The following is a 239267-nucleotide window of genomic DNA, read 5'->3' on the forward strand; positions in this document are numbered from 1 at the left end:
ATGCTCCAACAAGTGTGAACTACTGGCTGGTGTCCTACCGTTGCCTTTATAGCAGCCGAACACGCTCTCCGGCCTGCTGCTTCTCCAAGATCCTTGAGGAACGGATCCGCTCTTTACATGACCGGGAAACTACGGCGCTACTCTGGGACTAAATTAGACATTGGACACTGTACAGTGATTCATGTATGAGAAAAGAAGACGCTGAGGAGAGAGAGAAAAAAAAAGGAAAAGATAAATCATACTACGACTAAAAACGTTTGCAGCCAATATGAGTGAAAAGATGAAAATTACTGCTGTGGGTGCAATACAGTGGGTGTGTTATCATTAGGGGCCACACAGGCTACATTAGCAAGGAGTGAATTTGCTTTCAAATTTTCACCCTGTTACCACACCTTGGTGGAAAGAGTTTGTGCCCTTTCTCCACAAAGCCGTATTTCCACCCTTTAACTATCAGTTACATCTGCTTTAAAGAAGGAAGCAATTTTGAAGCAATTTGCACTTGGTTTGAGTTGTTACTGAGCTTCTGATAACATCCATTGTAAGCTGTCTTTTTAATTATCTGAGGAAGTGGGTGACAATCGGGGGAGAGTAAGATGACTGACTAAAAACTCTGGACTTGAGTCGACTGTTACGTGGAATTTGGTCATATTGTACAAATAGAAAGACACATATACAAAATATATAGCTCACCAGCAGATTAGATACGAGTCCTGACGTACACAAAACGGCCTAAACGCTGGATTCAAATATTTTGCTGGCTCGGATTGTTGAAGCAAACAGCTGGACATTGGAGACAAAGCAACATCACACAGGCCAGCTTTTTCCAGATCTGACAGCTAGATCATTTGAAGCTGACGAGATAACACTTAAATGCAAAGGTGACATGACAGTGTCTTCAGAGCCAGATGGATCAATACTCAGCTTGGCTCGTCAGGATCTGAGCAGTGGTTCTGCAGCCACGGTGGGTTTTTATTTTTTATTTTTTTGTTTTTTAACGCTGCCGTTTTGAAAATAGGCTATCACCGCCTGGCACAATGTCTGGTACGTTATCAATGAGCAGATTTCCTTTCTTATGCTGCAACTGAAATATTGATACATTCAATTTAACAAAACAGCCCAGGAGTCCAGAGGAGATTCAGTACCTTTTACTTATTTTTGCTAACTGAACTAAACGATTATTACTGGCTAAAGCCACAGTCCGAGCTCTGGGACTGATCTGCAAAGGTGTGATGAGAGCAGCAACTGGTACAGCCATACAAAGACGGACATCCAGGTGACTGAAAAGCTCTGCGCAAGAAGGTTTAGTCAAATTCTAAACTAAGTGGTGGCCATAAATATGGGACTAAAATGATCAATGATCCGTCAACTCGTAGTCGCAGTCAAAAGGCGCTCGAAGAAGCCCACTTCTCCAAAACGTCCCCCAGTGAGACGGCCAAGAAGTCCCGTAGATCAGTTAGAAAAACTCGGCAAGTTGCCTTGGTGACCGTCCAGGCTGCACCGACTGGCACTATCTCTATTTTTTCCCCCCTCTCCCATCCACATCTATACACTTAAATAAAAAATCAAATTCTATCTTTCAAATATTCAACAGTCCCTCTTCCCTGGGAGAGGTAAGGAGCATTGTTGAATAATGCAGCCAGACAGGGATCTCCCAGAGCTCGGCTCTACAGGCATCACTGAGTAGGTCTGATCCCACTTGAGCAGCATCTATCATGGTGACATCACCATTCACACAAGGAGATATGATAAGACGGTAGTACACTACTCTACTACTTGAGCCAACTCTAAAGCAGGCAGTGGTGTTACTCATTTAAACCAATCTACTGGCCATCTGTTGATGCTAAAATCATGGTCTGACTGCCATTTCTAAATCAAACACCATCAGCATGCCTTTATTGCTTTCTGCTGAACGCTAACATGTTTTCCAGAGAGAAAAAAAAATTGGTAGCTTGTGAGACACTCGCATATTCTCTTTTACCTTGTGTGATTCTGGTGGGTGTGTAAACGTAAAAACCACAGGGACAAGCAGCTAAGGACGAAGAAAACAACATCTCCATGCAGCAGCAGCAGGTCTCTACCTTGCAGATTAGGGCACTGGGAGCACTTTGCAGGGTGTTGTCACAGGTATGACGAGGGAGAATTGCGCTCGCTATCCCCAGGTTACACAAGGTGTGAACAAAATATGCAGCCAATTTGTTTTGTGCAGAATTAGAAGGGGGGAAAAAAACATTAGAGGAATATGCTTTGGCTCATGGGTCTGCCGTTTGCTTTGGGCTCGCTGTTTACTACGTGCACCTCAGGGTTTTATTTTCTGTTTCATCTGCGCTTTAACAATCTCTGACTTGATCATAACAAATGTTCTCGGAGGTATATCTGAACACGTATGCTCTGGTTCAAATGGTGATTTTAGCTGGACCGCGAGTGACATCAAATCAACAACTAAACACCAGACACAGCATCAAAAAGGAAACCCGTCCAAACCAAGAAACTCAATCAAATCACAAGGACAAAGAGAGAGTGTGAGCATTGGCACAGGAATGACTGATCTTGGGGGAATTGGCAAGACCAACAGCAAGCAAGTGTATTACATATGGCGTGCCATTTTCACAGCTTCCACAAAGAGAACACAAAAAGTGTTATATCTCACTATCTAAGACTAATAAACAACAACCCAGATATGCTGAATCTGTTTAGTACAGTAACAAAGACTTGAGGTAAGCAGAGCTCGTGGAAGACTTTCTCAGCTCTTATCTGAGCTTCGAGCCCAGCGAGATGACGAGCCGGGCAGCCTGAGCTGAGCAAAGGCAGCAAACGAAGCCGTCCTCCCACTAATTCTATGAGGTGTCAGTCAGGAAACTGGCCTGCCAGGATGACTTTCAGATCTAATCAAGCCAGATGGTTTCTTAACACTGAATAAATGAATTGATTTGTACGTAGCATCTCTAACAAGGTTCATATTATTCTACACATGACACAAAGGTGGTCAGCGCGAGGAGGAGAACTGCCGTCCGCTGACTTCGAGGAGGGGCGCTGCGCGTCTCGGTCCTGCAGACATGAATGTGACTAACATCTTTGCAGTGTTTGTATGTGTTAAGTTGACGAAGTGTTAGGACAAGGCCTCTGTTGTCATAACTGTACACAGCTCACACCTCAAGTGTTATCTATTGCCTCCTAACCCACTATCATTAGATGGATCACTTCACTTTCCCTGTGGTGTGAACTGCTATCAATTATGCAGCCATCTTTCAATTATTGTATAATGTTAAAGTACCTGCTAATGAATTGTGAAACTACAGTGTTATCATGTGATTGTACTGGGCAGTAACCAGCTACTGTACACTTAGGCGCCTTTTTCAATTAGATCCTCGTGACGCTTTGTGCAGTCATTAAGCACATTTGGTGCAAGAATGTCCACCTTGCACTTAGCCAAAGGTGTTTCTGCAGTTGTTGTTATTAGCCAGCAGCTTCTCAGGCCTCATGCAAAGCCACTGCTGCATGTAAGAGGACTCCGAGGACAACACAGTAGTGCCCACTGCGATTTACACGGGGGATTTTGATATTCACACCTGCACAAGGTGTTGTTTGGGAGTCTGATAAGCATGTGTGAAACCAGAGGGTTGACTAGAATGGGGACCTTCTTTGAAGGGGATAGATCTTTTTAGATATATCCATCGAGGACACTGTTGTATTTTCATGTGTAACAATAAGAGGAGACAAAGCTAATCAAGCACGGTGTATCTTAGCTACCAGCCATGTGTCTAATTGAAGCTGCGCACGGCCATATGGGCATGTGCGAAAAATAGAATGTCCAACAACTACATAAGGATTCGAGCAGCACGTGGAAAAATAAAATATTTCCGACATCATTGCCAGTCTGGTTGTCAGCGGCTACACTGCTCATGAAGCGAGGGCTTATCTCTAACAATTCATCTAAATTTCTAGTATGAAAAAATATTTGCAGAGCAGCGTACGAGGCAAAATCATTTTCAGTGTATGAAGAAAGCCCAGACCTCATCATTACAAGATCAGAGGCTGAAAAACAAAGTGCATGAGAGCTGCTCCTCCTCTCTCTCCATCGGTGATGTTCAGAGGCAGCCTGTTATTGGAGGTGTTAATTGGCAAATTCAGTACAAGTCAAGAGCATGTTCCCTGTCGTCCTCGCCCAGAAAGGCTAGGTCATTAAACCGAGAATGGATTCTTTCATGCTGCTTTAACCCTTGAATTGCAAGTTACCATTCTGCAAACATCCCCCTGCTCCAACCCACCCCCATGTGTCAAGAAGAAAAACAACATGGGAGGATGACATCTCGAGAGCCAGACTTTCAGTCGTACAATTATTTCAAATTGGCAGTCAAATGTCTTCAAAAAGTTCAGAAGTTTACAAATGTCTAGCACTCCAACCCTCCACAAGTAAACATAAAAGTAGGCTCTGCTAGCGGTGGCTGAACAATGTGATTTTCAGAACAATGGCATCGTCAGACTCCACCGATCGGCGCTTTTGTGTTCTGTGTATTGAACGAGCCCCTCGTCCGCCTGAAATGTGAGCCTCCTTTGGGGTTCTGGGTGCGATCTCACCACTGCCTCTGTCATCACTTGCTGTGACTGCCAAATCTCTGCTCCAGAAATCAGGGCTCTCAGACCAGCACTGAAGCAAACACAATGGAGAGGGGCTGTTCTGAGACTTTGCGCAAGGCAGCGATGGCTTCAACACATTTAATCGAACACAAAGTCGGCTCCACCACTTCTGCACAGAGAGCACGAGCAGCCCAACGCATGGCAAGACAACTGTGAGGTGATACTCGCAGCTCGCAACGCCATGAGAGTTGGCAGTCTCTCATGCCAACGGTGACCAGTGCACAGACAGTTGAATATGCTTCTCTCCTAAGTTGTTAATTATCGAAATGACATTGATGTGAAGAGGGCATTCTAGCCAGGTGACCTTAATCCACTTGCTATCTCTCTGTTTTGTTTCGATTTGATTAAACCCTTTAACAATCTCTTTTTTTTCCCCCCCAGCTTGTGTTACATCTTCTTGGCAATGGCACGATCTGATAAACATTGTTTAAATACTTAGAAGAGTAATTGTTGAAAATAATGACTTAGTGGAATGGCGCCTCATCTGTCTATTGCCTGCTAGCTGTAATCCATTTAGAGGCTAATAAAGAAAAAGGTATGCTTGTTTAATAGATCTATTTAAAATATCATTCTTGTTTAAATATTATATTTTAAGCCCTTATTTCTTGATATCACTTAATGTCATAAATCACACATAGTCAGATGTGTGATGTCTGTATACAAGAGCCATATTATATTGTATAGCATAAACGTACACATAATTAAAGGACAAAAATACATGATTTTTGACCACATTAAATTGAATTACAATTACACTTACAATTGAAGAGTTTGAGATAAAAAGGGGAAAAAAGCATTTTCAGTGTATATATATGTGTGCAAATATATGTTTTATATCTGCGTCTAAAACCATTATGGACATAAACAAACGTTCATCAGAAAACAACAGTAGTTAGACAGGAAGTCAAAAAGCCTGACAAACAGTTTGGTGTAACCGGCCCCAGTGTTTTGTTTTGATTTGGCATTTTTGGAGCTACCACTTTGATGCACAACTGGATTATGGATTGCACATTTGATGTAATAGTGCTCTCTGTTCATCAACACTGGACATTACAACTTTGCCATTAAATACTAATGTTACAAACTGTGGTTAAAAGGCGTTATTCATCACAAAATGAGTGACGATTTTAAACAGAAATGCAGAGCTGCATCCTCCATCTTTAAACTCCATTGCTGTGTAGTGACCCTGCTTGTAGCCATACATGAGTATTTAATTCACTCTGAATACAGCTGAAGGTGAGCACAGTAACAAAGCAGGTATCGTCCTTCGAGATGTGCTGCATATACATGAACTATTTTGTATTTTAAATAAATTAAACAAACATTTAAACCTATTTTTCTCTTTATATAGCCTGTTCATTCCTTTATCATGATTTTTTTCAATTATTCATTCATTCCTTTAATTATGCTGTATTATACTAGTATTTCTATTGATTTAAACTTTTTTCAGTTTCTCAAATGTGGTGATTTGCTGCTTTTTTTGTTTATATCATAGCAAACTAGGCTATGTCTTTAATTTTTGGTCAGACACAAAGAAATGTGAATTTAAATGTCATCTTAGACTGTGTGAACATGTATATACTGTATTACACCATTATTCCACTCAATCCACTTAAAAACACTCCATCAGCTCATGCCTCATCAGCTCCTCTCTGCATAGGATAACCTATAAGCTCAAATAAACCTGGTAGATTGCCAACAGCTATACTGTCCGTCAGCTTCCACTCTCTCTCCTCTACTTGAGAACAACTGAGGTCCCCTGAAGCCGGTGACTTCCCTGTCTCCCCGAACTCAGCACCGACTGGTGGTGCAGAAGCACTGCTGATTAGCATGCAGTAATGATGGTGAGCTGGGCTCCATTGTTCTAACACCTCCCCTCTCCTCCGCACCAATCTGTCACCATTCAGTGGGCTAGAGCTGCCTCAAATGCCTCTCTCCACAAATGAGATGGATAATTAGTTGCCCCTCACGAATGCTGCACTCTTCTCACCCCTGATTGCTTTCACCTTCTTGCTCCTGGCAATTTTGACACCTTGTAATCAGCCTGCTACTTCTCCATCTCAATCCATATCCTTTCTTTTTTTTTTTTTTTTTTGTAGCTCTTAAATCTATTTCAAATCTGCCTCTGGTAGCAAATGTCCCAAGGAGATAGACAGCCCATATCTCATGTTCTACTGGAAATGGTGGCAACAACAATGCCTTAGAGCTCAACTGGAGTTTTCTCACAGTTCACATTACTGTATGTGCAAGCGAGTAAATATACAGTGTACAGAAATACACACGCACAGACACACACAAAATAAAAAAAAACCCCTAGCTGTCAGTATGAGTTTCCTCTTCCAAATAACAATGAATGACAACATAATTATGAGCAAGCAGCTGTTCATGATCCCAGAGAGAAAAGCATGCAGGCTGCACAATGTTCGACTCTTCACAGATTAACCAGAGAGGATCATTAGGGATATGTATTTGCCAAAAAAAAATCAGAATAAATTCTCCCCTCAGCATCCACAATGTGATGCAAATTGTAAAATTATGTGGTTCATGTCAATCCAAAATAAACACACATTACATTAGATCAATATGTAATAATCACCTTTGTAAATACACCAAATGACAAGTACGATCCATCTTTTCCTCCATGTTGATGATGTGCTGTGTTTCAGTTGTGCTCTTCTATCTTAGTGTAATGACTCACTAGTTGGGAGTACTTGATAGCATTACTACATCACATTTTTTACACCCTTCTGAGCTATTTATGAAACACAGTGAAATGCTCAGCGGCAACAATCAGTTAAGGTTTATAACATAACAATAACAAATCAATCAGTCGATCAAGCAGTATTTGATTATGAGAAGTGAGCCATAGTGCCCGACACTTTTAAAGAGGGGGGAAAAACCTTGTTTGCAGTCTTCACACCAGCTCATCTACCCAGCAAAAGTGTTACCAGCCCATAGCTGAGGAGCTGTAAGGTTCTCTCTGCACAACCAAGTGTTTCAACACACAGTGTCCCCGTTTCCTCAAACATCATCACACTGAACGCGGAAAATCATTGCAATTGTTAGCAAAGGTGTGAATAAATACTGCAGAAGTCAAAAGCTGAGGCTGCTGTTTAGAAAAGACAAATGATACGTGCTGCACATACTGTAAAAGATGTTCTTTCACACAGTCAGTGACTCAAACATCATCTGTTCTATTTCCAAATCACGACTACCTGCACTTCACTGTTCGGTCTTGTTAACATTTTAATTATTAATATGTAGCCTAGAATGTCTCATTTTATCACTTTGTATAGCATTATTAGAGTAAAAACGTCATGTTCGTTTCAAATAAATGTTAATACAATATGTACAGCATAATATTGCTTAAGGTAAAATCATCGCTGTTCAGATAATAAGGTAATTGGCCATCCAGCTGAACAAATAGCCTGCGCCTAACGTGATGTGTTGCCATCTGTGTAGATCATTTTAATGAACAAATGGCACGCTAACTTTTAAAGTGATTTCAAAGTTGGAAACAACAAAGATTATTTCAGCAGAAATGATCACAAGCTTAATTTACACAACATGTCTTCATCAACAAATGTCTAATTGGAAATTGCCGTATGTTATTAATGTAAATCATGTTTTCAAATAAAAATGTATAAACATGTTACAGAAAGTTAATAAATACACATCTTGTCCTCCTTATGTCTTTCTGTATGGCTACACTAACGAGTATCCCAGTCTGCTTTAAATTTGAAATGATTCAAATGATTTAAAAAAAGTGTCGCAAGAGTAAATGTCCGCTTTATTTGCTCAGATATACCATATCCTGCATCATCGTCACTTAGAGTAAAATCTCAGCGAGATATTAGAAAAATATAATGGACAAGAAAGTGTACCATTCAATTCTTCAATATTAAATAAGTGGATTCAAGTCTTATTGCAGTGTCATTTCAAATCCGACACACCGCATATACTTCATGGCAGGCAGGACTGGACCATGAATACAGTAAGTCTTGGTGTAGCTGTGGCCTTGGCCCATCAGTCTCTGCTTCCACTGTCAATTGTCGGCTTCATTCTTTGGAGAGAAATGCAAGTAGAGGTGGCTGTTCATTCGGTCCTGAGGAACCACAGCGTTGCAGAAAGCACATTTATCAGGACTGCTGCTCTGAGGCGTCTCCAGTTCTGTCCCCACGTCAACCACATCAGACAGCTCGGGACTCCAGACAGGCTGCACAGCAGGATGAACCAAAGACAACAATATATTATTCATGCTCTAAACAATCCTTACACTCACTCTATCAAAGCATGTCGGACCACTTGTCCTATAGGCTGAAGTATCTAGTATCTGTTGCTTTAAGGAATAAAGTCCTCTGTCAATGCGACCGTCTGCACAAATACTCAGGAACAGTACAGGCAGAGAGCTATGCCCAAGTGTTTAATTATGTTACTATTTATGTGTTCATGCAAACTATCAAAACAGCCTTGCTTATTATAAATGTCCGTGTTGATGTCATCCAGGGAAAGAATCGCATTGTGAAAAACTGGACCAACTTTTAGACTCGCTCTCTGCACGTCATTCACAATTTTTTATTAGGCATTTATACACATCAGCAAATAAAATCCCACTTCGCCACCGTACTCGTTTCATCAGATTCAGACACTGTAATGTGCTTCCATCTGGCTCACACTTTCCAGCAAAAGATGCCAAATATAACCAGAGCATCCATGCTTAAGTAAAAAAAGAATCTGCACACATTACACAGTAATACGTTTCAAGTTAAGCCAAGGGGATTTTTTTATTTTATTTTATTTTTTTTTTTTTTGGACTTCACACCGTTTCACTCCTCCATTAGCAAAGACCAATCAGTGACTGATAATTTGCTACTAGTTTTCTCAGACCTTCTCCTGTGATTCTCACCTGCTGGGGTCCCCGCACGCTCTCCTGGGAGAGCGAAGATGATGTTGAGTGGGAGGGGGACGTAGGGTAGACAAAAGGCATGGGCAATTCCACAGGCTCCTCCTCCATCAGTTGGGAGGGGACAGTGCTGAGGGGCCGCTTCGTGGGCACGGTCAGACCAATGTGTCTCTCTGGAGCACTGTTCAGGAAGTCATATTCACTGTCTGCAGAGGGCGGGAATTTGACGCTGAGTTTGGTGAGAGAGTCTACTAGGTCCCCGTCCTCGGGGCTGGCGCCGCGGGACGCCAGAGATGTGACATCCACCGCTGACCTTAGCGCTGAGGAGAAGGGTCTCTCTGCCTCTGCTGTACGGTCTGTGCACTGGATGGGCATGGAGAACCGCTGATCTGTCACACGGCAAAAGAACATGAGATTTTACACAGTTTTTTCTCTCTCCATCGCTTGAGCTTTGAATTGAGAAGTTTCACACGTTAAAATATATTCTGGGTCTTTTCGATATGTACATAACAGAAAAATATTTTTATCACACTTCTTACTAATTACTAGATTAATAATTATGTAATGTTATCAATTACACAGCTTGCATCCAGAGCCAACATCATGCATTTGTCAGTGGAAGTATTAAATATGTTTAGCCACGCTATCTTCACAGAGGTGGCCAGCCATGGTTCGAAAGGGCAATCAGGCATTCAAGTACATCCCTACTTAAGGTGTTGCCATCTCATTATCTAAAAGAACAAAGCAAAAGCTAGTAAATTCATCACTTGTTATGACACATACAAAGCTTTTTCAATTCAACACATTTTATCCTAAGTAATTGAATTAAGAAGCAAGTGGATTTAGGTTCAGGCAGGTAGGATTTGGTAAATATGAATATTACCGTTTGATGTATCATTTCCTCTGTGGAATCTTTTCAGGTGATCTTTTTGTCTTCTGGTTAGAGAACGAATCTGCCGGAATTTCCCTTGAATTGCTTCAAATGCCTCCAGCATGTCCTGACTGACAGAACGACAAACAAAGAGTGAGAAAAAAAATCCACTCTTTTAACTGTTATGTCCAAGATTTTTTTTTTTTAAGTCTTTGTGCAAGGAGAGACACATACTAGTCAACACTGCTGTTCACTGGAATATTGGGAGCAACAGCAACGGTGCCCAGATTCTCCTGAAAAGAAGACATATTACATTTATCGTGATCATTAGCAACAATTTTGCCAGAGCATGCATGTTAATACAGATGCAGTTTTATTTACACGCCACAAATTTATATCTACTAGTGAAAAATGTTTCCTGGCCCGCTGAATAAATGGTTGAATAAATGAACAGTGAAGCTCAAGCTGCTGAACTGTGCAGCGATATTATCCTCTAGCACCATCTGGTGAAGTGAAAGTGGATGCACCTTTTGTGGAGTAAAACAGAGGGTGGATACTATCACAGCAGCACTGTAATCATAGGTTTGCTCAATTGCTTGAATCTTTGGAAAACAAATGAATGGAGTCACGTTAAAACAACGAAAACACATGGACATCACCTTCTGATCAAGGACGGAATTTCGCTTAACTATCATGTAATTATTGTATGTGTAAACAAGGGTAAGGAAGAAAATGCTATTTATGCAGGCTGACTTGTGCTGTGCAGCCAGAGAGGGACTGAGATGAAAGAAAAAGTTTAACAAAGGATGAAGCTGAGGCCTCAAAAATACAATGCTCAAATTAAATCAGATATGGATCGACCAGATTTGGAGCCTCATAGCTACAGCGCCATTCATTTTCTATTTGGTGTTCTTTAACATCCCCGTTGGCACAAGTGCGCCGACATCAAGCAGAAGTACTATCAACATGTTTGTGTGTGAGAGGAAGTTGTATGCACGCTCATGAAGAAGAAAATCGGGAGCCATCATATTGCAGTTTTCACATAGTTTGGACATAGAAAGAGCAAACTGTAAGGCAGCCTACATACCGGATACTGTGTTATCCTATAAGCGCCAGCCCCATCAAGGAGATGGTTGCAGGGCTCACATTTCATCTCTCCTTAGAAGCCAAAACAGTGAAAATTGAGTTTGTGAGGAGGCAATGCAACATGAAGCAGATTCAGTTTCATTTATGACAATCCATTACAATTTGCTATCAATTTCAATGCCCAGAATGCCATGCAATGCAACAGTAAATTATCATCTGGCACGTTTCACTAACCTGATGGTTGCCTTGTTGCTGATAACTTAGCTTCAAGTTTTGAAATCAACTGCTGCTGGTCCTCTATCTGCTTCTGAAGCTTTTGAGTGTATCGCTCATAATATTCAGTCTGTAAAAATGAGGTTTCTGTTATTCTTTTTCGCACCGTTACCTGCAGTCTGGCCTGTGGCATGTAAACGTCTGTGTGTGTCACACTTCCATGTTCATACACAACAAATTTCTTGCTATTTGACTGTTAACATAAATAAAAAGAGTACACACACACACACACACACACACACACACATATTTTCAATAAAAACCTGCAAGCTACTTATTATTTGTGCTATATTAGTAATACTTGTCTCATTTCACAGAAAGTTCTTGTCCTCATGTCATTACCATTTGCTGCAGCTCCTTTTTAGCATTGTCCTTTTCAATGGAGACCTGGCGGTAAGCTTCAAAAGCTTTGTTGAGCTGGTCTCCGATGTTCCTTTCCATGCCGTGTGCTCCACAATCATCACTGACACAGCAGACATGAGCCCTGGGAGTGAAAATGTTTTAATTCCAGAGGAAACAGGCTCCCAAAGACAATACTTCTTTCTTTAGGATTGGTGTATAGTGGAGGTAGTGTCTCATTTTTTGCCTGTTTTATAATGTTTCTCCACACAACTTGTCTTCACACACATTAAAAATAATAAAAATAAGTTAATAATTTAAAAAGAGGTGTCATATTATTTGTGTAAGGCACTGATGCAATGACAAAACTGAGTACACACTGCACTTATTACCAAAGACTAATGGCAGTTCCGGTGGAACACAAGCTTACGAGCAAGAACACTTTTCAACAAGCGATGCCTTGTTCTAGTTTTGTAAGAAATGACGTGCTGAAGATGCTGACGAGCACCTGAGACACGGAAAAGTAGTGACAACTAAATAAAGCAACCCAACGCATTTGCAATGTCTTGCACAACTCTTGTGAGACCAAAACAACCCTCACACATCTGAGTATTTTCTCGACCAGTGTCAGCACCGACTTTCAAACAACTTTGCTGCAATTCTGGGACAACTGGAGCACTAAACTTAGTGTTGCAACAGCTGGCACGGACTCGTTGAGCTGATGGACGAGATGCTGCCAGTCAATTATGGCTCAATCTTTCAAAATAAATGTCACAGTGACGCTACTAGCTACCTGCCAGCGGTGCTACACAGACGCGGCTCCTGGGTGAAGCAGCGGCAAAGCTAGCAGGCTGAGTTAGAAAAGCACAAGAACAGCAGACACACGGCAGTAAAGGCACTTTTAAGTGTAGTCCAAGTTAGTCCACACAGTTCCGTATTCTTTAAACTGCAACTGGCCGGTTCGCCATAGCTCATTCAACCGGTGGCGGAGAAAGCGACCGAGCAACAACTCCCCGGATCAGTTTCCCCCGCCGCCAGCGAGCCGCTGTCCTCTTACCTTCATTCGAGTAACTGTTAAAAAGTCGAGTTTGTTGTTTTGACACGGCCGCAGCGTCGTCGCCTAATCTTCAGATGCAAAGTTACGAAGCGCCGGAGAGGATATGGCAGCATATGTTTTACATAGCCTGGCTGAGATGGGAACTTCCCTCGGGGAATCCCCCTGCTCTGTGGACTTCCGCCTTGAGTCGGTCGCGGCCAATCAGCGCGCAGCTCGCGCAGCGCTGGGTGAGCTGGTTGTGGGTTCTTCCAGCCTACGCGTCTTCAAACCGACTGCTGTGCATGTGAAAACTGTCCACGAACTGCTCATTCTGCTCTCCAGCATTTTGTCAGACGTTTCTGAGCGTTCAGTCAGTTCTTCTGACTTGAGAAGTGTTAAGCACGTAAACAAGCGTGGCTGGATTAACCTGTTGTTGTTGCCCATGGGCAAAAACTACTGATGGGCCCTTTTAGTGGTAATTAAACAGCACTTTCTTTAGGATTCTGCACCACCTGAGCACTGGCCCCCTCTACACGACAAGGCCATAAAATAAAATAAAATTAAAGCTTCAACTGTGTACTTTCATGTGCAGGCCTTTGAGGCCTTTTGGGGCTGTTGGTGTTGAGTGCATGGGATTTCTTTACTCCTTTTTACTGGAGTGCACAGTCCTCTAGTGCGTATGGGGGACAGGCAGAATAGACTCGGATCTTCACTTTCCCTCCAGTGTCTATTTATTCAACATTTAACTATGAATCAATACAGATGAACATGATATCAACAACAGGTGCATACAAAGGCGCATTGGGAAGTCATATCCTGTACCGTAAAACAATACAGTGCAATAGATTTATAGCAATACATCAATTTACCGTAATACACAGAGTAAGGGCGCCATCAAAATTATAACACTTGACAGTTGGTATCTGTTGGGGCTTGGTACCCAATCTCTGACTGTGGGGGTAATGGTGATGACATCACGCTCCAAGTCAGTGAACATGTCCTTAGCTTAGCTTTTATGAAATATAAATAATTGACTCCTACTTCTGTGTTCTGTGCGTGCACATGTGACATAGCTGACCACCTGACCACAGTGATGTCGGTGTGTTTGAGGAAACACATCACTGCAACGCTGCAGCAAGGTGACCACTATCGCCACTGGAGGTCACCAATTATTAGGTCTGGAGGTCATTTCAGTGTGACAGAGAGGACATGCCTCAGAATCTCGAACAGGTGGGCTGCTGAAGCATGAGCTAGATGCAGAACCAGACCTCAGCACAGGGAACCCCATGTAATAACTCCTCCAGCAAATTTGTGTAAAACACATAAGACAAATATTTAATCAAAAAGAAGAATATATTACAGATTACATCTACATTTCATCAACAAACATTACCAGTATCTAGAGGTGTGTTGTGCTGTGTCATGGTGCCCCCTGGCAATATTCATCATTCGTAATTTGTGGCCACAATTTATACCACACTGGATCCGGTTCTTACATTGTGGCCAAGAATCAGTAATGAGTGATGTTAAGGCCTCGTCATGTTCCCTCCAACACATTTCGACAAATCTGTTCAGAGCCAAACGTATGAAATCCCTTATGAAAAAGAAACGCTGAGTGATGATGGTACAATATTTAGTTGTTCAGACATGAGTGGACAATTTTTGTATCATTTTTTATGTGGTATTTATATACATTCTCGACAATAGGTTTGCAAATTGACATTAAATCTCCTATTTTACCATTTTATGTTTGGTCATAAAACATAAACATTCCTACATGAATGTTGTTATAGGTTATAGGTTTATATGTCTGATGTGTCTCACCTCTGACCTTGACTAGAAGCCCCCATTTCCCAGACTGCACTGTATGAGCTCTCTCCCCACCGATGGGCAACCCAACAAATACCAGCAGCACAAAAAGAATCACCAGTAGATGGCAGCTGAGAGCGACTTATCAAGCTGCAGCGTCCCCTGAACTTCCTTACTGTGACTTTAAGTTATTGAAGTTATTCTCAGAGCATAAAGAGCCTCATGTAGGACCCACTGAAGCTATGAAACACAGTGAAACAGGCCATTCAGGTTGTATATGCGAGCCTGGCAGCAGTGTAAAAATCAAAAAGCACATCCCCCTTATGCTGATATGCACAATTTTCAAGTAACATTTTCCAAATGTAGATATGATGCCAGCTTGTATTTAATGGCCATTAAAAAAAAAAAAAAAAAAAAAAAAAAAAGCTTCCTATAAATTACCACAACATGCAGGCACTGATACCTTCCATAACTTAAACACCCTTTAATATCTGGGGACGTGCCAATGCCCTTTTCTCAATAACAACAAAATCATAAGTTGATCTAATGAAGAAAAGTGCCTTTTAAAATATCCTCCAACAATTTTGTCACTTCACAAGTTAGTGTTTTAATAATGTGATCATTCACTACGGATGATTACAATCTTTCATTAGTGAGATTTCCAAACATGCCTCAACTTGCTTCAGATTTTCCTTGTGACACTTTTGAAATATGGTGATCCATAGGCTCACAGTACCTTCTTGCACCCTTCTCACGGATGCGTGACAACATCTCCTGGGATACTTTGCCCACGCTGTCTGTTACCTCACCATGGCCAGGAGGCACAGACGCTGGAATTTCTCTCTCATTCAACGGGAAGTGTGTGTCTCATGTTTGTGCTGGGAAAGACACAATTCTCAACAGTTTATATGCTGAAATAAATATTAATATAATATTAATAACTTTGATGTGCGTAAAAACAACAAAGATATCTACCTTTTAATTTTGTTTTTAAATCACAGGTATGTGTTAGGTTAAATGAGCCAACAGCGTTTACTCAGTCTCGATCTGTAAATGATTTAATCCAGAACTGTCTAGAAATGACAGCGCAGGGTGGACGAGCATTTCCTGTCTCCAGTATGACCCGGTGCAGAGCTTCGTGTGGCCGGTGCAGCACAGCAGGGCTGCAGTGGCCTGGCTCCTCCAGAGGTCGTTTTCTGGAGTCCTGCCACAGAAGGTTGTCATCTCTGACCCTCGCATTCCAACCTCAACCTCTGCTCCCGCTTAGAATGACTTACACTCCCAGAGTGAGACAGGCAACCTCAATTCATATTAAAAAAAAAAACCCTCAAGGAATTCCTTTCAGGGAGATAGCAGCAGGCCATCTTAAGGGTTTCACATATTTTTCATGGTTGCTTTGAACTCTGGATTTATGGCAGTCTCACATGTCTCTTGTCTTGTGGTTCTGGTAAAGAAAAATGTCATTTAGGCTGTGGTATACTGATATGCATTGATTTGATAATTGAACGCTGGGTGCGGCATACGAGTCATTTCAATGACGACACAATCATCCACCTCAAGCACCATTTTTCTCTTTCTGTTCTGTTCTCAATCCTTCCTTTGTTCCTCTCTCCTGAGGAGGAAATTCTATTACCCAGCCGGCTGCTCGGGATATTAATATGTTACAGAGAAACATCAGAAAATCAGTTTCAAGGGGGGAAAAAAATCAGAAATACCTCTGTAATGCACTCTATCAGCGTTACTTGCCATGCTCTGGTGAGAGTAAATAACTCTTAAGACGAGAAAAGTGCAAACATGATGAGACAGATTTATGACTCTGTTCCCTTTCATGTGGTGATCTTCTCTATTTGATCTCTCTCTCTCTGTCTCTTTCTCTTTTTCTGTCTTCCAAATACGGACTGCACCTTCCTTCACTCTCCCCTATGTGACTCATAAATCATAATTGCCTCCACAGAGCTCCACCATGCATTAGCGTCAGCCACGATGCTCTCATAGGCTGAAAGGCAGATACGTGCATTTATGCCACATCTCACAGAGAAGTGTTTCCGTCATTGATATATGCATTTCCCTGCATTGTGAGATTACAGTGCATTAGGTCTTCAGTAACCCATACATCCTGAAGTGTTGAGAACCAGAAGACGAAGAGGAACACACTCTTTCATTTCAGTATAAAGCATTGTTTCATTCAGACTTGTAATTACTCAAAACAGATGTTCAACGTACACAATAAAGTGAGCAGACAGATGATTTTCTGTTAGGAAATGAGTCTCCCAAACCAATTCTTACCCAATACCCTGATGCTTATGAGAGGACATCAGTGGTGCAGAGAGGCCTCATAAATTTCAGCAGAAGTGATCTCTGGGGAGATGCGGTGTCCTTTTCCAGCATCATCCAGTTTACTGCAGAGAAGACCTATGAAAGGGTCAGATGTGGGTTTTTTGCCCTTTGTCCATTATAGAGCACTGGTGTATGTGGTATATTGAATGATCTGTGCCCCCACTATCCACTATTAGTAGGACGAGTGGATTGTTTGTATGTACAATGTATCAACTGATGTGATCATCTATTCCCCAGGCAGCCAGCTCCATTGTCCTTTGCGATGCATCCGTGGGGAAAAAGGATACTAAGCTTGCTGTTGTAAGGGGGCCCTGTTCTGAATACACGTCGCACTGGAGCCTGGTTGGAGCTCAGCAGTAAATCTTGAGCCAATGAAGAGTCCATCCATGTTTCCTCTGTGACTAGCAAAATAAACAATCTGCTGTAGGTCTGCAGAAACGCGAGATCAGACAGAGGGCAGAGCTGAGGACTCTGGCATGCCGGGGGAGGAGGGGGAGAGGAGGAATGCAGGGGGAAACACATAGATCAGATTTCAGGAGCCCAGAGAGAGGTGGCACAGAATGCAGAGAAACCTTGATGACAAGAGACCACGAAGCTATTAATGAAAAGGGTAAAAAAAATCACACATTTCCTTCATAACAATGCTTGCGTTGGTATTGTGTTTACTTTTCATCTGAATTGGTGAAACAATTGACCTCACTATGAAGGGGTGCAATTTGTTTTCGTGTTTTTTTTTTCCTGGAACATGTGAAAGCAAGTGTGTTTGTGTGCGTGCATGTGTGTTTGTGTGCGTGCGTGTGTGTGTGTGTGTGTGTGACATCAGAGCAGACCCTTGAGCCACTTTGATTTCCATCAAACGCTAAAGCTGCACACAATATTGTTTTGGTTGAGACTCTGGCCTCAGGGGCTTCCTGCTATTTGCAGAGTGGGGTGGGGATGAGTATGTTGCAAAATTGTGAGTAGTAGTTCTGAGAATTCCACACAATTACTCATTCATACTACATCTTCAAGGGGATTTTTATGATCGTTAGCTCTCCTTGACTCTTAGTGACTCTTAGTGGGGTTTTTTCTTTAATATGCCAAATTCCCAGGCGGATCAAAAACATGCAGCGGATCTATGGAGCATTACTAAGTGTGAAATCACAATCATGTTCACTTGCACCTCCACAGTGACCTGAATAATGTGTTGCTCTTAACAGTTTTAGGCTATACAGAAATACTGCATGCTTATAGATTTCCTGATTGACAGTGAGGGGAAGTTCTCTCCCTGTTCCTGTTACATAAGTGCTAAACCACAAACCTCTCATTGAGCAAGATGTAGTTAACATTATAAAGAAGGTAAGGAACATCAGCTGAACTAATTCTAACATAGATGAATATCTCTTTAAAAGTGTTTATCCACCATATGTCCTGTTACTTCGAGTTTTTACTGAATCACATACACATGCTTTTAAAAGTATTATTGAAAACATAAAACTTACACTTTTGGTCAAAGGTAGTTCTATTGTAGCTCATTTGACTGCAAATGCATATGCAAATACTCGTTTTATTTGACCGATGTCCACAGTCCAATACGCCTAAAGTGAGCCAACAATATATTACTGTGTGTCCTCAAACACGTGAATTGATTTTTAATTTGTCAGTATAAGATAAGGCAGTTTGGACGTCCAAAATCAATAATCATGTGGAAAGGGAGGGGCAGCAGTGTATGTTTCTCACAGAGGGTGAGGTTAAGCGGAATGCTTTTAGTTCTCTCTTTGTGGGAAATATTGCCATCAACAAATATTCCCTCACTATAACCGATACCTGCATACCAAGTCACAGTGTGTTGGATTGCACACGCTGTACATTCTCATGGGATTGGGTGGACTTGATGAGACATGTTGGATTACCGCAACTGGCTGACTCTATATAGATCTCGTCTCTAAAAGCTGTGCAAACACAGCACGCAAAAAGCTGGATTCATGCTGTTGCAGCTGTGATATAGATACTGTATTTGCTTCTCAGAACATGTCCTGACTAAACACTGAGCACAGGTTGGCATCTGCTGATTTTGCAAATGCTTTCAGTTATTTTCAGAACTGAGGATATCATAGTAAACGACTGTAAGACAATAGTCTTATTGATTAGGGTGAAACAGTACAAAAAGTCAGTGGGGATGAAACAGAACTGAAGATGTGAGACGGTATGTGAGTTCAAGACAAAAGTCCCTAACTGACCCGCAGGCGTCTCAGCTCACATAAAGAGCCCTCTAGTGCTCTTCATTTCTCAAGCTCATGAAAATTTGATCAGCAGGAGACTTGCGGCTCCGGACTATTTGTACCAGCAACAGGAAACACAGAGCACTGAGAACACACTATCAGTTATCCTACACTGAAAGAAGTGGAAATCCTACTTCTTGGTGCATTAGGGTATCCTTAAACACACTTCCTGAGGGGTTCTTCGTGAATGGACCATAGAACGGGGTCCTTCATTCATGCCTTCTCTCATAATTATAGGGGATGGTGGGATTCATCTGATTCAACACTTCACCAGTTGACCAAACAAAGAATTAGTGTCTAAAAAGTGAAAGTGCAGGATAAGAAACCAGACTGGGTTTTGGGGGGATTTCTGATGCTTTAATATAAAAGTTGCCTCAAAGGCACAGAATGCTGCTCATAGTGACTGATGTGCAACATAATACTATGCCCAAGTCGCCTACTGTGATCCCCATGAATTTTATCCCACAGTGGGCTTTCTAAACATGTAATTATCTTAATAATGAGTTTGACCTTAAAATTTCCAGGCATAACAGTTTTAAATGCTGTTTCTGGAGGATGAACTGTGCTGATGTCATTCAGCTATTCCAGAGATAAGAACTCCAAGCAAAGAAGTGGTCATTTGGTGATATTTTGGTGATGGTTAATGGCAGGCTGCCTCACCAAAGTAAACTTTAAATCATTGTTAAGGTGAATGCATTAACTGTCACTGTGAGAATGTGGACAATGGCATTATGCTGAGGCTGAACAGCACCATACAATGTTTACAATAAAGTTTGGAGAGTTGCCGGGCAGCAGAATGTACACAATGAAACAGCCCAGTGGCGCTGCTCTTTATGTCAGTGTCAGGCTGAAAGAACTGCCTTTGTACACATATGACTCTCATTCTCGGGACATTTGACATGAGCAAAATGAGGGCCAAGCTGCACAATAACACCTTTCCTGCTGCTGTCAAGTATTTCCTCTCATATATTAGAAGGTAATCAGAAAAGCTTCAAATATGTCTATAAAAATGTCAGTGAGAAGAATAAAAACCACCTTACCATGCACAAACCCCTGTATGTGAGGACAATTTTAAAAGCTAGCAAGGAAAAAGGAAACTCCATTATGTGCTATCATGTAGGCCTACAATATGTCAACATTTGTATTTGCAGCTCCATCTTTATGATGTTTTTTCACTTATAAAGTGGTTATAAGGACAAGCGATGTCACAATCGATCAATAAAACTGAATTGTCATTCATTGTCAAAGCTTTAGCATGTTGTTTCAGAAAGAAATAACTTATTCACAAGATGTAATAATGAACATTTTACATCAGACGGTTGCAGTGATTTTCAATTTCCTGTTTCCTGATGTTTAAATTGCTTTGCCGCAAGGTTTGTGCATTAACTTGACACCATGAAAGCTCCAAAATAGATTTTTGTGCCCATCATCATCCAACAGCTGAAATAAATGGTGCATAATCACATACTTAACGGTATTTACATATATAACTTGTAAGCCATCTATCTAATGTTTCATAATCCTCATAACTGGCAGGATTTACTCACCTAAACAAAATAATAAATATTAGACTTATACTAGACTGCAATGGACTCGCAAGCACTTGCCAGTGTGATGATATCAAAGTTAATCCTTTGCAGTAAATCAAACACAGAGTATGTACCACGTGGTGAGGGATTTCAAAAGACCCTGCTATGAAAGACCAAACTTTTCAAACATCTACCTATAATGTATTTCTTTATTAAAAAAAGATCATCCTCAATTGTTCATTATTACGTGGAACCAGTAAAGTGACTCATTCATTTTTGGTTAACTGAGCAGGGCTGTCATGAACACCACCCCCACATTGAGCACCTCAATTAAAGACCAAAGTTGTGAATGTGGCCTTTTTTTTCTGTCTGACACACACACTCACAGGCACCCCCGGCTCTCTTTTGTGGCTAACCTACTGTCGAGAGTCAGGGGAAATGAATCTGCTGCTGCCAAGGAGGGGTTACACGCCCCAAACCAACCCTTCCATCCAGGCAGGAAGGCACAGAGCTGTTACTAAAAGCTTCCTGGAGCTGCTAAAACCCTGCGCTGCGCTGATTGTGGTCGGTGGCACTTCTCGGGAATCTAACAGAGAGAGGAAACACTCCTCTCACTGCCTTCCACAGAATGAGCTGTGAGACTGTAATTGCTGTTATGATCTGCGAGGACAAAACAGAGAGCAATTCTTTCTTCATACACCTCAGAGTTATTTTCTGGTAGAGACTGTTTACATTAGTTCAGGGAAGAGTGAGAACAGGTAGCGCAATGTCCTAAAATAACCCCACTCTCTTATTTCCCTTGGAAATACCCAGTGTGTGTGTGTGTGTTAGTGCTAGCCTGTGTATCTGTGGGTTTGTGTGTTAGTGATCTTGTAATCTTTTCATCTATGCATGTTTGTGCCTGTTTGAGTGATTATGCATGTGCAATTAAACCTGCATCTATAATGAAAGGAGATCTCCTTCAGACAGACTCGAAGCTCTCTGCATATCTGGTCCTCTATTGGCAAAGACTGTGTTTTCATATCAAAACAACCTGCATGAGGTGACTTCATGGTATATTATATATACTTACTGTAGGCATTACATTTAAATGATAACTCTTCCAGGTCTGGTTTTTGATATGGAAAGCAGTGTTTAATTATAGATAAACACTCAAAATGATTCTGCCTGTAATAATAACATCAATTTCCAATATTATTGAGTACATGTGTAGGTTTAAGTGTTATTATAATGCTACACAAACGCTGGGATCAGAGATAACCTTTCCTTTCACTATTTCATAAAAGGTGGTGGTTCTAGCCCCCCAACCCCCCAGTATCCTGAGCAGAGTGCTGAATCAGACCTCTCTCCCTTTCCTCTTATGGATCCTCTAATGCTGACCCATTGACTCCTGTTGGCCTGGTGAACTTTCCTACATGCTCTACTGGTGACCTTTGCTTTCATTTAGGAGCAGCATAACACGTATCACACCTATGTGTATACATTACGCCAGTGCCCTCGACAAATGGGCACTGACACACTTGGACCGTATCTGTCTTATTTATTGCAGCTGACAGCGGTGACACACAACAACTGCGGAGAAAATTCAGGAAGACCAGACTGTTTAAAGAGACTAAAGGCAGAACAAGGCAGTGGTTATAGCATGATGCTCGTACCTTACTGAAGGTCGCCATTAAGTCACATTTTCTGCCACCACTGTTGGTTTTCCAATCAGCAGGTGACAGTGGTGGGTAGATTGCCTTTGATTTATAGCCCACCCTGCCCCTCTTACAAGGTCCAATAAAGACCCCCCCCCACACACACACACACACACACACACACACTCTTACATACACCACCACACCCACCTCACTCCTACTACACACAATCCACAACAGAAGCTACCTCTTTCAAAAACATTTCACTCTAAGGCAAAACGTAATCCTTAAAGGATCAGTTCATTTAAATAACTGAAGGCATAATTTCCCATTGTCCTCCTGTGGTTTCATGCAGATGGTTTCAGTATTATTTTCAGAGGTTCTGCAGTATCCACTACTGATGTCTCTGTCTCAGTTCTAGAATTGCCTAGAACTGTTGTTGGTAAATGCTAGAAAAAAAACTATATATATATATATATATATATATATATATATATATATATATATATAGGCCTGTAATAAACCACTAACTGTTTTATTGGGGTGGCAGCAGTTGCATGGTAGGCTGCCTTAAATAAAAACAAAAAAACATAATATCAGGAGTGTCTGCATGAGTGTATACTATTCATTTAATAGAGAAACGTGTTGTTTTGGAATTTGGGTGGACTGATCCTTCAATTGTGAACCAAATATTAAGAGGAATGACAGCACGATGTTTTATCGCTGTTTTGTGTGACCTCAGCCCTCAGCTATAGTCAGTTTTTTATTATTTTTTATGTTGAATCTCCTTTTAAATGAACAGGAAATGGATGCGTTTGAACAACAGCGCTTCTAGAATAATCACACCGATTGATCACGGTCATTTATTTTGGGGCTGACATTGAGATTGAGATTGAGATTGCTTGATTTTACTTACTTGTTATTTCTTCTGATTATATTCTCCGTGTCTTGTGCCAGTTACACGCAATAACACACCGAAACTTGTCAGAATATTGCATCCAGGACCAGCCGCACGGTGGAATGTTTGGTATGCATCATTTAATATATGAACAACAACCAAGGTGGAAGCAGTATTTTTATATTCTGTGCCCAGATAACAAGGACAGCATATATAATCGTAAATACTGTAACGTATTTGTTCATATGAGAAACATGTGTTTTTAAATCTTTATTAGAGGTAAAACATGCAGATTATCGTGTATTTTGACAACATTGCTCAGATACACCCCCACACCAAAGCGTAAAATGGTTTCTCCCACCGTAGCAGCGTCTGTCCTGCGCAGCGCTGACTGCAAATCAATGAAGCCAGTCAAACAAACGGGGCTGGGCAATCGAAGTTGGGACAATTTACGGAGGTTTCTGTTGCCGGATAGTCGACGTCAATAAGGATATGTACACAGCTAATATGTATAGAATCCTATTTTTGTGTCCTTTAGCGGAGTAAGGAGGATATCCATGTCTAATAATTTCCTACTTAAACGAGGAGTTTGATGTATTTCGCGAGAAAATCGTAGCTTAACTGAAAAAAACTACCCTCCCTATTCGAAGTGAGGATGATTTTTGCTAATACTGGAAACCCACTAAGGACTCCGTACCGCAAACAGGTAACTATGCTAATATTTCTCAGCGACCAGCCTTGAGACATATTGTTCACAAAGCTGACTTCGTGGAAGTCGCAAACAAGGGTCATTATGACAGCAGCGCAGTTTAAATAAAGTTACGCACAGCCTAACAGAGAAAACTTACTTTGGTTGACTTGTACCATTTGAAATGGCAGTGTTGTGTTCCTGGAGGATTCACACAGGCCACTCGCTGTATGCATAATGAGAATACCTGCTGCTGGGCTGTGGTCCAGGTCCGATACCGCTGGAGAGATACAGGCCAATGACTTTACTTGATGTAATGGCTACACTGGCCACATAGCAAAACAGTAGGTCCTTCTCCTAGTAGCATCTTTTTTTTATTAGATTTTTTGGATTCTAAAGCGGTAGTGCGCATGAGCTGGTAGCTGAACACTTTAAAGAAAGTTTGCAATTCTCCCTGTACTATACTTGCTTTTTTTGGACCAGTAAACAGTTTGGTTTCCTTCTATTTTAGCAAACCTCACTCTCAGTGATGTAAGCTATAAATATTTGGAGTATACTCTCCCCAAAATGTAGTTCATACAGCCTATTAACTTGCCATTTCAGGTTTCTCTGTATTGTACAGGCTTACACAGTACGGATGACTAATTGTCCACTGATGCATTCACTTTGTCCCAGTTACATATAGATTTTTTTTTTTTAAAAAACTCCCTTTAGCCAAAGATTTAAATAAGCATATTTACTCTGTCGTGCTCATGCTGTTATCCTGTGGCTAGAGCTCCATGGGCGAGGCCTGTTACTGGAAGCCCTGTGTATTTCCAGCTCGGATATGACAGGCTCTGCCGGTCTGGAGCTGGCTGATAAGATGCCGTCCTCTCCCCATCACAGTCTCTCACGGTCCTGCATCTGAGTAGATGCGTGAAAACAAAAATCCCTTTCAGTGCCTCATAAAAGGGAAGTTGCACTCACCTGAAGCCCAGACTCTGAAAAGGCAGTTTGGGGCTTTGTGGCAGGCATTCGCTTCATAGACTGGCTTGTCTTGTCCTTTGTTACATATGTTATAAACTATTACTGGAATGTATATAATGCATGTGTCATTTGTTAAGCAACAATCATTGTTTGGTGTGTTATTTCACCTATTCATAGCTCACAGGTGCATTTCATACTGTAATGAAAGTGACTGCGAAAACTTAAAGTTAAATACACATCCAACATGAATCCTTTTTAGATCTAAAAGCTTTTATCTCTACCCCCATTGTTTTCCCAGTGGTTGGTTGTGTTTGTTTTTCTCATCTCCAGACCTACAGTTTAGGTTATTACTGTTTTTGTTCTAGTCGCTAACATTATGACGATATTGATATAAGATGTACATCTACCTGAAGTTCGTGCCTGAAACCACCCAAGCGAAGTAAACAGAGATTAGTCTGAGCTTTACGTTTTTTTCAGGGTGTTTTTCAATATTAAGCATTTACTGTTTTTTCTGAATAATTCTTTTGAAATGCTGATAAATAAGATGTAACTTCCACCTTGTGAAGTTAAGGAGGTGCAGTACCTCAAGACTTCACTAGTATGATGACACTGTATCTGCCACTATTTGGCACACCGTGGAAGTTTTTCACATTTGGTGTCAAATTGAGTTTTATTCAACATTATTTAAGAAGTAAGTTGTACTGAATAGAACATTTGGTAGTTAATGTTAAGCAAGCAGTAACCTCCAGGGCTAAAAAATGGAGCCACATAGAATTGCAGTTCCTCAAATGGCCACTTGAGGCTGGCTCCAAAAGCGAGTCAATCCCCATAGACCCCCATATTAAGATGTCCAATTAAAACGGAAATAAACATGTTTACAGCCGGGTACAAAAAACAATTTTGGTCTCTAGAGCTAAGTTCCCTGGTCATGACAACTGTATGGGGGTGAATCTTTCTAGAACTCACTTGTTTAAATTAAATTAAGGCTTTAAAGTTATGCATGATTATGGACATGGCTGCTTTGAGTGACAGTTAGCTGCTAGGTTTCAGCAACAAGGCTTCATTCAGCCCACCTTAGCTTCACCCACGCTCTACCTCTTTGCCCTTTTCTGAATTAGCCAGGAGTTTGGCAGAGTCAAACACTGCCAAGATGCAGATGGCCAGAGCCACTATCGTTGAGCTTCATAATGGCTCCTTAGAAACCTATGGGTGAAGTCATAGAGTCTCATCTCTGTTTTTATACGGTCTATGGTGTTTTTTAGGTTTTTGGCCTGGCTGTAGTCTAATTTGTGATCTATGTTTCCTGATAATGACTAATACATTCTGAAAAATTAAGGCCAGTCATGAGAGCAAATGTGACATATTCCACTTCGGTTATAGGTCAGTCTGTTGATGCATGTATCCCTTGCAAAGGATTTCTTGATTAACATTATTGCTGTTGTCTTTGTGGCCACTGCTAAACAGTGAGACCATAATCTTCGGTTTCATTAAATCCCCACACGTAATCCCTCACCTTTACTTTGTGGAACAATTTTGTTCACACCCTACACAGAAAGCATATTCACAATTTTAACTTTGTGACACAGACCTTGCTAAATAAAACAGTTAACTGGTTGATGGAGAAGCAAATGAGGACCAATGCCAGCAATAAATTGGAATACAGTAGGTCACTCTTGTGTGAGGCGTTTGACCAGTCGGTCACAAGAGAAGATCCTCTAGGCAGAAGTCCAGACTTGGTTGTTCAATCCTGTCTCCACTTCATGCTTCGGATTCCATCAGCTTCCTCTTAGCTTGTGATTCCTCAGTTAGGGGGTAGGGGGGATAATCAGTGTCAGATAGTAAAGAAGAAGACAAATCCCTGAAGGGGACAGCTCTCTCAGACTAGGACATCTGTATCTTGCAAACATAAAGCACAAAGTTGCTCAATAACTGAAGGATTTTTGCTTTTTTCTCCCTTGCCCTTGAAAGGACAGGCCCTCTGCCACTGTAGGCCATACTTAGACTTAGAAAAGAAACCAAAACTGAATAGCCTTTGAAAATTGCAGTGCCATTGTGTTTTTCATATCTCAGGGCAAAAAAAAAATCTTGGCAATTGTTTTCTCTTGACTAATAGGGAAAAGACACATGTTCACTCAAACCGTTCTGAATATATAAATAAAGCTACTCATTAATGAGAGTGCTATGGTTAAGAAGTCTGGCGCTACACCAGACATGATTGTTGATGTTGATCTGCGAATAGCTTATTCGACACCTAGAGGATGTGTGGCATCAGTGTGACACTGATGTCAGAGCTACAAGCCCCTGTGGACCCTGATTGTGCTGACTGCGAAGGTGTGGTGGATATAGTTCTGCAGATAGAGATCACCGCTATGTGAAACATTAATCCTAACTCTAGACTTAAATCCACATGACAGTAATGATGGAGGGTCCAGACAGTATCTTTTTCCCCCTTGATTGTGTGCCTGTATGTGCAGACTTTTGTTGGACTGAATTTTCATGCAGACATGTCATGCAAATTTGTCAGTCATCATATTGCAATACAGCTGACTAAAACATTAATATTAGTATTGATATTTTGTGAGGAAATCAAAGACATTCTGAAGCAAAACTATTCATTTATTCAGTCATGTTTATCTCTTTTGAATCTCCCTAATTTTTTTCTGGAAAGTGCAGACATTTTGCAGCAAGTTGTTGTTTTGTCCTGACTTGGACAAGGATTAGGCTTACTAAAATTGTTAAATCAACAGTGGACAGAATGCTAATGCACATGCAGAGCTCTCCCCTCAGCTCTACCTTTACTTCTTTCAGGATCTTTTAATTGATTTGGTTTTGGTTTTACAACTTGCAGCTGTACTGGTTTGGTTTACTCTCACTGCTCTCATCAGCATCACTTCCTGATGCAGCAGCCAGTTGTTTTCAGCTCGGCAGACAGACACAGTTAGCACCTAGCTAGTATACAAAGTTGAGCTTTTTGCAGCCAAAGCACTGAAAATATTCTTTTGGAGTTGATAGAGAGCAAAACAGAGCTAAAAGAGAGTGGATACATGGTAGTGTTTACAGCCATGAGCCATGGTTATACCTTGATGTGGCCAAATTTGGCACAGTATTGTTAAATAAATTTGATTTAATTACAACCCGGTATGGCTGAGCTTGAATTCAACCTAGTTTTTCTGTGTTCTGCCCATTCCAGCCACTTGTTGCCCCATCGTCACACCCCATGGCTCCACCCAGCCCGAGCACTAACAGCAGCACCAACAACAGCAGCAGCAGTAGCACTGCAGGCTGGGACCAGCTCAGCAAAACTAACCTCTACATCCGAGGCCTGTCCCCTTCAACCACAGACCATGACCTGGTCAAGCTCTGCCAGCCGTGAGTACCACACTTCCTCTCATCATGATCATCTGTAATTGATCAGCCATTGATTTTTGGCTCGTTTTTTGAGTGTAGTTTGAATTTGGAGTGGCAGGCACTTTTTGACATAATATTTTTAATTTCTTGCTATTGAAAGGTCAGAAAGTGGATGGAAGTTTGTCTCCGTTGTGATTTATTGTTATAGTACATTTTCTTCCTTTCCAATAAACTGTCTTTGAATGACAAATTGAGCCCTACAGGTCTGTTTAAACATCTTCCAAGAGAGGATTTAAGATTTAATCAGCTTTTTATAATGAACAGAATAGTTTTGAACCATGCAGAGAGAGTGGTGAGACTCAGACGGCATGGATTCATACTGTATGTATATTTTTGGGATTATAACAAATGGGGTATTTAAGGCTTTATTTGAATATAACATGAAAAATGCTCTTGAACACCAGACAAGGACAGAAGGCAGATGAAGACAGGTGCAGAAATGTCATATATCATGTGTGTGGATAGAGGAGAGATACTGTGTCAGCACTGGGCACATCCACAGCTTTCTTTGTGTGCTTTATATTTGCCAAGCAGAGAGACCACCCTGGTGCCTCGTAGATTTAATTAGATTTTTTGAGGCCCCAAACACAAAGCTACCAATGCTATTTAGAAATATATCATATATTGAAATTAGCCTCAGCCGTGACATGCAGCTTTTGTATTGAAGATTTAGATTGATATAAAACTTTGAGGGTGTTTTTACTTTTAAATCAGGATTGATCCATACAGGGGGGACATTTTTGTGAGTTATCGAGATCACGAGGACACCATTGCAAACTAAATGCAAAAGTTTTCTGTTGTCTTAATGTACAGAAGTAATTAATGCTACAGTGTGACCTGAAGTGCAGTTTGTTGCTGTATTTGTAAATCTATGGTCAAACTTTGTTTTTACCTGTGCATTCAAAATGTCTCTCAGAATCACACTGAATAACCCTAAAGCTAAGGGTGTACATGGACACATTGTGCAGAGCAACTATGTGTGCAGGTTCAAGTAAATGTACAACATTTTGATGATAGTGTAAGAGCAAAAAACACGCTGTAGCTGCACATGATTTGAGATTAGAGTTCAGATGAAGGAAAGGTCATAAGGTCATGCTCTTTCACCCAGTTTAGCATTTAGCCTAATCCCTTGCTAAAATATCCTCCTGGCTGACTGCACGGCACACTGCGGCTTGTATCACTGTCACTGTAGATTATATAGATCAATTTTAACAGGATACCTATGGACTGAGTGTGTCCACTGTAGTGGAAAATAGGCATTGAAAGAAATTAATTTGTAAAGGAGCCTACTTACAATACATTGCTCTAAATTTGTGAGATTTTCTTCTGCATGTCATTTAGTATGGAAACTATAGATTTGTTTATACATCTCTGTTATCTTCATGTGACAGTTAACTAAATGTCTATAAAAACAATATATTTTTTAATAATCAACACCAAAAATATGTACAGTAAAAACAGGTAAAATGAGCTTTTTAGACTTTTTACTGTTTCACCTCAATACTGTCAGTTTTTTAACAGCCCCCGCATCAAAGTGCTTTTTAAGAAATGACACTGTAGTAATGTGGGACTCTCAGATGTTACCATCAGCACTTTCCTTTCTGCTTGCATACCGAGACTGTTCTGTTGAAACCATGGCAACAACATGAACCAGACCTGACTTTTGAATGTCACAATCTCTGTGTTTGGTGAGGCACTGGTTTGCACATACGCACAAGCATCTGTGAATGAGGAAGAGTTGTCATCTGTGACAGCATTGTGCCATTAAAAAGGTATACAGTTTACCAGTGTTCGGAAATATAAAATTAAATCGGTAATTATATGTTAACACTCGCTCCCCATATAAAAAAAGTATTTAATAATCCCAACAATCCAAGTGCCTGCCTTCTCCTAAAAGGGACTTTATACAGTGACTGAAGTTCAGTGTGGCTAAAGAGAAGGGGACTATTTAGCTATGTACTCACGAGGTAGGGGTTTTCAGCACCCCATGGAAACCACTTCCTGTTTCTCATATTTTTAGGGTGATGTCATAGATTGTTGCTCAACCCTCCCGCTCTGTGTGTTTTATAACTGGCTCCGTCTGGTACATAATCCAGCTAACAATGCCTCGCCTTTCTGTTCCTCTCCCAGGTATGGCAAAATTGTATCAACAAAGGCCATCCTGGACAAGACTACAAACAAATGTAAAGGTGTGTGAAGTTGTTTTTCTCTTTCCAACACCACCCTCTTTTATCTCATGAACTGCCCTGCTGGATTATCAACAGCTCACTGTAAGAGAGAATATCACTATCATTTTCTCCACAGGTGGTAGACTTCCAGTGTGTGAATTTCAACAAAACAGTCAGTCATTCAGCAGCTATGCAGTTCTCTCAGATGAAATGGGCAAGTCAGGAAACAGGCAGCCAGGCTGCTTAAAGCTGGATCCCAGCTCATGTTATTTTAAGCTTCAGCTCTTGTCTGTCGGTGTGTCACTGCTGTGGGTGGTTCCTGGGAAGAAGTGGTTGACTCCTCCTCTTCCTGCTGAGTGACAGTATTGGTTTTGGTCCAGTTCTAGTGGACTGCCTGTCCAACTAAAGAGGGACTTAGCGATTCTCTCCAGTGCTGATGGGATTAAGAGAATGCTTTGTCACTCTCCTCTGGATTATACAGATGCCAGTTAATCGAAGGCTCCCTGTGAAAGGGGACACCGTTAAAGACCTTGTAAAGGTCTGGCTGAATTTTAAATAGAAGCCAGAGGTGGCTTTAGCAATAACCTTGAGAAACTTTCACAAAATACTTAAAAGCCATTGTTTTTCGTACTCGTTTCAGAACGATGGGGAACATATCTATAATAATAAGGTTTCACAATAAACTTTTAGTACCAATGTGACCCATTTCTCAGCTGAAAGAGCCCTGACATATTCACCATAATTTGGCTTGAATAGGTTAAATATAGCAGCTGCAGTAGAAGATAGGACCATAGGTTCACCCTGTTTGTACCCCCGAGGACAAAGAGCTGACCTGAACGTCGTACTGGTATCTGCATCCTCAGCGTTTTTCTACCTCTGCTTACGCACACGCGCGCACACACACACACACACACACACAAACACACTTAAATACAGAAAGATAGACCTATAAAATGCAGAAGTGTATACATGCATAGTGTAAAATCACATAGTAGCACACTGTATGTAAAGCTTTGTTATAGTGATATGGTAGAACTACTAATGAGCACACAAAGCAAAGGTCAGTCCACATAACATGGAGGCTCAGCCGCTATGTGTGCTGGCTACATAGTATTGTTCTAACTGCGCTGCTCGTCTCCTCAGGATATGGCTTTGTGGACTTTGACAGTCCCGCTGCAGCTCAGAAGGCTGTGGCTGCCCTGAAGACCACTGGTGTCCAAGCTCAGATGGCAAAGGTGAGGATTCATTACAGTGTAATCCTGATACCACACCCACACCAGTCACCCAGTAACACTGTTTCTCCTCCATCTGGCTGGCCAGGCAACTTAAACCTAATCTTTGGGGTATTAAAAAGCAGGTCTGGAATCCTTGACTGTAGGGTGCATGCTCCCTAACCCTTGTTCTGTAGAGTGCTCAGTAACTCTGAGATCAGAATGAATCATGAAGGAAGCTTGTGTTGAAAGCAGTGTGTATTTATTTATGCATGTATGAGACTTTTAATTTTAGGCATTTGCACAATTTAGCACCAGATTTACTAATACTTGCATCCATTTTCAGGAGTAAATGTGACACATTTGCACCAGGTTGTTGCACTCTGCAAGTTGCAATTGTGCATGTGTTTGCAAAGTGCAGCTCGGTCTTAAATTGAGGTCTGCACAAATAATAAGTGAAGATATGTTAACACAGGCTGATTATGTATTCTCCTGGATTCACTACAGTCACACAATTTGCAAAAATGATTAATTAACACATTATCAGGTTATTGTGTAACAGCAAACAAAAGGTGAATAGGCTGTTGTGGTTTGAGTTCATTAATCATGAATTTGATCTCAAGGTTTAATGAACTGTGAAGTCACAGTGTTGGTTACTTCTTTCTATTTACAAGGCAGTCACAGTGAGCATTACACTGCATTTAGCTGTGGTATTCTAGTGAGACATTTGCTGTATCAACAGCATCTCCACCCTCCATCTGCTGCGCTCTGAGCCGGTGCTCCGTCTTTTTCTCTATTTCTTATTTGTCTTATTCTCTTGCCTCATCTCTTTCCTTTTTATTTTCCATAGAGTCTGTTTGACTCGATTTAAAAATGAAAAGTATCATTTATACAGTGTTTATACAGGTCATATTTGTGCTGCACCATTTTCTCAGCAAATCTGTACCTCAGTGATTAGATGTGTTCATATATATGGTTTATAATGTATATGTGTGTGTTGCATACATATACATCACCGATGGTTCCCAAAGGCATTCTGTCAGCCGACAGCTCCCAGCCAGGCGTCAGGAGGGTTTCAGATGTGACTGGCACCAATAGTTAGACCAGAGGGTGTAGCGACTGGTGTTGCTGACAGCTGGTTGACGTATTTTACAGAAGGCAAGACACTATAGGGTATAGGGTAAAAGTTTTAACAAATAGATATACCCATGAAACTTTCCCAGGTAATTACTTACTTTAAGACACTTATTTTTTGTATTAAAAGTTTTCTAAAATGTAATGTTTAAATTTACAAATAAGGCAGTATCTGATTAAATATGCACTAATGTGCATACAATTCCACAACAGAAATCTGAACATTGGATAAAGCCAGGTCCAAAATTCTTGTCTCATTTAGTTCACATATTAGAGTCAAAGGTTTTTACAGAGGGAATTTTGGATATTTCTTTATCACTGCAGAAACTGTCAACATACAAAATCCATTTTACCAAGTTTTTAAGAATAAAAGTGCCATATCAATCAGGCTATGAGTGATACTGTAAAATAAACACCTAAATGTGTATTTTGGATATTTTTTTCCACAAGTCTGAAATAGAAGCAAATAGCCCAGAATCTCAAAGTCGACAAGTGCATGAAAAAACAGCATTTTAGCCTGTAGTGCCTTGCCTTAACCTCTCAAAAATGAACACGCAGCAAATGAGGCTTCATACTGCAAATATGCACATACAAACACATTACAAAACATTGCAGACAAATTCCTCCTCTTCATTGGACAAGCGGAAGTTATTATATTAGATTGTCAAGTTAAAGAAAATATTCCACTTTAAAGGTGTTATATGGATAGACAGGCTTTTTAAGGTTTCGATACGCTACAGATCTATCTCTATTTCATTACAATATAATATAGGCGATTTTCAGTTGAAGGGCTTTAAATTAGGACTGTATTACCTAAGGCATCTACTCTCACTAACATTAGAAAAGGAAGTAAATAATTGTGTGTTGTTATGGTAACAGGAGCCGGTTTGGGGAAATTAGTTCCCATAGAGCACTGAGCAAGAACCCTTGGCCTCATTTCCCTGTCTGGGGATCTGTGGAGCTTCTTGACATGCCTCCATGCACCCATTTTACTTTTTTAATTAAAATAGAGCAGCTTCGAGGGGCATGCCAAAGTTTAATCTTTGTATTGTGGAAGGTAAATGCCATTATAAAGTGTGAGCCTTTCACTTCAGCTTTATTCTCACTATTGCTGAAGCTTGTTTGGGCTTAATGGACTCTCTGACAAAGGTCCCTTTTCCTGTTTTTTTTTTCTTTTTTTTATCTGCCCAGACACCCTTCAATGGGACTTCTCTCATTATTATTTCAGTGGATTGTGGTGGGAAGTAGCCAGATAAGAGTTTCCCTTCTTTTTACTTCACGTTAATTCAATGAGTGTCTTGTGATACTTGATTATGTGCCTTTCTTTCTCTGTATACATACAAGGGATTCACCTAACACACGTATAAGATAATTTAATATAGGCAAAATTGTCATCATTGTTTAGTTGTGTAGATGAAATATACGGAGGAACAGCGTTGTTTTTATATTGTTTCTCGTGACCAGAAAGTTGCAGTACAAGCCCTGGATCAGCGGGCTAAATGTGGGTGAGGGAAATGAAAGAGCAGCACATGCCTGTCCCTTATTACCACCGCTGTAGTCACTTAACAACCCAACTGCTCCAATGGAGCTGCACAGATAAGACTGAGGCTGTACTGGGCAACCAGGTGTGAAAGTTGTTGTTCCTAAAAAATGCATAAATACTAACCTAACATACCCTGGTTAAGTAAAAGTTAAGAGTATACACATATTGTGTGTGTGTGTGTATGTATGTGTGTGTGTATACGTATACATATACGTGCATACACACACACACACACACACACACACACACATATATATATATCTTAGTTGCATTTTCCATTCACATACCTACATCAGAATTTCAGTCTTTTAGTCAAATGGCCAAGTGACAGCATATTTGCAGTAGATCACATAACTTTTACAGCATTTTATACTCCCTGTCTCTGTAGCAAGGCAAAGAGTAACACCCCTCCATCAGCCGCACCTCCCTTCTTCAGCATGTGTTAGTCACAGTTAATGACTGACTGATGGGTGGTGACCCATTCAAAACACAAACACTAGTCTCAACTCACTGCCATATTTCTGTCCCTGCATTTCTCTGAGCTTTTCCACATTTCTCCGGGTAATGAGTCGCAATCACCTCATCTTCAAACCCTTTTATATATATATATATTGTATATATATATGAAATGTGTGTGTGTAATAATAAGTGATTAAGATGTGACAATAAAGACCATGGTTCTGATGAAGTGGTGTATAACGTATAATAAGAAATCAGCATCCTGTTATTACTGGGAATGATTTTGGTGGCATACACAGTATAATGGCTCGCTCGCCTCTGCCACCAAAGACTGTGTTCACCTTCCCTGGGTTTTGTTGCAGCGCAGGCTGTGGCTCATTTATTGTCCTCTAATTCTGAAATGTTGATTTTTCTGTCAGTGCATTACTTTTAGTAATCCAGCCTGTCCCTGTAGCTGACTCTGAACAGCACAGCGCTGATGAATATTAATGGTGAGAGGCCGCTCCTCTGGGACTCGTAGCCGTGTCTTATGTTTCTGCTGATGCTATTAAAATACGGCAAGAAATCAGCTGATGTGAGCCTTAAGCCAGCGTGGGCTGCATGCAAATCTCTATTCATCACTGCTCATAGTGACCCTTTACTACCTAAAACCCCCAACAGAGACAGACAGGAAGAAGCAGAGATAAGCAGACACATGATAACCCCATAACTGAGGTTCATAGTAGAAGTCTATTAAATGTTTAGCCATTTCCAGGGATAAATCATATGGAACTATAAGGAAACCTCTGTTTCCTTCCCCCTTTCCTCCTTATAGTTTACATGCTAGTAAAGGAATGTTTTTGTGTTTTCCTGTAGTGTAATTACGTTACCTCTGGCTTCCTCTTTCCCTTTTTTTCACCATACAGCAACAAGAACAGGACCCGACAAACTTGTACATCTCCAACCTGCCTTTGTCCATGGATGAGCAGGAACTGGAGAACATGTTAAAACACTTCGGCCAGGTCATATCCACGCGCATCTTGAGGGACTCCAGTGGAGGCAGCAGAGGAGTGGGCTTTGCAAGGTGAGATCCTTGTGTAATTTATTGCCAGTGGTCCTGGAACAATGATAAGAAAACAGTTTTTCACTGGTGCTACAATAAGCATTTTAACATTAATAAATCTAAAATATACCGAATATGTATAAATATAAAATATGAGTAAACTAAATAAATGGTATCCAGCTGAGATGATGTTTCATAGTCAAAAGAAACCCATGAACAGCAGACAATAGGAAGAGGACCAGTAGCATGGAAGTGATGTCAGGACACGGGGGAAAGGAGACAAGTGGCAATATCCCATTTACAACAATATGTAACAAACTGTAGGGAATGTGGTGTTTATGTTGAGATACAGTAGCATAAACAGTACTAAACAATTGAGATCCAGGCTATTAATGATACCAGCTAGCAATGATAAAGTGATGTTTCAAAATATTACATATAACAACTTTGAAATTGTCGAAAATGGGTTTTGCTGATTCCTCACCATAAAGGACCTCGTGCAGCTCAAAGCAGAAAGTGGTAAAACCTAAAAACACATAGCTATGTTGTTGATTACAAGGCAGAGGGAGAAACAGTTCATGTGTGGACAAATAGAAACACCTTTAAAAAATACTTTCATAATGACTGGGCCACTTAATTATAGTGGCAATGCTGGCTTCCGCCTGTCGTACTTGCACAACCTGACGTCTACTGAAATACCTGCCAGGCAAGGTCAGGGTCATGTTTGACAAAACAAAAATACTATAATGCATCATAGGAATGATTGTGTGTGTGTGTGCGTATGCATGAATAGGTCTGAGTGGTGCAAACACAACATGTGTACACATGGTGCCTGCAGTCTTTTACATTGAACTACCCCTTCCACCCACCCAGAAAGGAAGCAGGTCTTGGAAAGTACCTTCTCACCCTTTTTACTGCAGTTACCACAGTAAAAAGTAGTTATGCTCTGTGTGTCTTTTATAAATTCAGGATGGAGTCAACTGAAAAATGTGATGCAGTCATCTCTCACTTCAATGGAAAGTTTATTAAGACACCTGCAGGTGTTCCAGGTAAGATATACATATAATTATCTTACATTTGTAGGCACATGCTGCCAAAACTCAATGTAAAATGATCTAATTTAACCACCATGCCTTTAATAGAATATGTGAAAGATAATTACAGGGTTTGCCTTGTATTGACTAGAATGCATGCAATGTCCATCAGGAGTCAGCGAGTCTGCTGGTAAAGAGCTCATACACGCTCAGGCCTAAGTGGCAGAGCGCAGACAAAGAAAACGAGAGAGAGAGAGCTGCTCTGTGTGGCTTCCACTCCCTCTTTAAGCTTTTTAATTGGATTATTAGACTGAAATAGTCTCCTCTGGCCTTGCCTCCTTTAGGGAAGGGAGGGGATTACAGCCCCACAGCTGCTAAATTAGATGTCTGTGTTCCCAGGCTGGCCAGTAAATGCACTCCCAAGCTTCAGGGAGTGAATGACTGTATAGCAAGCAATGACAGACAACACTGTGTGCGTGTGTGACAGTGTTTGTTTAAGACAAACCTTTTCTTTTATTCTCTCGCCACTTCTCTCTCTTTAGCACCACCTGAACCCTTGCTGTGCAAGTTTGCCGATGGCGGACAAAAAAAGAGACAAAGTCAGAATAAATTTGCCCAGAATGGTCGGGGTTGGGGAAGGGACGGTGACTCCAGACTGGTAAGTGGTGCCCAGGATGGATGGAAACCAATTATCCATGACCAGTTAGGAATAATAAACCACACATTTCAGCTGCACTTAAAGTGTTACAAATAGACAGCCGTAAGCAGAGGCTCTTTAGAGTAACTTCTTTGTTGTCTTGTCTTGCTGAAGAGTCATTTAACAGAATACATTACATGATATCTATCACTCTTTTTATTGAGCTGTAATGCTGCTTATGGTCTCTGCTGTTTATCATAAAGTCTTGTGTCAAGAGCGCCTTCCTTCAGCTTTGTAAACAATAGAGTTTCTGTATGATGATGTTGTCTTGGTGTGACGTGCTTCGGCTGAGTTGCCAAACCTGTGCCTTGTTTTGCTCCCAGGCTGGAATGACACTCACATATGACCCCAGTGCAGCTGCTATGCAAAACGGGTAAGATACAACACCAGATTAGACTGCAGTGCTGCTCAGTATATATTTATCTGTAGTTAACTTACTTTATTTTATTAAAATATACTTTATTCTGCGTCCACAGATTTTTCCCACCAGCATACAGTATCTCAAACAGGATGATTGCCCAAACGTCCATGTCTCCATACATGTCTCCAGTTTCAACATACCAGGTTTTAATCTTTCTCTTCAGTGATGAGCATGTAGCGTTGATATTGTGATTAAACAAAGAAACGTTTCATTCAGCAGTTTTACACAAAGTAGCTGAGCATTTCTGTTTTTACATCAGCATTTATAATCAGGAACTTGTCCTTTGGGGTTTTGGAGGTTAAATGTGTGACAAGGGGCAACAGTGGCCATTCATGCTTGTTGCTGTGCAAACCACAGTAGCATGTGATCTCTGGAAATAGCAGCTGTTCAGTGTCACTGTGTTTACAGAGTGTGTTTGTGCGATGTTTTAGGTGCAGAACCCGTCCTGGGTGCCTCATCAGCCCTACATCATGCAGCACCCAGTAAGAACAAACTCTTTCCATCACCACAACTCCCTCTGGCTCCCTTTTCTCTTTTTTCCCCCTCTGTGGATATAACAGAATTGAAACATTTTTCTGTAAACAGACACACACAATATGGGAGAGTAGTAGTTACACATAAGGTGCCACTGATCCTTGAGGATTTACAGTCCTAAAGTGTTTGTATAGGAATGTAGAAACGACTGCTTTGGAGAGGCTATGTAAGGCTGTGTTTTTGATGACAGATGCCGAATATTTTACAACAGATGGGTTTGAATTGAGAGCGAAGAGTCCTTTCTTGCTTTGAAAACGAGCCAGCAAAGATGAGAAAACACTGCTAGATGCGTCAGGCCAGCCAAGATGCTTATAGACAACTTGCTCAACAAGTGACTATTCACCTTCTGCTGTGGGCATTAGATGTGAAGTCTAAGGTTACTCAGTTTCTCTGAAATCCAATCCTACAAAACTCATGATACAGTTACCTCCCAGATATTCTGCATTCTGCCTTTTGTGACAGTCTCCATTCAATATGTTTTTTGAGGAATATTTTCCTTTAGTGTGTAAATGCAAAAGCTGCATACATTCCTCTCCTCTGCTCTCGCTTTCCTTCCAGGGTACAGTGATATCGCCCTCTATGGACCCATCTATGTCACTACAGCCTACTTCTATGATGGCCCCGCTGACACAGCAGATGAGTCACCTCTCTCTGGGCAGTGCAGGAACGGTGAGAGAACTCTGCATGCAATCAGAAATGAGTTCTCACATCCTTATTTGAGACTTAGGTGTTAAAAGGCGCTTCATTAATCTGTAAGGTGTATAGATATTGAGCATGCTCTATATATGACTATTTCTCTCTCCTTTTTTGTGCAGTTCATGGCTGCCAACACAGCTATGCAAGGAGCATATATCCCACAGTATGCACACATGCAGACATCAGCCGTTCCTGTAGAGGTATGTGCATTAACATCAGTGCAGCGTCATGTGTGTGGAACATCTTCATTTCCGAGAGCAGGTCATTACTAGCAAGATGGCAGTGGCGAAGACTTATTTTACACTCTCTTCCAGGAAAATGGTGCCCAGTCACAGGTGGACTCATCCGGCAATCATTCCCCATATTCCTACCAACAAAGCAAGTAGTGCGGAGGTAACATTCAACAGCTGAAACAATCCTGTCTGTGAAAGCAATGGATGCTAAGGATATTTTCACTGTTTTGCACAGGTTCTGCAAATGTTAAAGTGAGACTATTTTTGGTATCATTTTCAGAGAGAATATCTGAGTTCAACAAGTGATTCAAAAATATATTTAAAAGAAAGTTTTGAAAAAGTTTTATTTTCATACTAGAAAACGTTTATTTTTTACCAAGGATTGCCGCAGGATACAAGAAAGAATCATGTGACTGGTTGTTCAAAGTGCATGATAATAAATATGTCTTTTGTTAATATTTCCAGATTTCTTTTTTTTTTTTTTTTGTTGGAAGGTTTTTTTCAGCCAGATATTTTGCAAATGATGTTTTTGTGCTTGCTGTGTGAGTGTTGCCATGGTGAAGTGTTCAGTGTTGTTTTCTTGTAAAGTGATTTCTCTTAGTACTTTAGATTGATCTTGCTGTCTGATTAAAATTTGCCTTCACAGTTTTGATACAGTAGTTGTACATACCACCACAGAGAGCGGCAATAAGCGGACAGTGCTGGGCGCTATTGCCTCGGAAATGAGCAATGTAGTTTCATGAAATCTATGTGTTATTGCTTTTCCCTTCCCAAAACTGATAGAAAAGTAGAAGTAGAAGAATATTTATTTAGTAAGAAGACCATACATGTTTCTGGATGTTGGAATGTGTTAGAAATTCTGCTGAAAGATCACCTTTTGAATCTTGCCTTTTTGATTACTTGGTATTGTAGAATAGCTGAAATTGAACTTGGCGGGGTGGGGGAACGAGAAGTCGATCGTGTTTTTTTGTCTTGATGGGTGATGTTAATTGTTATTTTGATGGGGTGTGTCTTTTTCACTTTTATTTGAAAAAAAAAACTAACAGGAAAACATAGACTTATGATTGTGCAAAAAAAAACTCATCAAAGCCTTGTAATAGAACTTAGTTCAGTGAGTTGGGGGGTAAAACAAGATGATTACGTGTATTTTATTGCACCTCGCTCTTTGATAGGAAACAAACAAACCTGGCACTTTCAGTTGTAGTTTACTTCACCAAAGATTGTGAGCTAGTACACAGAGGAAATAGCATCATTCGTCTCTTGAACCTGGACAGAAGTGACTCTGCAAACTAGATTGCAGTTTGGACAGTGTGCCTTCTTTGTATACGTACATTCAGCTGTCATTAGTAGATGTAAGTACAGAATGGACACACACGCACACACACACACGCAAGGATGAAGGAAGGCCTGGATCCAACAAGTGCCACAGATGAATTTCATACTTAAAGAAAAATGCAACATTTTAGTTAAGATTCAGTCAAAAAGCAAAAAAGTAAACAATGAAAGGACAGCGCTTGGCTCTGACGATAAAGCACGAAAGAAAATAACCTAAGTATTTTTTTGATCATAGTGGATTAAAGCAGGCTTTTTGATCATGTGTCCTCTAATAAGCCTGTGATTCGACCTGGTGGTCAGTCAGACCAGTTATCTACCTCAGAGTTTTTTTTCTCCTCTGTACTAGGTCGGGTTAGCAGGTCCAGCCCGCCCTTCCAGACCAAATGCCACGCTCAGGAGCTGGCCGCATACAGCTGTTTCCTTATAGGTTGTTTTAAATACCTTTTCATTTTCCTCAAACCTTTTTTTTTTCTTCTTTTTTTAATGATGCATTATTGTAATCATGAGGGTGGTGGAGCGACAACCTGTTTCTACTCATGTTCACACAGTCGGTGTCATAGTTTGAAAAGAGCTGCTGCTTTTATGGCAATAGATTCCAGAGGCTGATCTAAGAAGTCAAAGACCAACAATGACAACAAAGCGTTGTGTTCACTGGATCTGCGCTCCTTGGAACAAACATGTCTGTTGCTTTGTCTTGGGTCTGGACAAACTCGCAGCAGCATTTCCTCTGTAGTTAGCTCGGGTGTGCAACAAACGTAAAGGGCCGCCATGATTATACTTGAGATTTCCATGTAATGCTAGAGACTGAGAAGTAATACTGTCTTGTGGAGGTTTATGCTGCTAGTGGTGTCTGAACCAAGTGCCATAGTATCTGGGTCAAGAGTTGCAGAGGTGCATCATATAAAAATTGTTCATATAAGTAACCACCATGTTGAACAGTCATTAAGTTATATGAAAAAGTTCTAATTTATGAAGAGTTTTGTACAGACAGCTTGAGGAAATAAGAGATTTTCATAGAGCTAAATGAAAGTGTGTTGTTTTTATTTTTTTTACACGTGCCACACAATTGCCAGTGGTAGCTTGTATGTACAGTTTAAGGAATCTTTCCTCTGTATTTTTGTTTTGTAGTGTTTGTTAAAGCCAAAGACTTTTTTTTCAGTAGATTGTTGCCTAAGGTTTATTCTTTTCATTTCTTTGACATTTTTGAATAAAAATTTTCAACTTTTAATCTGTTGTAAGTCTGCTTTTTATTGGCGAGGAGAGCTAAGTGTTCTTCCTCCTGCTTACCTTGCGTTGGTTAATGATGAAATTATGTAAAAACATCTTTTGTGTAGTCTGCCAGTTTTTAGATCGTTGAACAGAAAAATGCAATATGATGGCTGTTACTGGAGCTTGGCTGCAGCATCCAAGGTCAGAAATCAATTTATGTTTAACAAAGAATCTGGCTGAATCAGAAAATGGAAAACATGCATGAGTTCATTGATAATTTTTCTTGAGACAACTTGAAAATAATGTTTTGTCCTAATGTCTTGCCCTTGCCCTACATTAATTGCATTTTACTGCTGTAGATGTGTAAGGTGCTAATTTTAACCTCTATATGCTGTTGACTCATTTTATCTACAGCAATGCATCAGTTTATTACAAATAATCAAAATCATCAAATCTGGACATGCATGATTTTCACTGAAGGGTATAAAAAATTGTAACTATAGCTGTCCGACAAATGTCGTGGAGTAAAAAGTACAATATTTGCCTCCAGGTCCTGTCATCAATTCAAAGAACTGAACTTCAGCTCAGCCTCGCCTCTCAAAGTTACTCCTCAGCCGTCTTACTCTGAGCAAGATCTTAATATAGTTGCACTGTAGCTCTGTTGAGCTGCTCCACCAGTTTTTATGAGCTGCTTTGCTTTCAGCCCACAGGGTGAGGACCTGGTAAGGACCATGTTAACACTGTCACATGGTAGCACTGACAACAAGCATGGCCTGGGCGGGGTGAGTTATGGGTATCAGGAGGTATGGCGTAGGGTGGGTGCATGGGGGCGTCTGTGAGCAGGCCTCACCATGGCAGATGGGTCCCCGCAGTATCCTGCAGGGTGTTGTGCCACCCTACGGGAAGCCACCAGCTCCAGACGAGGAGCAAAACTCGCGCTCCAGCTGTCTCTGCTTGTGCCACCTGCGCCTGCAGGCAGCGGAGTTGAAACCCCCCCCCCACCAAACAACAACCACCCTGCCCCTGAGGCTCTCTGCTGTCCCCTCCCTCACCTGCTCAGGTTGGAAACAGCCTACATACCTACAGCAGGAACTGCTTGTTTTCTGTACACCGACATCCTGAAAGGTAATAACAAACCACACTGACTGTGAATATTCAGGCAGCCCTGTTGGCTCATTACAGCAGTATTTATTAGAGCACACTGACACTTACAGACTTACTGATAGACACAGGGGGTGGACACACGCTGCACTACCCCAGCAATAAATACAACCAGTGCAGATCTTACACTCTTCAGTTTTTCTTGTGACCATTGTAGAGAGCTGTTGATTCACTCTGTTTACTTTTTGCTGCCATAATTTGTCCAGAATAATAGACACACTAAGAACATAATGCAATATGACGTCATTTTATAGTCATACAGTATGTTTAGTGCTACAAAAGCTATTTTCATCACCAGTTAATGTACTGATTGTTTTTCCAATTAATCAACTAATGGTTTATTTTATAAACTGACAAAAATTGGTCACAGTTTCTTTGAGTTTGACTTGACCTCCAACATCTTGTTTTTTTTTTTTTTTTTTTTTTTAACCAACAGTACAAAACCTGAAGATATTCAGTTTACTACAAAGCAGAGAGAGGCAGCAAATCCTTACACTTGAGGAGCTGGAACCAGGGAATGTTTTTGATTGCCAATGAATCAGTTGACTGGTGATTAATCATCTCAGCATTTCAGGACTAAATATGTTTCTTTCCATATCAATTAAGTCTTCAGGCTGTTGTGCCAAACCCTGGTGTTTTGGATTTAATGTGTGATAAATGTGACAGGAGCCTTTAAACTGAATGCTGTTTTACGTGTTTCGGAAGGAGTGGTGGAGAAAGCATTCAGATCCTTCACTTAGGTAAAACTGCTAATACCACACTGTGAAAATAAGACAAGACAAGATAAGATAAGATCAACTTTATTAATCCTGGGAAAATTTGGTTAACATACTCTGTTACAGGTAAAATTCCTGCACTGACAAAAACTACTGAAGTAAACGTATGTAGGTATCATCAGACCTCAAAAATAATAGCAAATAAATAATAATAAAAACAATGAAATATATCACTCTAAAAGCTGCCAATTTATACCAATCTTTCCAATTTTTAAACACATATCACAGTGATGGCTATATGAGAAGGCTCTTTCAGGATAAATCTACTATTGTAAATAACAGTGAAAAGGTAGAAGATGGAATCTAGTGAAAAATATCTGCATAATGCAAGTTCGTGTGATGAACACTGCGCGCACAGCACCACCTAGAGGTTCCTGTATGCAACATAACCTGATCCTGGAGGATAACTGCACACAAACACAACGGCTGAATTATCAAAGAAGCTTTACCTCAACATTGGCCTAAATTTGCATTAAGTGTCCACATGCTTTTTGTAATAAACTCGCAGAAGTTGTTGTTGGCTGTTATCTCCAGCAATGCAACAAGTATCAACTTTTTGTAAATAATATAATAATGATGGTGAAATTAATGCTTCTTACTGTATTCCCTGTGTTGAGACTTTTGCTTGCGCGTGCTTTGTAAATGTGTGCGCAAGTGCGTGTGCCTGTGTGCACGCGCGCGTTTGTGTGTGTGTGTGTGTGTGTGTGTGCGCGCGTGTGGGTGGGATCTCGCTCACGTTGCCTCGCGGACACTTGAGTCGTGCAACAGTCAGAAAAGTAGTGTTGGAGCTGCGTGATTTCTTGCGTCCTCGCCGTCATGGAGTCCGCGAAGAGAAAGCGCTGCCCCCGCTCGGTGTTGTGCTGTGTGTTTGTGCTGTGTACGCAGCTGCAGGTGACTTTGACGGGAGGTAAGCCTTTAAAAACTGAACCTTGGCTCTGGACGAGCTGCCTTCTCGCCTCTGTCAGTCGCAGGCGTAGCTGTGGTTGTTTTTAGCATCGCGTAGGCCCGCGCTACACCAAGTGCCCTTAACTCTGAGCGTTTTGCTCTTGTATTTGTTCAGCGCAAGGTTTCTCTCGATAAGCCGTGTCAGTAGATTCGGACTGCAACTAAACATGCATCACTGTTACCAAACCAACTTTCCTGAATGTCGACACTGATGTTTGGTGTATGGAAACAGAACTTCTGAACAATCACAAACTGTTCCTACGCGTCAGTTCAAAGCAGTGTGTTTGCCTGTATTGCGAAACGCAAATATAACATTAAAATCCGTGTTTTCCCTCTGGGGCCTGGTGCACTGAAGGACAGCATTCTTTAGATTTTGCCTTTAAGGTGTCTAATCGTGGCTGATGTGCAGCGATCACGTACAAAATCCCCTTATGTGGACTAGATTTGTGACATGTGGAGCAAATATTGTCATTAAATATTAGCTAGTCCATTTCTACATAAAACACTGTTTAGACATCTCATAAACTAAGAGAAATATGAGTTTTAAAAGCAACCTTAGGCAACAGAGCTCCATAGGGAAAGAATCAGATTGTAAATAACAGGTGCAGAACTCAACAAACTGTCCAGGGAACAGTCCGGAAAGTCCTGTCACCATTTTCCAAACACAGGCACAAACTGCTCTGATAAAGGGGAACAAGTCACAAGTTGAAACTAACTGACGTAGTTTCAGCTCCACAGTCTGTTGGGGGCGTGTGGGATTGTATTCACTGGCATTCAAGCATTATATACTTAAACTGGTGATTTGATTATGTTAGTGTGGTGTTCATTATCCTTCCTGGAGCTTCTGAATCATTCTGCACAGATGCACACAGCTAAAAGAAACGTCCATCGGTCAGGTGTCAAACCTTGTCTCCCATGATTTTCCTCAGACTGCCCAGCAGACGGACGCACCTGGGTGCCGTTTCAGGACAAATGCTACCACTTTGTCCACGGAGAGGAAGACAAAATCAAATCCTACACTTTTCAGAGAGCAAAAACCCTCTGCCAAGGATTTGGTACCAGAGATATTTTATTTTCAAATATTTTCTCAAAGACAAAATGACAGTAGCGTTGTGTTCTCAGTGTGTGTGTGTGTCTGTGTGATCCTATTGTACATTGCTCTGCTTTTTCTAGAGCTTTTGACCGTCCAGAGTGCGGAGGAGAATGACTTTGTCATTAAATATAGCCCAGCGGTGTGGAAAGGCATTGTCAACGTGTGGTTGGGAATGTATTATGACACGAACAGTAAGTACCATGTGAGCGGAGGACTGTGAATACAAGCTGGATAAGTTCCATAAGATAAACTCTGATTCTCTATCGTAATCAGATAGGGAAACAATCTTTTTTTACACCTGTGTGGAGGAAGGTGGAAAAATGGCACTGGCTCTTTGATGCTGTTGCTTGTAATAATTAGAAAGCGTTCTGTTTCAAAGTCCATTGATCATTTTCTGTAAGTGATCATTTGTCTCTGCATTGGGGTTTGACATACTGTTAATTCTACTAAAAAGTCTCAACATAAGGTCAAATTATCAACATGTGTCTGAGCACTTTTAGGACTTGTGGAACAAATTCTTGAAATCCTGTTTTTCTGAAGCAGTCATTGAAGGCATCATCTGGGATGAAGCCACCAGAATCTCAAAATTTCAATCTCAGTTAGTGTGAATATTATTAATATATTGAATATCTGTCAACATTATTTGTAAGCAGAGCAGAATGGAGACTACCGGTTGACATTACCTGTTCTAGCGTTTGGCACGCCTGTTGGACTACTGATTGGTGCGTCTTTTCAGATGACGAGATGAGGTGGCTTGGCGAAGACCCGGTGCGATTCACTAACTGGGAGGACAGCTCTTCTCCGTCCGACCTCGTGCCTTTGGATACATGTGTGGCTCTGCACAGCAACACAGGGAAGTGGGAAAATGTCAGTTGCCTGGATGACGTAGAGAATGGCGTGATCTGCGAGACGGATCAGAGTAAGATTTAAGTCTTCTTTTTTTATGCAACACATATGTCAAAATGTCTTCCAGAGTTTTTGAAAGGATTTTAGTTTAATGTGAGTTGGGATTGTTTTCAACTGACCTTACTATGCTTTTTTTTTTTTTCCCCCAGAAGCTGAGGAAGCCAAGCGGAGTAAGTCGACCTTTGAGCCTCTTTTCACAATTTCTTTACTTCTTCCTCTGTGATTTCGTGTTTATGGTAGTGACCTTCCTTGCATTGTTACTTGTCCTCCTCAGAGCCCAGCGCGCTGCTGTCCGCCCTGGTCATTCTCAGCGTGGTGGCTATCGTGGGAGTCTCTGCCGTTGTTTGGTTCCTGCACCAGAAGCACAGTCCTGGCTCCAGCATCTTCACTGCGTTCGAGTACCACCCTCCGTTCCGAGTCCTGGAAACGGACCGGTCCTGCCTGGTGGAGGCTGAGGAGACTGACAGTGTGCCATAGGAGAACTTTCTCTCTCTTCCACAGTAGAAAGCATCTGGCCCTCCTCACTGGGTGGTGTGGGTTCATGCAAAGATAAGTCCACTCTAAAAACAAACAACAAAAACCACTAACTGAAGTAGTTTTGGGTTAACACGCTTCAATGCCATGATTCAGAATAATGTAGTGTGATTGTGTGACGACTGACACCAGGCTTACTCTGGTACTAACTTCTCACTGTGGCACATAAACTAAAACTAAAACTAAATCTCACTACTTCTGCTTTTTTGTCATTTGCGCTAACATAGAATCACGTCTACGTTTCTGAGATTGGTGCATTTTCATCCGCAATCTGTGATTTGATGTAACATCAGCTTATTATCAGGCACTATACTTTTCTTTTGTGATCATTATTTCTGTCCTGCATATTAAACGTAACTTACTCTTGCGTATTGAAAGAAAATTGAATGAATATACTTTTCCAGAGCAGACAGACATTTTCCCGTAGAGCGCTACTCCTGAGATTTAGTATTGCATTCCCATAAACTAACAAGAGGGAGATTGAACGAAGAATGGTCAGTTGGTGCAGCGGAGACTCGGGCATCCTAAAGTTCAGTCTCCAAAAGTGCTGGATTCTGCATTTCACATGATGCAACCAATCTCATGTTTCCATTAGAAGCTGCCTGCCTGGTTAATGCTGCACACCCCCAGTTTGTAACACAGGCTCTCTGTTACAAATGTGTAAATATCCCTGACGAACATCATCAAGGGTTATTTTCTCAGACTTTAAAAACCCTCAGTAGAAATGATTAAACAGCCACGACGAGTAAACTGACCTTTTTAGCATGTGTAAAATCAGTGGAGTGTCCCTTTTTAAGCAGTATTCGGAGACACGGGAATTCTCATATCACAAGCTATCAAGGGCACATGTAAATAGATAGAGTATGAGCAATTACCCTGTTACTCCACTCGTTAAATGAAGTAAATTTGCACAGTCCGTTAAAGAGATTCTTTTCCAGGTAATATATGTTGAAATGGAAAGCCGTCCTAAGCGATCTCCCTGCATTCTGTGAGTTTTTCTTGTGACCAGGTGTTAGACTGGCCCAAATGTGGCCTATAAAGCCAACATTTGATTAAAAAAAAAAAAAAAAAACAGATGAAACTGTCTTCATTCATTCCAGGATATTTTCAAGGTGGCTGTAGTGAAAATTTCCTACACTCACAGTTCATCTGCCCTTATTGTATTTTTTACCTGGTCAAAAGATACTGTATGTATTTTTATGCAGTCTCGGCAGAGTGGTCAAGGTTTTATCTATGGAAATAAGAAATTGCGACATTAACGACAATCAAGATTTGTAATGTTTGCATTGCAGAATGATAACAATAAACCTTTTTACATTGTGTAAAATAAACCCTCTTAAAACTGTCATACACTTTGAACAGCATGAATGCTTTTGTGCAATATTTAAGATTGATTTGGCAAGATTTGAGCCCTCGTGCGTTTTTCATAATAAATAAAATATGTTTGACTATAAGACAGGCTTTCACTTTTATTGAACTGATCTGAGCAGAAAGTTGCATTAGGCAGGAACAAGAAGTATTTCTTGTAGGATGCTGCCAGTGATATGTTTCCTTCCAGCTTTGGGCTGTCCAGCTGAGAAAAATGACTTCTCTCTATTCTGTGTGATCTACATAGAGCATTCCTGTTTGATATATATGTCAATGCATAATTGAGGAGAAAAGGATAAATTAGGACACTGAAATTGGGGATAGAGTCTAATTAGCTCAGAGAGGATATCTAAATCACTGTCATCTGAAGAGTGTCGGTCCCTCCAAATGTCCAGTGGCACTGTTGACATCCCAGCGTGGGCCAAGATGAAACAGAACTGAGAGACATCAGCAGGAAATCTCTCCTTTTTTTTTTTTTTGTTCCCATTCATGCACGCCTATTTTTAGACCTCCAAGAAGTCTGTCATCTAACAAATTCTCTTTAAATTTTGGCTGCATATGCCTCTTTCTGTTGAGTGCTTTCCCTTGATGTTTTTAACATCAGGTTCTGAATTATCAAAGGCGTTCGTGCGTCCGACATTTATTGATGTAGCAGACTAATGAAGAACCACGACAGCAGCCTTCTCCCTCAAAGCGTCCCAGGTCATTTCAAGATTTGGCCACAAGGTGGGACAGTGAATCACATTTCTGTCAGGTCCATTCACCGACAGTGCAGGGTCGGGGTTTTCTTCCACTAATGAATGTGTAAGATAATAAATTTGATGCTGTTTGGACAACCATCTGTAAGATGACTGACTTTTTTAAAATGGCAAACCAATTAGATTTTCTGGATGAAATGAAGTCTAGAGGTAATGTACCTTTAAACACGAACACAAAGTAATATGATGCAAAAAAAAAAAAAAGCTTATCTTGTCTCCAAGCTGAGGTGAAAGTCCTCTTGATGATTAAGAAGGTCATGTGGTGTCGCTGCAGTGGCAAATAATCAACATGTTAAGCAAGATGAAGGCCCAAGCATCAAAATGGGACGGGAAAAGACCATGACTGCTGTGTGGGAGGTGTGAGACTGGAGCTACATGGGCCATGTGTGGGGTTATGTGTGGCTGGACATGTTAAAACTGTTGCTTTTATTTAGTAAAAAAAATAATGAGAAAGTGTTGCTTAAACAGAGCTTGAACGCTCATTTCCTGATTCAAATATGAACAAAAGCCAAACCACCAAAAATAAAAACACAACAATCAGTCAGGAAGTGACTGACAGGTCTTAATATAATAATGACTGGACAACCACAATATCTGTAAAGGTTTTTAAATTCTGTCACACATTGTGTTCTGTGTATCAACGTGACTGCATGTACTGGACGCTGGAGGAGAAGAAACACACAAAATTTACATAGTGGGGCTTTTAAAGAGATTTGATTGGTTAGATTTCAGCACGTATTTATTCTCAAAACTCAAATTTAAAAGGCCAAAGGGTGATTTGCGCTCATGAATATGCAACAAAGTATAATACACTCGAGGTATAAAAGCTGATTGCTGTGATTGTGAGCGTCTGCCTGAATGATACATTTGGAAAGCGTGAAGAGTGATTGTAAAACACTCCTTTCTTCAGTGTTCACGTTCCAGTCCGGTTCCAGCTCTCCGAACTGCTGCCCTCATCTCAGATTTCTTCCTCCCTTTTTTTCCCCTGGAGTTAATTAAGAATGAATAACGATGTGAAAACAAAATGGCAGTTCAGTCTGATTATCGCGTCTGCTGAATCTACACGCATTTGTGGTTTGTTGTAATGTCGCAGAAAAGTGTTCAGCAGCTACAACAGAGAAAAACATGCACTGACATGCGACAGAAAGGTTTTCTTCAATTTGTTTTCCTGCACAGGCATAATTATGATAATTATAGCTGTCATAATTAATTAGAGCACTAATATACTAAAAAGCCTCATTTGATTTTTTGGGGAAATTATTGAATTTAATCAATGATGGACCTTTTGAAGTTTTTTTTTGCAAACACATTGCAACTTAAGTGATTTATTCTGTTAATGTCCCTAAAATGGCCTTTTCTGTTAAACTGAGGATGTCTGTCTTTTATTAGCACAGAGGGGCTGTTGTCTCGTCACAATGGCTGTAATGGCCTAATTTCGCTCAAATAATTGCAAATGAACCTCATCCACACATCTGCCACACCACTGCTTGGAGCAGGGAGAGCTCTACACTGACCCAGAATGACTAATCAGATGGACACTGGTATGCATGAATAAGATATGGCATACAGTGGCGTGACAGATGGAATGAAAATGTGAGCCACGCCGGATCACAAGACATAAGTTCATCAAGCCTGAGAGTGAGCAAAAAAAAACAACAACAAAAATACAACTAAACTGTGACGTGTAAATACGTAGAAAAACAGCCAGACTCTGGCCTGTGTGTAAGAACAGGTCAGCTCTGTTCCTGCCTTTCTGGTTGCACCGCAATCCCCTCTTCTTCTTTTTTTTCCTCCTGCTAGATATCTGTCATTTCTGTCCACCTCTATTCATGTTCCTGTCTTTTCCGGGGAAGGTGTCTGCACATGGGAGTGTAGAGCATCTGTTTCTCATGTCCTGGAAGTCTCGTGTTTCACCATCCTGGAACATGCTCCAATTAACAGAGGAAAACAAAGGCCACTATTTAGATGACTGCTCTCTGACCGGCCATTCGGGATAAACAGCAGTATACTCTATCTCATGTCAAGGCATTTCATACTACGCTCTTTACAACCATGCTTAAACTTGACTTTGTTTTCTTTGTCGTAATTTTAATATACAGAATGAAATATATTTTAAAAATATTTGCATTAGGTTATTTATTCCCATCCCCAGTGATAGAAGAAGTGTTCAAATACCTTACTTAAGTAAAAGTGCCAATACAGCAATGTAAAAATACTCCATCACAAGCAAAAATCCTGCATGAAAAATTCCATTTCAGGAAAAATACATAGGTATTAGCAGCAATGTATGTAATGTATGTATTTAAAGTATTAAAGTAAAAGTGCTGGTTTGGTCCCTTTGACTGTTATATCATTACATATGACATCATTAAATTATTAATACTGAAGCATCAGTGTGTAAGCAGCACGATACTGTTGTAGCTGCTGCAGTTGGAGCCAGTTGGAGCTACATTATATACATTTTTATATACAGGGCCACCAGATACACCTGAGGGGTCAGGAGATGATGAATGGGACAAACGTCTTATACACAAATCTGCTCCAAATTTTTGAACTTTTTCCTCTAATCTGTGATTTTTGGTGAGATATTGGGACATTTATGAGACCATGTAAGACATTTAGAGGGAAAAATCATTATTTGGCGGAGCTGTTAACAGCTCTGCCAATAGCTTAAAGTACAAGTACAGTAGTATGTATGTACAGTACTGAGTAAATGTACTGAGTTACTGTCCACCATTGGCCTTCCCTTTCAATGCAAGGCAAAAAAAAGCTACTGTAACTGCTGCGTAAGAAGACACAGTGCGACTCTGAGTACAGGCTTACATTTTCCTATCTGACCGCTCACATGGTGCGGCAGATTTTCAGGACTGACAGCACACACGCACACAGATGCAAAGTGTGATGAACGTACGCAGTTTTTAGCTCAGACGCTGTGCCATTTTCTAAATCAAATGCACGTGCAGTGCTGGGAGGCTTTGGTGCTGAAGGGATCAGAGCATTGTGTGCCGACATGATTAAAATCTCTATTACTTAAATTATGTCAGGAAAGAAAAAAACTAAATCAATGACAGTGAGTCCAACTCCTGTGCCTTAGGGGTATATTGAGCTCGCTGTGGACTGATAGAAAAATAATAATTAAAAACAAAAGCACCATCTTAATTTGTTTTCCATCAGTCTCTGGAGAGATCATCTTTGCTGTGTCTTTGGTATCTCATTATACTTTCTAATCAAGACTCTTTAAAAATCCCTTTAAAGGGGACAGACTGTTTGCCCTTCCCCCAGCACGCTGCTGCACTGCAGCCATCGACTGCGACTTATTATGTTACAAATGACCAAGGTATAGGCTGACATTTTGATTGTGCAATGTGAAAAACCACGTCCGGAAAAAAGGCTTTTGAAAGAGACGCTGCCTCGATCTCTACCAGTGTTCAATCTATCTAATGAAGATTGTCCAATACAATTAAAAACCCAGGTATCCTGTGGCTCGGCTGACAAATTTATCAGATTTTTTTCCCCCCTTTTCTCTCACCATGTGTGTTCATCCAGCCAGGTGTGTGTTACGCTCAGTCCAGTCATGTGACTGCAGCATCTAAAATGACAGCAGAGTTAAGAGACGGGGGGAGAAAAATCAATGAGCACAAGGGATGGTGAACAAGCAAATAAACCTGTTTTAAATTACAAATGCTGATCAAGGATTTATATTTTCTCTCTCTATGTGCCTTTGTGTCTTAATTACTGTCTCCAATTAGCTCAACTTCATGTACAGTGTGCTGTACACACAAAAAAGGGGCCGTGAGTTGAAATCCACGCCATCCCCTGATCACTAACACATCATCTTCTATCAAAAGACAACACGGTGCAGTTGTGGTATTTAAACACAACATCAGTTCACACCATTGATACATTCCCACATATAGCTTTAATGTCACTGTGCTGCCAGTGTTTGTTGTTTGAGTTTCACGATGAAATGCAGCCTGTTTTCTGTTGCAGACTGCATGCCCGCTTAATGAGCACAGGGGGGGAAAAAAGGCAGGTAGTCATTGTGCATTGCCCATTCAAATTCAACCGTCACCAAAGCGTTGATGGTCAGTTAATAATTTCTCTATCGCATTTTAGCCTCATCTGGTTCTTGTGTGAGCTGAGCAGTCCACACATTCAGACTGCTCCCTTTAACACAGATGCATGAACACCTCAGGGGCAGGTGCAACAGATCCACACATTTGTGTTTAAACTATGCAGAATTAAATTAATTTGCTCCCTCTATATTCACCAGCATTGTTGTCCTAATTTGAACTCTTATCTATAGGTTTCCCTGTTTTAATTCGGTTTACTAACTGCTGTCACTTTTCATTCTTACCGCTATTGAATGTTGCCTTTTCTAACGTTCGATCTTTAATTGTGTTTGTTGCCGGATGAGTCTGTTTTGCTGGGTCTCCTTTTTCCACATTTTGCTTGCAGGACAATAAGACTGATCTGTTGTACCAGCCAAAGCAAAGCGGCATCAAATCATCAAACTTACTTTTAGATATTGAACTATGCTGTCTGTCACTGTCTGCCAAAGCTATTTTTCCTGCCACATTTGAGCTATCAATTACAAAACAAAGTATGTGGCTGTGTGCAGTATAATCTGCCACCAAAATTCAAAAAGCCTTCCAACCTTATTGTGTCCTTACTTTGAATTTATAAAAACAGCATCAATCAATTCCAAAGATTATAAATCAACCCTCTAATAGTGTATAAGATCTGGAGAAGGTGAATATAGGATGCAGGACTGTGTTTTCACTGTCACACCAAGGATGTGGTGGAAACTCAAACCTCTTGAAACTTATGCACCTGTTTGTTGATGTAGTGATAAATAACAGATCTATATTTAATTTATGATATCACTTTTTAAATCTGGTGCTTATTCTGCATTTAGAGGCCATCGGCTGCACCTTCGTTTGCAGATATGATGGTTGATGAGGCTGACAGTCGGTTTGTTTTTTTTTTTTTCTGGAGGGGGGGCAAAAGTTTGCATGGCAGAAGCCTTGAGCTGACGTCACTTCTCTTGAGTTGCTTGGAGTGGAAACGGAGGCGAGAGTCTCTTCAATCTGCGATTAGAGACCAACACATCCAGTCACACTCCCAACCCGGACTCAATTACTGACCACTTCTCCACTCGTCTCTTTAAACATCCCGCAAACAGCACAAAAAAAAGCTGGGAAGTAAATGAATTAATTAAATTCGCTTTATTTTAAAGGAATACGCCGATTTTCGACGATAAGGTGAGTGTATTTGTGTTTTGCCGTCGGGAGTTTGCAACCTTAGCTCGCCGGCTATCACTCAGTAACGTACGTTCAGTAAGCAAACGCGCTGTTAAACGAATTTCTGTCGCTCGGGCTAACGGCTAAGCTAACGTTCTTTTGCTAAACCGGTAGCATCCTTTTTTCCCTACACTTGCCTCACTGAAGCGTTATCCACTCCATGAGTTCAACACGGCGATTTAAGGAGGAAAAAAAAAGTTAATGTCAAAGTAGATACGGCGTTTTCGGATGTCGTCGAACTAAACTTTGCTCAGAATGTGACTGTTGTCGTGTTAAAACTGTAACTTGGTCGCAAGAAGAGTATTCTGACACAAGAGTTGAGCAACTACCGTTAACATGTCACCGGTACTTGGCTCAGGCAGGCAGGCAGGCAGCGCTGCTCAGTCTTGTCATTACCTCGCAGCGTGGATCTTGTCTTTGTTGCCAGCTGGTCCACTCTGCGGATTCACCGTTTGTCCAGAAACGTTAATGGACGGATGACGAACACATGCACACAAGTTCTTCGCTTTGTAGGGATATTAGTTGTTTTTAGCTCCCAGCACGCGTCTTGTACGAGTGTATCATGTGAAACGAAGTGTCCGCCTGGCTGTGTAATGCTTGTTGTGGTTTTAAGCTTCGTGTGATAACATGTCATGACATTAGCAAACAACTGGATATAATACATTTGGGCGCAGTGTTTTATCTTCTTCGTCTTCCCGAACATTACATGATGTTATCAGTGTTAAGGCGGGGGGACTGCCCGCTGCTCTCCCCCCTCTGTCTTCTCTTTTTGTGGCTTCCTCTTAAAGGAGAGCGCAGCTAATGCTGCAGCTGCGGTCTGGGCTGAAATTTACCCTTTGAGATTATGACAATACCCTCCATTTTTCTGCTTTCATATTAACAACAAGGCATTCGCCATCTTGGGGTGTTTAAATTAGCACAGTCCGTTTTAAACGGCGTGTGCTTGCAATAAAGTTAGGAAACTTTAGACGAGAAAAGATCTGAATGACACAACCTTGATTCCTGTTAAGCAGTATTTTAATCACACCAGTGTAATAGGTTGTGGCGTTTTATGGAGTTTATGCTGGACAGTTATCAAAACGGATTGGATACGTTATGAAACTGCAATCCAAGCACTTTTATCTTCCTGTGATGACATGTCACGCACTTGGCTTAAAGCCCTTGAAATTTTAACACCCGTCATAATCTGTGTGCCACAAGCACAGACTAGGCCTTACTTCCTATGCAGAAATCAGAGCATTTCAACATTGCCCTGATTTCTTCCATGTGCGCTTTGGTTTGGAGTCTACTTGACTTACTCTAAATGTTATGAATGACACATGCACCATCTCTCTCTGTCAATTCTGAACACTGAACACTGACTGCCACAAAAGCTCAATCTAGAAGTTTGCTGACCTGATGCGGCTGAAATGAGTTAAGACCAATCTTGCAGCAAGTAAGACATCTTGACTTGTCATATAGAAGGAAAAGCACAGGTGTTTCTAATAACATTTACAGCGGGTTTGTCGTCATCCAAGGTTGCGGTTGAATAGCCAAAAAATTGCGTCCTATGTTTTTTTTTTTTTTTTATGAATGATTTACTTAGACCTCGGTGGGAAACGTCATGAGTTGTGAAGGGGAATCCATGAGGAAAAAGACAACCATGGTACTAAGAGAGTCCGACTGGCATGTGCACTAGGCTATGTAATTATGCAACAATGAATGTTAGACATGGGTCTGCCGTGGTTGCTTTACATGTTGCTGCTGGTCCAGTGTGTCCTATGCTAAAGGAGATAAGAAAGGAAGCATCAAAGCACCTTTCCTTAACATCTTAGAGAATTTGACCAGCTCTTATCATGGCTGCCACTTAGTTAGTTCCAGGTCATTTTAGGAATTAGTGAGTTAGGAATTATCCTAAGTGAGGTTCAGCATCTGGAGGCCATGTCTCAGTAAGCCGTAACAGCATCACAGTGAGCCAGCACGCGCAATACCGGGACCCTGAAAATGAAGCAGCTAAATGGAATTCAGCCCTCATTAATTTATTCTATTTATTATCAAATTGTGTCATGACAGCATCAACCGCCCTTTTTATACAGGAGTGTTTTGCTCATACAGTGTACAGAGTTCAGTTTGATGGTGTAAATTTAGCCTGCATCATTTAGTTTGTTTTGGCAGGCATGTTTTGTCTGCCGCACCATAGAGCTGATTTGTCCTTATAAATATATAACCGATAGTAACTAACTAGTGTGCGCCCTTTGCACACACAGTCTTAAGTGAAATGGCAGTAAACATGATTCCTGGTAAAGTCCATCATTTAAATGGCTTCAGTAGCCAAGGCAGCAAAATAAATCAGATCACAGCCTTGATGTGTTATGCATGCATCCAGTAACTGCCAATGAATCAAAACACAGGTAGAAGGTCACTAAATTTGCCTCATATTTATTCAGCGCACATGTCCTTGAAAACCTCTACAGAGAGAACAATGTTGAAGTGATGTGCGCAAGGATTCTAATATGTTAATACTTTAACATTGAGAAATCAAAAGAAGCAAGTCAGCAACTTGGCATTTGAATGCTAAAAATATTGCAGGGTATTGTTCTTCCAGGCTCCAAAGGCAAATGTAGCTCACAGTTGCAAAATTACTTACTTTTAAATGTTAGCAGTCCCAGCAGACAAATTAAAACATATTTTTAACTCACTTCAGAGATTTGTTCCCGTGATTACAAACTATTTAACTTTAAAGATCCAAGTTTCAATTAAAGTGTACTAGAAACATATATACCTTAAATTCCATTAGCAGCACACCACATAGTATATTAGCATTATTAGATTTTTTGTGCACCAGCTCAAGACACGCAGTGGTGTAGATTCAGGTGTCTAATATGTCACTCTTCCTAGCTTTAAGCAGTTGTCTTAAATGTAACCAGATTTGCTCAATTGGTCACAGTGCTCACCATTTCAAGTGGGGATCATATTAAACATTTCCGTGGCCCCTCTCAGTTGCCCGTGGCCTTGCAGAACATGAGAAGGTCCCCTTTTTATGTTCTGTTGGCTCTTTTGAAAGTGCCCTTTTTTCCCCCTTGCCTTTTGAAAGAAAAAGCAGAACTGCTAATAATTGTGTTTTCACCCATTTTCACCCTGTCTCTTCTACTCTTACCCTTTCCACAAGTTTGCACTCATTAATCAAAGGTGCTGGTCTCCTGCTGAGGGCTGAGCAGGTTCATCAATTTGGCAGCCAGCTTGCTGTAAGGAACAGTGCGGAGGCTCTTAACACGCAAGCATAAATAAATCTATGGTCTTTATGCAAGCCCTGAAGGTTAATACTGTATAATTCAATGTACCCTCTTTGTCTGTTGTGATTGATGTTTTTAAACATGTAAGGCTTGACGGGAGTCCCTTTTTGTAGGTCAGTGTTGACACTTTATGATTGGGTGAGCTTGGGGGGTGAAAGGCACGAGGGAGGTGGATTATTAGGAATATGTCAGGGAGATTACTCTTTTTCACTCATCTTTCTGGTCTATTTTCTCTCCGCCTGGAGATGCTTGTCGCAGTGCTTTATTTGAACCAATGATGCCTCTGAGATTGAAGTCTCCCCGCTGTGTTAATGGGGAAGATGTTTAAAATGCTAGTGGTCTGCTCTGTTTGTTTGGCTGTTTAGTATTTATTTGCCTCCTTTGCTGCAGGAAATGCAGGCCAGCTGAGAATGAATGAATTGACTCCATCCTCTTCATAATTCCAAGTCAGGTAGTCACACAGGACTAACACAAACCTTTTGTCCAGTTTCTGTTCTAGACCATTCCTCTCTCACACGAAGACTGTGCCTGAGCAGCCCCCTTTTTTATTGATCGTCATCATTTAAAATCTGGTCACTGCTGCCACAACACTTCCCACTTTAGCTGTGCTATACATGCTGCTGCAGTCGCATTTTTGAATATTGCATTTTTATGTAGCAATGTCTGGCCTGATAAGAGATTGGAGAAAAGAAATTCATCCCTAAAAATGTTTGGATCAGCAAAGGCCAAAATCTAAGGCTCAGTGAAACTGAATTAAGTTCTTTTCTCACCATGATCAGACACTGCACAGGCAGTGGACCTGCATGAGAGTACTGCAACTCTGTCTCATACTCATGACTTTCTTCAACATATCTGAAACGTTGTTAATATTGGACCTATTCTGACAAAAAAGTTGCTGCCCATGTTTTCATTTAGCCTCTGTCAAGCACTTGTGCCTGTTAACTATGGCTAAATGATATGCAAAAGAAATCACATTGCGATCATTTTGACACATATTTCTATTACCATTTCTAATTTTTGCATCGCGGTTTAAAAAAATCTATAAGTGATAATGTTTTGTAGTCTGGGGGATCTCTGTAGCACCACAAAGCTTTATTTATAATGGTATGTTGTGACACATTTAACCTTTTACCTTTAAAAAATTGCAGTTTTTATGATGTTTCGATGAATTTGTTCAATCCTAATGGCAACAAAGGTGTAGTACAGCAAAGCAAATAAAACAATGGTGAACGCTTAGGGAAACTTGGCCATAATAAACAGTGAAAATGTCAACACTGACTAATAGTAGTAGTCGGGACAAACCTACAGTAGGACACTGCTGTGGAAGGCATGTGCTTCGGCACCCATCTGCCAACACACCTTTCCTTTTCGTAGCACTACCTGCCATTGAATTTAATGTCACTTATCTAAAAAGCTTCATATTAACAGAATTTGTAGCTGACAGTGTTGGTTTGTCAGAGCTGAGAGGGTGAGGTTAACGACTGAAGAGATGATATTAAGATGCCACAGGCCCGGTTGTAACAAACATGATGTTCACCCTGACCTCACTAGTGAGCTGAAAGCCTCAAGTCATTTAACACAAGGACTGTCAAGGAGACTATGAGGAAGGATCCTGTTTTTGGTACCCAGGTTACCTGTTATTTTTCACACATGACTTAGTAAACAGTTTTCTAAGTAGGAAGGCCAATGCCATTATCTGTACTTAAAGTGATGGCATGGAGCTAGATGAGTGTCCCGAAGAGGCTCAGCCTTGTAGTAGAACAAAAACAACCAGTTATTTGAACCTAGAGAATGAACTTTTTACTCGCAATATTGAATCAAACATGCAAGTGTAGAAGACAGTAGCCTCTTTACCACTGGTATTCACACTACAAAATGACACAGATGGAACTGTAAGGAGACCTGCTTGTAGATGACGCACAACAAGTGTTGTTGCTATTGATGTGAGAGCCTGGAGGCCATAAGTGTGAGTTATGAGAGATCCACTGTTTGCTGGTCATATTTAGTGCTGATTTAGACAGTATGGAGAGGCAGGGTAACAGCAATTCTATGTCCAATGAAAGAGCCTTTTTGCCTTTGAACTGTCTTCCCGCCGTGTCAAGATATTTTAAAAGAGTCAATATTGATATAGTGGGTCATTGCGACATGAAGTGAGCTGTATATGAAAACCACTGCACATGTCGTTTTGATCATGAGCCAGCTCAGTTTTGAAGATGTGTGACTGGGTCAGTAAAGTAAAATTGTGATGTCCAAATTAGATACTGTGTTCTCTAAAGTCATAACCAAATACCTGTGCCTGTTAGGCTTGGTTAACAGTCCTTAATACACATAGATGCTATAAACAATCAGATCAGATATGTCAGATTTATTGTATTAAAGGAACAGTGTGTAAGATTTAGAGGGATTTATGCTATGTCAGAAATGGAATATAATGTACATACTTTTCATATGTGTATAATCACGTGAAAATAAGAATGGCTTGTCACCTTAGAATGAGCTTTCTCAGAGTCCCCCATATTGTACTGCCATGTTTGTACAGTAGCCCAGAACAAACAAACAAACACTGACTCAAGAGAGCGCCCTGTCATATAGGTTCCCCTGAATGCTTGGGAATGGAGGGTGAGGCAAGGGGTATTCTTTTGGTTGTGGTCTGTTAACCAATAATGTTATTTGTCATTAGTATAGGACTTGAATTTTCTTGAATTTTCTCTATTTTCTGTTATATGGTTGGATTTTATTTCCTATAAACATGCACCTTTCCAAAAAAAAAAAAAAAAAAAAGCTCAACGGATGGCTCAGCCTGTAAATAAGTATCTTTTCTATTTGTTTTCTAGCATTAGGTTTGTTCTTTGATTTACGTAAGCTAATCGCAGACATAAAAAGCCCAATTTCAACAGTAGATTGTGGAGAAAAGAAAAAATAAAGTTTTGTTTTCTTTTATTGATTTGTGAATAAAACCTTTAATTCAGATGGAATCTCACTCCTCAGATACTCTTATTTAGGTTGCAGAGAATGTGAAGGGAAAAACTGGATGGTTTTACAGTAAGATCAATAGCACCTTCTCTATCGTATCGTGTTCATGGTCATGATCATTCATGTTCATATGAAGTGCTAATATAGAAGTTAAGAACCAGTCAGCTCATTATTTTCATTGGTTTGGCTTGATTTAGTTCAGAGTTGCTATACAGGACCATGGCTTCAACACTCCTCTGATTGTAGAGACACCTTAGACTCAGTGATTTTAGGTGATTTATGAAGACTTGAGAGAATTTGAGTGATTCAGGATTAATTCAAAGATTGGACCTTGTTTAAGCTCCATTTCTTTAACATGCCAATCAAAATGAACCCAGATGTAATACATAAATAGTATACTGTACATGTGGTGGTTGGTCAGAAATGCTCATAGTGCCTAATGTGTGTGTGTGTGTGTTATGGTATAAAATGACTTGACTGTGGGAGCGGCTTTATCAGAGGATGCACATTAAGGATAAACATTGCTTTATTATGCAATTTTTAAAGCAGAAATTTCAGTGCGACAAAACTTGAATGTTTTCTATTTGGGTGTTTTTCAGAACAAACTGATTCAGTTTCTACTCAACATAAAACATTTATTTCATAGTTTCCTACAGTCATTGGATTTCTATAAAATCAAAATGTTCCCATATAGCCACTCTTGTCATAGAGTAGACCATAATCCAATTTCTTGCAAGTGTTTTTGTCATGTCCCATTGCCCTGTGTCGTATCTTGGTGCAGGACTTTGATTTTCTGCTGATGTTTAGAACGGGTAACTCATCTGCCCCTGGGTCCATATTACCATTTTTATTTCATTTTCACAGAGCTTTCAGATGGGAACGATGCTGAATGAGTAAATCGATAAAATCCAGCAATATATCTGACTGTTGTTGTCTCGTCTTTCAGGTGCACGGCAGTGATGTCACAGATCTGAGGACAGTGTCATGCAGTAAGTGTTTGGTTACATCAGCCACCCATTGTCCATCTCTGCCATTATGCTCTTTGAAGTGTCTCTTTTGATTTCATATAGGAAAAACCAGTTTGCTTTGTTAAATTGGAAAAAGTAACTGATGAATGGAAATGCAGCACTAAGCGGAGCACCTCATTTTGAAGTATTATTTAGGTATAGGATTAAAATTTTCCAATTAGGTCGAGATTTAACAAAGTCCTCCTTTATGAAATTAGTTTGTGCTGCATTACACTTTGCTCTCATTTTGTGTGTTAATCTAATTAATTCCTGTCTTTCTTAGAATTAGAGTGTCAAGGCTTCAGAACATATTTAAATCTCTTTGGGGAGAAAGGAAAACTTTTTTGACTATGGGGTATGTTAAGATAAATTACTGTGAGCCAAACAAGGGTAATTGGTAGGGTTGGAGCCATTGTTTGGCTTTGTTTTAAATTTTAATTTAGGCTACTCCGTATATACAGATGTTTCCTAGCTGCTATTAAAGACTGAATTGTTGCCCCAAGACAGAGTCGGTCGGTGTATCAAATTCATTTCCCTTCAGCCTGCGCCCTACTCTATCAGAAAGTGTGACATGTGGTTTTTCTCTGACTGCAATGCACGCTACCAAATTACCAACGAATTCATATGCAGTCTCGCAAGTGCAGTCAAGTTTTCTTTGTTGTACGTGCTCCACTGTGGAGTAGGTGTGATCAGAGGTATTTCTAATGAAACACTTTTTCCAAGCAGTCAATATATGAGCACACTTACACTTGGTTGTCACACGAGATCAACACACTTTCAAGGCAGACGATTTTAATTAAATTAAATTGATTTTGAAAAAGAAATAGAGATTATTATGTCCTTCTTAATTGTAATATTGAATTGTGGGTTAATCAGATGTAGTTCAGTTATCAGTGCTGTTGCTTCTTTGTTGTGTCTGCTCTGACTCACAACATTAAGTAAAATCGTGAAGGTGAGTGGAACTGCTCACTTAAATTTCATGGCGTAATTTCAGCATTCGTTGCTTCATAAAGGTTATGACATGGACATGGCCACCTCCCGATCTAGAGAAAAAGTCTCCCACTGTTTATGTGACTGACCCTGGAAAGAGACAGGTCATCTGTAGCGCTGTAGACGAGCCCAGTCGACATGGCGATGGCAAAATGAGCCTCGCCACAGGACTCCCATCGTCTCTAAACCTGAGCACTCTCGCTTTCATCTGTGTGTGTAGTTGAAGCCCTTGAGGATTTATTACAGCAGTTATGAGTAACCTTCAGTTTTACCTACAGGGCCCAACAGTAAGTTTCCGAAACAGCTGCCAGCTTTTGCTTTTGGTTGCCAGAAGCTGACACAATGGTTGTTGTAAGGTAATTTCACAGTCCTGATACAGGCCTGAGTCATTAAACACATCTTTCATGAATGAATATGCTGAAAACGGCCCTTTGTTTATGAGGATATAGTGAGCTGTGGTGTTAAAAAGCTGAGAGACTGTGAAGTCTGTGTGCATCTGTGTAGTGATCTCTGACTCCTTGTTCAAGCTGCACGTTCCTGCTTATCAGCCCTGCTTTACCTGCTGTAATTGATCAACTTTGATCAGTTTACGTCTTTACGGGTAAAATGTCGAAGTGTGTTTCCCCCACAAACTGGACAAATGTGTTACTGTTGAGCTGTGACCAGTCAGCGCATCTGCTTGCCAGCCCTGCTTTACCTGCTGTAGTTGATCAACACCTTTTGCAGTGCAGAGCTCTTTCCCCTCTGCTAAAGGAGAAAGAGTAACGGAAGACTAGAAGAAAAGGAAACTAAGAGAGCATTGGTGGAAAGAGTAATATAGAAAAGGATTAAGAGGCAATATGTGAGTTTGAGAGGCGATATGATGACAAACAACTGATTTGTCTTGTTAGTCTAACCGTTCCCAGCAGTGTTTTAGCAGCGATACAGTCAAAAAGAGGCAGAAAACACATATACAAAGAGACCTAGACTAATAAAGCAAAAGGAAATTTAAATCAGCATCACCATGTGCCTGCAGCTGCATTATAGTAAAGGCCAGGCAGTGCTGCCATTCATCTCCGTACCTCTTCAACACTATGGAGATGCACAGCACACAAAGCGACAAGGCAGACATGCTTGTTTTCTCAGGAATTGTTAAGGGAGGCAAAGTGAAGCAGGACCATGTTCCTTTACGCTATTTAATGTCAGATAAATTCTTAAATCCAATAAACATGTAGGCGTACTACAATGCCATTTTAAATGAATTGTCAATGTTATTCAGTTATATAATAAAATTCTCATTCAGTGTCATTTCAAAAGGAGTGGCATAAATACTCGTATCATAAGTTTCCAGTCTTAAATGAGAGGGAGTGAAGCTTTGTGGACCTGTGAGTGATATGTTTTATGTGCATCATTTTGTGTGTTCTGTCTTGTATTGGAGTGGTTGAGTTATGGCAGTTTTCCCCCCCTCTTTTAAATATTGATGTGCTTCAGTTAATAGTGTAGCCTTACAGAGTAGACTGTAGTAATATGATGTGATCGTATATATATCACATCCTACTCTTCTTTCTGCTGGTTTTCCTGCCCGGAGGGGGACTAGCATACATACAGGAAGGAACAGCGAATTGATGAAAGAACTCAATTTTAAAGCAAAGACTCATGTGAATGATGTAATGATGAGATGCATTAGTTGTATGAATTCTGCATTGACTATCTCAGGTGCAGTGTTTAGCTTCTAAGAATAGCAGCAATGTGCATAATGCGTTTCTGTATGGTACTAATCCAGAGCTACTGGTTATGTGATGTTGTCTTATGAGATTAATGGTCTTTGCATTAAACGTTAAGATAGCCTCATCTCAATCAATCAAACCACATGACAAGTCCTCAGTTTATGACTGAGGCAGCACACTGTCGTTGGTTCTACACCTGCTTGTATAAAATAGCACAAAGATACAATGAGAACTTAAAACTCTGCAAATTTCCCCTAACACAAATAAAAAAAGAGTGCAAAAACCAGATCTATTGCAGACATCTCTGCTTCTCGAGAGGGGAAGGTGTGTGGATCCAGAGATGTTGATTCCATGTTAACCTTATCTAGTCATTAGGCTATCTCAGAACGTTCTGTCAGTCCTTTTGAAATACAGCACGCAGCGGGTCAGCTGTAGAAATATCATGTTTTTTAAGTTAGTATTCATCCTGTGATTTAAAGAATGGCACCAATCTGAATTTAGGGTGCACTGATCAGCTTTTTCAGCTTTTCTTCAGTCCAATTATGATACCTGACTCTGGATATCTGCCGATACGAGTATCCGTCTGATACCATTGTTTAATTAATAAACTGTATGCCTTAATGTGTTTAAGAGACTTAACTACATGGATATAAATTTACTGACTTGTTAAAATAATATGCACTGTGCACCATAATGCACCAGCAACTTGGTAGAAAATCTGCAAAACTAACAGGTATAACAATTCAAGTATAAACCTTTAAAATGCAGCAACAAATTGGTCAGGAATTAAAATTCCAGTAAAACAGCTGATATATTTCCATCCCCCTTTCTTCAAGCAAATTGCTGGCACACCCGGACTGCATTTATATAGCTCTTTTCTAGTGTTCTGGCCGCTTGAAGCACTTTACAACACGTGACATATTCACCCATTGACACACACTTTACACTACCATCGGGAGCAATTTGGGGTTCAGTATCTTGCCCACAGACACTTCAGCATGCTGTCTGAAGGAACTGGGGATCGTACAACCGACCCTCCGACAAGGACGACCTGCTCTACCTCCTGAGCCACAGCCGCCCCAAATGTCTAATTAAATCATTTATGTAGTCTCTCCACTTGGAGAAGCACTGATCTGCTGTTCTGTATTGTACTTCCTGGTATGTATAGCAGACCAACCCATTAGTGGACGCATGTTTGCGTGACTTAAACTGTGTGCCGACTGCTGCTCAAGCATACTCACTGTTTTCCTTATATACTGGTTTGGTTTTCTTTGTTGATCTTTAGCCTGCTAGGTTGAAGGAAGTAATATAATATTTAACATTGGAACACAGAGGTATGGATTTATGTGGATCAACTTGTGTGTGCTCAACAGGGATAAGACCACTGGGAGGAAGGCAGTATAGCAGAGAGTGGTATGAGTTACAGGCAGCTGCAGTCACAGAGGCTAGTTTGTTGTCAATAAAGTGGAATTAATTATATCTGCTTCTCTCCTGGGGTGAGAGGTCAGGCGGGCCTGGGTTTTGGTACAACACTTACATGGTCTACTGGGGAGCTTGTTGGCAGACTGTAGGCCTGCAAAAGCGTCTCTGATATGTGCAGATGGCATTGAGGAAAACTGAATTTTCTTGGGTGGTCAAGGCCAGCTGCCTGCTGTTCCTTCTTTACTGTTGGCATTAAGCGTTCATTGGACAACAGGGACTTTTCATCATTTCACAGCAACATTGTGCATCACAAAATAAAGATCCTGCAGTGTATTTTGGAAAAAAGCTTCCAAAGGATCTTTTTTGCAGACATGATTTTGCCACTGATATCATGGATTTATTCTTTTTTTTAGAGTAAACCACAATTTCTGAAAGCTTGTAGCTGTTTAATCTCAAAACACTCAGGTATTATCAATGCTAATAAAATGCCTGTCATTCTTGAGCAGCATAAATGCCACTTAGCTGGATGAGAGTTTTGTTGGCAGTCTACAGGATCTTCGCAGAGAGGATCTGTGGTGTCAGCGCTCAGACGGGCGTAGAGGTGACACCAAGGTGAACGCTGTGTTGTAGAATGGTTGGAAATCATTGATATTCTGACTCGGAGGCTGCAAATGGCTTGGTGGCAGATGGAGTCTTTGTCAGGGAAGAAAAATGGCAGCTCGGGAGCATCAACGCCATTTTCCATATCAGCTTTGCTGGCGGGCGGTGACCTTCTGCCGCTCACAGGGATCCCCCCAGCACATGATCAATTATCTCACTTCCATTGTTTACTAAGCTAGTGGAAAAGGATTTAAATGTCAATTTTTTAGAAAAAGATTGCATGTGTAATCATGAAAGTGATATTTGTTGTTAGTGCATAATGAGGAAGCAAATAGTAGTTTGTGAACAAGGAAACCAGTTCATGGCAGCTGTTTAGCTTCATTTATTTAATGTTTGCTACAGAATAATTGTAATTGATTTGAGTTCTAAACAACATTGTTAATGGAAGATTTTCCTCAGGAGTATCGATATATCACATGGCTTCAGTTTTGCAAGTGGTTTTCATTAACATGGCTCCACTCAAAATAAATAATTTACTAAGGTGAAAATGTTTATGCAAATAATATTAATTTGGTAATGGCTCTTCTCATTACACAGATAACACAGGCACACAGAATGAAACTGTGATATGCAGTAATTATTCTTGGCTGTAAACAAATCTAAGTCAGAATAAAATATTGGATGAACCTGTGGAAAATGCAGCAAGAGAATAAACGATGCAAAAAGCAAATGACATTGAGACCCCAGTTTAATATGTATGCATTTCAGCGTGATGGTTGATTTCTTTAGCAGATCTCCTTGTTATGCATTGACTGTTCTCCTGCAGTGAAATGAATATTGTATTCACGTAGCCTAATATCCAGGAGGAAATGTTTGGATTTGAGTGGCATCCTTCAGAAAATGTGAAGTGTTGTCTCCTTCCCCCATATTCTGTTTATTCATTATATTATATTGAATTGCTGAATTAATTTCTACGACATGTCGATCTTGATTTATTCCAAATATTGTTTTTTTTTTTTCAGAGTAGTGTTATTTATATTATCTCTTACAATTAAATCTGCCCATTTTGCATTAATGTTTAATTACCATATATAAATATCCATGTGAATATTCTGGGCTACTGGTAGTAATCTGTCATTAGGTCAGTGGTATTTCTTTCAGAGCGGGAGGAAAAAAAAATGTTGGGCAGCAACCTGTATAAATATATGTATGGCAAATATGCTATAGCTTTTTTTTCTGCTTCCTCTGGGCATTACATCTGTGTTAATCTCTCCATTCAAATACTTACCACCATGTTAATTTCAGTCACATTTTGGTATATGCAATGCCAAAATCTGATATTGAATGTAATGTTCTTGCCAGAAGTCTGCGAGCGTTGTAATGTGGAGCTACCCATACGTGCTAGTTGTTTTTCTATCTCTAAGGAGGATGATATTAAGCTGCCACGGCATGCACCTTTCCTCCCCTCTTTCAGGCCTGGCTGCGCACAGCTTTCAGAGGGCAGTGCTTGTCGAGTTTCACTAACAGGAACTGTGTGAAGATTTTTCCATTAGCAAGGCTCTGTGTGTGTGCGCAAGGTGTTCTGTTTCATACTATCCTCACACAGCTGCCCTGCAATGACAATATTAGCAAGGACAGTTGCTGCTCCTCGTTGGGCTTACCTACTTAAGTGTATGTATATCAATATTTGGCGTATGTCAGCCTGATCTCATACTGTCCTGAAGACAGTGTTTTATAGACAATTTGAAAGCAGAAAATGCCACAGGCAGATATAACAAATAAACACTGCCTTTTGATTTGCCCTCAGGTCATAATGACATGGTGAAACGTTTCAGCAAGATACAGCATGGCACCAAAATGATGATCATCTCTTGATTTTGGATTGAGGTTTAAGTAACACATATCCATGGAGCTGTTGTGTCTGCAGCCTGTTGTAACTGCAGCAACAACAATAATGTTTTTGACAATTTGCATCCCATTCTGTGCTACTTTTTGTGACACAGATGGTCACGGCATCCTGTTGTTAGGCTTAGAAGGTAGGTGGGTATATCTGGAGCTGCACATGTATGGTTTTACTGTTATCTGTCAGGAATTTTGGCGTCTCCATGTTGTTCTTTCATCAGGTCTTTGAGTGTGTGGCGTACCACAGGGGTGAATTCTCTTTTTTCCCTGTCTTTTTTTTACATTTTTTGTTTTTATGAACAGCTCTCTTATCTTTGATATGCCACCAACACACTTCTTGATCTCTCTTTCAATCCCGATGACTCTGTTGGGCTTCGACCAGATAGCCCCAGGAACTAAAAGTCCCTTTTTGTACATTCATGTGTGTGCTTTTCTGAAGAAGAATAAAGATAAAGTAAATTAGACTGATAACAGATTAAAAGAAACAGCAGCTTCATCTGAGACATGTTTTTTGCATGCAAGGTAATGCACAGTTGTGTGACAGTGATGTATGCGTAGATGTTGGGAAGGCATGCAGAGCTACAGAGTGAGACTGAAAAACACTCTCCAAAGTAGCCATAAATCTGCTTCATGTTTTTTTTCTGCTATTGTTTTGCTTTCGCACACAGCCACATTATAACTATAAGAATCTATTTATCATTTATCTCACTCTTTGTTTTTAGGTCTTCGACTACAGAACTGTCAAATCAATCCTAATAGTGACACTAATGATGTCTGCAGTATTGTTATACACTAGTGTGTGTATGTGTGCGTGTGTGTGCGTGTGTGTGCGTGTGTGTGTGTGTATGTTTGGCAGTTTTGGTAAATCCAGGTCCAACCATTTGTTAGTACTAGGACTGCTCTGTCTCTGCAGTTGCTACATTTGAAGATGGCACTGCTACCTCCAGCTACCTTGTTTGGATTGAACTATGTGAATGTGCCATTGCCCCCACATCAACTTCAGTACCTCTTTGTGGTTTTGCTTTGGGCAATGTTAGGCTTTTGCATGTTGTCGCCACTGATTTAAAGCCAGCTCCCTCACCAGTTCAGATCCATACCTTGTGTGCATGCACAGTATCACCAAATGTGGGTAGTCTGGATTTGAATGTCAAGAACCTGAAGCAGCAATAGTCCTGAACCAAAATCCTGTATTCCCTGGTATATTCCGAATTCTGTTTTTAGAAATGACTGGTAGCCTGAGGTACAATAATATTTCACATGTATTAAAATGTCCCCTCACTATCACGGTTGTTTGTAGTGGTCAGTGGTGTTCGGTACCATGTAGTCATTGTTAGCACCTCTTGATGTGCACAGTATCTGAAGTAGTGCAGGCAATGGAAATATTCATTTAGCAGCAGAGAAGAAGCTCTTTTTGTGAAGATGGCTCAGAGGCAGACAGGAAATTAGTTATTTTCCCCGCACATTCATCAAAATAAAAATAGTCTGATGAGTATCCCAAGTGACTCTCCCACATCCATTGAAGCCACAGCTGCATGCACCGTGCGCTTCGTATTAACTCTCCAATGAATTTCAGGTGTTTTTGAGCACTATTAAAAGAAGACTTTTTTCCTTTCTTTCTCATCTCAAAGCACATTGTCCTGCCTTTTTATCCCATAAGAATTAGCATATTTAAAATAATGAAATGCCCTATTTAATTTTATAACCTTTACCTATTAATTCCCTAAAATTACAATGTGAAACAGTTACATACTGGTGCCTAGAACAAAGAACTCTGGATGGTAAAACTGTTAAATTTGCCTTTGACACTTCAGTCTCTGATAACCTTTGATTTAATGACTAACACAAGCAGAATGTCAACAGGGACTGTGTGCCAAATTGTTCAGTCTGTGGCTCTTGTGCAGCCTTTCCGCGGATAACACTGTTTTGCTTTGAAGGTGACATACAGAATTTCCAGAGCATTATGGATTGAAACGCGTGTGTGAAAGTGGGTCTTAATGTACTTCACACTCGTATTTATTCCAAAATATGCAACAATGCAAGAAAATCAAAGTCAGATTTTCTTATTCATGTAATTAGTTAAACCATTACCATAATAAACTATAGTACATGATACATGATGCATTGTTTTTCTTTGATTCTTCTCCTTTTCTGTTTGTGGTTAAAGGTTGCTATAACAGGAAGTGTAGCAGTTGATTTTATCATGGGGAAGCCATCAGGTTTTCACTGTGGCACTGCCTTTTGGTTTCATTTTACTGTGTATTTGGGGAAAAATGAAACTGACAATCACTCATGAAAAAGCTAAATTAAACTTTCAGCATTTCTTCATGTCACTGAGTCAAAGCCACAGTTGCTAGGCTGCTTTTGCTCGCGGTTCAACGATTAACCGATTGAGAAAATTGCTGTCAGATTTCACTTAAAAAAAAAAAAAAAACGTCTTAACAATGGTTTCCTTGAAGTTCAAATATAATTCAACTGAAAAACAACAACAACAACCAAAAAACCAATATGTACAGTGGCATCATTGGCTTCACTGTGTCCTGTTTTGCGGCTCAGTCTGCATGATACATCTGAGTGAACATGCTTGACGACCACAGACACACATTCAGCCACATTACACACACGCAGTCATCTGTGTATATGTGCGCTGCAAACAGTCATATGCTTCGGCTCGTTGCTTTTCTTTTTGGAACTGCCGCAGTTTGTAGGTTAAAATTTGATGAACTGCCCAGCCTTCTTTGAAAATACTAAAATTCTGTTATGGTCGACAGTATGAATTGTGCAGACATGTTGCTTTCTGATCTGCAGCATCCAGTGTTTTTTGCATTTTTAAGTCAGGTTGTTCCAATCAGACCTGTGTTATTCAAGCCAGTAATTATAAATCCTGTACTACAGTATGTTGTTTTGCCTCTGGCGCTGGTGATAGAGACACAAGAGTGTCTTCTCTGCTGATTATACATGCAAATTTCTAACATTCAGGAAATTTGTTAGATTAAATATTTCACTGGCTTATGTGCTCAAAAATGATTACTGTGTTTAAAGATACACCCCCTCATTTTGTTACTGTACCAAATTGAGCCCTTAACTCCTAAACTGTTCTCCCTACTCACTTTTGATGTTTAGAAACTCAGTTATGAACTGTGAAATCAGGAATGTATCTTTGAGCTCTCTTGAAAGCTACAGTTTGCATATCAATAAATCACCATTGAAAGTTGTTTTTAAAATCCACACACTGTTGGTTCCAAAGTGAATTCTTTGTGCTGTTTCAAATATTCACTTTTTGCCACCTAATGCTCTGAATTTAATATCAAAATGTAACAATGCAGTACTGAAAAGGCAGTGCACCTGTAGTATGCACAACTTTGTTTCAGTGTGGACCTTGAGGAGGTAATTGTTCTTTTTGTCATTGAATGGCTTCCAAATGGCTGCCTGGAAAACCTGTCTGCCAGTAACAGCTTGTCTACAGGTGTAACTTATAAAGTACACCAATTTGAATTGAATTTGTTCAGTTTCCCTTTTTTTCTATAGGCTTCATGTATTGCCTTTATTATATGTTTTCATTGCCTTGTACACTGCTAATGATACTACAAGGGTTGGATTGACATACACTGTAAAAGTGAATATCAGCCTGGTGGGTGGTGAGCTGCACAAAATGAGCAGGGGAGCGTTGTGTGTTGAGACGACTTTCTTTGTTACTAATGCATGGGGCCTAAACTAGCCAACAGTGTGAGGTGCTTGTCTCACATACCGTAGGAGAAGCTGAGCAGCCGACAGCTCAGCAATAGCAAAACTTTGGCGACTGAGAACAGCAGGAGAGTGTTTCAGCAGAGTCTGAAGAATGTGTCAAAGCTGGAAGGTCTCATGCTTCCATCAGTGTATCATGTTAATCCCTGTTGTCTTAATCACGCGTGCTCCTTCCTGTCTGGAGTGTTGAAGGCCCTTCTTGTTTCTTTGTACTCCAAGAATTTGTTATGGGAGTAGTGAGTCCCATGGCCCTCCACATCAAAGTGACTGGTGTAGAGATGTGTCAGTCCTCAAGCGTCTCCATTATAAGGCTGATAGCAAGTCCAGCTATTGAAAATTGTGTTCTCCTTTTTGGCAGACAGACATGATCTAGCTGTAAGGGTGCAGTGGCAATTTTTGAGGTTAAAATTCCTGATTGTTTCACTTTTTCTACATCATTGACCTTCATTTAGGACATTTGGTGTGTGCACAGGTGTTTGTTTGAATGTAACCAGCATCGTCTGCTTCAATAAAGCAGTGGACATATGGACACTGTGTGACTAATGCTTTGAAAGGGACACTCGGGATCTGTTTTTATTGCTTCATTTGGCACACTGCAGTCCCACTTCCCATTACGGTTGCCATGTGATTTATGTTGTACTCTTTGGAGAGTGAGAGAGAGGCACTGGGAATGGAAAAAAAAAAGCTATGATGGCGATGTTTACCTTGATCCTAGCTGCCTTTTATTTCATCTTGGACATTGATGGTGGGGAGAAATGGTTAAAAGCCCTGTTAGGACTCATGTTTTCCTGTGCACAAGTGCTGTTTCTTTGATCATCTAAAGCATGAGGATGTTAATGATATTTCGGTGTTGAGCCGTAAAGATTCACCATACCTTTTACTTTTTATCCTCACCTCACCTAATATGATACGTAGCCAAAGTCACACCATCAGACTGCACCACAGAACCTTCCAGGTACAGACAGCTGACAGATACTTGATAGATAACACTACAGGCAATTTTTTTTACAATGACGTAGTGCTGTAGCATAATCTACCAAATGCCCTCCACAGCTATTTGTCTAACAAGCAAACACTGTAAGCATAATCTTAATGCCCCAAGGATGCCTTTGTCTTCTTTTGCAGTTGAATCTAGAATAGTAGACGGTGTCCATTACTCTGTTAGTTAGCAGTGCAGAATGACAGATGACCTTTGCATCAGCATCTTACACTCGTGTTCAAATTATAGCTATGCTTTTTGTCAGATGATTTCACCTGATTTATATTCAAGCTGCTTTTTCCTGTTTACATGCAAATGCACACCTTTCACAATCCGATAATATTAAACGGAGGTATTCAGCTGCTGAATTTGTATAACACTTTGAGTCACAGTGCGACTGCGTTACCACCTTGCTTTCTGTGAATAATTGAAGTTGCGATGTAAAGTGTTGCAAGCGATGATTTATTAAAATTGGCATTTTATCATACACATGACTACCTTGTTTGTGCCAGAAAGTATTTTCACAAATAAAAGTGTTGAGTCTGAACTAAGTAAATACACATTACCATGTTTTTTTTTTCTTATCAGTGGCATGTAAATATTTTTGGAAAGGCAAAGGTTTTGAGCCAGCTCCCACTGACAGTGATTAACCTGTGAGTAAGTGGCAAAGGAAACAGTTGCCTATATATATTTTGCCTGCTCTTGTTGTATCTCACAGTCAGGTCCTGTATATACATACTGTTCCAGCAAAAGGCAGAAACCTTTTGTTGTTTTGCCTCTCAAATACATCCCTGTTTTTCTAATTAGAAATACCCCTCATTTTTTAGCAATAGAACCTTGAGGATATCGTCTTTTCTGGGGCCAAGACTTTCACACAGTCACAAATTTAACGTCCCCATTTTATGCCAGTTTATTTCCTCACTTTCCCTTATCTGAAACAAATACTCATTATAATGATGCCTTCAGCAAATGATGGGGAACAAATGATGCAGGAGTAAACAAGGAGGGTGTCGTGGGAAGTTAATGATAATAATATAGTGTACATGTGATTATCTTTCACAAGTGTTGGCTTGCCTTTCCACCTCCTCCCTGTAGAAAACCCTGCAAATACTAGGAATTGGCTGCATATTAGGCCATGAACAAGTATACTGTAGGTCTAATTTTTACATTTAAGGGTTAATTTGTATTAAGTGTGGCATGCTGATTGAAAGTATACTGCTTTAGCAATGCATTAACAATAAAAATGTCATTGAGGGGATGCCATACGTCCTGTACCACCTGCATTTTCTAAGCCAACAACAGATTAATAGCAGCTGATTGGGAGATGCATGAAATTACTTTTCTTCCTTTTCTCTCTCTCTCTGCCCCCCTCTCTTCCTTCCTCTCTGTATGTGTCTAATTAAAAACTGCAGGCTGAGCTACACAATTTATGGCTAATGCTCGCTGCTGATGGGGCTGCAGTAGGCAGGAGCTCTGAGAACGTGTTCATGATGGATGTCAGTCTGTGAAGAACATGTGGGACTCCTGTTTCCAGGCGCCACGTCCCACCCCCAGATCACTCCTCATGAAAATGATCCACATGCAAACTGCAAACTGTGCTAACACTGCTGTGAAGGACAAATGCATTTCTTGGAACATTTGTCATACTGAGGCCTTGCATCATTCATCAGAGTCCATTTGCCTCCTTTACTACCAGCCTCTCCACTCTATTCATGGTAGCATTCAATACTTGTTTGAAGCAGTCGATACAAACAGAAATTCATTTTTTTGGAGTGACGGTCTTCTTTAAAGATAGATGTGCCCTCAAGAAAGATGATAATAGAATGCCTAATCTTGATGTTTTTTCTGGTAATTCTCAAAAGCAAAAATGGATTATTATCCCAGCAGTGTGTGAGCACAGGTGGATCTCTTTGCTGGGCTCACGGCATGTGTGCGTTCTTGCATAGGAGGTCAAAGATGTGATTACATTGATGCATAAGAGACCATGGCTGAGACAGGACATTTAGGGAATAGATGGTGTTTGAAGGTGTTTAGTAACACTAGGGCAGGCTTTGCTATGGATCACATTTAGTAGCAGTGGGAGTCCCACTGTATCAGTGTCACAAAGCATCCAAGAGGCTCTCCAGTGTAACCAACACTGCTCTGCCATCTGCCAGCCAAAAGTAATAGTCGGGCTTGTCGACCATTCACTCCATAGACTCCTTATTTACAACCTACATCCAGTAGTTTCATCCAGACTTTTCATCCTTGTCCTGAGTCGTGAACACAATCTCTGGAAAGCACATGGTTTCTTTTGTCTCCCAGCGTGGTCATAAAAAAGGGGCCCTCACTGCAACGAGCAAACATAAGATGAATGGTAAACCAGCCCTTAATGCAGAGTATTGATTGCATAGCAATACTGTGTTTAGTCACAGCACAGCTACTCACTCATGACAGCATGCTTAGTGTACTTAAACATCATCAATTTAAGAGAGAGTGTGTCTCTACTGTAGAAACCCCAGAACAAGTTAGAAGAAGATTCAGTTTTAGGTAGAGTCTGAGTGTACAGCATGTTTCCTTGCTAAATGGATTAAATGCAAAATTGGTGTTGGTTCATTTTCTGTTAATAATCGTTTCAGGACTAGTTTAGGTTGACAGGTTGAAAACCTACTTTGAACTGTCACCACATTAAATAACCACCTCCATTGACCCAAGTGCACAAAGTGTGTTTCCATGTGAAAATGCATCCATTGGAACAAAGAATGTTTTGTAGAAGGTACATAAATCCCCCCAAATGCATCATCATCAAACACAGGAGGCATTAGTTGGCCTTGAAAATCCCTCCATGAGTAATGCTGTGAGTTACTGTAGTTCGACCCCTGGTGCAGGTCAGTGTGAAGTTTCCCTCTGTAGCTGGTGGGATGGGTCAGACAGAACACTTCATCACTTTCCAGGCAGAGTAGGAGTCAGGGCCAGGAACAACAACTTATCAGAAGACATGGGTAGAATGAAGAACTGATTGAAACTCATAGGAGCATGGTATTTCAACTGAACTGTGGGTGTACCACTGAACTTGTCATGCACCTTGCCGCCGCGACCCCACGCACTCCATTTTCTGTCATTCGCTGACGGTAAAAAGCCTGCACCACAGCGAGCTCTCATCCTGCACATCTTGAGCATGTACACACAAATGGGTTGGTGGGGGGTGGGGGGGCCTTCACAAATAATTGACTTCATTTCAGCTGGTCTGCTGGGTGACCTCAAAGAGACAACTGAAAGTGGAGGAGCTAATGGCCTTTGTTTAATTTGCGTTACCACTGGCAGCTACTGGCAAGGGTTCAGTCTCTCTCTCTCTGCTTTTTACATCACTTTATTTCCTCCTGAAAATCACTGAGGCCAAACAGTGAGTGGCGTTGCTGTTGCTCAGTCATAGCAGGAGTTAATTGTGTTTAGTGGGATGATGAATAGACTGGGAGACTGCTGCTGGTGTCAAAGCAGCCATGTCTAGAATCAATCAAGGAGATGTTAATGTCTGAGGAGGTGTTTTGAACATAGTGACGCAATGCTAATTAGCAGGTCACCAGGAATTAAAGGCATATTTGTTCCGTTTTTTCTCTCCACTTCACTTTTGTCACAGATTGGTACAGAGTTACCTCTCTCTATCTGAGAACAGTGTCAGGACACTGATATGCTACCTCTTTCTGTCTCTTGCATTAGCTGAAAAGACACCGTGTTTGCAGTCCGAATACTGCTGATCCATGCTGATGACTCTGTTACTGGATCATCATTGTTAGCATCAGCCATCTGTTTTTGTGCAAGAAGATAACATGGACAAGGAGGAACACACAATGAAAAACAAATGTGCTCATGTGCACCCAAAACACAACACTGTGTGAAATACGTACAGCTCCATCACACACAAAGACACAGCTGGAAAGAGTAAATACAGTTTCCATTATGATACTCTCCACTCTTCATAATTTGCAATAGTTTATTCACCACAGTGAGGTCGAAACAGTTCTTTTGCTCTTTACTATTTACTTCAATATTCAGTTTAAAAGAATAGTGTGTATGGAATAGTTTGGGAAATACGCTGGTTCTCTTTTTTCCTGAGAGTTAGATGACGAGATACCATTCTCATTTCTTTACGCTAAGTATGAAGCTACAACCAACAGCCAGCTGGCTTGGCCTAGCATAAAGACTGAAAACGGGGCAGCAGGTAGTCTGGAGCGATCCACAGCTAACAAACTCAGCCTACCAGCACGTCTAACGCTCATAAATTAACAGATTCTTGTTCATTTAATTCGTACAAATACCAAAGTACAAAAAGTACATGTTGTTCTCAGCTGAGGACTTTACCCTCTGGCAGAGCCAGGCTAACTGCTATCCCCTATCTCTAGTATTTATTATATTAATAAGTATGTTTGCAATGATAAATGTATTAATTGGTTTGCTGACCAAACAGTTATTTGAGACAATAATCTGCACATTAATCAATAATAATACTGGTTAATTGCAGCCCTAATAGGCTAAGATAACTGGCCGCTGGCTGAATCTACATACCAGCGTATGGACATGAGTGTGAATATAAGTCAGCTAGAGAATAAGCACATTTCTCAAAATGTTATTATAGCTAATAAACCAGTGAACACCTTACTTAAAGATTTCAGAATATGAGCTATTTGACATTGACATAATCCATTAATGTACATTTGTCATTCATTGTCACTGTCAACATAAATACCTGCACATGTGAATTTTATTGTATATATTGTTTATTTTATATTTTTGCACTACTTGATTTATTAAGTTAAAGTTAAGTCTTTTGTTTTATGTTTTTTGACCTCGTTGCGCTGTGTCTTTTTTTTTTTCTGTGCAAGTGAGTCAAATTCCTTGTATGTGCAGGCGTAGTTGGCTAATAAAGCCAATTCTGATCAACAAAAGAGCGGTGTCCTTTTTTTTTTTTTTTTTTTTTAAAGATCCAAAGAAATAACAAATAACTGTAAAATTATGAAAGAGGCAAAAAGAAAACTAATTGCACACTTCATTTTAATGTGTGGTTTTGTGAGCTTAGCTTTCAAGCCAGCTGTATGATTTCTGTAAAGCTGCATTTGTATCGAAGGCAACACGTTGCTTTAGTTTGTTAGCTTTGCCTCTTCACAGCAGGAAGTTCTGTGTTTGATCCTGGTCTTAGTCTGTTTGTAGTTTGATTGGTGTCCCTTCATTTGCATGTGTCTCCCGTTGGCATGTCAGATCCCCCTTTACATTACAAAGCGCACAGGGATTGTCGAGTGGTTTGCAGTCTTTTAAAACAGTCTGTTGGTGTGAGTGTGCCCTCACACCTGTGATGGACTGGCAGTCTGAGGAAGCATTTTCCCAACCTTCCGCCCAATGCATTCACTTTGAGTGGGAATATGTAAATGCACAAAGTACATTTTCCCAGCCACTAATTAAACATCATTTGATCCCTGTTATTTTATTGTACTAGCTATTTTGCATAGTCAAAGTCTCTAGAGAATTTACAGGATTTCTATCACTCTGTACATGAAAAACAGAAATGTGCCTTGGCAGAAACGCGGATATGCTCAGTTTGAGGAGGACTGAGGGCTTATGAGAAATGTTGTTGAATGGAAAACTTTGATGAACTGTGTCATCTTAACACAGAGTGTTTGTATTATTACTTAAATTGTTTATTTGAAGAGACATAGCAGCCCACATTTAAATGATTGACATTGTTTGATGCTTTGTCTCAATAGAATCTTGTTCTTGTCATTGGTTTCCTGGTGACAAGCTGCATTATGCTTTAAGAGTCATATGTGAACATGACTTTGGTTCAATCAAAGTCATTTGTTCTGTATATCATCTCTGGAATATTAGCATATACTGTATGTGCTTTCATGAGACCTGCATCCAGATGATTGGTATGTCTGCACTTTGTCTTTCACCTCACATGCTTACATTAGCTAAAGATGGTGTACATGCATCCATCAAATTAATTTAAAAAATTGATGTAGGTTATAAAACACCCAGAGTACTGTACTGGCTGCCTCTTGTGGTTTTATGTTTATCACCTATAAATTCAAGCTTATTTGCTTGTTAAACCCATTTTAATTTAAAATAATGAATTCAGGATGGGCTTCGTAAATGCTGCAGAACAGCGTTTCCCTCCAGAGCAGTTTTTTTTTTCTCATATATTTTCATTTGTTTGCAATGGTAGATTTGACAGGTGAAGTCAACTGTAATTCAGTTTTTAACATTTTTGAACGAAAGGCTACCTCAGAAATAATTTCACATGTCTCATATTGATAGAAAATGCCAGTTTAATTATGCAGTAGAATAAAATGACCCAGTAAGAGATTATATCTGCAGCATATCACCTTAAAATGAGAAGGGAATTAACACTATAATTTAGAGTGTGCAGAACTTATTAGTAACACATTTTACCTTTTAATCCTTGACAAAATCTTTGCCACCCTGTTGAATATTTAATGTCATTTGTACAGATTCATAATTAATATACAGGTAAGGTTTTTGATTTTCATTAGCATACTGGACATCTTAGAATGACAGATGAACTGTGATGTGGCAAGCTCAAAATTATACCAAATGTTTTTCTTTCTTTTTTTTCCCCTTTAATATTGCGGTATAAATATGAAAGCACCTTTGTTCTTTGTTCTGCACAAACTCCTACCCGCACGACCGCAGCTAAGAGTGGCCTTTCCAGTGAAGCATGGCTGCAGCTTTCATGTCATTTACGTCTCATCAGTGCTGTTCCTGGTGAGGGATGATACTTGATATTCAGAGGGTAGCTTTGTGTCCTCAAATTAATCAGCTGCTCCTGTTTTCTTGTGCAGGGGAGAATCACCGGGGACATCTAAGACTTGTTGGTGTAATGCGCAATAGTATAACAACGGCAGGCTGAAAGACAGAATGTGGAAGCTTGCATTCAAGTTAAAGAGGATTTCAGATGTGGGCTTTTGTGATCAGTGGGATGTAAAGTGGCATAAATAATGGAAAATCCAGGAAATGTGGTGCTGATGAAAAGAGTACAGTATTACTGTATGATCTCTGTGGTATAATTTGGATGATGGGCAGCACCACAGTGATCTGAGAGTCATCAGAGATAATGGTAGAGACTATGATTACAGCTTCTGTTTATCCATCTGTATGGACCTGATGAGAAGATTGTGGAAGAATAAATTAAAATGTGTTGGTGGCACGTCCGATTAAAGGTGCAATCTGTAAGATATGGCCTGAATTTTAGTTTAAACATTCAAAAAATGTATTAACATTATCAGCAGAATGAAAAAGGAACAGTTCTGATGTTATGTCAAAGGCGTCTATGTTTTGTGTTGCATGCTAACCAGCTAGACCCAGCCCATCTTGTCATGCTGCCTGTCGTTACAGACGGACCTCTGTGGGTGCTTGAGGCTGTGTTTGGTGGGAGGCTGTTGAGCACTGTTCTGTTGTCCACTGTTGGTCTAAACACCAACAATCCCCGGTGCTCAGAACTCTAGGTCGGTGCAGACTCGCTAACTGAGCGGTTAGTGATGGTGATATGCTGACCCCCCATTTGTTTAGAGCAGGCATGGGCAAACTACGGCCCGAGGGCCATATGCGGCCCGTTACAAAATTTAATCCGGCCCGCCGAACTTGAACAAATTATATCAATAAACCTTGTTAATGTTTTATTTTCCCTGCAATTCTGGCTTTTTCCCAATAGATGGCGCACTCTAGATACATTGAGCTTTGTTGAGGTGAAGCGTATTACTCCACGTTTGCGCTTTACTCTTCGACCCTCAGCCCTTCTGTAAAGATGAGCGGAGCTAAGAATGTCCAGTTTTTAATAAGGAGTGGACAACTAAATATTTTTGACTGAACACCGATCAGGCGGTGTTTAAAGACTATGATACAGCAAGAAAACTGACTCCAGACTTTGATGCGCTGGATAAAAAGGGAGACCAACAACACTGTTCCCACTGAAATTAAAAGTACGTTTCTCCGTTGTGTTATGTAAAAAATGCATTTGAAACTAATTTGTTTTGTCTGTTAAGGGATGCACATATGTGGTGCTCAGGTGCACGTACGTTCTCAAAACCAAGTGCGCAAATGCAGCGCGATCAAATATAACGCGCTCCACATACTGGCGCGTTGTCACTGTTCCGTCCTCGCGCTGCTCGTTGTTGAGTTTTGGCATTAGGGATGATTGAATAGAAGGAGAGGACAAGTAGACCTGCATCTCCTACCGTTTTTTAAATGAAGACAGTCAGGAGGAGACTGATGATGATAATATCCTTAAGGATAACACAACTTTCAGTGCTTTAAAATAATAAAAAGAGTAATTTCAATAAATAGCTCAGTTCTGTGGGACTTCAAAGACAGATATTTAGTTGTCATGCTTTTGTTCATTTTCAATTGAAATTATATGTGTTCTACATATCTCATGATATTTTATTTTCTCTTATGAGGTGGATTACCAAAACACTCCATCCATCTGCTCCTGGTCCGGCCCCCCAGTCAAATTTTAGAACCCTTTGTGGCCCACAAGTGAAAAAGTTTGCCCACCCCTGGTTTAGAGTGACCCTTGACAGGTGGCCATATCTTACACATTGTACATTAAAGGAAAAATTGGCAGCAGTTTTACATCACATCACATAACATTGCACAAACGTGTTGCCTTCCACAAAGGTCATCTCAGAGATTCCAGTGTTATTGTGACAGTTATTTAGATGTGTGTTAGAGAGAAACTTATTCTCAGTCGGGGGGGGCATGAGTGGCTGTTTTTTTTTTTTTTTCTCTTGCATCTTGAAGCACTGACTGGATTTTGTTTGACAGATATGGAGTTTGGAGAGCAACTGGCCTCCCCATCATCAGCCCTGTCCTCCCTCCACATGGCCTCCTCTTCAGCCAGCTCCTCCCCTGCTCCAACCCAGACACCCTCCACCAAGTGCAGCAGCCCAGCCCCCAGCCCTGCAGGCAGCTCACCTCTCACCACCTGTGGTACATACGCACACACACACACACACACACATTCTCACAAACTGCCAAACGTGCATAAAGTCAAGGCACAAGTTCAAATATGACTCAGAGTTAATTGATTTGATGTCTCATTCAGTTTCAAGTGAATATATTTTATCATTCTGCCCACATTTTGACATTTTGGATGAGGTCATGACATTTTTTTTTAGGCAGGTTAAGGTTCACATGTGCATTGCAGGATTAACATTCATCAACAAAACAGCCTTAAATTCACAAGCTGTTAATAAGTGTAAATGAATGTTCCATTCTCAGGGGCTGTACAGTCTTCACTTTATAGCTTCCACAGAGAAGGAAATTAAGAAAAGGCAAATGTATTTGGAGTAAATTTTGTTGAAAACACTGAATTAAAATTGTGCAACAATAAATGGCTTAAGACACCTTCTCCCAGTCTTGTTTCAGACAATTCTGATAGGAATGGAAAGCTGCTGAATTAATGAATGCCAACAATTAAAAAGCTTTGTACGCCCTTGTGGATGTCTTTTGACAACCTTTAGCTCCAGTTTATCCTGTGTGATTTGACATGTCTGTCAGCCTCACAGTGTGCATGCAGCCGCCGACATCCTCTTGTTTTCTCTGAATACTAATTGTGGTCAAAGCCATTATGCATTGAGCAGCGGTGATGCATAAGCTGTCAGATTACCCCTGACCACAAAATAATGTGCAAATTTACATACCGTGGTTTGTGATTATTTTTTTTTCTTCCCTTCACGATAAGATGCCCCAAAAAGTAGTGTTTTTCTTTGTCATGCTATCACAATGAAGAACACATTAGAGACATTCTCATAAATTATTCATTTTCAGACCCCCACACCAAACGTGCACAGAAATTTCCCAGATAATTTATTTTGCACTGAGCACTAAATGCTGAAAGCACATTGGCACCTCTGTAGTAACATCGCTGTTATGACTATCAAGAAAATTGAGTTCTTTTAAGAGATTTCTTATCCCCTGTGGAAAGTAGAGGAAAGATATCACACAACCAGTGACGGCAACTCCTTCGGCTCTTTGACCCATTGAATCATACTCAAGCTTTCATTTTTTTGAAAGCTTTGTAATTGCTTTAACTAGGTGTTTATCGTCTAATGAGGGGTTTATAGAAGAAGAAATATCATGCAGCAAATCCTAGTGAATTTAACAGTGAGAACAAGTGTCTGATTCCTTATTGGCATCTGAGAAATGGTATGACCTGGTTATTTTAAAGTTGGTGACTGATTTTACTGTCCCAGTACTGCTGTACTGGGACATTATATAAATCATGTTAGTAAATTTGCATTATTAGTAGGGGTGTCACAAGGTCACGATTTTGTTTGATTTTTAATTAACTTTTTTCTTTCAGCAGTAATGGCTGTGTTATACTATCGAGACTTGATTTTTAAGGTCAACAGATCATTGGTTTTATGCCCCGACACTTATGTTTTCAGATCACACAAGTGTGATATAACTGTTTTGTTTTTTGTGTTTTTTGGGAATGTAAAACACTATTATTATTATTTTTAAATATAATAACAATAATATAAAAACTAATAAACACAAAATGAAGAAACATTAGATAGCACAAGGGTACTTTACAACAACAGCACATGTTTCCTCACCTGCAAAAAGGCTTTTTGTAGCATGTGTGTAGCAGCACAACACACACACACACACAGAGCAGCATCTATGTGCAGCATAGCCGACAAACTGTAGTTTGTCTGTCAACAACATGCTCAGGCAAAATGTTGCCATACCAGTGAATTCAGGGAAGCAGGATTTTCCAGTCCTTTTTCTCCATCATCTCAGACTCCAGCAGTGACCATGGTGTCAAGTTGAAAACTGCAGCTGCAGGCAACCGGTTAGCTACGCTGTGTCGGTTTTTGAAGTGTTGCTTTGGTTTTGTCCTTTAGACACACGCCCAGTGTGCACAAGTAGGTGAGGGTTGAAAGAGTTGGGAGAATCGCTGATCCTGGTTTGATTAGGATGATCGAAATCGAAAGCTCATCTTGATCGATTTTCAGTCTAGAATCCAGCGACACAAAATGTATTAAACAATGTTTGAATTGAATTTTTAGATCTATTCCACACATCAAATAAAACCAGACATGGTCACAAAACACTCGGCAGCATACAGTATTTTATTTTAGCACACCTTGTCGCTTAAGAATCTCCAATAGTTTTTTTCCTCACCCATGCACTTATCGAAGGTATATCCATTCTTCTCCAAGATAATGCTATTAGGCCAACAGGAGTCCACAGTCAAAGTTGACTGCTTTGAGCTAACAATAAAGTCTTCTGGATATTTACACCCCTAATTAAAATTTCCTCGAAATATTTGTTTATTCACAAAAACACCTTTTCAGGCAACATTTTCACTGACGTTAATAAGAATTGCAGTTAAGGGATCTGGTTTGATATGTAAACAGACAAATAAACGTAAAGCTTATTGGCCAAAAGGTGGTAGCCAAGGTTATCGTACCAGATGAACAGCTCATAATGTCCTGTCACTATAGTAGGCTGACATAGGTGTTTAGCCTGGTTAGCTTTGCATTTACACAGAAAAAAATCAACTGGACTTTGTTTTTATCATTCCTGGACAGCTCTGGGTTCTTAATGAAAAGGAATCACCAGATCTGTTTAATAGGGCTGGATTAGATTGCTTGATAGAGATAGTCCTGATAATAAACACTGGATATTAAGCTCTTAGCTGTTGTCAAAGGAAAAGGTCAACTTGGCATCAGCAGCACAGTCCTGTATTTTTAGACTGCTTTCAATAGGTGTCCTTTTCTCTCTGCCATCTTCCTTTCATTTATTCAGTTTTGCTCTCATTTATTTTCATTATTCTATTCACCAACAGTGGTAATCCAGTAATAATTTGGTTTCGTCTCATTTTCTAAATATGACTGTGTGCCAGACCTGGAATCATTTCTGATTATCACTGTGACTGGATTCTCAGACTCACCAGACCGCTGTGTCTCGTGTTTGCTGAAGCAATTTTGAACAGATCAAGCAGAATCCACAGCTTTATGTTCTGTTTTACTCTACTGTTTGTTTGTTTTTTAAGCATGTAATATTATGGTAGCAGTTGATGAGTTTAGAAATTTATTATCAACCCATGATATGTTAAATCTGTTGTTGTGCACTGTACATCTGTTGTACTTGTAAATAGAATATTTAGATTGTCTTTCTAGATTAATTAACTGATAGATACATTCGTAAATAAATCAATATATTAATTTTAAGCATTCTTCAGACTGTGTTCTTTGTTCTCCAGGCCACTTGCTCCAGATAACGGGGGATGAACGTCTGAATATGTCTGGCAGCTCCAATGGTTTCCCTTTAATCAGCCGTCCAGCTTTTGGGCTCTACTCATCAAGTTCAGGCCGCTCTGAGTTTGGAGGCCTAGGAAGTCTGGGTTTGTCTGCTTTGGCTGCTCACTCCCAGTTTGGTACATTTCCTGGTAGGTCCAATGTTGTATTTATTTTTTTTGTATTAACAGAGGAGAGAAGGAAAGTTTGCTTTATGGTAAAGTTATTATTTGAAGTTGGATTCTAATATCAGTGAAATGCTGCATACCTTTTCAACAATAAGGACAATAGAATACTTTATGTCTTCATGTATTTGCCTTGCTCATGAAATTCAACCTACATGCAACAGTAAGCATTAACTTATGTTATCATCCTATGTCCTAATGAAACAGAAATGTCACTCGATGTGTGCTTTGATGTTTTAGTTTGGTCAATGTCCCATCCGCTAACGTGGATGGGTTTTATGACCTATACTGCAGCCGACCACCAGGGGGTGATCAAGATGTTATGTTGTCCATTTTTATATACAGCTGTTGCGCTCAATCCAAATAGATGAAATCACAGTCAGTGGAATATACTTGTTATCAATGCAAAACCTTATTTTAAAGTGAATAAGTGCTGTTAAAAGGTTGAATAAATCATGCTCTTCTGACATGTTGGCAGAGTGGATTATCTGCATATCGAGATAAAGTGGCTATTTGTGCCTAACTGACCAGCATTTCTCTCCAGACTGGTGGCGGCCATCTGAAGCACATACCAGAGGAGCAGCAGCCTTCTTCCCTCCTCTTATGGGTCTACATCCTGCATTTGCATCAACCTTCAAGAGCCACGATCCTTCTCCCTTGCAGTCACGTACCTCAGGTAAAAAAAAGAAAGAGCGAGCTCAAGCCTGAGGTCATACATGTTGTAGTAGTTTAGAGACTCCACACAGAATGACTCCATAAACATATTTTTGCATAATATTACAATATTTTGTCCTCTTAAGGTGTTTGACTCATTTTGCTTGCTCTCATGAGTATTCATCTAAAGAAATGCACAATGCCAGTTTCTGTAGGCGTAACTGGAACAGTGAATGGGAGGAGTGCTTCTTCTCCTTCTGGGAACTCTGCTGTGAACACCACTTCATTTCCAACAAAGGGAAACACAGAGAGAACCAAAGCCATCGGTAGTCCGAGTCAAAAGCGCAGCCAGGACCTGCGCCAAGTGCACCAGAAGACCATTCAGAAAAGAAATGACAAGGTTAATACTGCATTTGATTAAGTATTTGAGTACACTGCATGACAGCTCACTCCACTGTGCTCTTGTCTCCTGGCACCTTTTATCCTGTTTTTCACTTAAAGATTGTGGACTTTTATTTTTATTTAGAAACCCAACAGAAGACCAGTAGAGACCTCCAGCATGAGTGGCAGCCAATCGGGATCCATGTCGGATAGTTCCAGTGATGGCGAGGACAGCAGCAGTGATCCTGATGACGCGGAGGAGGACGAAGAGGAGGAGGAGGACAATGATGAAGATGATGATGATCAAAGCAATGACAGCGGGGACTCTGACTTGGAAAAAGACAGTCCAGTGAAAGGGAAAGTCAAGGTGAGTGTCTCTAATTTCCCTCTGGTGATTGTGTTTAAATGTTCAGCAGCACACTCAGTGGACAAGAAAAGAGATTTTCCTCTTTTTAGTTTTGTTTTAGAATAATGAACGAAAGCACATTGCTAGGATGGTGTGAAACCAGTAAGTTAAGTTATTTTGTAAGGTTTTCTGTCCAAAAAGTGAAAGTGTCCCCGTGTAAGACTGGTCTCTGTTTAGTAAATGTTAGTTGGATTGTCAAGAGCAGCCATGGTGGTGGGTGGCGAACTGGATGTGTGTGCTAGCTGACAGAGCTGCCACTGTGAGACTCTCTCAGTAGGAGCTGACATGACATGCTGTGTTCTCCCCGTTTCCTCATCCTCCTACTCAGCGGCTGACACAGAACTCTTCTGAGAGTAAGAAGAAGAGACCTTCCTCGGCAACTCGAGACAGTCACCGTGACATTGTTCCTTTGGCTTCCTCGTACCGCCTCCAGTCCTCTTCTCATCCGGCTGGCCTGTCGCAGTCCACAGTGCCGTTCCTCCAGAGCTCCAGGACTGCAGAGGAGGAAAGCCAGCAGCACATCAGTGTCATCCAGGCCACAGGGTTGGCAGCCAGCAACAGCCCCCTAGCACAGTCCCACAGAGAGGCCTCCCCTCTGCCGTCCAGGTCCTCACCCAACCCCATCGCCTTCTCCAACTCACCGAAGCACCTCTCACATTCGTCCTCACCAAAGCATAGATCTGTCTCCTCCTCTCCCAAACCTCTCGCTCTCTCTTGTCCTTCCAAGCCCCTGCCTTTGTGTTCCTCACCCAAGCCTCTCTCCCTGTCTTCTTCCCCCAAAACACCAACGCAGTTAGCTTCACAAAAATCCCGACATAAACCCAAATTCTTGATGGCCTCTCCGAAGCACACACCACTTGTTGATGGCATGAAAGAGAGCGGTGGAAGCCCTCCGGATAGAGGATCGTTACACTTGATCAGTTTTAGATTGAAACAGGTGAGTAATATGTGTTGTTCACATTGCTGCGTTGAAGCTGAGTTCTGCCTCTGGTACAAAAAAAAAAACAACGATGATTGTAATGAAACATAAACATATTTCTCATCGTCTTTTCTAAGAGAAGGAGTTGTTTTTATTCACTGTCCATCATTGTTTCTGTCATGAAATAAATAACAATCCGTGTGTTCCCAGTGGGCAATAAAAAAATGAATGCTTAAACACTATTATCAGGGCTTTTATTATACTACGTGTGAGTCTGACCGCTACATGACTACAAGTGACAATGCATTTAGCTCTATTGGGACTACTTCACAAAATTGACAAGCAATTAGCTCTGTTATGCTTTGGGATGTTTGTTATCAAGAGAGAGAAATCGGCCTCTTTTATTGTCAGTTTTGAAAAGGGGGGAAAATGTAGCAGTCTATAACAAGAGGGTTTTAATTCATATGATGGTGGTACATTAAATACGGGCTTTTGATTGCCAGAGCATGACAATAGCAACAAATACAAGATGACAGCTAAAGTCTCATGATGGCACAAAGCCAAACAATTTAAAAAATATTTCCCACAGCGGCCTTTTTTTCTGTACTGTTGTTGACAGGCTTGAGCCTACTCTTCATTGTCCCTGTCTCTTATTACACCTTAAATTCCTTCATTCACAGCCCACAGCAATGTAATGTGAGTGACAGTTTGTGTAATTACTTTCCCTTTCTTTTTCATCTTTATATATGAAGCCCCTTCATTCCATGGACTCAGTGAAGCAAGCGTTCTCTCTGCAACCTAAGAGCCAGAACTGGTATAAAACTCACAAAAATTCAGCATCATTGTTGCTGACACTGCATAAACGTTTGTCAGTTATGTTGATCAGTCATTTACTGTTTGTCCCACACAGCAATGACACCAATCTGTTCTTGAACCACCACCACCACCACCACTCTAATGGAGTGATCCACGGTGCAGTCCAGGATGCACCCTTGGCCCTCATCACCAAACCCCGCAGCCAGAGCAGCACCCCCAGTAGCAAGCCCCTCCAGGCAGCCGCCGGCCCTCACTATCCCATGCCCATCAACCTGAGCACTGGCACCAAGGAGATGTCGGGCAGCTCTGCTTCCCCACCTAAACCCTCTGCCTCAGCGGGTGTCGTTCACACACCAAGGAAGACGAAGAGTCTCAAGTGTGTGCGTGCAGGAAAAAGCCTCTCTAAAACCAACTCATCCAGTCCACCTGTAGACTTGATGAGAAGCAGTGAGTCCGACATCCATAGCAGCAAGGACTCGGACGACTCTTTAGGAGATGACTACGATGATGAAGATGATATTGAGGATGAAGATTCTGGCAGTAGCCTGTCAGGTTAGATTAAACAGGCCTTTCTTTAATTTGAGCATTGATAACATGTTATGAGGCTTCTAGAAATTAGCAGTGCTCTGTACTGTATGGTTTGGTTGTGAGAAAAATGCTCATTACGATATCATTTTGGTCTCTCTCTGCTTCCCTCTTTCACGCTGCAATCCCCTGCAGAGTCGGAGAGCAATCAGGAGAGCGACTCTGATGGCTCTGAGGATGATATGAAGGAGTGTGGTGAGACACAAGCGAAGAGCGGCGCAGAGAGGACTCCTCCGAAACTCGCTAAAGCCTCCTTGTCCACTCAAAAGTCCTCTACGAACGTCTCAGCCAACTGTTCCCTGCTTAATCTGCAGATCATCAAGCCTCCTAGCTTACCTAGCAGCCTACTCACCGCCACCACAGTGACCAGCTCCCCTTCCTTCACGTTTACAACACTGCCAGGTAACAAATTCACATCTGCTGAAAGACTGATTGCTTCCACAGCTTTTTCAGGCTTTCTGGAAAGTGTTACTCACTCAGATAACAAAGCAGTTTCATGACCACAGTCGGCATAGTATGTATTTATTTTCCCCCCTGCTCTGTTTTGTTGGTGATCCAGCCTTGTTTGTCCTCCCTCCTTTGTGCTTATTCAGACCATCCAAACTATCTGGGGGAAACGGATGCTTTTTTTTCCCAGTGTGAAAACATGGACTTACATTTCTCAATAGTTCCAGGTTAAAATGACCTCTCTGGAAGAAATTTGTTTGCGTCATTGTTTTGATGGTTCATCACAGCATGTGCTTTAATAACCCAGGCAGACGTTTTATGTATCTTATACTGAATGAGTCACGGAGCGTATTATGTTACTAACAGAGCTGGATCCTGACGTAATGGGAAAGTATAAGTAAGTAAGTTATTGTTCCCTTTAGTCCTTCTATGGAGTAATAGAAGTATCACGCCACAACTGTATGCCGTTGTGTCAATCACTCTTGGCAATTATAAAGAAACTTTTCTAAACCTTTACACTTATAAAATGAGAATTCAGAAACTGTATTTACTACAACCGCTGAACTGTCATGGCGGCGGTGAGGCTTGCTGCTCTACATGCTTCGTTCCTCTTATGTGTCAGAAGGTCTGAATATTGTTGATGCTGTATGTTGATGGCCATGTTTATAGGGTGTTGCTTACTCTGAACTGAGTTAACCTACCTAATGTTGTGCCAAAAAACAAATTCCACTGACCCTGGGCATGTGGTCATTTAAGTGAAGTCATGTCAAGTAAAGTTTACGATGTAACACATAAAACAACTATCCACAGTAAATTGATGTCTAACACGGTCTTGTTTTGTCGAGGGTTTGATGTTTACAATAATAAGCCCCCCTCCTTGTTTTGTGTAGTGGATATATCTGTAAACATGGCAGGTCTGTGGATTTGCTCAGGTCCCCCTGGAGGTGTGAAAAACGCTGAGTCATTTCTCTTGTTTTCTAGAAACAGGGAAGAAGAGGAGGAGAGTAACGGATGAGAGAGTTCTGCGGTTGCCTCTTGAGTTTGGGTGAGACATTGTGCATGCACTTCATATTACAAGAAATGTTTTGATTGTTGTTCCATTTGTCCTTCCTGTAATACTTCCTGCATTGTTTGCATTTATGCAATGGGTGTTGTATTAAAATGTCAGCTCACTGGAGGCTGCCAAGTGACCTTTCCTAAAAGGTCATCTGTGGTCTTCTCTACTTTGTGGAGCAGCCTAAGACACAAGATCACCCACGGCAAATATGATAATATTTGGGTTTGCCACATACAACAGACCATGAATAGTTTCTTTCAGCTTTCAGCATTGACACATTCACCACATTACGAAAAACAAATAAACAGTCAGCAAGTGCTGTCATTACACCATGGACGGGATATTTATCCGTTGTCTGCTGGGGCAGATCCACATGTAAAAGTGTGAAACTGTGAATATGAAATCAGGCAAGAGTGCATCAATCATGCTCAGACAATTTTGCTTAGAATTTTTATACTGTAAATGTTTGAATTGATTTTAGGACAGTGATGTCTCCAAGAGCTAAGAAGGAGTAGACCACAAAAACCATCTTTGGCCTCCTTTCAGGGCCCTTGAAAACCTTGAGCAGTATTTCACAGTGGACAGGAAATGAATTGAGGCCCAGCAGTTCAACATCAAGGGGTTAATTTCATCCAGCCTGCAACACAGACATGCAACATTCGCAACTCCCTGCCCATAAATCCACAAATACAGCCTCAGATCCTTTCATCTTCTGGGGATGTTTTTCATCGGTAGGTTCACAGGAAACAGGAGCCCACAAGCCTGTATGTCAGCCCGCTGCTCTGTCTGGGAAAGCAGCCTACAAGTCCTGTCTGTAAGCTGTGGCTGCTCTCCAGCGGAGCTCATGGGAACTGAGGGGTTGCCCCACTTGGCACATGGCCATTTAGGAGTGTAATTGCTGAAAGGGTCAGAGGACGACAAGGCCACAGATTACACAATACACAGCTGTACAGACATCATTTACACAGTTTGCCTCCTTGTTTGCTTGCTGTGATGAATGAAAGATGATGTTAATAGACTGCAGGAGAGAACTTTTATGAGAAAAACGTTCAACTTAGAAAATATATATGAATGTTGACTGTACACAGCTGCACAGTGGTTATGATATTGTTTTTCTGTTAACTTTGCGGCTCCTCGTATGTGCTAATTTCTTTGTTCCTCAGGTGGCAGAGAGAGACCCGAATCAGGACTGTGGCTGGTCGTCTACAAGGAGAGGTCGCTTACTTTGCTCCATGCGGGAAGAAGCTGCGTCAGTATCCTGATGTAATGAAGGTAAATCTACAATATGTAGCTATAAGCAATTGCACATGCTCACTGCATCAACATAGCAGTATTTAATTGTCCTCAGGTGGGAAGGGATGACATGAAGTGCTCGACCAGTAAACACGGCTGAAGGATCTTTAATTAATACTTATTATTCTTCTGCCTGCAGTACTTACTCCGCAATGGAATAACTGAAATCTCACGGGACAACTTCAGCTTCAGTACAAAAATTAAAGTTGGTGACTTCTATGAAGCCAGAGAAGGACCAGAGGTAATTGTTTCTACTAGTTTTTGTTTTTTGTGTTTCTGATGGGCAGGAACCTCCATCATGACCTCTCAACATGGTCAATAATTATCTAGAATTCATATTTAGTTTCTTCACTGAAGGACATTGATTACACAAAAATGTCATTTAATCATAGATGGAAAAGTAAAATGATGTTTGTTTGTAATATATATTTCAATTTATCATTGTAGTCAGGTGATCTACACCCACCTTATAGCTGATTGATGAAATTGCACTGAGAAATTTCAATGCCCACATCAGTATACTTCACACTGTAGTAGAGACCAAAGCATATTAATGAGCTTTTCTGACAAAACTTCTTAATATGAAATGAAAAATTGGTTTGAATAGTAAGCATGAAAATGCTGCTGTAAACACAAGAAAAGTACAAATAAAGTATTCCGAGGTATGTTATGTATTACTGCCTCATATATATAGCTATAAGTAGTTAATTCATAAATTAAAGCAGATTAGATAATCAGACTAACCATTTTTTGGTTTTCATCTGGCTCTCCTCTTCTCCTATCAATCCAGGGTTTACAGTGGTTCTTGCTGGCAGAGGGGGAGATAGCTCCCAGTATCATAGCAATGGATGGGAGGCGCAGCCGCTGCACAAAGTCCGACCACCAGCCGATTGGCGATGGTGCAGGGGCCAGACAGTGGAAGTCTCATCCTCTTAATATTGGTGAAAATAACTTCCAAGATGTCAGTGACGCCAAGCTGCTGCGCAAACTGGAGGCTCAAGGTCAGTTTGCATCTTAGAAAACTGTCAGCGGCACCTGTTAAAGAGAAAATCAACCATTAAGTCGTACTTATTTTCATGTTGTGGCTTGGTGCATTTATCTTTGTTGTAAGGTTAATTGGCCAACTGGAGCTAATGTCATATCACTTCTTGCTATTTTCAGTTCAACTTCAAATAGGTATGATAGCAGAACCATTTTCAACTCTCTAAAGATATTATCAGTGACTGTTTATGTCTCATTTCCTCAAAATCAACCTGTAAGAAGTTCTTTACAGAAACACATGGTAAACACAGCAGTATTTATTTCTCAATAGGCCATTATTGCACATAAAAACCTGCTTGTTGCAAAAGCTCTTTCTCTAGAGGTTGTTGAAAGACATTTAGGAGAGTGTAAGAGTATCTGTGGTTTTTAACTCAATAGGATTTGTGATTTCAGTAACGTATTTCATCATGTCTCAGAAATAGCTCGACAGGCAGCTCAGATCAAAATGATGAGAAAACTTGAGAAGCAGGCCATGGCGCAAGCAGCCAAGGAGGCGAGGAAGCAACAAGGTAAACCGCTGCTATCTGGTCGCACTCTCTTCTAACACAACATCGTAATGTGTGTAAGCCTTGTTTTGTTTGTGTTATATTATAATTATTATATTATTGCTTCCAGCAATAATGGCTGCAGAGGAGAAGCGGAAAAAGAGGGAGCAGATGAAGATTCTTAAACAGCAGGTAAGGATTTTACGTTTTGTGCATTGTTTAAATTTTCCGAGCAAAGCTTCACACCTGTCGGCAGCTGCTCCGTTTATGTTCAGAGTTTGTGTGCTATAAGGTGAAATTGTTTAAAGCACAGTTGAATTGCTTTTGAAGTTCTTCAAGGAAGTTGCTATCCTTCAGAATGGTGCACCTTCCTCATCTGCATAGACCCGCTGTGCTTCACCCCCTCCCCCACCACTCTATAACATGCATGACTTAACAGTTAATTCATTTGATCTTGCCCTCATCCTTTTACCAGGAGAAGATCAAGCGCATTCAGCAAATTCGTATGGAGAAAGAACTCCGTGCACAGCAAATTCTCGAGGTTCGTCCTGAAAGTTATTGCAGAAACATTCTAAAACACTTCCTTTCTGCTGTTGATAGGATTTTTAAAAAACCCAACCAAAGGCTATTCCTAAATTACGTGGTCCCACTTTTCGTCACATCTAGTGAGTACATGTGACTAATGCTTAATTGGTTTTTTGCAAAAGTGCCATTGAATATGAAAATCTCCTCAGACCGTGATGGGGCTTAATACAAAATACAGTATTTCATTAAGTAAGAGGTGGCCCAGAGTTTACCATGGCTAGGTGAAATACCTACTTTGCATTCCCCCACTAATAGAAGCTGTGAAGTATTTTAGCTTTTATAAATCAAATTTCAGTTGACACGCTTGGCATGCAGCTCTTAACAGGATTTTGTTGGGGCTATAATTACTGATAGAAATTTTGCTTAATTTATTCTCACTGCCTGCTGGTGTTTCAAATAACTACAGCCAATTTGTCTTTCAGTGTTAATGGGAGGAAATAATCATCTCATTGCTCAAGATTCCAGTATGTTAGATTTGACGTTAGCGGTGAGCCACTGGCTCTGTTTAGCTTTCTGTGGAATGTTTTCTATTGACAGCATTAACTGTCGAACAGCAATCTAGCAAACACATGTCAAACCTAAACATAATATCAAGTACAACACTTAATTAATGATTCTACAAAGCCAGTTTGTATTTTATATTTTATACATTTAAGATATTTTTTCCTGGGCCTTTATTTTTTTCACTCGATGACTTTTAATTAAGAAAATTATCTTGGCCAGTTTTCGTTCATCAGAATTTGCTGCCTAATTCAAAAGTTTATTCACTCAAGTCTTTCCTGTGGTCTACGTGCTGTATGTGTTTTAAATGAGTCTATTAATTGCCTCTGTTGCATGACCATCACTCATGTTTTCCACATGCAGGCGAAAAGAAAGAAGAAAGAAGAAGCAGCCAATGCCAAAATATTGGAGACTGAGAAGAGAAACAAGGTGAGTTTGATGACATTTAAGAACAAAACTGTGATTGTAAACTGTTGCTTCTGGTCTCAGCCTGCTCAAAGTCAGCCTGCTCACTGCCAAAAATGCCCCTCATGCCCCTGACTCTCAATCTTTTGCCCCTGCTTGTCTGTGGCAAAGAGAGGTCAGATCAGTTCCTTGCATATTCTCCATGCATGTATGAAAAGTTCTGACATTAGCTCAACCAGTGAAGTCTGGAGGTCCTGCATTTTTATGTTGTTTAATATTAATTTAATATGAGAAGGACAGATATTTGTGTTTATTTGTGTGGTGTATTTGCTTTGGTTTCTAATAGATATAATCTTTTTTTTTTTTCTTAAAGGAGAAGGAGATGCGAAGACTGCAAGCTGTCATACTGAAGCACCAGGTCAGTATTCTGTCCAGGACCACATTATAACGAAGCAATTCGTACTCCGCTTAAGCTGAATGTCATGGAAATGGTCTCTGACTAATGATCATGATCATTATTTTGTACAGTATGTCCTGTCAAATTATGCTTTGGGATTCGTGGTTGTATTTTTTATCTCAGCTCACTGTTGGTTGGATTTTTCTTGCACTGATTTTTCTGTGTGATTTTCTATTTCTTAATACTTTGCCAACTCTTTCTACCAGGAGTTGGAGAGGCATAGACTAGATATGGTATGGGTATGTTTGTTTCTGTACATTTAACAACATATTGTGAACGTGTTGTGATAAATGGTTGCCATCATAGCAATGCGTAAAGTGTAGCGTTGGCTGCAGTCATACTACGTCCTTCCGCATGGCTTTTCCAGAACAGTGCACTGCATACATCTGCACCATTTGTCTCTCAGAGAAAACACATCCATTATCTGCCCGATACGATCAAAACCGCCTTAGCTCCACAGAAAATACTATAACAGGATGCAAAGCACTCTCATAGCCTGAAAGAACATTGTTTTTGTTTTGGATTGATTAAATTTAGGCCCTCAAAATCCTTTTACTCTGCAGCATGTGAGCCAACTTTCTAATCCATTCTATCACCTGAGAAAAGTCAATATATGCTTTGTGTTCTTGCCAGTGATTTGCAGCACTGAGTCATAGACATAAAATTCTTGTTTTTTGAGATCTCATTTGAGATTTAAATGTTTTATCATGGTTGTTCATTTTCGTCATTATTTTCACTAAATATATATTAAGGGTATGGGAGGCAATAATACCATAGAATGTCCTGATAGTTTCATATAACATCGTTCATTAGTTGTTTAGAAATTCAGTTCTTTGCTCGTCCTTGTAACACTTAATATTTTCCGCTTATAGCTAAAACTCTTGGCCAGCACTTTTCTGCTTGCCAACATGCTCAGATTAATAATTGCTGTTTCTAACTTTGAGCTTATGCTTTGTGTATGCATCACCACCTGCAACTTAGCTTTTTGTCTTTCACTGTGCTCAGTTTTGTTTAACTGTTACATGTTTTTGCACTTGAACTACGGTGCATTGTGCTACATTTTGATTGTGTGATGATTGTGACGATCTGTGTTTCTTCTTTAATCGTGCATGCACGTTATGTGGAGTTCATCCTGTGCATTGCAAATGTGAGCCCCTTTGTCTTCAAACTGTCAGTGGAATAGAAAATATGTGTCTGTGCTCTGCCAGGAGAGGGAAAGACGCAGGCAGCACATGATGCTCATGAAGGCCGTGGAGGCCCGTAAGAAGGCAGAGGTGGGTAACTTGTGATCTGCTCACATCTTGTTTCTCCTGTGCTCTGCTACAATGTTTTTATTGTACACATTTTACAATAAAAGTGGTTAATTCAATTATATATGTTATATATTCAATTATACTTAATCGTTTTATTGTCTGTAGGAGAAAGAGCGTCTGAAGAAAGAGAAGAAGGATGAGAAACGGTTAAACAAGGAGAGGAAACTGGAGCTGAGAAGACTGGAACTGGAAAAGGCAAAGGAGCTGAAGAAGCCAAATGAAGACATGTGTTTAGCAGATCATAAGGTACTCACACACTGTGGAGCTGATGATAATGAGAGTCCATGATTGTCACCATGGATAGTCTCCATCTGTGGAGTAGATGTGTGTGAAAAGATTGGATTTTCCACCAGCACAGGGGTTTTTCTGATATGGAAATCAATCAGTGTAATCACTGTAGGAGCTATAGGCATGAAGATTAGAAATGCTTTTGACAAATTTATGGTTTCATTGTTTCACTATCAGATCTACCAAAATAGATGCGCAATATCACTGAAAGCATCTGGAATTGATTAAAATGAAAGCAGGTGTAGGTCAAAATACTGCCACCAAGTGGCTATCGTTGCCATAACACCATGCAGAGTGTAACTGATATACTATATTCAGGGCTTTATTCGTAAAATTTCTTAAACATGACTTGACAAACTAGTCTGAAACAAATAACATTGGCACTGTAAGAAACACTGGAAAATATATGTTAAGTCATTTCAAACTTCTTCTTTCACACAAAATATTTCAAACTCTAATAATAACAATGTTCTCTGAGCTGTCTTACTAACAATATTACATCTACTGCTTTGGCAAGGCAGGTTTATTTGTATAGAGCCTTAAAACAACAAGGTAATTCAGAGTGCTTCACATGAAACAGAACAGCATTATGAATAGATAATAATTATAATTATAATCTTTATTTGTGTGGCACCATTCCAACCAGGGTTGCAGTTCAAAGTGCTTCATAACAAAGAAGTCACAAGCACCAAGTGCTTGACATGGGAAAAAAAAAACAGAACAAACATAAAACAGGGATCGAAGATTAATGAAAAATAAGACGGAGAATAAAACCCACTTGATAATCATAATAAAAATAAGCTAAAACTAAGGATGAAAATAGAAGCATGAGGTTCTCCAAACTCTCTTATTTCTTTACTGCGGCTCAGCAATTTGAGACTTAATAGGCAAGAACTGAGAAAGTGTTTGGCCTTGTAAAAGGTAAAAAAAACACAAGACAATACATAGGACACACAAAAAATGTAAAACGAGTAAAACTGAAATAGAAGATAAAAATAAACTAAACTAAAGACAAATCAAACAAATATTACAACAGAGTGCAGGATATGAACAAATAGTCCCAAGTTTAACTCATGTAGAGCTAATATCAAGTAAGCAGACTGATCCCAGACCATCTGAGAGGTCTGGAGAGTTCATCACTGAACGGCAGACCAGAAATGTCTTTTGTTCCTAGACTGTTCAGTGCTTTATAAACCAGTAGGAGTGTTTTAAAATCAATTACTTGACAAATAGGAAGGCAGTGTAAAGATCTGAGAACTGGACTGATGTGATCCACTCTCCTGGTCTTAGTGATGACATTGTTCTGGATCAGCTGCTCCTGTCTGGTCAACTTCTTAGAGAGACCCATAAAGACAGCCTTAGAGTAGTCGAGTCTACTTTATATCCAGTAAACGTGAGTTTTTAGAAATCCTGCTGAGACATATGTACTTTAGTTCTTGATATATTTTTACCATGATAGGAGCCTGATTTTGTAATTGTCTTAATGTCGATTCTTTATGTCTAATAGTTGAGAGATGGTTAATATAATGTAAGAATGTGTTTCTGTATAGCCACTTCCAGAATTGTCCCGAATCCCTGGTCTGGTCTTACCAGGAAGTACCTTCTCTGACTGCCTGATGGTGCTGGAGTTTCTACACAGCTTTGGGAAGGTCCTGAGGTTAGACATAAATCCACACATGCTCAACCTAAATGACCTTCAAGAGGGCTTGCTCAACATTGGGGACGGTATGGGCAAGGTTCAGGACCTGCTGGTGAGCATGCTCTCTGCAGCCGTGTGTGATCCTGGAATACCTGCAGGTCACAAGGTGAGAGTCTGTCAGAACTTCAGCCTTTGTACAGTTGTTGAATTGTAAATGGTTCCTGTACTGTCACTTACTTGTGTATGCACTCACATTCATACAAAAACAAACACACACCTACTACTACTTTGCCATAAAATCTATGGATTCAGACAAAACTAATGTATAAAAGTCATGTATCACCTCTTCATGTATTAATTTGCACTGCTTCTGTAACTAAGGCAGCACAAGTTTCTGTTATTTAAGGTATTTATGAAGCAACTGACAGCCATGACATTATCAATTTCGACTGTCATCTGACAACGATTTAGCCTTTTGGGGCAACAGCCGATGTTTTGGGGCTTCCGGTGCAGCCAGCAGATGAGACTTCCTCCTCCGTGTACCGCTCATTGCTACAGTTAGCAACTTCACTTTCATACTCGACAATTCTACATTTTGGCTTATCTCTATAAACATACATTGCATTTGAATGCAGATACATTTATAAAAAGCTATTAAGAAGCTGAATCATTGTCAGACAATAGCTGATGGGCTGTGAGATTACAGTTCCACTAATGTGTTCCGCTTCTTTTGCTCTCCACACGGATTGTTTACCTGCATGCAACCAAAGCCCTCTCAGACGTGAACTACAGACTGATACCAGGACGCTTCTAATACCAAAATTTTGCCCCTTGCTTACAGATTCTGTGTTCATGTGCAGGCATCTGTTTATAGAGATTATGACAATATGGGAAATTTTGGCAGTGGCTGCCTTTGTATGAGTTCGCAGCAACCCTTACAGTTTTTTTTCACTAGTTTCGTCTAAGCTAACCAATTTACTCCAGTACTCTATGAGGGTATCAGTGTTCAGAGCTCTCGCACAAATACATTTTAAACCATAATTCCGTCAAGGCCATTTGTCCTTCCTGTGCTGAGTGCATGTGATTTGACATTACTACATCTCTTCGTATTACGTGGCTGTCTCAGGCTATGTACACATTGAGTGAGATTGTGCATACAAGGACGAGAGGGAGCAAGACGAAAACATCAAGCATGTTTCATAATAATCCGCACATCCTTAATGTGTCCCAGACACATCCCAGGGGTCACTTAAGTGCTGCATTGCTTGTTTTACCTAACAAAGAGGTAATTGCCCAAAAGGACAGTGTTACAGTGGTTTACCAGACTCCATTGTTCTCATACGAGCTAAACACTTCACCTGCGGTCCGCTCTCATGGGCTATAGTATATAAAAAGGTGTTTTTAGCGTATTTTGTAAAACAATTCAACTTTTTCACACTCTGACTAAACAATATTTTTGAATTGCTCTATTTCTATCAGACTAAGACCGCCTTGGGGGACCACCTGACTAATGTGGGGATCAACCGAGACAATGTGTCAGAGATCCTGCAGATCTACATGAAGGGTCACTGTGAGCAGACAGAGCTGGCTTCTCTGGCCCTCAGCCTCAGGACCAAGTCTTTTCAGGCCCACAGCCCATCACAGAAAGCCTCCATGCTGGCATTCCTGGTTAATGAGCTCTGCTGCAGTAAGGCTGTGATCAGGTGAGGGTCCTGGACTATTCACAGTAAACCAAACTGCCACTGAAATAGGCCCTGGTCATTTTCTGGCTTTGATACATTTGTGTTAAAGAAGTCATTGGTGCCTTTTGAAAATGATTCAGTACGCTGTATAAACGAGTGTTCCTTATCTTCCTGAAGCAATTAATCTGTGTGTCTCAGAGTGAGAAGTATTGGCTTGTTTTATTTATGGGGGCTTCAATTTAAATGGAATAACAGAAGTATGAAAAGGAATATGACAAACTGAAGCCTGATGGACAGTTTCACAAGGTTGCATCAAACTAGTTTTGTGTCATCAGTTTTGCATTAGTGCTGTACATGCTGCAGAGTGCTGCAAACACATCACACTCTTGTTTTATTCTACAAAAATGTCACAGAAACAGGTTTCAATATTGTCTGATACTTTGCAGTGAGATCGACAAAAACATAGATCACATGACCAACCTGAGGAAGGATAAGTGGGCTGTCGAGGGAAAGCTTCGCAAGTGAGTACATGTATCATCTAAGCTGTTATTGGAAGATTCTGGACATACATTTGAACATGTTGTGTTAGTGAACCACATGACGATGCTGAAGAATCTGGATCTTGTCTGAGTTGCACATGAACATATACTCTACGTGCTGACTGTCTGTTTTTGTCTTCAAAGACTCAGGAGCATCCACGCCAAGAAGACGGGGAAAAGAGACAACAGTGTCGGGGGAGAGGACAGCCACAGCTTTGCCATCCCCACGGCCAGAAACAAATGCAAGAGGAAAGAAGGGGACAGTGAGGAAGAAGAGGACGAGGATGACGACAGCGAAGACCAAGGAGACGACGACGATGAGGAGGAAGAAGAATCCGGAGGAAAGAAGGGGAAGAAAGCAGAGATATGTGAAGAGGAGGTCAGTGACAGCATGGTGCTTTTACTGGAGGCAGCAGCTAAGTCGGTGTTTGTTATAGTAAATGTCATCCGGTCTGCTGGCCTCACACTAATGAGATCTTTTCATCTAGGATGACAGTGTACACTCGACCAGCATGGAGGAGCTGGAGAAACAGATCGAGAAAACATACAAGGTAAATTAAACCCTATGACATCCTTTTTTTTTTTCCTTCACGATCAGCTCATGAATTAATATAATAGCCATACTTTCTGTCTCTTTAGCAACAGAGTCAGATCAGACAGAAGTTATTCGACGCATCTCAGTCACTGCGCTCCATGACGATAGGACAGGACCGCTACAAGAGACGTTACTGGGTCTTTCCGCAGTGTGGCGGCATCTTTGTGGAGGGCATGGAGAGCGGTGAAGGTGCAAACCAAAACTGATAGCTCACATTGTATTCACCTTTTTTTGTTGCCAGGATAGAAAGTTCAATGTTTTTTGTGCCTTGACATGACCTTTCCACGCTCACTCAGGTTACGAAGAGGCAGAGAAAGAGAAGACAAAACAGAGGACTGCTCAGGTGATCAGAGTGAAAGAAGAGTCGGAAGAGACAGAGAAGTCGGTGGTCTGCAGCCCAGCACAGAGCACAGACGGTGACACAACCACAGCAGAGAGCCAGCAGGACAAAGACAGCCTCAACCTCTTCCTCCAAAAACCCGGCTCCTTCTCTAAGCTCAGCAAACTCCTTGAAGTGGCCAAAATGGCTCAAGAATCAGGCATCAATTCTCACAACAGCCATTCTGCTAAAGTCCCTACCGCTGCATCTTATCTCTCATATCCCACCTCTCAGACAGCCACTCCTCAGCAGGGGCTGATAGATAAAAAGGATACTTCAGTGCCATCTCTGCTCAAAAGCAGCCCCTGGATAACCTGCAGCCCCCAGTCAAGCCTTCATGACGACCAGCTCGCCAAGGCTCTGATGGAAAAGGGCAGCCAGTGGTTTAGCCTCTTTCCGCGCTCTCCTTGCGACGAGTCCTCAGTCACCTCTGGCTCTAGCCCTCCGGCCCCCTCCTCCTCTCCTCCGCAGACCATCAGCGCCAAATCCCCCTCCTCCCTCTCCCCTAATCCCCCGGCTACAGCCAGCTCCAGCAATCCTGCCAAGATCAATAGCATGCAGTCTTCTATCTTTCAGGTTAGTGGATAATATTGCTATCTCCATCTCCATCACAATTGTTTGCGATCACGCAGTGCTGCTGTTGGAACTCAGACACATGTTTCAAGTGTTATCCACATTACATGATGTTACAAACCATGAGCAACTCTCAGAATCGTTGCAGGGGAGCTGCAGTGGCAAAGCTGGACACTAACTGCTACCACTGTGTTAGCTTATACATTATGCATGTGGTAGTTAAATAAAATGGTTTTTAAAGTGTGTGTGTTTTCCCCCTCAGCAAGTGAAGTCTGGCATTCACCAGAGCACACTGACACCGTGTGACATGTCCAGCGCAGCCACAAGTCCCAGCCCGCCCTTCTCTGGCACTTCTCTACCCTCCATGCTGGATCTGGCCTCACAGTGTGCAGAGGGTAATGGGAACAAGGTCTTCTTTTTGGCAAATAACAACTCTGTCAACAAGAGCGAGACCCCAGAGCCCCTGAGTGACAAGCCTGCTTGTCCCTCATTCCCTGCTGCAGAGGTGGCCAAGACCCAGGACTGCCCTGGTCCTCAGCCTGTCCCCGAGGGTAAGAATGGCTCACTGCCAGAAGGCACATTAGAAGTATGCTGCACTATAGACATTCACTGCCCAGACAGCAGTGGAACAACATGCTATGATGGCTGTGAGTCAGTTCTCCAACTGCCCTACGTTGCTAAAAAATAACCAGTTAAAACAATAGCTTTTCAATTTGTGCACGTGTGTGTGGGCAGAGATGCTGCGTGGCTGGTGGAGGGTGTCAAACATGGAGGAGCTGCACCGTCTGGTCAAAGCCCTCCACAGCCGAGGCATCAGAGAGAAGGTCTTGCAGAAACAGATCCAAAAACATATGGAGTACCTGACACAGCTCTGTGCAAGCAGCAAAGATGGTTGGTCCACATTTCCTCTTCTCTCTTTAAGTCAACAGACATGCAGTGATGTGAAAGTATTGTTTTTTTGACCTTTTGTCATGTGCCACTTGGGTGCACGTAGATTAAATATAATGACATTAGACAGAAGCGTGCAGTCACTCTTGTGTGTATCTGTGGTGGCAGCAATTGATGTGGCAGAGCTGGAGAAGCATGAGGTGAGTGGGGACACAGTGGAGAGTTGGTGTGTTGAGGAGCAGGCCATGGAGGTGGACATCAGCCAGCTGCAGCAGGTCGAGGATCTGGAGAGGAAAGTCATCTCAGCCAGCCTGCAGGTCAAGGTACAGACAAACAGGCATCCTACTCTACCCTTTAGTTTGCCAGTACAGGCTTGGATGGGCTCCTGTGTCCTCACTTTGTCTTTTGTCACGAAATGCTGCTGCGATGACCATATTTCCCAACATCTCCGTCAGGGCTGGATGCATCCTGAGCCGCAGTCAGAGAGGGACGATCTGGTCTATCACGAGCACAAGCTCTTCTCGTCTTCTGCTCCAGAGAAGACTGGACAGAGTGAAACCAGCCAGGAGGAACTTCCTGGCACCATGGTGCGGCGGCCCAACAATCCCCTCGATATAGCTGTCATCAGGCTGGCAGAGCTGGAGAGGAACATCGAGCGAAGGTGCTAAAGAGACCCTTCAGTACAACCCTTCAGATCAGACTGGATAATGTCACTGTGGTGACGAAGGTTTATCCTGCAGTCAGTCTACTGATTCTTAAACAAGCATCTCTTCCCCCTACACTTAGTTTTTGATAACTCGGTAGTGAATGGCTGTTATCAGTCAGTGTGATTATGTTACAGACTGTATATGTGATTGGTGTACCATTAGTCTGTATAGCTGTCTTACTGTCTGTGACCCCAAAGCAGTGAGGAGGAGGCGGCTCCGGGGATGAGGCTGTGGCATAAAGCCCTCAGTGAGGTCCGCAGCTCAGCTCAGCTGTCACTCTGCATCCAGCAGCTGCAGAAATCCATTGCGTGGGAAAGATCCATCATGAAAGTGGTTAGTGACCCTTAATTTCTCTCTCTCACACACAGATTTGTTTATATAGTTTTATCAGACATCTATTTTAACATCAATTTACAGCTCGCATGAAAGATGCCCCTCTATGAAGATCAATGTTTTATGCTGCATGGCTTCACGGTCCATTTCATTAAAAAGAATACAAAAAAAAATACATAAACCTCTTGAAAAGAATCAAGGTTAACACAATATATCTGCACAGCCTGTGTTCCTTAGAGGGGTCTCTCATTAGGCGAAATGTGAACAGAAAGAAAAAGTGTGCCCCTCAATTTACAATACATCATTACTAGACAAAAGCCATATCAGATAATTGCACAATTAGTAACAAATCAACATCAATCAGCATGCATGGCTGCATAGAATCATACAAACCATTAGTTTTTCACAGTGATGCGTCTCAGGTTGAATTCACAGCTACGTATATTTGGTGTTTCCAGCACTGCCAGCTATGTCAAAAGGGGGATAATGAAGAACTGCTCTTACTCTGTGATGGCTGTGACAAAGGCTGCCACACCTACTGCCATAAACCCAAGATCACTACAGTACCTGACGGCGACTGGTTTTGTCCCACTTGTGTAGCAAAGGTACATGTCCTGAATGTGTATTCACATATCTGAGACTCTTTTCTTTTGTCACTTAGATCTATTACAGTAGATGTAAGGGTCCGCAGACCATGTAACTGTCCATTGAGAGGATAGCCGTATCCCATGTACACATCCCGTTAACTGATTTGAATATGATCTGTTCTGTGTGTGTCTCTGCACTAGTCTTCTGTGTGTTCTGTCAATCAGGAAAGTGGTCAGTCCCCCCGGAGCAGGAGGCAACAGAGCCGAACAGCTGGAGGAGGGAAGAAAGGCAGCGAGGTAAAACGAAATGGTAAGCCATCTGCGGGAGGAGAGCTCATCAAAGAGGAGGCTGCCAGCAGCAACAGCCTGCCAAAAAAAGGTACCAAGGAGTTCAAGAAGAGGAAAGGAGATGACAGCCCGCCTGGCTCCCAGGCCGGCCGTGACAGCCCTGTCCCCTGTGTGAAAAGAGCCAAAACGGCCAAAGACAACAACTCAGATGGGCTGGCGATGTGCCGGTAGGCATGAACACATACTCACTGCATGCAAAGGACCTCCTGACAGCATTAACAGATCTACTTTCCCTCTTGCCATTGTGAAAAATCAGTTCATTTTTTAGATGAGCTCTTGTGATACGTATACAACATGTTCATCCATATTCATTGACTTTTACCGCATCATTTCATATCTGCTGCTACTTGTACTCGTTCTCTCCAGAGTGCTGCTGGCTGAGCTGGAGGCCCATCAGCACGCTTGGCCCTTCCTCACACCGGTCGACCACAAAGCCGTCCCCGGGTACAGGAAGGTCATCAAGAAGCCCATGGACTTCTCCACCATCCGAGAAAAGCTCATCAACAACCAGTATGTTTGTGTCACTGTCACAGTGTTGCCTTTTAAGACGACAGACGTATGTGTTCCTCCTGGATTTTTATGTGCATGTCCCAATTTTCCATTTTTGATTCGCACGCTGCGTCTAATTAAAATGAAAACCTTTTCTAATTACAGGTACTCAAATTTGGAAGCTTTCATCGTCGACGTGAACCTGGTGTTTGAGAACTGCGAACGATTTAATGAAGACGATTCGGAAATCGGACGAGCCGGCCACAGCATGAGGAGCTTTTTTGACAAACGATGGACGGAGCTGCTGAAATGAAAAAACAAAAATGAAAACCAGTCTGGACTTTCTGTGCTACTCTCTACATATCAGACTTCATCTTTAGTGTTGGGGGCCTTCTTGTCACCTGTGACACTAAACACACAGTAAGAAAAACACTGACGTGCAATGTGAAGGGACACGTTCTCCTGCTGAGAAAAGACACTTCATGGATTAAAATCTTAAAGTGCAATACTGTTTCCTTTATCAAAACGCACCGACTCTCGGACTCAATGTTGTATTTGGGAAACAAAGATTTCCACTGTAGATAGCTCATTGGCTTTTTTTAAAATCATCAGTACGTTCGCTTCGTGTTTATGTGTGTATTTATTTTCTCACGTATTTATGTTACAGTCCGTCTTTTGTAAGAAAAAGCAGGAAATGGCACACAGCTTTAAAAAAAAACATGAAATATTGTTTTATGGATTATTGAACAAGCCAATAAAAAAGGAATTGTTTACAGCTCTCTGACTGTACTGTAGGGTGCCAGCAGTTCATCTGTGTTAACTGTGTGAAGGACAAGGAGGCATCACTGTCACTATTTACAGGTTATTTCTAACATGTATAGCGTGTACAGTACAGAGTACAGTCTTAAAAATACTGTTAATGCTTAAGGACGATTGTAGCACTTCATATGTCTCATACTGTACTGCACATGTGCTGAATATCAACTCAAAACACTGGTCTCCTCAGTATTGTAGTGCCTGACCTCTGACCTCTTAACAGCGTATGGAGGAGCGAGTTATTTTTATTTATTTATTCTTTTTTTTTTTGTATTTTCAGTGTGTGTGCCGTGTGTGTGTCCTGCACAGTATACTGTAGGAAACCCTTACACAAAATGTAAAACTCTTTAGAGCCTTTCCTCTGAAAAGAATTGATGTGGTGCATCTAGTGTGTTTCATCTCCAAGCATTTCCTTCAGCCAGAGCCTCGTCAGACATCCCGAGGACGGACGTGAAGACCTGCACCGGGCTTCGATCCAGCCGGGAGCGGGACAGTGTCAGGGTCCACCGGAGGCGTCTCAAGACAGCTGAAGCCAGAAGTAACTGTATTTTATTATGAATGTTGTGACATGAGTAGCGACTTTTGTGGGAATATTATTTTTAAATAGTGGGTGTGTGGCACAGATAAAATAAACCTGTTTTTCAAAATAACACCGCTAGGCCTTCACTATCTCCCTTATTCAGGCTTTTTATTATCGTTATTATTCAGAACATTTTTATATCAATATCAATATCTCAATTTGTAAATCATGGATTTCATTTAAAACATTTTAATTTGGTTGATTTTGCTTTAACAACTTAAGTAAAATTGTAGGACACTGGCTTTGAGATTGTTTTACTTGATTTGATGCAGTACCTGTAGTGGAATCAGTACTGTATTTAAGTACAACTTTGGCATACTTGTACTGTAGTGATTCCATATTTTGCTACTTAATACTTCAGTCCACTGCATTCATTTTACAGCTGCTATAGTTACTTTATATATGAAAGGTGATAACAAATAAAATATGACGAGTAAATAAGTTAAAATTAGCTCCACAAGCAGTTAAGACAAAATGCTTTCATTCATTTTTGATAATATGAATAGTTTATAATGCTTTATGAGTACTTTAACCTACTGAACCTTCACACGATTCCTACTTGTGGAATATTTTTGTTTTATTTTAGAGGCAATTGCAGTAAAACAATGAAGTAACTGAGTAAATGGTGGATCAGTTTGTTGAGCAGAGAGAAATCAGCTACACGATCTGATAGGGAATGGAAAACTGGGAAAACTGGACTATGAAGCTTGTGTAACTGGTAATAAAACGGCGTCACATGACTGATAACAGCTGTGCAAGATAGAGCAGACTTCACAGCCGAGCTGGAGGAGGAGGGAGTGGAGACAGGTCACCTGAGGAGCGACACTTTGCGCTCAGAGGTTTGTGTTTTTTAGCGATTTTGACGAACCCGTCGTGCGCTCCGCAGCTCTGCGCCGGCTGTGCGTCATTCCTCTCCAGCCCCCTCGCCCCTCTCACAGGCGGATATTTGAGCATTTTGCGCCACCTTGTGAGAGAACCGCTCCCTCAGAAACATCCCTGTCACAAGATGGTGTCAGTCATTGTCACTCTCAGGCACCACGCAGACGAGGTGAGCTGCTGCGCCTTCTCTCCCTCCCTCCTGGCCACCTCCTCCGGTGATAAGACCCTTCGTGTCTACAGCACGGCCGACTTCTCGGAGCTTCCTTTCTCCCCTCTGTCGGGTCACGGCTACGGGGTTCACTGCTGCTGCTTCAGCTCCTGTGGCGGCTACCTGCTCAGCTGCTCCACGGACGGATCCGTCATCGCCTGGAGGTCGGAGACAGGTGAGGTGGCCGCGACGCTGCAGCACCCGGGCCGCAGTCCGCTCCGAGTGTGCGCACTGGCGCCAGACTCCTGCCTCCTGCTGGCAGGGGCCTGTGATGGCACCGTGGCCCTCTGGGACTTCCCCTCCAAGACATTACGCAGGTACACTTTGACCCACTGTCAATCACATCAACAGTTAAAGCTGCAGTATGTGGAGTGAGAGGACCGGTGTCCTGCCTTATAGTGACATGACTGTCCACACTGTAACTTTACTGTGTTAGTCTGTCTATTGCATGTCTGTCCATCCTGGAGAAACGTCCCTCCTGTCACTCTTCCTGAAGTTTCTTCCATTTCTTGGACAGATTGTGAAGCCCCTTCATGCAAATTTGTGATTTGTGATACCAGGTTATTCAACTCAGACCCCAAAGAAGCTGCGACACTGTGAAAACTAAGATTAAAAACAGAAAGCAATTGTTTGCAAACAAACTGTTTTCTGAAATCAAAAGTCAAAGTCAGCTTTATTGTCAATTCTGCAGTATGTACAGGACAAACAGAGAATCGAAATTGCGTTACTCTTCAACCCTTTTGTGACAGGACATATATTAGAAAAGAGATAAATAAAAAAACTGTACAATCTAAATAAAAACTGTACAAACTAAGTAAGTAAAAACTGTGCAATCTAAATAAGAACTGTACAAATTAAGTAAAAAAACTGTACAATCTAGATAAAAACTGTACAAACTAAGTAAAAATTGTACAAACTAAACAATGAAACATTGAGAATGTAATAGTGCAAATGTAAACGGTAGTGCAAAAAGAATTAGCTTAATAACTGGTGGTGAATAAAGTGACAGTGTGTTGTTTTCCTGAGGGGAGGGGTTCACATCAGTGAGAGTTTGTAGAGTCCAGGGTGTATACGTGTGTGTGTGTGTGTGTGTGTGTGTGTGTGTGTGTGTGTGTGTGTGTGTGTGTGTGTGTGTGTGAGAGTGTGTGTGTGGTGGGGGCATATCAGAGTCCTGTGTGTGTGTGTGTGTGTGTGTGTGTGTGTGTGTGTGTGTGTGGTGGTGGTGGTGGTGGTGGTGGTGGTGGTAGGGGGGGTATTCCAGTGTCCAGCCAGGGAGTGAGTGTGTGTGTGTGTGTGTGTGTTGGGGGGGAAGTTATAGTCCAGGTTGAGTGTTTGTGTGGAGGAGGGGGAGGGCAGGGAGAGAGTTCAGCATCCTGACAGCCTGGTGGACGAAGCTGTCCCGCAGTCTGCTGGTCTTGGCCCGCAGACTCTGCAGTCTCCTCCCTGATGGCAGCAGGCTGAAGAGGCTATGTGACGGGTGGGTGGGGTCTCTCGCAATGCAGAGGGCTTTGCGAGTGAGGCGGGAGGTGTATGTTCCTGAGTCCATGTAGTAACATCCTTCATACAATCACGTGTTCACAAAGTGGTGAACCTCGCTTGTGAACAATTTTTCCAGGATGCTCCTTTCATACCCAATCATGATGCCCTCACCTGTTACCAATCAACCTGTTTACCTGTGAAATGATCCAAACAGGTGTTTTTGGAGCGTTCCACAACTTTCCCAGTCTTTTGTTGCTCCTGTCCCGACTTGTTTGAAACATGTTGCTGCATCAAATTCAGAATAAGCAGATATTTACAAAAATCAATGAAGCTGATGAGGTCAAACATTAAATATGTTGTCTTTGTACTGTATTCAATGGAGTATGTGTCATAAGGGATTAGCAAGTTATCACATTCTGTTTTATTTGTTTTAAACAGCGTCTCAGCTTTTTGATGCTTAAATCAATTGACTTGATTTGACATTTTAAAGCTCCTTTCTTAAGTATTTATCTAATAAATATTCATGTCTACTGTGAGCAACTGTCAAAACAAGTCTTTATCATTTAAAATCTGTGTGCGGGTTATTTTTCTGATTCATCTCTTTGTGCAGAAAATGTCCAAAAAAACATTTGGCCACACATTTCTTTGTATATCCAACCAGCAGTCCAAACCCAAAGAATATCACTGAACCACAACACATTGAGAATAAAAGCATCAAATCCTGACATGTGAGAAGCAGTGAATGTTTGCTGCTTTTCCTTTTTTTTTGAGCTGCAATAAATAAATATTGCAGGTGCTACATAAATAAATATTATTATTTAATGAGAGCTTTGTTCACAGTAAGATGCTGTTTGGGGGGAAATCAAGCTTTCAGGGCCTTGAAACAGCTGGAACTCAATCCGGCCTCTTCAGACATGGTTTGGATTTGTCCTGCGTTGATCTTGAATGAACTGAACCAGTTTTCTCCAGAAAGATTAGAGTTGCTGTACTTCAGGACTGCATCACAGCAGGTTTAATAAGAGACATGTGGGACTAACGAAGAGCAAGGAGCGCAATGAGCTCGACAAGCTCTTACTGACAGCAGCAGCCGACTCACTAATTTGGATGAAATATGTTCATGAGAAATTGTGTGAGGATCATTTTTGAGTAATTTGATCATCATTTTTCACAAGAAATCACATGAATTTTTTTGTGATCTGTTGCAGCTGTACAGGCACCCTCAGCCCTGCTGTGTCTCTCTAATTAAGACTCTCACAGGTGGTTTAAATTATATGTGTAAGTACAGGACTCCATGGCCTCATCCATATTTGTTTTAAAGAGCTAGTTTTAAAGCCAGCATTAATTATTCCAGGCCAAGTCCTGCTCCTTGTCTACCGGTAAACTTTGCTGTTCATGACGAGTGCAGCCGAAGCTGTAAATCTAATGAAATCATCGTCTAATTACAGATGCAGCGCAGTGAGCGAGGCCAGTGTCGTGGCCTGCTGCTTCGCTCCGTGTGGCCAGATGTTTGCGAGCGGCTGCACCCGCGGAGACCTCAAACTGTGGGACACGGAAATCAACCTCCTGCATGCTGAGAGGGACGCCCACGACCTGGGAGTCACCTGCTGCAGCTTCGCACCCCAGTTCAAAGTTGGTCAGTTACTCACTAAGTTAAAGTATTACCAGTAAAAATGTACTTGAAGTATCAAAAGTAAGTACTTGTGCAACAAAATGTTTCCTGTCAGTGTTTTATTATTATATTATTATAAGTGATGTTTTTGGTTAATATTACTGTTGCATTTCACTGCTGTAGGTGTTAAATTGATTTGAACTACTTAATCTACTGCTGGCTAGTTTAATCTACAGCAGTTGAACTGCCCTGTCCCGTGAGAACCACGCATCAACTTTTCATGAACTTTGTGATGTTTTCCAGCTCATCCAAGAGGGCTTTTAAATACTTTGCTTAAGAAGTAGCTCATGAGGAAAAACTTCATCCTTTAGTTAAGAAACATTCAGATTACCAAATTTACGCATTGGTGGTTTTCACTGGACAGGAAAGGTATGAAATTGTAATCAGGAAAGTAGCTAAAGCTGTCAGAGTAAAAAGTACAATATTTGCCTCTGACGTATAGTGGAGAGGTATAAAGTTGCATATGTATTTTAAGTACAAGTACCTCAAATTTGTACTTGAGTGAATGTACTTGCTTACATTTCACCACTGGTTTTGGTTCGTCTTACATAATATAAATTCATCCTGCACAGTTAGTTAAAAGCAACCTGTTGCATTTCATCCTTGAGTCAAACTGACATTTACAGTGTTGGTTGTTCGCCATGTTTGGGGAGGAGAAAGCGTGCCTTTATAAGGGGGTCCGGTTAAATCCAAACACTGTATTTATGCCACTTACGGCTTAAGAGACACTGTCCATGTGTTGTCACACTGCACAAACAGCCCTTCAGATCATATTTGCCTTCTTCTGTTATTGAACTCAGTCGAGCATGAACACTCAGGAAAGGGGAATCTTTGTGTTCTGCAGACGGCTGCTGCGTGGAGCTTCGACTGGCCTCCTGCGGCCAGGACAGCCAGCTGAAAATATGGATCGTTTCCCAGCGTGAAGGAGCAGGTAGGCCGACCCCCCCCCCCCGCGCGCCCCTAAAGCTCTCCCACTCCATCGCCCCTGAGAGACGACCTGCTCGCAGCTTTGACCTTGAAATCTCTCTGCAGAATAGAGGAATTTTATTAGTGCGTGAATAAATCAGCTGCAGACCGGCTCATTAATAATGGATCACTTGAAGACATTCTGCTGAAATACAGCGGAGGACAGAGTGCGGAGAAGCGTTGGGAGGAAGTCAGGTGCATATATCCACTGTGACATTTATATCTCGCAGGACCGACAGCAGAGCGAGGACGTTTCGTGTGTTCCTAGGTTGTGTAACCAGTCTGCAGACTGTATTTTCGACAGTGTGTGTGTGTGTGTGTGTGAACCCGCCATGTTGTTAGTTCCTAAGAGCTGTTGCCGTGGTAACGTCGTTTCTGGGGAGGATGCGATGTGTCCCACGTGGTGACCCGCTGCTGCCCGTGGGGATTATTTGTCTCTGAGCAGCTTGTAGAAGGACGCAGAACAATGTCTGTCCTCACTTCATGTCTTTAACACGCGGTTTTTCACGTACCAGCTCGCCGCTCTGAAATGTGCATTTATCTCGTCCCTGCAAGAGGATTACATGCCCGAGCCCCCTTTTTCACCGCTTTATGAGAGAGAGGGATACAAGTGCTGATGATTCAGGGAAGCCGAGGGGCCAATTTCGAAGCCGGGATCACTGTCAGTGTAGAACATTTTCTAGTCTGTGCTTACTTTGTGTAGCAGCTCTATATTTTTACGGCTCTACATCCAGAGGAAATAGTTTTACTCCAGCTCTGTTTGGTGGCTCAAATCATTCATGCAGCCTTTTCCTTCCACCCAGCGGCAGCAGCCCTCACTCAGAGCCGTGCTGGCGGTTGACATCACGTCATGAATATGCATGCGGTAATAGACTGGCCTCCCACGGAGCCTGAGAACAGGACTCTGACTCTGACGGAGAGGAGGGAGGGTGAATTGAACACACATGTGTTTACAGGCCCATCGTTTCAATGCTGCTACAGACCGGTTAGATGCGGCACGATGAGTTATTGCCCCCCGTCTTCGTGTCTGTGTCAGGTTCACCGCCAAAGAGCAAATCTTTTGTTTCCAAGAAGCCGACTGCAGGTATCACAGCTGCAAGCCGGCAAGAGGTGTGTGTGTGCGCGCGTGTGTCACTTTCAGGGAACTCACCCTAGTGTTTTTGTTAATTTGGTAGCAGAACAAATACACACAATTTTATTTTGAACTCTAACCTTTCTCGTGTGTGTGTGTGTGTGTGTGTGTGTGTGTAGGCTGTGTCATGAAGCTGCTTCACACTCTCAGCAGCCAGTTGGCTCCAGTTCTGTCCTGTGCCTTCTCCTCTGACGGAGAGCTGGTGGTCTCGGGGTAAGACGCACCACACACACACACACACACATTGCTTGTTCTCGTCCTCACATGTGCGAGCAGCTCTTATAAACAGCCCCATCCCCCGTGTTTGGTGACTGGATATTGACTTTTGTGCCTGTCGGGCTTTTTGCTCTGTAAAGTCATTTGTTTTATTGTTTGCTGTGAAATCAGTTGCTCATTTGGGACGAATTAAGTTTGAATTAATCTCTCCTCCGTGTTTAAAATGTCTTCTGAGCTGTAAACAGCAGATGCCACTGCTGAGCACTGATGCTGCCGTTCCCTCACTCGGCCACAGGAGGAGTGCATTTTGTTGTGCTTAAGCTTCTGCTGGGGTCCCTCTCTGGCATTTAATCAAACATAGGGAAGGTTAATCTGCTCTTGTTTGTAGCACTTAGAAACATCTGATTTTTGTTTGACAAGAGTTTCTTCTTCTGTTATTGCTCTGTGATGCAAATGCATGCACACAAATGATGCTGACTTTGTTTACTCTAATTATTCAACAGCTCAGTGGATAAAAGTGTTGCAATATATGATGCGGTAAGTAAAGGTCAAGAGCCACTCGCAGCATGCAGGTATTTTGTTTACCTGTGCTGCTGCAGTCCACTGCGGCAGCACAGGTTTCTTAAACACGGACATGCCGAACATTCCTGCTTTGTCCATGTTTGTTTGCACCTTGTTTACAGAACCTGGGAGCCCTGCTCTACACTCTGAAACAGCACGACAGGTAAATGACCTGACCTCCCGCCGCTATGCAATCTCTGCAGCTATCAGGCAAACAGCAGAATAGGAGTCCCGGTGTTTCGGATCAAAATGTGTGATTTTTTTTCGCTTGATTAGTTTTTCCGAGAAGCGCTCGGGCGCAGTGATGCAATAGTGTATTCTCCAGCGCTGCTTTCCAGACAGTCATTGAAGTGGCACCGCAGGTAGGCACCAGCAGAGCGCTTTGAAGTGCTTGAAAGGATTTAAGATACTGTACGATCTAAGACAGGACCCCCCCCCCCTTTTTTTTTCAAGGGTAGGGGGAACTTGACTTTAAAAGCTGATCTCTTCCTGTGCCAGTTTGAGTCTGTCATACACACCTTTCACATTTCTGCTCCTCTTCCTCCTCCCTGCAGGTATGTGACTGCTGTTGCTCTGTCTCCCACCATGCCGTGGATTGCAACCGGCTCCATGGACAGAACGGTGAACGTGTGGAGAATCGGAGACGGAGTGAGCAGAACTGGTACATACTTAACAGAGGATTGTGTAGGTCGGCGCTTACAAATGAACAATCACTCCTTTTATAAAAAAACAAAACAGACCGTTAGCAGTGGTTCAAAGCCCAGAAGCCATTTAGAGCGCCTGAGCCTTCCCAAAAGAGTGTTTTGGGAGATATCCAGCAGGAGAAGCTCCCATTACGTGCGTATTGCTGTCTGGCTGCGGTGTCTAGAGGAGCAATTGTGATTGATGTTTATTGGTGCAGCGGCTCAAACTACCACCGAGCCTCAGAGAGGTGCTGTTATGGAGGTGAATCCTCTTAAAAAGCCAACATGAAAGAAAACATTTGGAATACTAAATGAAAAGGTGCAATCGTCAGACATCTGGAGGCCTTGAAGCTTCATCAGGGCAGCTCCCCGTCCGCCATTAGTCAGCCTGATGTTGACAAAGCAAATACCATCTCAGTGAAGATCTGCCTTTTTTGTGCCTCTGCCTCTTTCACTCTGTTTCCCCCTTCCTTTAATCTTCTTTCTTCTCACATATTAAAGTTATTCCCTTTTATGTTTTTTTCTGCAGCAGCTGAATCGATGCAGACGGCGTGCCAAGGTAAATAAATGCATCGCTCGCCCTCAGAAATCCTCGGTTATTCGCAGTTGCTCTTTGAGCTGAAAGCCGCCGCTCTTTTATTTGAATGTGACTGGTTCAGATATCACAGCCCAGGTGTTCAGATAATTTAATGTGTCGATCCGCTGAAGACGTCTTGTCTTTTGAGCTGTTGTTGCAGCGTCCTGTTTCCTTTTTTGCAGGCGGTGAAAAGCTCTTCTTGTGATTTTGTGTTTGTGCTGTGTGTAAACTGTGCACCATATTGTGTGAACCTAAAAAAGGTGCTTTGGTGAAGCTAATGGGATAAAATTTTAAATACAATGAAATAGCAGCTGTCTGGTTTTTAAGGATAAGGCTGCCGTTATTCATTGTTTTTGTTAATGACAGCAAATCCCACGAGGAGACCAAAACCAACAGTGTGTCGGCCTGCCTCTCTCTCAGTCTCTGAGCCTGTTCGCTGCTGAAATGTTAAAAATGTGTCACAAATCTTGAGTTTATTTTCAATGAGACTCAGCGATTTCTTAAAAGGAAAGGACACTGTAGCTTTTAGCCACGCTAGCTGACTCTACGCATGGAAACGTCGGTCCAGACTGAAATTATTGATTAGCTATCAGATTTAATGGCATGAAATGTGGTGCAGACATTGTTGCTCCCCCTGGATTCAGAGGAAAAATACTTTGCTTTATGACTGAATTCCTGCTAAGCTAATGACCTTCCCATCAGCCACAGCTGTACTTTGCGTTTAGTGCTAATTAGCAAGTGTTAACATGTTAGCATGCTTAACTATGATGGTGAACATGATAAACATATCTGCTAAACAGTAGCATGTTAGCATTGTCACTGTGGTCAGGTTAGCATGCTGACATTCAGCAGATATAATGGTTGTCATGTTCACCATAGTTAAGCATGCTAACATGAAAGGCATATCTGCTAAACAATAGCATTTTAGCATTGCCATTATGGACAGGCTTGCATGCTGATGTTAGCACCTGAGCAGCTAGCTGCGTCTGAGTCTTGAGGATGTTTGTTTGAATGGCACCTTTTAACGAGGCAATTTAAAGTTTTATATGAGATGAAAAAGACAAGTTAATATAAAAAGACACTTGAATTAATTTAAAAATAAGATAAAATGGAATAAAACAAAATAAATTTCACTGCAGCACATGAGTCCTAGACACACATATTCCACTCAGGTGTTTTTAACTTAGTCTTGATTGACTCCCCCATCGCTCTCCTGGTGGTTTAGTTTTGCTGCACCTGTTCGGCGGTGCAGCTTACCCTGTTATCATCCTCATTAGTGCACAGTTTGGGGACATCAAGTGATTCTCAGAGTGATTGAAAGCACCTGTGTTTGTGGGCAGAATCCTGAATGAAAGGGGGTTTTAAGCCTCAATTTTAAACAAGCCGAGAGTTGGAGCTGACCTCACGTTTTCTCGAAGTTTCTTCCATATATACGGCGAATAGAAACAGAGCGCTGCTGCTCCGTGCTCAGCTTGCTCATGATGTATCAGCAGATCAGAAATTTATTTTGGCCTCAAACCATCCAAAGCTTTATAAAACCTGTAGTGATATTTACATAGGAGTAAAGTTTATTGGGGACTATTCAGCTGCAGATTAATCCACATCAGGCATGGCCGTGAGTATTTATGGCAGGAGGTGCTGACCGTGCTTGTGGATGTGATGGATGGATGCATGATGTCATCCAGTGCGAGTATAATGTATTTTTATAGCTTTTGGACAATAATTGAGGTGTATGGCACAGACGAATAAACTATCAGGCTTTAGCTGCACAGATGATACTTGTTAGGAGAATCAGTTCTTTGCTGGTTTTGGCCTTTTCGTGGGATTTGTTGACAATAAGACAGCTAGACTGCGGCCAGACCTCTCTGCACTGTAAACAATGGAGGTGATGAAGAGAGCTTCATACGTGCGTCTGTCCAAGTAATTACACACCGCAGTCTGCGCTGACCCAGTCTGCAGCGAGGTTTTCATGCTTTTGGCTCCGTGTTGCCGTGACTCAGCCTCCTAGACTGGGAGACTCCACACCTTATCAGCCAAGGCTGCAGAGAGGAGGTGGTGTCGCTCCGCTCGCTGTCGTGCAGACCCAATAAGTGGATGTTTCCACTCAGCGCAACTGTGCTAGGGGCAGGATTTCTGTCTCCATAGTTTCATTCTAGCCAAAAAAAGAAAATCACTTTTAAACAACATAGCAATTTTAGTTTTGTTTTGTTTTTTCTTGTTTTTTTTTTATAGATAACCTCATGATGGCCCCATGTTGACAATTATGGATATTTCCAGTGCAGCTGCAACAGAGGGCAATAAGGACACATTTTAAGCCACATTAGCTGCTAGCAGTGTCAGTCAGTCGATCAGCCCACCGCTTCGGTCCAGACTGAAATATCTCAACAGCTACTGGTTGGCTCGAGCTTGAATATTTACTATCCAAGAGCAGCTCTAGACGAGCTGGAGGCTCAGGCATGTGCAAGGCCACAGTCGTCTGTGGAGGGAAATATGGACTGATTGTGCTCCGTTGTTTAGCTTAGGAGGTAGGAAAAGGTGGTAATGAGCGTCACCTCCCACTCTTCAGGGTCATCCTTCACGTGGCTAATGATGGGCGATGAGAAGCACGAGGCCGCTGTGAGGTGTCATTAACGGGGCCGCCACACAACAGGCCAGTGTGTTTCAGCCTCGTGTGACAAATGACGGCCGCTCACGCACGCAGGGTCACGTGAAGGTTGATTAGCTGCACACTGGTGTGTGTGTGTGTGTGTGTGTGTGTGCGCACGTGGGAAACTAATAGTCTCAGCATCAGCAGAGAAAGTGTGTCCTTTCTGTGGAGTGTCGGGGAAACAGTTTGTTTGCATCAGATACGTTTTGTTGCAGGGGACTGGGGGGGTATAATGGCAGAGCGCTTCCTCCCTTCCTGTTGTATGTTTTGCAGGAAGGAAGTTGCCGGGTCACTCCAGGCTGCTGGTTGCTGATTGGTCGGAGGAGGATGTGCAGACTTGGCTGTGCGAGGAAGGACTGCAGGAGCTCGTCAGCATCTTTAAAGCCAACAACATCGACGGACCAGAGCTCAGCCAGCTGAACAAGGAAACGGTCAGAGAGCTGGGAATTGGTGAGTGTGGAGTATAAAACACAGTCACAGAACACACACACACACACACAGGGACGCTAGGATTCAGTGTTTTTTGTGGGGATTTACTGTTTGATCCTAAAACATGACAAGCCCGAATCGGATAGCATGATAAAAGCCGCTTTTTATCGATGCTCTGATTTATCGCCCCTCCCTCAACTCTCCCCAAACAGCGATGTGATTCAGGGACGCGAGGCTGCAGCACTTCTATCTGCTTATACAATCACAAATCACGCTGTGAGGACAGTACCCCGCTGCATGACCTTTACGTCACAAACAATGATAATCCCCCTGAAAATAAGATTAGTCCATTCAGGGTCATGCAAGGTCTCGGTGTACAAACTACAGCCAGGAAACCCAAAACATTCGTCCCTGCAGTGGGTGGACTCATGTGGACGTCAACACTGCAGTCAGGCTGTAAAGGAATAGTTTTTGACTATTTGTGAAAGTAATGCTTATTTGCTTTCTTGCAGTTAGGTCGGGTTGATGCCGCTCTTATCTTAGCTTAGCATAAAGACCTTTTACACTTCAGTTGTTGTTTCACAAATGAAACATAAGAGATAAAACGTATTAATGAGTGAGTTTCAGGGAGGCTTGTACAGGGATTTGCTACCCTCAGACAGAGCTAGGCTAGCTGTTTCCCTCTGTTTCCAGTCTTTATGCTATGCTAAGCTAACTGACTGACTGCTTCAGCGTCATATTTACTGTGCAGACTTTAGAGTGGCATCAAACCTCATCTAATACAAAACAACGAATAAACGCATTTCCCCAAATGTTCCTTAAGTCTGCTTATCTATTGTATGTTTGTCCGTTATTTTAAAGGAAATAAGAACTGCTCAACAGACTCGAGTAAAATTAGGTAAAAAGTAAAACCACAGGCCAAGAAACAAGTGATGAGTTAGTGCTGATCATGTGACTCTTTATAAAGCCTTTTGTTTTTGTTCAAAACCTCTCCTCTCCTTCATAACCTCCAAAACTGTACGACTGAAACTCTGTTTTCCAAGAAAGATGAAAATATGTGTAGGCACTCTGTGCATCACATTCATAAAACCTGCGTGTACACTGCCTGTCTATGAATCTTATTGTGAAACTTGATGCACAAGCACAAGCCTGGCTTCCACTCCCACAGTTAGCCGGAGATGGATGTCAACACGCCTTTAATCACACGTATACATACCAATACTAAAATATTCTCCTTCAGTGAACAGAATGGCAAAGAAAACACAGTTTCACTGACTCAATAAACTTAGTAAACTATTATGCATGTGACTATTTATAGCATCTTAATAGCAGCCATAAGGATTTAGTTAACATTTCTGATAAAGAAACAGAAAGTGTTTCACAATAAAGGATAAAAAAAGAAGGACATAAGCACAGTGAGATAGTATAATTAATTTATAAATGCACCTTTTGAAAGGTAAAAGGCTAGTGAAGAATGTTGCATTAGATTTGATCTCTCACCTCATTTTGTCACAAACACAAACCCGCATGTGCACCTGGTCAGAAATATGCATGAGGTGCACACACCCTCACTGCAGATTAAAACCTAATTACTCTCTGTTGAAATAACACATTTAGGGGATTGTTAACCTTGTATTTGGTGTCCTTGCTGGAGCTATCAGTGCTTTCTAGTTAGTATTTCGCTTCAGCTAAGCACGGTGCCATCTTAAATTCTAATTTTTACGCAGTTTTGAAGGGAATGTAGCCGACCGTTGGATGTCCTGATGTCCAGAAAAGCCGTCTTTACTCTGATTACGGCTACTTCGTGCCGACTGTAATCATGTAACTAGCATCACAGCCTCACGCTTAATCATGGCAAAAACACCCTATTGGCATTTGTTGTGTTTGCCTTAATTGGACAGCAGTGGGCACAAACGCTAAAGCCAACATCTCATGCTGCTCCGCTATGCAAAGCATGTCCTATGGACCGAGCATCTCGTCGCCATGCGTTTGGTATGGAGGACAGCTCTCATCATTAACACGGAACGAGGACAGAGGAAACAGCAGATTGCCACATTTCCTGTCCTTTCTGTGCTGCGCAACCAACAACTATCATTTTCTATGCATGCTGTGAGTGCGCACAGACACACACACACAGCAAATTAGATTCCAGCACACTTCACTTGATGAAATATTCATGAATCTTTGAGTAAGAGGAGGAAAAAAGTTTCTCCTGGATATAATTCAGTGTATCTCAGTGGAGACAGCCTCATTCTGCAGCTTTATTGTAGCGTCTCATCAAATTATCAATCTAAATGTAAAGTGGACAGTATAGGACTAATGGCTTGTGGGAACTTATGGAAATCTTAAACCCTGCACAGCTGTTAAGTGCAGTTCTTCTCTCCAGGTTCAGTTTATTGAACGAATTAGACGACTTAATGGGTTCAGTGTGTTTCGCAGAGAGAAGGCATTTTGATTAAGCACTATCACTTTTCCCGTCGGATCCAAACTATTTGTGATTGCGACAGCAGCCCTCCCCCACCCCCCCCCCACCCCCCCACCGCTGCATCTGTCTGGTTTACTGAACACAGGAGTCTCAGGGCGCTGACTTCCACCATTAGACAGCCACATAGTATTTGTGATGTGCACTTGCTTTTCCCCGTGCTTCCTGCTCCATGAATGAGTGCAAAATTAAGACGCATTCACAGCACGTCATTCACTGCAGCGAGAGAAATAGCCGGTCTTTAGCGCACAGTGGCTGACTGTGAAGAAAAAAATGGATCATGTTTCTTCAGAACATGGTGCCCCTATACGCCGCTTGAGCAAAAATAGAGATTTTAATCCTATTCAGACTAAACAGACTCCTTATTCTAAACCAAAACTGCACAGAATCCATCCAGAAGTCTCTCCCATCTGTTAAATTCACACAGTGATCAGACGCAGCTTTAAGCCACAGTTTTATCACGTGGTCCAGAAATCATCCCTTTCGGTCTTGACATCATTTCCAAAGTCGTTAACTCGTACCTAGAAGCAGATGGTTTATTAAGCATCCCCAGCACAAACACTCTCGTATTCCCTCATTCAGGAGTGCGAGGACGCGGAGGTCTGCGGCTTTTTTTCGGGGAATTTGGGGGTTTTAGCAACACGGGGGGCAGTTTACATTCTAGATCGGTTGATTCCAGGTTTATTTGTTTTTTTAGACTCAACATATTAAATTTGAGCCGCCTGCACAGAGGCATTAAAATACAGGTAGCAAACAATTATCTAAACCTTTAACATGTAACTAATTAATACAAACCATCTTTCTACCTTTCTCACAGTTTAAAATGTTGCACAGTGTAACCAGTTTCAAAGTATCATAGAAATAGGAGTGAAATACAGTCGGGAAATGGATGGAATAGTGCGACAGGCAGCGATTTTATCTAACAATATATTTGAGATAAAAATCTCTTCAGGATTCGAGGATGCATGCCAGAAAACGTCCCTGCAGCTGCTCTCACTCACTGTATCTCTGTCTGACCCGCACCTCTGCTGCCACCGTACGCGGACACATCACTAATCATGTGGCTGTAAAGGTCCTCCCTCCATTGTGGCCGGTGGTGAAATTTGCAGCTGATGACACACTCAGAGGGTGCTGTCAGCGGGCAGCTGTGTGAGCAGGGGGATTTTTTCCCCCTTTTTTCTTTGGAGTTTTTCTTCTTGAGGAGAATAACGAGCGATGTTGACTTTGAACTACAACCCACACAAACTCCCTCAAGGGAGAGACACCTCGGCGGAGTTGTGAAGCCATCATCACGCGGTCTGGGTCTTTGTGTCTGAGCACAGATTGATTGAGTGGAGGTCCAGATTTACTCCGGCCTTTGTTTAATTTGAGAGAGCAGAGAGGACAGTTAGTCTGTCGAGTGTCCGTCGTCTCGCTGGTTCACTAAAAGGCTTCAGGATTTCACATAAACCACCTCAAATTTAAATATGTCAATATGATCCTAACACTAATTCCTTAATGACACATTAATGATTAAATGTTGGACGCAATCTTTGCTTCACTTTTTAAGTTGTAAGTGTCAAGAAATGGCCGTCATGTGATTTACCAGTCGTGCTGAGCAGAATACTGAGCAGTGTGTTGGTCTCTCAGAGTCTGTGGGCCTCCGCGGTCGCCTCATGAGGAAAATCGAGGCCCTGAAGGCAGAGCAGAGCGGTTCAGAGGCCCCAGATGAGTTTCTGTGTCCAATCACCAGAGAGCTGTTGAAGGATCCAGTCATAGCTGCAGGTTAGACCACAAACGCAAAAACCACGATTCATTCTCTACAGATCTGTTTTCTCTTCTGCATACAGTCCATCATTATCTGAGTGTATAAGGTGTCAACTGCTACTCCACAGATGGGTATTCCTATGAGCGAGAATCCATCGAGAGCTGGATCAGGGGCAAGAACAAAACCAGTCCCATGACGAACCTGCCCCTGCAGACCACGCTCCTCACCCCGAACAGATCGCTGAAGACGGCAATAACACGGTGGAAGTCGAGCCAGTAGACGGCAGCTCGTTGTAGCTTGTTTGCCAGAATCCAAAGGAGCAGGTACTTCATCATTAAACAGGAATCTCTGATCTGGTAACACATCAGCTTATTATCGCTGAGGAAGTAATTGCCATTAATAGTTTTGCTCAGGGCACCACTGAAGAGTCACAAGTTTGACAAAATAATCAGAATCTGATGTCTAAGATAAGTCGATGGTAATTTGCCCAGTAAATATAGAGTCCTGTTTAGCAAAGTGCCTGCAGACAAGCCGATCCTGAGTCATTATACTGTGTATCTGAAGATACTATCACTTTAAAGGTGCAATATGTAAGAAATGGCCACCTGTCGAATTTCTACTCCAAACAAATGGAGGCAGCATGTCACCAGAGTAACTGCTAACTGCTGCTAACTGTTGCTGCTGGGACCGGGAGCAGTGTTGGTGTTTACACCTCTGGCACTGGAGCTCCAGACCACCAGGAGGACGAGGTTTTCAGGCCCAGAGCAGGTCAACCCAGCAGGGAATGCTGGCGGGGAGCAGCAACTTCGGTAAATGTTGCTGCAACACAGTAAACAGACATCTTTAACATAACATATTCTTACATATAGTTCCTTTAAAGCCACAACACATAACTTTTGAATGTAGAAGTAAAAGTTGAATAAATCATACCCTTGCTTCACTCAGTACACTCTGGGCCTTACATCTGATGCGAGCAGCAGCAAGCAGTGGCTAATATTAGCTAATTCTAGCAAACCTTAGATATTGCTGTGCAACATTAATAAGTCATTTTGTTGATAACGACTATTCTCTACGATTGCTAAAAAGGAAAAGGAAACATGGCATACCTCGCCAAAGAATGGAAGTTTAATGTCCTGTAATTGCCATGTGTGGCCACAGTGGCCGCTGTTCAGCTGAACTCTTTGTTGGTGCTTTGCGTTTCCCTGCTGCTTTTCAGCACTCATCAAACGTGTGTTTGTATGTTTAAATTCCTGTTGAGGTTCATGGTAATTATTAAATGTCTTCTTATCGTAGGCAGTGTTTTAGAATAAAAGTCAGCAGAGCAGTTTGTTTTGTCCTCAGTGGGTCTTTATTTTTCTCTCCCATGGTGGCTATGGCAGTAATGTTCTATTACAGTATGTGATAACAGCTAATAAAGCTCACAATACTGAAAACATGGCAACAATTGCATTTAACGTACATATTAAAATAGAGCTGATGGCACTGTGCCCCAAAACCATTTCTGTTTTTATAGATTTTTTTTACTCTGTAATATAAACTGCAATTGTAGCATGCACTTAAACTCAACATTATTGAGAATCATAAAATGTCTTAGTAGCTGTGCAAAAATAACTATATAAAATATATTGCTTTTACAATTAACCAAGCCATTGGCGCTGTAAATAAATTAAACTAGACAGCAACAACAAGCAGATACAGAAAGGATTTCAATTCAATGTTAATGGTGATTTATATATAATGTACAAACACATTTAACAAATGCTTTTTTAGAACCTTTAACACCATTTGAACAACATTGTGCATAAAACTCAAAATACACAAGTCTGAACTTTGTCAATACATTTAACATAGACCTTCACTGAAAAGAAGGAAAAGTACATATTTATATAATATACACAACACGAGGATCTATAACATCCTTCGTATAACACAGGAATGCCCGTCCTTTAGACTTTCTAACACCTTCACAGAGGACTTTCTCTTGCTTAGTTCTGCTCTCTCAGCACCATGGACGTAATGAACCCAGTTCAAACCCCATTTCACTCACCTAAAACTGTTCTGTAATAACATTATGCTGTAACTGAATATGTTGCTTAAGCACTTGAGCGGCCTAAATGTGTATAAAGTGAAGGGCTCGAGTCGACTTGCATTTTGTCAGTCGATGCACATTTGTTTTTTAGCTGCAGACAGAGGAGCGCAGGAGCAGCAGCACAGCAGGCTGGAAACTTTACAAACCGAGTGTGAAAATGACAACAAACCACAGACCCTGACTCGGGATGGCTATAGAAAAAATAATTCCAATCTTAAATCATTTCATTTCAGTTTTGATGTTTAAACACAAAGTAGGCTTATTCTGTAGAAGTGATGTCAGTTTTTCCAACAAATCCGTTTGGTAGCCCAACATCACATGTCAGCAATTCAAATACTGCATCATATGCAGCTGTCTTTTATTGATTTTTAATTCCTTACAACTATTTTCCTATGACTCCGATGCATTTGACTGTTACTGTGGTTGAAATCGTCACTGAAACTCATGCCAGTGGTTTTTCAGATGAATGGGGGGGCGAACAGTCGAATCTTTGTAACAAACAGGTGAATTCGACTCCACCGAAACAATTTCGGGTACAGCCCTGATAAAGTGCTTACTGTCACCGTTGCGTTGATGAGGACTGTACAGTACATGTCCAAATACTTCCTTCAGTGCAATGTCTCCAGCTTGGCTGAACGACAGCGGACATGTTGTCATGTAACAGAAGCTGACAGCCACAAGCGACAGGTTGGGAGGAGAAAAATCTGGAGCATTCGGTCCACTGCCTGCAGTCTGTATTCACGCAGGAGAACAAACCGCTTGCACACTGTACTTCTGACAAGGCTTCAACGTGAGACTTGTATTCTTTTGGGGGTTGCTTAAAAACATTAAAACAGCTCTTTCTCACTTCAGATTTTTGCTCGTGTGTGCGTTGTGGACTGTACGAGAGATAACATAAACATCTCTACACATTCGACTCTATAAATGATCGCTTTGGTTTCATTGAAGTTACGTGAATGGCAGGATTATCTCGGGTTAGGCCAGGCTGCTTGGGCTTGCTGTCCATGAACGTGTGCGGCAAAGCCAGTGCTGGCTTGGACTCTTTGTAACAGTTGGCGGCTTGGCAGAACTTCTCGGTGAATTCCTTGGCGTGCATGCCGTTTTGTAAGCTACTCATTGCCATAGCACCCTGAGGTGGTGGAGGTTTGTGCTGCTCCTGGTAAGTGCTCACTGTTTTGGCGTACGGCAGCTCACAGTCGACCGGCAGCAGGCCCATCGCTGACATGCTGTGACACACCAGACCGTCGGACGAGTGGTTCAGCCAGCTGCGGCCGCTCTGGTGACTCGGCAAGCCGTGCTGCTGTTGCTGGATCTGCTGCTGTTGGAGCTGCTGCTGAAAGCGTGCTGTCTTGTCAGTTATGCCCATGAAGGGTCTGGGTTTGTACTCCGCTGCAGAGCTGGCTTGTTGGCTGTGCTTTGTTTTGTCAGAGACCTTGGTGCGGACATCGGGACCCAGCTTGCCACTGTCTGATAGGCTGCTGCTGGACGCCAGGCTGCTGGTGGAACTGGACACGTGCATGCTGCTGCTGCTGCCTCCTCCTTGTGATCCCATTGCACCACACAACCCTTCCTTTCCTGGGTCGGTGTGGTTCCCCTGGGGTCCAGGACCAGAGCAGGCCAACCCATCCAGGGAGGATGCAGAGTGGGCAGACAACCTGTCTTGCCCCAGACCCTTGGAGCTGCTGCAGGATGAGTAGGACGCCTGGGAGGAATGGAGGCTCTCGTTTTCACAACTGTGACCCATAGAGATGGAGGCAGTCGCCAGCGACACGCGGTTCCCGTATACGGGCTCGTCAGATGGCGGCGGCAGAGGGCTGATGTCGATGCCCGGGCCCGGCTTCAGCATACTGGACATGTGTCGGCTGGGTAAGGGACTGGAGGGAGCATACTGTGATTTGGCTCCTGCCGTGCGCCCCCCCACGTGCCCTCCCCCAGCCTGCATGGAGCTCATATGCTGGTTGGTCTTGACTATCTGGGCCTGCTTGGTGGGCTGCAGGACCAGGCCCTGTTGGGCCAGCGCCTCCCGGTGCTCTCGAGGGTACCGGTGGGGGGGTAGCCTGCTGGGGCCTGGGGGCGAGCTGGGGGGCAGACTCTGATGTCCCATACTGTTGCTGACAGGCTCTGAGGGTAAGACTCGGTTGTAGGAATAACTGTTCTGTGACCAGCAGGCTTCAGTCGTCCTATCGTGCAGTGAGGCCTCCTCCTCATCCTCCTCTTCCTCCTCCTCAAGGATGTCTCTTTGTCCTTCCATGCTCCTGGCAAGACTGTGCTCTGAAGGGTCCACCTGTCCTTCATCTTGCTCCTGGTCGGACTCGTGGCCTCCTGACGCCTGGATGGGGGCAGCTGCGGCCCCAGCGAGGCCTCCTTTAGTCTGGGCACGCTGCATCTGTTTACACTCATCCTCCACTCGGGCCAGCAAACGACGGATTTCCCGGTTATTGGGGCACAGCTTGGCCGCTTCATGCAGGTCAGCCAGGGCGGCTGTAAACTGCCTGTGGATGGCAGAAAGAATGAAGATAGACACTGAGATACCAGATCCAGACCACATAATTCACCACCAATAACAACCATGCTGACTGGGCGGGAGCTGTACCTGCTGCTTCTTTTAGCTCTTGCGCGGGCATAGTAGGCCTCATAGGATTTGGGTTTCAGCTCCAGTGCTTTCGTTGCGAACTCCTCAGCCATCCCGAAATCCTATAAAAAGAGCAGAATTGAATTACAGTAAACCAGTTTCAATCACAGACATTAATATTTTAAAATAGAGTATGCGTGTGTCATCCTTGTTGCGGCTATGGCTTTAAGGACAAAGCTGTATTTTCCAAACTAAGTAATGTCTGAACCCATGTTACATGTCTCCAACACAAGTGATTAAATACCTGCCAACAGAAAATGTCGTGCCCATTCCTTTCATATCTCCTGCAAGCTTGTGGCATGTAATCACATCAACAGCTGGCTCGCTACAAAAGTCTTCGTGCTAGACGTACGACTGAGACTTACGTAAACAACTTAAGAAGAGCGTTCCTGCAGAAACAATTACCCAGAAATCCAACAACAGAACAGCTTAAAAACCATCTCTCTCTTCATGTTTGCTTCATTGTCATTTTCATTCCAGACTATCTCAAACAGTCATTAAATCCACCATTCTGTTAAAACATTGGGTGAAATCTCGAACAGGAAGAGGCACAACTGCTCGGCACAGTTGAAGCGAGCAGACAGGCTGGCACTTGCGGGAACTGAGATTGTTTCACAAGAAGATTTGTGGAGATTGAGTCCACTGCCCAGTGCGCTTGTAGCTTTCTCCCCACCTCCTCCCTGTTACCATCTGAACGCTAACAAGCCTCCACTGCCCACACATGCTCAAATCATTTCACATGCTGGAGTCCTAGTCACAGATTTATCTTTTAGTTGATAGCGTTTCAAAACAATTGGGGATACTTTTCAGGAAAAAAAAAAAGTCTATTCTTCACCAAATATCCTTTTATTGATGCCCTGTGATATTCATTACGCTGGCAAATAAGAATGTGGTGGGTGAAACGCCTTATTTAAAGTTCTTACAGGATCATGCTAAAAATACAGCACTGGCTGAGGAACAAAAGAAAAAAAAGTGTGTCTCTTGAGAGGCTTACGTTGGTTTTTCTGCGACAGCGGGAGAGATTGAGGTACAGAGAGACCCTCAGGTCTTTAAATGCCTTCAGGTCATCGCCAAAGCCTTCTCGAGGAAACTTCCTCAGGGCGTACTGGTACCTCTGGGCCGCCTCTTTCATCTTCCCTTTCTGGAGGACACATGGAGGGCAAACATGCAGTGAGGAAGAGGACAGAACCAGGAGGAAAATCATGGGGGAGAGAAGCAGGGCAAGGTATTCGCCAGATACTCCCACAATAGCTGTTCTCTGGCTGGAGCCCTCCCTTCTCATCAATCACACATACAACTCACAGGCAAGCTCAAATATAACACACACACACACACACGTAACACCTGATTTGTCCTTTCTGCCACAAAACTCAATCTGTTAAATGTCAGGCATCAATCATGGCTCCTTTGGTAAGCGGTGCAGAACATACACATCTACTCATTTTGTGCATTTGACTGTGCTAGAAAAAGATGGAAATCACATCATTGTTATGCTGAACTAAATTATATTATTCAGCCCTTCTTCCTCTTCTATATAGAAAAAAAAACAGAAAAGTGCTCTTTACAGTGGACACATTACCTTGTAAAGTAGGTTTCCCTCCTCCATCAGCTTCTGAAGAAGAATAATCAGGATGTCAGGCTTGGAAGTAGCCATGGCCCAAGCAGCGTTGCCTGTGGGGAAAGAGAGAAGTCCAGAGAGTCGTGTTATGTTGTTGTTTCTGGTGCCAACAGATTCAGGTCACTGTATTCTCTGGAAATTGGGACAAGGTAAAGTTACCTAAAGATTGTACCTGATCGATCGTAAGGAGACGTTCTGTAGCCTTAGTTTATTGAGGGCAGTTAAGAAAGAGTTAGGAGGGGGAGAGTGAAGAGAAAAGAGGTCATGCAGCAGCAAAAGTAGTCATTTGTCGTGAAAGGAAAAGGTAATTTGACAATATACAATTATGTGTAACTAAACTTGAAATGGCCTTGTATTTTCAGCAGTAAATGCATGCAGACTGTTAACTGTGCTGAGAGAAAATTACTTCTTTTTTTTCTGATAAGGCAGAGTGCACTGCAGATAAGCTGCAGACCCAGATAGTTATATGAATGTCATGTAGGTGATAAGTCACATTCTTAAATTAGCCAAGCAGCACATGAGGGAGAAGAGGAAGGGACACACATACACTGACATACCAGTAAAAGTGAGCGTACACACACACACACACACACAGGCTGAAATCAGGAATGAAAACAGGGTTTTTCCACAACATTCCACCAAATTAGTCTGAGCTTATTCTTGGTACCATGAGATTCTGAGCAAGACAGAAACAAGCTCGATACAGAGACAACAAAATACTGAGAGCCCCTCAGTGTTTACTGAGATGTGAAAGAACTCAACAGAGCACGGACAGTTTCTTGGGACTGACGGATGACTAACTGACAGCACTGAGTGTCTGCACACACAGCTACATAGCTAATGAATATACCACTTCAACGTTTCCAGTTTACACATAATCACAGGGCTTTTGTCTTTAAAAAAAAGCAGCATGCTTACCCAGCTTGGCCCCTTTCTTCAGCAGAGTCACCACCACCGACGTGTTCCTGCAGCCTATGGCCCTGTCCAGAGGCCTCATCCCACTGGAGTCCACATGCTCTATCACTGCTCCTCTTTCCACCAAATACTGGACCTGCATGAGAACACCACTGGTTATAAACACACAATGCGTTGACAGTCGAGAGCTAACACACAACGGTATGTGTTCAATAATGACACAGGGATGCTCTAAATTAAGGCTAAATGAAGGGTGCTTGTGTGGATGTGTCTGAGTATGTTGGTGGCGTGTGTATTGGGATGTTTTCAACAAACTAACTTCACTTACGATCTCTGCGTCGCCATAGAAGGCAGCGAGGTCCAGCGGAGTTCGTCCGTTCTTGTCCGTGTGGTCGATGACCGCACCTTTCTCCACCAAAAACTGCACTACGTTCTTATGTCCTTTCAAACATGCCCAGCTCAGCGGCATCAGTCCCTCCTTGTCCATCGAAGTCAAAGACGCACCTTTGAGACAAACAACAGTCATTAAGCGCTTCATATTCACACAAACACACACACACTGCTTATTTAAGCTAATGAGCATTCACTTCCTTGTTATTTCACTGTGAATGAGATTAATGGTGGACGCTGTTGTGGCTCACCTTTAGAAAGCAGAAACTCTACAGTGCTCAGGTGACCCTCGCATGCAGCCACCATGAGTAGGGTCCTGCCCTGCTTGTCGCTGATGTTAATGTCGGCACCATGCTGCAACAGCAGCTCTGCAATCTAGAAAGGAGACAAAAACGGACGTCAAACACATCCAGGTGCCAAGAGATCACACGTGACTTCAGTGATTGTGATTATTTAGCAGAGACCAGAAAGCAATGAGAGAGTTAGAGTTAGCTCTGAGGGACTCTAGACTGTGCCAAATTAAAACACCATACATTGTTAAGAAGAAGAAAATGTTGAGGTGAAATTGTAGTTTGACACAGTTTGTGGATACAGAGGGACAGAAAGAGCCTCTCAGCATGTCTCACCTGCCAGTGTCCCTGTCTGACGGCGCAGAATAGAGGAGATACCCCCCGCCGGTTGACCTGCTGCACCACCGCCCCCTGCTCCAACAGGAAGTCGCATACCTCCATCTTCCCCCTGCCCGCTGCTGCTGTCAAGGCTAAAGAGAGGAGAGAGGAGGAGATACAAACACACACACAGACGTTAGCCCGACATCTTTATTTAGAGTTGTTACCGTCACAAGTTACCGTAGGTGGTGAGATAAAAGTGGAATTTAGATCATCTCTCTTAACAACACCAAGCCAGAGAGGACACTTTGGGGCAAAAGGATTAGTGAAGATGATAACATGTACAGCACACATACATATGCTGTTCATGAGCAACATGCCGGGTCTTTAGTAACCCATGAGTATGTGGAAAATAAAGGCCAAACGGTGTTTGCAGTCCCAGAACCCCTCCTATTATTCACAGAGCAAAGACATGCAGGCTAATGTTTGGTGCTAATTGAGTTTAAAAACAGACAATTACGTTATGCTTATTAAACTCATTAAAGTCCTGCCTCAAGTTCCCCAGGCCTTGTACATAGAGATGAGAATTCAGTCATTTAATGCATCAGCAGACAAACATCAGACAACAAAGTCAAACAATTCTGTTTAACACCCATTCTTGTTTACGGTGGATCTTTTTCAGGCAACAATCAACTGGAATTAACTGTGTCTAATTCATTTTTAGCAAAAAGGAAAACAACCAATATTAATTGGTGCTGAGAAGAAAAGAGACAACTTCTCGAAATGTTCCATGCTTACAGTTAATCGGCGGCTGCTGATGTATGGCAGCAGATGGACTGGTCTTAAATGAGCGCTGGTTGTCAAAACAGAGTAAGATCCGCTGAAAGAGCAGCTCCGCTCTCAAATTCACCTCTGAGAGATTTAAGGTGCCGCCGAGCCTCCATATCTGACTGACATCATCCATCTGGGTGAGCAGTCATCAGAGCCAAACAACCCCGCCCTCCATCTGCTCAAAATATGGATCTCCTCACACACAGCACAGTAAAGAACAATAACTCCGAGCAGCTAAACTTAGGCTCTGTTTGTGCTCCAGGGAGAGACATTAGCAGCACCTGGGACGGTCCTGGGCTACATTAAACACGGCATCAACAGCTGTAAAGTTCGCTGATGTTTCAAAGCGACGTCTGTTTTTACAAAACTCGTTTTAGTCTTAGAAGTTCCTCATGCGAAGTTAACAGTGTTTATTCAGATCTTCAGAGTGACCTCACAAACACGTTTCTTAAAACAAGAGCATCTCAGCATTTCTGCTCTTTCTCTAATATAATTTATTGTTTCGGTCTGACTTGCTGCTTCAGTTTTATCAGCAGTCTTGTCTTATTTTATCTCGTGTTTTGTCCGCTATTCATCAGCCTGGTCCCAACTCTGCTCTAGCCCACCTACAAAGCTGCCTTGACAGTGTTTTGAGGAGGAGACTCTAAATCACTGTCTGATAAAAACACATTTACAAGGTAAACACACAGTATTGTCTTTATCCAGCACCACTTCACCAGCAGGCTGGAGAAACCTAAGACACAACACCAACAACGAAGAGGTTGTGACCTGGCATTTTAACCAAAGCTCTGCAGATAAACAACATGGAAGCTTTTCACCCACACAGAAAAAGGCTCTAAATAATAAGTAGGAACTACAGTTTGGGATTTTCAATTTGTCTTTATGCAATCGTTGCTTGAGCTACTAATATATTTTTGTCAATGTAAAGTTCATGCAGCAGCTCAGTCAAGTATGACTAAATAATTGGAAAAATATCAATTACAAAAGGCTGCTGGCAACTTATAAAAGACAACACAGAGATGCTGATTGTTTTTGTAAAATGATATATTTGCTTTGCTTGGGGATGTGGCAGATGCTCAATTAAAATAAGAAATGCACTTCTACTAAGCACACATATTGTCTTCTTTCACATTTAACAGTTTTTTTTTTTTTTTCATTCGTGCATGCATGCATGACAATCAACTTCCTATTTACCAGCGTGTTACTTTGGATGAAGAATCTTGTCTACAAGATGCTGATAGATAGCCTGGCAAACAGTATTGGTTTCGGCGCACACTGTAAAAATGCAGGTGTTTGTCACTTGATGTGAGAATAGAGAGCATCTTCTCCCCAGGCACCTCAGCAAACCCACAAATAGCTGCTAGGGTTAGCTCATGCTGTGCTCCTGTTATACAGCACCAACACTTGTGCTCTTTGTACATATGAAAGATAATAATAGCAGCGCCTTGTACAGAGGAAGAAAAGACCTGAACTGAATTCTTACTGTGCGTACAGAGAAACTGCCCCCTGTATTTTCGCCATTCTAACCATTAAGAGCAGTGGGCAGCCGTTCTCCAGCACCTGGAGACCCCTCCCAGAGCCTCGAGTCTTGTGTTGTGGGGCACTCAAAAGAAATCAGCAGCATGAACATAGAGAGACATAAAGCTCACTGCAAAAATCGTTTGTCTTTTAAATGGATTATTGCCATGACAACAACAGACAGGAATAATATATACAGAAGTACCACTACAAGCAACAAAATATATCACAAAATGATATATGATTTACAAAAGATTACACTACTGCAACACAAGTATTGGTCTTTGCCTTGAGCTAATCCTTCTGCTCTGTCTTCACAACAGTGAGGATGATTCTGTCCAGTGAAATTACCTTTCTTTGCATGACAGGGAAGAGTTTTGCATCTTTAGAGGGGTTTTTGAAAGATAGAGCTTGCACAGATGCGCAATCCAATCTGCCTCTATTTAAACACAGGAGGCAGTGGGCCTATTTGCATAGAGATGTAATATTCCACTGAATTTTAAATTTGAAATAAATGGTCACAGAGACAGGATGTTTTCTGAGGATTGTTTCGGAGACAACGATGAATGGCCAGTTTTAAAGGGGATATTTCAGGAGCTTTGTAGTATTTGGTATTCTCCTCATCAGAGCGCCGGCTGCTGCCAGGTTGAATAATTAAATCTGTATGCTGAAAAAAGGGGTTTTAAGGTGAAACTGAGATTCAATATATCGCTCAGAGCCAATAATTTCTGATTGGATGCAGCCAACATGAGTGGAGTCATTTTTACTGTCTATAATGCTGCATCCCTACCTGTAGCACACTGCTTAATATTAATTTTATGTCTGCATGACCCAGTGGACAAAAATCAACACTGTGGTCAATATTTTGTTTATTCTCCCTGAATGCAGATGAGCCTGGCTCTTGTTTTGAATGAGTGCCAGGTGGGTGGGCAAAAATGTTTGAGTATGCAGTCACTTTGTATCAGATCAGTGGTGTCATAGCTCAGCTTTTTCTATTGCTGCGTGTGACCTAATATTTCACTACTTTAGATGGCATGTTCAAGAGGGTGCTGGCTCAGATTTAACATCCACTTTGCAAATGGAGCTGAGAGGTAAATGCTGCAGCAGCTGCAGGTGGCTCCAATGTTTATGGAAGCTAGGATACATATCAGGTTTAGTAATGTGACCCAAAGCTTTGGACAAACATACGCTTTCAACAACAACAGCGCAGGTGTTTCGATTGTACTAGAACACAGACTCTAGTCATATCAGTGGAAACAGAACAGCAGTTGCATAGAGGACTATTTCAGAGGGACGACTTTGTCCCAGGACTGTAATAAGGTCTGAAGTCCTGCAGTCATTTAGCAGGGCACAAGCACCAGTTAACCGCACTGTGGACAGCCTCTCCACTAATGGGCTGACCTATATTCCAGTAGCACCAAACTTTTCGTGCTAAATCCTGCTGGCTTACAACTGAGGCAGACACAAAGAGACTATTATTAAAATTCTCATTTTTCATCTATTCTAGTATCAAAAGCATCAAAAACTGAGCATTTATAGCTCTGTATCACTGAACTCTCAGAGCAAAAAGCTCACGTTGAGGATGAGAGACAAAATTTCAAACGTGTCCAGAATTCCAAAAGCAACACTGTCTGAGTCTGAGGCTCACAGAATGGATCAGAAATATTTTTAGCACTTAAGATGGAAACATAGAAACAAAGCAAATGTGCAAATACATTTCCTTATGACTGCATCTTTGTGTACATTGATAATGACTATGATACACAGCTACATACAATACATGTCTCAAAACATCACCTCTGCAATGACTAAAAAAGTCAAGATGTCAGGACCCTTCCAACTAAATATCACGCTCTACTACTTTGTTCAGCCTTCATTAAACCAGTTTTAAACCTGACAGCCAGCTCCTGTAGGCCGTTAACTACAATCAGCTTTAATCACACAGCAGCGAAAACGTCCCAAAAGCCTTCTCTAAAAAAGGTTCAAATGAAACCAACAGCAAGTGAAAATCTATGGTTAAGAGATAATGATCAATGTTATTCTACAACAATACCGCTGGTGTACCTAAATGTGACCAGCAATGTGTACAACAGACGGCGGAGTAGCTTCAAAATGTCCACAATGTTGGCAGTATCTTAACAGAGAGCACCAAAGGGATACTGCAGCTGAAATCCAGCAGCATGTTGGGAAATCATTGTTCAAAGGAAATGCTGTGTTGACCAAACTCTAAGTAGAAACCCACATGACCCACAATAAGTAATGCTTTTACCAGAAAGTACAGCACAGGAAAAGATGGAATAGCCATAAAAGCTGCACACACATTTGGGATGCGCAACCTCTATATCAAACAAAGAGCATTGCTGTGCAGACGAGACATACAAGACCTTCCGCTGCAGCGTGCAATTACCACAGTGCGGTCCAGAATGCTAAAACAGCAAGTGATCATACCAGGGAGCCACGTAATGCAAAAAGATGGATGAAAACATACCTGTCTCCCCCCACAGAGTGTCGTGGCTATCAATTTGCACAGCATGTTCATTATTCAACGCCAGCAAGCCCCTCACAACCTGCCAAAAAAAGAAACTAAGATTAATGTTGTACTGTTCCAGCATAAGATATCAAAGAAGCCTTCAAAAGGTGTAAAACATAATTTTCTAGCAGGACAACAAAAAATGGGATACTGCTGCTCCCACAATCACAGCAGACTAGAGAACCACTGGCAGGAGGTTATGTGAGATGAGTCCAATCTGATTAATACTCCGACTTTATCGGGGTGTCCTTCTACAGGTGGGCTGACAGCATAGCTTGGCCCAGTTCTGTTATTCTAAGCTGGGCCTCGGGATCCTGTTCCAGCTAATGAGGAAGCCAAAATAAACCTTGAGCCTGCATCGCACCTGGGCAGCTGAAGGCACAGCACTGTGATCGATCCCTGAATCCTGTTTTCAGACACACAAGGCCAAACAACACTTCGAACTTAAAGTCATTATCACTGAGAACGCTGTGTCCTGAAATATTAACTATTGCTTCCTTCTGCTCTCTGACATTCTTTGTGGAAGGTTGTTGTGAAAACACATGAAAAATCACTGGTGCAAGCTGTTGTAAAGCATGAAAAAAGCATCAGAATTCAATGTGGAGCACATTTTTGCAATATGCTTTGAAGCAAGCCTGTGTTTTTTCTTTCAAATACATTGTACTGAGATATGGCTTCACAAAGAGGGCATAAAAAGTTTCTTTATTATATCCTCAGGTTTATACGTTGTTTTTACGTGTAAAGGTGCTGGTGAGGGTTACTTGTGTGTAAAATAAAAGAAGTGCATGTGTGTCAGTCGGACCTGTGTGTGTCCCATGCTGGAGGCTGCTATCAAAGCCTGCTGCAGCGCTTTGTTCTTCAGGGCGCAGTCCTGCTGCTGGCCCTCAGCACTCCACTCTAGCTCCAGCAGGTACTGGATAATCTCTGGGTGTCCTCGGAGAGCGGCATGGACCAGCGTACACTGGCCACTCTTATCTACATGATCAACCTGGAGGAAATTCAACGTGGTTAGTTTTTGAAGCAGGCCCAACACCTGAGTTAAATGAACAGTCTGATTAATTAGCTCTGAGTTATGTGCTGCATCAATGCAGCTGAGCCAAGTTTGTGCTGATAGCCAATAGACTATTTCTGTGATCAAACGTTTGCTATTTCTAACTCTTCTTTATGTACAGAACGAGAGGGTTGAAAATATCAGCTCCTCACCTTGGCACCTCGCTTGCAGAGCAGCATGACAAGTCCCAAGTGTCCTGCAGCGGCTGAGAAACAGAGGGGGTTCATGCCATTTTCAGACACAACATCTACACTGGCCCCGAACTCGAGCAGCAGGGAGGCAATTTCCTGGTGCCCAAGGTGACACTGGACACAAAGCACCGGCGCGTTGTTCAGGACTTCTGTGCGGTAATTCACGTTTGCCCCGCCCAGCATCAGCAGACGGCTCACCTGATTGCACAAATGAAAATGCAAACACAGACAGCTGGGTTGGAACAATGTTATCAAAGTGTTACCATCTGTGCATTTATATTATCTGCAAACAATTCCATTCATAAGCCCTCTCATGTAAAAAGACAAACAAATGTGTCTTTTAATGTTTCCTTTTAACTGAATTAAAGATTAATGGAATTGCCAAAATGTGGAAATAAGGAAACAAATGACGACGCCATGCTGTCAATTTGGCTGTATTTAACCATGTCATGCCAATTTTATTTTATTTATATAGCCCAATATCCCAAATTTGCATCAGGGGGCTTTCCAATCTGTACAGCCTACAACACCCACTGTCCTTAGACCCTCGATAAAGGGACACCCCCCCAAAAAAACCATTAAAAGGTAAAGATGGAAGAAACCTCAGGAAGAGCAACAGAGGAGGAATCCCTCCTCCACAGTGAACAGATAAGCAACAGATGTGCACAGAGCAGACCAAAACAGCAAAATTACAATATGACAAAATAATAAACTGCAAATATATATGAAGAATATTATCCAGAAGGACCATGTGAATCCTCATGCACTCCTTATTCCCCTTGAAAATTGCCTTCCAAGCTAGATAAAACATTTATTTCACACTATTTCACAACATTACACAAGAGCACTGCAGATATCTTTAGACAAAAATGGGATCATGACTAGAATTTAAAATAAAGTTGGACAATACAAGGCATGAGTTTGTAATAATGGAGGTGCAAGATTACGCAATTTGCTATGCCCTTAAAATTCATGACTTTCAAGGATTTGTAAACACCATGTTCAATGACTAATTTAAACCGCGGCAGAGTCTAGATCTCAGAACCACAGATACATTTGGCTTTCCCCCCGTAGCTCATTTCAGTGCAAAAGCGCATATCGCTTCAGCCTTCTCGAGAGATTTTTCTCCAAGCAAAGGTCAGGCGCCAAATGAAGTGGTCACATTCTACTGAATGCAATTATTAAGTGTGCTATTCTCTTCCACGACGAGGAAATCAATAACAAATGCTTAGTCGAACAGAACCATGGAGCCAAATGAGTATCCGACAACAGGAAATGAAATGGCGTGTTATTTGTTGGATCCACTGTGGAGTAAATTAACAGCGATTCTCTGTTTTCCCAGAGGACAGAACAAGGTCATTCTACAAACATCTCTGTGAGCGATGGTACACTTAGACACAATATCTCGCAAATAGACAATGAAGATGACAACAAGTGATGGAAAACCACTAAAACGCTAAGAAGAAAACGTAGAATACTTCAGCTTCAAGCAGAAGAAATGATTGCATTATTGCATTATTGAATACATGACTATTACAGGGAAGGCAAATGATTTTCTCCCCTCAAAACGTCACCGGAAGGTACACCGACAGTAATTTGAAATAATATTGAGGTTAGAAGTTTAACAAGCTCTACTGCTACCAACTTTACCGTCAATTTACAGTAAACTTATATTAAAAAAATAAGAAGAAAAGTCTATCCTTGTATGTCTTTCTGTCCATTCATCTTGCGTTGACCTTTCAACTTCTCACATTTCAGGTTTTTGTCATCCTTCATCATGACACATTTCATCGATACTGACTTCCTAATTTCCTGGAAACATTTTTCATTTCTCGTGCTGTTTATGTGACAATAAGAATGCCTCGCCATTATCTGATTCATAAATGGCCAATCACTGTGTGAAATAACCAACTGACTATATTCATCTGGAAATACGATTCAGCTACAAGATGTAAAAGGCATTTCAATTGGTCAAAAGATGCAAACTGAATGTATCTGTCATTTTGAAATTTGTCATTTACTTTTCTTCTTGTGTTCAAAGAAGAGGTTGGTATCACATGTGATAGTGCAGTCCTGCTAGCCATTAATTAACTAACGTACAGTAAGTTAAACCCTCTTTTATCACTGACACACTCTTTTCATTTTCTCGAGTCTATATTCATTGCTAACAGAAGACAGAGACGCCACAGATCTACCATTGTCCTCAAAATACTGAGACATGTTTTCATCACTACAAAATGAATGAAATGATCATTCATCATCATATGAACGGCAAGGAAAATGGGACATATTGCAAGAAATACAAGAAGCTTAAAGGGTAATGAGATAAAAATGTGAATTGTTGCGAGATGTTCTGAGAAAATGTGAGGTAACAGCAAATAATTGAAAAAAAAAGGAATAAAAGAGCTGGTGAAAGAGAAATATTTAAGCTTTTATATTCTTACAATCTATTTAAGCTATGTAACTCACTGTGACTATAATTATTTGTGTATTCATTCACATGCCATGGATGCAGCCAATGAGAAGAAACCAGATGCATCGGTCTGAGACACTGCTTTTCAGGGTGCTTTCCATTGTTAATCTGTGTGGAGCTCACACTCATCACCACGTGCACATGTACAGAGTGACTTTTAGAATAATTCACAACTTAAAGGACCAGCATATAAGATTTAAGGGGATCTTTTGACAGAAATGGAATCTAATATGAATAATCATGTTTCCATTAGTGCTTAATCACCACCTCACAGCTAGATGCCACTAAAACCTACACACCAGTCCTTTAACTGCCATCTGTGGCATTACAAAAGCGTTCATGGAGGATGTCAAATATCGATATTTAAGAAGGGAACATTATTGGACTCTTAAGTGTAGAGATTGTCAACATGCATAGTGTGATTGTAATTTTGAGCAGCAACTTAGATAATTTTATTTAGAAAGTAATCTGTTAAGTTGTTTATTTATTTACTATTAAGACTAATAATAAACCAAAGTCAAAAATAAGTGTTCATCATAGCTACCAGATTGCAAAGCCATATGTTCACATTGCTTATTTTGCCCAACCACCAATCAAAATACCTGAGACGATTCTATTTACAAACCACATGAGAAAGCAAATGAGCAAATGACTGCTATTTCAAAATCAGCATCACTTAATTTCCATTTTCATCATGTCATCAGCTAACAGGCGCTGCGTTTCAGGTCCAACTGACACACCAGAGCTGAAGAACATCTTTACCTTGACGTTGGGTGTGTAGAGATTCCTCAGGGAGGCCAAGGCTGCAGAAAGGCCGTCGGCACTGCAGCTGATCCACAAAGCCTGCAGCACACTGGATGACACGCCTGTTTTCTTACTCAGGCCCTGCACGAACACACACACACACACACACACACACACACACACACATGCATATATGAATGACACAAACACATATATAAAGTCAGTGAACTTGGGTTGCACACGCTGTCAGTGTTTTCTCTTCACATCTCATGGCTTATCCTCAGGTCAACTATACTCACAAATACACACTAAGCGAACACCGTTTAATTCCTAGAAGAGGAAGTCGGGAGCATGCATAGGTCCCACAGCTGTACCTTGAAGATGTGTGCTTTGAGGATGTGATGTCCCAGTTCCATGGTCTGCTGACGATTCAGTTTCCCCTCTTGGCGAGAAAGCATGAAAGCCATAAGAGCATGGCCAGTCCTGGGTTAGGAAACAAGAGAGGATACTCAGCCATAAAGCATAACAGATAACAAACAGAATGACAACAGAAGACTTCACCCTTTGAATGCTCATAAAATGTTTTCATAATAGAGTCTCAGCTGGTCGTCTGTTCAGGATAAACTTGGGACAGTAGCTTTTTGCAACTCTCAGCATCATCATGAACAGCATCATCGTCATGGAGAACCAATTTGTTATGTGCATTTGTAAATAAATGCTGAGTAATGCCCTGCTGAAGGATGGGGAAAAGTGTAAAACCCCTGGGTTCTCCTTTCCTCCTTCACCCAGGCACTCTGGCGTTAATTAATGCAGAACTTCATTAAAAGCACATGCATGACTGCAGATCACTTTGATCTGGTTAAAATTCTCTCCATTCGTGCCCAGGCACAAACAGAGAGGCAGTGCAGCAAGCTTTTGTCTGCATGTGCATTCCCTGTGCCAGACTCTCAGCCTTTGTTTTTTTAATGACGGAGTTGGAAGGCTGCGAATGACCAGAATGTGAAGCTCGGCCCTGGTCCATTTAGAGATGCGACTGTGTGAGCAGAGGTGATACTGGCGAGCAACAGGGTGGAGGAAAAGCAAGCCAAAGTGACATCATCCAATTTATTAAGTGAGAATGACAGAAGTCTCTAATGTGGGTGAGGGGGCTCCAGAATTACAATTAGGAAGTGTTATTAAAGCAGATAAGCTGTCCAACAGGGCAAGACGGGGACGGAAGGAAACAATGATCATTTTCTGCAAATTGAAGCCACTTCTGCAAATTTCACACAGTCTGTTTCCAAAGGACTGATTCAAAACTCCATTTCTAATATATGTTTTTAGCTAACAGGGACACATTGGTAGAAATACACAATAATAACATGGCTTTTATGGAATGAATCCGATATATTTTTGACATCCACTATTGCAAATTAGGATGGCACCCACTGTATTGTACCCACAAATACGATTAGCTTTTGTTACTCAATGGAAATTCAGCTTTTCTGCCTGCAGCAGAGATCTGTGTATGTGAGTAGTGTCCTTGCAAATTGTTGATTGCTAGTAACAAAATAGCAAGTTGCAATACAGTCCATTAGCACCTGCATTATAAATAGTGGGTTGCTATGATATGGAACATCTCAAACTCAATTTCCTCCCTGACTCAGAAATGAGTCATGCTGCACTTATTGATTTGAACATTCTACTTACTCTCTGCAGAAGGTCCTTCATGTCAGTTTTCTTTTCATGTCGTGGCTTTGGTTCACATGCTATTAATAACTAATTCAGAACCACACTGAGAAGTAAAAAGTTCATGAGTGCTGTCTGCTGTGCATTGTTTGTACTGAAAGGGCTGAATTTCAAGCAGTGCTCTGAGCCACAGTCTCAAAATCACTATAAGGACATTTTGATTAAAAGCCTACTGCTTTTTTTTTAAATAACTTGGCTATATAATCATAATCATGACTTAATTTATGCTTCCCTACAGATTGTTTGACGTCTGAATTTGATGCAGTGCAAGAATATTTTCTGGATAGTCTACGGACTTGTCCTGCTTTTAAAAGTAGTCCACATTCCTAAAGGGAGAGCTGCTGAGTTACGGCATTTGCTTACAAAGCAGAGGACTGACCTGGGGTCACAGAGGAAGTCTGTACTCTCTCCATCAGCTCTCCACACCAGCCACTCTCTGAAGGAGGGGTGGCAAAACATGCGTGTCTTGTCCCGCCTTTTGATGAGGAAGCATGACAGCAACTCCATGCGTTGTTGGAAGTCCTCCCATTGCAGCTCCCCTTGGATGAAGCCGGCGTTGATGGCCTGGAACAGCTGCTCGTCAGTCATGGGGTGCAGTGAGGCCAACGCCACATTGAGGATGGGCAGTGAGCGCTCAAAGGCTGAATTGGTCATGAACTTCATGTTGCACTGCAACTGGTAGAGCTCTGCCAGTGAGACGGGCACGACTTTGTAGCTGGCACTCTTGATCACCAGGTGGCCTCTCTCAAACAAATCCAGAGTGAGTTTGAGATACAGGTAGGAGCCCTGGCTGCGTGAGATCAGGTGGCTACTGAGTTTGCCAACTGTGATAGGGTCGGCCTTTCCGTTCAGGCTGATATTGTTCATGATATCCTTGCTGCCATTGATTCGGTACTGGATATACGCATTGAGGTCGTTGCTTATCTCTTTGTTGTCAGCGAAGTCATCCAGGGAGATCTTGGAGAACGGCAGAAGGCTGGTAATCTCCTATTGAAGAGATGAGGTCAACAGAGTTACACAGAAGAAGTTATGTTTGCGGCCTATGCGAAAATGTCCCAATCAAATCTCAATACCCAAATAGGAATAAGTAATTTTCTAGTTTGTCTCTGCAATATAAATTGTATTCCTTGTTACAACGGACAAATAGAAGAATATGGTTAAAAGCATCCTTCACATTCAATTTGAAGAAATTCTGCTTGTGCGTTTACTATCAGAGGACTTCTTTTGAGCAGTACGGGAGCAAACATGCTGAGCTATCAGGCCAGAGCAGACACTTGTTACTGCAGGAAATGTGGTTATGAGAAAAAACAGGACTGGGAAGTGAGTACTCAGACACAGGGGATGGATGGGATTGGAGGTGGGGGTGGGGGGGCAGAAACACATCTAGCAGAGGTCTGAGCCAGAGCTCACATTTCAATCCATGTCCTGGGGGTTGGAGAAATCAATGCACCTTAATCCTGCAATCCTGAGCCTGTCTGAGGCTAGAGAAACATTGCCTCGCCAAGATAAGACTTCTCTCTTCCTCATCATGACAAGGTACAGCAAACAGACACACAAACACATGTATACACACATGCACCGAGTCACTGAAATGCACTGATCATAATCCCCGAGGTAGGTGAAGTGTTAGCGACACCTCACAGATAGGCCAGATATTAGTCAAGGAAGAACAGGCCGACATCTTGAGCCTTTCCTCTTTGGTGAAATCCTATTTGTTTGTTCGAAGTGCAAAACAATACTATGACAGTTTTCATGATGCTTCTATGCACAAATATGATGCTGTGGTTGCAAACTCAGTACTATTTTTTTCCATGGCTTCCACTGAAGGAAGAGTATTAACATGACCTTTCCAACACTGTATCAAGGATTTGTTCTTTTTATCTCCTACTCGCTCAGACATTGTGACAAATGAGACTGGCCATCAAGTTCAGAGGTTGTGACACAAATTCCCTCCAATTAAAAAAGTGCTCCACGTCTCCATCACAGCCCTCCGAACGTCAGTTTCACAGAAATGTTTTAAGCAAACCACACTGTGCGCAGTCAACTGGCGTATCTGGAGGAAAAAAATATAGAAATATATATACATATATATATATATATTCACACCATAACCTGGTGGATTAATAAAGGTGAATAGCTAAGAGCTGAATACAAAATGTCAGTGTTACAATATATTGATTTAGCACATCCAGAGAACCTCGCCATGGACCAGATATAAGTCTGACTCAGAGTTTGCAGCGTGTTGCATACTGATGGACGCTACCTCGGCTTGGCTTCTGCCTGAGCATTAATAACTTGAGTTCTGGATGTCAGTCAGTCAGCTATCACATTATTATCCCAGGCTCAGAGCTTCGTCCCAGCATAGAGAATCAGCCGTCGCGTGTCACAGCCTCAGCTATCACCAGCGTGAGTTCAACATAGGCCCAGCACATCTCTGTAACTGCTTGACCTAGTGTCACTTTCCCTCCAAGCTAGTTAGCTCAAACTGACTGACTGCTCCATGCCTGCAATGCAGCCTTGATTCCGGGTCACTGATACTTCAACTCCTTCTTGAATGTTCCTGGATATGCTTGACAAAAATGACTCTGTAGAGAGTTGAGTACCACGAAGAAAAGCAGCTCAGGAAAACCTTTCAACTTTCGACTCGTCAAAATCTGCAGGATTTGGCAGCCAATGAGAGTATCAAGGAGTGACAGCAGATTGGATTTGTTAAACTCTACAATTGTAGAAATTTGCTAACCTGCTGCAATAAGCTGATTATAACTGATCCTTATCATTAGCAGGTTAATTTGAAAAGTTTAATAAGTCTGAACGATGTCATATTCCGACAACATATATGCTGTAAAAGATAAGCTCGACACAGTGTTTGTTATTAATGTGTTCTTCTTTACCAGTAAATTGACCCGGACAGTGACCACCAGTTTGAGCCAGGGGGGGAACTTGGCAATGATCTTAGTGATGAAAGAGGCAATGGTGTCTCCGTAGTCGGGCTTATGGAACTCGGCTTCATTCAGACCGTCTATCAAGATGATGTGGTCCTCCTCTGGAATCTTTCGCTCTGGAAACACACACAATAACCAACAAAGGTAAAACAACCTGCAGTGAGAAACAGCTCAACTAAACCTTCTCTCACTTGTGCGGTGAGAGTGAGTGATAAGGGTCTTTACTTAGATTCATCAACTACACAGCCACTGCTCCCACTTCCCTCCCTACTGAAATGTCAAGTTGCATTTGCTCTGGAGAGAAAACAGTTAACACTTCCAGTGGCAGCTGGTTGAGTTACACTGGGAAATCTTTCTTTCTCTGATTCATATCATAGGCTTGTAAAAGTCTTATTTAACATCCCTATAATGTTTGCAAGCTTACAGTAAGTGTCTCTTTATGATATAGCAGAGGTTTGAGGTGGCTTACAAAGCCGTTCCCACTACAACTGTGTTGCAACTCAGAAACCTTGTTCATAAGTACTATTTGGCCCTGGTGTCTAACAAAATTTAGTCACATACGTAAAAGTGATTAGGACGTCTGTCCGCCACATTTTCCATGCTATACATTTCCTGAGGAGTAACATGCAGTTGTTAAAGACTAAAACAGCAAATGAGCAAAACTGACTCACAAGAGAAGAAGCCTACAAACATGAAAAATCATCGATGGTGTTTACCTTTACGAAGGTTGGCTAGTGGCTCAAGGACCCCCCTCCGGAAAGCGGCCATGGGGTCTTGGACACAGGAGCGCAGACTGAGCATGCTCTGGAGGTGGGGCTCTTTCAGCAACAGCTCCCGGTACGCACTGAGCTGGTGTGCTCTGCACAGCAGGGCAGCGATACTATGTACAAACTCTGGTACCAGGCAGGTGTACGTGTTATCTGCCTGGCAGTAGTGATATGCCACCACCTGGAACAGAAAGGGAAGGGAGAAAAAAATGAGTTAAAGTGATAGATTAAGAGTTTAATTAGTTTTGGCTTTAGCAATGACAAATATGCAAAGCTGGGAAAATTTAATAACCTCTAAGCATTTGCAAAAGCCAGCAGCCCCTTTGACTAAGATTACATTTTTCAGATGCGTGTGTTGAGTCTGATGTCTTCTTATGTTCATAACCTTCATAAAGCCACATTTTATCTCTTCAACCAAGTTGAGAACGTGACGTCCTCCACCCTCGTCCACGCAGAAGGGATGATGAAGCAAATGGGCAATGGCTGACCACCTCAGGTAAACTCTACTATAAAAAGCAGCCAGAGGATCCCAGGTGGAGTTCTAAAAGAGGGATCTTCTGTGTCTGAACAGGTTGCTGCACTGTTCAAAGGAGGTCTGATTCAGAAGGAAAAAGGAGGGGCAGGGATGGGAAAGAAGGAAACAGAGATGCCCTGGGGATATATGACTCTGTTCTAATTACAGTCCAACCTGGAGGAGCTGACACACTTCCAGCGGCAGCAGGAGGAGGAGCAGGTGACCTGTTCCTCTGCTCTCTGTACCTCTACTCCTGCTGACTATCGCTCCATGAACAATGAAGTGTGGTTTATGGAACTGACTAAAGCCTACACTCTTCTGAGATGGCACAGAAGGCTTGGTCCAAAGTAACTGCATGTGATGAATGACTCAAGTTCTTCATACTGAATCATGGCAGTCATCTGGATGTGCATATCATTGCAGGAACACATTCTAGTCTGGCACCTTGCTTATGGGCCAAATTTTAACCTCAGCTATATGGTATATACTGTAAATATGGGAACAACAATGATGGGTTTTGGCTCAAATGTGGGTGGAAGCTAGCCTCACAATTAGACTGAATTGCCATTTCACTGAAATAACAAAGTCGTTGACAGTGATTTAGAGGTTTGAAACAAGGCTAGGTAGGAACAATGAAACAGTACTCTTTCAACACCAATCTAGGGCCTCGTGATGGTGATGTTCAAAGAGGGGACTGTGATTAAACAAGTAACTGCAATTCATGTGGAACAAAAGGCACTTTTCATCCCTATCCGTCACCATAATATCAACTAGTTTCTCAAGTTGTACACTCGCTACAAAACTGACAAAATGAGGTGTTGCTCTGCAAAGCTAGTGTGGTAGTCTGTCAGAAAAGGTAAGAAAATGATTTCCAGAAGCAAAGAATACAACAGCCTAACACTGCCATTAAATTCCATGGAATTACATTTACTCTTCATATCACCATAAAAAACATCAACATGACAGAATAGGAGCTAAATGAAAGCAAATGATCAACATATATTTTTTAACAATCCAATATTATACTTCACTGGGGGATTTGGTACGGTGGAGTTTGTGCTTTTTCTTCTGCCATTATGACTCCTGTGTCACCTGTGATTAGTTACACACAAGGAATAGGGCTGTGACATGGCTGTTCACCTTAGGAAGACTTTTCTCCTGGGGCACTTCATATGTCACACAAACTGAGTGCTTTGTTGGAAAGATGCAATAACAAAGCAACAGATGGAAGCTGTGAACTCATGTTCAGGAAATGAAAGTAACCTGATGTTTGTATAACTGCAATGGTTTTAGACGGATGCCTGACAAAGAGACTGCAGTGCTAGTTAGCATAAAAGCAATGTGGAGTACAGCTTCATCATTGAACAATGAGAATCTCAACAAATGATGACGCAACACTCTGCAGTACACCTGCAGTTCTTCATCTACTTGCACAATAATGAACTTGCTTTTGAGAAACAATGCTGAAAAATGTGGCATAGGAGTAGGACATAAAACTTGCTATAAACCATAAAATGTAATGGCCTCAGTGCCCCTGTTATGAGAACACTTTTGAATCAATGATTAAAAAGAACTGACAGAATTTGACAGAAGCTGTTCAGTGTTGCATCAGTATTCACACATCACAGGAACAGAGCCCTCTGAGAGCGCCTGCTGGAAACACTTTACACAATAATTGGCTTGAGGGATATTGCTTGGGTTTCATAGACATTTAGATGAGCCTCACAGGCATAAAGTCAGCTGTCTGGTGCATGAACTTCAGCATTCCCAGTAGCAGAGGCAAACTGCACAGTAGTCATCTCATGCCTTATTTCACTAAGGAGGTATCCATGACAGAACCAGAGTGTTAAACCCTGCAGGTGTAGCAGGGACACCAGGATATAATCAGTAACATTAAAAATGAGGACAAAGCAGGATCAATGACAGAGTCCAGAGAAAAAGTCCCATTAGAAAGCTGTGCCACCCTTCAAAAAAGATAACAAACCGCAATCACAAAGGTATTCAAATCAAGTGAATGCCATTGTGAATCAAAAACTTTCTCTGGAGTATAATGGTCCCCTATCCCCCTTGTTAAAACTCTCTGAGGGCAAAGCACTAAGCACTGCCAAAGTTATTAAATTCCTCTGAGAGTTTCACTCAACTAAGTACTTCCAAAATCTACTGAACATGCAGGTACGGCATGGTCAATCAATTATGTGCACTCAGTTGTGCTGTTTTCTAAACAACACGTGTAGTCAGTTGACACTAAAGCTGCAAGAGTGAAGATCAGATGAGAAATTTCTGAAATTATTTCATGATGCTGAACACAAAAAAATACAAAAACAGATTAACAAAAGCACACCACCATGACAGTATCTCCAGGATGTGGATCTAATAATTATAAAACCAAAAGACAGCTGCAAGCAGCAACTCAAGACAAAGTGCATTAAGTAGAGGACATTTCGGACAGGTCGATGCTGACTTGTCTCCCAACTGAACAATTTTGATCATAATCGGAGAAAACATTGCAGAAATATGCTCCAACTTCTGCTGCTGTATTTGCTGCCAACACTGTCAGAGACAAGTGGTCTCCAATAGTGATGAGAGCATTGCTGCCGAAAATGCAGGAATGTTGTAACTGTTCACCTGCTAGTAATATAGAAACTCTGATTGAGTGATTTTATCTAACTCAAGTCAGCTTTATAAGAACACAGTCAAATGGTTAAAAGTATTAAATTGTTCTCAGATAGTTCAAGCAATCCCAAACATGCAGGCTTTCACACAGAGTGGGAAGGTGGGGACTAATAATTAGTAGATGTCAAATTTGGTGCTTGGCCCTCTCTCTAATAACTCTTTGCTACTAAATGTTAACAATGAAACCATTTGTAGGTTTCGTTTAAATGAACTGGATGTGGGGGGCACTGGTGTACACGTCAAGTCACAAGAGTACTCAAAGTGATGAAGCATTGCATCCCATAACAATGTCGGACTCGTGATGAAGAGTTTAAAGCAATGTTTAAAACTGAGAAATCATCTTTTTTTTTTTGTTCCACACATTCTTCTTCCTTGTCAAATCCTTGTGCCTACATTACCCACAATGCAATTGCAATCCAGGCGGCTCATGTAGCCACTAGTCTCAAGCAAAGATGAGGAGTGGGCTTTAAAGCTCACTCCCTTCTAACTCCACCTTTCCAGCACTAACCGATAAAATGCCTCAAGTGATGTCACTTGGGGCAATTTCTCAGATTTCGCATAGCTCCCTCTGGAGCCACAAGGGGCTTTATGCAACTTTTTCCCATATACCCCAGTGCTGGCAAACACTTGTAAACAGGCTTTGATGTGGAAAATCAGTGTACCACCAACCAGAACATTGCTGGTTTTGCTGCGGCTGATTTCATTTTCTTTCTTCTTTGATGTCATTACCAATCTCTCTCCTCTCATTTCCTGACATCTCTCTTCCGTTGGGCTTACAATTCCCCCCCAAAATAAAAAAAAAAGTCTTCCCTGCACAGAAAATAACAAAAAGACTACAGACCTTCGGTACAATTTTTCATTTCCATCTAATGTGTTGCAACTTGTCTGTTTGATGAAAGACAGTGAAAGATACAGCAGCCTCTGAAGGATGTGAAAAACACTCGGATGAGTTTTATTTCAAACAGCTGATCTGAAGTAAACGTCAGACTGCACTATAAGAATAAGTGTGCTATTTAGGACAAAAATTCTGATTATACAGTTTGTGTGTTCCCATGACAGAGCAGTGAGAGACCCTGCTTTCACCCTACACAATGCAAATGCCTTCCATCTGTGAGCTAAAAGGGCATGCCAAAGACCTGAGCACGTCTTCTATCTGCCCACTTCCTCACAGTCACACTGCAGTACTGAGATGCTGCTGACATCAATATTGCTTTTCATGGCCAAGTCTTTAACTAAGCTCGCTGCTTCTCAAATCAAACAAGCCTGTGATATTAAATGTCTTTGAAAGACCAATGGTGGCACAGTCTTTCATAATGTCAGCAGATTGCTGAGGACCATCCATATTTCATTGGCTGAATATCAAACAAATGAACATAAATAACCATAAATCATATACAAACACATATAAGCATAAATCAACTGAGCTGAGGCAGTATCAGGCTTCTGCAGTGCATCTCATACATACTAAAAGCATCTCTGCACACCATGAACATAATGTAATAAGGCAGAGTATCACTGCAAGAACACACAAGGTTCTGCAAGAAGATACAAACTGTCCAAAATAGGCATTTTTAGGAAGCTGATATAGAAATTAAGGTTTACAATCAATTTTTTTTTTTTTTAGGATGGAACATCATCTTTAAAGGTAAGTGAGACAATCTTTTCTTCTCAAGTCAGGCTTCCACACTGTGATTTCTCTTGAATGCTGAGGAACAGCTTTGGCTGAAGTTGTACCTTCGCAGCCAGGCGTTTGACAGCCTCCTCCCTACGTCGCTGCATGTCGGGCGTCCCCGGGCAGCTGTTGGTTCTCAGTGTGTTGGCAGCACTGGAAGGTGGAGTGGGCTGCGGTGGTTGGCTGAGAGGAAGTTCAGCGCTTGGTCCCCCACCACCTACAAAACACAGATCCACACTTTGTCACATATGTATGTAGACATTTCATAAATGTAGATCAATGTGTTTACGAATGAGTGTGTCATTGAACTTTTTAGTATTATTTGATGGATTAGCAAAAATGATTTTATGTTGTGAGGGCCATATTTTGTGAAATCAGTTCAAGAGTAGTTGAGGAGATACGAGTTTCTATCGTCAGTGGACATATCCTGACATCACTTCCACACTTTGCAAGATAGTATTAAAATGAGAATATGATAACATTAACTTAAAACTCCTGAAGGCAAATACAAAAAAATTATTACTTTTAGGGGAGGCACTGGGACTGTTGGAGGCGATCTGGCGCATGCGGCCTCCGTGGCAGCTCAGCGCTACTAGCCGGGAGATAATGGCTGTCTTCCCATAACCCACACTGCCCACCACTACAGCGCCGTGGTTCTCTGCAGACTCGCTGGCCTTCAGGACATCTTCCAGCTCCTGAAAGAGCCAATCTCGTCCCACGAACACAGAGTCTGTGGTGATGCTGGGCACCTCGAACAGCAAGGGCTTGAGCATGATGTCCACGGGTTTGTATGGAGCGAAACGAGCTGAGGAAAAGGGGCAGGAAAGAAAAAAAATTGAATTAAAAGCATGTCATTATCCATTTCACAAAAATATGCAGAGTCAGAGATACTGCTTTTTAGATAAAGGCATGAAGCATGATCCTGGAATGATTCCCACTTTCTGTCAACAATACAGCAGTGTTTTCTGTTGAAGCATCAATCGCTAACTGTAAGCTCTTCTGCAGCCTCTGAATAATGTGCCAAAAACACAAGCACGTAAAGACAAAATTGGACCTCTGGTTCAGCCTGAATTTATGCCAGAATAAATTCATCTTCCATCCTTCATAGACAAACCTGTGCACATACTTTGTAAGATCATCTGAAAATGTAATTTTTCCGCATGTGCCACTTACATCAAAACCCTGAATATTGTAGCCTTAAAACTGCGTGCTTTTTTAATTGTCTGCTTTAACTTGGACAAATGTTCACTTAAATGTAATCACAATGTAAGTGGGCTTGAAAGAGGACTCTCTATCTGGTCTACTTCAGCACTAATTAGATCTCAGAACACTTCTTCACTTAGGAACTCTTTTAAAGCTCTGATTCTCTCTACTAATACTGTATCACTGCAACTACCAAAATTACTGCTGCCACTGCTGATGTTCATTTTACAACTGTGACTCATATTGTTCTGTTGAAAAGAACCACACCTTTGGTCTGAGCATTTTTCTCATCTTAACAATGGCTTACTGTTTTAACAATTAACTGGTTTTTCACACTTTTACAAAAATAGTATTTTTATACTGAAAACAAGGCAGGACTTCTTCGTAAACACAATTTTAATATACGGGAAGAGAAAGAATGGAATGCCGCCAGTGCATTCTTAATTATTGCATGATCTACTAGGTAATGATTACGGGCACATTTGACATATACAGTGAGTGTAATTAATTTTAACAAAAAGGACAATTTTGTCCTCATTGCAGTTTTCTAAATAGTACAGACACATTTCCATAACTCAGTCATATCTATAGATAAATGTGAGGAGTAATGCAGATTTTTATAGAATATTCTGTTAGACTTTTGACCTGACCTGTTGTGTTGGCTATGATGGTGCCTCTTGCCCACTAACTCCCACCTCTGTTATGAGAAAACAAACTATATCTCATCTTTTCACTCACTTAAGACTTAGAGTATTTTAAGACTGTATCATTAAGTGTTATACAACTGTCTTGCAGTCCCTTGTGTTAACAGAAAACAAAACACATCCATATACGCAGTGTAGTCTGAACAGACACGGACTGCTCCTCAGTACTAATGTTTCTTCTGCAGGGATATAAAAATTAATCCACTGACATGATGCTACTTTATTGACTTGATGTTTAAAGACGTGTGGAAAAGAAAAAGACGACATTTTCAAAAGAGGGTTAAATAGTTTGAGTATCTAATGATGTCATATTAAATTATTCATGTTCTCATCAAATATTCATGTCATGGGATTTGTCTCACCAAGGTTTCAAAACATATAACCAAGATAAAGGCTGGTGATGCAAGGAAGCCATACATGATTTTATCTGTAGAGCTAAATGTGTACAGGAAACATGCATTTTGATGCTTTATTTCAGTGCACTGGTGTTTACAGTGCATACTGTAGGTATTTGGACAGCTTTGTTTGTGGCTCTGTGTGATAAATTTTAAATTAAACAGTGACTATGAGGGTTAAGTGCTGACTTTTAGCTTTCATTTGAAGGTACGTACACCCACCTCAGATGCATAATGCATGAATTTTAGCACATTGTACACATATATCTGAATAGCATCAAGAGATACAATTCCTATACTGTTATCTTAATATGCATGTCACTACATGAAAAACCATTAAAGCTGAAACACAGTACTTTATCCTCACAGCAACTGTCACTATTTCATTTGAAATCTAGTGTACTGGAGTGAAGTCAAAACAATGAAAAACATATCACTGTCTAAATACTTTACAGATTGCATTTTACATTGTGCTGCATACTCCAATATCATTGAGAGTTTACTTTTATTAAATCAGTTCTTACCATTTTACAGTAATATCAAATATGTGGAAGCTGACATGGCTAACACTCCGACTCACAAAAGCACAACATAACTGTAAAAATTGTCACATTCTCAAAGTAACCCAATTGCCTGTAAAATGTTTAGCTACTGTGTTTTTCCACGTTTAACCGGTTGCCTTATATGTGTCCACATCAATCACCCATAGCTCAGTCACCTTTAGAGTCCTGAGGTGGCCTTCCTCCTGTATTGTGCCAGGGTAGGCGAATGGATGTCCGCAGGGGGGTGTTGCGCTGTTCATCAAGAAAGCTCAGGTCTTCCAGCTTTGTTGAACTGGTTGCTGTTGACAGAGACACAGAAATAAAGAGAAAGTGAAGCAGACACATTGGTGCATTGACTATAAAGAGTAAGACAGAAAAACACACACAAGTCAAATTTTGTGGCACATCTGGCATCTCTGAGAGAGGATGAGTGAGGAAAGTGGCAAGCCAGTGTGCTCTGACATTTGCAGTTTGCTCGAGGCATTGTGTGCAAGTACCAGTATACTGTAGGAGAAAGAATAACAGTATCCCTAAGTCAAGACAGAAATACTCCTTTTTTCTTTGATTTGAGCTGACAGCTACACACAATATAGTGGTGAGAGGTCTGTCCCCACATACACCCCTGCTGGGCTGTAGAGAAGGCAGATTACCTTCATCTTACATAAAAATACAGAGGGAATTAACAGCTGGAGAAAGACAGAAATGTTCTACTTTAGGGCGTCACTTCTATATTGCTTAGAAATTACTCATTGCGCTCAGTCTTCTTGTAATTACAGAACATTTCACCCTAATTTCAGCACCATAACGCAGAATAGACTTAATGCACAATCATTCAAGAACAGGAACAAAAAGCGTGATACATTAGAGAACATTATCCAAATTACTGTTAATGTTATACTAATTCTGGAGGAAAAGATTATTCTACTATACAAGCCCGATTCCAAAACAGCTGGGATGCTGTGTAAAATGTAAATTAAAACAGAATGCAGTCATTTGCAAACAAACTGTTTATCGACAGCGGTTTTACAAAGTGTTCCTGAGTCCATGTAGGAACGTCCTTTATACAATCATGTGTTCACAAAGTGGTGAACCTCGCTCCATCCTCGCTTGTTAACGACTGAGTCTTTCCAGGATGCTTCTTTCATCTCAAATCATGATATTATCACCTGTTACCAATCAACCTGTTTACCTGTGGAGTGATCCAAAAAGATGTTTTTGGATTCCACAACTTTTACAGTCTTTTGTTGCTCCTGTCCCAACTTGTTTGAAACATACTTCTTGCATCAAATTTAGAATGAGCAGATATTTACAAAAATCAATGAAGTTGATGAGGTCAAACATATCGTCTTTGCACTGTTTTTAATTGGGTATAAGTCAAAAGGGATTAGCAAGTTTTATTAATGTTTTACACAGCGTCCCAACTTTTTTGGAATCAGGGCTGCAGGGTGATCTTTCAACATCTTCAAATATAATGGTCTCAAAACAGGAGAGCAATTGGAGGATCTCTCCCTCTGAAACTAAACTCTGCAGATGAACTACTTGATAAGCCAGTGATAACAAAGCAAACTTTCCGTTTGAACTACAGCACGTGGTCTGTAAACATAATAAAGATGTGCATTAGTGGTACAAGGTCTCTCTTCCAATTGCTTTTCACTGTTCAACAGTTCTATCACCATGGTGATCCATGCTCTCTTGGCCCTGTTGAAGAGCAGAATCAAAGCCTCTGCTTTCTACTTTTCCAGCATCAGCTGGGAGACACTGTCACAAACACTCAACTCTTCTCTTCGCTCCCTCTCTCCCATCACTTGGTCGCTAACTTGCTCTCTGGAATGTCCCACTAATTAAAACCCTTCTGCTGACAACAGAGTAACTGAGGAAGCTGCCATCAACATAGCTTTGACTGGAATAAAAGAAGGCCCTCATGGTTACTTTTCCTGCAAGGGACACAGTCGAACTCATAACAAACAAAGTAAAAAATAAACAAAGATAAAAACATAATCTGGAGTCAGCGTGCGCAGAGCAATACAGCCCCAATAACTGAACAAAACTGATAATAAACTGAGCAGCTACTTACATCCATCAGCAGAGCCAGGAATGACAGTGGGAATTCTCAAAGCCCTCCCCTTGTCCCCAGCATGGAATATATTTGGGCAAGCATACAGGCAAGTAGGCAGGGTGCAGCCCCTCAGCTAAATCTCTTGAGAGTGCTCCCAATGGATGAGCTCACCGAGGGCACAAAAGCGATTCCTCTGCCCCACTGCTCCTGTGCAGGCACACTGACAGCATTCAGCTGCTGAGCAGAGGGCTTGGCTGCCCCCTCTCAAGTGCTCAGCCAGTCACAGCATCCCCAACATTAGGCACTAGCTAAATGAATGCCACCCTCTCTGCACTCGCTACACTAATGCATACACCTGTGTCCATCTGCTGCATGCATTTGCAAACACAAATTTTGGTATGCAAGTAGTAGAGGGTGAACAGGGAATGGATTAGAGGAAAAATAAATGGAAAACCAAGACATTTAGTCTCCAGTGGCTGATTACAGTTTGTAATGGGCAGCTACCGTAGCATTAATCAATGATCCTGGCTGCAATGGGGTGAGGGATAAGAGAGAGGCATGCGGAAAAGTAGGAAAAGCTGTAGAGTTACAAATAAGTACATGAAAGAATATGACACGAATACTGTGGAGATATGGAGGTGGGGGGTAGGGAGATGTGTGAACAGAGGAGGACAGATGGACAGAAAATCAACCCTATGAAGCAGTTTGCCACTAAAGCCCAATACTGACACAAATAAGAGGTCTTTATCTTTTTTCTCCTGGGATTTCTTCAAGATTTCTGAAGTGGAGAACACAGAAGCTACACCAAACCTCATTCTACACCAGGCATTTCTTTTTGCCCATGGGTCCAATAAGCAAGGACTGAAGGAAATACTCAGTTTGACTTGCTTAAGTAGTTTAAATGCACACACTCCTTCATTCCTGTCTACGATAATGCATCCTGCACCATAACCCTTTTTCCTTTTTGTTAAGACATATCTCTCGTTATCCACAGCTCTTTAAAGGCAAAGAATTCCCACGGGAAGCCTTCATATATACACATATAATTCAGTATCTGCCCTCAGTCTCTGGATTCCTTCCTCTTCTTGCACATCTCAACCCATTGATAAAACATACACATGATACCTTAAAGTCTGTGCTTGCAGTGACTTTGACACATTTGTGCAGCTTTAAACTGTGTTCTGATGAAAATGGTGTTCTTCCTTCCCCAGGCAGGTCTGCCCTTTGAAACCTTTAGTACTGTGTTTCCCATGACAGAGCAGAGAAGAGGGATGAGCTCTTCTGCCTCAACCACTGCGCCGCTTATCTCCCTGACTTGGCTCTCCTCTGCACCAATAGATACAATCAGTTCTCCCATCAACTTGCCCACAGTCTTGCCTTTTTCAATTTGAAGGAGTTCATTGTAACCATTGTGTGACATTGTATGTGTAAGAGTGAAAGCCAGTTTTTAGAGTAAGGGTGGAAGTTCTGCAAATTTTCTCTAAAATGGAAGGCATAATATTTAGTTGCTATGACATAGATGGGGGTCTGATTCCCACAATAATAAATAATGGACAAGTATTCAGAAATCTGAGAAACGAGAACTATGAACCTGGAAAACTTGGTTTAAGAAATTTGCTATAATAACATAATATACACAGTTATATAGTTATATATTGAAATAATACTTAATTATCACCACCCCCATCACTATTGGCGCTAACAGTGTCTCATTTCATGCACACTGTCAGCACCAAGTTCTTTATGTTTTTGCTATAGACTTTGTCAGGGAATCTTTCAACACGAAAAAGAAGTCTGATTGTTGAGAAAAATGATGTTTAACAAATTTGCGGTTTGATTGTGAAACACTGTTTTCCACTACATCAAGTACAGGAGACTTTCTTTCTTGCCTCCATCACTAGATGGAGTGATGGGCCCCTCAGTGTTGGCCTTAAACCACCTGGAACATAAACATAAACTTTTGAATGGTGAAGCTTGTTGGGAGCGACACACAGCCTACGAGAACAAACTACCAGAGCTTCAACTCGGTGCAAAGAAAACCACAGACTCAGAGCTGTTGCTGGCCAAGTCTGACTGAAAATCAAGCCAAATATTATCAGATCATGCCAGCAGCTTGCTACCTGGGTTTGATGCAAGAAATTTACAACATGGCATGATGCAGGTATGATCGTAGTATTACAGCTCCATCACTTTCAAAGAAATTTGGTAGCTGTAAAACCAAGAGTCTACAGCCACCCTAGCAGCTCCGCGAGGCTGTACTACTGGTGCTTAAAACCAAATGCTAACATGTAAACAATGACTATGCAGACAGTACTAACGCGCTGATTTTTAGCAGGTATAATGTTTACCAAGTACAACATCTTAGATTAGATTAGCATACAGTACAGCTGAGGCTATACAAATGTAATTCGTTTTGCAAGTATTTAGCCATAAACTAAAATAGTGGACAAATTGAAATTTTGATCTGATGTGGCACTACAAGTAAGGGGATCACCAAAGTTATTACAATTCATCTGACGTATTTTGAATGTCTGTACAAACTTCCATGGCATTCCATCCAATAGTGTTTGAGATACTCAAGTCTGGACCTAAGTGGAAGACCAACTGACTGAGTGAGTGAGTGACTGACTGACTGATCAACCCGTATCACCGTCCCACGAGTCAATCCACTGTGAAATAACTATAGTCTGGATAACACAAACTTAAAAGCACAATTAAGAGACAGCGTAGCTTTAAAAATGGATTTTCTACACAAGAATAGCATGCACAACTTGAAACACAAGCCAAGCCATTCCTCACCACAAACACTCTGTGCCAAGAGCTCTAGATAGGAAGAAAAGAGACCTTGAATTAAGATATGTATGCCATCATAACAGCTGTGTAGTCCCTTGACAGCTATTACATAACGCTAAATAGTGGGGTGCAGTCAATCAAACTTAGCCAGATGGCTCTTTGGTGGCACAGAGTAGTTAGCTAACACTCTGTCCCTTTGAAATTGGGCATTTGGCAAGTTCTGATCTGTCAATGGAGTGCCACTGAGCAGAATTTTAAATAGCTCTTCAAAACTCAAGCAGATTGATCTCTGCAACGGTTTTTATTTTGCTCGTGCTGTGACAGAGAGGCACTGACAATTCACTGAGAAAGGACATTTTAAAATGTGACCCTTTCAAAGAGCTGGAGAATATTGATGGATTATCTGTTCACTTTGCTTTCTTTTCAATCTGTGACTAAACAGATCAATGTTTACATAAAGTAAGGGACAAAGGAGGATTCTATGGCCACCTGAAGACATCACAAAGCATCGACAAAAATAACAGCAGACAATATTGTCTCATACACTGGAGAAGACATGAGGATACAGCTTATCAGATAAAACAGTTACATCATGTCTTCCTCTTCCAGTACTATAGAGAGACTACAGCATATCAAATTTAAAAAGCCGTAACTTCTCTTCAAGCTGCAGTACTGCAGCAGTTTAAGAGACATGATTTTTCAATTTGAGGAAATTACAGTCTGACCTTTGCAAACATCACTGCGTAACAGATTGTGTTCACGTGGACCAGGTGGAGATGACCTCAGTCATTCTAATAAAACACAGCTGTACAAACCTTACCTTGTCACTGTTCTGGTTTGATAGAGGAACAACATATCCTGGAAGTAGCCCATAGGTTTAGGTGAAGACACAGCCTAAAGAAGGATACTGGATCCACTATCATCGGTGAAGTTATCACAGAGCATGAGTTTTGCCAGAAGAACAGAGGATTTTGGAGAAGAAACAAAAAATCGATTGTGTACTGTATCTCAACATGGCTCAGACCACAAACCTGTGTGTTGAATAGCAAAACCCCACAGATGCACTGTAGTACCATTCCTGAGCCACAGTGACCCTAACTCAATCTCCCTGTCTGAGCAAACCGACCACAAGCAGCTCAAGCTAAGATTTCAAAACCATGGAATTCCAGTGGCCAGAACTAATATGGCCCTTTGACTCTGTAAGCCTTTATGAAAAGCTTAACACAAATAACTCAAAATAGAATTCTTAGTCCCTGAATTCTTATTAGCTAAGTATAATGAAGACAGAAGAAAGGATGCTTAGATGAAGACAAATTTTGTCAACCGTTTTACAAAGCTCACTGTGTGTTTTTGAGACGCATGAACATTCATGGGTGCTGCAAAATCCAACATTTGGGACAAAAGGTTAGTGTTGTTAATGTGCTGGCTACCCAGCTGCCTAACACTACTGCTCAGTCTGAAATACGAGGTCAGCACCGTTCACGGCAACATCATTCAGCACATTTAAATAATTTCACAGACAATTTGTGGGAGATGCATTTTTACCATGTTGAAAAGAAATAATGATCCTTGAGTCAGATATTAATTAATGACATACTGTGAATCAAAGTGAGTCACTTTTAAGACAGCCATTTATATTCCTAGACAATGTCATTTGTTTGTTGAGAGCCATCTCAGCAGGCTTTTGATACTTGGCTGTAGACAGAGGACTGCATTATCAAGGGTGCTGCGAGGATAAAAGAGAACAATATTTTTTCCTGTACAGGTTCTCTGAAAACACAAAGAAGCCCAGGACATATTGAATCCATTTCTTGGACTTTCTAAAGTATGTATCCCACACAGCCCTTACATGTGGTCAGCTACCTTTAAAGCAGGGTATATTTTGATAGAAAATAGGTGATAAATGTCTGTGGTGCCTGTTGGGGTTGCCTACGTGACAACTTTTTACTGCTGCCTTACGAGATATGTCAGAAAATATTTTCTATGAAGAATGGTGGCCGAGATAATTCCACAGAGACGGCCGACTAATGATGCAATTACAAGCTGCTCATGAAGAGACATCTGAATTCAGCTCCTTCGGAGATGACAGGTGGTGCGAGCCAACATTTGTGCAACTTGCCACAGCACATGCAGGCGCCACACAGTGCTGCTCGAGTTCCCACAGCAGCCCAGGCACAAGCTAGCCACAGTGTGAGTGTGTCTGTTCACCAACGCAGTGCACGTGACACTTCTCAGCAATATGCGGACATTCCTTCCATACAAATGGCTAACATTCTAGAGGCCCAGCTACATGCCTGCTGATTGGCATGAAACAGATGGACAAAATCCACTTTGCCTTCAAGAAAATTTGGACTTTACGCAACTTTATGCGCTTCTCTTAACAGTCTGTTGTGGTTGCCTCAATATTCTAATGCTTAGTCAATCGATATAAGAACAGTGCAGTGTTTAGCTGGGTGAAATAACACTGCAAGTGCATTTTCTGAGAAACCCATCAATCCATACCTCCATACCTAACCCTAACCCTATTTTCCACCACGTATTGCTGTCAATGTGTCAACAGGCTAAGTCACTTTGCCCACACATTATTTTTCACAACCACACATCCCAGTTCTTCCTGATGGCATCCTGAGGTGTTCCCAGGCCAGGTGGGGCATGTAATCCCCCCAGCATGTTCTGAGTCCGTCCCAGGGTCTCCATCTACTGTTGTTGAATGCCTCTTGGATTCCTCCAGAGATGCCCAAACAACCTTAACTGGCTCTTTTCAGCTTCAATGAGCAGCTACTCAAAAGTTCCTCTCGGATGTCCGAGCTCCTCACACTGTGCCTAAATGTGCAGCCAGACATCCTACGGAAAAAAAATAATTTTGGTTGTTTGTATCTGTGATCTCACTTTTTAGGTTCCTACTATGCTTGTGTCGATTGGTGTCATCTGGAACGTAGATCAGGTGTAAAAAAGAAAGCTCTGCCTTCATACATAGCACCCTCCTCACCATGACAGTCCAGTACAAGGTGTGCATCACTGCCCGTTCCACACAAATCCGCCAATTCATCCTCCAACTTACTCTCACCTGTCAACAAGACCCTGAAAGAGTCAACCTCATTTGGAGGAGAAGTCGCTCGCAAGCCAAAGGGAGCAATCCACCAAGCAGAGTGCTGTGGTCTCAGTCCTGGAGGTGCTGACTCTCATCCCAATGGCAGTATGGCAGAAAAAAAGATTTTCTCTCACCCAATGGTGGCAACATACTGGCTCGATCTTTTCTTTGAGATATGTCATGTTACACTGCAGTACCACAAGGATCATTAGGTAGCTACGTAGCAGTGTGTCAGAAAAAGTCTATGAGAAATGTGGTGGAAGCAGTCTTACGATGAATAATGCTACACTGGCCAGTTAATGTATAGCACAATGTAATGACCCAAACCCTGAATGGAAAAACAGTCATTGCTTCAACCCCCTGTTTTAGGGAGTAATTAATGAGTGATCATTTATCTTTTAAGCCAATCAAATTCAGCCATTGTATTTCTTTTCATGTTTATAGCCATGATGTGATAATGTGTTATCGATAGACAGGAAGTATCCACACCAGACACCTGATTTTCAAATGTGCTGGCATACACAGCCACAAAACAGAAAACAGTCAGAGAGGTTCTGGCACATAGAGTGAAGGCACATATGATGAACACGTTTGTTTTGTATAATGGTAATGCTATCTCCTCCATCAGTAGTGCCAACCTGCTTCAGTAATTGCTTCTTTAGAAACATTATTTTTTAGTGAATACATTTCCTTGAGCATCACCTGAAAAGAGGCAGTGTCCCTGGCACTGCCTGACACCAATGCAGATTGGTTTGGGCCATAAATGAAGTTGTCCCACCACGTCCTTGATGTCCTCTCACAGGGCTTTGCCACACAGCGTAAAATCTGAGGTGTGAATTCTGCAGGTCCCTGGAGGGCAACGCTGCATAACTATGACATCAGCCCATAAACTGTTGGAGCACACGGGAAGACGAGCACGCTGGTGCTCACACGCAAACCAACACACATAAACAGTCAAATATTTCCTGGTCTGTTAGCTTTATGAGCCAGAGTGTGTCTGTGCCGGTCAGGTTTATGTCAGCAGCAAAATAATGATGAGATGTAAAAGGGTTTGGACTCATGGAACAATAGAATGGCCAATGAACAGGCGTATTCAGCACAATGCCATGCACCACTTTCAACCGTGGGCTGTAGAAACATTATCAAAAGTGTTGTGCAAGAGTCAGTGCCTATTGTGTGAAATACATACATAAGCTGTGGCATGTGTACTATGTCTTAGAACAGGCTATGCGCCAACCATGTAGTATTTTTTCTGCTTCTATCCTTTGTACGCACTCAATCTGACTATCCTGCTGTTGTTTAAAGAGAACGCTGCAAGGATAATTTTGACAAAGACAATAAGCACATTACCTTCAGCAGTGTGCAACTTATTGGACTTTGAGACAAACCTGCCACGTTTAAATTGAATAACATTCACTTGGCAGATGCTTTCCTCCAAGGTGATTTACAGTAAGTGCATTCAAACTCAATAGGATTCTGAGCTCAATACCATGAAAGAGAAAAGCGCACAATGATGTGGCTGCAGACATGACTGAATAGCTACTGTATTTCCTCAAGGTCAAATGCAAAGGAGGCATATTTCACAGGAGCAGTAAAGCTACTGAATTTGGCAGCTGCAGCATCCAGGTGAAATAGGTGAAACACACTTTTCACCCTGTCATATTCTAATGTTTTATTTGTTGTCTCAGTCTTACAGTTTTCATTTCTGTACTTTGACTTGTCTCCATCTTGGCCACTGGTCTGAGCTAATTTCACCTGGTTCCTTTCCCACTTATGCCCAGCCTGCCCCTGCTTCTGTAATTGCCTGTGATTTCGCCTCACCACGGGATCATCTGCTTGTACAATGCAGTGTGACATACAGCTCATCTGTTCTACAAACTGTGTAACCCCCACCTCCGAATAGTCTTCACCTTTCCTTGAAGAGAGCGTTGTCATCTTATTTAAGGTCCTTTACCCTTTACATTCAACTCACGCTCTAGTGTGCAACTACTATAACAGGCAAACATGTAACTCATGTCCTTTATGTTCATATTGCTATTTATTTCTAGTGTCTAGTCAGCTTAACAGCAAGTATGTGCACCTTGTTCCCCTGGGTATAAGATAAACAGCATCTGATTGCAAGTACAGTTGCAGACATTATTGCTGGTGATTTCACAGCTCACTTGTACACAATCTAACAACGGTCCTTAGTGAATCAAAAGGATTTAAACCGCTGGAATTAATAGTTCTCAAATACTAGTTCAACCATGGCATCCAGTCAGGCTGATTTTTGCTGGTCTCTGCACTGACTTGGTCTCAACTCAGCTTTGGACTTTTTAAAGGAACATGTAAAACTAACGGCTGTGGGTGTGTGTTACAACAACAGGGCCAAGGTCAAAAGAAGCAACAGCAAAAACATTGGAGGGCAGTGCGAGGGAGATCTGGGAATGGAAAAGGGGGGAAAGAGAGAGGGGGAAAAGGGGGAAGCGAGGGATACCAACAACTGTGACAGCTGTGTGGATGTGGAGAGCTGAGCCATAACAGGGAGGTTCCAGGACAGGAATGCAGAACAGATCAGCCAGACAGCGGCTCGCGCTCATGTCCGACACGGCAGGCAGGGCCGAGGCACAAAATACAACAGCTGCCTAATCCCAAACTTCTGTCTTTGTACCTCCAATCCTGGTTTAAAAGCACAACCTGGCTTCTGGAAAACACTAACTTCTTATTCCCTCTGTATCTACACATGCTTTTTTCAGTCTACGTCTGTCACTTGCTTGGACTGGAACTGACACAACACTTGTCAGCCTCAGGCGCAGGTCATATCATAGCATCACAGTCTTCAACTGACTGGAAATGCAATGCAGTGAGACACCCAAGCACAGAGTCATAATTTTACTGTCAGCATAACAAAAGGTTACCAGGCTAAAGGAGAAAGCTTAGATAAAATGTTTCACATGAAGCTAAATAAACACTCACAGTCACAAAGGAAAGATACACAGATCCATTCTTTCCCCTCTTCTGCACAGAACACATCATCAAAGCCTCAAAAACTTAGGGCTCTTACCTGCTACAGAGTTGGGCCTCGGCATCATGAGGGAAGAGGAAGCCTGTGGCTGGTGTGGAATGGGTCCCTCGGGGGAGTGACTTGGAGGCTGTGGTGCCCCTGCTGATGTGTTGGACTGCTGCTGCTGCTGCTGGTCCGTCCTGGACGGGGTGTCGGCTGGTGTTGCTGTGGCACTGTTGGAGTCTTCTTCAGCCACAGGAGAACAGGTGTCCGCCCGCACACTCTGTGCCAGGCCATGGCGTCCGCTGCCCCTCAGGCTGCCATCCTTACTCCACTCCAGGCTGGAGCCACTGCGGTCGTCATTCTCTGAAGAACTAGTGATGGTGGCTGAGAGGAGATGAAAACAGAGAAGGAATTAGAGCAAGCGAGGGAGGTAAGATGAGGGAAAGAGGCAAGAAATGTGAGAGTAATGCTCTTTGTGTGCTATGAACACTTATCGGTCTTCATCTCAAATGAGATACTGAGCTGTAATGAAACTTTTAACTTTGAATAACTACCCGCTTTTCCTCATTGCCCTTATCAACACTGTTCACCAGCTGATTTTATATTCACAGAGACAGTCTGCTTACACTAATTAAAACGAGAGAGACATGATGGCATGGATTTGTAGAATCCATTTCCTGAGCTCAGACTCTTCGAATGGCTTTTGATCATCTGTTGAAGGATCCAATATCATACAGTGTAAACAGCGGCTAGATGCTGTACTATGAACCAAAATTCACACTTAAACATACATAAAAAATGTAAGTGAAGAGTGAAGAATTACTGTTGAGACATGCCTTTGGGGTTTTTTTTGCATTCAGACAGGTGTTTTTGCTAACATGAGAACAAATCCTTTAATCCTCCCTCAGGCCAGCACAACCATCTAATACGATCCAAAAAGATGAGAGGAGGGCCAAAGCAACACAATGACAGGCAGCTGGATACAGAGACATTAGCACAGTCAGAGGACTGGAACTGACTGGCCAGCTGGCTGTGTTTGCATCACACACTCCTAATCTGGATTTCATAATGCGGCAGCACGTTGCATCATCACTAACAATAATATAACACATCCTGGACCTTGTGACTCCTGTGTTTTTTACCTAGGTAAATATGAGGTCATTTATGTCACCTGTCAGGCCTTGCCCTGCTCTGAGAATGGCATTAGGAGTCATCACAGCATAGAAGAAGTTACAGTGATTGCTTACTTGGTCTATTCAAATCTATGGCAAGCTTGTCATTTTACCATACACAGAACTGGTTTTTGTCATTGCTAAAGGGCTGTCATAAGTCCTTCTTTAGGCATCTCATGCAGAAACTCCTCAGGGAGCTGTACGGCAATGCTAAGACATTGCAAAGTCTCCCCAGTTCCACCAAGGAGCTTTTAAAGCACTACAGAGCCAAATTAATGTGCTTTTGAAATCATAGCGAGAGTCAAAACTTCAAAGAACAGGGAACATTAATCACTGGCTGGAATCTGACTTGTGGACACAACATAGCTTTGTTCTTTTCCATGCCTGCAGTCTTATCAAGGCAGTGGGTGGGATGTTGTAGGCCAACGCCACATCATGTCAAACTCTCACAAAATAAATCTTGATTTGACACAAGCAAAGTAGTTTTACGCATGCATCGTGATTGCATGTCTCATCCTGGGTGGCAGCATGTTGATGCTCTGTGCTGGAAGATACTATATCACAGCTTATATAAATTATTCCACAGCTAGCTATGATATCGCTCTGGGGGGATACAATAACAGACTCATGATAATCAGTTATGTCACCTCTGCAGGACTGGAAATCCAAATTATAGTGTTATATCTGGCTTTGGCATGCATTTCTACTGTAGAATAATAATGTCATTCAGTAACATAAATAGGCATCAATTCTGTGATACTTTAGTTAGTTAATACAAGAATAAGGAAAAGGTTAAACCTTATTCCTAGCAGCTAACCATTCCCCCAAAATCTACCAGCGCCTTGAGAAATTATTTAAGTTCAACTGAGGATAACTGCAGGATTTTACACTTACCATTTGCTATTGATTCCTCAGCACAAATATTCAAAAGCCATTTTCAGAATGAATTTTTAACTTTTGTATTGCCACTGTCAGCTTTGTAAGTAGAAACAGCAGACGGATTAATATATCAAGAGACTACGTCATATTCCTGTCAGCTTGTGCAAATCCCCAGATGTCTCACAGGGCTATTACTAGAGATGTAATACAACGTCAAACTGTCACCTCAATGCTCTCTCATACTGGAACTGCCTGATACAAACCCAATGAGCGACACATGGTAGAGGATGAATACAACCTGACGCAAATGCTATCCAGCCCCACAAAAATAAACCAATGGGATAATCAAAATAATGAATGAGTGACACTACATAGGTGAGACGTTTTTCTAAATCACAAAGAGCATATGTTTGCAATCCCCAGCTTGCAAATTAGGATATAAATAAGCTTCACATGAAATACTGTAGTATGTGATAATAACACAGCGAGTGTATGCTGGGAGAATCCATGCTGATGGGTTGGGGTTAAAATGCCAAAAGAAGGAGAAAGACATTACTGAGGGGTCAGCAAAGCTTTTGTCATCGCCCATGTTTTTTTTTTTATCAAACCTAGCAACTGGTAAGATGGCATTTTTTGTCATTACTCTGAGTACTCTGAGACTCTCCTACCTAAGCTATTGATACACTGTGCCTGGTTTCCCACAGGTGGTTATAACCTGCAGTGAAGTCAGATTGAAGCTGGTTATTCGACAGACACTTTATAGCAGGGCTTCACAAAGTCCAGACCTCAGTCTGCTTCTGGACCAACGGCAAGTCAATCCAGACCCACAAGTCAGTGATTGTTAACTGGTCTTGAACTGTGAGTTCTATATTGAGCACTACCTGTTCACACCGATATGGACCGGAAGTGAAAACAATAAACACTATTAGGCAAATTAGGCTTAAATATGTTTTTTCGTTTGAAAGTGCGTGCTTGGAAGAATTGAGGACCCTTGCCACCTCATGTTATGAACAGGCACAGTGTGTTATGCTTTCTATTTTGAAACAAATTTTCTATTCATCAATAAATTGTTAGCGATGTATACAGTGTAGCTGGAGCTCATTCACACAGTCATCCTATCCCCAGATGAATGTGGTTTTAATGTGGCTGATTTTCCTATCCTTAACATGTCATGGCAAGTGCTGGAGAGAGTGCTGTCTCATGCTTAATTAGTTAATTCTTTTTTTTCTTTTTTTTGACCATAAAAGCTGCTATTTAGGTACGATGAAGACGCTGGCTATTTCTCACCTATGATCCCACTGTCCTTGCTCTCAAGTGTGGAGCTGGGGCTTGTGATGGTCCCACAGGGGCTGGAGCGGCTGAGAGGGGGGCGACTGGTTGTGCTGTTGAGTGTTGAACATGGGCTGTCAGTGCTGGGGGACGCCGTGCTGCTGGTCAGTGTAGAGCAGGGACTGATACCCTGGCTAGTCACAGAGCACTGGGGAGAGGGCAGATAGAGAAAAGGGTTCGGTTACACCAAGAATGTGCTCTACTAATCAAACGTGACAATGAGGTATGAAGTCAACTCAATATAAACTGGCAGCTGGCAACACCTTCACATTTTTTCAGCATGAGCAGCAATAAATACAAGAAATGATTTTCCAACCTTATTTGGAAGGAGAATTGAGAAAACTGTAAAGAATCATTTGATCAGAGTTCACTGGCATTCACCACACTTTTATACGAGACTATCAAATGAAAATCTGTAGGAGGTTAAGAAGGCTGCTGAATCAGACAGACTTTGCCCCTTTGCGGTGGCTGTTATTAATTCTGGCATTCTTTGAAAGTTAAATTATTTGAAAGCATACAGAATCAGCAAGGAAGACTAAGAGGAACCACTTTGACCTGAATAATGTGAAAGCAGTGCAAAAAAAATTCCCTCACAAATAAACAAGCCTTTCACATGTGAGCATGGCACAAAAGCTGAAAGGCATAAGCGCTGTAAATGGAGAAAGGCTTGAAAATTACACACCCATATGTCTTGAAGAACTAAAATAAGCCTGAAGAGAATTCCACCAGGGAAGAAGTCTTTACTTTGTTGTGACACAATAGACACCTTTCTCTTGCCATCAAGCCTGTCTGACAGCCATACAGCAGCTGAATCCTTGTTTGAGCTAACTGGCAACCGTAGAAATCCAAATTAAAGCTGGTTTGTCTTGTTTCCCCATTTTCCTTCAACTGTATTCTGATTGCACACAATGTACTGTAGCTCAAGAAGGTCATCCTTGCCCCACTGTAAGAAGAGCCAGGGCTTTCAAACTGCTCCACACCACAGAGATTGAGTCTGATTGTCACTCACTAAATTTTGAATCACCTCCTCCCTCAACATCATTCATTCACATTGAGTCCATTTAATTCAACACAATTTCTTTTTCACCACAGAGAGTTCTTTAGCAGGCACAGTGCCATCTTTACAGACAAAAAGAAACTAAACAGAAATGTTCCAAGCCTTGGACATATTAAGTCAAGCCTCATCCTCAGTGCAACAACTTCATAGCAGATATTTTGCTGCCTGAAGGACTTTCACCCACAGTTTGCTTCTCAAACAGCACTTATTACAAGGCTGTGTCTCGTCTCAAACAAACTGCTCCAATTCAAATCTCAGCAAACCATCGCAGATGGTTTCTAACATTATACCTGAACTCAAACATCCTGAATCTGTTTCTTAGCCTCTTTCACATACTGCATATTGTTACTGCACCATCATTCAAGATAATTCTTTACTCCAAATGGAACATACTGTACATACATAGTGATTGTAACTGAGTTCATCACATAAATCATTATTGCAGTACTTCAAAACAAATGCCTGAATGATCTCACAAAACGACTCATCAATGCTTAGCCAATTCGAGACAGAGGTGGGAGTAACCTCTTATCTGAGATGTATTGACTGTCTACATGTTTGCACAATAGCATGCTGAAAGAACACAAACAAGGGAAAAGGAGGGATGCTGCACGGCTTAAGGCACCATTAATAAATTGGAGAACACTGACTACACAACATTTCCTGTTTCTACGTCCCACCTCTTTTTTCAGACGGCATGCCAGTAGTATTTACCCAGAGCTTATGCCACCTAACAGACCACAGCAAGAGCCAAACAGCTGAAGGAAATCTAATAATTTACTGTCAGGCAGAACAAAAAACAACATGCTGAGTTAAAGACAAAACATGTTGTAAAACAGCAGTATGGAGGAAAAGAGAATTTCTGGTAGATGCTCCTCCCTAGTTAAGCTAAGCTGAAAACACGCACCTACATGCACACAAACACAAAGTAAAAACCATTAGACTCCCATACTGCTTGTCGCCTTGTTTTACATCTCGGCTAAAGAGATGTTCGTAAAATACTTTATAAGTCTCTTTCACTTTCCTGCCGGTTCAGAGTCAAAACGTGTACAAGACAGGAGATGAATGAGGGAAGCGCAGCATGCTGGGCTTTGCTCGGCTCTTCGCACAACCCCAGCTTAATTAGTAGAGCCAAACAAAGTGAGGCTCAGACCTAACATAACTCTATTTCTGGACCCGGGCTCAGACACTCTTGTTACAGACTCAAGAGCCCCTGGAATAGCACTCAAGTTACTGGGAGACTCATAGAGCGCATCTGAGAGCTTGCACTGGAATATAACCACTAATTTTAAACATGCTGTTTCTTTCTTTAGAACATCTTTAACATCTAAAAACAGCGTGACAGTTACCGTTGTTTGTTGTGCCAAAAAAAATAAATCCCAGAGGTCCCTCCTAAATCACCATCCAAAGATAATGCACAGGAGAAAAAAAATAAATCAAGCTGCAACAAAAAAATCCATTCTTCTGTTACACTGTCACAACTTCCCTCCTCTTCTAATCCTTTCCCTCTCTCCTCTATCTCTCTATCTGTGTGCTGCAGCAGTGGCAGCAGCTGCTGTTGGAAGAGGGAGGCAGTTGGACGGGAGGGAGAAAATTAAAATACCTTCTTTTCATTCTTGTCGTCCATAGGTATGCGTGCCGTACCCGGGATCCCTTCTCCTAGTAAAAAGCCCAGCCTTGTCATCAGTTCCTGAGTGGCAGGAGAGGAGGAGCTTGGCTGTTTCTCTGCTTGCAGCTCTGGAGAAGAGGGAGAGACAGGACGGGAGATAGAGAGGGAGAGAGAGAGAAATGCTCAGCGTTAGCGGGCAGGTTTACCTCTCTCCACTGGATGGCCCACACAGGGCCACTCTGCCTGCCCTGCCCTCCTCGGCTCTGCTCTGAAATGCTATGCTGCACTCTCCAGCTGCTGCTGATGTGGTGCAGACCCGGAGAAGGGGAGGAAAGAAGAGCAAGGGAGCGAGAGACAGAGAGGGAGTGAGTGTGGTGGGGGCTATGGTGTGTGTGTGTGCGCGTGTGTGCATGTGTGTGAGGGTGTTCTAAGTGGCTGAATACATGTGAATGTCGAGCATTGTTAAGAAAGCAGTTAGCAGAGCCTATGTGCACGTCCTGCAACACGCCTCGAGTGCCAATTCCAGAGCTCTCTGGTTGTTCATAGCTCTCACTCATAGAGCCTCTGAATATCAATGAGTGGACATTGGTTTTTCACCAACACAGCTTAAACTGTCTGCAGTCTTTCCGAGCCTTAATACTCACTTAGAGTGCAATTTCAAGGTTGGGATGCCATCAACAAGGCAGAGACCACTTGCAATCTAGTTTCTGTTTACGCATTAGCATATTGAAAAAAAACAAACACTGTAGACAAATAAGACACTTTGTGCAACATGTACCTGTGCTGAAACTGAAAAGGAGTATTTTTATGAACAATATGATAGACAGAGAGATGGAGGGAGAGACAGCAGTGGGGAGACTGTACAAAAGCTTATTATACAGCTCTCTGTCAGCACCTTTCCTTCCTCTCTCCTTCATTTTCTCTGTTGCCCTCTTTCTTCCACAGCTGTTAATAATGTTGGAACTAAATCTGATTAAATAAATACAAGTTCAATGGCACAATGTACTGCCAAGCCCAGTGAAGTCAAAATCAAGTCACCAGACACACATATACACCGTCAATGTGTTCTTGATCATTGTGAATGTCAATACATTATTATAACCGCTATTCTTTTACCAGGTCGGATAATTGTCCAATCTGGTAAAATTACTGGGTCACGTAACAGTCAACATAGAAGACAAAACTGGAGAAGAGAGGGACATGTGTGAAAAGTGGTGGTGAAAATGAAAAATTTATGACAAAAAAGGAAGGCTACCTTTAGAGAAATTATCAAAAAGACTGCTCTCCATCCCTCCATGACTCACCATCTACTTCTCCATAACAAAATATGCCTTGTAACATTTCTCTCTTTAATGTGTAAAGGCGTTGGGTTACCCCCCACCACTTTGAAGACAGCCATGAACACGCTAAAAATTGATCTCCTCTGCCGGTGTCTTATTTTAAGTGCAAACCTGGGGGCACTTATAGTTCTGAAATCTGAAAGTATATAACATCTTACTGGATGTCATCATACGAAAATGTCTCAACCGACCTCATCATACCCCATACACTAGGTTTCCACATGAAAATACCATTTTACATGTAACATATATATGTTTAATCATCCTCATCCTCAGTGAAATATGGCTTTTTTTTGGATGTATTTATCTATATGGGAACTAGAAATCTTTAAATGAGGATTGCTGAACGTACAGGTGCCATCTGAAGGTCCAGGGCAGACAGGTAATTTTAATGAAATTAAGCAAATATATGCTGTAAACCTGCAGATGCACTGACACTGTTCGGCACTCTTTATTAGGAAAAAACAAACACACAAAACAAAAATACTGGATTTTTTTTTCAGACTTTTTGGACTAACTAATCTCTTCTGGGTCCAGAACACTGACCTGTCTGTAAAACACTCCTTAATCTATGTTTGTTTTTTCTTACTCAAACTGCTTTGCACCGTCTGTAGCCTGTAATTGCTGTATGCTGTAATTTGGTACAGCATGTTTGACTACTGCTGTGTCCTTAATGTACTTTCTGGAGGTCCTTGTAGAATTTGGGGGAGCCTCAATTGGATCCTGTCATATTGGAGGTATGAGAGCAGCCTGAACTTCTTCCTTTGAGGCATTTTTATGTAATTTTATATAATTTCCAAGTCAAAGTATAAATGAAAAGTGTGCTAGTGAAATAAGAGGGGACTAACTTGTAATATGCAGTCCAATTCGTATCTTGGTAGGAGGTTCTTAACCTGGAAGAATACTGTGAATGTGATGAAGGAAATAGCGCAAAGACACAACAATTTTTTACTTTTATCTTCGTGTTTTTTCTACAATCGAGCTTTACAGAGACGCGGATTTTAGTAATATTAAGAGGAAGGAACAGGAAGAATGTTAAGGGTAGAGGTGGAGCACAGAAATCTTGTCACTTGTCCACAGGGAGTCCCTCTTTTTGACACTGCTCTTGGTGCTGCCACCGGTCAGAGGAAGTTATACTGCTACAATAATGAAGGAACAGTTGGATAGTAATCAGGGATACTATGTGATGTCAAACCAGCCACTACTGCCAGCAATGAGGGCATTATTACAGAGCAGTAGTCTCGAAATGGAAAACGAAAGCTATTGTATTCCATCTTGGATTTTAATATGCCTTATTCAGTAAAATTAGCTCACTGACACACCACATTTTTACATTTCATAGTTGTTACATAATGCGAACCGCATACCATATCTCTCTGCTTTGTTGTAGCAAGACACCTTCTATTCTTAAGATTCATCTGAAGCTTTCTCTGAACATTGGTTAGCATGGAAGGTGAGCCAAAATCTGTAATCGAGGAAGGCTTATTGCCGTCATTGTTGTGCTGCTACATTCAGAAACAGAATGAGGAAAAAATACTGTCCACGCTAAAACTCAGCAAAAATCTTCCAACCAGTGATACCTATTTGACTGAATTAAACAATAAACGCACATCGTTCAAACTTGACTGAAACAAAATAAAACTCACCAAAACGGTCTTGGTTAGTCGTTCCACTGTTCCCACAATCACCAACTCTGGTTTGGTTGAAATAAATCCTTAATTCACAGAATAAGATGTGAAAATATTCTGGCTCTACACGCTGTTTTCCCCGCCGCCTCCCTCTGCTGTTGCCTCTTTGAGCTACAGGGTTAGCTCAAACGAGAGTTTGTTGCTAAGCAGCGGCCCTCACTCATTCTTCAGAGGCAGACCATTAAATTAGCAATAAAATGACAAAAATCATTCAAATAACAGTCAAAAACAAACAAACAACCGCCAATGGCCAGTCATCAATACCCGGCATATTCATCCAATCGCACAGCCCTAAGAGGAACTTAGTTTGCCCTCATTGGCAACGGGAGAACAAACAAGATTTCTACATCTGAATGAAACACCAGAAACAACACATGGAAAATAATGTGGACATTATAGACCCTCCATCCCTGTAACTAACGCACTTAGTCCTGCTCAAGGATGTTTCAAATGTAAATAGAGCAGCCACCTGAGCTACTTACTACAGCAGCTTACAGTGTACCATGTAAGCTTCCTCCTACAGTTATTCCAGTCCTCATTTCACCACCAGGTCTGGCTGTCTTATCATTGAAAGGCAGTTGAATTCTCATCCTGACATACAAAGCATGCCTCATCAAGCAGATTGCACACGTGGCAAGAACTAATTCACAACTACATCAGGAGCACCAAAGATTCTTGAACTTGCCTTGAACTACCAGAGCAATTTTGTAAAGGAAGAATAAACCACAGCAGCAATTTATCACGGGCTTCTGAACAGAACAGAATCAGCCATTATGGCCTGGCATGTGTCAGTCATGTGCCTACGTCCTTCAGCCAAGAACAAAATGTGTTAGACAAGATACTTGTATTGCAAGTAATGCCAGACAAGCACATATCTCGAGATTGAACTGTGCAGAATATTTATGTTAACCCTTTGACACTTCTGCCCACTTGGTTGCTTGGTTGCTGATGTTACTTTGTGCTTCATGTTGGCACTGACTTCAGGAGAGCTGCACCGCCTCTACAAAAAAACATCAACTTTCTTTTAATTTTGACAAACTGAAATGTTGTATAATTCTGAAAGTAACCATAGCAATAACCAAATAGGCCTTAAGGTTTTACACTGAATAAACTGATTCTTTTGCATATGTAGTATTGAATGCTAGCCCACACAGAGTGCTGTACTTGCATCACCTTTTCTCCATTGTAAATACTGCACAGTAAAAAAGACCATACATTGAAAATCAATTCTATACAGGGAATGTCAGCCTGTTTGTGTACTTAAGTGCTGGACAGGAGCCTTTTAAGACCACTGGTGCAGAAATAGTGTTGAGGCCTGAATGCCAACAACATTATTAGGGTAAAATCAACAACATTTTAAGTCTTCACATAGCTCTATAAAGCACAAAAAAAGGATAATTCTCATTCACAACACAATCCAGGAAAACTAGGAACATGTTCAAGTAGCAACCTTCATATATGTTTTCTGCTGGCTCTGACAATGTTTTGAATACAAGCAGCCGATGTCATGGTTCTTTATTGACATCTTTACTGTCAGATATGAAAGGAGGTCCCAAAGATGCTGTTCATGTACACATATGCAAATACAGCACACAAACAATTCTGAAATCAGATATCATCTATGTTTAGTGCCAGTTGTGGGTCAATAGCAATTTGAAATACACAACACATTGCATGCTCCATCAACTTTTAGTAGACGGGTACCGATAATGGGAATTGGTGCCAGGTCTTTAAAAGAGGCACCTTACACATCACACATTTATGGCGATCGTACATTAGAGACAGACAATGACAGATTGTTTTTCATTATGAGAGTCTGTCAAAGGCATGGCGTGGCATGGCTTTCAGCTCTAAAGATGCAAATATTATGGAGTTGTGAAGACTAAACTATCTAAAATCATACACTGTGAGATGTTTATGCCCTCCACTTGGTGCAGAGAAACACCATATAGGTAGGAAAGAAAAGAAGCAGACAAAAATAGGGCGCAACATTTTGAGTTCCTGTACTTCTGAATAAAAACATAGGGCATGCAGCATGTGGAGAAATCTGTGTTAAGCTTATGGTTGTACCACATGTTTATTCATTACAGTTATTTGGCTTTAGCTTGCCGACCACTTGTGAATGGATTTGGAGTGTGCGACTCATCACACAACAGGACAGTTGTCCAGTAGAGCTAACTTATTAACCCTGGGACCAGCCAATTCATTGCTCTTTAACATATTATCATGTCTTTATTTCAAGCCAACTCAATTACTGTAACGCACTACTTACTGGCCTCCTGAAAAGAAAACTGAGAGACTTCAGCTTATTCAAAACTCTGCAGCTCAGCTATGAACCAGAACCAAGAGGACAGAGGTCCAGTTTTAGCTGCTTTGCACTGGCTTCCTATAACATCTAGAATTGCTTTTAAGGTCCTCTTCCTTGTATACAAAGCCCTTAATGGACTAGGCCCAAGCTACATTGCTAACTCCCTTGTTTATTATGTGCCTTGAAGAACACTGTGATCCGTTGCTGGTTTATTGGAGGCTTCCAGCAACAATCACAAACAGCTTGCTGAATATTTTTTAAAAGAAAGCTAAAAACTTATCTCTTCACTTTAGCTTTTAACTATCTGTGACTTCCTCATAAAGGTCTGAAACTTTTGTGCTTTGCCACATGATTATACACAACTACACTCCTCTTAAACTGTTGTATTTTACTATATTTTATGCATTTTATGCAATCTATTTTTACCTATATTTTAGCATATTATTCTGTGTTTTTACATGGCCTTTATTTTTATTGTCATGCTTCATTCTATCATCATTAAGTGGGTTTTATTCTCCATCTTATTTTACAATTATTTTGTATCCCTGTTTTTATGTCCATTCTGTCTTTTCTATGTAAAGCAAACTTGGGGCATGTGATTTCTTTGTTGTAAAGCACCTTGAGCTGCAATTCCTGTATGAGAGGTGCTACACAAATAAAGTTTATTATTTATTATCACTATTATTAATGACAGTTGGTGGGGATTTTCACATCTAACTCAGTGAATATGGGTTTATTTTAACCAAACCAGAGTTGGAGATTGCTTGAACAGTGGAAACCAACATGGTTTTGGGGGGTTTTATTTTATTCATGTGGAGTTTGAATTTAACAAGGCAGCTAAGCTTGTATGAGTTTGGTAAAAGAGAGAAACTTAAATTCAGAAGGTGTGCGGTTGTATTTTTCTGTTCAATAACGAAAATACGTGTAAGAATATTTCCTTCTTTGACATTTTGTGAGTTTATTTTGTTTATTTATGAGACTGAAAAATCTAAGACAGCTTGTGGAACGTAGTGAACTCACCACTCGCATACAAAGTGGCACTGCGAGACATGAGGGGTGGGGCATGTTAACTTTAGTAGATATCTCTGCAACACCATAAGTGAAAATCTTTGGCATAACATCAGAGCTGTTATTTCATCACATTCTGTTCTGATTTGTAGCTATTTTTGGTCAATTTTGGAATGTTTTAAGATAAAATTCTCATTCGCATCTTTAAGGCTATATAATGTCAATTCCAATATGAATGAATGGAGAAGAAGAATGTCAACTAGAACAATATTATAAGATGACATGTGCAAGTGGCATGGCACACCTGAAGAAACTGAGGCCACAACATAAATCTTTTGTCACGTATGTTCTCTAATTCCTCTGTCATAACAGCTTCTTTAGTCTGGGACACATGATGACAGGAATGAAACATATAGATTATCCCCAGGTCAAGATCCAACTTAGTGTATCTCATTTTAGTTGACAACTTCATTCAAAGGGGAAATGACTTTCCAATTCATACCATATCAGAAAAAAGTCAAGATAGAGTCCAAGACAGAGGGGTCATTATGGGGTTTATCAGCTTCTCAAGCTGTCACGCATTCCTAAAAGGGGAAGTATGAAAAAGGGCAGCTATGGTGTAGTGGTTTAAAATGCTATCAGCAGTGGAGCACTTCTGACTGCAAGGTGTTTACCTGTTTCCCAAGATAACCTGACAGTGGGCTGAATAAAAGCCAGACCGGCTGGCCTGCCTCGCGGCGTTCAGAGATTAGATCATTTACCTGAGGCACAGCAGGTTAGTCACACACAAACTTAAACTGTAGATGTACTGTATCTATGGGCCTGTGTGTGTATTTTCTTTTCTATCTCACTCTCTCACAGAGATATATCAGTATCTGCGTATACGAACAAGAAATTACAGAACAGAAATGTCAAAGATCTGTTTGAAATCATTCATTTGTATCACCATAGCATATTTTGTGCAGTAGGGAGTTTATTTTTCAAATGAAAATGTCCCACTCAGTGTACCTCTGGGTAAAAAATCTTTAACAGACAAATTTAAAGGGTAACTACACCCTATAGAAAAAGGTAAGAGGACACAGTGGAGACTAACCTGAGTACGACTCAATGTAGCATGGACAGCAATGTAGAGCTGGTAGTCGGAGCTAACCAGCCATGAGCAGCTACTGTCAGACTCCCTGTGTCTCCGTTGGAAAGACAGGGAGTTGGGCAAAGCATTGACACTCACTGGAAGCACATTTATCTCCATTTGAGAGAGTTACTGAGTGGGTACCCGTGTTGTAGCTGGGCCAGCATCTCTACTACCAGGCACTGTTCAGGCGCGGGTCTATGGGGATGTCAGTACTTAGCCTTGGACCTGCTGTTTGTCACAGTTAACGTTACTGTTCGCCATCCCTAAATATCTTGTTAAGCTGTGAATATAGCAGAGTCACTGAGGAGGAATAAATCTTGTTCATGTATGACATTGTTTTAACGCTACCAGTAACCATGAGTGAGAGGTGCAAACTGGGGCTATGGTCAGCCTGTGTTCTGCCACTAATATTTTCCACAGCACCTGACAAACAAAATAGCTCCCAAGAGTCTTTCTCATCATGGATTCACAGAATTCAGCTGAACTGAACTGTCAAATCCAAGCTAATTTTGAGCAGGAAAAGCTTTTTTTGGAGACATCCCCTGTATTATCATCATACTGTATTCTGAAGAATCTACTGTATGTGATTGTGTATTCAGTGCAAAAAAAGTTTTAGTGTTCCTCTTTAAAGGATCTCTTTTAAAAACATTTTTAAAAAATGAAATGGCATTTGTCTAGTAGTGTGACTCTACCGATGTGTGTGTATGTGATTGAGGCTGGCAAACTCTCTGGTTGGAGGTGGATCGAATGCAGCTGCCTCATTACAACAAATAACACTATATAATAAAATGGTGAGATGTCATGTTCCAGAAATGTGTCACTGGAACACTGGAGCACTATTACAAGACCTGTGCAGACCTCTGCAATGGTCTAATAATCCTCATTATCTGGTGCTGCTTCCAGTCAAAACTACAGTGACTAGATGACAGACTAGTTATATTAGCTAGAAAGGGTCCAATGTGCAACACAACTAACATATATGGAAAGTCACATTCAGTTATCATTGGTCATCCATAAGGAAACGTAATTTATCCCCTTAATTTCTTTCATTTATTTTATGAACACTGCAAAGTTCTGTGGAGTGTATAATTGAAAAGCTGTTATTTAACTTGATGGATAACAACCCTTTACATTGACATACAGAGACAAAGCCGTTGGGAGAATCAGACCATACAAGCTCAGTAAATGGACAGTTACGACAAAAGTGTGCTTTCTGCCAAGGCTACAGGCTGCATCAATGTTAATGATTTGATGAGAGGGAAAATAGGCTTGGAAAGTGTTGTCTATTATAACACACCTCCTCTAATTTTGCAGTGGATAAAATACTATCCAGAAACAATGAGTGTTGTCAATCTGCTACATTGCTCTCATGGCTCTCATTAACTACTTTCATCTTGATTAACCCAGTTTATTAATTGGTCCCACCCGAATGGACTTCATGACTTGATCTGTGAGAGCAACACTAGCCTTAAACCTGTATGTCATTTAGCACAACCTTATGAATCAGTTTATGACTTCATAATGGAAGTGACATTATTTTTGATTCTGTGGTGGGCATGATAATAAAACTGTGGCAGTAGGGCAGCAGTTACATTGTCAGTACACATAAGGTAAAATGACTGCGTTTCTCCGGATGGAAGGCAGGTATGAAGTAAAACAGCTCCCTTTACACTATCTGATTAGTCATCTATATCTTACACTGTCCTCAAGATATGAAAAAACAGGGATGTAGCTGGAACCACTTTTCATTATTCCAGTAACAGTACAGCAAAGGGAGGCAAAACCAAAACAACATCGTTATCTGCTGGCCTGAGGAAGTTTATGAGCAGGTGTGAAATGAGGAAGAATGAAGACGGAAGGAGGAGGAGCAGAAGACGGGTGGTGGAGGAGGGTGAACCCCATGAACAGACCGGCTCCACAGAGCTGTCTTGGCTCTCTCCCTGCCGAGAAAACAATCCAGCCGGTGCTCATTAGCAGCTGGAGTTTCATTACCACAACAGTGGAGCCTGTTTAATGAACCCTCGATGAGAACATGCATCCTGCTTCCCCATTTGAGTTCAGAGGTACTAGGTGACGTGGGCCTCTAAAGCCTGTTGAGCACTCTTATTGCACATTCCAGTGTTAGAACCACAAATGTCCTTTGCTGCGAGCACAGATGGAGCATCCAATGAGACATTACAGCATACTGAGGTGAGACTGTCGATAATAAGTAAAATGAGATTTGGAGGGTGGGGATGGCAAGGTGACAGTAATCGTACTTTTGACTGACATCTCAGTTTGACACCATACTCTAGCTGTTATTATTGTTTTTGTTTTTTATGGCAATTCATTAACCATTTGACCAACAGAGCTAAAGTGTCTTCATGCAGCGAGGCACAGTGGCTGTGCTGTAAGGATCCTCCAGAGATGAGCAGCACAGATTAATGAAGCTTCATCATTAAACAAGGGAAGAGACAGACATCACGCAAAGTTTCAGCTTCTAGCTGCTGATTAAAAAGTGGAACCTATGCCATAGAAAAGGGGCAGAACTACCACCCTGTTACAGCCAGGAACAAATTACAGCTCATTCTTCTCACTGCTTTCCCAAATGGTAGATGGTGAGTGAAGGCTGCGTAAATATCATCATGGGTTATATAAACTGCTGACATTGGGACTTGATTAAACAATTGGGCTTGAGCACTGAGTGGCACAAAATATAGCTAGTTTGTAAAAAGGGAAAACAATTTCTTCACATCCCTCTGTCTCTAATTCTCAGTGTAATACCAAGAAAATATGAATAATCCAACATCATCTGTACTGTTTTAGAAACTGGTAAATCAAAATGAGTGTAAAAACAAGACACCGGTAACACCACGGTTTCCTACACTTGCAAAAACATTCTTTGCATGCTGCCTGTCAGGACGCCAGCTGTGGCTGTGAGACCTTGTATCAGATTACTTTTCATTGATGACACGTTTTACATATCAGGACATGCAAACATACACTACTGGACAACACAAAGCTGAACCTGTTAAAGTTCTGTATTCTGCCAATGTTAGGGCTTTTTATTAGCCTTATATTGTGCCAAAATGACACAACTGACAGCCAAAGGTGCCTACTTTTAGAAATGTTTTCACTGTTAGGTCCCAATTTAACTTCAACAATAATAGACTGCGATGAACAACACAAAGGAAGACAGGGACTCTCAAAGGTGTTAACAAATTTGTAACACACACTGTACAGGAAATAACAATGACAGGTCAGATTACTAACAGTATAGTTACACAGAGGAGTGAAAGCAACACCACCGACATATTTAAGTGGTGTAAATTCACGGAATACTTAATATAAGTTGGGCCATATTTGCAGCATTTGACAACATAATCAGTACACGAAGAAACAGGTGTTAAGTGCTTGGGCCCGGTCTTACTGGAGCTGTAATCGAGGGGGGTGTAACAAAGAGGAACATAATTGTGGGAAAGGACAGGACCTAAGGTTGACTCTTGATTGACAGAGACAGAGCTCTGACCACAGCTGAAACAATTTTGACAGGGGGGACTGTTGGCTGCCTGTTGCAAATGCACTCGTGCACACAAACACGGACACACATAAACAAACATAAATGTACTTGCAGACACAGACAAAATAAAAATACACATGCACAAGAAACTCTATCCTCCCTCAAAGACAGAGCTGTGTAGATGACTCCACTGCAGGTCAAATCCTGCGAGTCCACAACAGAGAGCTCTGGAAAGCTGACAGTCCAGCAACAAATGAATACAGTATAACTCCACATGCAAGCTTTAATCATATATGAAGATGAAAAAGAACCACACAAAAAAAATTATACTGCATAAAAGTCTTTAAAATGACATTCACCATATGAAACAAACCAGGGTATGCACTGTCTAAAATACCTCAAAAGCTGCAGCCAAGATGTGACTATTGATGTAAAGCATGGTTTTCTGACATCCCAAAGAGGCATCCACCAGCACAACACCCAACAAAAAACCCCTTTACAACTCCTAAGAACTCACTTTCTTTGGGGCCTAAATGTCACACAGTTCTCATGCTGCAAAACTTCCAATGGATTTTCTGACTCAGAATCTTTCGGCACCGTATCAACATTCCAGGCTGACGCTGACCTTGTTACAAAAGCTGCAATGTCAAACAACCATCTTGTCCTGTCTCAGTTAGCAAAAAAGCCAACATTGTTTACCCTCTCTGAAGTTGGAGACAACACAGGCTGAAAGTTGCTCTCTTTATTGACAAAAGAACACTGGCTATGTCCTTGTCACAAGTGACGTGTGACACAAGTTAATTTAAATGGATCCAGTTGATATAGCAGGTCTACGCCAAACTCAGTGACACCAGCGCTAACTGCATGGTGTTACTGCAAATGAAATGCAAATGTCTGAATTCATCCACATGGGAAAGAAAAGGAGAAGCATAGCATGTGTAGCTGTTCTCAAAAGCTTGTCAGCTGCATGGGGCCTCATCCTACTACAGCTGGGCTATCACAATTAGCCATCATTAGTCTAGAATTTATACAGTGCTTAATTGTACATAATTATCCGAGTAGGTTGGCTCATTCCTGTAATTTCTCAGCAGTAAACTTCTTTTACCTGCTAACCACAGCTGTCTAAAGAAGGAGCTAGATCGTCTCTCCTGGCTGATCTGCTTATGTTTATTGAATAACTGTGCATGGCAGCAGTAAAGGCCACAGGTAAGTAGCTGTCTGACCTTAAAGACAGACATTTTTCCAGTTCTGTGAGAGCTGAATCAATAGTTGAGAAGCTGTACAAATCGCTACCAAAGCTACAAAATAAACTGTGAAAAATGCTGTAAATCCCTCAAGCTGTTCAAGGAGAGACCAACTTTTGCTGGGTTTTTTTGCTGCAGCGAAATTTAACTCATAATCTTAGCTTGATATTTTTGTGTTCTCTCCATGTTTGAGGCCTAATCAGTTGGATGGTTCTCTACATTTTGTGGTAGCAGAAAGATTCTCTGGAGGCTTGGAGGCTTCAGACTATATCGCCTGAATAGTAATTTTAGCAAAGAATGAAATTAGAGAGAGGTACCACTGAGCGCACAAGGTCCATCAACAAGAGCCGTTCTGTAAACACAAGTAGTTTTGTTAACATTATGTACATTCACCTTGAGCATTACTTTTCTTCTCTCTGTGTTGGGCAGCAAGACAGAGCAGGGAAAGCTTAGGAAAGATTGCTTCGAAGACAGCACAGGCAAGTGAATGTGTATATTTATGCATATGTGCATCAAAAGGAGGGCTGCAGAGGGGGAAAATTCATGGGGAATAGCAAGGTGTTCAGTGATGGTAAGAAGTGGGAGAGGGTTGTTGTTCCTGCAGCCTGTAGTAGGTTCGCATTTATACTAAGATTGTATTGGTATGAGATTTTCACAGTAAGGTTACCATCTCAGAAAATATTACTGTTTGGCGGTATCACAGTATACGGTCTTGCACATTTATTATTATTAATAGTAGTAGTAGTTGTTGAAGTAGGAGCAGTATTATCAGTCACACTCACGTGTAAAGGAATACAAACAGAAGGTGTTCTATACCTTTTTAATAAGACTAATACAGTGGCATTGAATACTGTAGACAAACAGATGTGTATGGTATGAAAAATGTCCATTTTAGAGTCAATAGATTCTCCCTCTGCATTTCTGCTCCAAAAATTCAAACCAGGTATCTCAAAACTTTTTTAGTGTATACAGCTCATAAAATTAACTTAGTAACAGTGCCAACAGCACCAGCTGTCATGAGATAACATTTATCTGGCGTCCGCTATCTGCCGGTAGCCCGGTCTGAGCCGAAACACTGCTCTGTGCCAGCTGAATGTCAGACACACCCTCGTGCCTTGGAATGCAACAGTCAACAGTGACTGGGCTGCGCTGGGTTACTGCTGTCTGCATATCTGAGCCATATACAAAGAGGGCACTACTTTCTGTGTTGCCTTTTGCTAAAGATAACGCATCCTACAACTCTACTTAAGCCTATGGGAGGAATTTGAGCCTGCCCTGCTCTGCTGGAAATCAAAACAGAGCACTTAGCGGAACATTACCCACACACGTACAAACACACAACGCCCAAAACAGGAGAGAATAGGCAGCAATAACACTAAAGGCACACCTCACAGGAACATGGAAACACAAGAACACACATATTGTGTCCAATTACTGTGAGATTTAAGGTGTTGTCCTCATTACATTCCCGTGAAACAAATCAAGCACTCCGGTCAGACAGTGTATCCCCACACCGAGGAAAACTGACTCCTCTGTAATCTAAACACACACTTAAAAATAAACACAGCACTATTGTGTGTTTTTATAAGAGGCTACATGAAGAAACCCAGCTCTGACTCACTGGTACTTACATGATGGACCCAGAGACCTATCTCTGACCCCATGGACACAACAATGATATTATATGTAACACAAAACACACATACAGCTATAAAGACCGATCACAGCAGGAGGGGAAAGTTTCCAGCTGACAAGTTCAGGTGTAACTGTTTCTAATCTGTACCGAAAACAAAAGCAGACACACACAAGTCAAAAGAAAGCAAAACTCACCATTGTGTGAGGACTCCTTGTTGTCGGCCACCTTCCTCAGCGCTGAAACGATGGCATCAGAAGGAATGCGAGGACTCTCCACATACTTGGGCTTCCTGATTGGACCTGCTAGCATGAACCGAGGATACAGGGAGAATGAGAGACAGAGAGAGTGTGTCAGACACACAGAGAGAGAGAGAGAGGTGGGGAGGGAAATGCAAAAGAGGAAAGAATGAGAGAAACAGAGAGAGAGAGAGAGAGAGAGAGTTCTCGCTGGATTAACGTGTTCCAGATGGGACTAGAGATGAGAGGCGGTGGTGTCTTAGTTGGACAGGCTTGGCTGCGCTCCGTAGCTCACACACACACACACACACACACATACACACACACACACACACACACACACACACACACACACACACACACACACACACACACACACACACACACACACACACACACACACACACACACACTTTCTCAGACAGCTCCCTGCGCTGATAGCAGCTCTGGTCTGTCTGACAACCCAGAATATTGTCTGCATGGCTGGAGAGTCCCAGTAAAACACTGCTAGCCGGCTCAGGGAATGTACACTACAGCAGGAAACCACAACAATTAGCCTCTTCGTGAACTTTAAAAATAAGTGTTCAAGCACACATAAGCACGGAGTTTTACCGCATGATGAGCTGTGAGCGGTCCGATGAAAGCACACCCACAAGGATACAAATGGATAGATTAAGGTCCAGGTGTCCTGGTGCAAGTCAGATGATGTATCTGGGACAGCGGTACAATCCTCTGAGGACTGTCTTTGTCTTTGGTGAGGAGTCGAGGTTAGCTGGCTGCTCTGTTCCCTCTGCTCACACTGGGCCAGAATTAGAAAACCCCACAGCTCCACACAGAATGCTTGCTCACTGTGCCGAACTTTAAAATAAACCACTGACATACTCACCCGACTACAGACACTGCTAGTTTTCCATCTCTGTGCATGCAAAAAGATTTGCCCCTGTTGTCTATAACATATTCTACAAAAACAGCCCTTTTAATCTGCCCTAAACAGACACAAATTAAGGTTCTTTGAGTGAGCCTACTAATCTTTCTTGAGAGTGGCAATATAATTGTTTATACATGCAGGAGATCCAGCAAAGACACTAGACTAAATATTAAGCCATGACACAAACATCTCCAGAGCAACTAGTTGTGCACATTTCCAGGTCCTCTAGTTCAACCCCATAACTTCTTGTGTGAAAGAGTAATACATTAAGTCCAGATACAAAAGCAAAATGAAACTGCAGAAAATTATCTGAAAACAGGATGTGACTGTATAATTTAGATTCCTAAATCCATAAAGAAAAGCAACAGAATGCCTCCCCTTGCACCACTCCTCCATGCTACTCCAACCTTGACCTACTGTAACCCAATCCAAACCTCCTCCTCCTCCAGACTCCTGTTATCAGATGACTGTATGTGTAACCCCAGTCATAACATAAAGATTAGATGGGAGAGCAGAGATAGCCGTTTCCTATTACCACATTTGATAACCAGTCACTCCCACCTCAACAAAAAAGAAACCAAAATCCTTTTAATCAGATGGAACTAAATTTTAAACCACAGCTTCGATCTTGGCCGCAGATATTAAGAGTGTAGGTTAGAGTGGGGGTAAGGGGAGGGGGGAGTTACAGCAGCAGCCATGTGAGAGGAAATGATCTGGAAGTGTCATTGCAACAAACCAAGCATGAGAGTCAAAGTCAGCTTGATGCACAGTGCCATCTATGGATATGCGACTTGAAATGCATAGTGAGGAACGATGCTTTTGATCCACAAGAAGAGCTTCTGCCTTTATAAACTGGGTGTTTGCAAGCGATGAACAAGTCAAAGAACTCAAAATAAAAGCCCAAAATCAAATGCAGCTGTCTGTCAGAGGAGCAGCAGTGGTTGTAATATGTAATGAAAAATAGTTTTGAAGGTGATGATGGTGTCGTTTAAAACCGCTATAATCTAAATATTGGATTTCCAATTTGTCTTCATAGATGAGGTCTAAGCCTTCAGGGGACTGATCCAGTGAAGCATCTGCAAAAGCAATCCAAGTCAGCCTGTTATTTGGCAGACAAAGCCAAAGAGTCTGTCGTGAAAACCTCCATTCATTTGTGGATGGTCAGGCACAACCTATTCCCCAGGAGTCACACGGCTCCAATTAAAATGGGACTCCAGAGACAGAGAGGGCTGTGTGTGAGACACGCTTGGTTCAGGTAAATATCTTGGACTGAAAGAGCACTGCCAAATATGTTCCTTTGAGTGTATCTCACTTAAAAACAACAGGGGGCATAGTTCGAGTAATTTAAACCATATGCTTAAGTTCAGATACGTCTTAACACAAAGTGCTGCGAGGAACACAGGATCCACGCACGAAATAACAAACATGTGGCTGGCTATCAAGGGTAATTTTTAGGCCATATCTGACGGCCACTAATACAAAGAATAGGAAAAAGGTCCTTCAGCAAGCCTCTGATGTCTGAGCATCAGCACATGACAAAGCACACAGGGGTTTCTTTTCCATTCAAATCTCATCTCAAGACTTAACAGGGTGTCATTACCGCTCTGCCCTTTTAGATGGAGCGCTGACGAATAAGCAATTGCAGTTTATAACAGGCATGAAAAGGTCGCAGAAATGGAAGTGTCGGACATATGACCCTTGAAGGACAACGACAGAGAGAGATGGGCTTTCACTTTCACATAGAGCTGAACAATTAATCACAATATCAGCGAAATCGCAATATGGCTGAGTGCAATACTCAAATTGCAGGAGGTGCAATTTTTTGATAAAGGTAAAATGTGTCAGAACATAGCATTGAAAATGAAGCATTGTGGTGCTACAGAGATGCTTTCCCCTTCATATTCTCCAGACATAAGGGAACATGCCTGTTTGGTACAGACCCCTGCAAAAATCACACCATCATCATTTTCATGTTTTTTTCAGTGAAAATGAAATGCAAAAATTCCCACAAAAATCATGACTCATATCGTTTTCTCAATATCTGTCAAAATAATTGCAATATTGCTTTTTTGGATATTGTTCAGCCCTACTTTCATGTAAATGAATGTGAATATATTCACATGCACGCTGATTTTAAATAATATATGCAAGACCATCATCAAACTCTCATTTTCCAAAATGATAGAAAGAACCATGGAGGAAATGATAAAGAGGAGGAAGAATGTGAGGATTTTCTACAGAGAATTATCGCTCAGCTGTCTCGGTCTCATCTGCACATTCTAACTCAGAGCCAGATGCAACAAATTAAAATGCATTAAGCTTCAGTATTCTGAACATACCCCATGCAGAGAGGACAAGTCTCATTCTGATATCCTCCAAAAAGCAGGCAAGGGCTCATTAGAGCAGCGAAATGCTAGAAGACTGCTTCAAAAGCATGTTGAAAGAGACTGCGGTGGTTTAGGGTAGTTTTGGGGGTTGCAACATCAAAACATAACAACACAGAAATTGAATTCATGTTTGTTATCTTCTATCTTGTTATTCATGTTTATTATCTTTCTGCTGTATTTGTGTTTCTATTGATAGTTATGATGAAGTTCACTATCCCGTTGTAAAATATGCGCACTTAGTATCTTTGATGTTTAATGTAAGAACTATATGTAAATGATGGTGTAAAACCTGTTACTGGATTGCGTTGTTCTCATTAAAGTTGTGCCATCCTCAAAAGTCTACTATCAGTCAGGTAGCAGTTTTTCTTGTCACATGCTGCAACTCAGTGGTTTCCATTACTGAGTATAGCTCCAAAAGGATCTAGCCACTTAAAGAAAAAATAGTGCTTATTATGTGTAGCTGAAACAGATGGAAGAGCTAACAGATGCTAACAGAGAGAAATTAAATCAAGGAGAAAAGGGAGTGACAGGTAAGGCAAGAGCCTGCAGGAATAGATGACAGAGAAAAGATGCACAGTGAGTACATACGTAAAATGTGTTTGTACACATTATATATCTGAAAAGAAAAGCAAGCAAACAGAAGGTAGGGGGGAGAAGGGTTAAGGTAGAAAAAGAGAGGAAAGACTATCTCTGGGGAAAAGCATCCAGACAAGCAGTGACTGCAGAGGGCTCTTTACTCGCCAGTATTCACTGTGAGATTCAGGAATCCATGACCAGCGAGCTATCAATCAGCAAGCATACACACACACGCGCACACATACAGACAAACTCAGACACATACACACACCAAAACAGTCGAATACCTGCGACCAGCAACTTACAATGTCCAGCCAATGCCAGTGAAAGAGAGGATTGTTCACGGCTAGGAAGTGATCAAGGAGTTTTCCCAGCATTCCCCAAGATGGACTCTGACTTCTTCACATTTCAACTTTTCAATAAGACAGTGTGTCCCCTTTGTGCAGCAAAAAGAATGAAAGCAGGCTCACAACAGCCCTCTTTATGTTCCAAAATGTCATTCTTCAACTCAAAAGTGAAAAATAATATATTCTGGCAAAAAAAAAAGAAAAGAAAAGACTGATATTCTGAGTGCTGTACGTCAAACTCAGTTACCAGTGTTATCCAATGAACGTCTCACAGGGAGCATGAGATTTAATTGATCTTGTTAATAGCTGTACCAAGCTTTTAATCTTTTCGCCATTATGGTTGCAAAATAGATGAGAAAGTATTACAGGCATGGTGCTTTCTGAACTGAAAATACGAATGCTAATATATGAGTCATTCCCCAGTCACAGCCTAACATATTGCCATTATCCTCTCCTGGTCAGTTCAATTTCTGCACTATATCACAGTGAGAGACTGGTAATTCTTTTTTTTTTTTTTCAAACTACATGTTTAATAGTCATGACAAATCTCACACATGCTGTTTAGCAAGCTGGTGTGAATTATGTATTAGTCTCAACTGTGCACATGGTCATACATTTTCAAGAGGTTAGAATATCTCAAGCAATGTAAAGTAAGCTGAGATTTTTCCTTTCCCATAACCATTTACAATCTAGTATGATGCACCTCTGTATCATGTGAGCATCCTGATCCTACTGACTGAAGAAGCAATGACTGTATATTCAGCGCTGGTCTCTTAGGCAGTAGGTGAACTGGGATTCCATTACAGATGAAAAGGGGGATTGCATGTGATAAGGAGCCAAAGCTGGAGCGTAGTGAAGTGCAGTGAAGTGGAGAACTGGATAGAACTTTTCACCGGGTGCTCATCAGAGGAACCTTTCAAAGGGTTCCTGCAGCATCGCAAGGTCTTTTACTGGCTCAGCTCTCACAGAGGCATCAATGTTCCCTCAGGGCTGTCTGGTTACTGTCAATACACCAGGGTTGACTTGAGGAGAGCTCACCTCAAAGGGGCTACAACTGGCTTTGAAGAGAGTTCCTATCCTCTTGACAGAACAGCAAAATAAATTGCACTCATCTGGCAATGGAGAAAAAAGGAGAATACTAGTGGATGAACACTGTATTCATTGAAAAAACACTAGTGGATGAATATTGTATGATAATAGGAATTATTTTAGTAACACTTTATAATAAGGAACACATATTGCCCATTAACTAGTTACTTATTAGCATGTATGCATGGCTCTTTTTAGTCATTATAAAGCACTTATCAATGTCTTATTCAGCATGACCACATTCTACAATAAGTAAGCCATTAACTAAACTTTTGCCCTCAATTACCTCCTAATTACTGCTCATTGGTCGCATGTATGGAAGTTAATGTACATGAATTACAATCTTAATGATCTAACCCTTGATAACCCTAACCCCCAGAAAGGCATTAAAAAGGGCTTAATAATAAGTAATAAAACCAATATGCTACTAAAATGCATGCTAATAAGCAACTAGTTAAAGATGAACACGTTTACCTTAATATAATGTGTTACCATTATTTTAAAACAACAATTTGGCAACAAAAAGTAACATTGCTGAGGAAAAATGTGTTTGCTCAAAATTACTTACACAGTTAAAAGGAATTATATCATTCTGAACCTTATGACATCTGTTTAGTGGTTTCAGTTTAAGCAGAAACGGTCCATGAACTCGTATATGCTGTTAATGAATGGTTTATAAATATGAGGCTTAACGAAAACGCACAAATCCATTTTACCGAATGACCTTCTGTGTTGTTTTATGTGGTCTGCAGTGATAATATCCTCTGAATCCTTTAAGCCCTGCTCCACAAAAAATCTCATTTTTGCAAAATGGCCACAGTGCTTAATAACTACAACAACAAAAGCACACTGTTAGGACCGCACGGTGGCTTAAACAGCTAACCACCCTTAATGTATAGCGTACAGTGTGCCCTGGGTAAACAGTGGGCCTGTTGTCACAAAACAGAGATAAAGAGACGATAAGCAGAGAAGAGTTCAGAGCATCAGACCGCTCTAAGCGAAAGTCGTCACCTGATCTGTCTCCACACACCCACACACAAACAGAAAGACAGAAACACACGTGCACACACACACACACACAGAAACACAGACACACAACTAGCTCTAGCAAGCCAAAAGCTGTGGGGTCATAGAATTCTTTTCAGGTTGGCCTATTGGATCTAGGTGTCCAAACACAGTAGGATTTTACCAGATCAAAGAGCATGAACAGGACTTCCACCCTGCCTGGATGACAGAATCATTTTCCAGATCCATTAAAAGAGAGATCCTATCAAGATAGTAAACCGCGCTCTCTGGTCGTGATTTGCAGACTTGCTTGGTTGATCAATAAATGAACCAGCCTCTGAATCACTGAAAGCCAAAGCCTCCATCAAAATAAAACCTACTGAACTTATTTCAGTACACACAATAGCCTACCAGAGACCATTTCCTTGTGGCCTCATTGCAGATATACCAATTAAAATGATACACTGTCCATTACGGCAGTAAATTAATATGCATTGCTGTTTTATGATCCCTCGCGGGCAGGCATGGAGGCAAAGCACGGTGCTAACAGTTTTGTCATGTGACTACAGAAAGGTCACACATCTCATGTACATACAGTGGCAGCACCACGGTCACCTCTGTATACACCACTCTTGTAAAGCACTCATTCAGCACAGCTGCGAAAGAGCCATCTTCACACACATGCAACTCACGAAGCAGTGCAACCTTGAGGACAACAGATGCGTTTAATCCCACAATGGCACAGTAACCTATAACAACCAGAGGAGGTCACTGTGGAGATACCCAGGAGACGATCAGAGGCGGAGCACGGGGAGTTTCTAACTGTAAAAAAAGACCTGAAAACCTCATTTACTGTGTCATGAACTATACTCTGCACACGCAAGTTTGAGGTTCAAGTTTTTCAATACTTGATCTTTGACCTGCACTGAGTTGTAGCAAGATGGGTCCATTCAGGCAACATTCCTGCAGTAAATGTCCCTCCTTGGGCCTTAAGGGTGCCTGTAAACTATTAAGACTATAAAGCCTAGGTGCTGTTCAACACATGTCAGGGCGCTGTGTTTCATGGTTAAGCTCTGGGCTTAGCTGATCAAAGCGGTGGCACTCAACGCCACCAGGACTTTGCGGCTCAGGCATCCGTCACACTCCTAATTAACTCAATGTTTCCCTGTTGTCCCCCCTCTGAAGCTTTCATGAAAAGAAAAACCACTAAATTGGAGCCTTCCAAACTGTGATAGATTATCTAATGTGTCTGGAAATGAAGTCAAGCTGCAAAATGTTTTCTGAATCTGTCAAACCACTTCCCCTCACAGACATCAGTGATGGCTGGATAGGAAGGAGAGTAAATGGGTCTGTAACAGAATGCATTGATTTGATGCACTGTATAAATAAATGAGGGTAGTATGACTTCAGTAAATAACTAAACTAGTAAACAGGAAATGTCCTACGAATATTTTTCAATGTGACTTCAGAGTAAAACAAAATCTTAGCAAAAATTATAACACAGGCACATGAGCTTATAGCAAATTTCCCTAAAATGTATTCATGATTCTCAAGCACTGTATGCAAAAAAGTGGTATAAAATAAGAACTACAGATGAACTTCTGATCATTGCTATTTTCAGGATTTAAGTAAAACCAAATATTCAAGTGTTTTATTAAGGGCTGAGAAAATTATCTTACTACTCAAGCTAAATAAATCCTTGAAAAATCAATTGCTTTATCTGAAAATACATTACTATAATGCTGAAAATAGTTTTTAAAAATGTGTCTTCAGCAAAATTGTGTCCTGGGCCACACATGAAACACAATAGCTGTCTGATTTCCATTTGGTTCATGCTAATGCAAATTACATGTTTGAGCTCTCTTATCTGCCAAGATAAGCAGCAGATGTTTGTGAACCCCAGACTACATTAAAAAAAATCAGAGTTGTTGTGTTACGAGAAACTTTCTAAACTTTGTGAAAAGCTGTTTATGTTATTTTTCTCTTTGTGTAAAAAATGTTTCTGTTTGTCCCAGAATGTCGGCTATTATTGTTGGGCCACCGGTTAAAAACAACATTGTATTCGGTCTCTGCAAATGGAACGATGTATGTGTTTATTTGCATATAAAGCGGAGAAGTCGAGATCCAATCACAAGTGGTCATTCGAGAAGCACGTGCGGATGCATTCTAATGCCAGGTGTGATCTGACGCACTTAGAGCTGTACACTTGTGATCAGATCACCAAAGACCCATGTTACGCCAGGTATAAAAGGCCTGTATGCATGATGCAACAACCTGCTGTCAAATCCTAAATGGGTAAGAATATCTCTCAAGCACTCTTCATTAGGGGCCGAGATCAAATCACAACACTTACACATTTAAGCATGGCATTTATTCTTAGCCCAAAGAATACAAGCAAGTGTGGATTTTCATAATGTTGGCCTGATTAAATTATTAGAGGATTTATACATTCTGACTCTGTCTTTAGTAGGGCCAGCCACCAAGGCCAGCACCCTGTGAACTTTACCACATGACTGTGTTGAAATGGTAACAGTAATTCCAGCTTTTCCTGCCTGAAATCTAGAGTGAATCAAAATGAACTAATCTCACTGATGATTTGGTTTCAATGAACTGCCTCCACTCCATCCATTTTCGGTAGAACATGCTCATTCCAACAGAGAGGAGTCTTAAATTGAGTCTACTATGTCTTTTCTCGGGCTCAGCAAGAAGAGAAAATATAGGATTATGACCCACGTTGTTTTCGTCGCTGGGCTGAGACATTTCCTGCAGTATGTGTTTATTAACTGGAGGTGTGAACTCTTCCCCTACGGGTTTTCACAGTTACCTGTGAGGACAGCGGAGGAGAGCCTCCAAACCATCCCCCAACCCTCTCTCCCTTGGTTGTCCTCCATAACATCCTATCTAGTTAGTCCATTTTTTCCCCTTTTTCCACGCCTCAGAGCACCGCAAGTGGGAATATGCCTTTAATGAGTGCTCCCCTTCCCTCGTCTCCAGGGCCCTTTTCACCTTCACAAACCCAGCCTCTTCTCTCTCTCCTTCTCTCTCTCCCTCTTGTCCCGCCCTTCATGTCTGCAAATATACATTTCATTAGCACTCTCTTTGATGGGTTTAAAACGGTCATCACAAATCCTGTGTCACCTACGTTGTTGAATAGCTTTGTTTTAACTTGAGTGGGGGCTGACCAAATATAACTCAACTTGGCTTTTATAAGCTGTTTTTGTCTTTTGTTGTTCCTTTTTTTCTATAAACTAGGGACTAAGCATACTTGCAATTATGAATCCAGCTTTCACTGAACATTTGCATAATGTACTGCATCACAATTTCAAGCCTGCAAGACCAGTTTTAGCTTTTGAATTAAGTGATGAGAATTGCAGGAAACGTGCAAAGAAAATCAGTTAAAACACTGAAGCAAACACAATATCTCCGTCCTAATCTGCATCGGAAATTAGCATATGGCATTCCATATTAGAAAGCTCATTCAAAACGAACTAAAATGAAGTGAAACGTGACAACTTAAACCTAAATGCTAAAACTGGACCCGAACAGCTAAATGAGAATTTCGTAACAGAGATGTGACCTTGAACGAAACAAGTTTGCATTAGGATTAAACCATACTTCCCCCTTCCCATCAACTCATCTTTACACTAAACAGATCAAAGCTGTAGCCACTCTAAACAAAGGCGAGATAGCCCACAGATGAGTGCCACATGTGAGTGGGGGCCGCATTGACCACTTAAAGGATTTCTCTCCTCTTTGCCAAGTCTCCAGAATACAAAGACTCAGGTTGAAACAAGTTGAGCTACAAAGGTATCCCCTGCTTTGAAGCATCCCACAGCTGCTGACAGGCATGTTCTCAACATGGTGGATAGAAGGAGGCAGGGAGGACTGACAATTAGATCCAGTGTAAACACGCGCCCATTACCAGCCAGTAAAGTGTAAACACACGGTGCAGTTGTAAGGACCTCTACATCCACACAAGGTGATCAAATACAAGGATGTAGCAACAAAAACAATTCTCTGTAACCAGCCTGAGCTCACGCTCTAACTGCTACTCCAGACTGGTCCGGCTATCATTATTACTTTATTCCCCTGTCGTTCGTGCAACTTTTATTTGTCTAAGGCTAACAATTAGAATAGAACTGTGTGAAATGTTTCAGAAAGGACTGTAAGTTGATAGCTCCAGCAGCAGTGTTTTATGTCTGAGAGGAACTGTCACACCTGGAGCACTGTCAAATGTTCAACAATCCTACAAAAGCTCCTCAAGGTAGACAGGAATGATCACTTTTACAGGAAGCCCACAGAGAAAACTGAAGCCCCTTTACAAGACTGAGATAGTGTAAAAACAATTGGAATAACCCAAACGCTTGCAGCACATTTAGTTCGTCTTGGTTAATACTCATGGGGTTTGTTGCTGTACTACCCAATGGTAGAATAGTAACAACATCAGGAATCATATAGAAAAGATGAAATATAGGTACAAACAGTACCTGGTGATCTCTTGCTAGGGCGTAAGGGCATCATGTAGGACTGTCGTGGCAGGAGAGGTGAGGATGGAAGAGACATGGACACTCCCTTGGCAAGGCTTAATCTGAAAACATCATCCGGCACATTAGGGTGACCGCTGCCAGGCCCTCGGGGCTGAGGGTTTCCCTCAGGTGAGAACCTTCTTTGGGCACTGTGGCTGTGGATGTCACCTGTTGAAGAGAACAACAAGATTGTTACACATTTTATAAATAGCTTTGTTATTACCTCTTGGGGTGACATAAGGAAATGGGCTAACGAGGCTAAAAGCTGCAAAGAACTACAGTTTAGGTGTTAATTCTCAGTGGGTTTCATATTATTTGGCAAGTTTTTCACATTACATAAAATAATTTGAGTCATTGTTAATGTTCAATGAACCAATAATGTTCAGTTACAGCTTTCAAATGTACTCCAGAACATCTAGAACTGTAAAAAAAATTTAAAAAAACACACATCCTATTTTTAAGGATTTTATTTTATATAGAGACCAGAACCTGCTTTATGTATATTTAGAGTTCAGATACACAAAGATGACCAAACTGACCTTGAAGCTGACCCAAACGAAACAATGTACCAAATCATTTTCTTTTACTACCATCCTGAGTCTTAGTGCCAGGAATGTAAAACCTCAGAGGAAAAACTGGCAACATTTATTTGCTACAGAAAGCAGGATGACATTTTGAGTGCATATAAAAGAGACATCATGGTGATCAGGTTAAACTTAAACGGAAAAATGTCACCTTTTCAGGAGCAAAGCAGAAATGTTGCTTACTTATTACACATTTTTCAATTTATCAAATGACTTTACACATGGAGTTTCAAGGTATTCAGTTGACTATTATGCAACCATGTTACACAGGCAGGTGTCACAGGCTTGCAGAGCAATCAGCTTACACAGCAGGGATAATGGTGGAATTCAGCATACAGTAGAGTGGTCACTTACTGAGATTTCCTGTACTGATTTGAACAAAATTAAAATACTCATCATGCATCTAGTCTTTTCCTGTTTCAATGGACCAAAGCTGGCAAGAAAGCGTTTGCAATAAGGTGGTATATTTAATGTGCCAATGAGCTACCCCCTTTGTGCTCTGACTTTAGCTGCTAGCTCTCTGCAAACACTGCGGCGTCTGTCACTGCCTCTGTTTAGTGTTACATTATTTGATCAGCCCCACCCACATTCCAGCATCCACCTGCAGGCTCTGTTTCCCCCACCCCTGAGGAAACCCCTGAGGGAAAGTTTACTGTCATCATTTCAATCACCACTTTGCTGAGCTTTTTGTATGCCCACGGGGCTCAATGAGGAGCCTAATAGACGCCAAACATTAACTCAGTTCATACTTTGTATTCACAGAATAAATTTGTCCCATGTGAGTTGGCTGACTGACGCATGATTACAGGAGTTCATATTTCCTCGCATGTGAAACGATGTTTGCTGATTCTGTGGGGAGAAGCATTCCGTCAGAGACATTTTTGACCACCCACATTTGCAGTAGGGTTTTGCTGTCAAGATTACATTCGAGGGTGTCAACAAGTTATACTTAGATTTAGGAGTATGAGCATATAAAATACAGCAAAAGCAACTGGTGTTGTTCATGAAATCAATTTAGACCAAGATAACTACAGAATGCTATGCCTGAAAAACATTTCAGAGATAAGTCTCCTCATAGGTTGCTAGGGACACAAACAAGAATGAGTGATAGAGGTGGGAAGAGACCTGGATCTAGAAAAACACAGGGCCACATGATATGTATTTAAACCCAGGGTCATGGGCTAGTGAGAATTTCTCATGCCATTGAAGCATGTGATAAGGACATCCAGCTACTGGAGTAAATAAGGCTGTGTCATTGACCACTGAGTTAAAATAACATGCAATTCACCAAGCACACTGGCTGGGTGTTCCTTGCTAAGTATTCGTAGTTGTTAAAGGACAGAAATCTGTCTTCAAATTCATTCAGTGAATTCACTCATTAAGAGGCAGGTGTCATTCATCTTCATCTTGTCTCTCTTTCTCTCTCTCTCTCTCTCTCTCTCTCTCTCTGTCCATTTCGTATTTTGTCATCAACGCTAGTCTTAAAGAATGCATAGTAAAAAGGATTTTAAAAACCACGGTACTCAAAAGTGCTCGACAAGTCCAAGACATTCTAATCAACAACTGAGCAACTTGAGATACCAAGAGCAAAAACTGTATGCCTGTCACTGCCTGATTCATGTTTCCAGTAGCTGTAGATCAACCCAAGCTTGCAAGAATATGGCCTGAAGGAGAAAAACAAACCTGTGGGAATTTTCTTTTTTACTTCTCCTGCGTGCATTTGCCTAATAAAGCACCAGAGGCGCTAACAGCAATTCTGCCTCTCGTTGACTAGTCACTAAAACACAAGCCTTATGTTCAGGAGCGTACAAGGCATACACATTCATGCTGCCTCTGATCTTTCTGAAAGTGGGGGTAAGAAAACTTTCCCACGCAGAAACACCACATTGAGATTGTGATTACAATCTAAAAGGCTTCAAAACGGAAAAACCTGTTAAACTGGTCGCCATGGTGTGGAATACAATCCAGTCGTCCGGATATCTCCTGGCTTGCAATTTAAAACGAGAATAAGAGAATCTCTCCAACGGTGTCACTGTGGCCTACACTTAATCATTTACACTTTCAGGGCAGCTATACTTCACTTTGCTGTCAGACTTAACCCAAGACTACATATTCCCTACATTTTCCTGTCTCACCTGACGAGATATTGTAATTTGTTCTCACAGAAGTGGTTCCCCACAGTCTCTACAGATGATTTTGCGCAAGACTTGCAAATGACTTAACCTGGCTACTAGTTTGCTCAGTGGAATCCAAGCCCTAAATGGAAAAAACAGATTTTGCTCTACTGAGAACGAGGTCTGCCTGGAAAGATCATTCCAGCCACGGAGCCAGCTAACGGTAAAATAATCTATTCTGCGGCATCAAAGTTGCCCACTCATCATGCCCACAAATTAAAATGTATGAATTATCAACCTCAAGATAACATATAATACCTAACTAATAATACAGACCATACGTCAACAGACCCAGCTAGATCAGAACTGCAGATGTGGTGAACCACAGTAATGACAATTAGCTTTGGGTCTGTTTTTTAGGACTGTACTGCTTGGGAAGACTTCAGCAGATTAGCACTGACGCCTGTCTGCAGCCAGAGGTTTGTAGAAATCAGTGAAGACTCAACTACAAGAGGCAAGCTACTATTAGCATCCTGCTTCTCTCCTCAGGGAAATGAGTGTTGTTGGGCTGCCGGGCTAATCAGAAACAGAGACCCATTTTCTCCACGCCTCCGCTTTGCCACAAGGGACACAAAGCTGTTCTGTGTTTTAATAGGCTCCTAAACAAAGAAGAATGCCAGAGACAGGAAACGGAAACGTTGCAATGACACCTCTGCATGCCTTCAGACATGGAAAAACCTGTGAATGACCCAAAGGTCACTCAGTCTAGGCCAGGACATGCCATCACCCCGACCTGAGTGGGACCTACTGCATCCACACTGATACTGACACTTAAAAGGGTCCTTAGGGAAGTGTGAGTGTCTGACTGACTGCAGCTTAGAAATGCAGATATGGAAGACATGATGCAGGGAATCTATGTCAAGTTCTCTCTGTGGCAAGCACTCAAAAAGAAGGATATACCAAGAGTTAATTGGTTATCCTATCCAGCATGGGATCTCCACCTGTGTGCAACCTGGCAGCTAATAAACTCATAATGGAATTGGTAGTATTTGTCATTCTGCAGTGGGCTTGATAACTGTGTATGGGGAATGGTATGCACAGGGAGAACGTTGCTTCAGAAGCATTGGAGTATAGTATATTTGGTATAATGCAAAGCAGCAAGATGAGCGTTCACTCGCTGCATTCACAGCAGGTCGTGGCTGATAAAGGTTTCAGGCTTATGGCATGCTAAAGAGATTATGACAAAGTTGTAATTTTGGTAGTTGGTTCTGAAAACAAGAGGCGCCACATAAAAGCTGGCCGTCCGAGCGCTGGTGAACAGGCTTCAGTGTGTCACGGTGACTGCTTTGCCATCTGACCGACACTTTATAACGCAGAGGGACACAAGGACAGAAACTCGCCAGTGCTATTTCAGTTACTTTCCTAAACCTTGGTTGGGGCAAGGCCTGCAATTTCAGCCCCTGCTGTGGTCAAGGAAATCAACCCTTTCTAATTATACAGTGCTGCCCCAAGATGATGTAAAAATGATTACAGTCCCTTGCATGCTCCTTCTTCCCCATCAAAGTGAAGGGCCAGAGCCCACGAGGACATGCCCAACCCATAAAAACGGTTCAATATTATTTCAAGACATTGATTTAGAAAAATAAACATTAAAGTACAAATCAATTATTTGAGCATGTCAATGTGAGTCAATCTTAAACGTTTATCCCAACCAATGTTCCGTCTCACTGTCTCCTACATTTCAAGATGGAAAGACTGTACTTTGAATCAGAGCTACATAAAAGGGAAATATAAAACCTTAACTGGCTGAATGCAGATGAGGGTAACTTCATTGTTTCAAAATGCACTAAATCATATTCTTTTGATAATGTATTTCACTCTCCAGTGTTTCTCTTGCATTCTGATTGCAGTATGCAGTGAATGGTTGCACTGTACAGCCTTAACTCAGGCTACTTAGTGACTTAGTGCAAAGTGACCATCCTCATCAAATAAAAGTCAGCCGCAATGAATTAAATCCATTCTTTTTCATGCATGGCCTAAGCGTCCTTCCTTTCCCCTTGCCAGCATGGTAGGCACTGCTAACACTGAATGGTGAATGCTTTGAAATGTCTTTCATGGGTAGAAATCTCGATGGTGTCTTTCGCCTCTCAAGCAAACCTGTGCAATGGAAAGTGATCTGTCACCCCTTGTGAGGGAATGCAATCCCCCCCTTGAAAGACACAGACCCTCTCCCTTGTCCAACAGAGGCCTGATCTGTCCAATAAAATGATACAACTTTAAGGTATGGGTGCTTGTCAGCCGACAAAAAAATTAAAGGCAGTGTAGAGAGAAACAATACAACAGCTCAGTGTTCTTTTAAATATTCAGCCCATAGTGTCAAGGAGTAAAACCTGTCAAATTGGCACCATGACTCTCTCTCTGAGGAGTCTGTTTAATGACATTTAAAGGCAACTAAAATTATATGAATGTCACCAAAGATGGACGATGGCCTGTGTTTAACCCAGGGCTCAAGACTAACGGTGTCCTGTTGTCCCAGGACGAACAGTAATGCTTCCCAAGGCATCTCAGAGATGACAGGGATTTTTGCATATATGTATGTACAGGTAGGTATGTATAACTATCACTCAGAAAAATGAGAAACTGAACCAAGTGCAAAATACAATGGAGCACATCTTTTCATGCAGTTACTCTTAGTACTATCACATACGATTGTGACTGATTCCATTATGTTTTGGCTAGCAGTGATGTTGCTAAGTGTTGGGACCTCACCACATGGATGAACACAGTAAGGCCTACACATAAAAATAAAGACTGATAAAGAACTCCGGACACAGATCAAAGAAAAAGCACCAAAATACCGTCAGGACTTGTAAATCTCACCTAAGTGTAAAACAGTTTCTTTAACAAATTAAAGAAACTCCAGTTCTTAAGCAAATTAAAGAAACAGCATTATGATTTTGGGACAGTTTCCATTCACTTCGGGACAGCTAAAACAGTTTTTTGGGACAGTGGTGAAACAGTCTGGAGGCCTGGTTTAACCAAAGTGAATAGAAATGGAGAGTAGGAGCGTTGCCTGACACATTGACCTCCTGACCCACATGTTTGTCTTAATAGGAAGTCAGGTTCTAAAGGCCTGCCAACTTGATACTAAAAGCATGAATCATATTGACATAAGTGTCAAGTCATTTCCAACAATTTGATGATATTCATGATGTGTGTTTTATGTTAAATGTGTCATTTTTGGGGTGGTATTTTGTATTTTCAGGAGTCAGCGCTGTTGAGGGTCTACATGTGACCACTGTTCCTCTTCACTGATGTAGTTTTCCTGTGCAAGGCAAGTATCGGCATGAATTTGTTGTCCCTTCTGTACCACAAGTACAAAGGCAGCCATAAATGTCAGCGATAGTAAGTTGAATATTAATTAGCAATGTGTGCCTACTGTAATAAACATCTGACAATCTGATCTTAAGTGGGTTAAGGCAACACAGGGGAACTCTAAAAGGTGCAGAGACCAGATAGTTTCTGCCTGAGCTGCTGGTTCAATCAGTCTCCACTTCAAGACTATGTACTGAAGCAAAGTAGTTGGTCCACTGCCTGTAGTATGAAATGCAGACCTCAAAAAATACTATTTACAGTGAAAACTAAGTTGGCAAAGCTGGTTATACCGGAAAAGCCTATTTAAACATGATACTATTCTATTTCCTATCCATACATATACTGTACACACACACTAACATACACACACAAACACAAATACTCTATTAGCTCCTCACTTGTTAATTTTATGGACCACAGAGAAAATGAAGAAAGGCTATAATTAATGCAGATTCTTTCAGTCGACACACAAAGCATGATGACCGTAGGACAATCCACCAAAGGGGGAATTCTCCCGCTAGACTGAGTGCCAATGTGGATTCCCTGTGTACTTCCGAGACCAGGGTGACAGTCTCACAAAAGCTGTCATGGTTAACAAACAGCAACCCACAGAAAGGAGAGCGAGCCAGACAACGAAGAATACAGGGTGGGGGAGGGTATTCACTACAAGACGTCTATGATGATGGACAAATTAGATCTAATATGTTAATAAGATGCAAATCGGTCCATTTTAAAGATCATTAAATAATTTAAGAAATTAAAAAAGGAATAAAAAAATTGTTAAACAAAGCTATACAAACAGCTGGTGAAATGTTATGGAGGCATCAGTGTTTTTCCCATGAGGCCAGTCTAATTTCAGACCACTTCACTCAGTCACTGGTAGCCATAGGAACAGTCAAAATACTGTATAAGGCAGCCTGACAAAAGACTGTAAAACACAGAGTGCTGTAAAAGATAAATATCAAAGCAAACCAAGTGTGTTAGCTCTCTTACAACGCATTTATCATTTCCCTTGTATAACTTCTGCATCATTGTCCACTCGGCTTCATTTCTGGTGCAGAATTAAGTATAGGGGGAGTAAAAGGCAATGTGTTCCTTGCAGCATCTAATATTCCTTTCTCTTCACCCGTGTTAATTGTACACTAAGAATATCATTGTATGTTAAGTATATCAACAGCCTGCCCACATCCCTCCTGTGGGCACATTTTCTACCATGAAATGTCAATTTTGTCTGCAGCAATCAAATTCCATTAACTCTTCAACTGTCCAGAGCAGCTCTCTTACTGGTTTCAAAGGATGACTCATCTATGCTGGTGGCCCCTGAGGAGAGAAAACAACTCTGACAGTGTCTTTAGTTTTAGCTTGTCAGAAAGGGGAACAGTTCCTGCAGCCCTGAAACCCTCAACTCAAATTCATATGCACTTGATAATGAGAACAAATTAGCTGCTTTAAAAGCAAAGCTAAGATGCTGCAGGCAAAGCAAGTCTGCAGAATGTTTCAAATCCAAAACACTAAGGCTCTGTCTGTCTCTCTCTTTCCCTCTGATGCACACTCTGCAGTGGCCTGAGCTCTGGAATGCCTTCCCACTGGCCCCAGGGGAACAGAGACTGACAGGGAGGGGTGTGTGTGTGTGTCTTGGGGAGACGAAGTAGAGGAGGAGGAGGAGGAGGGGGAGGAGGGTAGCACTGGGCAGGCTCCATGACATTTCCCATTTCTCTTCATAAATCGGCAATTTAAGTGGGTATGGGGGGAAAAATATGAGCCAGACAGTATCTTTACCATGTTTTATTTCAAGATTTGTGACAGGGAAGCAATCGGAAGGCCCATAAAGGGGCTGACAGAGGACAAATAGTGTTGGCTTCATAGTTCAAAAGTCACGTGGAGCCGATTTTAATTAGACTATTCTCAGTAAGAGCTAGACCTACTTGAAGGACAGGTGTGCTGCAATCGTGGGCATGCTTGTTTTCATCCACTACCGTTATGCGATTATTAGTAGTTGGTTTATCGAGGTAAGCAGTAGGTGGCATCAGTTCTCTAGTTGGGAAACCATTAAACCGTTGCAAAAGAAGAGGGTGCAACAAGATGACATGGTCAGAAGAGCGCCAGGTGAACCTCTACCGGTGAAAAGAAAATATAGAAATGGATATGTGACACCCCTGTCTGTTTCATGTATTAATGTGAGGAAGGTTACATTTGATCTGTGTGGCAATTTTGCAATATTTTTTCAAAATGAAGGAAGTTTATTTTTTTAAGTTTTGTCATTTCCATCAACCTTTTCTCATGCAATACTTCAAAATGTGCATTAAAATACACTGATGGGAAAACGATTAATGACTGCACACACAAGGTCAGTTGATGGTGAGATCTTCCAAAGCTACTACGAGCGTGTTCACATCATCAATTAGTCTCATGGTCACTGTCCACCAAATTACTCCTCAGGTGCTAATGTTATATATATATATATATAAATTTTGGGTTTGCATATTGTAGACAACAGCATACGCAAATCCAAATGTTGGACCATCTATGAAAATCTACAAGAGGCCATGTTAAAGTGGCAAGGGCTTGACCTTGTTCCATCACAGTTTTGGAATAAATTAGGACAGATCCAGTGTTGACAGTCCTGGCTGGAGAGCTATTGATATTCATCCCAGTCTGAATGTCTCTCCCCAGGCCACCTCAGTGTCAGACTCTAGGCAAGTAGAGCCCAGTGTTGACTCCTACACCACAGAAAAAACACCCGTCTCATTTCCACTCTCATCCAACAGCTCTAATCATAATCAGAGCCCTTCAAGTGGTAAAAGGGAGTCAGCTGTGGTCTGTACTCAACACTCAACTAAGGTAGTAGTATCTGACAAGAGCATTTACATTCTATGCATACCTGGGTATATACCTACAAAAGCTGAGGCATTGTGAGGAAGGGCTAAAACAGTGGCACTCAGATTACAGACACAATATACCTTTTGGTAATAAGTCTCTTAACATTGTTCCTATGTTTGCTACAGATGGATTAATGCCACTACAGTGAAACCATAAAATGTCTCACATGAGTTTTACATGGGGTTAATTACATCAGCGTCCTCTACAAGTCATGGAAACAGCTGGTACAGTCCAAGCAAAGGACACATGGATGATGGATGACCCAGCCCACTTGTCTATACTATGATCAATCATTTTAACACTGCGAACACAGCTCTGGGACCACCATGCTTCAAAGTCACAATGCAGCCAGAAGAGAGGTGGATGCAAGTTTTCAGTTGTCCCACATTCTCTGATTCCTCTCAACCTAAGAGCTTTCTCCAGAGCTCCACTGCCAATTTTTGCCTCCGATCTGTTTATAATATAGATAAAGCAGCTCTGAGACAAAAGCAGAATTTATTTCCAGGCAAATCTGCAATGGGGTCTGGAGTCCTAGGTTGCCATGGAGATCTGGTTTAACAACAGATTTGGGCTGCCATTAGCACAGATCATTAGGCAGAGCTTCTGCTGGGGCCAGGTGAGGTCATGAGAACATCAGTAACCCCTGGACAACAGCCCGTTCAGTAACGTTAAATGGACGAGGATATGGCACAAAGGCTGGCCATCCAATCCTTCCAAAGAGCCTAATCCCATAAGCAAACAAGGACTAGTGCAAATCCTGCAGCTTTGCACCATCTTTGAAAATCTTTGTAAAAGGTGCATCTGTGTGAGTTTAGCATCAATCATACTCGCCTCATTTGATGCACTTAAAGGATAGGTCGATAGGAACTTCTTTTTTAACCATTAGCAAGCGGCTGATAGCCTGATTTGTTATTTTCATGATTAATAATGGAAGAAAAAGTTAATTAGGGACACGGGGCAACGTCCCGAAAAACAAGATTGAAATTGGAGTTTTTCAAACATCTGTAGCTCAGGCATACATTCACCGAGAGACTTCATTTCAACTTTAAAATGTAGACCCAAGTCTGGTCTATTGGTGTGTTCATCCACATTTTGATTGGTCCTATAGTTTTTGATCAGTCACTGTTCAATGACAGTGATCGTTTGGCGGGAAATTTTGAGATTATAATGGGTGTGTATTGCGCGGAATGTTCGTGCTAGAGTGCGTGCTAGAGTGGCACAGAGTCTAAAAACGATCTGAAAATCTTCTCTTTTTCTCGTCGCTACGGCCACAAATTACACTCTACACGCATAATTTTGGGCTCATTTTGTAGACAAACTTGTCCTCTTTCGTGTGATGTCCTCGAAAAAGCCGAGAGACTTACTGAATTTAAATAGTGAGACGTTTTGTGCAGCCAGCGCCCTCCTGTTCTCCCATTAAGTCCCATGTTAAAATTCAGAGCTGTTTTGTGAGCAAAGCAGAAATGCCTCCTGTCTTTAGATCGCCATAAAACGAAAAGTTGTTGTGTCAGGAATAAAACGAGGAGATGGCCGGACTCAGGAAGTTCTCGGGAGTCCGATGATCTATAGTACACTCTGATACGAGGTACGGTTCTCTCACCAGAGGATTTAGTTCAGGAGGTTCGCCGAACCCAAATCTCACTGCATACAATACAAACTCCTGTTCTCTGAGTCGCAGAGTCTTTTTAAGTCGACCATTTTGTCATTTTTCTAAAGAATATCTGGACATAAAACACACGTACATCTGGCCCAGACTTGTCCGCATCTCACAGTGTAATCGGTTTTTTGATAGCAGCTACGGTTTTGACACAATCGCAAGTTGTTCGGAAGAAACCGACAGCGAAAAAGCCGCTTTTCAAGGGAAGAGTTTAACAGGTGCAACTGTCATTTACACACACACCGGTCAATAACCCACGCACACACATCTGCAGGACAACAAGCCTGAGAATGATTATCTTAACGAGCTCAGTCAAAACAAGGGCATTGTTTGAAAACAATCTCTGTCCAACAAGCAGTTAAACTCAGCTTCAGAAAGCTCTTTGCCAAAGAGGTTGAGACAGTAGTCACACAAATGCACACACAAAAAGGGCTAACCAACAGCTAAAAAGTGATTAAAAACAGCACGTCAAAACTGAACAGGAACAGGTAAACAGTGGGAGAGGTGCAGAGGTAATTATCAGCAGGTGGGGCAGAAGTTACACAGGCACACACGCACACACACACATTCAGACACATATATACTATACACATCTCCATGTTGGAGCTGGTTGGGCTGCTTGTGTAGTTCAAGCAGACACACACACACAAACAGACGAAGACACACACATACGCAGTCACACACAATGACAGATACATAAACACACACACACAGACAAATGCATAATGAAAACCCCATCCCCCCGCCCCCTTGTTAACGCCGTTAGCTCTGTTAGCTCTGTTAGCACAGTTAGCTCTGTTAGCGTTAGCGCCGTTAGCTCTATTCGCACCGTTAGCTGTTCGCTCCGTTAGTGTTAGCTCTGTTAGCTCCGTTAGCATTAGCTCCATTCATGTTTATTGATTCAGCTCATTAATTCATGTTAACAGAGACATGAAGCAGAGGAGAGAAGCAGACACAGACAGCTGAGGTGATCAACAGAGACAGACAAGGAGAAAGCCACAGAAACACAGCTGAGAGCAATTCATTAATCAGGGACTGACTGCCTCTGATATCTGCAGTTTTCTCACATTGCAGCCTTTTTCAATTGTCCGCTGCTTCGCCATAGTTTCTCCTAGAGACTTCATTCAAACTTTAAAACGTAGATAATTTTGTCGGCTCAAAATGACCCTCGGCACATTTTGATATCTCTTACGGTTTTCGAGCTATGACCATCGAAGGCCGACGTAAGACGCAAACAACTGCGATAAATTTCCCATAAGAAATGAATGGGGAAATTTCCTCAAATTTCAGCCTTTTTCAATTGTCCGCTGCTCGGCCATACTTTGTCCTAGAGACTTCATTCAAACTAAACAAACCTATTACACAGCTCCAACAGAATGCTCCTAAATTTATATCCAGTTATAACCACTCTTGTTAGGCATTAGTAAGCTTTACCAAAGGCGTTTTCAAATAAAAAAACACCTCTAAAATAAAAGAGATGTAAATATGAAGAGGGAGCACTCTACGTAAACTGCTCCTCCTTGCAATAAGCACTATCCCCGGTTCCTTTGAGGCTGAGCACAAAGGAACTGAGGTCATTAGTTCAGCCTGTCGCAAACCCTCCTGAGCTAAGGATGGCAAGACATTCATCTGCAGGCACAATTACAAAAAAAGAGTCTCTGTGTTCAGAAAGGCAGAACACAACGGTGCAGTGCAAAGCAGGATAGAGGAGAGAGAAAGGGGCCCCAAGCCCAAGACTGAACAGAGGTCCCCAAAGACACCCACACAGCCTTCTCTGAGAGTCAGACACTGTGACAGCATGGGCTGGTGTCTGCATAGAAAGATGCCGATAGATGACAAAAACACAACCGTCAAAACTTTTGGAAAAATATCAAAGTAAACTAAAGAGAAGTAAGACAATGAACATCCTTGTACATCCTGTGGGTGACAGAGCAGTCTTCTGCATAAAAAGAGACACTTTTAGTGTTCACTTAGATCACAGACAGAGGATGTTAAAGGTATGAAAGCAAAACGGAAAAGCACACTGAAGGAATGTGTCTGCCCAGGCAGGTCACGCTGTAATTAGAAAAACCAGTGGCCTGCTGACCTCTCCAGCCAATGAACTGCCATGACAGCCACTATCACCCCTTCAAAGACCATCTAAAAACACCCTGGCATGTTATGTTAACTGATAAACTGTTTTTCCTCCTCTTTGAAGTAAGAAACAATTTGCCCATGGATGGGGGTTGGGATAAGGGGGGACTATGACTGGTGTGTTGCTGTGCTGTAGATGACATCACCCCCTGCTTCCACTGAGTCCTCATGTATTTGTTTGGCTTCTTGTCCGTTGCTGTGCACACACTTCCAAGGTCACAGGCCCCATCAATGCAGAGTGCATGAGAGCCAAACCGGGGTAATGGAGAGTGGTCACCGGCTGCTATGGCAGACAGTGGGCCTCCGGGAACCGTGGAAGCATTTCTCCAAAATTGTTCCAGTCGGAAACCACTGTGCAGGAAGAGCAGTGCCAGATTTGACCATTAGCTGGTGCATTTAGCCCTGCTACATGTGTTGTTCGATGAATATCATCAAACAAAGGACAATGGGGTGCAAATCCTAGTTCAAATGAAGAAATGAGCCATTACAATAGTTATAGGTACAGTAGAACAGTTACAGTAAGGTTCTTCACATCAGTCATAGAATGCAGTGAAAGGTTGCTTGAATGACAGATGCAAGTCAGCTTTGTAAGATTTAACAAATCAGGGATTCATCTCCTTTGTTCAGTGGTTGAAACAGATCTGGAGTAATGCCCACTGATGGTTATTTTCAGACGGCTGGAGAAACTCTGACCTACAGAAATAACAACTCTAAAATCAGCATATTTCTGCAATCGATGAGAAAAATGTTAACTGGTCCTGGAAACCACTCCCTAATGCAGTGTCCATGTCATCTTGGAATTATATCAGCAGGACAGATACGTTACTTGCAGCTGATTGGTTAGGGCAAAATAGCAAGCCCACCAAGAAACTGCTAAAAACAAACATGACGCTGATAATGACTGAATAAGGAAGTGAAGATAAATTGCAATTCAGATAATCAGACAAGATTTCAACAACTGATGACGTGATATAATGCTTGGTGTATTTTGGACATGTGTCTTTCTCTGCTTTAAAGTTGTAAGAACACTATCGTTATGCAACTGCGAGCAAAAGAAGATGCTGCTTTAGTCCCTTTTCAGAAACATTTCATTCTTTTTGTCTTTTTCAATGTCACACCTGGGAACTAGACGAGATAAGATGATATTTAACTTTACTGATCCCATGCCAGGGAAATTATGTTGCTACAGACAGCAATAATAGCAAGAATAAAAGAGGAGATGCAGAAAACTTTAGAAACTAAAGGTACAATTTGAGGCACTGGATCTGATCTGAAAACTATGTGCTTCACAGCGTTTCTTCTTAGAAGTCTTTAGTGATGTGATGTGAAAGTTAAAATGCGGACCAGGATCTAATGTTTGTTGTAAAAGTGTCCGCAAACGGAAAACAGCGGGACTGGTAGACCAGGTTCACTGCTTTCCCCAAGAGCCCTTATTTTGCTTTTCAGAAGGAGAGACAGGGAGTGTCTAATGTGGATACACCTGAGGTTAGTGGGCGTACATGTGTGCATTTGTGCGTTTTTTGTGAGTGTATTTGTGTGTGTGTAAGTGAAAGATGTGGTTTGAGCTACGCCCTGGTAATCGTTGCCTGCTGGCTGCACGGTGCTTTGATAGCCGTGTAGGTCTGTGCACTCAATGGTCTCCTTTGTAGATCAGGTGCATTCTTTTCTCCACCATTTTAAATCCTACCTCAACTGTCTGGACATGGAAATCTAGACAAACATGACTGCGAGCAAAAATAGCAAACACAGGCCAAAAAGCCGTTTCATAATTGTCAGCACAGCTTTCTTTTAATTTAAGTTAAAAGACGGGCATTGGGCGGTAACCTGGATTTAACCCCAGAGGAGTTTTTAAGTGAAACTGATTGAAAGATCTATTTGTCACAGAATATTTAGACTTAAAAGCTCAAGTGAAAAACTAAACGCTTTCCTGAGCTTCAGAGCTGCATGATTTTTTTCAGTACTGAGTGTTTTCCGAAAGGAAAACCATGAGCTGATGGTAAAGGAGTCAGTGGTTCTGGTCTGAGCACTAGTTATTATGGTTAATCAAAGGATGTTAATAATGTATCTTGAGGTTGCTTGCCTCTCTCTCTCTCTATCTCCGTGACTCTCTGTCTCTGTGTGTATGTGCTGCATGTGTGTGGCATAACGTGAAGTCTGTCTTCCTGTGCAGCACAGGTCACATACTGTATGTAATCTGTGGTCTAGACTTCCTGTGGTTGGCTGTGTGCATCGTGTTTGTCTGTCCATCTTGGTACAGCACTCACAACTTTCAATTGTGTGCTAACAATTTTAGGAAAAGTGCAGTTTGTCTTTTTTAGTGAGCAAAATTTCTGTCTATCTATCAAGGCTGTTAATTACACGAACAAAAACGAAATGTTTCCTCTACTGTTCTTACCATACAACAGTTTGATCCAAAAAATACACCAATACTTCGCCAATCATAAATCCCTAATTCACCTGGAGCACACACTTATCCTTGGCGTAAGAGCAGTTTTCCTCAAAGTTTTCCACCCACAACGGAAGAGTGCTGTGAGGGAGTTTTTCTTTAAGTTCCCTTACAAGCCACAGGACAAGGAGGGAGCGTGTCTCAAAATGGCTGCGGTAGATATGGCTAGAGAGGAGGCTGCCACCCAGCTGTTCATGAAGAAGAACCAGGCTAACGGAGGCAGTCTGACACTGCAACCTGTGGCCAGACTGAGTCGTGTTTGTTAGCGTCTGAGGGGAGGGTCGGCCACCATGTATATGTCAGTGAGAGAGTTCATTGTGATCCTGCACCCGCTGAGCTTTCCCTCAGTGATGTTGGTAGACTGCACCTAACCAGCAAATTACAGACACCTCAGACTGGAAACAGGAGTTCTTAGAAAGGATCCTGTGTCACACACACATTAGCAACATGAAGCACATCCCTTGCCGGTTAGTTGACCATTACTTTTTTCTGTAGCCAAAGTGGCTGGCACACATTAAAAAGGCAGAAGGGTGAGAGAAAATTGGAGGGCAAAAGCAAGCCTGCTGAGTGTTTTAGTATGCAACTAATGCTGCTGTCCTCCAGGAACAGCCTGTCGTTAATTCTGACTCACATCTGAACAGAGATGAAACATTTCCATTTCTGACAATAAGAGACAGTTATACTATTCCTGGGCAACAAAGGTCTGTGAAATAACAGGTTTTCTGAGACAAACATTATGATTATAATTTAATTTTAATTTTTGTCCGGAAACCAATAAAAACAACTTTTGTTTAGACAAACAACTGTGTGTCAAATGCTCTTTTTTTGTTTAAATGAATAGCTGCCCAACCACCTGTGGTTATTGTTTATCAAGGGAAGTCTTCCCATAACAGTAAAAATTCCTCACGTTAAACCCCTGAGGGCATTTGAAAGAGAATGAATATAGACAACAGAGAAAGAATCTCTGCAATGTCAGCTGCAATATTGAACTGTATCACCACAGACAGGGAATATACGATATAGAGAACAGAAGAGAGATAGCAGCAATCAGTGGGGTGATCGCTGCACTGTCAGCTGCTCTCTTCAGCCTGATCAAACCACAATAAACAATAACAAAACAGCAGGAGCTACTGCTTTGAATATATTATTAGCTTTATTAGCACCTCACTGACAGGCGCAACAAAAACTAAGCATTATAAGCTTTGCAAAGGAAGTATTTATTGCAGGGCTGCTGAGTCCACCCCCTGAAGGAAATTCAGCACAAAGAGTTAACTGACTACCTATCATCACTACGGTGCTTCAAATCTAAAAAAAAAACATAGGAAATCCTACAAAAAAAAAAAAACAAACAAATCTTGCTTTGTAACCAATTTGCTGTTGTGTGACCCTTAGCAACAAATCACTGTTTCATGTCAAAACACCCGAGAAACTCACAGAAACTGCAGAGACAGCATGTACCAGTCACCACCACAGCTGAGGCAACAGAGTGCAGCGCTTAATGGCCTCTCTCTCTCTCTCTCTCTCAAACACACACACACACGCACACACACACGCACGCACAAAAACACACATTCTGTGTATGAAGACATCCCCATTATCTTTCACTTCATCTCTATCCTAAAATCTAAATGAGGTTGCTCCAGATCGGGAATTGCCTCTTTTAAAAATTCTGCAAGGCAGCAAACCGTTAACATGTAATGTTCTTGTGTCTGTGTATCCTCAGTTGCTTCTCATTATATTTTTTTTGGTCTGTGCAGAGAGACCACCCCCTGCTATGGAAGACCTTGATGATGATAAGACTAAAGTGGTCACATGTTTAAACTTCAGTTGTAAGCCATGCTGCTTTTGAAAACGACACAGAAACATCACCTTTTAAGGGGAACTCTGGTGCTGATGTAGTTGTGATCATAAAGACCATTGTGCATACACATCCATATCCTTTGCCCCCTCCCCCTCAGCTTTTCATAGCTAAACCTACTATTGACAAATCTGAAAAATTTGTCTTAAGTCATTCCTACCACCATACAAGGAAAATTATTGTCCCAGTAGAAAGACTCCCGGGAAATGAAAAGTTGAAGCCGGGCAAGGTTGACCCCCCCTTTGCAGGACTGCTGTCTCCCGTCCTGCCAGGTGCATGAGTGGCTTCTGTCTCCATACTGTCAAACAAATTAAGAAAAGCCCTGCCAACTGGTGATGGTTGTGTGTGTGTGTGTGTGTGTGTGTGTGTGTGTGTGTGTGTGTGTGTGTGTGTGTTGGAGGGATAAACAGCTGAAACTGTTATCATCCTCAAAGGGTGCATGGCAATGCATTGCAGTGTCATTAACACAGCATCACCCACAACAGACAGACAACTGTCTGGCAGCTGCCTCAAGCCTCAAGCAGCCAAGCTTTTTTGAGTGGTACTGTAACTGTACGGTAACTGGAGGGCCTTCAGTTGCAACACACACACAGCAAATAACGCTGAGTCAAAAATGCTGTTTCTCTGGGTCACATCATGATGAGATGCTGTCTGAAAACACTCCCAGGACAATAAAAAGCAGTATACTTCACTCAAGAAAGTGAAGCAGCCAGCAGACCACTTTCACCAAAGAGAGAATTAAATAAAGTGGAAAAATGCAAACGTCTCCTCATGTGTTTCAAGTCCACTAAAGGAAGCTGGCATGGCTTAAAGCTTAGCTTCACTTCACTTGCACCAATAAAATGTTAACACACAAAAAAAAAAAAACACACAGCCAAAAATGTAATCAAATTTAGCCCATATTCACTCCAATTCACTTCAACAGGCCGGTAAGAAGAACCAGTTGTTGACATGTGACTTAATTATCTGCACCGTGGACTGTCACAACCCTATCCGCCTGAATGCCCTGTCTGCATGTGCTCTCACGCTGGACCTCACATAAATACATTATAGAGCGAGAAAAAATGTAGATGAAAGGTGACATTTGCTACTTTGGCTTGATCCACATCCTTTGCTACAACAACAGTCAAAAAAAGTTGGGCTTCTGTGTGTGTACCCAGAGAAGAATGACTTAGATGCATGACACGTCTTCTGCCAGTAATTACAACAGGTTTACCATTGTTACTTAAAAAAACTGTTGTTGAAGAATCCTTGTATCAAGAGGAAAACAGGGTGAAACAGGTTCAAACAAACTTATTTCATGACAAGACGCTGTCCCAAAACAAATTTACCAACTTGGAACAAGCAATTTGTTTTTGTTTGAATTACAAACCAGATACTGCTGGGACTTAATAGGAAGCCATAGGTGAAACTTGCAGTAAAATCTGAGGGTTTTGTATCCTCAAAGAGAACACCAATTAAAACACTGTTTGATTCTTTACAATATAATCATCTTCTTGTGCCTCGGGGTCCCAAATCTATTAACTCCAGTGAGGCCTACTTGCCATGTAACCTCTCTCAGAAAATGTTGACATCAAAGGCAACAAGCCACAGAAAACTAGCGTCCCACTTCCGGATTGGCAGACCATAAAAAAAGAGTACTTAAAAGGGATTAAAATGGCCAATTCCAAACAGATTCCTTACAGACTGAGTCCTGACGAGGCAAGCGAGGAGGAGGAGGAGGAAGGATCTAGGAGGAGTGCATGATGGAAAGACTAAATTAGCAAACTGTGTGTTTTTGCGGTCTTGGCAATGGGGAGATCCCAAAGGAGAGCTAATGACTGTAGTGGTATCTGGCATAGGGGCCAAGTTTCCTTGACTGCTTTAAAGTTGCCTCCAGTCCATAGCCACCATGTCATGAGCAACATATGCTGAGCTATCTTGCAATTATACAATTATCAAGGTCTTTCTTCCCAATGATTTCCATTATATGTTGCTGAGCAGATTTTACCAGAACGTTGTCCTTCCAAAGGACAGAAAGTGTACACAGTCTGACTTATAATGGAGGACTGTAAAAACAATGAGGTTGACTAATAAACACAATTTTCATTCATCAGCAAAAAACAAAGTCTGCAAAGAACAAACTCATTAACCTTACCAAACAAGTTTGTCAGCAAAAGATAAATACCAACACCAACTGCCAGGTACAAAACAGTAACACATTACCCCAGAGCTGACAAAAATCTCAACCCAGCACTGACGCTGTATCAACCAAATCAAACAAATCCTTGACCATAATCTAATTTGAAAACAGCAGAAAGACAGAGACGCATATAATAAAGTAGATGACAAAACTCCAGAGCACCAGACATTTAATTTCAAAATAACTTTCTTTCCCAAACCATTTGGGGGAAAAAAAAATGTAATCTTTATTCAAGCCTCGCAGAAAGTGCAGTGAATATTTTATGTGCAATATGGTACTATCTTGTCTCAGGGACCATTAACTATACTGCAGTGTACCCAATTTGATTAACACAGCTTTTCTCATCAGGGCGTCTGTGTTACAAACCTCATTTCAGATCCCAGGAAGGACCTGAATTTACAAATACTCTTCAAGGACAACAGACAAGTAAACACAGAGTGGCACAATATGCAATTTAATACTTTACTATTTGTAATGGCATACTAAAACATATTTGATTCATAAGAAATATGACCTACTGCGGCTGTTAATATGCATGTGTAACCCATCCATCGTGATCAAGGTAACTTAAGGAATAACCTTTATTAATTACAGGCTGTTACATTCTCACAAGAATTTCTGCACATTTCAGCACGCCTGAAAACCTCTGAAAGCCTGAAAATGAATAGATATGAAGAGGAGATTTGTGCCCCATGCAGGAACACCAGCTGGACAAAATGACCACTGCTGGCTGTTGTATCTCTGTGACCTCTCATCTGTCTTAAGAGCCCTAAAAAACCGAGAGGAGAGGCCAGATTTTATTGTCCCAGCATGAGAAAGGGAGACAGACCTACTTTGGCTTGATGAATGGGGTCCAACTGGGAGAGTAAGGCTGGGATAAAGAAGCTGTATCCCGCCATAAAACTCTGCTGCTCCCAGCCTTTACATACACAGAACCTCCTGTGTTAAGGTGCATGTGAGAGTGTGTGTGTGTGTATGTCAAGGTAACAGGGAAGCTGTGTTATCACAGTGATTCATACATGCGAGACAGGTTGCAACAACTTGATAGAAAACAATGCTGTGCAGGAGAGGTCAGACTCTTTCCCCTTTAATTTCAGCACTGACTGTTGAATGAAACAATTACAACAAAGGCAGACAGAGCAGAACTATGAGACATGTATCGTCTGTGTACAGTGACTGTTTGAACCAGACTACCTGTTAAAACCAGGCCTGAGGTGGTAAATCAAGTCCAGGCTGGTAGATGCAGTATAAGCAAAAAGACAGATCATTGGAGGGGGGCCGCTGTATGAACAAGAGACTAGTCAACAATGTATTGCTGAGTGTGACTCATGTTTAGTCATGTTGGAAAATACTACAGGTTTCCAAAGGCAAAGAAAACATCTGTTATGACACAATGGCCGGGTTGTCTCTACAGTCAAAATTAAATCAAAGGAAGATGGAGAATTATAGACGTACCAGCGGTTTTAGGAATTTTGGAAGACTTTCAAGAAACACTGGGCTGGTGCTGGGCTGTACACGGTGCACAAATGTGTGTGAGCCTACACAGTTATAATTTGCTCCACACCATCCCTAATTAGACTGTAAGGGTCCTTACCATTTTACCAAGAGCCTGACTTGAAGTGTTGCATTCTGGGCCCATTGTTGTAACCAACTGCTGCGTAAAGCCACACGATAACCAAAATGGCCAATAACTTTTTCATATGTGCATGTGCCCGATGCTTTGGTAAAGTTCTATTTGAGTTATGGTGATGGTGCTTACAATCATATATAAGCAAAGCACTGGAGGAATTTCTTTTTAAGCTCCACAGGACCAACACCATCGTTTAGTCACGCTACATTGCATGTACACGATGCAGTCCACTGGCTTCCGCTATATAGCCATGCTTATTTGTTTTGTTCTGAGTAAACAGCTAACTTGACCTGTAATATTTTAATTTGTTCTCTGTGCGCCAACATCTCTTGGAGCTCTTACTGTAGGCATTTACACATGTCTCAGTCACTAAGAACTACACAGCGCTCTTCAAAGAAAACATTTACAGACAGAGGTAGTAAGGCTAAATTATTGGCCACATATATATTCAGGCAAGTGCTGCAAATGATGACTCAGATGACAGTATGTTTGCAAAGTGCACACTTAAGATTCAGCATGTCTTTTGTGCTTTCATCTCGACTTTCTCTTCAGTTTACCTTAGCTCTTTTTTAAACTCACTTCAGCCTTCACAATCTGAATCTTTACTAACGTGGGTGTCTATGAAAGACACTTCAGAAAGTTTCCATAGTCAGAAATTTATTTATAAACACTGAAAGTGTTTCTACATCTACCTCTGAAATACAGTATTTAAGGCTTTGGGGGTATGGGGTATTTGTTCCCTGAAACCTAGCTTCCTGTTTTTCTTCCTGATCTTCCACATACCTGAATCCTTCTTGCTCCCCTTGCCTCCATCTCTGTTCTTCTTCAGCACTGCCTTGAACATGGCAAGATTCTTGGAATCGTCTCTGTAGGGACCCTAGAGGAAAAATAAACCAAAAAATTCAGTCACTCACAGCCAAGACAAGACAACAGAAATGCATCTACTGTCACTCACACAAATCCAGCAACACAAAAGGGTCTATTTCCACTCATGGAACAAAAGTGAATATCCGCATTTCATACTGCTTAGCTGGCACCTGTAAGTTTTTCCCACAGTCCTCCCAATCCTGCAGGTCATCAGTGGAGGGCGCATGGAAAGAATGCTCCAATATTTAAACAGAAAAGGACAAGTTCTGCTATCTTGTTATGCAGAAAAACACTCTGTCGAATGCCCTGAATTCCACATGTAATTGATGCTATGCCGCTGAACTTGGGTGTTTGCTACTGCTTTCCATGGTCGTTCCCATGCTAGTGTGCATTTTGAATCCTTCAGGTTAAACGGTATAACATGAACTCAAGATCCAGCCTGGAGTTGCCTGGACGGGATTGTTTACTCTGCAATTATTTATAGTCTTGTGCAGTTGGACAATGGTAAAAACATAACATAACTAAACACAGCGGCAGCTACAACAGCTAATTGTGTGGGATTTTTGGTTTCTAAACCTCTAAACACATTTTAGGCTGCTACAGGGTACCCTACGGTATTAATAGCAGCAGAGCAATCTTTCCAATGAAGAGAACAGAATAGTTTCAACCAAATAAGGGAATGCCTTCTGCAAACAAAACATACAGTCCCTGCACTGAGTGCTCAAACCCAGAAGCCAGGCTTTAAATATCTAGGTTCTCTTACTGCTGCTGTGAGAGAGGCTATCGATCTGCCCTTTTTCATCCTTGAAGGTGTCAGATGAAACATAGTGAAGCAGTGTCTCCACTGAATCAGTTATGGGAGATGGAGGTGTAGGGGGGCAATTCCCTGATGAGCCTCTGCATCTCAACTCAGCCTTGACTGGTCAAAAAAATTACTTTTCATGGGGTTTTACTTCAGCGAGCCAAATGCCAAATCACGATTATGAATGCAGTTTCAAAGTAGTGCATGATAACTGCATTTGGGTTTCATTCTAAACAACCTAGGGAAAACACACACACAAAGCAAGGCCATCACATTATCCAAGTCTACTATATTTTTTATCCTGTAACTTCTGCAACAGATCCATTTGGCTATTTTAAAGGTGTCAAACACTGATTCAATATTCCTCTAACATCCACCTTGACAAGCTACATAATACCATGGTGGATGGAGGAAAAAAGATAAAAACAAATACAGGAATTTCATTCACACCATCAGATCAGAGAGGTCAGGTGCATTCAGTGTAAACATGACCCTGACTTCTTCTTCTAGCAGTCAAAAAAATCAAGTGCCTTGGCAAGTAATGCCTGAACTTGGCATGTAAGGCTTGCATAAGGAAGATGATGCTTCAGTGTCTGCTCTAAGTTGTCAATCATTCAAATGCACTGAAATGTGGGTCTAAGTCACAACATAATGATGACAGATAGTTGAGAAATATCCCATCTGTGGATTTCTATGGATATTAAAACATTGCACAATATAATGCCATTGTCATAACATAATTGCACCCAGATGTGCCAGATGAACAAGTGTGCAGGCAGCTAAAATTGTAACAGAATAGAAAAGGCTATTAATGTGTTTTAGAATCATAATAACCAACTTTATTGCAACAACAGGTTATGCCCATCAAAGGCCAGTTGCAGCCGTTACTCTAAATCAAATTTAGCATGTTCTTAGACTTCTGCCAAAAATAGAACAGTATCACTACAACTCTGATGTGGTCATTTAATGACACTCACAAGTCACAGTGAGATAAGCTATAACTTGAAATTCCTCAAATTAAAAAGCAAACAGAATTCTACTAACTAGAACTAATACAACTACTAAATCTAGTATTACTCTGATAAAACCAATATACAACTAATACTAAATCAATAGAATGCGTATATATAACTCTACTAAAGTAAAAAAAAAAAAAATACATGGACAGTCAGCAAATGCGTGACAGCCACGAGGCTGTAGCAGAAAAAAACAACATGTTTTGTGATCTAAACCATAGTTATGCATGTCTGGCAATGCTTTAAGTGTATTTTGATTTAAAGATTGCTATAACAAGAGGGAGGTGGCAGGATAAAGTACAGAAAAGCATTTCTGGAGTTGGACTCGTTCTAATGCTCAAGAATGAGCGGGTGTCTGAATCTAGTCCTTGGGCACTTGTGCCCATGACATCAAAGTGCATGACTGCAAGGTAAACACCTGGAGTGACTTAGTAAGAAACAGATCTGAGCAGCATCTGTATAGAATAGTCTCCTTCAGCAGAGTATAGTCAAATACATTAGCCTCATCCATGAAACTGCTGACTGCTGTGTGGGAGCTGGCTGTTCATCCCCACAGTAACAATAAACATCACCCAGGTTAACCCAGAGGAAATGAGAAACGCACTCTTGAAACTCCAAAAGCCAACATGACGAATTCCTTCCATCCCCCCTCCCCCATCACAGCCACCTGACCGGACACACACAGTCAGTACCCATTGAGAGAGCCACCTCTTCAGCCATCACCCACAGTCATCACTTTTTATCCAGCGGCATGTCTCTGTTGGCCATTTTTATTCAAGGTGGGGGAATTAAGCTCTGAACATTACCTGAAATACCTCAATGGCATTGACTGAACATGGTCATAGTGATCATAACATATATTGCAAACAAACCAAAAAGTGTCTTGGTTCCTGTGAGCCACAATGTGCATCCAGTGCTACATACTATAACAGCGTGATATTTCTCCACAGCTTGGACATTCTTACCAATTGAACACAAAACTACAGCACTGGATTGCAATAGGCACGGGGGTTACAAATCAAAATCATGTTATTCTAAAACTGACTCCAACAATGTCTGGTAGAGGTGCAACAACATCTTTATCAGATGCGACCTAAGTATTCAGGAGAAGGCACAATTACAATTCTAACTCTTTGGTCATATTAGCAATAAAATATAATGGGATTTTGTCAGAAGGGCTATGTGTATCTGTTCAGAAAGCTCTTAACTCCCAGGCCCCCTGAACAACCCACTGTGTGTCATGCGGCTTTGTCTCTCCAAAAACATAGTGAACACTGGGGCAGCCTTCAAACCATATATAAAATATAGCTAACTTAGACTTAGAGGCAATAAACGTCTATTGCAGCTAACACTGTTCTTGCAAGGAAGCAAGTTGATGCAACGTAATCAACACTTTACTTTACTTTACTTTACACACATTCATTGCAGCTTTCCAAGGAAATGACAACTTACGTGACAGTGAGTATAAGTTACATTTACTTACACGCTAAGAAATCCTCAACAAAATGTAATATGATGCACTGCAGAGACAAGTCATTCTATTGTCCCTCTGTTTTCAAGAATAAATTATTTGAAGCAGGCATAAGAGTAATAAGTGTTGATGTTGTCTGAGCTTTAGGCTGTTTTAATGGAGGTACACATGAGGAAGTGTTGATCCTACAACTGCAAAGGCCCCACAATCAACATCAAATGCAGCCACACTTAAGCTGTAGTGGAGACATAAAGGTAACCTTGGCAAGACAGTCTCCCCAGAGAGGAGGGGAATGGACTGCATGGTATGCAGCAAGACAGGCATCAAGATTCCTGAAGCTCTCAAAGTCAGGTCCATCCCAGTGCTCTTAAGCTGTGTTTGGATATCAGCCTCAAAGCGTGGCCCCTTAGAAGGGGCCTCTCAATATTAAAACAGAGCAGTGAAAGTCCCACAGTGGCTCACAGGTCTTTGTGGACACACACACTGGCTGAATAGACAAAATAGACTCAATATTCACGTTTGCTCTGTGCAAGACACCCCAAGAGCAAGCAGAAGCCCCAGAAAAGAGGAGAATTGTGCTGATGGTGCTGCCTCTTCGTTTATGTCAAGAGACCAATGGCCTAGTCCTCAAAAAGTCCTTAACGGTCTTTAAAACGCTGCATGCAACTTGAAGGAATACACAACAAACACACCAAAGACCTTATCAGTGTATTTGAGCAATAACATGAAGCATTAAGGATGCTTCCCCTCTGCTGACATTTTCAACCAGACATATGTCAGCTCTGTGGCCTTCAAATGTGGGCTGTCCGTTACCTCGGAACAGCTCGAGGCAACAATAAACAGGGTTCCAGTCTATGGTACAATGTAGAGACGACTTCCTTTCAAAGGAGAGAAATTGGAAACCAGGGTGGTTAAGGGGTTCCTCGGGTTATCAACATGTATGTTTTTCCAGGTCATTCCTGACTTGATGGAGGTCAAATCTATACAAGGTGTGAGGAAGAAAAGATCCTCACCTGCACAATGCTGATGTGACATGTGGTTAATGGGGCCATCTAGCTATACCACAGTCATCTGAGAGGAAAGCTATATATAGAACGGAAACTGGATTGTTTGACCCAATTGCCTCTGGCAGGGAAGCATTTCACATACATTGGCAGTTGGTGAGTTAGAACATGCTTTGTCCTTTGTTAGGTAGCACACAATAGAGACAGCACCCTTAAGCTCAGATAAACTTCACTTCTCTCCCAGGACTGCAGCAAACTGCTATTTTCCACCCTGTGCGTTCATCTCTTGCCTCTCGAAACACCCTGCCAGCTCTGTTCATCAATTGATTCTACATGACTGATCACTCTCAGATTTCCACACCGCTGCCATAGCAGCAACGTGGAAATTCTCACCACAGGCTGACCTTCAACTTGGTTTATTAAAAACCGCCTAGAAGTGATCAGATATTTTAAACTCATCCTGTGAAGTCCATAATTATCTATTCTTTTGTTGTCCACTCACTGAGAGCAGGAAACAGGCCCGGCCTAGACGGTGAGTTCAAGTGGTCCATAAACAATGGGAAGTCGGATAACAAACCCTTGAAGGAGGAAGTGTAGGGAGTAGGTATGGTGGACAATACAGTCTCAGTGTCAGCCATTGTAAACAAAGGTTGTTATTCACACTAGCATTAGTGGAAGGGAAATAACAAAAGAACAGACATTTTTATGTAACCAGTCTACCAGTTTGACTCAAGGGTTTCCTGCACAGCCCACCACCTTAGAGCCTACAAGAAGCAAGCCAACACAGATTAATGAGCAAAAAAGGGAAATATCTTGGAACAGTAATGATTAACCTTCAAGAGTAAAAGCAATGTTTAACTTTTTTATATATTACTACAACCAGCTTCTATTATTTGACAAGCATTCAACCCAGCAAAGATCATTCAGGCATGTCTACCTGTTATAGATTTTACTTTTGAGACAAAATGACTTTAATCAAAAACTTAAGTATGAGGTAGACAAAATGGTACGGAACCATTGTTTCATTCTTTAAAGAAATCATTGAATGCCAATTAGCAGCTTTTGCAAGCAATAGAAGACCTCTGGCAAACTGCAGCTTGATGCTTGAGCTTTCAAAGTAATATGGGACAGATAATTAGAGCCAAATTGTCAAAAATCTTGAAAACACATGCCACACACTAACTGGCAGTTGAACACCAACTTAATACATAAACCAAGCAGCGCTCTCTGGGTGCCATTTGTATAAAAAGACTGAACAGTCTGAATGAATGGTGTGCACAGGTTGGAGCAGCCTCAAGGCTTGTCCACAACATTCAGTGCTGCTAACTCCATCCAGAGCCACCGGGGCCTAAAGAAAGCTCCATCTTGGGAGCAGGAACATTTTGAGGGGCAGGAACTAGAGCCCAAGAACCAAATCTGGAACATGGTTCCTGCAGTTGAAATGCAGGTAGAGTTCCTAAAAAGGTTATTAGGTTCAGTGTCATTGGACATCAGGAAAAGTGCCTAATGTGGTAGTATTCATAAACATGATCATGTAGCTTGTCTGAGAGAATACAAGCAAATTCAGGAGAGAATTCTTCAAAACTAAATGATGAGAACATGCTGATATTCACTTCAAGACATCTGCAATTATTTACTTGTACCTAGCGGGAAATTATATTGTCCCATCACAGACACGGGCAGATTCAAAGTTCCACCTTGAGGCAAAGCCAGCTAGTTTCTTAATAAGGAGAACAAGCCACACGGCTCAGCGTGAAATTAAAAAGGATAACATGTCTGATCTACTCATTAGATTGCCATGGGAAATGCACCATCATTTTGGAAAGACTGATTCGCCCTATGAGGCCACTTGTCCTTGATCTTTTCTAATATGACTGATGAATAAATCAAGACACAGACCTACATGCTGGCTCAGAAGTGATGATGAGAAAACTTGTGTCTTTTTATATCCCTGCAGTGTTGCTCCAGAAGTGTCAAGGCATGTTTTAGAGGGAAATCATGGCTCTTAATTACAGCACGAGCTCTGGAACCTGAATAAACCTGAAACTAAAATGTAAAAAAATAAGACAAGACACTGCACTTCATCACCAGATAAATATCACATTTACCTGCTATACACAGATTAAAATCCAAACTAGGCTAATCATGAGCATACGTATAAGCTTCAACAGTTTAGCCTGACAGATCAGAGTGCAACATGGATTTTATGGATTAGTTCACGTGCAGTGGGTCTCTCTTCTAAGCTTTCACAAACCACTTTCTCCACTGTGAGTCTTTCCACAACAATTGCACACTCCTTACATCACACCATCAACCGCTACTCTTCTGTTAACATCATCAGCCAGCGACGGATCTAACTGCATGCTGAGTAACAACAATCATCTCATCAGAGTTACAGTCATTAAGTCCTGCTATCACTGCTGATTTAACTTTATCACTCTATTACACTGATTTGCCATAGCAATCAAGCATTAATGAACATCTGGGGTAAAAAATAAATAAAAGCTGAACCACTGTTGCTTACACTCAGTTTGACATTTGCCTCCCAGGAAGCCTGGTATTTGATTAAGGGTAAAACATTAACAAGTAGTGTTTAAAGTCTACAGGAAGTTCCTGCAAACACTCCAAGAGATTCTCCTCATGCTAAGATTTGTCGGTCAGAGGGTCACATATGAATCAGCATCTTATCAAGACAAAAGTGATTATTAAGGAATTATAGGATTCCTGCAATAAAGTAGACTAGAGTCCACTGACTTTATGACTAGTGAGCCAGGAATTCAGCCAGTGCACATTCATCAGGGAGGAGGCGAGGACAGCTAGCCTTAAATGTAGACACCTCATACAGGTACAGTTATCAAATGGGACAAGCCTTTATTTTGTCTTTTATGTGCACTGACCTTTACAGACCCATATCCAACTCAGAGCTAAACTGGCAAATCAAAAGAAGATTTGTTTCTTTAATTCATCGCCTTGACAGGATTCCGTAACAGTCTTACACCCAGTGTCCGCCCTCATAGAGTCAGAGACTTTGACGGGCTGTTGCCTGCTTACATATTGTGGCTTTAAAATGGCGATGACATTGTTATTTCTGCATGAATAATAATCTTAAAAAAAACATTAACAAGACATGGAAAAAAATGAGGAACTTTTCCTGGGAGTATGGGCATGTCACTAACCAGAGCTACCTGTGAGAAAACAACAAACACTACGATTCTTTACACTACTTATGAAACAGACCGACAAATGGAGACACTGTCCTTTATTCAGTCGATTTACTGTCAGTCTGTCAGAGTCCAGTGCTCAGAGAGGACTGGACTGCTGGACTGGGAACTGTCTTCCCCACCTAAGGTTTTTGTTCAGTGCTCATTTTATTGAATCTCAATGGGTATACTCCTGGTTGAATAAATAAACAATAAATATAAATGAGTATACAGGTGATGTAGTATATCAGCTTATCAGATCCATACAGGTAGTTTGTTTGTGTGTGTTTGCTGTGAAAGAAAAGAGCTGCTAGAGCTGCACTAGTTGTCAAAGCCAAAATAATCATAAAGCAGTGGAAAGAACAGCAATTCTGCTTTTCGTTTCATTTGTGTAAGCACCTTGTCACAAATACTCCATTTCACACATTTGGTGCTTCTGAGGCGCTCTACATCTACATCTCTGTCTCTGGGGCTTTCAAAAAGGCTTGACAAAAATGTAAATCAGTAACAGCTGTTAGTAAGAAACATTTCCACACACACGTGCTTTAGATACATATACGCAGGCAAGCACGAGCTCACATTTGCACGTGCATAGACCTTGAAAACACACACACACTCTTGCTCACCTGGACTTTCAAGTCATGGTACAGAAAATGCTGTAGTTTTGATATGACAAATTAACTACTGGTATATAATTCAGCAGAAAGCCTCATACTAGGACACAAGCCAACACCGTCACTGACATGCAAAGATAACTCAATATGCAATGCTGTCATTCCGTAATGTTTTAATAGATGACCTGAGGGGAAAAGTGGCACTTAAATGGTAAGGCAAGTGCTTCGATACAGAAATTGTCAGAAACGTGAGCTAATTCAATTACACTACGCCACTTTGCCAGTAGGCTTGTCTACGATCCTTCATCCCAACGCTGAGAATGAAACATAATTCCTTTGCCTGACGGTAAATATCTTGTCATTTCAGAATTTAGGGCCTTGGGGGAGACTGTGGGGGACCGAAGCATGGCATGAGACACAAAACAGTGCATAACAACTTCTGCTCTGTTCAGGTTGCAGGAGCTCTGGGGGTAACTGCTTCTGCAATTACACCTTTATCTCACAACATGCCCTAAAACCACCTCAATGATTCTGACAGGAAAAAAATGTCTTGGCCACACTCTATAAATCCCAATTATACACACAATAACGATCACTTACATGTAGGTAACACAGAAGATTTCTGACAGTTCCCATGATAAGCAGATAGATAACAGTACTTAAGCTTTTAGTTCAAAATAAAATCCAGTACATACTGCCAGAAAATCAAGACCTTTCAGAGTTTTGAATGAGAGCTTTCACTCCAGCCCAACTAAACCAAATCCAACAGAAAAACTCATCATTTGAAACTTACCATATATAAGTTAGGTGTGAGGGCCCCTGTAAGCATGTGAACAGACATTATGTTGGGGCTTATATTTGTGGTGAGGTTCGGTTTTTGGGATTCAGTGTCCTGGAATACCAAGAATCCCACCCCACAACATTTAGGGTTCATTCACTAACAATTGCGGTTAAACAGTATGCCGACGGTCCTGAACCCAATAACCAATCTTTAAAAATCTATTGGAACCATGTGCTTCTGCAATGAGCAGCCCTATTTAAACGTACAAAATCATCATCTCAACAGCCAGCACGATTCAGTATGCTGTCTGTCAGGTCAATGGCTCCAGTAACTTTCCCTCCACAGCCATAACAATGCAACTCTGATGCCAGCATCTGTTAGTGGCCAACTGGCTGGGGACCATGGGAACCAGGCTCTGTAGAGACTGGGAGGCAAACTCCTGTGGCACTTTGAATAAGATGAGTGCTAAGTAGTGCAAACATCTCATAACCCTGGAGTTGAGAGACAATTGGGGTAGCTTTAGCCTCAGCAAAAAGGCATGCAAATCCACTGTAATGGTTCCATAATCAGCGTAAAATTGCATGAAATTATGTTGGAAAGTTAATATGGACTCTCTCCAGGTTAACTGGCAGTCAGCATGATTGTCAGCAACAAAGCAAATTCCACCTGTTGGGTTAAAAATGGAAAATCAACACTGTATATACAGTGGAATTATCCTTGGAGCGAGACTGAGACAAGTAACACAGGAAATAGCAAATGTTGTGGCAGGTTCTGCCAAGGTAGAAGAGGTTATGACGGTAAGAGGACTTCATAACACTTGTTCAGAGAAGGCCTTGAATCGATGAGTTCATGTGCTCACACTGATCAAAGCTGCATCCTGACATTTACAAGCAACTTCTCAGAAGGGGAACACGGAGGTTTGATTTTCACGCACCTGGCTGATTCACAAGGGGATTCCTCAATTGAAAATATGCTGAAAACAGCAGAAGTCATATACAGCCAGTGGTCAAACTTCACTGACTCAATCTATGTGGGCAGACAAGATTACAGTCCTTTAGCCTTAAGCCTACTACTATATCTGGGTTGGGTTCTGGTTTGAAAACCACCGCATCCAATCACAAAATACAGACTAGCATTAGCATCAAACAAGACCACACAGTTTTAAGAAAAGTAACAAGGCTTTTTGTAAAACATCTGCATCCTGGTGAGCAGGATGTTATTCCACAATAAGTCTTACCTATCTTCGAAAGTTCCTGGACGGCTGTTTATAAAAGTAAACACATGCAGTAACAAGCAACTTAGGCTGTTCTGCCTAAGTGTCATGCTGTAAAAAACATGCAAGTCTTCAAAGGCTGCAACTAATCATTATTATCATTGATCTATTGATTACTTTTAAACTAAAAAATAGTCCAAACAACTGCCTGTGACAATTTCCCAGAGCCTAGAAACAGTCTAAAACCCAAAGATATTACAACTGTAATCTAGGGGCGCAACTAACAGTTGTAGTTGTTTGGCCGATAAAATTTCAGAAAAAGGTGAAAAATGTCAATCAGTGTTTCCCAAAGCCCAATTTGACGTCCCCAAATATCTTATTTTGTCCACAGCCCCAAAACATTTGCTAAACTGTGACAGAGGAGTAAAGAATCAGATAATTTTGACTTTTTTCTGAATTAAATCACTCAAATGATAGTAATAAATAGTTGCTGATTAATTTCATAGTTAACTAATCAATGAAACACTGCAGCTCTATTTCAGTCACATAAAACTGAGAAAATTAGCAAATCCTCACCTTTGAGGAGCTGAAACCAGAGCATTTTATTGCATTTAACCCACAATCAATACATTATAAAAGTGTATGGGCTATTATTGCAAACTGAATATCTGATGACAAAGAAAGCATCTGTAAGACATCACCTTCAGCTCTGGCACTTACAACTATTTTCAGCCAATTTATAGATTAAACCATTATCAATAGATTAAGCAGTAATTGTAGCTTTATTTAAAAGGAATATTGTGTTTATATTGTTTAGTGTTACTGCACTATATCAGTCTTTAATCTGTCATTAGTTGCCAGTAAAATGTAATTGATTAATCGACTTATCGTTTTAGCTCTGAACTATTCAATAGTGGCCAAAACATTTAGAGGATTTTAATGGCAGAAACAAAAGTAAAACAATAAAACAACAGTAAAAGTGAAAAGCTCAGCGTGACCTGTGTGTCCCATTAGCCGCAGTTCACGCCACAGCAAGCGGAAGCGTTACCTGTGGCAGCGCGCTGGTTAAACCCAGCTAACCTAGCTTCATGTCCGGCTAAGCTAGCTCGACTAACGGTCACATTCACCGCGGCGACGCAGAAAACGGCTCGACCGCCGAGGCTGAATAACTCAGAGCAGCTCGCAAATAAAACACACCGCTGTCATTCCCGGTGGTTTGACGGCTCGCTCAATGGGCATGTCCCGACATTCCTCCCGACAAACTGCCCCACAAACTCTGGAGCAACTTATCCCTACTTTTCCGGACCGGTGAGCCGACACCTCCAGGCTAACTACACCGACACAGCGCACTTGTAAATGTTTTAAAAGTCTTACCTGATAAATGTCATGGATGTGAAAGTATCAACAGAAAAACAAACTTTTCCCAGCGTATCTCCACTCGAACTCACTCCCCACTTCATCCACCAAGGTAGGTAGGCTCCGGGACGCTGGGCTCCTCCTCCTCATCCCCGCATGAGGTCATCTGTGAAGAGGGCAGGGAACCAAGACAAACTACCCCTCCTTCCTCCTCTTCCTCATTTCTCTGTGCATGCCTCATGGACGTGACAGGATGCTGCAAATGCAAGATACATGTATTAGGACAACTGTAAGCTGCAAAGGTGGGAATCAGAGGTCTGTTCTTTAACTGCTTAATTGCTTTTATTTATTCAAGCAGCTGTTCAATTATGATTTCTGCAAGGTTTATTTGAATGGAGCAGCTCTCTCTAAACTCAAACACAACTGAAGTCTGACTAACATAACTGCCAAAACTCCCTCAATTTCCCCTGTAATTAACACCAGATTAGATTAGAAACTGCCTAAAACACATAAAATAAAAGTGTGTAACGCTGATAAAAGTGAAAACAAGCCACGGGATGCAGTTGAAAGCTCAGAAACAGCAGGTGGTTGGACCGTGTGCTGCTTATTTTGTCATTTGTGATAATTTTATGTGCCAAATTAAAAGTGTAAATGCTGTTTAAAAGCCCTCACCACACTGCCAGGAAAACGGTTGAAAATGACGGAGGCCTATATTTAATTTAATTATTTATTTTTGGTGTTGAAGAAGAGTTGTCAGATTTAAATACTGTGAACCTGAAAATGCTGGAATCAGCCTGAAAACGCTGAGGTGTCCCTACTTTTCTTTAACAGGGCAACATCAAGCACACGTCTTCTGTTTATTATAGTATGAAACACATCTAGTCGTCACTTTTGATCATCTAAATTAACACTGAAGTTGAAAACTACCTGACTACAGCGGTACAATAACAAGGTACATTTACACATGTATTGTACTCATAACTCTGGCAGGCTGCTTTAGGCCTGTTTCCAGTCTGGGCAACTTTATACTTCTGCACCAGTCGGCTTCACGTCAGAGTGCAGGGGGAAAAATCCATAGAAATCAATCAGCAACAATTTCAATCATTTCTATAATCATTTAGGTCATTTATCAGACAATATTGTCAAACATTTTCTGATTCCAGCCTCTAAAATGTCAGAAATTGCTGCTTTTCTCCTCTTCATAGCATTGGAAAATAAATATATCAAGCATTTTTGACCATTTTTGACATTTTTATAGACTAAAGGACTAATCAAGCAAATTAGCAGATATATTTGCCAATCATGGAAACTATTCATAGCTGCACCCCAGTTCAGATCAAAACATATCTTACGTGGTAAATTTTATATTAATCATAAACCTATAGTTATTTGGTACTCTGCAGATTAAGATTTTACACAAGAGACATAAAGAAGCTCATAAAACATGATGCACCACTGCATTAAATCATCTGCGAGCATATAAAGTAACAAGGCAGCACCTGGAGAGGCTACAACATTAAAATGCTGCATCAAAGATTTATCACTCTGAGATTTTACAACAAGCACTTACGCTATTAACACATTTTGCCGCCAATGCATATGTACTTTTACATAATGGAAGACTTGTAATGGAGTATTTTTACATTTTTTTTAATCGAAACGAAGAATCTGAGCACTGCCTGAGTAACACACGTAACTAATTGGAGATTAGGTTTAATTTAAATAGTCTATTGATGCCCAAATCTGAAATGACAAGGTGTCCCACTATTAGCAATCTCAGCAGGTAACTGTGTAAGTCCTCCATTAGAAGAGGCTGAAACATGAGTCAAAGCTTTTATGTAAATTTAGCCTAATTGATTGAAATCTCTATTAGCGGCTGTTAAAAGCAAGATGTCTGAAGGCGTCTTGACTGCAGCATATAGCTCAATTTAAATCAAATTTCTATGGAGATGCAAAAATGTTCTCAATGTGCAGGTATACAAAACACTATCTAATGGACGTAGAATCAAACAAAAACTTCAAAGGTGCATATTAATACATAGGCTGCTGCATTATTCATATGAAATATGTTGCAAGGCTTTCGAGGCTGTTCTTGTCCTGGCCAGTGAAGCTCATAGTACAACTTAGTCTATGGTGACCTCAAGAGGTAGCAATATTTTATACAGCTTGCTTCATGTGCAAAATATGGTACACATTCAACAGTGGTGTACTATCATAAAATCATTTTGTTTTATTCTAATTCCAAATTGTTTTTTGCCTAAGATGCAGATTAAGAACATCGTCTTAATTATTACACAGTCAGTCTGCATACTTAAAAGTGTTCTGTTGTGATAGGAGAAGATTTTGGGGCTGCAAACCACATCCCACTCCTCTGTGTGAGGCGGTGTTATACAGTCGGTGTGTGCAATGTTTTCTCAGCAGTGTGGTGAGCTCCGCGGGGTCAGCGAGGCCCCTCATATGGCTGGGAATGGGCAGGCACTGGCAGTGAAATGCACCATGTCTGCAAGTCAGAAGACCACCAACTGCTCCACTCCTCAAACAGAGCTGAGGAGGGCTCTGAACCTCACACGCAGATGGTATCAAAGGCATGTGCGAACAGCATGATGAGCATCACAGAGAATATAAGGTCGGCACATTGTGTTGACAAGGCTATCATCGAGTGCTTTCTCGGCGTACCAATGAGCAGATATTGTTTGTAGACTCTTCTGATGCAAACAAACAGGCTCGTGTATGAACACACACACAGGAAAGGGGGCAAACACACTTGCATGTTCACACATAGGGGACAGAGTTGCCTTTGTGTTGCCACACTTGCAGGGATTCTTAATTGAAACTGATAACTTACACACAAAGGCACATTCTGCAGTTGGCAATGGAGGGAGGAAACAGATCAGGAAGGAAACAGGTGTTCTTCGGTGGTGCACACGAGAATACAAAAAACAGGATCCAGGAAGTTTTGCTTAGTGTTAAATGGTACAGACCAAAAACCAAAAACCAAGACACTCTATCTTCATGTGAAATAGTATTTTGTAGAAGTAGACATACACTTTTTTGGCATGTACAGACCCATATATTTGTTTTAGTGGTGCCCTCCATGGGTTATGTACTAGGCCCCAAGTGTTGGATAGATTGCTGCTTACTGCTGGTATATAATTCAGGCTGATTATGTGTTTGTCAGACCCTGCTGAAGACCTGGAGTCGTTATGCATTGGTCGCTTTTTTGTCTGTATGCTTGAAAAATAAATAATACTATTTCATCTGAAGAAATAAAGCAAGCTCTATACAGATAGATGTTATTTATTAATAATAAATAATAATAATTTCCCATATTGCATTTGAGTACTGTCCACTTCAGAGCAGTTTAAGCCTTTGAAAAGCCTTTATGCAGTTTCCATTTTCATAATTATTTTTTGTCCACTTCAGAGTGTGATGACATGTAAATGTAAATGCAATAGGCTGGGGATGCTGTTTCCCTTATTTCATTTTACTTATTTGTTTTGTATTTATTGAAGCAGTTTTTATTTTCAAAAAGCTTTTCCATTTTCATTTTAATATGGTCATTCAACACCCACATGAGTATGTGAAAATGAAAATGCACATTGGATTATTACATTTCATTTTTACCCTATTACTATTGTGGAATTACTACCATTATGATATAGTCCACTACAGGCCTCCATAGATAGGACTGCTTGTCTATGCCATTTAATATCAAGCAGGACTTCCTGGATCCTGTTTTTTTTGCACATTCAGCAGTGTCAGGGTGTGCACAGCATGTCTCTGATTACAGAGACAGTGTTCATGGCATACAGTGTTTACACACCCTGTAGATTAAAAATCTGGAGAGTTATAGGACAGTATAACTATATGCAAACTTTATTTGTGAGATTAAGGTTTAAGAAAGCATATATTTTGAAATAAAGTTCAAGAGAGGATTTTGTTTTTCAGTTTAAGAAAAATGGGCGACAAAACCTATAACAAAACTGGAATGGTTTAATCCAACCAGTGCGCTACTGAATCTGCCCAGGAGGAAATGGTCTCAGCAAGCCTAACATGGTATTTCCTCTAATACATCTTGAAACTGGACATTAATGGTTATGGAGTCAAATGAAGCAGAAAATGAAATGCACTTTGTTTCATATTGTTCTTTACTGTGCATAATAATCTGATAAAGAGGTTATTCAGAGGACCTTTTGACTTGTCACAGATGTAAATAATAAAATCAATGATGGCTGAGTTCCCTTTAGCTGCTTCAGTTTCAGGGTCCTGGTACCGTGCGTGCAGCCTCGCTGTCATGGCTTATTGGCAGAACCAGCATTTACTGTATGTTATCAGTTACACCTGTGCTTTTCCTTCTATGACAAGTCAATAAGTCTGCTGTGAAAAAGGCCTGTCTGCAAAATTAAATCCATCAGAGTTCATTCAGCACAAACTTGACATGACAGGAACCTGTAAGGTGAGCAGGCTGAGGAATGTAAAGAGCAAAACAACAAACGGGTGATGATTCAGACCCAGAAAATGATTAGAAGTCCAAGAATCACTTGTCTGTCTGCACCACAGCCACAGTGATACAAGACATACTGGAGTCTATTACATGGTGGTATTAATATGACAACTATATTTTGCCCTGGAAAACTTTCAATTAGTTTCTGCATTCTGCCCTACATAAACAAACCTCTGGGTGGCTGTATTGTCACATGCATATGGCGGTACCTTTCCCACACATGTGCAAAATTATTTCTTGTACAGGCTACACTTTGTTCCATTCCATTCAGACCATTTAACAACAAATCACAGCCTGAACATACTGCGATCATCCAGAGAAATGTTCCTTTGGCAACACGGACTAGTTTTCTGGCACACTTCAATAGGCAGGATTTAGTGAGTGGAGCCTCTTGTTACACACATTGTGGCAATGCACAGAAGGATGTAAAGGAATACATGCTTTAAAAAGTAAACAAGTGTGTACTTGTTATGGTGCATGAAACTTAGTTTGATTCGGGACAATCATCTTGACTTTTTGAGCCTGAAGTTTATAAACAGTTAAATGTTGCCATCTAGTGGTCATTGACCAAAATGAAAGCGACAAATGCACAAATTGAGGAATAAGGAGACTGCAATCAAGGGATGACATGCAATGTAAGTTTTTTTTATTAAATCTAATAAGTGCCAAGCAATACATAGTGAAGATTTCACTGGAAAAAAAAAACTGTCTCAAAAGACCCACTTTACACCCCCAAACAGTCACATTAAACATACCCAAATGCCATCTCTTTTCCGTCAGCTGGTAAATTCAACTACAGCATTTCTTACAACACTAGAGAAAGGCACATTAAATGCTGGTTTACAGTATTCTCACAGATAAGCACAGCCTGGAAAAGCTCATTTTCTCTTCTAAATACAGAGCTCGATGAAAGCTTTCTTTCCGTCAACACTTCACAGACAACCCTTCAGTCCCCTCGCGTGTCTCACACTTTATGTTCGTCGTTCACGGTTGACTCAACACGGCTCCCTCCGGGGCCGTTCTGAAACGCATGCGCCGCTCAGAACTTCCTCGGCTGCTGGATGAAAAAGGTCCGGGGCGAGTGGGACTTCTCCACCGCAGGCCGCACCTTGCTGTGCCTCACACTCACCGGAGTCTCTGGAAAGTCATGGCTCAGCTGCAAACACATCAGGTAGGGAAGTTTATTACCCACAAGGCACTGGGGCCTGAGAGGCGACTAAATAATCCAGTTTGAAACCTGTTGTGCAAAGTTAGAACCGGCTTCTTAGAAAGGGGATGCTTTTGTTTACCTTGTCGAGAGTTCCTGCCAGAAGAATGCCAACTTGTTGCATCCTGTTGGAGGTGGCAAGGGACCTGCTGCAAGAGCACACGTTTCAAACATCAGTTTCTCTTCAATTTAAAGCAAATTCCAGGAGTCTGGTCAAAATGCTGCTGGGTATTCTTTGAGTTTACACTGCAAACAAGGGCTGCAATTAACATTTACTTTCAATAACAGTGAATCTGCTGATTATTGGCTTTAATGGCTTTAGGCTTTAGACAGACTCTTCATCTACTATCAGAAATGCAGCATTTAAGATGCTGCAACAAACAAATGTCACATTTTTGCTGGAAAAATGACTCACTTATTAAAACAGCTGGCGATCAATTTCATTCCAGTCGACTAATCATGGCAGCTCTACTTCAAACCCATGTCTTCCATGTTGTAGATGCAGCAGACCTTGGCCTTACCTCAGTTTATCAGACCTCTTGGTCTCTTTCTCCGGAGTCCCATGGGTGGCACTCTCTTCCAAGCTTTTCTTGGCCACCCGTTTACCTCCAGCCTTCACTGTTGACCCAGAGAAGAAAGGTTATCTGATGAAGCAGTATTCTGTATGCACCCCTGCTGAATCCTCCACAGCAACAACAATCTGAACATTTTGAGAAACTCCAGCTGCTTTTGCTGTGCTGTGACGCTGTTAAAATACTAAACAGATGGTCAAAGTCTGGTAGCAGGTCATTGCTCGACAGTCACTTCAGTGGCCTACATCTTAAACGGTTGTTTGCAACCTGGGGGTCGGGGATAATCTGAGAAGTCACAAGGGGATTAAAACAGCGAGAAAGAAAAACACTTCCCTTTTGCAAAACTACATTTTTCTGACTTTTCTTGATCTCTAAGTTTGAGGTCCCGCCCTTTTAAACCCCTTTAGACTTCTAACAAATATTAAAATGAAAGAAAAATAAATAAAGAAAATCACTTTTAGGAGAGGTCATGTCCACACTGAAGCCAGGGCCTGAGATGTGGGGTCACACATGTACGCTTTGCTTCATTTTAAAGGGGTCAAAAGTGAAAAAAAGATGGAAGCCACTGATTCAAAGGATTTGACATTACAATGTAAAAAAAAAAAAAATGTATCTCAGAAGTTTCACATAAATGAAGTGCAATGCTCACTTTAGACAGCATTCAAGCGTGCCTGCATGCAAAAGGAGGCAGATTGCAAATAATACAGAAAACAGTGAAGAGTCAGTTTAAAGTGACAATAACGAGCAAATGCAAAAGGAAAATAAACCGCACGACAAAACTAGAGTTAACCACGGTGCAGGATTGTGCGTTAAACTGTGCATATCTGCGGGTTTGAGCAGCGGGGACACCGTGTTACTTTCACCAGAGGCCTGCGGGAAAACAAAAGCATGTGCGTGAAAATCACTGCAACAGAGGATCAGCCCGACTCACGCAGTTATCACGGAAATCAACAGATCGCTTAGTTTCCAGAGGCACGACTGCACAAAGTACGACCAGGCGAGGAGAAAAAAAGCGGATGAAACAGTCTGGAGGGGAGTTTGGTCGCGATGTGCACGCATCCCTGTCGAGGTCGAGCAGCGAAGAAAAACAACAGCGCTTCGGCTCCGTGTGGAAAAAAAACACACACAGAAGAAATAAAGGAGTGGAAGTGGGAGCGAGCGGCGGGCTTACCTGCAGGAGGGTGACCAGCCTTCAGCACGGGAGCCTCCTTCGCCCCACATTTGGACAGCTGCTGCACCATTTCTCCAAACTTTTCCCGGAGGACGAGAAGCAAACAGGGACCAAACTGTCCCGAACGCCCACTTCGCTGCTTTTATTCTCAAAGCCGGACGACGTCAGTGCGGCTGCAGGAAGCCCGCAGCCGGAGAAACGCCTGTCCGAGCCGCTCACCGCTGCTGATCCTGGACCAGCGACGGCTCGGATTCATCACTCACTCCAAAAAAATGCGCCAGAGACATGTTTATGTGCATCAACTTCAGTCTCTCTAAGATTTTTATTTTCTTCTTTTCTTTGTCTCTTATTTTGAAAATCTCGGGGAAACAATAACTCCACCCGCCATCCAACAGCAACAGAATGAGTACTGAGTTTCAATGGAGTTCAAGTGTTTTGAAACTGTCAATATTTCTATAAAGTCAGCATATGAAGCAAGTCAGTACAATATGCAGTGCTTCACATTTACTTCTTCATCCTTGAAGTAAACACTGATGGTGTTTATTTACTTTAATAAATCCCTGTTGATCTTTATTCTGCCTCACTGAGTCTTTCTTAAAGCTCATCATGAGGTCTTGCTTGCTCATGAGTGTCATTGGACTTAGTGATGCCCAAACACCCTCAAATGTGAACACCTCACATTTGGCTTCCAGCCCGCTACTGCTTTTACACATAATACAGATCATTGGTGTCTTCAGTGTGTCCTCTGTAGCTCCACAGCAGGTTCATTTCAGTCTGTGCTTTCAGAGGTTTGAAACTCAGCCTTGCAATAGTCAAGGTTTTTTTTTTTTCAGTTGTTAAGTCACATTTCCCTGTAAGAGTTCACGTTTTCTAAAAGTCTTCACACAGTCTGTACAACAGGAGTCAATGTGAAGTAAACTGAGGATCATTTTTCATTTCTTTCACACAAAAACTGTTTCCTTGCTCAAACTCAACCACCACCGCAACTCCGTATTCAAACTCCAGGTCCTGACCTTACATCGCAAAGTTAATGCAATTTGCTGCTAATCACAGACTAGTTCAGAGCCCATTCAAGCACGGTGTCACTTTTCCTTCCACCTTACTCTCCGTCCCTCAACCCCACAGAGATACTCATCTCCTCGTGCAGGTGGAAAGTTCATGACCAGCAGCCACACGGTCAGATGCCCTTCTCAGACGAAGTGAACAATGGGTGTTTGGACATATCTGCAGAAGATTAGCAGGCATGCATCAGGCTAGATTCTGTCAGGTGAATTAAAGAGGACATGAGGTGTCAGTGAGTGTTGTGGCCAAATGCAGAAGACAGGGTTCACTGCTGTATTTCTATGTCTGTAGCTATCCCACACAAGTATGATGTATGGTTTTGTACTGCATTACTGACTTTGGTTTCATTTAGTGCATTACTCTGCAAGAATGGCAACAAATAAAGCCATACTGCAGCATTTCTGTGACAGATACTGCAGCATAATCCATGCAAACAGACAAATGACATCAGTGTTCTGGTGCAGGAGTTGATCCTGAGACGTGTTTTGGTTGCATTATTGCATTTTGGACGTGAGGTCAACTGTTGTGGTGAGTTGCATATAAAAAAAAGAGAAAACACACATACATACATACATACAGGTTAAACTGAACAGTACTGCAATGCTTTGATTCTCCGCTGTGCCGCTGGTGGATATTGTGCGTATATTGTGTGTTTGTAGCATATATGAGACTGCACAGCAGGTGCTCATGCAACATCAACATGTGAGACATTATTTTCTATCAAAATACCAAAAATCTAGTTTCAAGACCTTCATCATTTCAGTCTGGTTTATAAAAATGTACATTTACTGAACAGTGAGGGGCAGGAATGAGGGGTTAACAGGTGTCCACCAGCAGCAGCAGCAGCAGCAGGTTAACTCTGTCATTGACAAGGAGACAAATATTTGACATGTCTAATTCTCATGTTTTGTTCATTTCCCTACAGACTGTTAACACCCTCTTATAAGGCGATGTGTAAATGTTAAATTGTGCTAACAAGTGCTTACTCCTCGGGCTCTCCGCAGCCTCCTCTCCTGTACCATTGGCTGGTGAATGCAGGGGTTTGCGGCCAATCACAGACATCTGGGGTTACATACGGCAAAGGCTTAAGAGCTGCACATCTGGTCCTCTTGGCCTTTTTGTCATTGTTTGGACACCGAGCG

General features: G+C 41.5%; 7 protein-coding genes across 17 annotated transcripts; 4 read left to right on the forward strand and 3 right to left on the reverse strand.

Annotated features, from left to right (window-relative positions):
• Nucleotides 1–7085: 7085 nt before the first annotated feature.
• tank (TRAF family member-associated NFKB activator) lies at nt 7086–13307 on the reverse strand. The gene is made up of 8 exons (XM_041951516.1): nt 13165–13307; nt 12111–12252; nt 11730–11838; nt 11497–11567; nt 10644–10702; nt 10422–10540; nt 9542–9927; nt 7086–8851 (listed from the first exon to the last, which is right to left on the reverse strand). Exons 2-8 carry the CDS (start codon nt 12207–12209, stop codon nt 8681–8683), a joined length of 1014 nt encoding a protein of 337 aa, XP_041807450.1. The 5' UTR covers nt 12210–12252; nt 13165–13307; the 3' UTR covers nt 7086–8680.
• A 10718-nt stretch (nt 13308–24025) lies between these two features.
• LOC121615839 (RNA-binding motif, single-stranded-interacting protein 1) lies at nt 24026–42411 on the forward strand. Its single transcript, XM_041950301.1, has 13 exons — nt 24026–24320; nt 28459–28637; nt 30807–30865; nt 31988–32079; nt 36097–36254; nt 37203–37282; nt 37810–37925; nt 38288–38337; nt 38441–38528; nt 38817–38867; nt 39478–39588; nt 39735–39815; nt 39930–42411. The coding sequence occupies exons 1-13, from the start codon at nt 24270–24272 to the stop codon at nt 39999–40001; spliced, it is 1188 nt and encodes a 395-aa protein (XP_041806235.1). The 5' UTR covers nt 24026–24269; the 3' UTR covers nt 40002–42411.
• A 2667-nt stretch (nt 42412–45078) lies between these two features.
• cd302 (CD302 molecule) lies at nt 45079–49335 on the forward strand. 2 transcript variants are annotated; one of them, XM_041950302.1, is made up of 6 exons: nt 45079–45236; nt 46204–46329; nt 46448–46558; nt 47104–47286; nt 47426–47443; nt 47548–49335. In XM_041950302.1, exons 1-6 carry the CDS (start codon nt 45146–45148, stop codon nt 47748–47750), a joined length of 732 nt encoding a protein of 243 aa, XP_041806236.1. In that variant the 5' UTR covers nt 45079–45145; the 3' UTR covers nt 47751–49335. The 2 variants fall into 2 exon arrangements, with proteins under 2 accessions (XP_041806236.1, XP_041806237.1); XM_041950303.1 differs by having other exon boundaries at nt 45128–45236; nt 47423–47443; nt 47548–49332.
• Nucleotides 49336–55036: 5701 nt separating this feature from the next.
• On the forward strand, nt 55037–108153 carry LOC121616064 (bromodomain adjacent to zinc finger domain protein 2B). 9 transcript variants are annotated; one of them, XM_041950681.1, is made up of 39 exons: nt 55037–55197; nt 62428–62470; nt 82643–82807; nt 86094–86279; nt 86857–86988; nt 87173–87366; nt 87493–87714; nt 88082–88690; nt 89425–89486; nt 89583–90040; nt 90209–90475; nt 91502–91565; nt 92741–92849; nt 93010–93111; nt 93661–93871; nt 94328–94420; nt 94527–94588; nt 94872–94937; nt 95846–95911; nt 96261–96305; nt 96551–96583; nt 97553–97618; nt 97763–97903; nt 99496–99750; nt 101064–101287; nt 101713–101787; nt 101950–102184; nt 102294–102356; nt 102445–102589; nt 102697–103355; nt 103615–103903; nt 104088–104243; nt 104409–104563; nt 104696–104901; nt 105145–105280; nt 105739–105885; nt 106069–106382; nt 106582–106725; nt 106870–108153. In XM_041950681.1, exons 3-39 carry the CDS (start codon nt 82645–82647, stop codon nt 107015–107017), a joined length of 6702 nt encoding a protein of 2233 aa, XP_041806615.1. In that variant the 5' UTR covers nt 55037–55197; nt 62428–62470; nt 82643–82644; the 3' UTR covers nt 107018–108153. The 9 variants fall into 9 exon arrangements, with proteins under 9 accessions (XP_041806615.1, XP_041806616.1, XP_041806610.1 ...); XM_041950682.1 differs by having other exon boundaries at nt 96551–96577; XM_041950676.1 differs by having other exon boundaries at nt 89425–90040.
• A 953-nt stretch (nt 108154–109106) lies between these two features.
• On the forward strand, nt 109107–125084 carry LOC121615785 (WD repeat, SAM and U-box domain-containing protein 1-like). The gene is made up of 11 exons (XM_041950219.1): nt 109107–109504; nt 112112–112299; nt 113180–113266; nt 114553–114646; nt 115153–115186; nt 115333–115373; nt 115765–115871; nt 116423–116452; nt 119391–119567; nt 123658–123792; nt 123903–125084. Exons 1-11 carry the CDS (start codon nt 109107–109109, stop codon nt 124052–124054), a joined length of 1443 nt encoding a protein of 480 aa, XP_041806153.1. The 3' UTR covers nt 124055–125084.
• A 30-nt stretch (nt 125085–125114) lies between these two features.
• tanc1b (tetratricopeptide repeat, ankyrin repeat and coiled-coil containing 1b) lies at nt 125115–229725 on the reverse strand. Of its 2 annotated transcripts, none has more exons than XM_041950221.1 (26): nt 229628–229725; nt 218069–218162; nt 196388–196594; nt 185527–185631; nt 171472–171605; nt 168770–168959; nt 165489–165815; nt 154682–154804; nt 152185–152466; nt 151724–151878; nt 146752–146983; nt 145985–146151; nt 143473–144080; nt 141740–141848; nt 141384–141506; nt 138110–138346; nt 137709–137894; nt 136865–136943; nt 132046–132179; nt 131671–131794; nt 131358–131533; nt 131033–131165; nt 130076–130167; nt 129491–129637; nt 128458–128558; nt 125115–128356 (listed from the first exon to the last, which is right to left on the reverse strand). In XM_041950221.1, the coding sequence occupies exons 2-26, from the start codon at nt 218127–218129 to the stop codon at nt 126769–126771; spliced, it is 5820 nt and encodes a 1939-aa protein (XP_041806155.1). In that variant the 5' UTR covers nt 218130–218162; nt 229628–229725; the 3' UTR covers nt 125115–126768. The 2 variants fall into 2 exon arrangements, with proteins under 2 accessions (XP_041806155.1, XP_041806154.1); XM_041950220.1 differs by having other exon boundaries at nt 185527–185634.
• Nucleotides 229726–234737: 5012 nt separating this feature from the next.
• dap1b (death associated protein 1b) lies at nt 234738–237221 on the reverse strand. Its single transcript, XM_041951052.1, has 4 exons — nt 237064–237221; nt 235842–235938; nt 235403–235469; nt 234738–235269 (listed from the first exon to the last, which is right to left on the reverse strand). Exons 1-4 carry the CDS (start codon nt 237131–237133, stop codon nt 235153–235155), a joined length of 351 nt encoding a protein of 116 aa, XP_041806986.1. The 5' UTR covers nt 237134–237221; the 3' UTR covers nt 234738–235152.
• Between the last annotated feature and the right edge of the window lie 2046 nt (nt 237222–239267).

This window comes from Chelmon rostratus, chromosome 13 (assembly GCF_017976325.1).
Source record: "Chelmon rostratus isolate fCheRos1 chromosome 13, fCheRos1.pri, whole genome shotgun sequence".
Taxonomy (NCBI): domain Eukaryota; kingdom Metazoa; phylum Chordata; class Actinopteri; order Chaetodontiformes; family Chaetodontidae; genus Chelmon; species Chelmon rostratus.

Coding starts and splice junctions, on each gene's coding strand:
- tank (XM_041951516.1), bottom strand. CDS start 12,209: ATGGAAAGGAACATCGGAGACCAGCTCAACAAAGCTTTTGAAGCTTAC. Junction 11,839..12,110: donor AAAAGGAGCTGCAGCAAATG/GTAATGACATGA, acceptor TCATTTTTACAG/ACTGAATATTATGAGCGATA. Junction 8,852..9,541: donor GCGTGCGGGGACCCCAGCAG/GTGAGAATCACA, acceptor CCTGCTGTGCAG/CCTGTCTGGAGTCCCGAGCT.
- LOC121615839 (XM_041950301.1), top strand. CDS start 24,270: ATGATTTTTGCTAATACTGGAAACCCACTAAGGACTCCGTACCGCAAA. Junction 36,255..37,202: donor AGAGGAGTGGGCTTTGCAAG/GTGAGATCCTTG, acceptor TTATAAATTCAG/GATGGAGTCAACTGAAAAAT. Junction 38,529..38,816: donor CTCCAGTTTCAACATACCAG/GTTTTAATCTTT, acceptor GCGATGTTTTAG/GTGCAGAACCCGTCCTGGGT.
- tanc1b (XM_041950220.1), bottom strand. CDS start 218,129: ATGTTCAAGGCAGTGCTGAAGAAGAACAGAGATGGAGGCAAGGGGAGC. Junction 151,879..152,184: donor TCCCAGTGCCTCCCCTAAAA/GTAATAATTTTT, acceptor TGTGTTTTGTAG/GTGGTGGGGGACCAAGCGCT. Junction 131,534..131,670: donor AGAGTTTCTGCTTTCTAAAG/GTGAGCCACAAC, acceptor TTTGTCTCAAAG/GTGCGTCTTTGACTTCGATG.
- LOC121615785 (XM_041950219.1), top strand. CDS start 109,107: ATGGTGTCAGTCATTGTCACTCTCAGGCACCACGCAGACGAGGTGAGC. Junction 115,872..116,422: donor AGACGGAGTGAGCAGAACTG/GTACATACTTAA, acceptor TTTTTTCTGCAG/CAGCTGAATCGATGCAGACG. Junction 123,793..123,902: donor GGATCCAGTCATAGCTGCAG/GTTAGACCACAA, acceptor GCTACTCCACAG/ATGGGTATTCCTATGAGCGA.
- dap1b (XM_041951052.1), bottom strand. CDS start 237,133: ATGGTGCAGCAGCTGTCCAAATGTGGGGCGAAGGAGGCTCCCGTGCTG. Junction 235,939..237,063: donor GGCTGGTCACCCTCCTGCAG/GTAAGCCCGCCG, acceptor CTGGGTCAACAG/TGAAGGCTGGAGGTAAACGG. Junction 235,270..235,402: donor TGGCAGGAACTCTCGACAAG/GTAAACAAAAGC, acceptor ATGTGTTTGCAG/CTGAGCCATGACTTTCCAGA.
- LOC121616064 (XM_041950676.1), top strand. CDS start 82,645: ATGGAGTTTGGAGAGCAACTGGCCTCCCCATCATCAGCCCTGTCCTCC. Junction 99,751..101,063: donor GAATACCTGCAGGTCACAAG/GTGAGAGTCTGT, acceptor TATTTCTATCAG/ACTAAGACCGCCTTGGGGGA. Junction 105,281..105,738: donor AAAGATCCATCATGAAAGTG/GTTAGTGACCCT, acceptor TGGTGTTTCCAG/CACTGCCAGCTATGTCAAAA.
- cd302 (XM_041950303.1), top strand. CDS start 45,146: ATGGAGTCCGCGAAGAGAAAGCGCTGCCCCCGCTCGGTGTTGTGCTGT. Junction 46,559..47,103: donor AATGTATTATGACACGAACA/GTAAGTACCATG, acceptor GCGTCTTTTCAG/ATGACGAGATGAGGTGGCTT. Junction 47,444..47,547: donor AGCTGAGGAAGCCAAGCGGA/GTAAGTCGACCT, acceptor TGTCCTCCTCAG/AGCCCAGCGCGCTGCTGTCC.